The sequence below is a fragment of the Equus asinus genome, chromosome 14 (assembly GCF_041296235.1).
Source record: "Equus asinus isolate D_3611 breed Donkey chromosome 14, EquAss-T2T_v2, whole genome shotgun sequence".
Classification (NCBI taxonomy): Eukaryota; Metazoa; Chordata; class Mammalia; order Perissodactyla; family Equidae; genus Equus; species Equus asinus.
Genome location: NC_091803.1, coordinates 5,679,503 through 5,967,860, shown reverse-complemented (window position 1 = coordinate 5,967,860; position 288,358 = coordinate 5,679,503). Strand labels below are relative to the sequence as shown.

General features: G+C 47.0%; 3 protein-coding genes and 1 long non-coding RNA gene across 6 annotated transcripts; 2 read left to right on the top strand and 2 right to left on the bottom strand.

Annotated features, from left to right (window-relative positions):
• Positions 1-781: 781 nt before the first annotated feature.
• Positions 782-12,797, bottom strand: NPTX2 (neuronal pentraxin 2). The gene is made up of 5 exons (XM_014856035.3): positions 12,186-12,797; positions 10,356-10,572; positions 5,053-5,297; positions 3,172-3,351; positions 782-2,230 (listed from the first exon to the last, which is right to left on the bottom strand). Exons 1-5 carry the CDS (start codon positions 12,606-12,608, stop codon positions 2,003-2,005), a joined length of 1,293 nt encoding a protein of 430 aa, XP_014711521.2. The 5' UTR covers positions 12,609-12,797; the 3' UTR covers positions 782-2,002.
• Positions 12,798-169,263: 156,466 nt separating this feature from the next.
• On the top strand, positions 169,264-271,973 carry BAIAP2L1 (BAR/IMD domain containing adaptor protein 2 like 1). Of its 2 annotated transcripts, XM_044746894.2 has the most exons (14): positions 169,264-169,582; positions 197,491-197,566; positions 210,956-211,042; positions 243,918-243,979; positions 244,084-244,155; positions 245,487-245,624; positions 246,274-246,426; positions 248,781-248,948; positions 251,395-251,545; positions 253,863-254,070; positions 254,734-254,811; positions 256,266-256,446; positions 269,437-269,474; positions 270,022-271,973. In XM_044746894.2, exons 1-14 carry the CDS (start codon positions 169,532-169,534, stop codon positions 270,095-270,097), a joined length of 1,539 nt encoding a protein of 512 aa, XP_044602829.1. In that variant the 5' UTR covers positions 169,264-169,531; the 3' UTR covers positions 270,098-271,973. The 2 variants fall into 2 exon arrangements, with proteins under 2 accessions (XP_044602829.1, XP_044602830.1); XM_044746895.2 differs by lacking the exon at positions 197,491-197,566 and having other exon boundaries at positions 169,329-169,582.
• Positions 271,974-272,149: 176 nt separating this feature from the next.
• BRI3 (brain protein I3) lies at positions 272,150-282,413 on the bottom strand. 2 transcript variants are annotated; one of them, XM_044746896.2, is made up of 4 exons: positions 282,022-282,413; positions 281,458-281,560; positions 279,726-279,808; positions 272,150-272,577 (listed from the first exon to the last, which is right to left on the bottom strand). In XM_044746896.2, the coding sequence occupies exons 1-4, from the start codon at positions 282,161-282,163 to the stop codon at positions 272,486-272,488; spliced, it is 420 nt and encodes a 139-aa protein (XP_044602831.1). In that variant the 5' UTR covers positions 282,164-282,413; the 3' UTR covers positions 272,150-272,485. The 2 variants fall into 2 exon arrangements, with proteins under 2 accessions (XP_044602831.1, XP_044602833.1); XM_044746898.2 differs by lacking the exon at positions 279,726-279,808 and having other exon boundaries at positions 282,022-282,390.
• A 123-nt stretch (positions 282,414-282,536) lies between these two features.
• LOC123276804 (uncharacterized) lies at positions 282,537-286,639 on the top strand. The gene is made up of 4 exons (XR_006513344.2): positions 282,537-282,986; positions 283,146-283,268; positions 286,044-286,170; positions 286,346-286,639. It is a non-coding gene; the product is annotated as an uncharacterized lncRNA (long non-coding RNA).
• Positions 286,640-288,358: the final 1,719 nt, after the last annotated feature.

Genomic DNA, 288,358 nt, shown 5'->3' with positions numbered 1-288,358 from the left:
GGCACATTCCTGGAAGAGGCAGTACCAGGGAATCAAGTAGGGCAAGCTCAGTGCCGGGCATGGGTATGAAATAAGGAAACCCCGCAGCACCCTTCAAGGGGAGATCTGAGCAGCTGGTGTTTTCATCATGAAGGAGACTCAAAATGAACTGCTCTCCACCTGGTCTCAGACTTTGGATTCCAAAGACCCCCAAGCAGGGAATCTGGCCTAATTTCATCTTTGACCCAACACTAATGATAGTCAGTTCCTGCAAAGATATAATTCACGACATTGAAAATGGACTGTAGGAAGCTCAGTGACCCACTGATCTTGGTTTTAGAGGTTACAGCTTCCATTGTGGCCACAGCATCAAGTACACCTGGCAGATGGTGTCATTTGGTCCCAAGATTAGACTCTGCTCCCTTCGAATAACAGAAATGCAAACGTGGCTAACTGGGAAGGGGACAGAGTTATACTCTGCTACTCCCAAGGCAGAGTAAAGATACAGAGATGTGAAGTGGTGGTGAGAGGGGAGTACCTCACATTTGTAGCGATGGAGAGACTATCAACACACCTGCCTGGGCCAGGTGGGCACACAGAGGTGGCTCTGGGGGGACACAGTGGCACTAGGCCCTCAGAGCCGAAGACCAGAAGGCACGGGTCGGTGGGAGGGGGCAGTGGGAGGGGCAGGGCCTTCAGAGCCACAGGCCAGCTTCGATCCCAGCCCCGCCCTTTCCCGGCTGTATGATTTGGAAATCACTGTTTAATTGTTCCCCTGACATGGAGGAAACAGACACCGGGGCATCTTCCAGTGCACTTTAATCAAAATTCCATCATCAGAAGAGTTCCTGTAGCACACAATGTGAGGATGGGCATGTCAACTTCGTCTACAAATGCAATTTCCACAGATTTGCACTTCGAACATGTATGAAAAATAAAATATATAATATTTAGTTTTATAAATTTCCCCACTTCATCACTTTATCTTTAAAATAAATGACTACCTCTGTCCAACAGATTAAGCAGCCTGGAGTCACCGAGCAGATATCAGCCAAATGACATCCATTTCCTGAAAGAGTTCTGGGGGAAATACTTGAGACAGTCAAATGCTTACAGGAATCAACAGGAATTAAAACTAGCACGTTCCTCACAGTGGGGCGAGACATCAAACACGGGAGGATGCTAATGGCTGCTCTTTTCTGTTGGGAAAAAGAAATCTCCCAAACCAGACCGAATGGCTGTGAAACCTGCAAATGAACTTTTGGCACCAGTGGAGAGAAGGGGCCTTTCGAAGCTGCCCCCAGTGACGATTCTGCCAAAGCATCGGTCTCAGGGAGAGAGGACAGAGGGGGAAGGACAGCTGCCATGGCCCTTCTCCATTCTGAATGCCCCCCTCAGTCCCCTCTCCGGGGCCACGGACGCCCCCTCCACCTTGGAGAAGGCGGGGCATGGTCTGGGCAGCCTGCCCCCCTCCTCAAGCTCAAGAGTTCTTCAGACGGAAAGATTCACAGCATAGAGAACACCAAGAGAAGGGTCCTTCTGCAGGGAGGGGTGGGGGCAGCTCTGCTGTGTGCTCAGTGGACAGCAGGATGTACTCAACACACAAGGGACACGGCCACTCCAGAGGGATGGCTGCACAGCCTTTAAAGGGGACGGACAGAAGGCGCACATGAAACACCAAGGAGCCGAGAGGGCAGGCAGGGCTGGGGTGCACTAGCATTTACAGGGGTTCCGAACAGGGCCTCAAGGACTATAAGGCCCCCACGGCAGGAATTCAGATCTTGGTCCACCTGTGGCTCAGGGCTTCTTCCCCCCAAAAACACAACAAAATCTTGGTAAGGAACAAATAAGCCGGTGACAAATGCTGCCACGGAGGGAGCCTCAGTCTCAGAGATGCCCAGGGAACGGGCTTTGGGGCCGAAGCCCGTTCTAGCAGGAGGTTTCCACAGTTTAACTGGGAGTAAGGGGCCCTGCGCTTCCAACAGGAACAGCTCGACCCCGGCCTCCAGGACAGAGAAGGCGGCTACAAGTCAAGGAGACGCTCCTCACAGGTCTCCACGGGCCACTTGGAAGCCCCCCCAAACACGTCAACGTTGTTGTCCACCCAGGGGATGATGTTGCCCGGCATGTTTGTGGAGCAGTTGGCGATGTTGACGATTTCTTGCGCACGAAGGACGCGGTCCCATATGTTGAACTGGCTGAGCTCCCCCACAAACGCCTGTGTGGCATCAAACCTGCCCCCAACGGTGTCCTGGGAAAAGGGGACAGAACCGCATCAGTGCAGGTTCAAAAGCATGTCAGCAAATTCTCCGGGCGTGTGAACGGCTTCGGGGAAAGGGGGCCAGCTCAGGAGGGAGGTGGGTGGGGAGGCTGGTGCCGGGGCGCGTTTTCCTGACTCCCCTCAACTCTGACCGCACTTCCTGACCACTGATTCCAGCAGGTTCTGGGGCTCCAGGGCACGTCAGGCCCGGGGGAGATGGCTTCACTCAAACCATCCCATTTTACACAGGGGAAACTGGGCTACGTCGGGAGACACTGCCCAAGGTCCCAGAGTGAAGACTAGCCCCCTCCCAGGGGAGAAGTAATACGGAAGTGAGAGGGCCAGGGAGGAACTCCGAGAACCGGGTGCCTACTCCCTCAAACACAGACTGAACCGTCAGCACTCATCTGCCCCGGAGCAGCCAGCCAGCCTGCATTTCCTCTCTCCCAGATGGCCAGTTTCCTGAGGGCGGCCTCCAAGGTCTCGCTCTTTCCTCCCCATGTTCCCCCCCCCCCCCCGAGGCATTCCTAAAGAGCTCCTTGCCTGGGGATCCCAGTGGAGACCCTGAGCCAGCAGCAACTGGAAGACGCCATACCAGCCCCCAGCATCCTGAGTCAATACCGTGCCGAGCGGGAGAGACGACTTGGGGTCGTACATGACCCCATGACCCCAGGGACACCCCTGATCACTTGTGACAGACTGGACTCCATTCTGGAATCTGTCTGAACCCACCACACCAACCTGGTCCCTGCCAGGAAGTGCAGGCCATGTCCCCGACCCCGCCTCAGCCCACAAGACAGCATGATCTGGGCTGGCCACCATGCGACGGTGGTCAGGTTCAGCAGACAGACAGCTGGGCAGAGGCTGAGGGGGTGGCCTTGTGCCACTTGGCTGGCCAGCACACTCTCGTCTTGCACCCCGCCTACACCCACCTGCTCCTGCCCGAGGATGAGCACACCCCCCGGCTTGATGGGGTGCCAAGGGGCCAGGTTCTCCCCGGTGCCGAGCTTCTCCCCATCCTGGAAAGCCTCCCACATGCCATCCCGCGTCGTCCAGGTGACACAGATGTGGTGCCACTTGCCGTCACTGACAAACAGGGGCAGCTGTGCGACCTGTGGGAGGCAACGTGCAGGTGAGAAACCCCTGCGGGCTTCCCAGATGTCTGATCGGGGGACTGGAGGCCCCGGGATCCACAGGTGCTCCTATCACAGGGGGTCCCTCCTGGTCTCCCCTTCTCTGCTCCGCAGGTAACATGCCTGGCCCCGCCCCCCTCAGAGAGTCCCTCGGGGCTGGTGGGGGGAGATGCCATGTGTACGACACAGATGCTCAAGAGGAAAGGGGCAGTCTGGGTACAAGCCCCTGACCCCAGGTTCTCAACTGGACACCTTGCACCCAGCTCGGCTGGGGCTCCAGGACACCGTGCAGACCAAGTAGGTGTGAGGGACAGCCCTTCCCAAGCCGGCCCTGAGCGCCCCAGGCTGGAGCACACGAAGAGAAGTCAGACCTCTGTCGGGCCAACTTTGCAAAACAGTCACCCCAGTGTCTCTATTCTGCAAGCAAGGGCCCAGCTGCCATTGCGGCCCTCGGGGATCCATGTGTGTGCATGTCCTCCCGTGCAGAGGACCAAACACCTAAAGTTAAGTGGGAGTGTGTGTGGGGGTGCACAGAGAACCGGAGGGAGGGCGTTTCAGACCGGCGCCCGTGTACTAGCCATCCTGGGGGGCTCCCACGCCCGTGCACCAACGGTCCTGGGGGCCCTCGGTGCAGCTGACTGCCAACCTCCTGTTGTTACTGCTGGTGTCCTGGCAACTGGGCGCTCCCTCCCAGGAATTGGTTGTTTACAGACGTCTAACCAGAGAGGAAAACAAGGCCCTTGCCCTGCTGTGTCCATGTCCAAGGGCATTATTTAGAACAATTAATCCCCAGCTCAGGGACGTGGCCACTGCTGGGAGGAGCCCGGCAGGCAGATTCAGATTCCACAGCGTTTCCCACTTACACCCACCCCACCCAGGGCCGCTCGTGAAGACACACGGAGGGGCTCGGGCAGCCTTCAAGGAGGATGTGAGGTGGCGCTTCTGGCCGGGTCGTGTCTGACTTGAGAATGAAAGTTCCCGTGGGGCCCCTGGAGGATCCCACGGCCGCCCAGAGCCGATCTCTCCAGGAGACCACGCTCCTGAAGGTCGAAACCAGCTCGTCTACAAAAAAGGGACATTTACTCTGGAAAGGGAACAAATCGGTGGTTGCCATGGGCTGGAGCCGGGGCAGCCGTTGACTATGAAGGTGGGGGCAAATTTGGGGGGGGGGATGAAACTGTCCTATATTTTAATTGTGATGGTTACACAACTACATGCATTTGTCAAACTGGCCAAACCGTAGGCTAAAAAGTGTACAGTTTACTGTACATAAATTGTATCCCAATAAACTCCTCCCAAAAGATATGCTGATGAGAAGTAGCATACACTCAGAGAGAGAGGAGACAGATACACAAACACAGACACACATACACACACCCTACCCTAATGGGTGCGGCCCTCACTGCCTGGCCTAAGGGCCAATGACAATTCAGGCTGGCATGCAGAGACCCCAGCTCATTCTGCTCCTTCCACCACCCCCGTGCCCGGACCCTCAGCTGCTTCTTGGCCAGACTCACAACTTCAATCTCCACAAGCTGCAGCTGCCTCCCCGTGGCCCCTGGGAGTGGGACCGAGTCACTTTGCAGTGACTAGGAGCCAGCTGTTGGACCCCCTGCAACCTCCCCATCTTTCTCTGTCGCCGCCATGACAGGGCAGGGTGGCTGTCCGAGCAGGCCTCACCTTGTCGTTGATGAGCAGCTCGATGGGGTTGTTGCCCCACTCGATCAGCACGATCTCGTTGGCCTGTCCGGGCACCGCGTAAGAGAACGGGGTGCCGATGCCTGGCGAGGCGCTGGAGCGCAGCCACAGGCAGACGGTGAATGCGAACAGTTCGGGCAGCGTCTTCTTGATCTTGCCGTACAGGTAGTTAGTGCGGAGAGGGAGAGACACTTTGAATGCATCAGGGGTCTTGAACGCACTGTTGCCTGGCGGGGGTGGGAGAGAGGCCAGCAGCGTGTTAGCCCACCGGCTCCCCCTCTCCAGGGGGGCCCAGAGTGACAGCTCACCTGGACTGCCCCCAAGTCGCTCTCCAGCAGTGGTGCACCAGCTACCAGCCAGCCACCGTTCAAAGACCCGAAACCCCAGCAGTAAACAAGAGCATCCTGGCCCTTGAAAGCTTGAGGAAGAGGGCAGGGGCAGGCTGGATGTGATTTCCGCTGTTCCTTGAGATCTTGGCCCCCTCGGTTCCATCAGGAAGGGTGGGGTCAGGGACCCACTGGGCTTGGAGGCCGGAGGTTGCACAGGGCCCCAGGAACTCAAGAGAAGCTTGACAAGCCAAGAAGCCCGTGTCTCTTCTCACAGCAACGAATCACCACGGCTGTGGTCAAGGAGTCAGGCACCCGCGTCTTGACACTGCAGCTTAACTCAGAAGTGGCCTTTGGGGGACAGCCCTGACATGAACTACTTCGCTCACGATCTGCCGTGTCCTCCACAAAAGAGGATCGTGTTTATTGACCTTTTCCTGAAGTTCTGGACCAGTGGGTGGCAGAGAATTGCAGGGGGGGGGTCCCTCCCCACTGAGGCTAACACATCCGCCCAGAGCCTTGACCCTTTGGGGCCTGCCTGGCACTGGTAAGGATCACCATGGCTGTCCCCACGTAAACGGCACTTCCAGAATCTTTGAAAACGATTGGTACTCCTAAACGAGTCTAAGTAATTTTCAATACGGTTTTGATTTAAGCTCAAAATTAACAACAACAATGAAAATAAACACACACAGAAGGCAGGGCCCCTATGTGGTCATCCCAGATTCAAAGTCTGCCCGGCACGACCCGATTCCATGAGCTGTCACGGCAAAAGCTGCCCTCTTATTCGGGGCCCAGACGCTGCCGGGGAAGGAGCCTAAACACCCTTGACTCACTCAACAAATATTTATTAAGCACCCACGAGGGCCAGATGGTCTCCACTGTGGTGAAGACAGGCTCTCCAGACCCGGAACCAACGCAGCCCAACTGCCTGTGTCACCACCGGACTAACTCCGTCCCTGTTTCGTCACCACCGGACTAACTCCGTCCCTGTTTCGCCCCTTCTGCAGAACAGGAACCAAACGGCTGGGCCTTTCTCCATCTCGATCCCCCAAACTCCTCTTCTGTCATAGTAAATAATCCGAGAGGGAAGCCACGGTTCATGCCAATCTGAGGAAGACGTTCTGCAACGAAAGCATCACCCTCTTGGCCTCTCTGGAACAGGAAGCACAGAAACACTAGAATCTGGGCTGCACACACAGCAGGATCTCCTCCTATCTGCCATGGCGCAGTCTTGCCGGTCCATCCTCACCTCCCAAGGCAGGGCACCCTCAACACAGGCTGTGGAGCTGCAGGGCGCTGGGGGGGGGGGGGGGCTGGGAAGAGCTGGTTGCGGGCGGTGCCCAGGACACGGTGTATTCTGGGAATGACCCCACGTTAGGCTGGAGCAAAACCGAGAGAACCAAAAAGCCGCAGCTCCCCGATTTTGCAGCTTGCACAGAGTGCCGAGGCTCAGAGAAGTGAGGTGACTTCCCCCAGGCCACACAGCTAGTGAATGACAGAGCAGGCACTGGAAGTCCCTCTCTCCACTACATGTCGCCACTCGTATTTAATCTGCAAATGAGCAGGTTCTTCAGGAGGGCACGATTACTAATAAAGAGAAATGGCTTCTCTCCTTGCAGGTGGGCATGTGGCTGATTTAATAAGGCTCCGCGTGTTGGTAATACTGTTAGCTGGGTGACAACAGATAGGTTTAATTAGAGCTGGGAGAGGTGAGGACCAGAGGAGGGGGGGCCCATCCCCTGAAGCTGGTGCCCTCTATTTATATAAAACAGCTTGGAGGTTCAGAGGAAACTTAGTTAAAACCAATTAAGGAATTAAAAGGCCTGACCAATAAATCAGAGGCTGCAGGAGGCAGACAAGCTGAGGAGGGGGCAGCTGGGGCCAAAGAGAGACGGGTTCAATCTCCTCAGTGGCAACGTTTTCTTCAGCTCCGAGCTGGGCCGGGCCTGCAGTCAGGAGGTCCCTGCAGATGGGCATGTCTCACAGCAAAGAGGATGAGCATCCTTGGGCCCCAGGCAGCAGGAGCATCCGCGTGCAGGGTTGGCCTCTCACCACTGGGCTCCGGGGAGCCTCCTGTCCAGCAGGGCCGGAGCCCACAGGCTATTCCAGGCTGCAGCCTGCACGACTCTGGTCCTCTGGGGCCACCACCAACTTCAACCCCAGCTCTGCGATCTGCTGGCCACGTGCATGCAGGTGTCCCTTAGCTCTCTGACTCAGCCTCTCCTCTATAACTAAACCCTACCTCACAGGGTTGTTGCAGGGCTTACGGAAGACACAGAATGTGGAACTCACAGCCCAGCGTCTGGCCCAGAACAGGCACTTAATGAGCAGAGGAGGATGAACCGAAGGCCAGAGTCCCCCAGAGTCCCCCATGGTGTGTGGCTGACATACGTGTCCTCTGGGCTCGGCTGGATGCTTCTAGGAACAGAGTGTGTTTTCCACTCATGGTACATTTGGGGGCTGGGAGTTCACATTGCCCTTTATGCTTCTCACAAACAGGACGCATATCAACTCAGAACTGACCAGAAGACAATCGGTCAGCCAATGACCACTTTCCTCAAAGACTCATTCCACAACCGGGTGGAGCGCACAGAAGATTCTAGAGTTCTCATGGTGGTCAAAAGGCAGCAGACCGTTAACAGCTTAGCTGCTCCTCGGTGCCAGGTCCTGGGGGATGTGCAAGAATGGCCAGCTGGGGGCCTTGCCCTGTGGGGCTGACCTCCACGTGAGCTCCGAGGGCTTTCCATGGAACCTGCACATCAAGAGCGTGGTGCCAGAATCAGGCTAGAGATGGGAGGTACAGTCACAAAGTGGCAGCTCCTGGGTGGCCACAGCTATGATGAAGGACCTTAGAGGGAGCCAAGCGACACCCACAAAAAGCCGCCTGGAGTCAGAACAGAGATGGGAGGGGCGGGATTACAGGACTATTGCTGCTCACCAGCTGGTGGCCCAGGCCCCACCTCGGCCACCTCTCTCCAAATGACACACCTCTGGCCACGAGCCTCCGAGCATTGCTCTCCTCTGTGAAATGGGTATAACAGGGGCTGGCCCTGTGGCCGAGTGGTTAAGTTCGCGCGCTCCGCTGCTGGCGGCCCAGTGTTTCGTTAGTTCGAATCCTGGGCGCGGACATGGCACTGCTCATCAGACCATGCTGAGGCAGCGTCCCACATGCCACAACTAGAAGAACCCACAACGAAGAATACACAACTATGTACCGGGGGGCTTTGGGGAGAAAAAGGAAAAAATAAAAAAAATCTTTAAAAAAAAAAAAGAAATGGGTATAACAGAAGTCCTACCTCACAGGGGTGACGTGCTCAGCACACCGCTGGCACTGCTCCATGCCCTAACTCAGCAGGCTTTTATCGACCCACCTCCTTGTAGCAACTTGGCCACCATGCCAAATGAGGGGTACAGCCACGGAGGTCTCTGGCAGAGCCCTCCTCTCATTCTACAGCTGCCCCCACCCCCTTTGAGACACTGACTAATCACAGTGAACCTGTTTCACAGCCCTGCCTGTCCCCAGGTTCCACTGGGGGTGAGGCTGGGGCATGGAAAGGCAAGCCGCCCTGCCCTCGGATCCCACACTGCCTTCCTCTCCTGTCCTGCGAGAAAGGCCAACGTTGCAGCTGCTCTGCCTTTGGGGAAGCCCCTCGAGACCAAACGAGTTTCCTGAGGTCCCCCGGGAATGCAGGTGGGACAGAGGACACTTTTTCAGAAACCCAAGAATCTCGAGTCTAACAGGTAAGCCACACCCACCCTTTTCTGAGAAGGGTAAGGAAGAAAGGAATGAGTTTTTGGGAGGAAGAGAACAGGAAAGGGAGGAAGCAGACCTGTGCCTCCTGGGACGCTGCCGTAATACGGACCGGAAACACCATCCCTTGGTCTACCCCACCTGGCCCTCCTGAGCCAATGTCACGAAAAGGGTATCTGGACGTTCTCCTATCAATTCATGGAATTAAGTAACGGAAAACCGCCTTTGTCAGATTAGTGCAACTGAAAAGCTTATAATCCCATATCACCACCAGCAAACCTAAAACTTCACCCCCCAGTCCACCGGCAGCTTGGGGGTTGAAAATGCAATCTGAATGACCTAGGGCCCTCGAGACCCCTCCCTTCCTGTCTCCTGTGGGAGAAACTTACCCACCAAAGGGTGAGCAGAGGAGAGAACGATACACGGAAGCTGCTGCAAGGACCAGCCGAGAAGGGAACAGAAACGCCCAAGTGGCAGGAGGTCGGGGACTAGGTGATTTGTCCCAGCTGGTCCCGAGAGCACTGGCTTTTCCGTGGATAATGCCAGCGGGGCCGGGGCGTGGGGCTAACTCCTGAGATGACCATCATCAAGGCTCCCTTCTTATTTGCTCAACCCACCTCCATGTAGCGCCCCCATCACGTGCTGACATCCCAGCCTGACTATAAGTGATGAAAACCAGGCCCCTCCCAGCAGCAGCCGGCCCCTTCAGTCTCCGCCGAGTGTCTCCGGCAACGTGCCCACGTCTGCTAAGCCAGCCTGACTGCGGGGGAGCAGCTCTCACCCTCTGGGCACCATGGGAGATGATGCAGGGTTGCAAAAGCAACAGTTTCTCGGAGAGACAGGGAAGGGAGGCGTGGACTGCTGCCAGAATGGGAGAGGATCAGGTGGCCTTCTGCCTCCAGGACAGGTAGGTTCAGAGGTGACGGAAGAGCAGCCGCAGAGCCCCCGACCAGTGAACCTGGGAGCAGAGCTGCGTGCAAGAGTCAGCAGGAGGGTGTCTGGAAGTGACCACTCCCTCAAGGGCCCAAGCACCCTCATCTGTAATCGGGCAAGACAGCCGGGGGCTGCCCCATCTCTGTCTGCTCCCCCCTTGCTCTGAGCCCAGCTCCCCCTGCACCACAGCCAAGAAAGAGCCAAGACAGCTGGGTGGGGGGGCCCGGAGGGACATCAGCCAGAGGGCGACAGAGAAACAAGGAAGCACTCACCGCGCTCCAGCTCCGTCACCCTCTGCAGGAGGGCGTTCAGGGCACTCTCCGTCTTCTGGCGGTGAGCCGAGGTCTCATTGTGGAGCAGGGACTTCTCGTCCTCCAGCTCGGCCACCTTGTGCAGCAGCTGCCTCTCCAGCTCGGCGAGCCGCCGCTGGAGCATCTCTCGGAAGTCGCTGGGCAGCGCGGCGTTCGATACGTTCACTCGGAGCTGGTGCTTTCGGCCCAGGGGGAGGGGACACAGAGGACAAAATATTAAGCCCAGTTAACAAGAAACTGTCAAATGCAGCCCTCACGACCCCACCACACAGGGAGACGCTTCCAAAAGCAGAGAATTAAATCGTGCCAGTGGCACGAAGGGGAGCATTTCACTGATGCTTTTTTTTCTTTTTTGTGTGGAAAGGATTTCGAAGTCAGACAAGAATTACTTTGCTGCCATATGTGAAACTTATGAATCTCATTTTCCCCTCTCAGAAAGCTGTTTTTCTCCTCTTGCTAAAAAGTCAAAATTTTAACCAACATCCATCATTCTCGGGTAAAGACCAAAACACAGCTAGAATTTAAAAAAAAAAAAGAGTTAATCAAATGTGATTCAAAACTAATGAGTTTTCATCTAGAAACGACAACAGCCCCCAAGTTTCAGTATGGCACAAAGGTAAATAACTATGCTCGCAGAGATGTTACTGGAAAATAAGAACTCTAAAACATGGCCATTCTGAATTCCAGGAATCTTTGCTTTTAAATGCTGTTTCTAAATCCTCACTTTCTTTATCTTTTACTTCTCTACCATCATGTGGCTCTCGAGGCAGCCTGTAGCTACCCAGCCACGGTCCTTGGCCAGCTATTTGCCCCTCTATGTTCCAAATTGGCAAATGCAGTTAATAGGATCTGCCTCCCAGGATTGTCGCAGGGGTTAAAATTAGATAATATGCCTGGTGCATATTTAGTGTTGCAGAAATGTTAGCTGTTTTTAATCAGAATGAATCACGGGATAGACAGATGCTGGAAATACTGTATTTAGCCATCATGCCACAGGAAATCCTCAAATAATTTTGCAATAATTACTACCTGTAATTGAAACCCAGTTTTGCTAATAAGTATTTTGGCAAACGTGTAACAGAAACGTCCACACTTCTTAAATAGAGTGGAAAGTAAAGATGGAAATTACAGGGAGATTTCTCTCGTAAAGTTCCAAACTACACACACCTTGCAAGAGAACGGCATGAGGTCCCTTCCCCTAAAGCAATCGGGAAGGGCACCTTAGAACCGCGCAATTCGAGGGGCAGAGCGACTTTGACGTTAACAAGGTTTCCTCCGAGGTGCGTTCTGGTGCGGCCGGGGACCCGCCCGCGCTCGCCCCCCGCCGAGACCCCCGGGCATCCCAGCTCAGGTCCAGCCGGACCAGATTTATAAAAGGCAACATCGGACGCCCGGGGCAGCTGACCTCACGCGGCAGCCAGCCTCACGTCACTGGGCACAGCCTCGGGGAGCGCGTCCGGCTCGGGGAGACTCGGAGATTTGCAAGAAGAGAGGACAGGCTGTCCCATGGCGCTGGCCGGGACCTCGGGAAGCGAAGGGCCGCACAGTGGGCAGTCCCGGCGCGCGGGGAATTGAACCCTTTCCTTCCAGAAGGGGGCGGGGGTGCGAACCACGCAAGTAAGTTTCCGAGCAGGAGCGAGAAACCCCTGACCCCAAACCCGGCTCGCCCCGCGTCCGAGCGGGCCCGGGCGGCCGTGTCCCGCACATCCTCGCGGGTAGGACCACGCGCCCCTCCTCTGCCCCGCGCCTCGGGGACGTCCCCCCTCCCCCAGGACCCCCGCGCCCCGCTACCTCGAGGCTCTCCAGGCGGTCCTTGAGGGTCTGCAGCGAGCGGCTGAGCTGCTCCACGACGTGGCTGGGGTCCCGCGGCAGGTCGCCCATCGTGTCCTTGCCCGCGGCCCGGCCCGGCGCCTTGCCGCCCGCCAGCCCCTCGCAGCGCGCCAGCTTGCCCGTGAGCTCGCGGATGGCCTCGCGCTGCGCGCCCAGCGTCTCCTTCTGCTGCACGACGGTCTCGCGCAGCTGCAGCACCGCGGCCCGCAGCTCCTCCTCGGGGCTCAGCGCGCCGCCCTGCATGGGCATCGCGGGCAGCGGGCAGCCGGCGCGCGCCGCCTCCGGGGGCAGCGCCGTGCACACGAAGCGGCTGCCGGGCGAGAGGCCGTCCTGGGCCCCGGCGGCCACGGCGAGCGCCACGCCGGCGGCCAGCAGCGCCAGCATCCCGTCGCCGTCGCGCTCACTCCAGCATCGGCGGGCGGGCGGGCGCCGTCGGGGCGCGCGGCGGGCTGCTGCCGAGCGCGTCACTCGAAGGCAGCGGCAGCGGGACCCCCTCGGAGCCGCCCCTTCGCGCAGCCAGCACTCTCCGCCCGGCGCGGCGCTCTGGCCGGGCTCGGCCCGCGCGCCCTTTCTTAAGCTGGGGGGAGGGGGGGGCCGGCGCGTGGGGCGCGGCGCCGCGGGCTCTGATTGGCCCGGCCGGGCGTGCGTCAGCGCGGGGGGCGGGGCGGGGGCGCCTCTCCTGGCGCGGCCGGCTGGCGGGCGGGCGCGTGGGCCGGAGCCGGGGGCGCGAGCGCGGGGCCCGGGGCCCCTACAAAGGGGGTGCTGCGGCACAAAGCGCCCCGGGTGCCTTCAGGAGCCTCAGCTGGCGTGTCCAGGCGCCCCTCGGGCCCAGCGAGGACGCGGGCGTCGCGGGAGACCCCACTGCATAAGGAAGGAAAGCAAGGAGAAGCCCCAGGCGGGACTCGAGCCCGCGGCGGCCGTCGCGAGTCCCCCGCGGCCGGTGTGGGCCGCCTGGTTAGGCCGCGGCCGCCGCACCCTGAGGGCGGGAAGGACCTGCGCGACGGCCGCCTCCAGGATGCCCTCCGCGTCCACGTCCGCGTCCCGACTCCCACCCGCTGCCTTGGAAAGAAGTCTCGGGGCCGTGGGGACCAGAAACGGGCGCCAGAGCTGATGGCAACCAGAGGACGCCCGCACACCCTCGCGCGCACATGGCCTCCGAGGGCGTGGCGTGGAGTGGGGCCAGGGTCACGAGGCCGCTCGCAGAGATTCCCGTGCGGTCCGGCGACAGCCCAGCAGGTGGTGGCCTTACTCAGCAAGACCTGGGCCTGCTGGGGTTCACCCGATCGCAGTCATCGCGATGGGGCCACGTGGTAAAACAGCGCCCCACGCTTGTCAATGGGGTGGCCGCGATGTCCACTTTCCCAGTTTGAGCCCGCTGTACTCAGATTCTTGGAGATACCAGCTATAGACAGAAACCCCCAAAGGCAGGAGCAGATTTGTTTCCACGTCTCGTCTGTGGTTTACAAACAAGTTGGGAGAGACTTTGGTGCACAGCTACAGACTGAGCCGGTTTACTGCACATTATAAATGGAAATCTTTATTTTTTTTCTCTCTGTTTTTAAGAAATCCTGTTGCAAGGTCATTAATCACATTATCCATTATACCAGAAACAAATGGATTTGTCACTTGTTCGCAGAAGCTGAGGCCGCTTCTGGAAACAAATTGTATCAAAATAAATGAAATTATTATGATAATATAAAATAGACGGCAGTGATTAATCTCCAGAAACCAAATTTTGACCTGCTTTGCACTTCAAACAATAGCTTCTGTTATGTAAATAGTTGTGGGGTTTTCAAGGACAGTGTTGCTAAATTACAAGAAAAGTTCTTTTCATGAAAAATCTCTTCGTGGGTAAACACTAGAGACAGGAAATCTGATCTACACAACAGCCAAAGCAGAGGACAGTGAAAGTTATGATGGTTCAGGTAAGAAATCAGTAGAAAAGGTATGGGGTGGGGGATGGGGTAGGGTAGGTAATGGGCTAATGTCTGTTGGTCTGCATCACTGGGAGGTATCAGTTTCATGTTGTAAAGAGGACCTTGGATGGGCTCATTCCTCCTACATCCTTTACTTCAGCTCCTTGAAAACTCCAGAAGTTCAAAGGAGCCCACCTAGACACAGATTACCCTAAAGAAGGTAACAGAGTTGCAAAGTGCTTAGAAAATGTTACATTTTAGGTGATTCCATAAAGTACCAAATCCAGACATGTTCAGAATTATCCAGATAAGGGTTTGACTTTGCAACTTTCACTTGTAGGTTTGATGGTTTTTTACTCATGGACCTAGATGGATCTTAATTGGATGTGACAGTGGAGTAGTCTAGCCAATATTGTTCCATATATCCTTTCTTGACCCAGACTGATAAATTCTTATTTGAAACTATTTGAAATAGAGGCTTGTTGCTTTAATAATTAAATAAAATCGAGTGTATATCCAGAATTCTAATTTCCTCCTGAACAAAGAAAGCAGTGTACAAGAAGACATAAAAGTAGCAGAGTGTGTATCCCAAAATAATTACTCTTAAATTTCTCAAGATATTTCCAATATGGGAGGTGATCCGTGAAATTGTCAAAGCCCAGATGGAAAAACCCAGGCGTTTAAGATGTGATTTTCTTTGGAGACAGTCTAATTAGAGGGCTTAGCTAACAGAGTATATGCTGTTTAGAGTTTTATTTTGCCATCCTGGTGCAGTGGAAAGTCTGCTGGCTTAAAAATGAGGGGCTGCGTCCTAATACCAACTCTGTCACTAGCTAAGCCGTTTGGGGCAAGTCATTTCTCCTCTCTGGACATCAGTTTCCTTGTGTATAAAATAAAGGGATTAGGCTAGAGTCTTCAAAGGCCCTTCCGTCCGTGTTCAAGAGCTAGTAGTTTGACAAAGAATCAGTGTTCGGTGTGGTGAACGTTTCAGAGCCTTGTTCTTTGTGTTTGTGTGATGTTTGCGTTATGAACCACCTGTAGCCAAGGGTGAGTATGGGAAGGCAGGGTGTTTGTGTATACAGCAGATAAGCCTTCACACAAGGCGATGCTGTAGCTGTGGTTGAAATCTGCTCTCGACAGTATGAAAGCTCACCCTTGGTTTACTCACGGCACAACAACCTTGTCTCCCTGAAGGATCCTGCTTATCTGACTCATGCTACCCATGAGGATGGTTATGTGAGTGGCAGCGTCCAGGGCCCACAGATTTTCCTCCACTTGAAAAGTCGTGCAGATCTGCAGCCGTGAATCAGGTCCACCTAATCTCTTAGTGTAACTGATGCTGTCGCATAGTAACCACCCACTCATTCACTATGTCTCCTGGCTCCCAGGTCAGCTGAGAGCCCCGTATGGACTTCCACCGTGTGCTGGGAATCCTGATGAGCTCAGTCCGTCTCCCTTTTATTGCCCCATCTGTTTGGTCCCCTTGTTCTTCGCACATGCATTTTTATCTTGGTCTTCTGGGAAATGTGCTAATTTCCACCATGGTGTCAGAGGATCCCATCTTATACTTCCTTACATTTCCTCCTCTATTTCTCAGTGCCGCTTGGGGAGTCGAGGTGGGGGGGCGGGGGGGGGGGGGAGTGTGAGCTCAATAACAGAATCCAAGGACGCCTTCCTGCAAACATGACTCAGGAGCTGTCCTCGGTGCTGAATTTCAATTGGGAGGGGGAGTAAGAGTGTATGGTGGTTTGGAGGGGTTTTTTTTTTTCTTCTTTTCTTTTTTTGGTAGGATTCAGTGCAGATGCAACAGAATTTGGAGGCTCCAGAGAATCCTATATAATACTCTTTTATGCTTAAAATTCTAAGATCCTTTCAAGAGTGAATTTTTCACCAGACTGAACCGTATGGTAGGGTAGAAAGTGCTTGAGCTTTGGAGTCAGACAGCTCTTGTTTCAATCCTAGTTTTATAACTTGCCATTTGACCTTGAGAGGATAGCTTAACCTCTCTGAGCCTCAATTTTGTTATCTGTAACATCAAAGCTAAATTTACTACAAAATGTTGTTGTCAGGCTTGAAGGAGATAATGTATATGAACATGTTGGCATATGGCAGGAGCACAATAGATGCTAATCGTCCTGTTCTTCCCTTTTTCTCCACTGAATTCAGAGCTGAGTTATATACATTCTTTTAAAAACAAAGTTAATTCTTTTCTGTGTTTTCTACAATATCCATTTTGAACTAAATTAGTCAAGGAAGAATTGTTGATAGAGAATGAGCTAATCTCTTTGGAGGAAAGGAAAGGGGTGAGAACTTGAGGAAAACTTACTGGTGTTTCAGCCAGAGAAAGTTATCCTACTTTGTGGTTTGTCATTATTGTTTTTAAGGTAAAGCATTGTGTCTTTTAACTCTAATCAGAGAATTCAGTCAAAATGAACTATTTGACATCTGCACCAACTTAGAATACATCACTAGACTATGTACCTGGACCCATCTAGAAGATTTGTAGTCCTTAACATTTCAATGACTCTGAGTTTGTAGTGCTAGAGCATCCCAACAGATATAAGGCCCCCAGTAAAGCAAATGTTCTTTCTTCAGTGCATCTGGGTTCTTGAATAACATATTTCTGGTGTAATTTTGGAAGCATGTGATATGAGACACTGAACTTCAGGAAGTGTTTCTGTGCCAGTAAATGATCACATGAGGCTGGAAAGCCACGATTTAGGGATATTGATTGTAAATATTCCCCAGATGATTTCAACAAACAAAAAGGGCTTTGGTGACATCCTCTGACTTCAAGCTATAGAACGTGTGGGTGGATAAACCAGGGACGATGTCTTAGCTCAGTTTTTAAAAGTTAAGGATAGTAGACTGGGATTAGGAAGAGCTGGAGGAAGGGACCACATAAACTTAGTTGCTTGGAGGAAATACTCTAAGAGTAAGTCTCAATTTCTCTATATTAGGAAACACTTAGAAAGTGCCTCACTTTTACACAAGTAGTGAAACTGGCCTCTATCTAATCAATATTTGTAGCTCCATATCTCCATATGGTTTGGGCACACAGGCAGCTTGCTGGAATCTTGAAAGTGAGAGTTGGAAGAGATTTATAGAATTTTGAAGACTAGGAAACAGTTTAAGAAAGGTTAAAAGGTCATATAGCTACTTAACAGCAGGGCCAAGCTGGAACTCAGGTTCTCTGGTTCCCAGTCAAGAGCTCTGTTCTCTGTACCACTCCCTAACTTACTTATTAACCCTTTAAAATGCTTGGCTTCTTCAAAAACAGCTTTCTAAAAAATTAGTAATTTGCAATACTAGATCCAGTGACCATTTTCTTGTAATTCTCCTGGAACTCATCATAGGATTCAACATTGTTGGCTAAGACCTTTTTCATTAAAACTTTCCATTGTCAGTTTCTATGATATTGTATTTTCTGGTTTTGACCCTTGCTTTCTGGGCATCCTGTCTTTCTTCTTTGGAGCTTCTTTCATTATCTACCTCCTCAACACATGTGTCCAAAGTTGAGTTGTCATAGTTCTCTCCTTTCTCTCATTATACCCTCTGTGTGCTCTTTTATGCTTTTAGCTATGGTCTCGGTGTTAGTGACTTTATCCCTGATCTATACAGAGCTCCAGAACTTAATAAGCCAATTACATGCTGGACATCTCAAGGATATACTACTATATTCTACTACTACTATATTCTAACTCATTATGTCCTCAACTAAATCCATTGTTCCCTTCCCCATCCCTCTCTTCCTCCTGTATCCCCTATTACTGATGTATTAATGCTTTCCAAGTCATCCAAACTGAAAACTTTGGATTTACCTGTGTCTCCTCTCCCACCCTGCAAATCCATTCAAATTCTAGCCAGTTTCTTAGTTCTAATCCTACTTTTAGAATATGTCAACTCTATATTCACTGCTACAACCTCATTACTTCTGTTCTAAACTATACAATTGCCTCCCAACTGATCTTTCCAACTCTATCATCTCCATTTCGCTAACATTCTATTGCCAGGTCAGTATTCCTGAAGCACAACTCAAGCATTTAATGCCTCTGCTCAAAAACTTTCAGTGTTCCACTATGCAAATTCATAAACTCTTCAGTCTCGATCATCTGCCCCCAACTTCCTATTCCATCCTATTTTCCACTATATCCCTTGGTAAACTAAACTCCAATCAAAGTGAACTATTTGATGCTTTTCACACATCACCCACACTTTCCATCCTTCAGATTTGGGGCTCAGGTTGTTTCCTACATCTAGAATGGCGTTTCCACCAATTCTTGAAGCACAAAGCTCTTTCAGTCTTCATAGCTCTGTGTACGTGTTACCTTCTCCACAAAGTTTACCCTGAACTTGCTCAGTCTGAAGTAACACTATAGAGGACAGTAATTTGTTTTTTCATTCTTCTTTCTCTTACTACTTTCAGCCTGTATTATAATTATCTCCTCTGCTGGACTCTGAGCTCCTTACAGGCAACATCTAGGTCTGCTGTACTTTCTCCTTTAAGTAACTATCTTGTTGGATGCCTTTGTGCACAACAGTGGTAGTGCTGTGGGAGAGAAAAAAGAATATTTTGCTCAATATGTAATCTGTTCTGTGATTTTGCAGGAAGAAAGTCACTGTGCTTGAATGGCAGGAGACATTTTCATGGAGAAGTTGGGAATTAAATTAGCCCTTGAGAGGGATAATGGAGAGTGTGAAAGACAGGAAGTGTTGAGTATCTGAATGAGCAGGCAACAGAAGAGAACTTAGAAGCTATTGGAGAAAAACAAGATATGTAACTAGTAATCTCTTTTAGTCCTCTGTTCCAAATCTGTTCTCTGTTTCCAAGGATACCTTAAGATAAATTTATCTCATTTCCAGTAGATATCACTCACCTAGCATCCGTAAGGAAAGATAGGGTCATTATTTTGGCCAGGTGACAAGAATAGTTACTTGTAAGAATGAACAAAGTGTGAGTAGTAATAATGTTCAGTTCTTAATTGAGCAAAGGAAAGTGGGAATTTGTGTCTGAAATGTCTACACATTCCAGACTTTTTGAAATTCTCCCATCTGGATACCCAGATGGAAGTATCACAGAAATGATGGGGGGAGGGTTAGCAGTTTTTTCCTGCTGGCTCTATAACACCATTTGGTGGGGGTGAAGGTCAAATTGTAAAAGAATGAACCTCCCTCCCAGAACCCTCAGAGGTTCTGAGCCCTAAGAGCAACTGAAATTAGAAGGTCAGAGCCAAAACAAGTTCTCCAATGATGTTTATTCTCAATGTATGAGATTCAGTGCAGCCTTGAGCTTTGAGCTAAAACTCTTATTGGCTCTTTCTTCTCAGCTGAATCACTTCTTCCTCCTAGAATCCTGATGTTCCATACGTGGGATAGCCTCTCCTTGGCTGAATGAAAGGTGCAAAGAGACTGCATATTTTAGATTGCTAATCAGGGAGGAATTGCACTATTACCAGCTTCCATCAAGAGAACGTGTTCATCTATGTTCCAGATGTCCCGTTGCCATCTCCACTCAGCCCTGGACCACATGAAGGGAATTAAACCCTTCATGCACATTGCTGCTTTTGTTGCAGAGGTGACAGTGTATTCCATCCAAACTCTTTCTTCTTTTGCTCTGTGATTCAGTCGAGCTAATGGACAGCCCATCTGGGTGGAAGGGGGTGAAGGATATTTCCCTTAAATTTAAGCAGCCTAAATAAGTAAATTCTCCAAGTAAGATTTTCTTTCCCCTTCAACAAGAACCAGCTATGCAATCCTTATTTCATTCCCCAACTCAAAAGAAGCCCAGGTGGGATTCATTAGAAAATATTTAAAACCCCTTAGAATGGAGGAAAAATCTTTTGTGGACACAGAGACTGTATTATGATTGGTTTTTAAGTCTAGCTTCCTGAAAACTACATAAGGTAGTACAAGGGTTCTGAGAACAAAGGTAGAATGCTGTATTGCAGCCTTGAGTCTTTGGGTTTGACAGATAAGGTCAATTTAATGCCAGGAAAAAAAAAAAAAAACCTCTCATGGCATATGAAAGCAAAAAGAATCTGAGTCAATGTATGGTATTTTAGGTCAAAGCTTAGACTTCATTCTTTTTATGGTGTTTCATATTTTTCTTTGCCATTTTGGCACTGAAAAGAATTCTCTCAATTTTCAAACCTTATAACAAAATAAATATGCATTAAGTGTGCTACTTGAAACTGCAGCTAATGTTTTGATGTTTAATCCTTATTTTTAAGCAAATAAGCGATATCATGAGTCCTGGTTTGAAAATCATCTAAGCCGGGAAGTATAAAGACTGTGTTTGCTGAGGGCTATGGCAGGGGTGGGTGGTGAGGTGGGGAGATGGTAATTTCCTTTGCAATTGAAATCAACATTAATCCTCCAATTATTATATAAATGCAATTCGTGATGCTTCATAACTTGCTGAAGATGATGCTTGTAGAGTAAACCGGCCAGGAAATGTTATCTCAACTGACAATGACGAAGGATGAAGACTTTATTTTTGTTGACTTCTGTCTCCAGCTCTAGAATAGTGCCTGACACCTTGTAAGTACTCAATAATATTTGTTGTAAAAGGTGTGTTGTTGTGTAGAGGGGCTGGATGCTTTACAAAATATCATTCCCATAGGTAGGTGGTATACTGATTTAAAGTAAAAGGCTCCTAACTTATTGATCCAGAAGGTTACTTGATGGCCTAATTTGCTTCTGAAAACTACAGGCAAGACTACTATATTGCAATTTTAATTATACTTTGGAAATTTGTAAGTCCAGGAAAAACAATAGAAACAGAAGCCTTCCCAATTTTGACTGTCTCTTGAGGAATTAACAAATGGAGGAGTGGCCTCACCCCAGGAAATGAAAACCTTAAAAGGGCATCCTTGGAGGAAAAGGAGCTGAAAACAGAGAGGAGGCCTGAAAAGACTTTTCCTCTGGGGTAAGCCTCAGGTATTCTCTCTACAGCATTGCAGTTAACACACCTCATGGAACCTCAGCCACCATCAGAGCCACATAGACACACACAGACAGAGACGCTGCAAATGGAATCTTGGAAATACAAAGCAAAAGAGTGAGAGCCTTCATTTACCTCCAGCACTGCTTACATCCTGGTTACCACAATTCTAGAGCTATGATGTTTACTTTAAGCACAATGCTTTGGGAATCTTTGGGTTGACCTGGATTGAAAAAGAGTTATTTCTATGACCCTCCTACCCCCGTGGGCCAATATGGATAACTAGGAGATACAAAGGGCTTGTTTGTCCTCTTAGCCCAAATTAAAAGTAACCCCACTGGAGTTTATTGAATCTTCAATCATCGTTATAAGCACACGCCTTTAGAAAGCTATTTTGACAAATCTAAAACAGAAACGGCTGTGTTAACAGCTAACGCATTGACCTCTTCCTTGATCAGTATCTGAGTTGACAGATTGGAAAAGAATGGTATCGAAACTCAATTTGGCAACATGCCTTACTGTGGGAAGAAATGAAAAGCAAGCAGGAAAGTAAGGGACAGGATGAGGGGGAGGTCCTGACCAGTGAAATTCACATCTTTTCTAGAACCTATGGGAGGACTGGGGAATATGGTTTAAGAATTTCTGGCTGTGAGGGGCCTGCCCAGTTGCCTAGTGGTTAAGTTCGCACACTCCACGTTGGCGGCCTGGGGTTCGTGGGTTTGATCCCGGGCACAGACCTACACACTACTCATCAAGCCATGCTGTGGCAGCATCCCACATGCAAAATAGAGGAAGACTGGCACAGATGTTAGCTCAGTGACAATCTTCCTCAAGCAAAAAGAGGAAGATTGGCAACAGATGTTAGCTCAGGGCCAATCTTCCTCACATAAAAAAAAAGTTTATATATAAAAAAAATAATTTTTGGCTGTGAAATAAGAACTTGGAGGTCATGCCAAGTGGTTTAATGATCTTAAAGCTCAGCTTGAGCCCTCTTATATAGTAACAATTTTTATTCCAGACAGAACATCCTGATCCTTGAACACAACTAGTATTAAATAAGGAATTCAGAGTGGAAATGGATCCTGTTCTTTCTGTCATTCTCCCATGTGTTGAATGAAGATAAATTATATCATGAAACTCCCAGTCACTGGAACATCCCTATCTTTAGGGATTGAGGCCAATAATAAATCAATTCCCTTGGACGGGCAAGTGTGGCTTCACTATTCTACCTGTTTCTCTAAGTTCCTGATTTCTGTAGTAATTTCTTACCATTTTGACAAGCTCTTTGATGTTTTTGAGGAGTTTTTAAAAATCCAGCCTTGAGAGAATCGGTCCAAATAACCTAGTTCCCTAACTCTATGAGCTCAAATTGTTCAAACTAGTTATGCTAAGAAGAGAAAAGATGAGTGGATGCTAGGCATGTGTGAGGATATGAGATTATAGTCCTTTCTTTCCATCAAAGTTCCTCCCACTCAGAACCAAAAAAGGTGTAAGTTGGAGGGAATCTTGGGTGTCATTTAGAACAACTCCCAGATTTCACAGTTGAGAATATTGAGATCCAGAAAGGTGATGGGACTAGCATAGAGTCACATAGTTAATTTTGGTGCAGTTCTAACAAGGAACTTCTGACTTTTCATCCAGCACGCTCCCCGTCTCACCTTGACGATTTCTTCCCCCATCTCTTCTGCAAGGATATATCAAAGGCCAGTTGTATTACCTTCTCTATGTCTCATCTATGGGCTACGGTTGTTTATCTTTCTGGTAACCTAAAATAAGCCAGTGAGGTCATTGGAATCCCTGAAGGAAAAGAGAGAGAAAGGGGACAGAAGAAAATGTTTGAAGAAATAATAGCCTAAAATTTTCCAAAATCAATGAAAACTATAAACTCCTAGATTCAAGAAGCTCAGTGAACCCAAAACACAATAAACATGAATAAAACTACACTAAGTCACTTCATAATCCAATTTCTTAAAACTAGTTGCAAAGGGAAAAATTTTAAAAGCCACAAGGACATCTTTACTGAAAGAAAATCTGTCAATCTGGAATTCTATGACCCAATGAAAGTGTCTTTCAAAAATGAAAGCGAAATATAGACCTTTTTCAGACATACAAAGCCACACAAAAAATTATCACCAGCAGATCTACAGTACACGAAATATTAAGGGAAATCTTCAGGCATAAGAAAAATTAAACTAAGCAGAAATATGGGTCTATATAAAGGAATAATGAACACCAGAAATGATGACTACATAGACAATATGATTGTCTGTGGAGAAAATTTTATGAAATCTACAAAAAAGCTGCTAGAACTAATAAGTGAGTTTAAGAAGATTTCTGGACTCAAGATCAATATACACAAATCTGTGCTGTTTCTATATGCTAGCAGCAATTAGGAAGTGAAATTTAAAATTTTGTGATAGCATCAAAAATGTGAAACACTTAGAAATGTATCTATCAAAAGATGTGTGAGACTGGTACACTAATAACGACAAAACATTGCTGAGAAAAAATAAAGATCGAAGTAAATGGAGAAATATGCCGTGTTTGTGGATTGGAAGGCTCACCATCGTTAAGATGTCAGTTCTTCCCAAACTGACCTAAAGATTCAATGCCATCCTGATCAAAGCTCTAGCAAGCTACCTTGTAGAAACTGATAATTTGCTTCTAAAATTCATGTGGAAATTCAAAGGACCTATAACAGCCAAAAAAAGAACAAAGTTTGAGGACTGATACTATCTGATTTCCGTTCTTATTTTAAACTACAAGTAGTCAGGCTAACAGGGTTTTGGAGTAATGATAGGTAAACAGGTCAATGGAACAGAATAGAGAGTCCAGAAATAGACTTCACATATATAGTCAATTGATTTTTGACAAAGATGCAAAGTTCAGTGGAGAAGGGGAAATTTTTTTAAAAAATTTTGATTCCCATGCAAAAGAAAAGAAAGAACTTTGACTCACCCCACATAATGTGAAAAAGTAATTCAAAATGGATCATAGATCTAAATAAAGCCTAAAGCTATAAAACTTCTAGAAGAAGCATGGGAGAAAATCTTTGTGACCTTGAGTTAAGCAAAGATTTTTTAGATACGACACCATTCCATTTTTTAAGAATAGTACATTAGATTTCACAAAAATTAAGAACTTTTGCTCTTTGAAAGACACTGTTAAATGAAATTTTTTTTAAAAGCCATAGATTTGGAGAAAATGCTTTCAAATTACAGATCTGACCAATACTTGTATCCAGGATATATAAAGAACTCTTAAAACTTAATCATAAGAAAACAAACAATCCAATTAATAAATGGCAGAAGAGTTAAACAGATGCTTCAGCAAAGAGCATATGCAGATGGCTAAAAGCCGTATGAAAAGATGCACAACATCATTAGTCATTGAGGAAAGGCAAATTTAAGCCGTGAGATACCACTACACACTAGAATGTCTAAAATAAAAAAAGACTCACCATATCAAGTGTTGGCGAGGATGTGGGGCGACCTGAACTCTCATACATGCTGTAGGAGTGTAAGATGGTACAACCACCACGAAAAAGTTTGCCAGTTTCTTAAAAAGTTAAACATATGCCTAACATGTGATCCAAACATTCTAGTCCAAGGTATTTACCAAAGAGAAGTTAGAGATACGTTCATACAGAGACTTGTACGTGAATGTTTATAGCAACTTAATTTGTAATAGCCGGAAAGTGGAAACAATCTAAATGTTCACCAATAAGTGGATAGATAAGTAAATTGTGGTAAATACTCAGCAATAAGATAGAATGAGCTATCAATATGCGCAAGAATGTGGTTGAATCTTGAAGCAATCACACTGACTTAAAGGAGGCAGAGAAAGAAGAAGAATATTCACGATTCCATTTATATAAAATTCTACAAAATGCAAAATTAAAGCAGATCAGGATGGGGAATAGGAAACTCGAGAGGGTCTGAGAGGGATTACAGACGGGCCAAAGGAGACTTTCCAGAAGACACTCACGATCTTGATTGTGGTGATGGTTTCACGGGTGTATACATAGGTAAAAACTTACCGAATTGTACACTTCAAAAGTGTGAAGTTTATTTCATATCAACTATACCTCAATAAAGCTTAATAAAAAATAGAAAAAACACAAGCCAGTGAGGATGTGTACAAGTGATGTAACACGATTAAATGATTGCACATATGGGATCATATACGTGACCTCACACTTTTGTACATATGGGAATATGTAAATCTAAATAATGCAGGGATATGATATAACTGTAGCTATAAGCTAAGGTATACCTGGGAAACCATAAGTGTGCATCTGAGATAAGATATCACATGATATATGACATTTGTAATGGCCTGGTATGGAAACGTAATGTGATTTTAGTAGACAAAAGTCCAAGAATAAATTTTCATGCAATGAGCTTTAATTTCCTTCCTCCCCCCGGACTTATAGTCCTGGCTCATGATGTGAGTAACCTATTTCCTGCCGTGAGCCACCCTGCCTTATTACTCACTTCAACCTCAATAAGGAAAACACAATAGTCAAGCTCTCCATGGCTCTCAGACACGTAAGCCGGCAATCGAATGCCTGTTCACACAGCGCACCATTTATTCTGGGACATTTCAGGTTAAGCCAAGAGGATTTCTCTCTGAAACAAAATACTTGCCGTAAAGCTGCAAAGAAGAACCATCTCTTAGAGAATCACCTTGGGTAAAGATATAGACATTTAAAAACAAAATTATTCTTTGCTTTCTACAAGAGGCCAAGGCCAGGACTTGAGTGCAAATCCACAAGGAGGAACAGATGAGCAGTTCTCAACAATTCATTTGGACCTTGACTGATTTTTTTCAAGGTCAAGTAAAACTGATCCTTTGAGAACCTTCCTGACATGTTATAGATAAAACCAGTTACATAAACTTGTAAGAGTAATACAAGCCTTTTACAACATTCGCTTTCCCTCCCTCCCTCTCTCCTTCCCTCTTTCCCTCTCTCTCTCTCTCTCACACACACACACACACACATTCTCTCTCTTCCCAACCCAAATACAGTAAATCTGTGAAAGAATACCTCTGGGTGACATTCCTCACCTGCAGAATGGAGAGTTGCTTTATCTCGAAGGCCCATGAGAGAGCATCCTGCTTGGAAACGCTATGAGATATACTGCTCAGTGGATCGCTATGCTTCTAGCAAAGCCAAAACTAGACTATTTTAAGACACAGACTAGAAACTTCCATGGTATTATGCTGTGTGATGTCAGAAAGCTGAAGAATTGAAAAAATCTGGTAAAGCCGCCTGTTTTTAAGATCTGCGTGACATCAAAGGGTTGGTTTCACTGATCATAAAAGTGGATGAAAACCATATCTACCTGAATGAGTCTGAGCCCTGCCTGCACATTAGGATCACCTGGGGATTTCATTAGTCCGGGGGTGGGGCAATGAGCTGTTTCGTTGTGTTTCTGCGGCTCACGTTCTTACGTCCTCCGGGCAAGTCTAACACGCAGTCAGCTGAGAGCCTTTCATTTGCCCTATACCAAATATCAGAATAAAAGCAGGCCACAGTCCAAACTTCAGGTGCTGGAATATTTGGATCTTGCTGGCTTTGTGTGTGCCCAGCCTAAATCTGAGACAACATCCTGGAGTTAAGGCTATTTCTTCTCTGACACCCCAGGCCGGCCACCCCCGTGGGTGGGTCACACAGGTCACGGTGTGATTAAAAACTGTCAGCTTGTGCAAAGCAAACGTAAGTTCAATATTTTTCCAATTTCACAAGTTATACTTGCTCTTTGTAATAATTCAAATAATTCAGGGGTAAATACATTTTTATTATTTTGCCCTTCCCCTCCTGTCTAACACAACTCCCCTGATGTAACGCATGTTAACAGTGGGGAGTACATCCTTTTACACTGTGTATTAAAATACATGTACCAGCACATACAAATGTATGAACTCGTATATCATGATTTTGTTCTTTTTTTCTTTCTTCCTTCGTTATATACAGGAGACAGACGTTTTTGTATTTTCTTCCTGCCGTGTGCTTTATTCACTTAATCTATGTCGTGAGACTTCAGTAAAACCTGGTGGATTAAACACCCTCCTGCAACCTCTCTTAAAATGGCAGCGGAGGGACTAAAAACGGCATGAGCTGCAAGGACAACGAGAACGGCGAAGGAGAAGAGAATAATAAAATCTTGCAACTGGAAGGCAAATGGAGGAGCTGAAACTGTCTCAGGAAACCAGAGAAATGACAACTGGACATTGCAGAAAGGTCCCGAACCACTACTTGCCAGTGGAAAATCTCAGGCTGCGGAAGTGGGGGCCCACGTACTTCTACGAGTGGGTGTGCAGGTGACGGGGCACACTGGGAGGTTGGCTGAGAGTCTGTACCAGAAGCTCCCGAATCGTCAGATCCCTCTCCCCGTCTGAACAACCGGGTGGCTGTTCTCCCTCCTTCCCAGTGGAAAACCAGAGGAGTGGTTCTCAAACGTCAGCAGCCATCAGAGTCCCCTGGAGGGCAAGTTCAAATGCAGATTGCTGGGCCCCACCCCTAGAGTTTCCGATGCAGCAGGTCCAAGAAGGGACCTGGGAATCTGCATTTATAACAGATTTCTAGGTGATGCTGATGCTGATGTTGATGCTGGGCACTACACAATGAGAACTACCGGACTAGAGATTTACTCTCTGGTTCTAGACATGAGCACACAGGGCATAGTTAAGGATGCAACCACTCTACAGAGAACAAGGATTATGTAGTCACCTACATACGGAGTGGGGAGCCCCTCGGCCCCTTCTCCCAGTAGAGTCCCAGAATGTTGGCAGCCATATGCCTCTCCCCTAAGGCAGGAGATTAAAAGATTCTTTTCTGAGGGATCTGATCAGCCCGAAGGAAAAGCATATCCTATACATTGATAATTGAGGACACCCTCCCACACCAGTGGAAGGGGTCAGTCCCCCCAGCAGAGGTTCTCCTCCCTGGATGATAGAATCTTCTGGCGAGCTTTTAAAAATAGAAGACTTTCAACCTTTGAAAAAGGTTCTTATTGAATTATAACACACAGAAAAGAACACAGATCCTAAGTGGACCAACCGCTTGATGAATTTTCACAAACTGAATGAACACATCCAGAAAGGAACTGGTCCCAAGCCCAAAAAACCAGGATCCCCAGCATTCCCCTCAGGCCCTTCTCACCAACCCTCACCCCAGAGTAATCGCTGTACCAACTTCTAACATCACAGGTGATTTTGTCTATTTCTCTAATGTTTTCGAACTTGATAGAAATGGAATCATCCAGTGCATACTCTTTTTTTCTGGCATCTTTTACACTATTTTGTTTGTTTATATTACTGTGTGTAGTTGTAATCTTTCTATTCTCATTGGTTGTTAATATTCTGTTGTATAAATGGATCAAAATTTATTTATCCACTCTACCATTTTGGGCATTGAAGTGGCTTCCAGTTTGGATATGCTATGAATAGTGCTGCGATGGGGGAAAAAACGAATGACGGGGTTTCAACCAATGAAATAAGATGCTGGGGGTGGTGGACTGGCATTTGTATTGGTTTTAAAGGCTCCTGGGTGATGCAAATATACAGCCGGAAGTAGGACCCGCTCCTTGGAGTAACACAGGTCGCAGCCTACAAGCTACAGCCACACACACAGGACTTTGGGTGATCCACTGCAGAATCAGAGTCGACACTCAGGAAATGTTTGAGGAAGCTCCAATATGAAGGTCAGAGACCAAAACAAACAGAAGAAAAGAACTCAGAGGAAACAAATAATGCAAGGAGCAGAAGAAACCTTCAAAGAAACTGTAAATTACATCTTCCAAGGGATAGAAGGAGACCTTCCATCCACGAAACAAGAACAGGATGTTATGAAAAGAACCTCCTGAGAACAAAAAAGAACTCTTGCAATTTGAAACTACTGTGGCAGAAATAGAATTTCCAGTAAAAGCTTTGGAAGTTATGTTTAGGAAATATCCATAAAACAGAACAGAGAAACAGAGAGAGGTGGAAATGGGAGAGAAAAGATAAGAAAACTAAAATATCAATCCAGGGGACCCAACAACCAAATAATAGATATTCCATAAAGAGGGAGCAGAAAATAGAGGGAGGATTGTTAAAGGAATAATTCAAAGAATGGCCCCCAAAGTAAATTGGTGGTTGCTTAGGGCTGGTGGGCAACCATGGGAAATGATTTCAAATGGGCATAAGGTTTGTCTTGGAGGTGATGGAAATGTTCGAAATCAGATTATGGTGATGGTTGCACACTTCTGTAAATATACTAAAAACCATTGAATTGTATACTGTAACTGGGCGAATTTTATTCTATGTAGATTGTATCTCAAGCGCAAAAAGAGACCTACACTGAGGCACGTTATGATCTGATTTCAGAATATTGGCGACAGAGAGTGAGGAAAGAATTATTACCAGGCTAGAATTCTATCTAGCATAAGGATAGACTAAAGAATGGTGAAATCCAGTGGCTAATGCCCCAGGGAATGAGGACCACACAAACTTTATTCTGTAAGTCCATGACGCTGTGCATCTCATCTTGTTACGGCAAGAGCATGAATTACGCTCACGTTGAAGCTGGGCCGTGGCAGCGAGCAGTCGGCCAGCCGGGGAGCCCAGCCAGCGGCCTCATCCCCACTTCGCAGGGGGGCTCTGTTGTTTTCTGTCCTCAGGAACCCGGGGTTTCTCAAAATGTGAAAAATAACTGTGTTAAATTGTGAACACGATCCTGAAAAAGAGAGCCCCCTGCCAGCAGTGGCATTGTATGGAGTTTAAGAATCCGGGCTTCAGATTAAAAAACTCGTGTTCAGATCCTGGCTGGATCACACCAGTCTTGCAACTTGGGGCCAGTTACCTCACCACTGAGATTTAATGTCCTGTCTTAGAAGATGGAAATCGTAATAGCTTCTCATTGGATGGTCGTGAGCATTAGATGAAATTCTGTCTGTTTAAGTGGAGGGCATGGTACCCGGTCGAGAGCAGCGCCCACTAATTATTAGTAGTAGTCATACTGGTACTGGTGCTGGTAGTAGTAACAGTGGCAATAGAAATGAAGAGGTCCGATGGAGTGACATCATTGACCAGTTTGGTGTCTCTCTCATAAATGTCAGACTTGCACATGTTCAGAATTCAATTTGCCCTTTATTATACCAACACTCTGTCAAAAAAAAAACCCTTATTCCTTATTTTTCTTTCATCCATACTGAGTTAGATTTTTCATTCTACTCATGCTCTTTTGGGAAAAGGCCTAACAGCTTATGTCTCTATCTGTAACTATTTCTGAAACGCGGCTTCAAGGTTTGAAAGGCTTTGCCTCTCTTACCTTCTTCTCATTGTTAGCATCAGACTCAGGGTATCTGGGGAAGATTCGAGTTCCCGGTGTGAGGGTGTGATTGTCTGTCCCAGGGGTCTGGGTCAGAGAGGGGCGGAGAGGGAGCGAGTGTTTAGAAGAGGAGCGTATACATTCGCGGCAGCTCATGTCTTTGGGTTTGTTCTTATCGCATTGCGACACGGAAGACACCTCCAGCAGGATACCTGGCTAACGTGCAGCAATCCAGACACAAACATCTGCCCAGAGGTAACAAAGCACCCCAAATGGGAGTGAGCACGTTGAGGCACGTGGTCTTCTAGTGGCTTAGCCTCTGGCACCCTGGCTTACAGAGAGGATGCCACCTCAGCCAGACCAGAGGCGCATCCTGGGATGGCTTGGGCAGGGCAGAGCTGTTGTCCTTGGATGGCGGTCAGTCAGGGCTGGAGAGGCTGGAATGGTGACGGATATGAGAGGTGTTGTTCCCGAACCAGGTTAGTTGTTGCCCGCTGCCCAGAAAGCCAAACACCGGGACGACGAGATCGCAGCAGAGAGAGGGTTTACTCACAAGGCAGCCATGTGAGGAAGCAAGAGCGTGAGCCTCAAATCCACTTCCCCGAAAATAGGGATTCAGGGATATTTATAGGATGGGGGCAAGGTGGTCTGAAATGTGCAGAGAGGTGATTGGAGGTGAGGAGAGGTGAGGTAATTGATGATCTGCGCAAGCATAGTCAGACTCCGTGCCTCTTCGTAGGACCCATGTTCACAAAATGGCGGCATTAGCATGACCCGAGGGTGGAGTTTTTAGCCTCTTGATGTCAAAAGGTCACCTATCGGACATCTGCGTGGGCCTGGTTGATGAGTTGGTGGTCTCAACAGGCCTGAAGTGGACAAGGAGTTCTAATTCCTGAAAAACAGTTCACACACCCATTACCGTGGTGACCCAGGCTCCAGGAAGATGTCGTCCATAGGAGCCTAGTGGGAGTCAGATAGCAAATCGCCTAAGCAGCCCAGTTAACAATGGGTGGGTCAAACAGCTAAAAACTATAATCAGTAATTGCCAAAAGGAAAGAACTTTAGTACCTAGATACTCCATCGTCAATGGCTGTTTGCCAGTTTCAGTGCTATCCCTGCTCTTTCATAGATTTCCACACCCTTGCTCCACAGAGGAAGGCGGAAGTGCTGCCTCCTGGGGTCTGTGCATGGGCTGGTCCACCATGTCTGTTTGGCGTTTCCACCATCGGCTCATTCCCCTCTCAGGAAACACCCACCAGGCATCACTGCCAGTCTCAAGTGACTATTCTGAAAAGACACAGAGACACAGCACAAACCGCTGACAGGAACACACACACACACACACACACACACACACACACACACGCATTTCTCCTCTAACTCACAGACAGCACTTTAAAACATATGCAGAGTTTTCTCAGGTGCTCTGTCATTTGATACCCGTGACGACCCTGTGTGTGTATTACCGTTGTCTTTCTTACAAATGAAGGAGCCAACGAGGGACATGGCTGGCCAAGATCGCACAATGAGTAAATTTTGGAGCCAGCATTTGAGGCCGCATTTCTTGACTAGAAGTGACATATCTTTTTCCTGATGTCATGCTGCTTCTTCTAAAGTAATCGTAAGAGCAATATTTATTAAGCACTGACTGTGTGCCAGGTATGGTTCTAAGCACTTTCCACATATCAAGTTATTTGCTCCTTATTGCAATCCAGGTTTACAGAGGAGGAATCTGGGGCACAGAGCCGGAAGTTTTTATTGTACAAAACAATAGATGGCTATTCAAAGAGGTTGTGCTCCATCCAAAAGGGGGTCAGCGCTCTCAAAGACTCCACTTTGAGTTTCTTCCTCTTTCTACCAAAGGCCAAGGTACTTTGCTAAATTAGTTATGCCCTTTCAGTAACTGAAGGACCCATGAGCAAACACCAATGAGATGGCTCCTCTGGCTGCCCCCCAGGCTGTGTGGGGCTAATACAAGCAGCAATTCCAGCGAGAGAAGGGTGAGCCCTCTGTAGAGAGGCTCCCACCTTGTTGGGGAGGCAAGGTGGAGATGTGACCAGGCTTCTCAAAGTGATGGCTGTGCTCATTTTTGCCTCTGTTACTTTTGGAAGTGGAGTCCCCATATCTGCCTCCTGGTGCGTAAAGTGTTTCCTTATGTTCTCATGTCCGGGTCCTCCAGGCCCCCAGGGTACCTCTCATTCCAAGGTTTCAGCCTCCACGCGTCAGTCCGTGCTCACAGCCTGCATTATTTCCGAACTTCCACCCTGTGCCCTTTGGCCCAAACCTTCTAAGCCAGGGTCCTCACTCGTCCAGTCTCTCTCTCTGCAAGAATCACTTCGACCCCCTGACAATTACTTGGCCTTCTCTGAGATCCCCCCCAGACCTCTGGCCTTCCCCCCAGGTTCCTGCATCCAAATGGCCCTTCCATGAAAGTCAGCGTTGAATCCTATTTCTGCTGGGTGAGCTCCCCTTCCTCCTGTGCCTGAGAGATACCACTGTCCTTGGTGCTCAGAGAGAACCTGCCTTGAAAACTAGTTGCCTTCTCTCTCGATGCCTGTTTGACCTAAAGTGTAATTACCTTCAGAAGTTTATATCTGTCTTTTCTTTCTGTTAAATGCTCCACTGCCCCCCGCCCCACACTCACTCATTTGTTTAGGAGACTAGAGCCGGGCACCCTGCAAGAAGCTAGCAATACAACGATGAATAAGACAGACCCAGCCATTGTCCTCCCAGGGGACCGCATGGCAAACAATTAAAACACAGTGTGAGCGGTATGGTGGTCGGAGAAGCACAGGAAGTTGGAGAAGCACCGAGAGGAACGCCCAGCTCACGCTGGGGGCTCAGGAAAGATTTCTCAGAGAAGGTGAGAAGTAGAGAGTGAAGGAAGAGTCAGAAGGTCAGAGGTGCCTGAGCGAGCGGCTATGGGGAGGGAGGAAGTGGACAGACAGGGCATTTTAGACAGACACACCTTCCACCACACACACATACACACCGTGCACAGGCCTGGGGCAGCCATGAAATTAAAAGACCTCCCTGAGGTCAGAAGCAGAACATTCAAGGGAAGTCAAAAACTGAGGATGCAGAGATAAGCAGAGGGCAGGTCATGCAAACTTTATGAGACTTGTTAAGACCGCTGGGCGTTATTCTGGGGGCACCAGGTGTCCATGAAAGGATTTCAGGCAGGACAGTGATCATGGGATCAGATTTGCATTTGGACCCTGGAGGGGCCCGGGGTGGAGGGAGGTGAGGAGGAGCCATCTGCATTAACAAATGAAGGAGGTGCGTGTTCATCCCTCGGGGGCCCCCCCGCGGCTGAGGCTCTCGTCCCTCAGCTGCTTGGGGAGGTGGCCATCCTCAGCTCGCCACTGAGTCCCTCTCTGGGAACTGTCCTCAGCTGAAGAGAGTCACCTCCCCCAAAGTCACATTGCTCCGCGGGGTCGCCACATCCAAGGGTGGGTTGGTGGGACAGTCTCCAGGCAGGACGACTCTGAAGGGCCGACTCAGCTCCCGAGGTCCTGTGCAATCGCTGAGGCCTTGGGTGCAGCCACATCACAGTTCAGCTCTTCATCCTTTGTTCCCCACAGGCGTGGACCCTGGGGGTGCCCAGAAAACTTCCTGCCTGCAAACCTCAGAGCCTCAGAGCCTGTTCCCTGGGAAACTGGACCTAAGACAGTTGGAATCAGGTGTGGTGGAAGGAAGAAGATGCTAAAGTGGGGCTTCGGCCCTCAGTCACTCATCAGTGGACTGGCCTGAGGCCGTGTCAGTGGTAGATGGAGCTGTGACGGCCCCGGGGTGCTGGAGTGGTGCAACTGCAAACCTTCATGAGTGGCCAACAGGGCTGGGATGGGGGCGGTGTCCTGGCGGGGCCAATATCTCTGGCTTTTGAAAGGTAAAGGGCCTGAAATAATATTATAACGAAATGAATGATCACAATGAAATGGGATGCTTTTTTTTTTTTTTAAGATTGGCACCTGAGCTAACAACTGTTGCCAATCTTTTTTTTTTTTTTTTCTGCTTTATCTCCTCAAACCCCACCATACATAGTTGTATATCTTAGTTGCAGGTCCTTCTAGTTGTGGGATGTGGGACTCCGCCTCAACATGGCCTGATGAGCGGTGCCATGTCTGCGCCCAGGATCCGAACCCTGGGCCGCCGCAGCGGAGCACATGAACTTAACCACTCGGCCACGGAGCCGGCCCCTGGGATGCTTTTTAATGAGTGCCATTGACGCCTCGGAGAAAGACTATAAGAAGTAAAGTGTGAAGTTCAGAGGGCCTTCTGGACAGCACGTCAAGAGACTCGTAGCTCCCGCATCCAGAAGGCAGGAAAAGTCAGGCCCAGGACTTCATTGTGGGGGTAGCCCCAGTCCTCCAGAGTGGGTTGAATTCTCAGACCTGGCAAGTCTATTGTGTCAGCTGAGGACCCGAGTTGGGAAGGAGTGGTACCTTGAGTATTGACATGGGTCATCTGGTGGATGCTCTTGAAAACTTGAAGCCCAGTATCCCTCTAAACCGCCTTACCCTAAGCTGGCACCTACCTCCAGTTAGAGGCTAGCTGGAAGACCGTGCAGAAGGCTCAGCTTTCCAAGGCCATGTGTACCCACCTCGGGATGTGCCCCTGCCTCTCCTCTTGGCATCAGACCAGGATCGGGGGTCAAGTCATAACACAATCCAACTGGAGATGTGTGGAGCCTGCTACGGGATGATGGTGACTGTCCCCAGGAGGAAAGTCCATGTGAGACTGGATCCTGGTGGTGCTGGACCAAGGGGAGGGGGCCAAAGATCGGACAAGGGAGCGTTTGCTGCTGTGGAAGCACTTTCCTACATACACACACTGCATTCGACCCCCTGGCAAGGACGTCTGGAGAAGGTGCCGTTGCGCTACAAGGACAGATCTTGGAAGCTCAGTGGCACACACTAAATGAGGTAGAAAGGTCCGCACTGCTGTGGCAGATGTGGAAGAAAGAATCAAAAGGCCTGGAAGGTACGTCCCTTTTAACAGCTTACGGTGAATTTGTTCCAAGTTCTTAATTTACAGGAAACCTTCCATCTCGGTTCACTGGAGGAAAAATGCCTTTTGTGGCTCGTGAGCATTTTGAATAGGCAGTATTTGCTAAAGGAAATTTTCTTTCCTAAAAGATCTTAGCAAGCAGATTGTTCCATTTTTCGTTTTCAGAGAAAGCTCTCTGCCATATCTTTCTTGAGAACAAAGTTGCTTAATTCTTATCTTCCCCACTGGCGAAAGGGTTTCCCCTGGATGGTACTGCTGGCTGGTTTTCCTTATTCTGTTTTCCTGGCTGGGCCGTGTAATTTCTCTCCTTGTACTTTTTCCTTGGTATGTGTGCGAATCACATACCCAGCTTATTTTGAGTCCTGTCTTATTAGTTAGGCTTCCAGGTAACATTTGAGCTCTACCAATGGTATTTTAGACCACATCAGATAAAAGTACCACATAGCAACACCACGATGATAACTGATGCTTAATGCGCGCTTGGCTCCATCGCGCGCCGTTCTCAGGATTTTCCACGCTTTGCTCATTTCACCAGCCTCATCTTTAGAACCCCAATCTCACAGATGAGGAAGCTGATGGGTTAAGTAACCTGTCATGACATAAGTCGATGACTTAGGAAGCTTTATCTATGAGTTACAGATGTAGAAACCAAGCCGCAGAGGCCATGCAACCTGTATCTGAGCCCGTCCCATGATGGGAGACTCAGCCTTCCCCAGGCAGCCCTGGTAAGGACGGGCTCAGTGTCAACACATCGCAAGATTTCACTCTTAGAAGTCTAGCAATATCCATTGCATTCCCCCAACAAATAATGAGACAGGCTTTGTGAGGTCGCCAGCCACGGAAGGAAATTTAGGTAACCGGGGTTCTAGGTCTGCCCCAGAAATAAGTAACTCGCCATCTGTAAAATGAGGGCGTAGACCAGATCAGGAATTGTGTATTGGTGGCCCAAGGCCACTGGAAGCCCCCACATGGGTTTTGTTTTGGTTGCGTGTTTTGTTTTGTTTTGATTTGGTTTTTCCGGGGAGGGAGTTGTATTAAGTTTGAATTCCTTTAAGATGGCCCGTTCAGACACTGGCCCCATGACCCCTTATTGCCTTAAACAAACCTGATCTATTTATTTATGTACTTGCCTCGTCCCTATAGGCTTCTGAGTTTCAAATTGAGGATTCGATTATCTCTGATACCCATGTCAGGTGTGTTTATTTCCCCCTGGAATCCCAGAACCAAGGAGATCTGAGACCCAGGGATGGCGGAGTTAATGAGGGAGCAGGAGTGGTTGCTGGCCCTGGGCATTCTTAGTGTCCTGGGGTCCTAGACGCTTGGCTGGCCTTACCCAGTACCGCCCGCTCCCCAGTGCCGAGGAGGCCGAAGCGGTGGGGGGTGCTGGCTGGGAGGGTGGAGGTGGGTGCGGGTGTTCTGCTCTCATTCACAGAATGTGGGCGAAGGTTGGCATGCCCCCTGTGGGCAGAAAATGTCAGCGACCAGCAGGAACAAGTGTCCAGACTGGCCAGCAGCGCCTGCCACTGCACGGTGACCCACATGGGGCAAGGGAGAGCTGCCTGTGGTCTTCAGACTGAGTGAGGCCACGAAGTCCCTTCCGCTGAGCGCAGACCAGCCTCAACTCTGCTGGTGTCAACCTTGAGAGGTCCGGCTCATCGTTCTCTCCTGCTGTCTGTGGTTGTCATAGTTACGAGTTTTCCTTGCCCCTGATTCCCCCTCTTTGTGGTGAAGGGGCTCAAACTGACTTCTGGCTGGGAACGAGAAGCCCATGCCAGTTGCATACAGTGAGGTCACCCTGAGATTGCATCGCTCACCGCAGCGTGGCTCCCAGGCGTCCCGGAGAGCAGGAAGGGCCCAGTTTCTTCAACGTGTGTGAACGACCTTGAGTTTCTTTGCTGTTGTCCCTTTTCACTTACTTATTCCATGCCCAGCTCGGTGACTGACATAATCAGGGCTGGTATTATCGCTCAAACAATATGACATTTCAAAACACCCAGGCCTCAGGTGCACCGAGAGAATGTCAGGAAGGCTCTATAGGGTTCCTCTCAGGCCCTAATGAGAAACACAAAGGAGCAAATTATGGAGACTTTCTATAGAGCTTTCTGCTGAGCGCAGGAAGGGAGGGGAGAGAAAGAATCCTGTCAGTACCAAGGGCCCTCCCGCGAGGAACTACTGTTATCCGTCTGCTCTCGGATCCAGATTGAGCTCCGCAGCTGAGAGAACGCCCGCCTCTCGTGGTGGATTTCTCCCTGTGAGCTTGGGGAAACATTTCAAGCCAAAGACAGGATTCAATCAGCAAATGATGGGGAGTCTGTGTACCCCTGGCGGGGAAGCCCGTCAAGGACTTTTGTTCCTTTGTTTTGGCGCTCAGCTAGAACACGCGGTTTAAATTAATGTTTTTAAACGGCGTTCTTTAAGCTCCATCAACATCATTTTACAAAGCATTAAAGGATGCTTTTTGGTGAGGAAGACTGGCCCTGAGCTAACATCTGTTGCTAATCTTCCTCTTTTTTTTTTTTTCTCTCTCCAAAGCCCCAGTGCATAGTTGTATATCCTAGTCGTAATTCAGTCTAATTCTTCCATGTGGGATGCTGTCGCAGTACGGCTTGAAGCGTGGCGTGTAGGTCTGCGCCCAGGATCTGAACTGGTGAACCCCAGGCCACCAAGGCAGAGTGTGGGAACTTAACCACTGGGCCACGGGGCTGGTTCCTACAAGCTTTTCTTAAGGTGGGAACTTTTTAAAATTGTTTATTTCCACAGACCGCCTCCGAGATACAGTAGGCTTAAAATTGCCTATGTGAGAAGCTGAGTCTTTAAAGATACAATGCGCAAGCCGATTTTTTTAAAAACACTATGTATTTTGACATTATCATGGGTAAAATGCTTAAGAGGGCAAGTTTCCTTGTTAGGCTGTTTTATTCTTATCTCTTACACCTCCTAGCACTGAGCATTATGCCGTATACACACATAGTAGGTACTCAGCGGATGTGAGTTGAATTGAGTTTATCAAATATTCATTAAGCCTCCCCCATTTAATTATATAGTTTTGCTAAAGTCCTATTCTAATAGCTTGATTCCAATTCAGGTTTTGCAGACTACACTCAATTTGCTTAATTTATTCCAAATAGCTCGAACAATTATGAAACATTTTGTCATTAACATAAGTCACCGGGAAACAGACCTAGGCTGAACATTTTTCTTACATGGTGCAACTCCTATGTAGTTTCAAGTTAAGCTGGCAGAATCCTTCAAGAGATTTTTAAAAGAGGCTTCTCCTCGGTGATCAAACAGCAGTCATCTGATCCTTTGGGGTCCCAGCCATCTCAGACAGAGCTCCAAATAAGTTTGTGAACACTGCAAAGCCAAAGGAAGGAAAAAGAAAAGAAACGCACCGTCTAGCCAGCTGTGTAAAGAGGAAATCCATTCCCACTTGTCTGCGGTTGGTTGAACCTTCGTGAACTGCCAATGCCACAGACGCTGGAGGAACCAGATGAAAGCCCTCCAGGACACGCCTTCTCGATCTTCTTAGACAGGTGCTTTTCACACCTCTGCAGTTTATCTAAGGCTCACTTCACAAGGACTGGGAGGGAGCCCAGCCCTTCCTAAAGCTCATGAAGTAATATAAACCCAGAGCTCAAAACGAAGACGCTCAGGTTCAAACTCAGAATCACGTGAATGACGGACAGAACGGAGGCAGAAAGTCTCTTCGTGTGAAAACCCTATATATCGGTGTTCACCGTCCTCAGCGGACGTCATCGTCATTCACTCACTGATTTGTTAGTTCATTCATTCAGCCCATTTGGACAGAGCGCCTGCTGTGAGCAAGGCACGCTTCTAGGAGTGGAAGTGAGCTCTGACAGGGCTGTTGAGACGACTCCCCACCCTACAAGTTTATGAGTGGCCCTACAGGGGTGAATCCCGTGTGGACCCAGCTCACTGATTTACGCTTTGTGTATCTGGAAATATATGGGTACTTAACCCAGTTTGCCCCCATTATCCCGTAGACTTTAGCTGAGGAGGGGGGATTTGTAAGCCAAGGTGAGATCTCACTTGGACTAAAAATATTTGTGATTCAAACTTTATCTTAAAATTTCAGAAGGTGACTGTTATGGACTGAGTCGTATGCCCCCTAAAATTAATACATTGAATTCCTGACACCTAATGTGGCTGCATTTGGAGAGAGAGCCTTTAGGCCTCTGGGGAGGTCACTAAGGTTAAATGAGGTCATAAGGGTAGGCTCCTAATCTGCTGGGACTGGTGTCCTTTTAAGAAAAGGAAAAAACAACAGAGATCTTTCTGTAATTCACATGCAGTGAGAAGGCAGCCGGCTGCAAGCCAAGAAGTGAGGCCTCACCAGAAACCAACTCCAGTGGCACCTTGATCTTGGACTTCCAGCCTCCAGAGCAGTGAGAAGTGTCTGTCGTTTTAGCTGCCCGGTCTATAGCTGCCCAGCCCTAGCTGACTACTACAGAAACACTGCAAAAATCCTCTAAACTGTTCACACAGGACGGTGGCCGTTAGGACAGTGACACGCACACAGAGTACACAATGGGTGTCTGCCAAGGGCGCAGTGAGGAGAGAGGTCAGGGGACACCTGGTCCATGGGGTCCCGGTGGGCGGAGAGACGGGGCCGGTTGCCCAGTGGTGACGTGCTCCCCTTCCCGTCTGGAAAGTACAATTGCTCATCTAACTCAGGCCCTCTCTACCTTACGAGAAGCCTCTGTGAAGGCTGGGGGATGACTCTAAAATGGCTTGAACTTGAAAATAAAAAATAAAAATGAAGCACCTCCACATATTCTCCCCGACTGGCTTCCTCCTTTTGCCGAAGGGTCAGGACAGAATGACAAGTCAGGGTCACCTGTGTGTTCATGGCAACTCCCCTCTCAGGAAAGAGATGCCCGGTTGGTCGTTTAGAGCTGCAGGAGTTAGAAATAATGATCTCCTTCGATATTGGGAGAAGACCCACGTCGGGCAAAATTATAAGGAAAGATTTGCTTGTTTCCAGCGTGTCGTGTCCTTCCTACCCCGACACGTGCCAGCTCCCAGGTGCCTGGATGCCCCCAGCCCACCTGATCTGACAGTAAGCTCAGTCAGACCCCAGAGGTTAGGGCTTTGTGACTGATACTGGCCACGCTGTAGATTGCATTCAACAAAGTTTACATCCAGAAGCTATTTCTGTCTTTCCAGGTTTCAGGCCCGAAGTTTGGGTAACTTCCGGCAGACAAAATGGCACTTAAGCTAGACACGTGTTCCCAATGGTCAAACTTTCTGAATAAAAAGTTAGCACGCAAAAAACAAAAGTTAGCCTGCTTTTCCGCCCAATTATGTTATTTCTATTAAAACAGGAGGATTTATGAAAATAGTCTATTAGCTAGTATAATATTACTAATATTCGCGTGGTTTACCTTTGGAAGGGTGATATATAATTCAGAGCATAATTTAGGAAAATATAAATATTTTATCCAGTGACTATTTACTTATCTCCATCATGTGGTTTTATCGCAAATTTGAGAAGAATAGCACAATCTAACCCAGCCAGTTGGAAGACTGTAGGAGGAAATCTGGAATTTTCCATAGGTTTGGGGGTCCCTGAAGCCTGTCTTTTACTATGAATTTAGCTGCGTTAGCCCACCCTAACTCTCTCATTTGTACTTAACTCCCTCCCTGTTAATCCCAGGAGATATTATTTCCTCTTCCCCAGCCAACTGGCCTCTAGCTCTCATAAAATATTCAAGCCGTATTTTTCAGTATTTTTTCTAGAACTAAGACCTACAAAAAACAAGAATAACACAAAAACCAGGGAGAAGGAACATAATCTTTTTTTATTATTATTTTTTTCCTTTTTCTCCCCAAAGCCCCCCGGTACATAGTTGTATATTCTTCGTTGTGGGTCCTTCTAGTTGTGGCATGTGGGACGCTGCCTCAGCGTGGTTTGATGAGCAGCGCCATGTCTGCGCCCAGGATTCGAACCAACAAAACACTGGGCCGCCTGCAGCAGAGCACGTGAACTTAACCACTTGGCCACGGGGCCAGCCCCTGGAACATAATCTTTAACGGAACAAGGAAGCAGCTACGAAGCTACCCGCTTCACAGACTCTGGGAGCACCGCTGCCAGATGCTGATGCTGAGCTCAGATGCAGGACGGGCTTGAGTAAGCAGGTTACACGTGTCCTCAGGACACAGGTCACGCACTTGTAAAGAGATGAAAACAAATGAAAAAGATAAGACTAGATCCCTCATACGTCATACCATATGCAAGAATAAATTCCAAGTGGATCAGCTATCTAAATGTAAAAAATAAAACCCTACTAGTACTAAAATAAAACATGGGTGAATTCCTTTTTCATCTAGATGTAGGGAAAGGCTTTTAACTGTGACTCAAAACCCAGGTGCAATAAAAGAAAAAAAATGATCAATTAAACTACGTGAAAAAAGACATGTCAAAATACATAAAGTCGAAAGGCAACTAAACCTTGGGAAATTATTTCAATATATCTTACAGATAATGTGTCAATATACCTAATATATAAACAACTGTTTAAAATTGAGGGGAAAACGTTTAAAAACCACCAAAGAAAAATGGGCGAAAACATGAACAGACAATTCACAGAAAAAGATATAAAAATGATCCTTAAATGTATAAAAATATGTTCAATCTACTCATGATAAGAGAAATGCAGATTAAAACATTGAGATACCATTTCTCATCTTGGATCAGCAAAAATTAAGAAACAGGACTACACACTGTCCTGATGTGACTGTAGGAAATTAGGCCCTCTTACAGATCACTGATGAGAGGACAAATCATTACAACCCTTACAGGGGGAATTTGTCTCACTAAGAAAACTACATATGCTTTCACCTTTTGACCCAGAAATTCCACTTCTGAGAATTTTCCCTGAAGATACACTGCAAGTAATTGGAAACAACCTAAATACACACACACAGCAGCATGATGGAATAGACCCTCCCATATTCACATGGTGGAATACTATGCAGCCATGAAAAATGAAGACAGTCTCTATGAATTGATTGGGAGCGATTTCTAGGATGTATTGTTAAGTGAAAAAAGTAAGCGCAAAAGAACATCTGTAGTATGATACCTTTTGTGTAAAGAAAAGGTTAAACTAGAAAATATGCATCTATCTGCTCATTTGACCAAAGAGAAGTATAAGAAAGATGAAATAGACACAAAGGACATTGGTCACCTGCAGGGTATGACTGGAAAGGCGTGAAGAGGATGGAAGGAAGAGAGGGAAAATGACACGTCCTGAATATGCTTTTGTGCACAGTCCTGACTTCGGAACCACCTTAATATTTCACACAGAAAGCAGGACTAAAGAAATGAAGGAAGAAATAAGATCAGCAAGGATGCAGGAGGAATTCTAAAATTGAATACAAACAAAACCAAACGGTACTGTAATTCAAGTGAATACCATCACCACACTGAAATGGAGGAAAAAGAACTAACCCAATTAGCTTTTAAACACAGTCTTTGCACTATATACCCTCAGGCGTATGCTCTGAATAAATATTGAACTCTAATTAGTAAGCTTCTTTTACTCAGAGGCTTGAGCTAGCAATTGCGAAACTACTTTCTGAAAATTCTTGGATTGAGCTAATAAGTACATTTATTGTGGATAATGCAAGTCGGGTTTTTTACCATCAGAAAAAGGAGGTGTAAATAGAGAAAGCAGGAAGGACAGAACAAGCCCTATGGTATTGGGTTGAAATCGGAGATGTCTGTGTGAACTTGCGGATTTTAGTCTAGCTGGCTAAAGAAGTGAAGACAGATTGTGAGGTTATGTGTATGTGTGCACACATGTGCGTATGTGCGTACGAATATTCATATATGAATATTCATATCTCTATGTCCCACTTATGTCGGCTGAGAGAAGTGCTGACACCCCACTAGCAATGAGCATACCTAGCACCCAGATCTTGCCTTCTAAATACCATTCTCCACCAAAAGGAAACAGGGCTCTTTGGAGAAATGACTGGCTCCAGGCTCGGAGAGGGAAAATACAAGATAAGCCAGGGCTGTCTTGCGCCAAAAAGGAAAGAAAGCAATCGTCCAGAAGTGCTCCAAGAATTATGGGAGTTTGCCAAAAGCCCACAGTAGCCAGCTCCGAGGTGTTCCTGCTGGCAAAATAGGGGCCAATTTGAGTAGCAAATAAATGATGATAGCAAAGAATTATAACCAATTGAGTCCATGAGTCCACGCTGGTATAAATGAATAACTAAATAGGGGGAGAGAAAGTTCTCCCTTTTTATATATTTTCATTTGGATGTTTATATATTGCTTTTTTCGTAGCTTTATTGTGATATAATTCACATACCATACAATTTGCCCATTTCAAGTATATGGTTAAATGGTCTTGGTATACTCACAGAGTTGTGCAGCCACCAGCATGTCTAAATTTAGAACATTTTTATTACCTGGACCCATTCGCAGTCATTCCTCAATTCTCCTCACCCCACCTTCCAGCCCTGGGCAACCACGAATCTTCTTTCTGTCTCTGTAGGTTTGCCGGCTCTGAACATTCGCTGTAAATGGAGTCATATAATACATGGTCATTTGGCGTTGGCTTCTCTCACTTAGTGTTTTCAAAGGTCATCCATGTTGTAGGAGGTATCATGACTTCATTCTTTTTTGTTGCCAAATAACATTCATTGTATGGGTTACCATATTTTGTTTATCCATTCATCAATTGATGGACATCTGGATTGTTTCCACTGTTTAGCTATTATGACTAAATATGCTTGAACTATGCGTACAAATCTTTCAATGCACAAATTTTTGAAGATTTGTGGACCAATATTTATAAGGATACGTGTTTTCACTTCTCTCGGGTGGATGCCTCTAGGAGTGATTTTGCTGGGTCGTACGGTAACTCTGTGTTTAACATTTTGAGGAAGTGCCAAACTGTTTTCCGTGGAAGCTTCACCGTTTTTACATTTTGCATTCTACATTCCCACCCGCAATGTACGAGCGCTCCAGTTTCTCCCCATCCTGTTATTGTCTGTCTTTTTGATGATAGCTGTCCTACTTGGTGGGAAATGGGATCTCACTGTGGTTGTGATTTGCGTTTCGCTAATGACTAATGATAGTGAACACTGCTTCATAGATTTAGTGTGTATTTGTATGTCTTCTTTGAAGGAATGCCTATCGAGTCTTTCGTCCATTTTTATTGGGTTATTGATATTTTTATTATTGATATTTTATGTATTCTGGATACAAGTCACTTCTTAGATATACGATTTGCCAATATTTTGTCCTATTCTGTGGGTTGTCTTTTCACTCTCTTGACAGCATCATTTGCAGCACAAATGTTTTTAATTTTGATGAAATCCAATTATCTATATTTTCTTTTGTCACTTACGTTTTTGGTGTCATATCTAAAAAGCCATTGCCTAACACAAGCTCATAAAGCTTTACTCCCATGCTTCCTTCTAATAATTTATAGGTTTAGTTCATACATGTAAGTCTTTGATCCATTTTTATTTTTTTGAGTCTGGTATGACATAGGGATCCAACTTCATTCTTTTGCATACAGATATCCAGTAGTTCCAGCACCATTTTTTGAAAAAGCTATCCTTTTTCCATTCAATTGCCTTGGCACCCTTGCCAAAAATCAAGTGACCACAAATTTAAAAGTTTATTTCTGGACTTTCAATTCTGTTCCATCGATCTGTACATTTATCCTTATGCCAGTACCACATAGTCTTGATTAATGGAGCTTTGAAGTTAAGTTCTAAAATCAGAAAATGGGAGTCCTCTAAATTTGTTCTCCTTTTTCAAGATTGTTTTGGCTTCTCTGGGTGCCTTTCATTTCCACATCAATTTTAGAGTCAGCCTGTTAATTTCTGCAAAAAAAAAAAAAGCCAGCTGGGGTTCTGATGGGGATTGTGCTGAATCCAGAGATCAATTTAGGGAAGTATGATCATTCCCATTTTAACAATACTAAGTTTTCTGATTCATCGGCTTCATTTCTGATTTTCTGGGCATCGGATGTCTTTTCATTTATTTAGATCTTTTTTAATTTCAGAAAGCTCTTTCTTCCTCTAGAAAGTCAACTAATAATTGCAGAAGGAATGATAATATTAAAAGATCATCATTTGCCAGTCATCCTAGTAATGATGGATTCGGATAAGAATTATGAACGGATGCTAAAACTAGTGGGCGAAAATTTGAGGCGTAATAGGATATTTACGTAATCTCAAAGTATTTCATCAAAAGATACTTATTAATTCTAGAGGATGAGATGGTACCTTGACGGTGGAGAAATGCTACAGGCACCGCCTTAACTGACTTTCTCATTTAATCCTCATGCCAAAATCCTTTGATAGAAAGACTATTGTTAACCCCGTTCTACAGACGGGGCTACTAAGGCCTATAGAGACCAAGTAACTTACACAAGGTTACACAGCTAAGAATTGGTGAAGGTTTTCTGACTCCAAAGACTGTGTTCTTAATTGCAACGTTATACTGAACATTTTATTCTTGCCAACAAACCTATTGTGTCAATAATTTATTTAAGCGGAGAAATATCAGTATTGTTCGGAATGAAAGTCTCTTGTGTATCAATAAAAGCCACATAATGGCTCTTTATGAAAATGTCCACCTTGGACTGTCAGGCAGGAAAGAGCATCTCTCATGAGAAATTCGTCTGCATTGTTTGATCAGACATTCGTCTGCATTGTTTTACCAGACAATGAGAATTGTACCACTCATTTCCCTTTTTTCCTCTCTGCGAGGGAACTTAAGCTGAAATAGATGTTCAAGTGGAATAACTCATTTGGGTGCCGGGCAAAGCCTATTTCTGTTTTGCAGACGCTGTATTGTTCTTATTAGCCGTCCTGCTTCCATTGTGTTTAATTTTGTAAGCAGCCTCAAATCCTATTTGGAAGTCAGCAGGACTTAAAGAACAAATTTAGTTCACGTGATTATGCTCAACACCGCTGAAGTGTACACTTTAAATGGGCCAATTGTATGGTCTGTACAACTCGACAAAGCTGTCTTCAAAAAGAGTCAATTAGTTAATGAAGTTTAAAGATACAAAGAAAGGGAAGGGAAGTGGGTTGTAAAGCTGGCAAAGAAGATCTTATCCCAGCCTCTGAAAATCAGGGAAGGCTGAATGATAAGAAATGAAGGGTGGGTCATTGCAAACAGGGGGATCTGCCAACTGGGCAAGTGTGAAGACCGACCGCTGCGTACCATGACCTGGAAGGAGAGCTGTCTGGTCTGTGGGCTAAGGACATGAAGCCTTGAAGAAAAGGCTGGGTGGTGGGGTGAGTGACGCCTCATGGAGTTGATCCCGCAAGCCAGGCTTTTAAACTGGCAGTTGTCGTGGCATATCCAGGCCACAGATTGTTTTCTCTGGCCCACGCAGTATTTTGACAATTTTTTAAATTAGTTGTCAACGTTACAAATTGGGAAATTCACACAAAAATCCAGATTTCCAGCTTATCTGGGAAAATCAGAAAACAGGTCCGCATGGTCTATGTTCTCACCTGACGAGGATAAGCTGGAGTCGAGAAGCAGTGGTTTGCTGCGGCCAGGCAGCCGGGTCAGTCCCACCTGCCTTCCTTAGTCATGGTTTCTGCCTGGTCCTGTAGGCATTTGGATTTGTGACTGTAGCCTAGGCAGGGGAGAGCTGTTGACATTTTATTAGGAATGGAAGGATACATTGATGCTTTCTGTTTTACGATGCTGAGTCATAAGATGGATGGAAGGGGAGAGAGGGGATTGTAAGCAGGCAGACGAGTGGGAGTCCAGAATGAGGATGGGAAGACAAATATTTTGGGGAAAGAATAGGCAGGAATCCAGAAGTGACTGGAACTGGGAGTCGGAAATTTCCCTGTGCACACAGCAGTCTCAGAGTTGCTGGCGGGAAGACATTTTGGGGTTCACTTGCTGGGCACCGGTCTGCCAACCACCTTTCATTGTGCAAAGGTCAGTACTTGCCCACTCCTCCCTTCTCAGTCCTCAGGCACCTCGGGGGACCACCTCCTGCCGTCTCGTCTCCAATGGGCTCGTCGTGTGTGGCTGAGACACCGCCTCAGCCCCCGTGCCTGGCTTTGTCTTTGTCTCAGTGAATTGCTACATCTGCTAACTGCTAATTGAGTCAAGCCTTTCTGCTTCTGCAGATTTAGCAAACATGTCCCATCCTGGTCCTGGAATACTGTATCCTGGGTCTGCTAAATAACAGAACCCTCAGGATCACCCTGCTTCTCCATTAGTGGAAAATCTTCCTCTCTGACTCCATGTGTTTCCTCTACTTTCTTGTTCCTTCGCATTTAAAATGGACAAACCAGAATTCTGGCTCTGGATGCAGAAAGCCAGAAAGAACGTCACTCCTACCCTGACAGTGAGAAAATCATAACTTTTCTTGAACCCATCAGAAAGCCGAGGTTGCACGGCAACCAAGTGGTCTGAAATCTAAGGAAAGATGGGCCCGTGCGAGGAAAAATGAGATGCAAGCACCGAGTCAGCTGTGCCACAACACAGGAGCAAAAGGCGCCAGGTGCCATACAAATGGGTCAGAAGAATTCAGGTAAAGATTTTCAACAAACTTCTAGAGACCAAGGGAGGGCTCGTAAGAGAGTATAGACACATGGGTGCAAGCTCCTACTTGCAAACTCTGCTCACACAAAAGCTCGGACACCACTGGGAAACTAGAGCAAACCACGCAGGCGCGGAGGGCTGCCACTGTGGCAGAGGCACAAAGCTCAGGGCTCAGGACTCTTGCCCTCTGTGGAATAAAGGCCTTCAGCTGCTAGGGGATGGGCAGAAAACTCCACCATCCCCAGAACACAGGTGAAGACCTGTTGCGAATGGCAGAGGGTAGAAGAATAAAGATCTGCCCCTGGGGAGGATCAGGAAATCACTGTGGGCCCAGAATCCTAGACTAATCCCACAAGAGGTCTCCCACTGCTGGCGCAGCAACAGGAAACTCTCTCCCTCGCAAGACCCACCAGAGGCACAAGGCAGAGTTCGGCTGCCGTGGGAAGGCAGGCCGGACCACTGAGGAAGGCCTGCCCCCAAGACCCAGAGACACAGGGCCTGCCTGAGATTGAAGCTGGACCAAGAAACAGAGAATATTTTTGTCTCTCACCCCTGGGCTTGCAAACACCCAGAGACAGCAACAGCCAGCCGTCTACTGCAGGGGAGGGAACAGAGCGTGGAAACGCTCTCTGAGGTGCAGACACACAGGGCAGGCCGAAAGCTGACGATGTTGCAGGAACATTGAGAAAAACCTTCCAGAACCCCAGCCACCACCCTAGGCACAGGGCAGCTCGAGGAAAGTTTGAAGCTGGAGGTGGTGCACTGACGGTAACCATCGCAACAACGAAACCAAAACCTGGTTTCACTCCTGACTAGATTGACTCATGGCCCCACACTGGCAGCCAAGCAGAAGAAAAGGCTTGCCCGTCTGCAGGCGTAAGTATTTATTTCTGTCTCTGCTGTTTCACACACCATCTCTGGCAGTCAATCAAAAATTACAAGACACACAAAAGCAAGTGGAAGCGATCCACTGTCAACAGATACAACAATGAAAAGAACTAGACTCAGCGATGACTCAGATCTTAGAACTCTGAGAGAGAAATTTTAAAATAACTATGATGTGCTGAATGCTCTGGTAGAAAAGGTGAACAACATTTATAGAACAAATGAGAAATTTCAGCAGAGAGATGGAAACTATGAGTCAACTATAAATGTTAGAATTGTTTTAAAAACAATAATAAAAGAAAAATGCCTTCAAAGGGCTCATCAGAATACTTAGCGTGGAAAAAAGAAAAGTGAACTTGTACAGGAGGTCGGTGGAAATTACGCAAACAGAAACACATAGAAAAGAGGTGGGGGAAAAAAGTAAAAGCTATTTTAAAGGACAGAGCATCCAAGAGGTATGGGACAATAGCGAATGGTCTAACGTAAGTATAATTGGAATCCAGAGAGTAAAGAGAGAGGCAATGAGGCAGAATAAATATTTGAGGAGATAATGGCCAATAATTTTCCAAAAATCAAATAACATCAAATTACAGACCCAGAAGACCACACCAGAATAAAAAGCCCACAACCAAAATACTAACAAATAAAAAACTCAGACATCCTATTCACACTTCTGAAAATCAACGATAAAGAAAATATCTTGAAGGCAGCTAGAGGAAAACAGACACATTGCATACAGAGACATACATATAATTATAGAAGTTTCTCATCAGAAACTATGCAAGCCAGAAGATAATGGAGTGACAGCTTTCAAGTATTGATAGAAAAAAACCTGTCACTCCAGATTTCTCTCTCTCAAAAGTAAATATCAAATAAAGACTTTTCTAGACAAACAAAAGCAGAGTGAATTCATTATCTGCAGATCTATAATGTAAGATATGTTCAAGAAAACCCTTCAGGCAGGAGAATATGACACCAGACAGAAATTTGGATCTACAGGAAGAAATTAAGATCTCCAATAATAGTTTAAAGAAGGTAAATATTTTTTAACCTTTTTTCTTATTTTAAATTTTTCCAAGAGATAATTGATTCTCCAAGGCAGAAATAGTTGCCACATATGCTGCGATGAAGGACTTGCATGTAGAAGACAGACAGAACTCTAAAATACTCAAGAAAACCCAAACAATCCAATTTTTGTAAATGGGCAAAAAATTTGAACAGACACTTTACCAAAGAAAATACACATAGGACAACTAAGTACATGAAAAGATGCTGACTGTCATTAGTCACCAGGGAAATGCAATTTCAAACCAGAGTGAGATACCATGACATCCCTATGGCTTCACACAAACATACAAAAACCCAACCCCAGCGAGCGAGCCCTGTGAGGATGGGAGCAACTGACACGCTCATAGGTTGTTGGCGGGGATACCAAAGGGTACAGCCACTTTGGAAAACAGCTCAGTGGGTTCTTACAAAGTTAAACATACACTTATCATAAGACCAGCAAATTCCACTCCTAGGAATTTACCTGAGAGAAACGAAAACTTACGTTCACATAAAACTTGAATGTGAATGCTTACGGCAGCTGTGTTCACGATCACGGAAATATACTGGAAACCATCCAGATGTTTATCCCTTCCAAAGGGAAGGGGTAACAAACTGGGTACATCCACGCCGTGGAATATGAGTCAGTGATACAAAGGGAAGAATGACTGATACACGCCATAACGTAGTCAAATCTCAGATGCGTTATTAACCGACAGAAGCCAGACTCGGAAGGCTGTAGGTACCACATGATTCCATTTATATGATATTCTGGAAATGCAAAATTATAGGGACAGAAAGAGAGAAGGGATGCCAGAGGCAAGAGATGGGTAGAAGGGTTGACTATTTCAGGGGCACGAGGGCCCATTTTTGGGGGGTGATATGGTTACACAACTCTATGATGTGGTTGAAACTCATAGAACCATACACTAAAAAGGGTGCATTTTGCTCTATATAAAGTATACCTTAATTAGAAAAATAGACAACTGGGCACTGTTCGTTTCTGTCTTGGGTTCATACTGTTGAGAAGCTTCTGGGCTGTGGTATAGCTGCCCCAAGTCCTCTTTGCATAGACTCCGCAGCATTCTGGACAGAAAGGACTGGAAACAGAGCAATTCAGCCAGAATGTGTCAACCACCTGCTGTTGGTAAGACCAGCTCAAGACAGTGTGTGAGGACTTCGGCTTCTATTTATTCAACACCTTTTCGTTCTTATCTGAGTTCACTGCAGGTTATCATCCATGCAAATGTTTTTAAAGGCCTTATCCTACCAAACCACCTGTCTTTACCCCTAGTGGGACGCTACGCGGTCTTGTGGCGGGGCTGCCTGCATGGCAGTTCTGCCATTGGATCAAAGGCGGAGCCCTCTCGACAGCTTCACAAACCCCAGTGCACAGCATTACAATATTTTCATGCACGTGGAATTTGGTTAAAATGGTCTTCGAGGCCTTGAAGGGGCAGGGCGGGAAGAAGGAGGCGTTGGAAGTAGAGTGGGGCGCAGGCCAGGACTGGACAGGCCTAGGCGACAGTGAGGGGGCTGTGGCACACAGCCTTCCCCTCCTGCTCTTGTCAAGCAGAGAGTGGCCCGTTCGCAGTGGAATCCAAGCAACGTCGTTCAATGGGCTCCAGGCTCTCCTCTGCCACAGCTAAGGATGCGCCCAAGCACAACCTTTCTCAAAGGGGCACCACATTTCTTTCCTCGTCACTGGTGCAAACCTGCCTTGCAGACATGGATATGCTTCAGCACAGAGTGAGCTCCAGGGGCCTGGTCTGTCTTGTTTATCACTGTCTCCTCAGGCCCTCCCACAGCAACCGGCCAGTCGGTACGGAGGAAATGCTTGCTGAGGGCGTGAACGAACAGATTGGTTTCTCTAGACAGAGTCATCTCTGAAAGTAGCTTGGACCTCCAGAGGTCAGGGGTTGCCAGGCAGAAGCCTTGGCTTCTAGAAGGGTGTGACCCCCTCTGCAAGTCCAGCAGGGGGCCAACGTGGCCCATGGAGCCAGAGACGCTCTATCATGCCACATGGGTCTTCGGCATGACAGGGAGGTTGGGGGAAGTGACCATGCACAGTGGCAACACTTTTCCCCTGACCTCGGGTCTGCCCATTCTCCTCTCTTCCAAGAAGGGATACAGAAGAGCAGGACTGATGTCCAGTCCAGGAGGGTCAGAGGCAGCCAAGGGGGCTGCTGGGCATCATTCACCAGGCCACACCATGGGGCTGCCATGGTGACCGGGAGCACATCCACACCATTGCCAGAGGAGCATGCCACACATCAGGGTGCCAGGAGCTGAGGCCCAGAGCCAGCCAGACACAGGGAGAACAGGGATCAGCCCGGCCAAGCAGAGCTGGTGGGATGAAGGGAGGCCAGCACCTGGCCTGCTGCCCATCCCCGAGCTTCAGGCCAGGTGTTCTTCCAGCTGTGGGCTGCAGCCACTGGAGCAGCCCTGGTTCTCGGGGCGGCAGGATTGCACCAGGCCCCCGGAATCTCAGTCTGCTCCCCTGGCCTGGCTGGAAGGGGCCTGGACCATGGTGCAAGGGTCCCCGGCCTGGGCCTGCCCCTCAGAGCACACTCCACAGGGGTCACATTCTACGACTCGGACGGGGGCAAACTCTTCTCACAGCAAACGGCAGGAGCTGAAGAGGCAGGTGAGGCATGCAAGCATGTTTAAGCCCCTCTCACATCGAGTCCACTCACACTCCATTGGCAAAGGCGAGCCAAGGCCAAGGCCAATGGGGCAGGCAATGGACTCAACCTTGGGGAAGTCGTGGCAAGGGCAGAGAACGAGGGAAGAAGTGTGTCCAAATAATGCAACCTGCCACCCACCGATGGCCCGGGCAGTACCTCTGTGCCACGAGAATGTCCCTGCCACGAGGACAGGACAGGGTGCCCATCTCCAGGTAGTGCTGGGACGGGGTGCGGGGGGGAGGGGCCCTCTCCAGCGACTTTCTCTCTGCTCAACACACTCTTTCCTTATATAAGTTACGCATTAAATCCAATTACGGTCCTGCTGACTGAGGACTCTCTCGTAAGGTGACTTTGCCTATTCAGCTCTGAAGCAGGAGGTCTCGAGGCCATAATTCAACTCTCCAAGGTGACACCTCTTTCCCTCACTTCCCTCTTCTTTCGGGATGCCTCACCACTGCCCCCAGGCAGCTCCTCCACTCTGAGGCCACCCCCCCCCCGAGGGCAGGGACCATGTATTACTCAACTTAGAATTTGCTATGGTCTGAGTGGTTGTGTCCCATGCAAATTCATATTTTGAAACCTAACCCCTAAAGGTGACGGTGTTAGGAGGTGGGGCCTTTGGGAGGTGAATGGGTCATGAGGGTGGAGCCCTCACGAATGGGATTAGCACCCTTATGAAAGAGACCCGCCCCCCCCCCCCCCCCCCCCCCCGCAGAGCACCTAGCCTCTTCCATCACCTGAGGACACAGTGAGAAAGTGCCATCTATGAACCAGGAAGCTCTCACTAAGCACCGAATCTGCCGGGGCCATGACATGCCGGTGCCTGGACCTCCCAGCCTTCAGAACGGCAAGAAATAAATGTTTGTTGTTTATAAGCCACCCAGACTGTGGTATTCAGTTATAGCAGGCCAAGTGGACAGAGACAGAATTTTTCCAACTATCTCAACGCAGCTATGTGGAATGGAGTATTAGCTTCTAGGAGCTTCGAGAAAACGGACGTGACGGCACCCATTTTCATTGTCGGTGTCCCCACTGAGCTCCATGAGAAGGAGGGTGTCTTGATCCCCAGGATGTCTACAGTGCCTGGAACAGTGCTTGTCACAAAGAAAAGTTTAATAAATAATTGTGAATGAATGAATGAGGGAGCAAATGAGTGAATTCTTGCTCTTCTCCTCCCACTGTCAGCTGCCAGTGACTTCCCCACTCTTCTCTGCCTCTCAGCCTGACAGCCTGGGCATTTTCAAGGGCGTCCCCTATGTCATTGTCCTCGCCATGACTCTGCCAAACAGGCACTACTCATGGGAGGACAGAACAGAACGTTCCCGTCCCAGCCTCTTTTCCATCGGTTTGCCGGTTGGCCTCCCTCAACAATGGCTGATTCAAGGCCATGAGTCATGCTGGCTTTGAGTGTGAATTAATGGGGGCAGTTGAACTGACGTCACAAGAATCACACCCACTGACAAGGTGGTGCTCTCTTTATTCGCTCAGAGACCAACAAAGAAATGGTCTCCTAGCTATTTAGGGGCCAGGATTCCAGCCCCAGCCCCCACCTTCCCCAGGGAACTGAGCAGACGGGCCCCTGCCTTCCTCCCCACGGCACATCCCCGACGCCGGCTCGCAGCTCTGACGGGGCTCACCCGCCACCCAAGGAGGCCACTGTGTCCTGTTCGTCTTTGCAGAGAGCGCCGTTCCTGAGAGCAGGCACTGTGCCTGTGGCCCGAGAACCATTTAGAAGCAACCACTTGAATCTCCATGGACTGTTCTGTTCCGCTCTTACTCCGTTTTTTGCTGCACATTCAATAAGTGAGAAAAAGGTGGCCTCTCCATCTCCAACACGGATGGGAAGGGGGAGGGGCAGACCCATCCCGCTGCATTGAGCTTCCGAGCTTAATCCGCGTCCACCAGGGTCTGCAGGTGCATTTCTAACAGCATTTTAACGATCAGGGGGCATTTGTGGATACTAGGAAATCAGACAGACCTGAGAAACAGTTTTCATCTTCTCGGGAGCCTTTGGGGGCCCTGCCGCTCCTCTAGCATGATGGTGAAGGGGACCACATTGTGACCACGCATCGGCCGAGTGGCCTGGTTCCTGCCGTCAAGTGGCTCTTGGTCTGTGGCAATGAGAGAGACAGGGACACAGTGAACTGCCCCCAGGAGGGGAGCACTCGATGAAGCGCCAGAGGAAGCCGGGATCCCGTTGCATTTCAGTCTCACTATTTCGAGAAGGGAGAAGAGTCCTAAGTCATGTCAAGAGCTGGCAGAGCACCCTCCGGCCTCTGGTGATCAGAGGAGAGAAGAACAGGGCGTTGGGGGTATCTGAAGAAATCTCCACTCCTCTTGGAGTCTCCCCTCTCTTTTCTCCAAAGGTGCCCTTGACTCGGCAGAGCTGGCAGTGGCCAAGAACACCAGTATTTCAAGCAGAAGAGCAATTTACAGCTTCCAATTCCACGTCTCTTATTTCATTCTCACAGCCCCTCTATATAGGTGTCATCACTGTGCCCATCTTATATGAGAAAACGGGGGCTCCTTGAGGTTGAAGGGTCTGCCCAAGTCTAACCAGCGGACGAACACTGAAGCTGAGACCTTGTTTTGTCTCGGGTTGGCCTGTCCACGTGGATCATTCCCATGATCCCCCATGCGGAAGGAGGGAGGGGGAAGTTGTGACCATGGGACTGTGCCCGTCCTCCTGGCTGTGGGCTGAGGGGGACACACCACCAATGGCGCCATCATCTGGGAAGAGCACGCCATGATAAGGGATGCTTGAGGACCAAGGAATCAGCTTCTCAGGGTACAGAGGGCTGCCTGGGCCTTCCGTGGAGTTGCGTTTGGGCTGGTTGCCAGGGGCATCCCTGATTATTATGGCCTGGCAGCTCATTAATCCCCATTAACTTTGCTACCTGGGAGAGATGACCCCAACCTCCCGCCGGGGTAGTCTCCTCCGCCTCACCTGAAGTTTTTCCTTATTTCCAAATTAATCCGCATCCTGCCATGGCTGCAGTAATTGGGGGCAACCACTTCTAAACCTTACACTGTGTGAAGACGGGACTTTCCAAAAATTGCTTCCCAACCAGTGGTGCCCATAATGGAATCAGAAAAATGAGCTCTCTCTCGTGCCTTCAGCCGCGTCTTCCAGGCTCTCGGCTTCCTTTGTCAGGGGAGCCGTTCTGTTTCTGTCGAGTGTGTCTTGTCTAACACCGAGCCAGGGTTTGGGGGTGGGGGAAAAAAGGTGGACAGAAATAGAGAGACCAAGCCTCCTTTTATTCCATGCAGACGGATGCCTGAGAACTTTCCAGTGCCGATAAAAGGAAAGTCTTTCCGGCCACAAGACTTCTCTATTAATTAAGTCCACAAAGCAAGTTCCTCATCCGACTATTTTTTTCATGATAATTGCTGCAGCGTCTGGCTCTGACAGAAAGGAACCACAGCTCAGTGTCAGAAATAGTTGTGGTTCCAAGGTCCTAATGACACAGGGATGGCAGCCTTCGCGGAGAAAAAAGACAAACGTCAATTAACACAGACTTTTGAACGCAAGCCAGAAATGTCTCAAAGCAAAGGCCAGTAGCCATGGATCAAAGGTCCCCCCTTTGTATATATACACGCACACCTTTTTCTTTTGTTTTTTCTTCTCTTAAATTAGCTAACCTAAATATGTACACGTATATATATATATAAATTTACCTAGGAGCTAAGACAACCCCCATGAATTAGTGATTCCTCTGGAACTCAGGACCTAAGAACTGTGACATTCTCAAAACCAGGGGGACCTCCAAACATCGCAAAGATAGTTAACGATATTTAAACGCGATTGGCACAGCCTCCGTTCCTCAGCCCCGACCTGAACATTTCCCTCTCCCTACCCTGAACCCAGTAAGCATGCCCTAGTGGATTCTTCTGGAAATTTCCTGGTCTCCGTTCCCCAATTTTCAGGATCATGATGGAAAGAATGCAGTTTGGACCCCATCCTCTTCAAGGACCACTGCAGTCCTGGCCGCGGCCACGGAAGTGTCATCCTCGCTCCTCCTCCCCAACACCCTGCCTGGGGGGAGGTGGGGCTCGCCCTGCTGGTTGTCATGGGAACCAAGGTTAATTAGACCCCCTGGATTTCGATTCTGATGCTGGTGGCGTGTCTCAGCAAGAGTCCTCAGAAATAGCTTTCCCAGGTTGCACGCCTTCCTCAAATGAAGACTGCCCCTAGTCTGCCCTGCTCCATCGGGCACTTCCTCCTCACGTGCTGTCTGGGGATTGTCTCTAGGGTGGTACAAACCCTCCCAGAGGGGGAGTAGCCCCCTCTTCCACCTAAGGCAGAATCTCATAAAGCAGGAGAAAGGGGAGCTTCTGCTGGGATCCGAGGCAGAAAGTCCACTCGGGGCTAAATTCTCCCCAGACACTTTCCACCAGGGCAGCTGGACAAAAACAGAAAAGCAAGCTGCTCCAAGGGAACAGGAAGTCCTCACGCCTTGGTGTCAGTGGAAGACAGCCAGACGCTGTAATGGACTCTACCTGAGGATTTACCATGAGGACTGGACCAGACAGGTAAGTGAGAAAGCGGTCAGTTACACCAGCCCAAGGACACGTGCAGAATCACTGTGATGACGTGACGACAGGAGACACGCCCTGCTCTTCCTAGGTTCATTTGTTCATTCATTCATCCATCCCTCCGTCTATCCATCCAGGAAGGCTGTTACAGTTAGCCCTTATAGCAATTAGCATAATGCCAGGTCCACAGCTGGGGGTTAATTACGCCGGTAAATGAGGAAACTGCCAAATATCCTGTGGACGGAATGCTTGCCAGACTCTCGGATCCTCAAAGGCATTCCGCTTGTTTTCTTGGCATTATTAAAGCTGTACAACCAAACCCTCTGTTTAGTATTCTTCTGATGAGCTATCAAAGAAACTACACGAACTATAATTAATAGGAGCCAACCAGATGTAACTGAATTTTTCACCGGAAAAATTCCACTTCTTCTCACCCCTGATCCCCGATTCATCCCTCGAATTTTGGATGGTCTTTCGGAGACTGCCTTTGGGGGCTGACTGAGGCTGGAGCTAAGTAGATCCTGATGCTTTGGACACATGGAGTCCTGGAGGCGGGACCCCTAGCCGGTCCCCGCAGCCTGGGTTCCGTCAGCCCCGTGATAAGGGCAAGGTCTTCGCTATTTGTCTCTGTTCATTATTTCCACTCAAATCACAAGTCTTCAGAGTGGGAGACGTGGATCGGCTGTTCTCTTGGACTCCGAGTAGGCATCTCACTATCTAAAGCCAGAACACAGAACACGACGGACGAGAGATGGAAACCTGTCGGATGTCTTAGCTGTGCTCACCACTCACGAGCATCAGGCTGCAGCTCCCTTCAGTTGACACGCTGATGGACCAGGGTGTGGGTGCCTGGCTGGTGCCCCCAAACCCTCTTCAGAAATGCTCCTCTATCATGTGAGGTGATTGCATTATGGAAAGTCACCTGACTCCACGTCCAGTGGTCCTGCCCCCAGAGCAAAAGTTGTGGGGGGTGGGGGGGAGGGCAGTCACGAGACCATGTTGTGTCCTCCACGTGCTTGCCGTGAAGCAGCCCAGCCAGATCCATCACAGAGAGGACCCCCTGGAAGAAGGAAATCCCCCAGCAGAGCCTCACTCTCAGAGAACGCAGAAGCATCACTTCCCTCGGTGTCTATGGAGAAAGCCTACCAGGGCCATTCCCGTCCAAGGGGTTTGGGAGGTGGTGAGGTTTGGGAAGGGCTGTCCACGATGCCAGGGTTGTCCTAAGCGTGTCCATCGGTCTTGACAACGGCCGCTGCCGTGTCCCACTCACGTGTCGTATGCCAGTCATGAGCCGAGCTCATCATCGCACTTAATGCTTGTGACAACATTGTGGGGTAGAGCGTGTTATCCCCGTGTCACATGAGTAAACGAAGCTCTGTTCAGTGACTTGCCACTTAGCTGGCAATCGTGGGAGCTAGACTTCAGCCCGGGCGGTCTGTGCCTCTCAGGGGAACAAACACTGGAAGGGAATGCGCAAAATCAAAATGGCGGGGTCCCAGCTCCTGCATCCCCAACTCCGTCCTGCATCAGTGTTGTGCCCTCTGAGCACTCCAGGATGTCCCAAGTGTACCTCAACGCTGAACTGCCATCCCCCCACCAAGCCCATCCCTGTGCCTGTGTCTTCTAATCGAGTTTTCTAAGCCAGAAACCTTGAAGGTGACCTTGACTCTTGCCACCTGCTATACCCACCCAGTGGGAAATCATCTTTGCCTTGACTCAGCGTTCCTCACCTGCCACCTGTACCACCCACCTCTGACCTGCCGTCTCCCCACCACAGCCTGCCACACAGTTGGTCCTGTAAACCCGTCTGCCGACAGGCTTGGCTCTCCATTTCCTACGCCATCAAGAGGTCTACCGAGGCCTTTACCCCCATAGCCTCATTTGCTACGCCACCTCTGCCTGCACTCAGGAATAGTCCCTGTGTCTTCCCTGTACCTCCATTGCCCAAACATGTCACGCCCTGTCATAGCTCAGCACCCGCACCCCTCCCAGGACACCCAGTGCTTCTCAAGCTCCGCCCCTACAGCCGGCAACTGGCCCTGGTGTGAGCATGTCACACTCCACTCGGCCCTGCGCTCTCATGGGTAGGAGCCACCACCCATCTCTGCTCCCCCAGCGTCCGGCTCAGGGCCTGGCACCCAGGCGCGGCCCAGAGAATGATGCTGGATGAATAATGAACGCTGCAATCCACAGGAGCCTGGGGTGCTCCTGGAGCCAGGACCTGGGTGAACTTGAACCAGTTCCAGGCAGTAACAGAGAAAACGGAGAAAACGCACACAACAGCCTGGGGCTCGGAATTAACTAACAGCCTTCTGTTTGTCTGCCGCTGATGAAAGGGGAGCTGAGACGCCCTCCGGGTTGGGGGAGGCTGGGTGCCAAGGCGAGGGCCTTGTCAAATACTCGGGGGGCCTGCTCTCCCCAGCTGGGCGAGTTGACCTATGGCTGTGACTGCCAGGGCCTGGCGCTGCCGGCTCCGAGAGCACCAGGTCGAGGTGCTCACTTTTCCCTCTCCCACCTGCCACAGGGCCGCTGTGCCTAATTGGGAAATTACAGGTCCTGATGTGGGCTTCATTACTGACTGTGCGCGGCTCTCCTGGGATTGGGAAAAACGTCCTTCAGAAACCATCAAGGACACCAAGTCCTTCGAGAGCCTCTTCGTCTGGTTGTTTTCCTCCCTGAGAGGCCGGAAATGCACCGGTGCATCCAGGCAGAGGCTTTTCTGCTTCAATGAATATGCAAAGCTGTCTGTTCAGTCCTGTGACCACGGAAGATAAGCCTCCAGCATCCCCCTCCCAAGTACTCAAAAGGACCCAGACTCACATGAAACGCTGGCCTTCAGCGAGCTGCCCACCTGCGAGTGGTGAACCTGGCCGCTGGGATGGTTAGGGTGAGCCCATCCTGCATGCCACAGTGACTGTTTCAGGAGACCCAGGGCTCAGCCGTCAGCCCAGAGCATTCCTGACACTGCCTCAGGAATAGTCACGTGTTATGATTTGGGGCAATGACGCACAAGGGAAATTTGCTAGGAACTTCCTGGGGGAAAAGTTTCCTTGCTTTTCTGAAAGAGCCTCAGGAAGAGATATGGTGGCAGTTGTGAGGGTTGGAACTCTGGAGGCCTTTTTGCCACCATGAGGGAGGCCGCTTAAGGACAAAGCTGCCACTCTGGAAGGAAGAGACTGAAAGAAAACAGGATGCCTGATAACACTGTCGAGCTGCTGAATCAAACCAGCCCTGAAATCCATCTTACCTCTGAATCTTCCTCGTACATGAACAGGTCAATCCCCTTTGGTGGTGAAGCTAGTGTGACACAAATTTTCTTTTTCTGACAGTGCTAACAGATTCGACCCACCCTGGAAAATGGCTTCCTGTAGATGTGACAGCTCTGCACCAGGAGGCAAAAATCTGTGTCACCCTGAGCCTCAGACTCCCTCTCAATAAAAGGGGTAACTCATCACCCTCGCAGTGGAGTGGGAGAGGAACTGTAGTCATTGAAAAGTTCCCAGCACATAGTAGATGCTCAATAAATGATCCTCCCTTCCCTTGCCTCAGGCCACTTCAAGAGTCAGTTATTCCAAGATTTCATTATAAAACGGCAGCAGCAATATTTGCATTCCTTTCCTGAAATGGTTGCTTTTAGGGTCAAATGAAAGAGATGTGAATAAATGAAAGAGAGAGAGATAAAAACTTCCACCTAATTAAGGCTGGAAAATTGCAGACTCAAAGGTGCTCAATGGCCGTGATCCATCGAGGGTCTTGCCATCCTGGCTGCCTCCTCTTGGAAGCCTGGCCTGACATCCCCCTCTGGGCTCCCTGGGCCCCTGTCATTCTCCGGTGACCCTTCTCATAGGGAAGGTGACTGCCGTTACCTGCCTGTATCCTGACTGGACGCCACAAGGATGTGGCTGTGCTCGTCTCCTTGGCCCTGTGTCTAGTATGTAGGATGGAGGCTCGCCCTCAGGAACTGGTTCTGAGAAAGACGCTCACAGCACCGCTGCCAGCCCATAAGGCAAATTAGAAAAAAAGCTCTGGTCTGGGCAGCTGGCGGGCAGTGGGCAGGGGTCTGGCCAGCAGTCGGCTCTCCCAGCTGCCCCGTCAAGGTCATGGAGAGATCCTGGTTGCCACGCCAGCAGGTGATTTTCCAGCATCCTTCTCCTCTGCCGACCACCTTTCTTTCCTATATTCCCCGCCCCCCCCATCTCAGTTTCTGCCGCACATCTCTCCTGGTTCTCCCCCGACCTTTCCATCCCCCCAAACCCCCTCTGCAAAACGCCATGGGTGTGGGGAGCTGGCCCCAGGGCCTTGACCACTGCCAGCCATGCCTGCCACCGTGTCTCTTGCTGTTTCCCTCCACACGCAGCTGCTTCCTCTCCCACTGCTGATGGGGATTGTCGTTGCAAAAGGAAGATGCTCGGCCACGGCAGGTCCAAAGCCCTGTTCTCACAGCTTAGCAGCCCGGGAGGAAGGAACACTCCCCCTCTGGCTCCAAATTTTTAAAATCCCAGGGATGCACTCTGATTGGCCTGGCTTGAGTCATGTGCCCCCCCCCTTGGACCAATCCCTGAGCTAAGGCGCTGTGATTGGCAGCTCCCACTAGACCTGCCCCGTTGGAGTGATGTGGTCGCCCTAGGATGCGGACGAGGGCTCTAGGTAGAAAAAGAGGTTAAGTCCATGGAACCCCCCAAAACAGGAGCTCTGCTTAGCTTAGGGGCTGCCCCACATCGCACCTGGCTTTCTCTCCCTGTGTCCCTGCCCCTCCTCTCGGAAGCAGCCCTCAGCGGATGAGAGGGCTCCATCCATGAGTGACATCACCTGTCGGCTTCTCCCAGGACCACCTCCCAGCCGAACCTATTCTTACGCTCCAAATCCTTTGGGCCGGCCCCTGAGGCTTGGAAAGGCTGTAGGCCCCTCCCTGCCTGCAAGAAATGGGCCACTTACCGCGAAAGATACAGGTAACACGCAGAGAGATGCTTGAAGAAGGGAAAAAAAAAAAAAAAGCAAATCGAGACAGGGAGGTCTGAAGGCCCAGCAGGGGCTCGGTAAATGAAATTTCTTCCTCTTTCCGCGGTCAGGCCTCTGTGACAGCTGAGCCACCCTGACCTGCTAAGTTTCTATCCCAAACGTCTCCCCCACCGCCCCTTGTGGTGCCGGGTTACTCCTCTCCTCCTTAGTCAAAATCCTGTTCAAATGTTTCTTTTCCAGGGACGTCCCGGCACTGTACCAACTGCCAGTCTCTAATAACTTAGTATGAACTAGTCCCTCAGATGAGGCGACAGGTGAGCGCAGCCCGAGATGTCGCCAAGGGTGAGAAAAAAACTCCTTGGAAGAAGAGATCCCTATTCCACAGCCAGAGTGCACCTTGAGGCCCCGGGTGTTCAGAGCAGGAAGGATGCCGGGGAGAGACCACTGGGTGATTTTCTCTGTTCGTTGGTGATGTTCTAAAGAAAAGGGGACTTTGTTTCTTTACAAAAAGAAAAAAAATGTGGAAAGTGCCTGTGCTGGTGAGTCTGGGTCAGAGGTCAGCCGTGCATATTTCACGTTTACAGGCTAGAAACTAAACAACCCTATGGCATCTCCAACTCATTTCTCAAAACCCCCAGACTTCCCGGGGGGAAGGGCAGGCTAGGGCTGTGTAAACAGGACCCTCTGGATAGGAAAGGTCAGGCAGGGGGCCCCACAGCCCCTGGGGAGCCCAGCATGTCATGACGGCTCTGAAACCTGAGAGTCTGGGCCTCCGCGATTTCCGACGCAGGCTCATTTTCTGCTGAGACGTGGGGTGAGAACCAAGAGGGATGAACAGTGGTCTGATTTCAGAACACCCAGTCCCCCCTCCCTTTCTGCACCCCTGAGTCTTCCTGACCACATTGCTCCTTCTCATACAGTGAGTTCATGTCGGCTACCGGCAATTCTCATTACTATGTTAATTTAATTAAAAGTCATATTTTGTGCAAAATAGGTGCAGATAGCTGCCATGAGGGGTTCATCACTGCTCTCAGTTAGCGAGGCCCAGGGAAACCTGGCCTCGTGTGCACAGGCTACAGATGACAGTCACTGGTCACAGACCCCTAGGAGAAGAGAAAGCGTTCTCAACCTCCCAAGGTAAGGGATAAGAAAGGCTCCACAGGGAAGGGCCTTCTGGATTCGACCCCCATCTTCTGGATAATTACAGCGGGGCTTTGCAACAGCATCAAGTTTATTTGTCCTCCCACCCCCCCCCCCCAAGAAAAGGCAAACGCAAGGAGAGTGAGTTTCAGACACTTCCTGGGAACAGCCTTCAGCGAGTCCTCAGCCCCCCACATCTCCCACCCTGCCCACCCCCTCCTGTATTTCCCTTTCCTGGGTGCGGGTGCTTTTTTCCTAGCGTCCACCCACCTGGCCTCTGGCCACCAACTCTGATGAGCAATTGCCCGGCTCCTGGCCATTTGCAGTCGCTGCTAAAATCAGCCTCATCGATGACCACACTTCCAGGAAGCCACAGAGAGCTCTGTCGCTGCCGCCGCCTGGAATTGCGTTTGGCTGGGGCACCGAGACCATCTAAGAGGGGAAGAGCGGCGTGTCTGGGCGTTTAAGCCATTTGTGGTAAAAGGATCCGGATGTGCAAACGGCTGAGTTGCCCTGTTACTGGATTGTTTTTTTCCACTAGATGAAAAACAAAATCTTTTTTTTCCAACTGGCTGCAGCTCCATTCAAGTAATAATAAAAGAACTTAACAGTGGTGCATTATGTACGTGGCGAGTCTTTGAAAGAGAAGGCCTTGCTGCCGTGTGAGGCTCAGCAAGGCGGACAGGGACGGCTGGCGTTTCTGATCAATGGTTACTGAGCCCGGTTTTGTGCCTGGCACCGTGGGAGCTGAGCGGAAAACGGAATGCACGAAAAAGGAAGAGTGGGAGGCAAGGAGAGGGCTGAGCAGTGACTCGGGTGGGCTAAGTAGGCAGAGGAAAGCAAGGAGGCCAGTTCCGAGGTTTCCTTGGACATTCAGCAAACATTTATTAAGCTCCTACTGTGTGCTGGCAACATGCGGGTCCGGAGATGCGACACAGAAAAGATGGATCAGATCCTGCCTACCCAGGGCTTCCATTCCGGGATGATAGTGGGGGAAACGGACATTGTGGTGCGTCCTAAAGAAAATAAACCAAGAGAAGAGGCAGGAAGCGGAAGCCAGGCACGCGGAGTGGCAGTTTTATTTCCGCCAACTGGGATAAGAACGAGATGAAGACATTTGAATGGATTTCGATGCATCACTTCAACCGTGCATTTCCCTTTCGGAGTGTGTGCAAGCCCCCGGGGTACAGAACTCTCCAGAATGGTGCATGCAGCCCTTCAGGTCCGCTGGCACCACTTCACCCTCTCCCCTCCTCTCCCCGCCCCTCCGGGTCCTACAGATGAAAGGAATTCCACTGCGCATGAGCAGAGTGCGCTGCCCCGGGCAGGCCTGCGCCTTCTTTCCGGGGCCTTTTTTTTTTTTTTTTTTAATGGAAGTGGCTCCTATAGGCCACCTGGCGGGTGTGGACGCCCCACGTGGCAGAGGTGTTTTAAATGCTGTGTAATTGGAGCACGGCCGAGCCAGGTCTGGACATCATAGTTTCTTAGCCACTTAAGAAGAGCCGGGCTTTGCTGGCGCCGCGTGTGACAAAGCCTCAGATCTCCGTTAGATGGGAGATCTCGGCAGCTGCCAGCACCGGTCGCCCGGCTAAATAGTGACTTTACAAATGCATCCCTGCCAGGAGCATCACACAGTGGGGCTGTGTGACGAGGAGTTTGGATGCGAGTGAAGGTGGGACCTCAGTTCCCCACGTCCACACCGCCACCCCGAGTCCCGATGGAGACCCCGAGTCCCGATGGAGACCCCGGGAGATGCGCCCTCGGGGCTCCTCTGCCCATGGGGTCACTGCAGAGCGTGTGCCTGGAGCTGAGTCTGCGCTCGTGTCCACCTGTGGTTTCTGGCGGTTTGGTGGCGCTGGGGCACCTCTGGGTGATGGTAAGGGTTAAGGCTAAAGCCGGCTGGTCCCCAGCATGGGGATGAGTTGTGCAGAAGATAATCTTCTGCCACACCAGCCTCCAGGGGCAGAGAGGAGGATCCGGGAGCTCCCAGCTCCTTCTAGGAACGTCTGTGGGAATATTGCCCCTGTTGGGCCGAGAGGGGAAACCCGCTGGGTGTGCTGCTATTCAACTCTGGCACGGACCACGGGGGGTGAGTGTAGACCCCACGGGTTAAGGGCTCTCCAGGACTGCCCTCATTTCAGACACCAGGCCACCTGCACTTCTGACTGGCTGGCTACAAATTCGGGGGTTTCCATACTCCCCTCGGGTTCGAGAGTTCTCTAGAATGACACACAATACTCAGCGCATTACTTACCTGTTCTCATGAGAGATCTTCTCCACTCAGCTAGACTATGAATTGCCCAAGGCCATGAGCAGCTGCTGAGCATCATCTTGTGATCACTCCACCAAAAGCCAGGTAAAGAGGTGCTGTGATTGTCCCCACCATACAAGGAGGAATTGTAGTATATAAACAAGATAATGTACCTAAAGCATTTGACACAGAGCCTCACATGTAAGCACTAAAAAAACCTTATTTTTAGGAAACTGAGGCCCAGAGAGGTTAAGTAACGTCCCGAAGGTCACACAGCTAGGGTTAGAACATAAGTAGGTGTGACTGCAAAAGGCATGCTCTTAACTAAGATTAATTGGCGCCTACTATGTGTCACATCCAGGGTCGTGCAGATTCCTGCCCTCGAGAATCTTAAAGCGAGTGCTGGAGGCGGACATGCACACAAGGTGTGATTCAAAGCAAAGTGCGATAGGAGGAATGCAGAGCTGGCAAGGAAAGGGAGGGGAGTGCCTGGCACCCCTGGAGATGGCACGGGAGGCGGGCCTTGAAGAATGGATAAGAGTTTGACAGAGATGGCAGGAAAGGGCATCAGAGCAGATGGAACAGCACGTGCAAAGGCACTGAGACAGGATGATGTAGCATACAACCCGGGATGGGAACTTGTCCACTGCAGCAGATGGAAAGGCTGGGCGGGAGGGGCCACAGGGATGAAGCCACAGGGCAGGCACCTCCAGATCACCGAGGATGCTGGCCATGGGGTTAAGGCACCTGCACTTCCTCTCGGAGGCCCTGGAGGAGCAGCCCCTGCCCCATACTTGGCACCTGTTTGATCCAGATGCCGATGAGCTCCCCCTCCCCCGAAAGCACAATGCCTGGCCCACATCCATGTCTGACCAGGGTGGGTGACTGGCCCTGTCAGGGGGAGCCGACACCAGGCAGCTCTGATGCCAACTGGGCCCTCTGGTGGGCCTGTCCCCGGAGAGACGGGTTTAGTTGTGAGCGAGGAGACTGGTGCCTCATGGTGGAGTACGAACCGACGCCAGGCCCCTGCCAAGCCACTGTCATTGAGGGGCACTGCCTTCTCCCTTCCTCCACAGGGGACCGTCCCCCTGCTGCGCCTCAGTTCTGATCCTGGCCCCTGTTCTGAGCCCGTGGCCCTGGGCTCCTTTTCGCTTTGGGAAAAGAAGCCACCTCGTTACAGATGCAGCGTTGCCTGCGTTCCCTGAATAACCACAAGCACGGAAAGGCTGGGGCTCTTTTCTTTTAAAGGCAGGTAGGCAGTGTGACTGCCAAGGACGTGAAGCCGATAGTCAGCAGCGTTGTTGACCACACAAAGGAAAGGAAGAGAAAGCAGGGACGAGGCACGAGCCTGATGAAGCTGTGCGCCTGCCCGGGAAGTTGAAATCTTCTCCTCCGTGATTGTCTTTCCTACGACCCGGGTCCTGCAGCTAAGCGTGCTCTCCAGCAGGTCCAGCCAATGGCCCCACCTCTCCTGATGAGATGGGAAGGACTCACGTGTGCCTTGAAATTCCAGAGCCTCCACCTTCTGCCCAAGCCCCGAGGAGGTGCCGGCGTTGAGACAGACATTTCCCCACATTTTCTACAGTCAAGAAAAGAGTTGGTCCCCAAGTTTGCATTTAATTCTGCAGCCTTGGGTCTTGAGCTATTAAAGCTTTATGGAATTCTTTCCTGGCCTTCCCCGGGGACCTTCCCATGCTGGCGAGGCTGCGTTTAGAAATTTATGCCCTTTCCTTTCTCAGATTGAAGATCTCACGTCTTTCCTCGCTGCGTCTTGCACGGGCTGGAGTAGAGCAAGTTACCTTGGCAAAATATGTCCTTCCCAACCGTTAACACTTCAGGAAAGAGAGTAAAGCGACAGATCGGAGCAGAATATTTTGAAGATCGTCCAGAAATAGCGTGCTACTGGCTAACCCGTTATGTAGATCCAGCTGTGTCCGGGTGTCGGCACCGTCTTCCTTCAATAGCAAATGATTTCGGGTGAGGACTCCCCCTGACGAAGGCCCCGGAGCTGCCCTGGGACAGTGACGCCAGGAGAGGAGAGCAAGGCGGTGGGAGGGCTGGCATTGGAAGAATCGGGGCTTGTCTATGGGAATGGGGGGGATGCGTCAATCCTACTGCTGGTTACTTTGAAAATAAAGTGGCACTAATTCAAAACTCTAGTTATTGATTCCAAGCTTTCCTTCCCCCAAAAACAAGCCAAGAAAGAGGCACCTGGCCTGAATTCAGCTGGTTTTTCTTTCCAAGTAGGCTTTGTCGATAGATGTGACTTTAGAGTCCGAAATCAATCTGTCTTATGGGAAAGCAGAAGAGAAAGACAGGAAGAGAGGCCCGGAGAAGTCCCCTCCATGGCGGAACTGGCGACCTTGATGTTTCCAGGGTGCCCTCCCCTCAGTTTACCCCAAGACCTCCACTGGGGAGGCAGCCAGGTCCCCACCATCCTGGCCGGACAGATGAGGAAACCTAGATTAAGATCTTTTCCTTTATTTTATTTATTTTTTTTAAGGTTTTTTTTTTTTTTTTTTGAGGAAGATTAGCCCTGAGCTAACATCTGCTGCCAATCCTCCTCTTTTTGCTGAGGAAGATTGGCCTTGAGCTAACATCTGTGCCCATATTCTTCTATTTTATATGTGGGACGCCTACCACAGCATGGCTTGATGAGCGGTAGGTAGGTCCATGCCCGGGATCCGAACCAGCGAACCCCGGGCTGGCGAAGCAGAACGCATGAACTTAACCGCTGCGCCACCAGGCCGGCCCCAAGAACTTTTGAGTTTCATTCCTCCTTCTTAATAGTATACAAGGTGCATGTGCTTTAAAGTCCTCCCAATATTTCGCGGGTTCCCCCTTCGGGACCTCCTATATGATCCATTTGTCCTGACTGGACTTTGCCCAATCCACTCCCTTAAATGAAAATGGCAGGATAACGGGAGGAATTTACTGGAACTTGGCGGATATTGAATCTGTTGCTTGAAACGGGAAGTGCAGCCTAGCCTGGCCTCAGCCATCACACAGGGGTCAGCCACACGGTGACCGTGACTTAGACATTTGGGACAAAGCCGTGCTCAGTGGGAAGAGGCGGTTTCAGGCTCTTCACAACTCGAAATTCCTCTCCCCACAAGCGCACCTTAAACATTTGGGGAAACCTTTTAGTAAAAAGAGCCATGATTTTGCTTAAAACGGAATTTTGTTTTTTGATTTTTGGTAAGTGTGACAGCTCTATCACGAGTCGTACCAGATCCATCCTAAAATTACGCTTGACCCCTCAAAGCAATTGATCAATTACATACCTCCAGACGGTGATTCAGCCCTTCTCGGCGCTAAAAACGTCACTTTTCTCTCCAACGGCTTAAGACAAATTGATGTATTTATAGCCCACCAATCTGCAAGTTCTTGGGGTGTGAATTGGTTGTTTACTTTAAAGAGCAGACAAAAGCGAGACTTGTAATCAGGGTTGCTCTGCTCTGAGGGTTGAACGCCTAGAGCAGACAGAGCCTTCTGGGTCCCCATCAGATCATCCGGTTGCCAGGAGTTTGCGAAGGGAGAAGGCGCCCCTTGCAGAGGGTCATTCTGAGGGGGCAAAGAATCACCTCCTACCTCTGATCCTTGCAAACTTCATGTGCTCATCAAACCGAGCGTGGATAATTGTGGCTGGCGTTCACGGGTGCTCCCTGCATGACAGCCCTTTGCATGGAAAGAGGCATTGAATGCTCCCAGCAGCCTTTGCGGGGGCTGCTGGCATCATTCCCACGGCACCGGCACCGAGGAGGAGACAGAAGTTCAGAGAGGCTGAGCTGGGAAGCACAGGGCAGAATCCCCATCAGGCTCTTAGCGGATGCTTCCCAGGCCCCCAGGTTCCCAGACCACCCCAAGCCCGGATGCTGGACTCTTTGTCAGAACTCACAGGAACTGACTCTGTTCATAAGAAACAGCGGGCTGGGTACCACTGGCAGAGATGCTCATAGCAATGAGCATAAAGAGACAAGGCCCTTCTTGCCCAACCTGTTTCCTGCAGGATGACACTCAGAACAGCCTGATGGAGAACCAGAGAACCTGTGTGTCACTTACTTCTCTGCGGGCTGAGTCGTATCCAGAGAGTGTCATTAACATAAAGGATGTGAATAGCTATTTTCCTCCTCACCCACGCGCTAGGGTCCTCGCTGACTGGCCAAGAGTTGCCTTGTCTTTTTCTCTCTCAGGTGTTTTGTTCCTATCCCTCATTTAATACAAATACACTCAGGACAAGAAAGCTGTATTTTTTAATAAAAACGGATTTGTGATATGGGGTTGACTTGTGTTTACAACTTATATTTGCCACCATACAGTAATTTATATGTCAGAAACTGGAGCTTCTGCCCCCGGAGGCTGCAGAGCTGCCAACGAATGTCACACACTCTGCTTACGAAATGCCACACTGGGCGCCCTGGGCCCTGCGGGCTCGCTCGCCAGAGGATGACCAAGGAGGGGACGCACTGGGGAGGAAGCCCGTCCCTCTATGAGGAGACTCAGGTTGCAACCAGAGGCCTGAGAAGGACTCTTGGCCCAGCCACAGCCGGACCCCAGGGCCTGGGGTGTGTCATGTGCCGATGAGCCTTGGGGTCCCCAGGCAGGGCTGAAGGAGGGTCATGACTGTGGGCCGGGCAGGCAGCTGTGATGGGAGGCGCCCACCCAGACTGGTCCTCTGCCCTTCCCTGCAAGCTCACGGCAGAGCTCTCGAAATGTGTGGGATGCTGCATTTATGCCCAGAAGGGCTGTGTGGTGGTTGAATCGTGTCACCCTATATCCATGTCCACCCAGAACCTCAGAATGTGACCTTATTTGGAAACAGGACCTTTGCAGATGTAATGAAATTCAGATGAGGTCACACTGAATCGGAGTGGGCTCTAAATCCAACAGGACAGGTGTCTTTGAAAGAAGAATAGCGACACAGAGAGGCAGGCAGAGAAGACGGCCAGGTAAGGAGAGAAGCGGAGATTAGAGTGACGTGTCCACAAGCCAAGGGACACCACAGATTGCGGGGAGCCAGCAGAGCTAGAAGAGACAGAAGAATCCTGCCCTGAGCCTGCGGAGGAAGCGTGGACCTGCCGACACCCCGATTTTGGACTTCCGGTCCCCAGGACCGTGAGAGAATGCATTCCCATGCTTTTAAGCCGATCTGTGACGGCAGCCCCAGGAGACTGATATGGGTTGATTGACCCGTAAATCCAGAACATCCTTGAGCCTGTGACAACCTTCCCCCGACCTCGGAGCCCGTGACCCTGGAGCCTTCGAGTGGCTGTGAAGAGAGAGAGCCGCTGCCAGGGTCAGGCCTGGGGCCCATCCCCTTTGTGACCTTAGGCACACCCTCACCTCGCTCCTGGCCATAAACCTTGGTCTACCCGCTATTAAAGGGGCATTTGGCACCTGCTCAATGCAGGCCTACGGCACAGCAGACTCTCACTAAATGGTGACCAGCAGCAGGCACAACATGACAGCCCGCACAGTGAGAAGGGAAGTTTCGGTGTGGCAGGTGGCTCCTTGGGAAGGCTTCCTGTGTCCATCCCCACTGAAGACCCTGGAGGGACAGGCGTAGGCTGGGCCAGGGTTGCCGGCCAACACAGAGCAGGGCATCTCTCCTGAGCAGATCGCATTGAGATGCTCTGAATGGATGCTTTCTGTGACCCAGTGACCCCTGCCTCCAGCCAGGGGTACCAGGACACACGGCCTGCGGAGATGGGAAAACACACTAAGTGGCCGAAAGTCTGGAGGAGGAGGAATCGGGAGGGGCCGGGCCTCTGAGCGGCAGAAACGAATCCATCGCCCGGCCCGGGGGAGCCCAGCGCGGATTTGTGAGCGCAGCGGTGGTTTCCATCCCTGCCTCCTTCCGCTCCACGTGCAAAGCCCCAGGGAGCATGTGGTTGGCCGAGTGGGAGCAAGGGTGGGGGGCTGTACCCCTTAACTGCCGTGGATCAGGAAGGGGCACCTCCAGGGGTGCGCGCTGAGGGGGGCAGGTCTGGATCTGCCCCCTCACTCAGGTGGGGTGGTCGGGCAAGATGGGGCATGATTCCCCAGAGGGAGCCCCACGTCTGGTTGGGGAGAGTGAGGGGATGGGCAGCGGGGGCCAGAAACCAGCACCCATCCTGCGCACGGCAGCCATCATCCTCGAAAGTGGGGACAGGAAGGCGTGCCCTGGCTCTGGGACGCACGGGGCCTGCCCACCTCCCTGGGCACCTGTGTCTGCAGCTTCCCCCGTCCTCTCCTGGAGGCAGCTTGCCGCAGGGGGTCCGGGCCCCTGGGGGAAGCAATGTCACTCAAAGGGCAGAGCACCCTGAGCACCTGCCTGGGTTAACCCTGTGTGGCACATGCCACTTCTTCAGGATGCAGCTGGCTCAAGAAATGCGAGCCTGAAACCAGGGCAGGGGGCCGGCGGGCCAGGGCCTCGGCGGTGACACCGGCAGCCACGCCACCTGGACGGGCTCAAGCAAGCCTGGCGCCCTCACCATCTCAGACGCCGAGGAGGGGAACGGCGAGGCTGGGAAGGGCAGGGCGGGGTCTTGCCCGGAGCGCAGCCTTCATGGGGACCAGGTGGCCTGGGGCCAGGCCAGGGTGGCGGGAGAACTCCGATTGTCTGTACCAGCTTCCAACCCCAGTGCAGCGGCAGCTCTGCCCCCAAGGGAGAGGAGCACTGTGCAGTGGGTCGAAGAATGAAAGACTGCTACTTGCAGCGGGCTTCAGCAGAGGCACAGAGGACCCCCAAACAGGAGGTGCCAAGTGTGAGAGGGGCAGCCAGATGGGCTCCCGGCATCTACTGAATTGCCTGACACCTGCTACCTGGCACGCAGGCGCCATGCTCGGTGCTGGGCATGTAAACCTGCCCGAGGACACAGGCACCTCAAGGAAGGGACTTGATGCGTTCCACCTGGGGGCAGGGCCTAGGGCAAGCCTGTGCATGGTAGATGCTCAGTGAGCCTCAGCCGAATGAATGAATGAATGAATGAATGAGTGAATAAGCCAAATAGAAGAAGCAATCTAGACATCTAAATGCAGCCAGGCTGGGAAGGGGATTTGAGCTACAGAGGAGAGAGCAGTCAATTCAATCTGCAAGCAATCTGGTAAGGCTGCCTGGAAGAGGCGGCACTTAGTCCAAGCCTGAAAGGCTGAGTAGAGATGTGAGGACTGGAGAAGGAAGCCATAAATATATATACATATATATTCCCCCAGAAGCAGGGGCAGTATTTATCAGGAATCTGTACAAAGCCAAATATAATCAGATTCTAGAAAAGTGAGGCATTTTTATAAGTGACAGAAGGTCACACCAAGATCCCCAGAGGAAGGTGAGGGGCAGAGTTGGGTCCCGGCCTCCAAGGGGAAAGTCCAGCTCCCGCTCATCTGCTGACACTGAGGGGTTAGGCGCCTTTCCCTCTGGGGTGGGGGCAGGGCTCACAGGGAGGCCAGAGCCTCTGGGGTCCTTCTCCGGAGCAGGGGCCCGTCACGCGCTGAGGGGCAGGTCCTGGGTCAGCATAGGAGGGAGCTGGGCCTCTGTGGGCCCAAGAAAGCTCATGCATTGGGAGGCAGAGTGGCACGAAGGAGCATTCTGGACGCCACCCTGTGCCCCGCACGGTCCCCAGAGTTGGCCCATAAGAGCCCTAACTTCCCAGCAGCCGAGACAGACAGGCTCCTCCTAGTTCCATTTTTCAGAAGAGGGTCGGCTTTTGCTCAGAGCTCCAGTATCGTGGGAAAATTTCACACATCAAGAGAACATGCAAAGACACAACCATCCATCAACATCTCATGAAAGGTGAAATATGACTCTTATACGAACATCAAATGAACACGCGTCGAAGATCTTTTTCAGCTCATTAATTAATGAGGGAACCGGGAAGACGTTACCAACGGTTTAAAAGAGAATGGAAAGAACAATAGAGAATGCTGACGCGGATTTGCAAATAGACGCAAAACTGGCCTGTGCACGGGGGCGGTAATCAATCGCTTTCCAGTCGACGCACTTCATTCGTATTCCGATAGACAAGAATCATTTGCATCATTATCAGTTTTCGACAACTTGCAGAGTTGTAAGAGAGCACAAAGACAACGAACGACAGGCGGAGAGACCAGAAGAGTGTGCTAGACAGGCCACTCCATCATCTTTCTGGCCTGACAAGCTGCCCCCATAACCTCCGCCTGTGTGCCTTCTCCGCAGCTGGACCGTCCAGGCCCGCTTTGAGCCGGGCCTGCCTCTGGGCACCAGACCTTTCCCTTCCCACCCACTACGGTCCTCACGCCAGCAACAAGCCCTTCTCTCTCCTACATTGTCATCACTTTTGTGACGGCTGCTAGAGCATCGCCAGCAGCATAAAAACAAGCTGTCCTCTTATCTGAAAAGAGGAAGAAATGATGTTTTGGGGTTTTTTTTGAGGAAGATTAGCCCTGAGCTAACATCTGCTGCCAATCCTCCTCTTTTTGCTGAGGAAGACTGGCCCCCCGCTAACATCCACGCCTATCCTCCTCTACTTTATATGTGGGATGCCTGCCACAACATGGCCTGCCAAGCCGTGCCATGTCCACACCCGGGATCTGAACCAGCAAATCCCGGGCTGCCACAGTGGAACATGCGAACTTAACTACTGCACCACCAGGCCAGTCCCAGAAATGATGTTTTTAAAGAAAAAAATCCCTTGGTGCCACCTCCTCTGAAAGCTACAACTTCTTGTCTTTGCTATTCTTTGTAGGAAAACTCTCCACATTCCCCCGACTCCATTCCTCTCCTCCCACGCTCTCTGAAGCCCATCCGGGCGGGGTTTGCCCAGCACTCCCTCGAAGGTGCTTGTCTTAGTCCTCTCGGGCCGCCATAACTAACTGCCACAGACGGGGTGGCTCAACAGCAGAAAGTTCTGGAAGCTGGAAGTCCAAGATCAAAGTGTCAACAAGTTGGTGTCCTCCGAGGCCTCTCTCCTTGGCTTGCAGACGGCCGTCTTCTCCCAGGGTCCTCTTGCGGTTGTCCCTCTGGGAGTGTCTGTGTCCTCATCTCCTCTTCTTACAAGGACACCAGTCCTGTTGGATTCGAACCCACCCTAACGGCCTCATTTTACCATGGCCCCCCCGTCAAAGGCCCCATCTCCAAATACAGTCACATTCTGAGGGGCTGGGGGTTAGGGCTTTGACATACGAATTAGGGAGGGACGCAATTCAATCCATCCCAGCGCTCTTGTCAAGGTCAACAACGACCCCTGTGTTACGCGCAGTCCCCTCTACCCCCAACAGCAGCTTCTGGGCTGGTTCCTTCTCCTCTCTGTGACTTCTTGACTTTGGAGGGCTCCAGCTCAGACCTCAGTCCTCTTCGCTTCTTCAGGCACCCTGGCTTCTGTCTCCTCGTTCAGACTCATGGCTCCGACTTCCGTCTAGAATTTGTCTAGACTGAGGACTCCCAACTGAGCATCCCCAGCCTGGATCTTTCGTCCCCAGCTCTGGACCCTTTTCTCCAGCTGCCCGCTGGGTGTCTCCACGGAATCGTCCAATAGACAGCTCAACTCACTCTGTCTAAAACCGAACCCTGGACCTCCCATCCAAAACCTCCTCACACGGTCTTCCTCATCCTTCCAGGCTCCTGGGCCAAAGCCTTGAGTCATCCTTGACTCCACTCTTTCCCTCACACCCCGCATCCAGTCTGTCTCTGAATACTTTCAAAAATACATCCGGTGACCAATCGCGTCTCGCCCCTCCACTGCAACCATCCTGGTCCAGGTCACCATCATCTCATGCCTGGATTCCTGTGGCCACCTGCTAACTGGTCGACCTGCTCTGTCCTCGCCTCCCTACGGCACAGAACGTCATGCCTTTTGTCAAACCCTGCAGTGCCTCCCCATCTCATTCAGAGTGGAAACCCAAATCCTTCAGTGGCTTCCCTTGGCTCTCGCCGCCACGCTGGAAACATCCCAGGCTCACTCCTGCCTCAGGGGCTTTGCACTGCCATTCTCTCTACCCAGACGCTCATCCCTCAGATTCTATTTGGCTACTTCTCCCGTGTCCTTCAAGGCTTTGCTCACGAGTCACTTTCTCATTGAGCTCTCCCCTAACAGCCTTATTTGATATTGCAGCCCCTCCCCAGCAGCCACTCCCGCCACCCACTCCTTACCCTTCTCGGCTTTTCCTCTTCCCATAACACTTGGCACCTCTAGATAATCTGCTTCCTGTTTACCATCTCTCTTCCACCGCACGGTAAGCCCGTGAGTGAGCGCATCTGATGTTTTGTCCACTGATGCCTCCCAAGCAGCTAGACCAGGCCGGGCCCCCAGCTCCCTCCCTGGTTTCACACGATGTTCTTCCCAACACAAGAAAACACATTTCCTTTTCTATCCCGGCACGTCCTGGTAGCCGCCAGGGCCAGAGCCCAAGCCCTTGGTACCATGGGAGCCAGAAGACTCAGGGCCAGAGGCTGCCTGCAGGCGGAGGAAGGGTTTGCAGGTGACGGGCAGGTGAGGCAGCAGGCCCGGGCCCCACGCCGCTCACCCCCGCCTGGGCTGACACTTCCTGATGAGTGAAGAAAAGAGCTGAAAGAGTGTGGCGCCTGCATGAAGACAGTTCCCATGCTGCTTTACCCGCTCGAGCTCAGGGGACCAGCCCGGAGGACCGTGCTGTGCTCACTTTAACACTTGAGAGGGGGAATGCTGGGCCCTGGGCAGCCACCCTGGGAGCAGAGGGGCAACTAGGGCATTTGGACCCCAAGGATGTCCTTGGCCCTGACCTTGCCTCCGCTCGCTCCATCTGCACCCAGGGCCCATGCTGAGGCCCCATCTCCCGAGCAGGCAAAGTGACACACCCAGGGTCACCCAAGCCAGGAGGACGAGAAGCAAGAATTCGAACCCAGGACTTTCTCACCCCGAGCCTGCAGTCTTCCCGCGAGAGGCCGGGGGGGGCGGGGGGGGGCCTCGGAGAGCAGCGGCTGAGCCGGGCCCGTCAGGTCTGCCCTGTGTCGTTTGCTTGTCCTTGTCCCCTCAGGCTCAGGAGCAGAGCCCTGACAATCGGATTGGCTCAGACCGGAGAAGCTCATATTTTACCAGGAAAGACAGGCCCCTGTCTCCGTGGAAGAATTAATCTCAGAGGGGCATGCCCTTGTCCAGGATGACGTCTGGGCAGCTTGCAACCCAGTAAGGCTCTGACCCAATTAGCCGTGCGGGGCTGCAGCATCTGGGACACTGGCAGCAGTGGCCGTAATCCTGTCCAGAAAAAGGAAAAGACGAGAGAGCAAGAAAAAGCATCCTAGTGCAGCCGAAAATCCTGGAAGGGCCTCCCCCAAGAGGGTTGATTCCTCTTGGTGTGCTGTCCCTTGGGGGCAGAAGGAGGGACTTCCAGGGCCACTCGGGGGAGCTGATTAAAAACCTTCAACGGGGCGTAGCAAGGTGCCACCCTGGGGGGGCAGCAGTGTTTGTGCCATGAGAGGCCCAAGGTGTGTGTCTTGCAAAATGGTCCTCAACGTGGATGGATGGATGGAGCCGCCCAGCACACACTACGCCAGTCTCTCTGTTCAAGTCCGCGCACAGTTGTTTGTGTCCACTGCCCCAAGTGAAGGACCCAAGGATATTCAGAGAAAGAATCCTTGGGCTCATTTCTGGTTACTAAGGGGCCAGAGGGACGTAGGGGGCACAAGGGAGGGGTGAGTCTGGCCTTGACCTCTCCCAGCTCGGCAGAGCCCCTGCTCCCACCCACCTTGGGCCCCCTTGGGCTTCTGGTGCATGATGCTGCCCCCTCCTGGCCACTGCAGGAATGCGCCCTCAGAACAATCCAGGTACTCTTGAAAACCCTGGTTTCCTCTGCCCACCCAGGAAGGCTCACCCTTTCACAGGACTTCACCAGGTGACCCAGGAAAGCTGGGAGAGTCCACCTGGCAGCTCTCTGACCCCACCAGCCGACCCCTGGCGCCTCCTTGCTCCCTGGGCTCAGAGTCCATCTGGTGGTCCCGTGGCTGGGGGTCTGGCGTCTGGCAAGGGCTCAGAAGCTGTCTGGAAGGGGACCCACAAAGGGGCTACAGCCCCTTCCGCCTCCTTCTGGAACACCAAACACCTTCCCTTCTCTGACAATAGGCTTTTACAAAGAGATTGCTAGCACAGCTTTCTGCACCGCCTTTTGTAAAATTCTCAAAGCAAGCAAATGCAAAGACTCTAGTTTCCTGCTTGGAACCTGTGTTCCTTTCATAGGGCTGGTGAAACACACACCACAGACGGGGCGGCTCACACAACAGTTTATTCTCTCACAGTTCCGAAGCCTGGAGGCCCAGGATCAGGGTGCCAGTAGGGTTGGTTCCTTCTGCGGGCTAGGAGGGAAGAGTCTATTCCAGACCTCTGTCCTTGGCTCGTGGATGGCCGTCTTCTCCCTGTGCCTTCAGGTCGTCTTACCTGTGTGTCCAAATATGCCCTTTTTATGAAAACACCAGTCATTACTGGATTAGGGCTCACCCTGACGACCTCAGTTTAACTTGAACATCTGCAAAGACCTGCTTTCCAGTCATCACAGTCGGAGGTCCTGGGGGTTAGGACTTTAATACCTGAATTTGGGAGGAGGATGTAACTGGACCCGTAATTGGACCCGTAACAGAACCTGGAGGAAGGAGAAAAAATGCAGGTGAAATGGACACAGAGACTAGGATCCCGATAAATGATTGCTGTCTGTGAGCCCCGTCCCACCCCCCCAATTTCGACAAGGACAGGAGGGGGATGCTGATGGCCACCGCTCAAAGGGCACACAATAGGAACGGAGGTCCCCCACCAAAGGATGAGCATGCGGTGCAGGACAGAAACGGACACCGGTCGATCCCAAACCTGCTTCTTTCGCCACTAATGACGTGATTTTCATGATGGGTTTGCTCCCAGGACCCCAGGCTTAAACTTTGGCAGTTTGTGACTGCAGACGTTCTGAAATAGCAAAATTTGGCGCGTCCAATTCTGCTCCCCATCTGGGAAGGCAAAAGAAGACTATGGAGCTGGTTACGCAAGGAGATAAAGCACCCATCGGAGTTTGTTCCTCGCTTTATCTAAGATTTGTGTTCCTGGAAAAGGGTGTGTCAACTGGTTTGGTAAACCGAGTCATTTAACATGTATTAGCATGTATTAACACGGAAGTTGGTTACTTAAAGGGAACCACCCTGGCTTATTGGAAAACGGAGATGTTCTTCGATATTTTGTCTTGGGGGCGTATCTGGGCTTCTGCTTAACGCCTTCGCTTGGTGACAATGACGTGCAGGTGCAGCTGCATCCACAGCAGGCAGAAAACCCACCCCAGGCTCCCCCGTGAAGGTGATGAGAGCGGATCAGAGCACTGAGCACAGAGCCTGATGCACAGGAAGTGCTCCAGGACGCTCAGCGGTCAGCGCTCTGGGCTGTCTGCCCTCGCTGGCCCTCTGCAGCTGGCCCCCCTCCCTGGAGCGGCTGTGCAGACCCCCTAGGGCGTCTTGCAGTGACTGGCCTTGCCCCTCCCCCTTGCCTCTTTTGAAAGGCCCCTCCCCCTTCCTGTTGTCATGAATGTGACATCCGTGTCCTCTCCGTGTTGCACACCCAGGGGTGTTGCCCTGAAGACGTAAGCACCCTCCCCACTGTCCACCTGCCTGCACCCCAACTTCCTCTGCCCACAAGCACCGCCTGGAGCAGGGCCTGGCGGCCACCTCCACCTTAGCCGGGCTTCGTCACCAGGTTTTCGCTGGTGACACCTCTTGAGTCGTAAGTTGTAGAGTCACAGAACATTACAGTTCATAAATCCCCTTGTCCAGAGATCTTCGAACAGTGGCAGAGAGGGCGCTGGGAGCTGCTATGGGCCCGGGGCAAGCCCATGGGGGGGCCTCGGCTCCCCACCCGGCAGCCAGAGCAGCTCTGGAGTGGTCCAGGCCGGCCCAGCCTCCCTCACACACGCTCACACACTCTCATCTTCCCACACTCACAGCCTCCTTCATGCACACTCACCCTCACAGACACCCTTGTCCCCTCACACCCGTGTCCATGAATGTGTGCCCTGACGGACACATGTATCCTCGGGGAATGTGGAGGGGGAGGGAGCCTCTGTTTGGGGAAGGGGCCAGGAGGGGCAAGGAGGGGTGAACAGGAGGCGAGGTGGCCGTGTTCCATCCAGCCCCCAGCAGGCTCGGCCCAGAGCTGAGCCGGGGAGCCCCCTCTGGCACAGGCCCAGCTCCCCTGGGCTGGATCTAGACTCGTCCTTGGCCTGTGGGCGTCGAATTCCCATGAGCCGTGCAAGTGGACATGTGGGCACTGAAGGGCAGGGAAACCCCCACCAACAGCCCCCAGGGGTGCTCACAAGAGTGACCTTGTTCTGGAGCCAGAGGCGAGAACCCAGCACCCTCTGGCCTTTGTAGGAGCCATCTTGCGAGTCCAAGTTTCCTTGGACTCAAGGAAGCCAGAAACCCTTCTTTAGTCCCCAACCCTCCTTTGTACACGAGACAACTGTGTCTGGAGAGCTGAAGGCTACCCAGCAGGTCGGTGGCACTGCTGAGGCCGGAACTTGGGTCCCCTGGTTGCTGGTCCATTGAACTTTCCCAAGGGGAGGACACATCCAGATGCGTTTCCAGCCTCATGGAAGCAAACGCAAGTTCACGGGCGCCGCCCAGCCCTCCTCCATGGGAGAGCTAGAGGAAAGAAAAAAGAGAACTCAATCCTGGAGCCGCCTGGCTGCCAGCACTGGGCAAAGCAAGGTTCGTGCATTTGAGGTGCATGAACGGTGACTATCACTGATGAGGAAACTGAGGGCAAGGACTCACCCACCTGATACAGCTGGCAAGGCCAGAGCTAGGTTTCAAGTCCAAAGGCCATGCTCTCCCAGTCAACCACGCTTCCTCTCACAGGCCCACTCTGCCCTCCATTTTCCCCTCTTTCAGCCATTGCTGACAGATGCAGAGGTCCACCCATGCATGTCCAGAGCACTGCTGGTCCCACCCAGGCTCCACCCATTCCCACCCAGGCTCCACCCATCCCTCATCCAGGCTCCACCCATTCCCACCCAGGCTCCACCCATCCCTCATCCAGGCTCCACCCACCCCATCCAGGCTCCACCCATCCGCATCCAGGCTCCACCCATCCCTCATCCAGGCTGCACCCACCCCATCCAGGCTCCACCCATCCACATCCAGGCTCCACCCACCCCCATCCAGGCTCCACCCACCCCCATCCAGGCTCCACCCATCCCCATCCAGGCTCCACCCACCCCCATCCAGGCTCCACCCACCCCCATCCAGGCTCCGCCCACCCCCATCCAGGCTCCACCCACCCCATCCAGGCTCCGCCCACCCCCATCCAGGCTCCACCCATCCCTCATCCAGGCTGCACCCACCCCATCCAGGCTCCACCCATCCACATCCAGGCTCCACCCACCCCCATCCAGGCTCCACCCACCCCCATCCAGGCTCCACCCATCCCCATCCAGGCTCCACCCACCCCCATCCAGGCTCCACCCACCCCATCCAGGCTCCGCCCACCCCCATCCAGGCTCCACCCACCCCATCCAGGCTCCGCCCACCCCCATCCAGGCTCCGCCCACCCCCATCCAGGCTCCACCCATCCCCATCCAGGCTCCACCCACCCCCATCCAGGCTCCACCCACCCCCATCCAGGTTCCACCCACCCCATCCGGGCTCCGCTCCTCTCGATTCAGAGCCTCACCCTTCCCAAGCCAGGCTGAGCTGGGTTTACATGGCGGCGCCTCTTCACGCTGTGGCTTTTCCCAGCCAGCATTTTGAGCCTGCATACAGCTTGCCTGTGTTAACTCCAATTTGGGCCCTGGCTACACTTTGACCTCTTTTATTTCTATTAAAGTCTTAATTAAAGCTCTTTGGGAAAAAATTAAAGTAAGCCAGAGCCACTGCAGAATTTTGTGCCATATCTAGAGTCCAGCTCACGGAGGAGAGGGAGCCCTCCTCCGAGGACAGTCCCGCACCAGGCTTCTCAGCTTTCTGCGGGTTATCCATCGCAACAGCTGCTCAGGCCTAGCAGTAATTTGGGGTAACAGATTGAGTCTGTAAAGATTGAGGGGTGGAAAATGCGTGATATGACCAGGACAGCCCTGAGTTGGCGTGGGGTGCATGGGGGTGGCTCGGGACTTGCTTGTTATGTTATGGTGGAGCCGGATCTGGCTAGAAACAACTCCAATACCTGGGGTGGGTCCAGAGACTGTGGGGGAGTGCACGCACCCCTCCACACCCGTTGGTCTGCACTGGAAAATGGAATAACATGAACTCCTGAGGTTTTTCAAGAGACTCACTGATGGAAAGTGTGCACGGAGACTTTTGGAATCAAGAGTTCTGAAAAACTCTCATTGGGGCCCTGGAGACCTGGTTGCCCCTGAATGACCAGGCTGGAGGAAATGTGACCTTTCGTGGGCACAGAGACCATCTTCACGGCAGAAGCAGATGCCTGAGTTGATGTGACCTAACAGCCCGTTCATCTCCACCATTTTAAAGATGCCTTCATATTGCTCAAATTGCCCGGGGTTGGGCAATTGTCTTAAAGCCCTGAGGAAGCTTAGAATGGATGGAATTGTCTGGAACATCTATAAAGGGAACTCAGAAAGGCCCAGGCAGCCGATCACCGGAAAATCACGTCCATGCTCCCTCCACAGGTGGTCTGCCCAGGGCCGCTCCGGTTGCCAAGCTCCAGCCTGTTGGGCATCTGGAGACCCGTTACAGAGGCTGATGTGGTTTTCCTGCCGAGGAGACGGACTGAGTAAAGGAGAGAAATGTAGAAGGAATGTGCCCATGAGGGAGGGTTATTGGTGAATATGAAACTTCAGCAGGTTTCTGGGAAACAGGAAAGTGGATGGGGCCACGTGGAACAATGAAATGGGGGAGGAAGGCATGACATAGTATGGGGGGAGGGGGGGGCACTCCGGGCCTGATGGAGGGCGGGAGCAAGAGGGGGGCTGCAGGGGGATGGTTATGAAACGCCTGCTCCCCTCATCCTCCACCAGCTCCCTCCCTGGTCCCCGCGCTGCCAGCTCAGGCAGCCTGTCTATCAAGCCAGGCAGACCACCGGGCCATCCGGAGAGAGGGAATCTGTGCCCCAGAATCGCCTTCCTTCCGGGGGACTCAGGGCATCTTGGGCCAACTTTCTACCCGAAGGAAGCCCAGTTGTTGGTACACCCCACCTAGTGTTCGAAGACCCCATATTTAGGGAATCAACACAAGAACAAAAAAGAGCGTAACTGCCACCCATTGAGAGAGGCGGAGAAAAGAGTGGCGTCCATCACTTAAATCCTCATGGACCATAGCAGGGTCAGAAGTTACTCCCTAAACCTGACCAGGGAAGGAGCAGCGGAGGAGGCATCTTGTGTGGCATTCTGCCTCAGCCACCAGAATAACTACAGGCAGAAACTGTTCAGAGAGGTGGTCCCGCAGTAAGTCGGCTGGGGGCTGGGGGCGATGGGTCAGGAACTGCTGTTTTTCATCCTAAGCCCTCCATTCGCTTTGATTTCTAAGCACCTATGTTATTGCAAATTTCTTTGTAATTTTCTCAAGATGGAGGGGGCACAGGCACCGATCACAACAGAGACACTCACTGGTTCCCCATTTTCAGAGCATTGTCGGCAAATGGCTGCTCAGAAGACATTAGCTCCCCCCACCCACCCCAACTCATCCAAGGCAAATAAGTTCATATACCAATTTGGGTAGAAAAGAGGGAGAAAGGGTGCAGGCAGAGGGGAGAAGCAGAAAAAACCATTTAGGACTGGGAGTATCCACCTTATATTTATTATTTTTTAGAAAAGCCTCAGCTGGTACAGCAGCCCTGAGAGTGCACATGGTGTGTCCAAGGATGACATCTCAGTGAAAGCACGCAGAATCCAGAGGTGCTTCTGAGATGCGTTCCAGAACTTTCTTTGCATCTCGTAGGCTAAAGAATAGATCACCGCCACTCAAGGGCACAAAAGAAAGAAGAGGAATTACAAAGTCACAAGCCAAGATTCTGTTCGATTTCTCTTCTAGAGGAAAAATTTTTTTACCTAAAGTAAGCACTTGTGTCACAAATATATGTGTGAGCGAGCGCTACGAAAATCCCCGAGCTGAGGGAGGCTCCAAGTCCACATGTGCGGCTGTCTCTGCTGCAGGCAGGGCATCTTACTTAATTGGATAAGGATTAGATAAGTGAGAACAGAGGTGCAAGAAGCATCTTTACAAGTTGCCTTTCCTGCCCCAGCCTGCATCCTGTGGCTGGGCTTTTAGCTGCGTTCACACCAGTCGTAAGATGACCCTGACTTCAGGAATATGAGACCGGAAATGTGGGACTGTAGCTTTTCTCATCCTGCCCGGCCTGTACCGTGAGATAGGAGTTCCCTAGAGACGAAGCACATCCAGCTGGGCCTGTCTTTAACATGGCACATCCCTGAAGGCCAAGGCCGATGTCTACACTGGGGATAACTCACTGCCGCGGGGGAGGGAAAGACTTTAAGGACCCCGAATATTGGGGTTCTGGATGCTGGGTGATCCTATTCTGTTCTGGGACGTGTTTAAGTTGGGTAGAGATTTGCAGGTGTAGGAAAAGACACTGCACCAAATACTCATCACCATCATCGTCACCAGAAGGGGGAACAGGGATGAACCAAGGTTTCAAATGGGAGGATTTCTACGCAGAAAGGCCAGTGGTGTCAGTTCCAGTCCAAGTCTAAGTCCAAAGGCAAGAGAAGACCAATGTCCCCCCAGAAGACAGGCAGAAGGCGTTCGTTCCCTCTTACGCAGCCTTTTTGTGCTATTCAGACCTTCTACTGATTGGGTGAGGCCCACCCACACTAGGGAGGATAATCTGCTTTACTCAGCCTACAGATTCAAATATTAATCTCATCCAGAAACACCAGCACAGACACACCCAGAATCATTTTTGCCCCAAGATCTGAGCACCCTGTGGCCCAGTCAAGTTGAGAGAGAAAATGAGCCATCACAGGTCAGCACCAACAATGGGCACCACGACCCTGGTATCTGTGCCTCCCTCAGGGCTTGGGCGGGGAGCAGAGGCATCGTGAGGACTGAGGGGTGATATGGGGGATTTATCGTAGGAATTGGACCTTCTACAAATGAAGGAGAGCAAAGTTAGGGGAAGAATCCGCAAGACCACCTCACTTCTGACACCAACTGCAGGGGGCTCCTGAGACCAGCCTCGGGGCTGGTCATTCAGTCAAAGGAAAAGGAGTGAATATTTACTGAACAACAGTTCAACCCATCACAGGTACAAAGTTCCGCTAAGTAAAAGCTTTCCTCCCCACTCCCACACAGAAATATACACGCGTGCGGATGGTGCAACTACCCACATGTGTGTGGACGTACTTATTTTTAAATGCAAAAAGGAGTTCTTTTGTACACACGCTATTTGAAAGCTTTGCACGTATAACTCCCCTTTTGACTTATCTAATAAACGCTTACACAGGTCTTGCTAGGTGCCAGGCGCCATTTTACAAATATAGCTCATTTATTGGTGCAGAAACACCCTGGGGTGAGAAATTTGAGACCATGTTTCTAGGATAACTTCATAACAGTGGGGTTGCTGGGTGTCCTTTTAATTTTCATAATTACTCCCTAATTGATTTCCAGAAAGAGTGTGCGGATTTACAGTCTTACCAATGGTGTAAGAAAGCGTCTACTTCTCATGCTCGCCAGCCCTCGGGCATCACAGCTTTCCATTTTTGTTAATCTGATAAGCGAACAGGTAAATTCACTGCTGTTTGTGTCACATGTCCTTCATTAGGAATGAGGCTGGGCGTCTTTCCCACATTTATTGGCCATTTGTATTTATTTTTCGGTAAATTGCCCATCCACGTCCTTTGCCCATTTTTCTATTGGGTTATTTTTTCTTATTGATTTATGCAAACTCTGCACGGCAGGGAAATTGGCCTGTCACGTTTGTCGGCCCCGGGTGTTGCAAATACGTTTTCCCAGATTTTCACCTGAGTCTTGACTCTGTTATGCTCTACTCTATCAAACAGAAATTTTAGATTTTTATGCAGCCAAATTTATTCACTCTTTCCTTCCCAAGTTCTGGGTTTTGTGTTTTATTTCACTCATGCTTTCTACTGTAAATGTTATGCCTTTATTTTCTAAAACTTTTATTCTGGAATAATCATAGATTCACAGGAAGTTGCAAGGACAGTACAGAGAGGTCCCTGTACCCCACTATGTGGTATCCCCCAATGGTTACAGCTTCCATAAATGACATGAAAACAAAGACATTGACGTCGGTACAATGTGTGTGTGTGGTACCGTGCCATTTTGTCACATGCATAGATTTGTGTAGCCACCACCACAATCTGCATATGGAACTCCACACAGATTGTCCTCATGCTGCCCCTTTATGGGCACACCCACCCTCCTTCCCCCCACCACCTCTAACCATGGCAACCACTAATTTCTTTCCCATCTCTATAGTTTTGTCATTGTGAGAATTTGGTATAAGTGAAATCATACAGTATGGACCTTTTGAGATTGGCTATTTTCACTCATCATAACGACCTGGAGATCATCCAAGTCATTGCCTGTCCCAAGGGTTCATACCTTTTTACTGCTGAGTAGTATTCCATGGTGTGGATTACCATGGTTTGTTGAACCATTCACCCACCTATTGTGGGGCATTTTGTTTTTTTCCAATTTTTGGCTATGACAAATAAAGCTTCTATGAGCAATCAGGCTTTTGTGTGGACGTAAGTTTTCATCTTCCTGAGATAAATACCCAGGAATACAATTGATGAGTCATATGGTAAGTGTATGTTTGACTTTTTTAAGAAATTGCCAAATTATTTTCCAGTGTGGCTGTTTTTCACTTTACTCTCTTAATCTCTGTCTTTTAATTGGTATATTTAGACCATGTACAAGTAATGTAATTCTTGATAGGTTAGGGCCATTTTATTTTTTGTTTTCTGTTCATTCTCTCTGTTTTATTTTCTTCTGCCTTGCTGTGGGTTACTTAAATATTTTTTAGAATTCCACTTTGATTTTTAAATAATGTTCTTTTTTTTTTTTTTTGAGGAAGATTAGCCCTGAGCTAACTACTGCCAATCCTCCTCTTTTTTGCTGAGGAAGCCTGGCCCTGAGCTAACATCATGCCCATCTTCCTCTACTTTATACGTGAGACGCCTGCCACAGCGTGGCATGCCAAGTGGTGCCATGTCCGCACTCGGGATCTGAATCAAAGAACCCCGGGCCGCCACTGGGCCAGCCCTTAAATAGTGTTCTTGAATGTATCTCTTTGCATACTTTTTTAGTGGTTACTTTAGGTATTTTATTACACATACATAATGGATCATAGTCCACTGATGTCAACACTTAACCAGTTCAAATGAAGTACAGAAAACTTACTTCCCTTTACATGCTCCCATTTATAATATAATTGTCTTAAATATTTCCTCTATGTATATTGAGTATCTCATCAGATAGTGCTAGAATTTTTGCTTCATCATCAAGCATAATTTAGAAAACTCAAGAATAAAAGGAAAGTCTATTCTGTTTACCCATATTTTTAAACTTTCTCTTGTTTTTTCCCTTCCTTCCTTGTGTTCCAAGATCCCTTCTTTTATCATTTTGTTTCTGTTTCAAGAACTTTCTCTAGCCATTTTTTCAGGATAGATCAGCTGGTGACAAATTCTCTTAGTTTCCCTTAATTTGAGAAGTTCTTAATTTCCCCTTCATTCCTGAAGGATAGTCTCAGGTGATAGAGAATTCTGGGTTGATGGCTCTTTTCTGTAAGCTTTTGAAAAATATTGTGCCACTGCCTACTGGCCTCCATAGTTTTTGATGAGAAATCTGCTGTAATTCGAATTATTTTTCTCACATAGGTAAGGTGTTGTTTTTTTCTCTGTGTTCGAGATTTTTTCTTTATCTTTAGTTTTTAGAAATTTGAATATGATGTGGCTTGGCATGGATTTCTTTGGGTGTATCCTGTTTAGTGTTCACGCGGCTCCTTGTATCTGTAGGTTTATGTCTTTTGCCAAATTTGGGGAGCTGTCAGTTATTATTTCTTTGAATAATTTTTAGCCCTGCCCTCTTCCTCCTCTCCTGCCAGGACTTCTGTGAAATGAATGTTAGATCTTTTGTTGTCATCCCACAGGTCCCTGAGGCTCTGTTCTTTTGTTGTTTTTACTGTTTTTAGTCTATTTTCTCTCTGCTGTTCAGACTGGGCGATTTCTATTGTTCTCTCATTAAATTCACTGATTCTTCCCTCTGTCCCATCTTTTCACTGTTGACTCCACTCACTGAGCTTTCAGTTTGGTTACCATATTTTTCAGTTGTAAAATTTCCATTCAGGTCTTTTTTATAACTTCTCTCTCTTCATCGGGACTTTCCATCTCTTTGCTAAGACGTCCTTCATTTTCATTCGTTTCAAGCATGTTTCTTATGGCTTGTTGAAGAATTTTTATGACAGCTGCTTTAAAATCCCTGCCTGATAATTCCAACACCTGCGCCATCTCATTGTTGGTGTCTGTTGATTGCTTTATCTCTTTCAAGTTGAGATATTCCTGGATTTTGGTGTGATGAGTGATTTTTCTATGGAAACCTGGACATTTTTGGTATTATGCTTTGAGACTCCGGTTCTTATTTAGATCTCCTGTTTTACCAGGCCTCCTCTGACACCACTCTAGCATGGAGGGGGTGGTGAGGGTGCCACCTCATTGCTTCCAGGTTGGGGGATGCCTCATTACAACCCAGCAGTGGTGAAAGTCTAGGTTCCTCTCTCGGCCTTTGCTGGTGGGGTGGGGGTAGTGCTACAGCATTCTCAGCAGTGTTTGGCGGGAGTTCAGGGGTCATTGTCTAAAACTGTCTACTTTCTGGGCTGCCCCTCTCTTTTGGCTAGAGAGAGCAGATTTTCCTTAGAGCCTGTTTTATCTGTGTTGGCATTTCTAGGTTGCCAACTTCTCCAGCAAGCCAGTCTGGGATATGTGAGAAAAAAAAAGAGAGACTCAGGGAACCCACCACCATGCCATTCCTTGGGTCCTGAGCTCCCTGGCGTGTCTGCCTTCTTCTCTCCACCTTCAGAGTCTTCTTATGTTTGTTTTTCATATAATGGCCTGGGGTTTTAGCTGTGTTTAGCAGGACAAATAGAAAAAAAGTATGTCTGTTCCATCATTCCAGAAGGTATGGCTTTATTTGTATTTTTAAATTTTTTTTTGGCGAGGAAGACTAGCCCTGAGCTAACATCTATGCCAGTCTTCCTCTATTCTGTATGTGGGACGCCTCCACAGCATGACTGATGAGTGGAGTAGGTCCACGCCCAGGATCCGAACCCGTGAACCTGGAACGCCAAAGCAGAGCACACAGAAGTTTAACCACACGGCCACAGGCCTGGCCCCAAGGGCTTTATTTTTTAACAAAACATTTAAATCTCAGGTTCATCTAGAATTCATTCTCATGTAAGAAGTGATGTAGGGGACCCTAGTTTCATTTTTTCCAGACTATTCTAAGTTATCGTAATACCTTTATTGAGTAATCCCACTTTTCCTCTACTGATCTGAAACGCTGTACATCTTTCCACACATATGCGGGGCTATTTCTCAGTGTCTTCTGTTCCATCGGCCTATGTGCCTCCTTAGCACCCACTGGTTTATCTACGGTAGCATGAAATATAGGTGCCATTTGCTGGAACTCGTCCTCTCATTCTTCCTCTCCATGAGGTGCTGAGACCCCAGCCTCTGGAGACCGTCTCCCCTCTGAAAGTCGCTCTGTTAGTTTCCTGTGGCTGCTGTAACAAAGTGCAGACGGTCCCCGCCTTACAATAGTTCGACTTCCGAGTTTTTGACTTCCCAGTGGCGCAAAAGCGATACTCATTCAGTAGAACCATACTTTGCATTTTCATCTTTTCCCGGGCTAGCGATGTGACGTAGGATCCTCGCTCATGAGCCACAGCTCCCAGTCTGCCACGCGATCACGAGGTCAAGCAACCGGGACAGCGACAACATTCTGTACGCAGACGACCATTCTGTTTCTCACTTTCAGTACAGTCTCCAATAAATTACATGAGATAGTCAACACTTCATTGTAAAGTAAGCTTTGTGTCGGATGGTTTTGCCCAACTGTAGGCTAATGTAGGTGTTCTGAGCACATTTAAGGGAGGCTGGGCTAAGCTGTGACGTTTGGTAGGTTAGGGGTATTAAACGCATTTTCAACTCAACAAGATTTTCAACTTACAATGGGTCTATCAGGACAGAGCCCCATTGTAAGTCAAGGGAAATCTGTACCACACACTGGGTGACTTCAAACAGCAGAAATTTAGTCTCTCACAGTTCTGGAGGCCAGGAGTCCAAAATCCAGATGTGGGCAGGGCTGATTCGTCCTTGGGGCTCTGGGAGAGAACCTGTTCCTGCCTCTCCTGGAGCTTCGCGTGGTCGCGGGCATTCCTCGGTCTGTAAATGCGTCACTCCAGTCTCTGCCTCTGTCGTGACAGGGCCATCCTCCCTCTTACGATAAGGACTCCAGTCGTATTGTGTGAAGGCCCCATACCCCAGGATGACCTCATCTTTCCTAATTACATTGGCAATGACCTAAAGGGGTTCAGAACAGGCCTCCCCAACATGGACCACTTGGCGTGTGAAATACTTCGGGCTAAAGGAACCCAGACTTGCAGGCTGGAGAGAAACTTACCTCTCCCCTAAAGAATTTAAGTTGGGGACCTTGCTGCTAATAAGAGTTATTGCCAGAAATAACTTGTCATGCCCTAGCTCTACGGCAGGCCAAACCTCTGATTAGTGAACACCTCTTCTTTTTTACCTTTTTATCTCTGAACCTCTCGTGGGGGGTCTTTGACCCTCTCACGTATGTGGGGCTCCTGTACATACGCAATCAATTGGATTTCATTTTCTCCTATTAATCTGTCTCAATTTGACTCTTGGGCCAGCCAGAAGAACCTAGAAGGGTAGAGAAAAATTTCTTCCTCCCCAACAGACCCTCTTTCAAAGGAGGCCACATTCTGAGGTTCTGGGGAGGATATGCATTTTGGGGGACAGTATTCATCCTGGTACAGTCTCCAGAAAGCTGCACTTGTCAAGACCCCCGGAGGGCCCCCAACATCTGTCCACCTTCCCCAGCTCCTCAGTGCAGAGCAGGAGGCCCAGTGTCACCACCTAATCAGAGCCTCTCTTGTGCTCCCAGGCGGTGATCACGCTGCACCCCAGAAGCTCACAAACCACCTCCCCGGCCGGCTCACACCCCACCATCCCCAACATGGGCCTTCTCAGATGCGCAAGAAGGGTGGCCCATTGGGGGCTTGCCTATGGTGGGAAATCCTTGGACCCTCCCCCCGGCAAATGGGCACCAGCAGGGGGCGCAATCGGGAGCTCCTGTGTCAGGGCAGACGGGGTCCCCAGCTCTCAGAAATACTGCATGGTAGGGACAGACATCCGTGAAAATGTTTTTCCACTTGCCACCTTGTTCAAAATCCATAGAGTCCTGATCATCTGTCACTACTCTGTGTCGAAAACCAGTTCAACGTCAGGCACATCTCACAGGCCATTCCTATTCCTTAGGAAGGCCCTGTGATCGAGACGTTGCTGCCATTGTACAGAAGAAAAAACTGAGGCCCAGAGAGAGTTAAGTAACCTGCCGAGGTCACCTGTGAGGAGGATGCAGATAGAGATTTGAACCAGCTCTTCCTGGTTCCTCCATCTCCCTCTCGATGCCCCCGGGGCCCTCTGAGAGCTGGCCTGGCTGTTCTGCTGGGTCACAAGGCCGCCTGGTTCAACCTTAAGTTAAGAAGTTCCTGGCAATGACCTTTGTCTCCAGCCAGGGAGGACCCAGGAGCATTTAACGCAATTCATCCAATCAGCATGAGGAAAAAGGAACCTCTCGCCACATTGCTTTCGTGGAGATCAGAGTATGAAAGTTCTCCCTCTCGAATTTGGGGAGTTTGCATTTAAGCTCTTTCGAGCCCCTGTTTTTGTACAGAATCGTTGACACTAGGACCTTTCCAACCGTCAGCCACAGTGTTTCCAGGAGCCACGTCACCACCTTCGCTCTCAGACAGGGAGCGAGATGCCCCCACTCTGGCCACCCCATCCCGCCACTTCCCCCGGGTGAGCAGGCCCTCTCGGGTCTCTGTCACCCCCAGCAAAGACCACAAGCCTTGGTGGCTCAGAGGGAGGCTTGGGTGTCAGACTCCAGGGTTCAAATCCGCACTCTGCCACCCACCAGGAGGGCGAGCTTGTGTGGGCAAGTAGCTTAACTTCTGTGAGCCTCCGTTTCATCACTGGTGAGACGGCCAATGATGGCGCTTTTTCCGAAGAGTTGGCATCAATTGGATAGAGCGGTACACGCAACGCATTTAGCATAAGATTCAGCCCGTGGAATGTTCTTTCTAAATGCAAACTGTCAGTATCGCCATCATGGATATTACTAATATTCCTGTTATTCAAGCAGGACCATGATGGCTTGCTGGTCCGACTTACAAGAGCCTCTGACTCCAAGAACCAACCTGGAACCAGAAGTGTTTGTCATAATTTAGACCAGTGTGGCCGGAAGGAGTCGAGTCTTGATTATCAGCTTACGGGCAGGGCTTGTGTCCAGTAATAACAGCTTGACCTTTGTGCCATATATCAAGCCCCCCTGTGTCTGCTGGCTCCTACGGCCTTTGCTGCAACCCTGGTTAGAGGCCGGAGAGGCAGCTGTCAGTCATTATGCAGGCAAGCCACAGAGAGGACGTCCCTGAGGTCATGCGTGTATGCAGGGCAGACCGGGGCTCCCGCCAACCCTGTCTGGGTTCCGACCATCTAGGTTCCTAGCTTGGGCTTTCCTGCCTTCTGCTGCACGACGCCCGCGCCGGAGAATCCTGGTTGCCACAACGCCTTAATTCTTGGTCGGGATGTTCCCTGGGGAGATCTTGGGTAGGTTTTGTGGTTTGTTTTTGATTTGTTTTTACCTTCGTCCCCTGTGACTCAATTCTGTGAACAACGCTTGCTTCGGGGTCCGGGCATAGAGGCTGCACAAGTCTTGCCTCATTGCTGATGACCTTCACTGGACGAGGGCGTTGCTCTCAGCGTGCCCGGCCTCCATGGGACCTGAAGCAGCACCTGCTTTGCAGGCGTTTTCCTGTCCCCTGAAGTTATTGTCCTCCACGTCGTCCATCCACATGGCAGGGAAGGACTAGGGGCTGGTGCCAGCCAGGGGCCTCCCACTCCTGGATTTGAATGTATGTGGATGTACGCCTGGATGGACTTGAATGGATGGACGGATGGATTGGGATGTCAGTCAAACCAAAACAATTCATAACATCGTTCCTTTCACCGAATTGTCATGAGCCCCCAGAGTGTGCTTTTTGCCCTGGAGACACAGTCGCCTGCCCTCATGGAGAGACTGACGGTAAACTCCAACCAAGGAACTGAGAAAATATGGGGTGCGAGGCACGTGTGCAGGGTTTTAAAACAAGATGACATCATGAAAGGCGATGGAGTCATCAGGGAAAATCAACATGAAGATGGTACCCACGCTGCAAATGGAATGACTAAAGGAGTCAACCATGCAAATATGGAGGAGACAAACATTCCAGGTGGCGAGAACCACCTGTGCAAAGGTCCTGAGGCAGGAATAAGCAGGAATGTCGTGTTTAGAGAACAGGGGAGGACCATTGCTGCTGGAACACTGAGACCAGGGTAGAGAGAATTCTGCAAGGCGTGGGGACAGGCCAGACTCCAGAGGGCAGGAGGCTGGGTTCTGGGATCATGCCCTGCCACTCTGCCACTGAGTCACTTGGGGCAGGCCCCTTCCCCTCCAGGCCCCATGTAACCCTATGAGGAGTGCCTGTTTTGGACACTGCCCACATGCCCCTGTCACTGGGCATCAGAACTCCCCAGAGTTCCATGCTGGGCAGACATTTTGGCTTGTTGACGAGGGTAGGACATACCAGGTCATTTGGGGCCCAGACACATTTCTGCGTGCCATATTCTGCAGGGACCACTGCCCACAAGTTCTTCCCCATACCGTGTGGAGACTCTGCACGCAGGTTAGGAATTCTGTTCCTCGCCCCACGGCCAGCTCCTGCCAGCCCCAGCCTGAGCTCTCCATCTCCCGCCACCTCCACGACAAGGGCAGCTGCACTTGGCTCGGTCACCATTTGTACGTTTTATGAGCACATTTCAGTCACCCTTGCTCCCCAGCAAGCCTGGCGGACAAGTGTTTCTGTCTCAATCAGATATCCTGGTTAATGGCGCATTACATCCACGCCTGACACGGATCTCCCTTTCCCAAAGAATTATCAAGCAATAAAATGCATTTGGCACTGAGACCTCAGTGACCATAATTTAATCCACCTCCGATAAACACAGAGGTTCGCCAGGGTTTTTCGTGCCCTGAGAGTCATAATTATGAGTATCACTTACTATTTGTCCCGTCAACGTGCAGATCTGCTGAGGAACTGACATTTCTGGTGGAGAAAATGCTGTATCGCCCATCTCGTATTGATCTACACCCGTTGCCAAGCTCTAGAAGTCACACACACAGACGAAGACCGAGTTCCAGGCCCCAGAAATGCCTGTCTTAACGAAGATGTCCGTCGCTCTGTTATCTTGTCCTCATTCTCTCTAAAGCTTTCATTCCCAATGTGACGGCAGATGTTTGCAGAACGACCAAATGCCTTTCCGCTCGGCTCAAGCAAGATCTAGAGCCACACGTCTCTCCTCCAAGAAGCTGAAGGATGCTCGAGAATGAGCAGTGTGCTACCAATCCTCTCGCCCTTGCTGTCAACGAACTAATACCGGTTTACTCCATGAAACCCTGGTCACTAGATTGTTGGACCGATGTCTCAGATGAACACAGCACAGTTTCACAGAAGCCCGAATGAATCTCGCAGGGAAAAGGGGTGTGATGCAATCCAAGACGATATTAACGTCAGGAAGATGCAGTAGGTTTTATTCGTATCATTCCACGTAGATTGATGGTCTTAATACCCATCACACTCGCACAGGATAAAAAAGCACCTGTTTCTGTACTGGAGACCTTATAAACTATACTGAGGATGCGATCATTATACTGACACATTTTATAGGGATGTTTTCTTAACAGCCAAAAGCACTTTCATTTAATATTAATAAAACAGATGTTTGGCTGAAAGTGGCTGGAAGCCACATAGCTTTGATACCTTTGTGAATGATGGCGCCTCCCACTGCACTGTTCTCTGAGTGGTCCACCTCTCCCCGGTCCAGAGGGCCAGCCTCCCAATGGAAACGGAGGCAGGCTGTTGCCATCCTAGCCCCTCTCCTCTGTTCTCACAGCCCTAAATGAGGCTGAATTGGGTCGAGTGGAAATCCCATTCTAATCAGCCAAGGTCTGAAAGACAGAAAGCGCTGGAAGACAGACAACAGGTCCTTTCTGCCATTTCTATATCCTTGGCCCCTCCGCTGGAACCAACTGGAATTTTGAATGGGACGTAGAAATCGCAGCAGAACCGATGACGTTAGCACCAAAGCGAATCCTCGTAAAATCTGTGGGGTGTTGGGAAGGGTGGGCGCTCCTCCGCTAAGCCGTAACTGTGAACACGTAGGAACCTCTTTGCAAACTCTATTTTTGTGGCCGCGTGACAGCCTTCTAATCCAACTACCAGCCCCGGCACCCTCTCTCTCATCATCATCAAAAAGCAGCTGGGTGGGTAAATTTTCCCTTGGCAACCCCTCGTTCACACAGATAGAAGATTTTTGAAATGTGCGGGGATATTTCCTCAGTGATGCCCTGCAGGATCCAACTCTTGGCTTGTCCCACACAATACCCTATAAATAAAAACGAAAACCCCACACGGGTCATACAGCGCCCCGGCTGCTTCCTTGCCTTCCAGGCAGACAAATGTCTTATTAGGAATGCCTCCTGGTAGCAGCCAGGAAGGCAGCAGGAGATTAGAGCAAGGAAGGTGACAGACCTGACGAATTCATCTGTTGGCGGGCAGCCACACAGAAACGCGGAGCGAGGGCGAGGTTAAAGAGTCAGACACTGCCTGGCTTTGAGGAATAAGATGCTTGCAGAGCTGATCAAAACAGGGTCTGAGAGCACCAGTCTTGTCTCCTCTGCAGAGGAAGCCTCTTGAAGACCCCGCGGCCCCCCAGGAAGTGGCTCTGGGGGTGTACAGAATTGATGGACGCTTTGTGTGTTCACGAGAAGCCACATGGAAAGCTTATTTCAACCCAGGGCTGAATGCATCCAAATTGATTACTCTACACAAGGACCTCCAGTCCACGGGGATGCTAAACCCTTTGGTCAATTACCTGGATAACCCGGCCTTGGGTGGACACATTATTTGGGGATCGGTTGTTTTATTTGACACTAAACAGGGTGCCTGACAAATGACAGCCTTTCAGTAATGCTTTTAATGAGTGACAGAATGAGCAAAGGAACTGCTAGGAGGACGTCACAGATTTCTTAGGGGTGATGAGGTGATGCTCCCAGAAAAATGTGTGTGTTGTCAAAACTGCCTTGGAGAAACCCTCACACGGGCCAGGAGAACCAGACAGCTGTCGCCCTGGCGGGATTCATGGTCACGTTCACAGGGCCTGTTGGGAGCTTTGCATCATCTCCCAGAAGGGCTTTCCATCCCTGACAGGATGGTTCCCCGTCCCCGGCTGCACCCATGCAGCTGGAGCCGTGGGCTGGCCGGCGCTCAGGTGCCCGCTGCACAATGCAATCAGCTCAAATGCCAGAATCCATCATCGCAGCCGGGGACACAAACACACCTCCCCCATCAAGCTGGGGTGTGTGGTCCTGTGCATTTACATCCGTATTTTCCTGGCCCCTCTCCCCTCTCCTATTTTTATGCCCAGCATGATTAAATTCCGGACTTTTTAACGACTACGTGAGGCCATTGCAAGACAGGGCTGGCTGTTTGAAATCCCCACAGCTGTAAGCTTCCTTCGCCCCAGGAATTGATTACTATTCCAGGCCCAGGGCACTGGGCACCTGTCCACACGGCACACGGAGCCCCTGACGCTGAGGGCAACTCCCGTGGCTCCTGGAGAGGAGGGTGTGTGGCCAGTGCCAGGAAGCCGGGGGCATTTCAGGGGACTGGTGGAAAATTAAGCTTGCTACCAAAAGGTAGGAATGTCTCGCCAGATGAATAATGGAATGGCCTTCAATAATCCATTGGTTTATATTAAAAATTCGCAAATGGTGTAAAATGCAAAGACATGGAGAGTGGTCATTCTATATTTTGGGGAATTTGAAGCAGGCAGGAGGGAGCCTCCCTGGACCCCCACCACCTCGGCCACACGTGCACCAGCACCTGCGCCCATCGCAACCTTTCCCTCCCTAGCCACCACCCGGATCCCTCTCCTCTGACCTTCTCTTACTCCGGCCAGGCTCACACGCTCCCTCCCCTGCACTGTATTCACGTCCTGTGGCTGCTATAACAAAGCACCACAAACCGGATGGCCTGAAACCACAGGAATTTCATCTCTCACCGTCCAGGAGGCCAGAAGACCAAAATCAAGATGGCGGCAGGGCTGGCTCCTTTTGGAGGCTCAGAGAGAACCTGCTCCCCGCCACTCTTCTCTCTTGCGGTGGCTGCCAACAACCTTGGCGTTCCTTGGCTAGTAGACTCATGGTTCCAGTCTCTGCCTCTGTGGTCACCCAGCCTTCCCCTCTGGGTCTCTGTGTGCCTCGTTTTCTCTCTATGATGAGGATACATGTCATTGGATTTAAGGCGCCCCCTAAATCCAGGATGATCTCCTCTCAAGATCTTTACGTTAATTCCATCTGCAAAGACCCTATTTCCAAAGAAAGTTATGCTCACAGGTCCCAGGGCTTAGGACTTGGGTGTATAATTTGGGGGCGTCATTAGTCAACCCATGACACCCACCAAAACTGGGGTCGTCAGGGTTGCCAGTGGCCCCAAGTTGCTGAATCCGACGTCGATTCTTCATCTGCCCCATCGACAGCACCCTCCTTTCTTGGTACCCTTCCCTCGGCCTCCAGGCCAGCCCACCCTTCCTGTGGTTCTCTTCCTTTCTCCCTCCCTCCGCCTCTCTCACAGGCTTCCTCATCTCGGGGGATCACCACTCCGTCCGCCTCAATGTTCAGGTCAGAAATCATGGCAATGGCCTTCACTCCTCTTCCTCTCACACATCTAATCAATCCAACTGGGAGTCCCGGGGGCTTCATCTTCAGAAAAGACCCAGCGTCCGACCACATCTCCCCAGCCCTGGTCAGAATGGCCCTCGTCTCTCCTGGGATCCTGCACACGCCTCTTAAGTGTGCTCCCTCCTTCTGCCCCACTAAAAGCCCTTCTCAATCTCAGCCAGAGTGACCCTGTGGAAATGCAAGTCAGCTCACACCGGCTCTCTGCTCAAAATCCTCCCATTGCACCCATTTCACTTAGAGGAAAAGCCAAGTCCTTGTAAGGCTGACCAACCCCTCCCCGATCTGGCCTCTGATTACTTTCCCGACCATTTTCCCCTTCCCTCTTATCCTCCCCCATCCCCACTCCGCTCCAACGCATGGGATTCTCTAGTTCACAAATACCCCCAGCACATCCCACCTCAGGGCCTTTGCACTGGCTGTTCTCTCAGCCTTGAATGGTCTTTCCGTAGATACTCAAGTGGCGCCCTCTTTCACCTCCTCCAAGTCTTCACTCCACTGTCACCCCCTCAATGAGGATCCCCTGAGCACCCTATGAAAATTACAAACTGCCCCCTTGGTCCTCCCAATCTCTATTGTCTGTGTCCTCCACTCAAACCTACGCTCCAGGGCAGGGATCTTTGGGTGTGGGTCCAAGGCCTAGAATACAGGAGGCATTGGACAGACAAACAAGTGGGAAAAAAATGCCATAAAAACAAAATGGTTTAACAGTAAACGATGTCATACACCAAAAAGTGTAGATAACCTTTGTATATAGTTTAAAGAACAATGTACACCAAGCACCCCCTCCCAGATTAGAATAAAAACACGGGCTGTCCATTTGCAGCCTGTGTGCCCCTCCCTTCCCCCCAAAGTTAATCACGATTCTTAATTTGCATTCATTATTCCTTTGCTTTTCTTTAACGTTTTCCACATACATACGTATGTATTCCTAAATACCTTAACACATAATCTATGTAATAAATATTGCTTATTCACATGGTTTAAAAACACGCTTATGTAATTAGAAGTGCTGATAGCTGTTGTCTCCAAATGATGGGTGACTTTTCAGTTCCTTCTCGTCCTTTTCTGTATTTTCTGGGCTTTTATAATCAACATATATCACCTTCACAATCAGAAAACAATGAAATACATGCCTACAGATATCCAAATTGTCTCATCGTGAAACTGGAAGCACGCTTGTTTGCGAGGCAGATAAATATCATTTCTGCACTAACGTCCCTCTAGGACTTAGCCGCAAAAAAAAAAGCTCAGACGTGTTGAGCGGGGCGGAGAAGCGAATATTGCTTAACTGAATCTCGAAAACGACGTGCCCAGAGTGGCTGTCGGGGTGTCTGGCAATGAAGCAGGTGCCTTCGAAATCCTGCTCCCCAAGACGAGGCCCCGCAGTGCAGCTCTGGGCTCAGCTCCTGGCGTCTGAAGTCTGCTGCTCTTTCTGTGATTTGCAAGCTTCATTTTTACTTCCTTGCTGCTGTCAGGGGCACTCACCCACTGGGGGCAAGGGCTTGGTAAGACAACGGGCTGGGAGGTTCCACTGGGCCCCTGGCCCCATCCTCGCTCACCCCTGATGTGACCTTGGCTGTGCAGCCTCGGATCCTAGCTTCCTTCTCTGCAGCACGTAGATGGGTCTGGAAGAAGGTCTGCCCTGTATCTATTCCGGTTGCCATACTTTCTCTTTGCCTTTTTCTTCTTCTTTCCTGAGCAGTGATAGTGAGCGCCAGGTCACGGAGCCAAGTGCCTGGACCCCCATCCTGGCTCTGTCTCCTGGAGCTGCTGACGCAAGGCAGCTCCCTCCCCTCTCGGTGCCTCTGCCTTGCCATCTGTGAAATGGAAAGAAGAAATAACCGGAATGCAGAAGCCCGCAGGGAGAGCTCAGAGCAGCCAGTGGCCAGCGAGCTCTCGGTAAACGCTGGCCAGGATTCTTTCTACATTTCTATTGCCAGTATTTTAGTGGCTCACTTACATTTTCAACGTGGGTCCTTAACCTAACAAACCTGACGTCAGTTAGCATCTCCAGAATCGTGAAAGGTTGCGCCGAGCGGGCCGGGATCGAGGATTTGTCAATGCACCTTCCACATCCTCATGTGCCTCCCAACTTTTCACGATGTGTAGCATTTTAGTTTCACCTTATTTTCGGAAGTCTTTAATGTTGGTCTTTGTTATTAGTTAATATTTATTTAATAGCGAAGAGGCTTGCGGCTTTTCTCTCGGGGCTTCCCCTGCGTCAGCAGCCCCCTACGGGCCTCAAGCCCCGATGGTCTTGCTGCCATGACTCTGCACACACATAACATGCACATGGACACACACGCATATGCCTGCACACAAACATGCACACATCTACAGGCACACGCACGCACACCCACACCATTGAGGTTGCTTCCCCTGGGGCACCACCTCCCCTGGATCTCTGCCCCCTTCCATCAGCACCTGCCCATCCTGGGTCCCGATTCCTCAGCAGCTTGCTATCTCTTAGGACAAATCAACGGATGAGTGTCTCCCCAGGTGACGTCCCTGGACCACCGTATCAGGATCACCTGGGGAGTTCAGACCGGAAGAGAATAAGAGAAATAATGATGAAGTTCAATGTGTTGTGGGTAGGACCCTGGAACAGAAAAAGGACAGTAGTGTGGAAAATGGAGGATGCTGATGAGCTCTGTAGTTGAGCTAACGGTATTGCAGCCCTGTAAGTTCCTGGGTTCCCCATTGTACCAGGATTTGGTGAAATGGTGACCACAGGGGAGCTGGCTGAGGATATGGGAACTCTATGGGAATTCTGTGGGAACTCTCTGAACTATTTTGCAGCTTTTCCGTAAGTTTCAAATTAACTCAGACTAAACAGTTTTTAAAAAATCATCTTGGGAGTTTTTTTAAACATACATTCCTGGGTCCACTGCAGACCCGTGGAATCAGAGGGGGCTCCAGACACCTACATTTTTTAGACCCTACTTCCAAGCACAGTCACATGCTGAAGTAACCAAGGATTAAGAATTCAGCCGATGAACTTGGCGGGGGACAAAGTGTGTCCCCTAACAGTCAGCATTTTTATTATCCTGATCCCCCCCGGACCCTCTGGCTGCTCTTCCTCGGCACAGGTGTCCGGCTCCAGGCCCAGCCGAGAGTGGCACCACCGCCAGAACCACACAGCCTCTGCAGAGGGGTGGCCACGTGGGAAATCTCCCTCCGCAACCCCGCCCCTCCCCTGGAGGGGTTGGAGGTGGTTGGTGGGTCCATCCTGGGGCCAGTCTCACTTGGGAGCCCAGGAAGGACCAGCCTGGGGGCCAGGAGCAGAGCAGAAGCAGGAGAGAGTGGAGGCAAGAGGCCACAGGACTCGGAGCCGGGCTAGGGGCCGCTCGTTCCTGGAAGCTACATTTTTACCAAGCGTCCAGGGGGCGCTTCTGTTCCACGAAAGCTGAGAATCATGGGTGCTTACCCATAAGGGCCAACCAGGGGTTGAAGGCTCCAGGTCGGCACCGGCCAATAGAACTTTCTATGATGACGGAGATGTTCTATATCTGTGCTGCCCAACACAGAAGCCACTAGTCGCCTCTGGTTATTGAGGACCTGCATGTGGCTAATTCGACTGAGGAACTGCATTTTAACTTTTATTGAGTTTTAATATAAATAGCCACATGTGGCCAGCGCCCGGAGGAAGGACATGAGACACTAGCCCCCTCGCTCCTCCATCCCGTGTTGAGCTGTGCACAAATGACAGGCTAACCTTTTACCTTGACCTTCAACACCCAAACTCAAAGTGGTGATGTGTGCCAGGCAGACCATGGGGATGTTGGATGGGCAGGAGAGACTTACAGGTTCTTTTTAAAATCTAGCTCCCTCCCCAACGAGACTGGGTGAGAAAAGGACCCTTCCTCGAGGAGCCATGCAAAAGAAAACAGGCCACGGATGTGTTGTAAGTTGCCGCTCCAGAATCCAAATATGCCGGCCCTTTGGGTCAGGCAGGAACACTCACTCCCCTTCGGTCCCCCATTGTCCAGGCAGCCCCAGCGCTGGACCCCTGCTGCTCTGAAACCAGACAGGAACTTACATCCAGAGTAGAGCTGCTCAGGAGGTGGCAGCCCAGGGCAGCGTCAATAATGCATGAGCAGCCGCAGCCTGCTCTGAGAGGCCTCACCCCTTCCATGCAGATCTGGCATCCGGGATCCTGGAGCTCTAAGGGAGAGGGACACCCTCCCTTCGCGTCCAGGGCAGGACTGGGCCTGAGAGGGGCCACCAGGGCAGGCTTCGTCCCAGCCACTGCACAGATCTCACCCAGAAGTGAGAGACCTATGACTGGCCCCGTAGATGGATTCCCATCCCTGGGGGGTGCAGGCCCTCTGGAACCATCTGAATCCCCCAGGGGGGCAACAAAGAGACCAGGAATGCAGCAGGAGGCCCAGGCCGGAAGCCAGGAGGGCAGACACCATCCCCAGGCTGTTAGTCCTTGGCGGGAGCTGGAAGTCATCACACTGGCCTGTCACCGTTACTAGGAGGGGTAGTGGGGCGACCCTTGTGCCATCTGGTTAGAGAGCCTGTGGTCTGGAGAGGACAGTCTGAGAAGCACCGGGAATGAGCATCCGTGTCTTAGAGAAGACCCAAAGTAAGGATTCAAGGCAGTTTCCTGCAAGTAGTCCCCAAACCCCAGGAAGCATCTTCGGGGGTGGGAGCAAGGTAGGGCAGTATTTTGGACCGAATTGTGTCCCACTCAAAATTCATAAGTGGGGGCCGGCCCAGTGGTGCAGCGGTTACGTTTGCACGTTCCGCCTCTCAGTGGCCCCGGGGTTCGCCAGTTTGGATCCCGAGTGCAGACATGGCACCGCTTGGCAAAACCCATGCTGTGGTAGGTGTCCCACGTATAAAGTAGAGGAAGATGGGCAAGGATGTTAGCTCAGGGCCAGTCTTCCTCAGCAAAAAGAGGAGGATTGGCAGTAGTTAGCTCAGGGCTAAACTTACTCAAAAAAAAAAAAAGAGAGAGAGAAAAAAATTAATACATGGAAGCCCTAACCCCCCATTGTGCCTGGATCTGGACAGAGGGTCTTTAGGGAAGTAATCAAGATTAAATGAGGTTGTAAGTGTACGACCCTATCTGAGAGGACTGGTGTTGGTACGAGAGGAAGATACACCTGAGGGCTCTCACTCTCTCTCTCTGCTTGAGCACAGAAAAGAGGCCACGTGAGGACACAGCAAGAAGTGGCCCTCTGCAGGCCAGGAAGAAAGGCTTCACCAGGAACTGACCCCGTCAGCACCTTGATCTTGGACTTCCAGCCTCCAGATCGTGAGCAAATAAATTTCTATTGCTTAAGCACCCCCAGTCTGTGGCATTTTGTTACAGCAGCTGGAGCAGACTAATACAGGAGGGAAGACAGTTCATAAAGGGTGTGTTGTCAAGCCAGTTACCCCGGTGGGCAACGGAGGTTGGCCTATTGGAGAACTCTCCAGAATGTGGCACACTCTACAGAGTCCCCCACCTGGGAGGCCAGGGTAAGCTCAGGCATTTATCCTCCAACTCCTGGCACCCTGCCTGGATGGGGGCAACCCCCAGGAGGTGATAATGCCCCAGCTGTGAAGAGCGTCAGGGGAAGCCCAAGGGCAGGGAGATGCAGCTGCCGGTAGCTGGATATCAGGTCAAGGGCACCGAGAAGGGACATGCCAGAGGGTCTGGGTAGGCTCTAGCAACATCTGCAGCTGGCAGCCTAGCCGGTTTGGGAGGCTGGTAAGAAACACATGCACGCTCAAAGGGCCCGGCTGAGAGAGTCAAACAAGGTAGCCGAGCAGGGTTATTGGACGGTGAGGCACCCCAGGTCTAGCAACGGCGGGAAGCTGTTACCTGCTCAGTCCAGAAGGGGCAAGTGAGGGGAGCCCAGGGAATGGGGAGCCATAGAGGCACCACCAGTCAGGATGAGGATGCCAGAACCCCAGCAAGGCTGTGGGGCAATAAATGTCCCAACTTTTCCTCCCACGTTTTACCTCTGGCTTAGGCAACAGAGTGGATGGATGATGGCGGTGGTGTGCTGGTAAATGTTTAACAACCGGCTCTCCAATGCAGAGCAGCCCTGATTAGCAGGGTCTACCGATTTCTGTCGTATAAATACTCCCACCAAGGCCTGTTTCAAGCTACCAACATGACATCCACCAGCTTATAAAATTGCTGAACGTTTAACAAATGGCTCTCACCAGCCAGCTCTAGCACACCATTAGTTGACGATGTCACATTCAAAGAAACAAGTATCATAGGACAGGGAACAGAAGGGAAAATAATAATTATAATAATTGCCATCAGAATCATGATCATAATGAACACTTAGGGAGCATCGCCAAGTGCCAGGCACTGTTCCAAGTCCCACACATGTTAACTGATCACATCATTACGACGGCAACTCCATGAGATAGGTGTTATAATCTTGCCCATTTTGTCCATGAGGACACTGAGGCACAGAGAGCTCCATTTCCTGGTCCAGAATTACCCAGCTAAGAAGTTCCAGAGTCAGGACTTGCACCTGGTCAGTCTGGCTCCATAGCCTACCCCCCGCCACACTTCTCCACAAACACTCCCCTGGGGTGCCACAGGTTGAGTTTAAATGGAGCGCCCAAGAGTTACTTAATGTAGCAGCCTGGAAATCGAGAATGAACCAAGGAGAAATGAGGAAACTGAGGCCCCGCAAGGAGAAAGGCATGCCAAGGCCACAGAAAGTGAGTGACCGAGCCAAGATCAGGACCCAGGTCCCTCACTTCCAGGAGCTCCCTGCCCGCAGCCCCCCGCCTCTCCCCGTGGGTGGCAGGGAAGGGGCAGGGCTGTGTGAACTGGACCTGGGGTCCAGCAGAGAGAATGAGTGTCCTGGGTCTCAGCGTAGAGATAGTATGTAAATCCGTCATGCTAGGAGACCTTTCCCAAGGAGAATGTAACTAGAGGACCCAGCTGTGGGACACACCAACGTTTAGAAACTTAGCAAGGATGCTGACAAGAGGCCAAAGAGTTGGAGCCAACTGCTCTGAGTTTTCTCAGATTCTGTGTTTGTCTGTTTGGCATCCATTAATCATGGGGCCAAACTAACAGTCAAATTGTTTACATATCCCCTGTGGTCTAACTTTCACGAGCGTGCAAAAATCCTTTCACAAACCTTCCAACAGTCTGAAGTGCAGACCCCAACCACCTCCTTTATCTAACTCTCACCCATCAAGCCAATATTCCCTCTGCTCTAAAACCACCAGGACCGGGTACCAGACAACTAGAGACCACCCCTGGAGCTCAGAGCCCACCAACATTACTCACGCTAGCCAGTCCAAAGCCATTTCTCCTGCCCTGGCCTGCCTTTTGCTAGGGAAAGATACATGGCCGAGGCTTTCCCCTCCGTCTTGCCTCTGCCTCCTGACTCTGGTGCTTCCCCAGGTGGCCCTGCGTGGATATGTGCCTCTCGTTTCCAGGAGAACCGTGAGTAACAATAGATTTTTGTTTGAATGGCATTATCCTCTCCATGTTGTCACTCAGTCACCTTTATAATTTAAGACCCGGGTACAGATCACAGACCCAGGGGAAGGCGAGGTCACAGAAGCCAAGAAAGAAAAGAAAATCTGTTCAGAAAGGAGGTCACGGCCGAGTGTGCTGGATGCTGCTGAGAACACAGCCAGTTGACCGGAAGGGCCCATTCAATCCAGGAACCCAGAGCTCAGAGGGGTCTTCATGGTGACCAGTTTCAGCAGGGGCAGCAGACTGGGTGCAGGAGCGAGCACGCATTGGGAGAGACAATCAGCAAGAGCAGGGAGCTGACGGAGAGTCTGTGCTCTGACCTGGAGGCTGTGCCAGGAGGAGTGGGGGGACCAAGTCAGGGTTAGGGAAAGCGGGAGATGCTCATGCACATTTGTGGGCTGACAGGAAGGTCTGGGAGGGTGGGCGAGGTTGCAGACGCCCCTTTGGCACCTTCCACGTGAGCTGCCCTGAGAATTCCCTGAAGACCATGAATAAATGATTAAAGACCGACATCGATCCACAGACCTGAGGCCTGTTTTATTTCTGACTCACGTCTTTTCCAGCGGCTGCTCTGAAGGGATGATGAGAAGGCAGCCCCTGGACCCCAGTAAAAAGAGTGGGCTCTCTGCGCTTGTGAAAACCTTCAAACCCCTTCCCAGGGTCCTCTTCCAGCTGGTGGCTCTTCTCACCCCCACAATGGCCCACCAAACCCACGATCACAGGGCCTGCTACCTTTGTGTCTTGGAAACTTAGCCATTCTTGACAAGAGGCTTTTTTTTCGGAAGAGCGTCTCTTTGAGAAGGTTTCTCTTCAAAAGACCCAGGCACGTCTGAGATGTTCTCTTCCCCTGGCACTATAAAGACATAAATTTTCCTGGCTCGTCTCCTCTCCCGCTCTGTGAGTTACGGCAGCTTCTCAGTCATTTATTATTCATTATTATCACAGTGACATACCCAGCCATCTAATTCATTGTCTCCCAGCGCTTTCCGCATCTCGTTTCTTAAATGCTCACCCGGCCGGAATTTCTTCTGACAAACTCCTTGCCCCGCTCTGGCGTTATCTTTCCCCAAAGAGGCATGATCATTCTGGAGCTTTATTGGCGATCTCGTGAAAGGGCCCTTCTGAAAGAATCAGGGCTTCGAATGATCACCGATCATTTAGCAAAAAGGGAGAACAAATGAGAACTAAATGGAACCGCCCATTCTCGCTGAACTGCAGAGGAAATTCAAGGCACCACCATCACAATGTCTCCTGGGCCTGGGAAGGCATCAAACATGTATGTCCCCTGGTTCCTAAGTGACCCCACTGACTGTCGCATCTGTGGACTGCCTGGGCAGATGACGTCAACATCCTGGATTCCCACAGGTAGGCAGGGAACTGTCAGCAGCCTGGGAAGGGGCTGTTTGTTCTCGGACCCTCTACAGTCATTCTTCCTGTCACCCCCACAGCCAGCACACCCAGATCCCACCCACGCGGTTTCCCCTATTTGATGCCCAGAGGGACCCCTGCTGTGGACTCCAACTTCACCCCATCTAAACTTGCCTGCCCTATTTCTGTTCCTTTTAAGGACCTGCCTCTACTCATTGATCTAAGGCAATGTTGTCCAGTGAAAGATTCTGCAGTGACGGAGATGTCCTCTGTCCGCGCTGTCCAATATGGTAGCCACTGGCCATGTGTGGCTATGGAATACTTGAAACGTGGCTCATGCAATCGAGAACTGGTTTTTGATCTTATTTAATTTCAAGTTTAAGGGTAAGCCAAACTTAAATGGCCACATGTGGCTACTGGTGACCCGTTGGAGAGGCAGGTCAAAGGGGGCTTAGCCATTCATCTAGTATGTCCCAGAAAATAGTCATGGGTGACACTTACCAAGTTCCTGGCGCATGCAAAGCATTGTGCTGGATGTGCTCCATCCGTTATCTCATTTCATTTTCATGACAACCGTGAGAGGTAAGTACCATTATATCCCATCTTACGGTGATAAGACCGAAGCTCAGAGAAGCTAAGTCAAGTTGTTAAGAAGGGATTCAGATCTTGGTAGCCCAGGAAAAAGCTCCAAGGGAGATTACGGGAGCTCCATCTTTGATGAACCTTACAAGCAGCACAGATTCCTATCTGGGATCCTTATGATATGGTTCTGTCCAGAGGCAAGGGGAGGACCAGATGACCCTCCATGGTCCCTTGGAGGCTGTAATTTTTTCTAAAAAAATTGCTCCCATTCATTAAAATCACTATGTACCTTACTTGAGGAAAGGAACTATAACATGGAACAAGATTTAAAGAAATGAATCTGGGACTAACAGAGTGCCTTCTCTCATAGATTGATCCTCCAGGTCTTCTTTGCTAAACCTTGGTTTCTGGTCCTCTTCTCTAGAAAACTCTGCTCCTCCCTCCCATTAATTGTCTTCCACACGCTGGTACCAGCCTCTCCGAGGCTTACGATAAGAAGCCTTTCCAGCAAATCGGGTTGTTTGGACTAACGGTCTTTCTCTGCTACATTGGGGGGAACATTCTCTCTTCCTGGGTCCTGGACTCCTCTCCCCAGAGGAAGTTGCTTGGGACTTCCTTTCCTGATCAGATGCTCCATCCCTGAAACAGAATAAAACTTCCGTCACCCGCATCCCCTCTCCCAACTCATTGAGGGGGTGGGTGTCCCTAGGCAATCAATTCTACTCATTCTCTCCCCACCCCAGGGAGCTGCCAGGTCACCAGCACATCAGTCTAGAAGCACTTACACTCTTTCTTTTCAATTCCTTTTCTGTTTTGTTTTTTAACCACCGCCACTTTTATTCCTCTAAGGTCAGGCTATCATGGCTTTTTCCTCAATCTTGCCAACGGGATGAAAAAAACAGATACATCATTGGAGGCAGGATCACACACAGATTCACACCGCATGCAAATGTGCAAAGTGTAGCTTCTTCATTCGGCTATAAATAGTGTCTATGAAATAATCTGATCTTCCTCCCAGGTCCCAACCCCATTTATGGCTGGAAGAAGGGGAGGCAAGGGAAGAAAACAAAATTTAGTCCAATCCAGTAAACATGGCATCCTTCCATAATCTAAATAGTCTCTTTAGTCTCTTCAGGTTTTCTCGCCCTTGGCTCCCCCAGCCCCTTCAAGGTGGTGTCCAGCCTATGTGAACAGTGGTGATCTTACGACACCATTGCACTAGGGGGTAGGGGCCCTGGCCTCTATCTAATCCTTGGATGACACGTGGCTGGTGTCTCTTGAGCAGAACTGGCTACTAATCTGCAAAGCTCAGTGCCAAAGGAAAATGTGGGGTGCTTTGTTCAAAAATTACCAAGAATTTCAAGACGGCGACAGCAGAGCATTAAGCCAAGCTCAGGCCCTTCTGAGCTCGGGCCTTGGGGAATACATAGGTTGCATGCCCACACAGTTGGCTGTGTTTACGTGCAGATCTGCCTTTTATTGGGGTCTACCGCTGGGTGAAGAGGGGTCTCTTCTCCTGGGGCTTGGTCAGAGCCAGAGTTGCCCCTGACCTTTCTGGCCTCTGGGAGGGGTGCTGTGCCCCATCCCCCACCAGGGCACAGGAGGTCAGGCCTGCAGCCCTTGGATATGGAGCCCATGTATCTCTGCCCATTGGTCCCAACCCCAGGTCAAGCCAGAAGCCCACCCTCCTCATCCATCTCCCAGGAATGTGAGTACTTCCGGTCCTGCCCATGTCTCACGGAAATGACAGCGCTTCTGGACTCAGCGCTTCTCTCTTCCTACCAGGTGAGGCCTGCAGCCTGGGGGGCCACCTCCCCCAACACCCCATCCAGAGTCCTAAAAAGAGAGTGAAACAGAAGCCCCTGTGTAATGTCCAGGGAGAGGTGTTTATGACATGGACTCAGTACCACGTCTCTCTAACTGCTCAAACCACCGAGCTCAAAGGGGCAGATGCCCTCTGATTCGGCCCACCAGGCCTCTTCTTAATCTACTAAAGGGGGAGCTGAAGGAATTTCAAGAATCCTTACTTCTCCTGACCAAACCTGGCTTCCGAATCTATGATCTGGCTGCAGACTTGCAAATCCCATTTCGTGCATGCAAAGCTGATATTAACTTTCTTCCTCTTTGGCGGGGTGGCCATAACTGCCTGGCTTCCCTACCCTGCCTCCCGGGAAACTGAAACGGCTTTGTGTTCACATCCCATGAGTCTTGGGCATCCAGCGGACCAATTTCACAAGGTCAAGCGTAGGAAAGACAGGGAGTGTGACCCCATAGCGCCCACATAGTAGGGAGACCCGCCCAGCCCGTGTGGGGCCCTGTGCTGGAGACAGGAGGGTGGGAAGTTCCCCCTTTTCAGGTTAGATTTGAAGGAGGAACAGGTGTGAAAGGGCCAGGTGTGGCAAGAAGTGAGGAGGTACCCGCCCTGTCTTAAAGGGGCAGTCAACAGTTCCAGTTCACTTCTGCCACGCAGGGAATGCAAGCCCACTAACGTATTTACGGATTTTTAATGTTTTTATTGTTGACAATTCATTCCAATATTTAAAAAATAAGCAGACTGTGTGGGTACACCACATAGGAACCAAACAAAGCATGTTTTCTGGCTGAGTCCAACCCCTAAAAGAACAGAAAGAAGACCGGATGCTGGGAACTGGGGTATGGGGTGAGGCTGGTGGGGGCAGATCTCGTAGGATTTTAGTTGTATTCTGAAAGAGACATATTGCCCCTACCGGGAAGCCGTGACATGGTCTTAAACAAGGCAAAGGTACCACCAGATTTGCGTCTTGAAGAGACCCCTCTGGTTGGCGCGTGGAGCCTGGGCTGGACCAGAGATAGGAGACGTGGGAAGACCAATTAGGAGAAGAGATTGATGAAGGAGTGACAGTGAGCAAGGAGACATATTTAGAAGGTTCCATCGGTGGGAATTAGAGACAGAGAATCATTAAATAAGTCAACAGTTTATTCCCTGGCACAAGCCAAAACTACACATTAAAATCAACTCAGGGGGCCAGCCCGGAAGCGTAGTGGTTAAGTACGCATGCTCCGCTTCAGTGGCCCGGGGTTCACCCATTCGGATCCTGGGTGTGGACCTACACACCACTCGTCAAGCCATGCTGCGGCAGCATCCCACATACAAAATAGAGGAAGACTGGCACAGATGTTAGCTCAGTGACAACCTTCCTCAAGCAAAAAGAGGAAGATTGGCAGTAGATGTTAGCTGAGGGCCAATCTTCCTTGCCAAAAAAATCAACTCAGGAATTGAGAGGGATGTGGATCAACAGGAACTCTCCTTCACTGCTGCACGCCCACCTTGGAGAACAGTCTGGCAGTTTCTTCAAAAGTTAAACATACACCTACGTATAACCCGTTCTTTTCACTTCTAGGTGTTTCTCCGAGAGAAATGAAATGTATCCATACAAAGACTCAAGCATGTGTCCACAGCAGCTTGATTCGAAATATCCAAAAACTGGTAACAATCAAAATGTCCGTCGATGGATGAATGGATAAAGAAATTGTGGTATAGCCGTACAATGGAATACTACTCAACAGTGAAAAGGAACAAACTGTTGATACATAAGGATGTGAAGGAGTCTCAGAATCATCACACTGAGTGAAAGAAACCAGACAAAAAAAACCCACAAATACATGCTGTATGACTTATAGAAAATTCTAGAAAATGTAAGTGAATCAGAAGACCAGTGAGTGGTTGCCCGGAGATAATTGGCGGAGGGAGGATGAATTACAAAGGAGAAGGAGGAAACTTTGGGGGGAGTGATAGAGATTTTTATCTTGAGCGTAGTGATGGTTTCACATATATATATATATATATATATATATATATATATATATACACATACATAAACTGAACTGATCGAATTGTACACTGTGTGTATAGTTTAGCATACTCCAACTATACCTCAATAAAACTGGGGAAAAAATCAATTCAAGGAACCGAAATAAAACATTCTGGGAAGGAGGGCCCCACCCCCACACTGGCTCTGCATTTCCACGTTTTTTAACCCAACTTCTAATTTTAGATAGAAAAGAAAAAAGAAGGGAAAAAAAGACACCACAGTGAGACATCGCTTTAGAAAAGTGTTGAAATGCGTGAAACACTGAGATGTTACCAGAATAAATTAAATGAACAATTTCAGATCTTTGTCAAATATTCAAAAATATTTAAAATGAGCAAGTACAGAGAAAACTAATGTTGAGCAAATAATTTTACCGAATATCACCTATTACGCTCTAACGCGTGGCTTTTTAAAATTTGATTTTGTTTTTGTAACAGAAGCTTTTATTTCCAAGTCTTCTTAAAGGGACTTTGCTATTATGTATTTTTAAAGTGCAATTTGAAAAGAACAGGTCAGTTTTTAAACAATTATATTATGATGTTGCCACAGGGCACAGACTTGGAAGTCAGCCAGTCCTCAGGTTGACTCCCAGTTCTGTTTCTAGTTTATTTGGAGGCCTCAGACAAGTCGCTGTGCCTGTCAGAGCCTCAGTTTCCCCAATTGTAACACAGAGCTAATGACCCACTGCCTCCAGATGGCCCACCACGTAGCACACACGGTAGAGACTGAATGTGAATTTCCCCCCTCTACAGCAGTAGCTGATTATTATTAGCTTCTACTCTCAATATAATTATTAGATTTTATACCCAATTAGTCCTAAAGCTGCTATCTCCCCAAAGGAGACTGAAGGGAGCAAACTGTCACGCTCCATCGTTTCATCCAAGTCTGAATGTTGATCAGACCATGAACTGGACACTCCTGGATGCATCATCAAACACTCTCGAAATCATCCCACTTTTCGCTCCTCACCTGCCAGGCAGCAGAACCACAGCTCTATGAAATACGAAGCGAATACTCTTTTATAGCCAGGCATTCATCTTCAGACTCCTTGGCATACGAGTCCCTCCGAGTTAGTTTATTATTTCCAAGAAATTGTAACGGAGCCTTTTTATCTACCTTCTGTTGTCGTAAGAGTGATCCCACATAAAGCATGTCAGCCGAATATGAGAGAGGCGTCCTTCGTCCGGTTTACTGTTTCCTTGAGACAGCAGCCTCTGGGTCTGGCCAGCTGACCGCTTTGATAGGGTCACTGAACATGCTTTTCAAATAAAGACAACTTGGAGAGTGTGGAAGGTCTTTCCTGGGTCAGTTTAGCCCAAGGTCTGGGGTGGATGGACCACATGGGGGTCTGGCGTGTCCCACCCTGGCCAGGCAGGGGCTCCTGGGCACAGCCAAGGTGCTGACTAGGACTAGACAGCTAAGCACCCAGACAGATGCGCTGGTCTCAGCCACCCTTCCCTCTGTGCCCCCCGCTTCCGGTCCTGGACCCCAACTAGTGTCCAACTTGCGGTTCGCCTCCCCCGTTTCCTTTCTCATCTCCTTGTTGCAAACAGACAGACCTGGTTCCAGCTTGCCTCGCTGGGCCTCAGTTTCTCAGTCTTTAAAATAGGGATAGAAAAAAATGCCAGAGCAGGTTTTCCGCTTTTTGGTTTTCAGTAAGGATCAAATCTGACGGTGGCGGGTGAACGCGCTTTGTAAATTACCCAGAGGGGAGCCGTTCCTGTCATTGTCATTCCTCCTCCGCGTGCAGGGAGCCGCGTGCTCTCCCCTCTCCCGCCCCAGGCCCGGCGGTGTGCATATAAACAGTCAATGTTTGCCGACTGCATCCCCGCAGAAGCGCTCCTCCAGGGATCCGGCTCAGCTCTCAGCCCGGCAGCTCTAAAGCAATCGTTTACGACTCGGGGAACGCCAGGCTCCCCCCAGGCATCTCCCCGAATCCCCCAAAAGTTCTGAAAAATAATTTTAGTCTAATGAACTCTGGAAGCAAACAAAGGCAGAGGGAGAAGGAAGATGATGACCCGAAATAAAGGACAAGGCAGATGGGGACCCGAGGTACCTGGGGGATGGGGACGCAGTGACCCCAGACTCCCGCACAGACGCGGACATCCAAGTGGAAGGCGCGAGGGGCGGGGCCTGGGCTGGTCCACAGGACGGGGGGGACGGGGCGGAGCCTGAGGTGGGTAGGGTGGAGCCTGGGGTGGGAGGGGCTCACAGAACTGCAGGAGTGGGGGGCAGGAGGGGGGAGGGGGGAGGGGGGAGGGGGTAAGGGGGAGGGGATATTGGGGTGGGCGGCCAGAGCGACGCCTAGGTACACAGATCAGGAGTAGGGGTAGGATCAGGTTACTCCCAGGGCGGATGGGGGATGCCTGGCCTTGTCGACATCTTGCAGCGTGACTGTGTTGTCCAGGAAGGGGAAGAGCTCTCCAGTTGGAGGAAACAGCATTTCCCCGTGCTACTGGGTTGAATTGTGTCCCCCAAATTTCCTATGTTGAAGTTCGAACCCCCAGCCCCTCAGAATGTGACCGTATTTGGAAATAGCATCTCTGCAGATGTAACTGGTTAAGATGAGGTCATTAGCGTGGACCCTGATCCAATATGGCCTGTGAGGACCTCATAAAAGGAAAATGTGGACGTGAGATACACACAGAAGGAGAGAGCCTGTGAAGAGACACAGGGAGAAGTTGGCCACCCACAAGCCAAGGAGAGAGGCCTGGAACGGGGCTCACAGCCCTCAGAAGGGACCAGCCCTGCCCACACCTCGATCTTGGACTTCCGGCATCCATACTGTGAGACAACAAATTTCTGCGGGTTCAGCTGCCCCAGTGTGGCAGTCGCTTACAGCAGCGCTAGCTGACTCGTACATCAAGTCACAGAGGCCTGAAGGTGCGTGGTGTGGGGGACTGCAGACAATTTGTAGCAGAGTGGGAAGCAGGAGAGGTGGCAGACGAGGCTGGGGCTCAGAGTGCCACGTTCAGGAGTTTGGGGGGAAGGCGTGGAGGCCTTCAAGCCGGGAAAGACGGTGGTCAGTTCGGGCTTTAGAAAACTTGCCTGGCTGCCGAGTGGAGGAGAGAGCCACAGCCGCCTGGGCAGAGACCGGGTTCAAGGACAGCTGGAACACAGCTGTTTATTATCTCACAGTTCCGGAGGCTGGAAAGTCCGAGATCAAGGTGTCTCCTGAGGCCTCTCCCCTTGGCTTACAGATGGCCATCTTCTCCCTGTGTCCTCACCTCATCCTCCCTCTGTGCGTGTCTGTGCCCTAATCTCTTCTTATAAGGACACCAGTCATATGGGGTCAGGTCCAGCCCACATGACCTCATCTTAATTTGTTTTTCAATTCAAATGTGCATTTATTGAACCTATAGTAAATGGGACACGGTCAAGAAATGCCCCTCTCCCCATCTGTGTACCATTTCCTGCCGTTTCTCCTCAGCTGGGTACCTCCCGTGAACTAGTTTTTTTACATAAATGTTATGCAATCTCCTGTAATGGGATGGTAGTCTTGTTTGAAGCTCAGAGTCTTCTCAGAAAGTGGCGGGGAGCAGAGTGGTGGGCACAGCCGGTGGAGAAGTCGCTTCATTTGAAGCGTGCGTGGAGATGGACTCGTGGCTTCCTGTGGAGGGGCTGGGCTGGGCTGGCGCTCCAGTCCTGGGCTCTTGGAATACAGCATTGACATCTGCATGACCTTGAGTCACACGGTGTGAATGGAACTGGTATGAGCTGTGGCCCCATTGACTTCTTCCACAAAGCGGGGAGTGGTCGACTTCAGATCTGTAGAGAATTCGAAAGCCCGTGTGTGTTCAAACACATGTCCGTGGTCGACTCTGGAGGTCGTGTGGGGAAAGTCACAGCCGGGACGAACAGGGCAGAGAAGATCAGGGCCTTCCCAAGTTAACGTGGTGTCAGCGGGGAGCACAGAAGGCTCTGGAAGGAAGGCAGGCAGGTCGGCAAGCCCTGGAGCTCCACTGGGCTTTATAGGACCCTCGGCCTCCTGTCCCTGAAGGTGACATTCCTAGCTGGTTGTCGACCTCATCTTAATTTAATCACCTCCTTAGAAACCCAATCTCCAAATATAGTCATATCCTGAGGTCCTGGAAGTTAGGACCCCAACATATGAATTTGGGGGGCCACAATACAGCCCATGATAATGGGATACCCGGGTTTCTATTGCAGTTCACTCTCCAAGCCCATGGCCCCCTGTGACACATCAGAGAGAACCCAAGACAGGCCAGCTGCTCCCCCAGACTGGCCCTCACAAGGCGACTATTTTCTCTGGGAATTCATCACTGTCTGGGTTCGGCCCTCCCTAGCACGCTCAGAAATCTGATTTTTATTCGTTCGGGTGATATTGATCGAGCTGGCTCGGCACCAGACGTCGATTTTATGGGCCCCGTGAAATGCTCTATCTCTCTTAAGGGTGAACCGGCGTGAGCCAAGTTCAAAGAAAGTGATACATGAAAACCGCAAGGCCCGCTGAGCGATTTGCCCTGTGGGATGCAGCCATCGGGGGTACAGGTTGACGGGTCATACCGTCTCTCCCTCAGGCAGGCTCCGAGGACAGGCAGATGACCACGGGCCAGCCACTTTGGGTGGACAGAACTTGCAGACTGACTGTACTTTCTCATCCAACAGGCGGGCCTCCTGGAGAAGGACTGTGATGCCCCCAAAATTCACCTGATTAGTTCGAATCAGAACAAGGAGAGTGAGGCAAACTCGGGCGCCGGCTGTGGGCTGAGGCAGCCTGAGGCTCCCTCTCCCAAGCCAGGGCTCACCTGGCAAGACAATCTTGATGCCTTAGCCAAGATGCCTCCTGCCTGGCCCTGTCGGACTGCTCTGCCCTCAATGTCTCCAGGCCCCGGCTTACCAGCCCCTTCTCGTTCCGTGATCTTTCTCCGAACAGGGTAGGATTCAACTGGCCAGATTTCCACCCGCTGAAATTGCAAACCCACGCCAGACTCCAAATCCAGGAGCACAGGAGTTCTGGTCTTTCCAAATCCTCCAGCCTCTCATTCACTCACAGACCCAGGATCCCACCGGAGGCAAAGCCCAGCTAGAGGGAAATGTGACTTTTCTGGGCAGCCCCGTTTACAGAGGCAGCTAACGAAGCCCCAACATCAGGACCTCTCCTTTGCCTGGGCCCCTTCAAGAGATGGAAGATGTCAGGAGTCATAGAGTGTTCTAGGTGGGGAGAGATCTAGATGTCTAATAAATTGCCCACAAGAGATCACAGAAGAAAAGGACCTGAATGTCCAGGGCTCCGTAAGTACTTTGTGGCGATTTCCTTTCTCCTTCCAAATAAATAATCATTTTCATACCTAAGTTTATATTGTATTTATGCATCTTTTCTCTCAAAGGGAATCCCTCGAATGGTCTGAACTTCAGGCCTCACAAACCCTGGATCCACTCCTGCTAGTTTCCTTCAGTCCTCATCCCACTAGGGTGCTGGGGGCGGGGGGGGAGGGCCCCTCCAGATGGGCAGCTCCATGCCTTCGGGACTCAGGGACGCCGCCCAGGAGGTGGGTGGACGTGATGAGCCAGAGATGAAGAACCTGCAGGTTTTCAGCGTCTGAACCTTCCGTGTGTAGTGGAATGTTGGCTCTGAGCTCTGCCCCCACAGGGAAGAGTACCCCCTGTCCCTTTGGCCCTGCCCGAGGCCACCACCGCTGTTTGGAATACCCACTTGGCTGGCGTAGCCACGGGTCCCCTTCATTTCACCGAAGCGAGAGATTTACATCTTTTAATAACACATGTCTTCCTGTTCCTTTCCAGGGACATTTTTAAGCTTTAAAAAACCAAAACTTTGAAAATTGCTTTAAAAGTTGAATCACGAATTTTTGTGCCTCCCCCTCAAAATCAAAATAATGTATTTTTGCAAACGACGGAAACATCAGACGCCTTCAACATCAGACGCCTTCCCTCGGTTGTCTGTCTGTCTGACTGACGCGTGTTTAGGGACAGGTGACCGCCTGGCTGAATTTATGTCCTGGCGTGTTTTAACGAGCTTTGTGCGATGGTTTTGACCTGGGCGTTGCCGTGTGGCTCTGCGTCTCCCATTAGTCTGGTTGTGTGGGGTCTCCTCACCTGTGGAGAGTCCCTCCCCCCACCCCCCACCCCTGGGGCGTTGTTGTGTGTCTGTCGGTTCCCTCCCCACCTCACTCCCATCTAAGCCGGGCTCCATATGGGACTGCCTCAGGCGCCAAATCCTCCGTTCAGGATAAAGTCTGTCACAGAGGGACGAACGCAAGAGGGACAGTAGCCAGGGCCCCATCGCCACATGAACTGGTGGCAGGGTTTCAGACACTGCAAGCTTCTCTCCACGACATCCATCTCCCCCTTTCAGGGTCTGCTTCTTCCCCTCTTTGCCCTCCTCCCGCCTAGGCCCTGCCCTTTGCCCCCCCCCCCCAGGTGTAAAATGCCCACTGCTCCCTTTGCAAGAGCCGCCCCTCTGTAAGCAGCCATCCCGGGAACTCATGCATGACTCATAGGCGGCGCCTGGCCTGGGAGCGAGTGCCTGGGAGAGGATGGGAGGCCCACAGAAGCAGTTTAGTTCGGGGAACATTCTCTCATGGATGCACATCCATGCTGCCTGGAAGCGCCCTAAAGAGAATCTGACGTGTGGCTACCTCTAAAATAGCTTTTAAGTGTGCAAAGTGCCCAAGGAGGACGGAAAGGCGCAGAGCAGACGGGACCCTGGGCGGCGAGAGTTCCATTCTGGCTTTGTCCTTGAAGCACAAAGCACCATGGGCCCTGTGGTGGCCTCCTGGGTGCTCGGCGGGGAGAGAGGACTGTCCTGGTTAAGGCAGGGCCGCTGGGACCTCCGGGCCTCTGCGCTCCACTCCCTCACCAAGCCAGGCTCTTTCGGCTCTGTGGCTGTTTCAGAGACAGGAACAGCTCTGTCATCCTGGCCAAAAAGGAGACCCCGCTACAGCCTTCACCAGAGGCCCAGACCCAGGCAAAGCAGCCAGGGGGCTGGACAACCTGGCTCAGTTTCAGTATCACACCCACCACCTAGAGGGCCTTGGGCAAGTCGCCAAACCTGGGGATTGGGAAAAGTGTGCCCTCCTGACTTGAAAACCCCCAGGTGGTATCCCATCGATTTCTTATCTACTTGTCTCTGTGATAGCCACGTACAATGGGGTATTCAGAAGGAATACTTGTCCTGGAGACCAGACCTGCAGAGCTGCTGGCCAATCAAGAAGGCCCACAAAGGCCAACACTTACCGGCAAGGCACATGCATCAGTCATAACTTCCACTGGTAAGTGACTGAAATCCCAATACAACTTAGCCTCACAAAAAGGGGGAACTCATTAGTGCCCATAGGTGAGAGGTGGTTTCAGGCATAGCTGTATCCAGGCACAGAAACAATGTTGTCAAGAGGCTGCGGCTACCACCCATGACTCTGCTTTCCCCTCTGTTGGCTTCATTCTTAGATAGGCTTGTCCATGTGGTGCTTCACGGGCTTGCCAGCCCAGTGGAGGACAGTCCTTCTTGTCCAAGGGCTCAGCAAAAGTCTCAGGACTAGGCACTGTAACCAGGAAGATGGTAAATGATGAGCTTGGGGATAAGAGGTGTCAGTGCCACCCAATCCACACAAAATGTGGGGAGCGATCCCTAGAGGAAACTCAGAGTCATCAGAAGGACGGGAACAGTATGCTGGGAAGAGAAAAACAGCGGGCATCCAACATGCAGTGAAGACAGGGACTCCATCGTTGCTCCATGCTGTTTACACAGACAGGCAGGCATTCCTGGTTCCAGGTTCGTTCTCCCTGGCAGACAAATTCCCTCTGTTTTAAATACCCAGAGTGGTTTCTCTGTTCCTAACTGGAATTATCTGTTACCCTAGTGAATGGCTCTCCTGGGGCCAGGGTGGGCAAGGGGCTCCCCAGCAGCAACCCCAGCCATCCCCAACTGGCTGGGGCATCTGGGGCGGGGGGGAGGCCAAGCAGAAGCCTGGGTGTTTGGCTGCCTCTGGGACAATCTGCTCAACCATGGCCCAAACCCAAAACAGCCAGCCTGGAGTCTCGCTTGCCCGTGGGAACAGGAGGCAGACACTCCGTGGGTACAGAGGAGAAATCGAAGAGAATGCCAAGCACCCTCGATGGCGGTTCTATAGTAGCTTCAGTGCAGCATTATCTGTACCTGCTTGTAGTAGACACTCCTTGAGCCTGGGCTGGGCCCCCACCTGGCCCTGCTGTGCCCTGGGTTGGCCTTGGGGACTCCCTGGGAGGTTGTCCCATGACCCCTCAAATCCTCCTACTTCTCAGATTGGCCCCTGGCTCAAGATCTGCAACCCTGAGCTCATCTCCCTCTTGCCTCCAGGGCCACCCACACTGCCTGCATGGGGACAGCCTTCTGCAAAGCCAGAGGAGAAAGAGGAAAGCTTACTCCAGCCCCAGGTGGGCCAAGGCCCAGCCTGAATCCTGCCACTTCCTACTGATAGTCTCCAGCCTACCTCCTGGACACAGGCAGAGGCCACCTGCATGCTGGAGCAAGCTCAGAGAGCACAGGTGAGAAGGGGGACCCCCAGGAACCCCCTCCCCCAACTGCCACCCATCCAGCCCCACTTCCCATTCATTCTGCCCCCTCCCACCCACGGCTCAGAAATCCAGGAGCATCACCATTGTCACGTAGCTTGGAGGCCTTCTTAGGAAGAAGTTGGCCATCACTCGTCTAGTGCCCAGCCCGGCACCCATGGCTGCAGAGGGGTGGCTGGTGCCACAGCACCACAGTGCCACCCATTTCTCGGCCATCCACGCGGCTATGCACTGAGTGGGCTCTGGCCCCCAGGGAGCCTCTGTGGAGTTGAGTGGGGCCAGAGCGGGGAAACAGCCACCCTGAGCACCGCCTGGTGTTGGGCTGGGTCCTCTGGTGCCAAAGGCCACAGGCCCCTCCCCCTCCCGACAGACCAAACTCAGCAGCTGTCTGAGCAGCTGGCCCATAAAATAGGAACTTTTCTGCTCTCACTTCCACCTCCCAGGAGATGCTGTAGGGGAGGGTGCACCCAGCTCTCCCTCCTCCATCCCTGGCATGGCAGGCGAGTGACAGCTGTGGTTGTCAAGATCTGGGTCTGTGCTGCCATGAAACCAGAGACCGTCTCTAGTTGCTGCTGCTGGGCAGAGGCCTCAGGTGGGATGGGGAAGAAGGGACAGTCCCTCCTGCCTCTCGAGTAGGGAGGCAGCCTCTCTCCTCTGCCAGCCCGTGGCCATGGGCAGCAGGACCCGGCACTCCGCTCTGGCCCCAGCACCTGTTGTGGTGCAGAGCGCCCTCCCCTTGCAGGTGTGGCCAGTCTAGATGTGGGGAAAAAAGACAAAGAGGAGGGAACCCGTTCTGGTTTCTGAACTCTTAGGAGCCTAACCTCCTCTTCATATCAAATGGGCTTCTATCCTTTGAATAAAAGAATTACAAGTTGCCTGGCCCCAGAAACCCTTTGCCCTTTGAAATGCAATGCCCCACCCTTGTTCGTCTGTGGGGACATCATTCTCTGCTTGGGGTAGTGGTGCCATCCCTGGCCCGAGCTGGTGTTAAGGTGGGGTGGACAGACAGACAGGTGGGTTGCAGTGGACCACGTGCAGCCCTCTGTTCCAGCCCAGAATGAGGATCCTGGTCTCCTCTTAGAACCACCCTTGGGGCCTAGAGGGCAGAGAGGCCATTTTGTCATCTTGTCCCTGGGCTGAATCCATTAGTCCTTGTTCAGACAATCTCTTTCAACCTTCATTACAGGATCAGCTTCTTCCCAGGGAAAGGCAGAGGGTCTCCGGGGGCATGAGGACCCTTCACAGAAAAGGAGGCAGTGGCTTGGGGCTCCTTAGCTTGTGGACAGAAGTCAGGAGTTTAGAAATAGTCCCTCTTCCCATTGAGACGGCATTACTCTAGACCCCAGCATGGCAGCAATGACGCTGACAATGGAGCATGGCAGCAATGACGCTGACAATGGGCCTCTTCTGGTCCCCTTGTTCTGTCCACCAAGTGATTGACATTTAGAGGGTGTAAGAGGTTAACAGTGTCCCCCCCCCTCCAAATTCATGTCCACCCAGAAGCTCGGAATATGACCTTATTTGGAAGAGCGTCTCGGCGATGTCCTTCTCAAGGTTAGAGTTGAGACCACACTGAGTCACGGTGGGCCTTAAGGCGGCAAGCGTTTCCTTACAAGAGACAGAGAAGGACACCTGGAGACAATGGGAGGAAGGCCGTGTGAAGACGGGGCAGAGATTGGAGTCAGGTGTCCACGAGCCAAGGAACATCGAGGAACGCCACCAGAAGCTGGAAGAGGCGAGAAACAATTCTCTCCCACAGCCTTTGGAGGAAGCGCGGCCTGCCAACACCTCGATTTTGACTTCTGCCCTCCAGAACCGCGAGAGAATAAATTCTTATTGTTTAAGCGACCCAGCTTGCCTCCTCCTACAGGCAGCCTCTCGGCTCACAGTCTTGGAAAGCAAAGCGACTCGCAGCCGGCCTTGGACCTTATCCCCCAAGCTGGCCAGGCTCCGGGGTGAGTTACCATAGCTCCCAGAAGCCAAGGAGCCTCCAGAGCTGGGAGGCTGTCCCCTCACTTGCTCATTTCCAGAACTGTGCTCCCCAACATTGCCCCACCCCAGCTTAATAGTAAGGATTTTATTTGCCTTACCTATTTTATGGTAAATTATTTTATAATTTGGCTCCTCGTGTCTTATTTTAATATTTTATTCTATCAAATAGAGCAGGAAATCTTACTTCACTGCCTGGATCACCCTCCAGGATGTGTTCCAGTCGAACCAATATGAATACGGGGTCAAGGCATTCAAACAAGACAAAAGGCATGGACAGGCGAAAGCCAAACCCAGCAGCAGACAGGTGCATGAAAACAGAAATGCAAATTAAGGCAACAAGGAGATGCCACTTTATAGCCACCAGTTTGGCAAAAATTAGAAAATAGGATAACGTCAAATGTGGGTGGAGACATGGGGAACTGGGTTCAGGACGTGCGGCCAGGGCTCAGGAAGGCATGGTGGTGGCAGCAATGAACATGGCGCTCCCATCTGTGCTAGAGGGCTGCTGTCTCCCTCAGCAGCCCCAGGAGGGGACATGCACAGGGTGCCAGGCATGGCCCTGTTTGAGATGGCAGGTTGTGCGGGAACCCAGTCTGGCTCTGTCAGCGTCCCCACAGGAAACAGGTGACACTCCCAAATTAGGTTCATTCGAGGAGGGTTAATTCACAAAGGGGCCGTTTACAAAAGTGTGGGTACAGGGGAACCCCAGAGGTCGTGCCAAAGCCCCAGGTTCAGAGCCGCAGAACTGTTACCCAGGCCTGAAGGGAGGAAGGGAAGCAGTGGTGGCCGGGCCCAAACGGGAAGAGTCGTGTGGACGAGGCTGCCTTAGGGCAGCAGGACCCAGCCAGCCTGAAGTGCCGCTGCCAGAAGGATCCCGAAAGGATTGCCCTGCCCTCTCCTCCTCCTCCCCTCTCTCTCCGAGCTCCTCGTAGGACTTCTCATTGGCCCAAACCCAATCAGAAGGCAAAGAGCAAGGAGCCCATTGTTGGGGTCCATACTGGGAAGCCTGCTGGGCACAGAGCAGGTGGGGAAGGGTGGGGGCGGGGCCTGGAGGGGCAGACTGAAGCAATGGGAGACACTCAGCACACTCCCACCCTAGGGATCGGATAAACTACACACAGCGCCGTGGAACACAACGTGGCAACTGGAAGAAGTGAAAGGAGTGGTACGTACAGCAATGGCAGGGGGTCTTAAAAGCCGGTGTTGAGTTAAACCAGAAGAGAAAGACACAAAACAGGGTCAGGAGGACAACACCATTTGTGTACATTTAAGATGCACACATACACAAGACCAAACCATTTCAAAGATGTGCCTAGAGCCAAGGCACCAACCAGAGGAGGGCCTGGGAACAGAGACTGGGAACAGAGAGGGCTCCCAAGGATGGACAGTGAGCCATGAGCTGGGGGCATGATTGACAGCTCCCCGCCTACACCCCTGCATCCCACTCGGCAAAAGTACTCCTTGAGTGAGCAATCCTCTCGGAGTGCCAGGTGACAGACTGTAACCTATTTTCTCCCTCTCTGGAGGGAAACAGTGATCGTGGTTTCAGAATCTCGGGGTGAAATGAGCTGGGCCCAGTGTCGCTCAGGGAGGGAACTGTTCAAATCCTTCTACCACTCTGTTGTAGGAGGCCTTGTTGGGGGGGTCTCCTCTCAGTGTCCCCTTCCCTCTTCCTAACAGAATCCAGACTCCTGCTTGGCCGCCCATCTTGCCCCGTGCAGCCCACGTGCTTTGGGCAAAATGAATGCACCCCCGGTGTAGAGGTCATGTGTTAAAATTTGCTGGGGCCACCATAACAAAGCACCAAGACTGGGTATCTTAAACAATAGAAATTTATTTTCTCACAGTTCTGGAGGCTGGAAGTCAGCCATCGAGGTGTCGGCAGGGCTGTTTGCTCCTGAGGCCTCTCTCCTTGGCTTGCAGACGGCCGTCTTCCCATTGGTCTTCACACGGTCTTTCCTCTGTGTGTGTCTGTGCCTTAATCGCCCCTTCTTATAAAGACACCAGCTGTATCGGGTTAGGGCCCACCCATATGACCTCATTTTACCTTAATTATCCCTTGAAAGGCCCCATCTCCAAATACAGTCACATTCTGAGGCACTTGGGGTTATGAGTTCAGCATGTGAATTTAGGGGGACACAACTCAGCCATCACAGATCAACTGGGTTGGTGGCTCAGTGGACATAGGCCTCTGGGTGTACCCATTGCCCTGGCCACAGGCATCACTGTCTGGTCAAGTGGATCTTGGAATTCATGCTTGGATGCAGGACAGACTCTCCACCTCCATCAGGATGACGTAGCATGAAGAAGTAGAGATGCAAATGACGTGGAACCATGACGGGGAGCCAGCCAAGGATGAAGCTTTCATTGCAGAAGGCAGAACAGAGAGATGGAAAGAAACCTTTCATGACACTCTGGAGCCACTAAACCAAACCCATGCTGACCCCCTCGCCACCTCCAGTCTTTCAGTCACAATAGCCAGGAAATCTTTGATGTTGGAGCTGATGTGAGCTCGATTGTCTAATGCAAACAGCCACCCAATTCCCGTGTCTCTGCAGTTCCTAATGTGGGTCCCATGCACCTCCATGCTCCCTGGGGAGAGAGCGGCTGGTAGAGAGATGGGAACAGCTATTCCTCTCCATCAGGCTGAACCATCACACTTCCTCGCGGAGAGTCCTGGAACTGGGGAGTTTGACGTCACCCAGGGATCACACCCAGAATAGTGTGAGCTATTCTTCTCCAGCCCCCAGGGTCTGTACCTGGAGTCCAGAGAGGGAGGTACAGCTCCTTCTCTTAGGAGGGCTGTTGGCTCCTGGATGTTTCTTGCTGCCAAACCTGAAGAAGGGGCTGGACCATCTCCACCTCCATCTCCAGATTTCTAAAAAGCCCCTGAGTGATGGGTCTATGAAATGCCAGGGCATAGGAGGCCAGGCCATCCACAAATGCCACTCCTGACCCAACCCACCATCCCAGTAGCATGTTGAGGACATCATGGCTCCCACCAGCCCTGGCTCTGACTCAGGGGGAATTGCTGATCCACCCCACCCACTGGGAGGCTGGTAGCGATTGCCCTCAGAGGCTTGGGCGCACCTGCATCACTCTTGTTTCCTGGAGCCTGCCTGACGCTTAGCACGTGCCCTTTTCATTGAAGCTGCTTGAAGGGTCTCTGCTCTATCCCCACCTCTGGTGAATCTATCACTGAGAATTCAGGAGCCACTCCCTTTTGTGAGGAAATCCAGTTTATTCAGCAATTCTTGCCTCCAGGAAGTTCTCATAGGCAGCTGGCCCACCACGTCTGAATCTCCGAGCTTTGCTCAACTGCCTCCAATGGGGGGTCCATAGTGACCCATTTTTCCCACCTATTGAGATGCTCTTGAACAAATGAAGCCCAGCCAGGTGCTCCTCTGGGGCTGAGAGACTGTCCACCTCAGAAACGGAGGCCCTGGCTTCCCAGCCAGGAACCCCCGCAAGGCGGGATCCTGTAGACTTTCTCTCATCACTTCTCTGCAGGGGCCCAGCCATCCCCATGAGGATGCAGGTCATCCCCAGGCCCTCCCTCCTGCTTTTGGTAGATTATGCCCCTTGACCTCCTTGAGTCCTGCTAACAGTTTGCCCTGCCCCTCTAGTCTCAAAGCTTCCCCCACAGCAAACACAACTGACACATCCCAGGAGACCTTCAGGACAGAGGGAGTGTCTGTCACCAGCATCGTTCATTCTTCCACTCGGAAATGACTCCAGGTTCTTCACAAACCAAGTACCTCTTAAGGCAAGGCTGAAAATTACTTTCCAACCCTTACCTTCATGAAGCTTTTAGACTTCCTTGGTTGAATGAATTTATGTGAAAATCTGGTCCTCCAGATCTATACAGCCTCCAAAAACGGTAATTCCGATCTCCATGTGTTTTCCACAATGTCGCTCCTTTGACACAAGCACTGTTCTAAGCTTCATGAATTCCTTTAGCAACATGACATTCAACAGTTAGGTGGCGTGTGTGTGGCACCCACCACCGTGCCTGGCGCAGAATAAGCTCTCAAAAGACATTTCTTGGTTGAAAAAAATGAAATAAGGCTCTGTGTTTACCACACTGCCGTTCTGACACTTACCACCTGGAGTTGGCGCGCATCCCACAGGTTTAAGGGCGTGGTCCCCATTAAGACTGCTCCCACTTCAGACACCAGGCACAAGTTCAGGGGTCCCCAGGCCACCCGCGATTCTGACCCAAAGGCCACAAATCTGGAGGGTTTCCATGACCCCTCTCAGATTCAATAGTTTGTTAGAATGACTCACACAGCTCAAGGAAGTGCTATATTTTATGATTATAGTTTTGTTGTAAAGGATACAGATCAGGACGCAGCCAAATGAAGACACACACAGGGCGAGGTCTGGGATGGTCTTGAATGCACAACTTCCGTGCCCTCTCCCCGGGGAACCTGGGTGTGTCACCCTCTGGCACACTTGAGTGTTCACCAACCAGTAAGTTCCGCAAAGCGTCAAGGTCAGATGTGAAACTGCTTCCTGGTTCATAGATGGCCATCTCGTCACTGTGTCCTCGCATGACCGAAGGGGCCGGGGAGCTCTCTGGGGTCTCTCTTATAGGGCGTTATGACATTCCATGAGGGCCCAACCTCAGCCCCTAATCACCTCCCAAAGGCCCTGCCTCCTGACACCAACGCACTGGGGGTTAGGATCTCAATAAATTAATTAGGGGGCACAAACATTTAGATCACAGCAGGCTGATATCGCCTGGCTCAAGACGCCATTAGGCTGATCGCAAGGTTGGTCTCTCTGGCACGGCCAGCCCCCCTCCTGAGTCGTTTCATTCACATAAACCCAGGTGTCCTCCAGGAATGCACCGTGAGTGACAAATATTCCCAGCTACCCGGGAAATTCCAAGGATTTGAAAGTTCCCTCCCAGGAACCTGAGACAAAGGCCAGTCAAATTCTTTATTACACAATAGTTCAGATCTTGAGTGATTATTTTAATAAGAGGTGCAGTGGACCACTTGAGTTCTAAAATTCTGATGGTCACTCTCTAAACATAATTGGAATTAATCCCAAGACTCCATGTGGAATGACCTTCCAAGAAACACACCCACTAGATAAAAATTATCAGAAGACATTCTGGTCTATGCTTATGGCTCTCAAAGAAGACTACACACTGATGCTTCTTAACATGCCTTCTCCCGTCTTTCGGCATTTTGATTCCCTCATCCTCCTCTCTCCACTCTTTACTCTCACCTCCACCAAGAACTCTGTCCTGACCTGGGCCCCAGGAGTTCTGGACCTTTCCTCCCCTCCCCCAAGAAACAGTCTGAGCTGCCAAGGACCATGCCTCCAATTTCATGAATGAAAAGAAACTTTCCAAACTGCAATGGTTAATTCTCTGTGCCAGTTTGCTTGGCCTCGGGGTGCCCGATTAAACATTATTTCTGGGTGTATCTGTGAGGGCGTTTCTGGATGAGATTAGCATTTGAACGGGTGGCCTCGGGAGAGCAGACGGCCCTCCCCAGCGTGGGTGGGCGTCCTCCAATTCACTGAGGGCCTGAACAGAACAAAAGGTGGACGAAGGAGGAATTTACCCTCTCTTCCTGACTCACTGCTTGCGTTGGAATATCTTATCACATTTCATTTTCTTCTATGCCACCAGCTCTCCTGGGCTTCCACCTTGCAGTTGGCAGATCGTGGGACTTCTCAGCCTCCATAATCACGTGAGCTAAGTCCTCATAATAAATCTCCTTTGCTACATATGTATCCATATATAGATCCTGTCGGTTCTGTTTCTCTGGAGAACCCTGACTAACAGGCAAGTCTCACCTGTCTTTGGTCCTCTCTCCTCCAACACCCTACCACCTGCTTGATTACAGCAATCTGTGTTGTCACAAAGATCTGAAAGCCAAGGTGAGAAGATAGATCAACTCATTGAATGTCAGCTTGACAACACCCTCAGATGATCCATAAAGCGAGCTCTCCTCTCTTCTCCTGTTACAGAAGAAAGAATTGCAACTCAGCGCTCTGTGACCTGCCTGAAGTCACATAGCCAGGAGGTGACAGAGCCCACCTCCAGCCTGGCTCTTCTTACGCTGGGACTGGCCATTTCCAGAACACTGCGCTGAGACTCCGTATGTAAACACTGACCCAGAAACGCCACAGGACCCTCAATTATTCAAATAAAGTTGCAACCATATTTATTCTACTCCATTTGCCAAAGTGGATGTTCTAGAGAATTTTTTCAGTATGCATTTGAAAGTTTGAACCAAAGGGGCTTCTGATGAGCGCCCAGTTAACAAGAACCAGACACCTCCTCCTCGCCCCACGTCTTCCCTGAGACCTCTGGATTTCAGGAGGAATTAATGTGAACTCCCGTTTCTAACCAACTCTGTTTCCTGAATTTCTAAGCAATCCAGGCACCTGCTATTTGGAATGAAGAGAATAACCTACGTGTCTGCTTGGCTTGATGAGAAACTGCAGTCCTCAGGCAGAAGAAGATGCTTCTAGACATCCCGGGTCATTCTCTTCCACAACTTGCCTCTCCTGGAAACAGATGTGGCGCAGGGCACCCTTTCCGGCCCAGGGACCTCCTTACGGAGGCTCCTAATACATTTTTCACACTTTTTTTGCCTTCAAAAGGGGTCAAGACACAGGTCCTGGGTGGCCGTGATGTTGAGAAAGTGTAGCAAGTTCAAATCCAACCTCCACAGCCCACGGGGTAATCTTGGATATGTTACCGGACTTGCCGAGCTGTTTCTCTACCCACAAACTGGGGGCCAGGGGGGCTCCCTTGCTCAAGTCCACCCTTCAGGCCGCTTGAGAACCCTACATGTTAACACCGGTAAAGGGTTGCCATGCCGATGCCTCTGGGCACCTTTCCCACCTTCTGCTTTTCCTCCAGAAGTCTCCCTCAGGGCAGATTCCACACCCCACTAGCATGTTGGCCTGCAGTGCCCCTGACAGCCCTAAAAGCCCTGGGTCCCCATGGAGTGAGGGCCTCCCCTCTGCTGAGCCAGCACCCGCCCAGCCATGTCGTTGACGGCCATCACTCTCATCGCCAGCTCAGGCCAAGGCTGGCAGAGATGAACTCCACTCCTCTCACACCCCTCCTCTCTGTGGTGGCAGAGGAGCATTGCGCAAGGGTCCCCCAGCACTCAGGTTCCCGGTGATCTCACAAGCCACGCTACCATGCTGAACTTCCGAACGGGGGAGGAGGAATAAGTGATGTCTATTCGCCCATCCCCAGGCCCTCCCCTTCCCCCACCCCAACCCCATGCTGGGCTTTCTGAGAGGAAACCAGACTCTCTGGGATGTCCAGCCGGGATCAATTAGATAGAGCCACATGGAGTGTGAGAAACGAATCAGATCCATTCAACTCGAAAGCCAGTTTTGCACGACCGTGTCCGTTTATCCCCCAAGAAATTTCACACCTTGACACAAATGAGGAGATTTTAAGGAAGAGGAATTTAATGTAATGTAGCATTTCCAACCATGGAAGGGCACATGAAAATGCGTCTCCTCTTCTGGCCCCCTGAGATACGTGAAAGGATGTCCCCTTCCCAAAAAGGTGTCCCTCCCATGACAGTAAAACCCCAGATCAGCTCGTCTCACAAGGACCTGGTACATCTGATGGTGTCACTTGAAGGTAGGTCAACGAGAATGACACCTACAGCTACAGTGTAGCTTGCATTACCTGGCACACAGTGGGTGCCCAATAAGTGTTGGATGGATGGATGGTTGGATGGACAAGTGAAGGAGTTATTCAATGATTCCATCACAAGCTGAAATTCACTAAAGCCTTTCCATAATGATCTAGGCGTGGAAGAGTTGTTCGTGGAAAGGCAAGAACCAAATTTGCGAAGCCTCCTGTTGGCTTCACAATAATTCATGCTCATCTGCGTCTAATAAAATATGGAAGCAATTTTACTGGAACATTCTGTGCTTTAGCGATTCATTCAGCTCTTTCCTCTAGGGGGCAAGTCATATATTCCCATCCAGATGTGTGGGGAGTTCCATGAATAAATCTGCAAATATCAAGATGAGACGCTCCCCCCACCCCCAACCCCGGGAGCCTGGGTCTAGCTAATGAAAGCACGCAAGTGGAGACCAATGGAAGTCATTCTGGCCTCCTCTCCTATGCACACACGGCCTCCAGGCCCAGAGGGCCCCAGGCTGTCCCCCTGCTGAAGGGACCCGGAACTGCTAAGGCAGTGGAGTCTCCAAGTCACTGTCCTCAACTTTCCTGTCAAGTCCACGCCTGTCACTTGTCAGGACCTTGGAGAGATATGCCGCTCTCCACCCCATTGGCCCTCAACTCGAGAACATTAGGAAGGACACTCAGGTGCCACAGCTGCTGCCACTGTCCCCCTCAGACGCCACGCATGACCCCTTCATGGGGCTGCGTCCGCCTGTAGGAGCTTCTCCCAAACTCCTTGCAGGTTTACGAACTGATGAATACAAATGAGTCACACCTGCCCAGAGCTGCCTAGCGTTCCATTCACGTCCTGATTTCCCGGGTCACCAATTTTTTTAATTAAACTTTTAATTTTGAGATAATTGTAGATTCACATGCAGTTGTAAGTAATAATACGGAGAGATCCCATGGACCCTTGACTCAATTCTCGTCCCCTCCCCCATGCTAATATCTTGCAAAACTGTAGTACCAATTTTTTAAAATATAGCGTCCGATGCCCATTTCCTAATGTGTGATAGGAAGCATATTTTCACCAAATTGAGACTATTGACTCCCCCCCATGCTCGCAAATCTGCCTGACTTTCCCTCCCAATTTTTCCCATCTTGACAAAGGGTACTTCCCACCCAAGTGCACATCCCCAAATTCAGATTTTCTCTCTCTCTTCCTTGAATTTTCCCACCCAAATCCAAACCAGCAACCAGTCCTGCATGTCCACCCAAAGAGTCCTGAATCCACCCACCTGTCACTCTCTCTACCACAATGACCCTGGCATCAGCCACTGTCAACGCTCTTCAGCAGACCCGGCTACAGAATTTGCAGGGCCCAGGGAAAAATGAATGTACGGAGCACTTGTTCGAAATTTATTAAGAATTTCAATATGGCGGCAGCAGAGCATTAAACCAAGTGTGGGGCCCTTCTAAATGCAGAGCCCTGCAGATGGCACAGGCCCCACACCCACAAAGCCCACCGTGCCCTTCAACCAGAGACCACCAGGAGCACACCTGTAGATGGACAAAGTTGTGTGCATCGATTTGATGCAACAAGGGTGAGCACACACCATGGGGATGTCTGGGGCTTTTCAGGACCTGTTGTGGGATACAAGCTTTGGTTGAATGATTTTGGGGGAGGGCTCAAGGAAGCAAGGCTCCGCTCCAGATTGGGTGCCATCAGGATTCAGGGGTAACGTGATGATTGAGCATCTTAATAATTCTTATCTAGAAGGTGAGGAGGATGGAGTGAGGCTGGAGCTGTGATGGATCTAAAAAAAAAAGAACCACGTTCAGAAAAAAGGAAAAGACTCATGTTAGCCAGGATGGGGGATGTTTGGTTAATTTTGTGTTTTGGACGATGTCCATGTTTTGTCTGTGTTCAGACAAGATTTTGGAGGGGTCTTGCTGCTGTCTTGATCCATCGTGGTCACAGAGTGGCTTTGTCTGAGGTTGGTGACCCGTGAAATGATGTCCAACAGGAGAATGCCTTTGTTCTTTCTTACCCATCATCTCTGGCCCAGCGGCCTGCAACAGCCCCCCTAACTTGCCTCCCCACCTTCCATCTGGTCTCCAAACAGCAGCCGATCCTGTTGAGTCATAAGTCAGATCCTACCACTCCTTTGCTTAGACCACCAGCGCCTCTGTAGTGAGTTGACTTGTCTTCCCCAAAAAAAGATAGATCGAAGCCTTAACCCTGAGTACCTGGAATGATGCCTCATTCAGAAATAGGGTCTTTGCAGATGTAATTAAGTTAAGGATCTTGAGAAAGTATCATGTTGGATGTAGGGTGGGCCTTAAATCCAATGCCGGGTATCCTTATAAGAAGAGAAGAGAACACAGGGGCTGGCCCGGTGGCGCAGCGGTTAAGTGTGCACATTCCGCTTCTCAGTGGCCCAGGGTTCACCGGTTCGGATCCTGAGTGTGGACATGGCACCACTTGGCATGCCATGCTGTGGTAGGCGTTCCACATACAAAGTAGAGGAAGATGGGCACAGATGTTAGCTCAGGGCCAGTCTTCCTCAGCAAAAAAGAGGAGGACTGGAAGTAGTTAGCTCAGGGCTAATCTTCCTCAAAAAAAAAAAAAAAGAGAAGAGAACACAGAGACACACAGAGACCATGTGAAGAAGGAGGCAGAGACTGGTGATGCAGCCACAAGCCAAGGAGCACCTAGGGCCACCAAAAGCTAGGAGAGGCAGGAAGGATCCTCCCTTGGAGTCTTTGGAGGGACTGTGGATCCACCGATACCAAGATTTCGGATTTCTGGCCCCAAAACAATGAGAGAATACGTTCCTGTTTTACGTCACAGAGTTTGTGGTAACTTGTTGGTGCAGCCCTAGGAAACTAATACGGTCTCCTCTTGCAATTAGAAAGGAACCTCAGTGCCTTCCTGGGACCCAGCAGACCCCAGGGGCCTGGGCCTGCTTCTCTCCACCCTCATTCACCTTCGACTTTTCCCATTGCCCCCCATGCGCCAGCCACACCTGCCTCCCGTTTCCTCCAACGCACTGGCCCTTTGCACATGCTGTTCCCACTGCCTGGAATCCACTCCTCTGATCTTTCCATGGCTGATCCTTGTCATCATTTAGGTCTCCTCGCAGATACCCCCTCCTCCGGAAGACCTTCCGTAACTTCCTTGGTTAAAGTAACACTCCCTCACCCCCACCCCCACCCCCAAATGCTCCTTACCCTCTACCCTGTTGCTGGTTTCATTTTTCTCAGGACGCTGCAATTATCTCATGTATTTGTTCACAGTTTTATTGTTTGTCTCTGCCCTCCACGTGAAGGCTCCGTGGGGTCAGGAAGATCCCTGTATTTCTAGTACCTAGAACAACTTATTTTTTAAAAAATTTTATTGTGGTCATAATAGTTTATAACATTGTGAAATTTCACTTGTACATTATTATTTGTCAGTCACCATACATATGTGCCCCTTTACCCCTTATGCCCACCCCCAACCTCATTCTCCTCTGGTAACCACTAATCTGTTCTCTTTGTCTATGTGTTTGTTTATCTTCCACATGTGAGTGAAATCATAGAGCGTTTGTCTTTCCCTGTCTGGCTTATTTCACTTAACGTAATACCATCAAGGTCCATCCATGTTGTTATGAATGGGACAATTTTGTCTTTTTTGTGGCTGAGTAGTATTCCATTGTGTATATATACCACATCTTCTATATCCATTCATCAGTTGAGGGGCACTTGGGTTACTTCCACGTCTTGGCTATTGTGAATAACACTGCAATGAGCATAAGGGTACATGAGTCTCTTTGAATTGCTGATTTCAAGTTCTTTGGATAAATACCCAGTAGTGGGATGGCTGGGTCATATGGTATTTCTATTTTTAATTTTTTGAGAAATCTCCATGCTGTTTCCCATACGTGGCCGCACCAGTTTGCATTCCCACCAGCAGTGTATGAGGGTTCTCTTTTCTCCACATCCTCTCTAACATTTATTTTTTTGCCTTGGTGGTTATAGCCATTCTAACAAGGGTGAGGTGATATCCCAATGTAGTTTGGATTTGATAGAACAGATTATGTTTATTGAACAAACACACGCCCTGCCCTGTGTTTACTGTATGCCAGGCGCTCTGCCAAACGCTTTCCAAATATTACCTCATTTAATCTTTACGAATAAGATATTTTACAGAGGAGGAAATTGAGGCACAGAGAGTTTAAGTAACTTGCCCAAAGTCACACAGCTTGTAAGTGGTGGAGGCAAGATTCGAACCCAGACAGTGTGCCCCCGAGTCAGTGGGCTTAAACACTCTGCTGGACACACAGAAGTCTTAAATATAAATGTCTACGGGATGAATGCATTTACCTTGAAGAGTGAGTACCAGCCCCTCATAGGTAACCTATTAGGTGGGAGGGAAAAGGACAGGAAGTTTCTCTCACATCCATGCCTCACCCACTGGGCCACCCCATTGCTCCCATCAAGGCTCAGAAGACCAGTGAGGGAGAAGAGAGCAGCACTGCAGAAGGTTCTAGAACAGCTCCCAGCCCCCAGGTATGGGCTGCCTCCCAGGGTGTGGGGCTCCCCTCTCTCACCCACATGCCCACCTCTCTCCCCATCTTGGCCCTGAGCTCTTAAGGGAGGGGAACTGGTGTCACCCAGCGGTTCCCTGCGCTGGGTCCCTTGGTGCTCCCCGGACCCCTGCTCAGTGCATTCTGCCTGCAGGTGAGCAAGCCCACCACGTCCTGAGCTGCCCCTGGCACCCAGGCACCTACAGGGCCTTCCTGGGCTGGGCCCTGGGCCGTAGCCCACCTTCCCCACAGCTCTGGGGCTCCAGGGGATGGGGGTGGGGAGTCTTTTTCTCTGTATACTGACACTCTCTGGCATGTTTTATATAATATTAGCATTTCGTGGCATTGGTAAACAATCCCAGGAAGCAGAAATGAAGTGGGTGGATTGATAAATAAATTTTTTAACAGGGAAAGGGAGCGGTAAGAATGAAGCATAATCAGAAAGGAGAATGTGAGCCACGCCGGGGAAGAAATTTGAGGTGGGCAAGGTTGAAAATGAGTGAGAAAGGAAACCTGAGAGAAGAAAATAAAGCTTTCACACCAAGGAAGCCGGAATCCTGGCCAGGAAGAGAGACTGCTCCCCGGGGCCGGGCCGGCGCCTCCGTGGTCCTCAGCCATCCTTCGGGCTGAGGGCCTCGTGGTCAGCGCTGCTGCGTGATTCATCTATCTGAGGTTCCCTGAGGCCCCGGAATGCTGTAAACAGAGTTTATGGCTGCACTTGCGTTTCTTTGAAAGTCTTAGGAGCTTTTTCTTTCTCTTGGTTGCGAGCTAGAATTGAAGATGAACTCTTGGACCACGAACTCTTGATGTCTCCAAGGCATCAGTGGTAGCCGATGTGATGCTAACGGGAGGCAGTTTTAGATAAATTATTCCATCCACCTGTCCATAGAGAAACTGCCTAGGAAAATGTCTCCCAGCCTGTTCTCGATATGAAAGAAGATATTTCCCACCTCTCATAATTAGCACCCTCCACAAGCCCTCAGCCTCCAGGAAAGAGGTCCGATTCGAGACATTCCCGTAGAGTTATAATTAGAGTTCTCTTCCAGCTCTTTTAAAATAGCATCTGGGTATACATTACACTTTATTATTTGTAAAGCAGTTTTGCAAACATGATTTCACCTGGCCTTCACTTCAACCTTCTGGGGTGAAAACACGATCTTTCCTCCCGTGACGCCAGCCCCGCTCTGGGAACGAGGGAGGAGGTGTGGCTGTGGTGGGTGGGTCAGATTCTGGGGTCTGTTGGGAGCCCTTTTGCTGGTAGGAAGGTAACTGTGGTCAAAGTGTTCACACAGTTCTAGTACTCGCCTCTCTCCTTTGACCTGAGTTCCTGCCGAATCTAGGGAGTGAGGACGGAGGCCTGGCCAGTCCTCCTCCTGGGCCCCCTCTGCCTCCTCCCACCCTGACATAACAGGGAGAGAACTGGGCCAGCCACCTCCTCTCCCAGGCCAGCTGGGTCTTAGGCACTGGGGGCCGATATGCTCTGTTTCGCTCTCTGCCTCTCTCTGATCGCATCCTCTGGTGCTGGGAGAAATGAGCAGTTGGCCTTTTGTCGCAAATTCCTCGACCTTAGGAAAGAGGAGGCTCCATGGAGTCCAGCCTAGATCAGAAAATTTCGACACTGGGATTTGGGACCCAAGTCAAGGGACACTTTCTTACTGAGGGGCCACATCGGGGGTGGGGGGGAGATTGACAATGCCAGATGAGGGCATTGCTAGATTTCCAGGTACATCAGTCAGGAAAGGTTAGGTTACACTGCAGTAACAAACAACCCCAAAATCTCAGTGGCAAAGAAAAAGAGAGAGAAAAGGAAGGAGGGAAGGAGGAGAGAGGTTGGTTTCTTATTTCCTTTGCTGTTGGTGGCAGGTCAGCCGTGGTTTTTCTCCCCGTCCTTTCCATTTTAGGGCCAAGACTAAAGAAGCTTCACCTATCCAGAACATTCTGGGTTCACAGCAGAGGGAAAAGGCAAAGGCAGGACAAGAAAATGGTTCTTAAAATTTCTTCTCCAATGCAGCACGTGTCACCTCCATTCACATATCCAGATATCACATATCTTGAGGCCAAGCCTGATGTCAGTGGGTGGGGAAGCATAACCCTCCCTCAGGGGGGGCCCCGAGGGAGGAGCAGCTGATAGTGTGACAATCAAACAGCCTGCCACACCCAGCCACAATACAAACCAGCACCAATGGCTCACCCATCACTGCTGTGTGCCACCAGATTTTCATGAAGCAGCTCCCCTAACTCAGAGCTGGGACTCAGTAATCCAAGTCCCATGCAAATCCCATTTTACAGACAAGGAAACTGTGGTTTTCAGAGGGCGAGTGTGGCAGAATCAGACCACATGCCCCCTCATCCCATCTTCTCCTACGGGGCACATGGGAAGATGACATTTCCCTGGCTCTCTGGCCATGAATTGGGACCACAGGACTGGTTCTGGACCATGGGATATGCACACGAGTCATGCCTGCCCCCCCCCACGCCTGAGCACAAGCCCCCATTCAACCTTCCACCCTCTCTCTTTCCCTTCCATGTTCACTGTGAAGGCCCTGTTTCAAGATGGCAGCATCTAGAAATGGAAGGAGCCAGCGCTTGACCTGCTGCCCGGGAGAGGCCCCATAGACAGAGACATAGTCATGTCTCATAGACATGAGACAAACCTCAGTGATGTCAGGGCACTGAGCACCTAATGTCACTGCACAAAGGGCACAATCTGCTCGCTGTGAGACAAAAGCCAATGGTCAAGAGGCAAGCTGGTGGCAGAGAAAGAGTATTTTATTACAGTTTGCTAGCAAGAGGGAAGATGGCTGACTAATGTCCAAAAAAACCATCTTAAGCAGGGCACAGAATCCTGAAGCAGTTATATAGGCCAGTGGGTTATAGGGTAGGGGGTTAGGAATGTTGACCCTCTGGTGTTACAGACTGGGAGTGGCCACACCAGGTCTTTCAGTTTTCATTGATGATGGCTATCAGCAGAAACTCTCTCTTTGGGGATCATCAGAACAGGGGCTGGCCCCATGGCCAAGTGGTTGGGTTTGTGCACTCTGCTTTGGCAGCCCAGGGTTTTGCCAGTTCAGGTCCTGGGTGCAGGCATGGCACTGCTCATTGGGCCATGCTGAGGTGGCATCCCACAGGCCACAACTGGAAGGATCCACAACTATGTACCAGGGAGCTTTGGGGAGAAAAAGGAAAAATAAAATCTTTAAAAAAATATACAGAACAGGTGGATCTCCTGGAGGGTGCAAATCCAGCTGGGTTAGTTAGTCAGAGGTCATTCAAAGTTACAACATGGTTTCTTTTCTACAATATGGCTTCCCTTATGTCAACCTTGTGTTGAGCTGGTTTCAATTCCTCCTTTTTGTTTTTCATCCCTCAATCTTGAGGGACACCCTGTTGATGAGGGTCGTAGGTTGTTCCATCTCATGGAACCAGTCTCTTAGTAAGACGGTGATACAGGTGGGCTCCCAAAGTTAGGCCTATATTGGGTAAGCAGGTAACCAGATATTTAATAAGAAGCATTTCTACAGAGACAAAAAGAAAAATAAGGTTAATGGTGGGAGCAAATTATAAACCAGTTTCTGAGCCCAGGGTCAGCCAGTCAAGAAAACTTCTAGATGTCAGGGTCAAAGCATCTTTTGCAGTTTGAAATATCCCTGATGATGTCATCAGGTGTTCAGGTATCTTTCTGAGGAGCTTACATAGCAACAGATATGAATCTCTCTGAAGTTTATATCAAGTCCTCCTTGATATTTCAGCTTGCAAGGCTTCAGGAAAAAGGGCAGCTTCAGTTGTCAATGATTCCAAGTGAAAATGATGGGAAAAAATTCAAATCATTAGTTTAGAGATTTGTAGCCAGATATTTCAAGAGACTAGAAGAATTTAGGACCCAGTCCAGTAAACAGATACAAACAAAAGCTTCAAAGGCAAATAACAGAACTAGAATCTAATATCCATGAATGCCTACCATAGTTTCTACTGAAACATAACTTTTTTCTCTAAAATCACCCTCATTTTTACCAAAGATAGCCAACTAAGACTCATTGGTTTGCAAAACAAGGCTAGCATTAATAAAATTTAATTAAATTATTTACGTAAGTACAGCAAGAATAACCATTGATCATATAGGCTCTTTAAAATCTGCTTTGCTGCAACTTTTTACAAGAAATCTCAGGTTGTACTTTAAAGGCCTCTCAAGGCCAGAAAAGCTAAGCCAAGGATTTGTCATCAGGCTTCACCTGCAATACTTTAGATTTGGGTGAATTCATCTCATCTCATGAAGTTCCCCAAAAGTATTTCAAGGTCCAAGCACCTGCTGGATAAGTGACCTTACTTACTTACCCGGGCTGCTGGAATCCTTGTAAACAAGGTACCAGGCCAATATTTCCAAGTGGCTTTATTTCAGGAAGTTAACCTTTATTCCTCAAAAACTGTCTTGTCATATCTGAGTCTGTATATTTCTCTCAAATATGACATTCCAGTCAAAGACTTGGTTAAATGACAGATGTTTCCAAATGTGTCCAGTTATAGGGAGAGAAGATTCTTATTGAACTTATACAAATAGCTATGCTGCCATGAAAATAACCATACTCTCTCACTCACTAAGAGTTTCCAAATTCTGGAGGGATCAGGTAGGGAGAAAAAGATAAATGTTTCAATTCTGCTCACAAAGGTATAATTTCACCAAGTTGCTATAAGTCATAGTTAGCATAAGAGAAAACAGAAAAAGATTTCCTTAAATCTGAGAAGACAAAAGAAAACGTTTAAAAAATCAACATTTCAAACAAAAATCATAAAAATTATAATCATCTTCATAGGTTCCACAGTCCTGTGTAATCGATTCTTGACCTTAATCTTCTGTCATCAGTTTCATAAAGTCATCAGTTTCTCTATTAGAGTTCTGTAATTTCTTACCCACTTCAGTTTTACAATCTGAAAGTTTGTCAGAAACCTGTATTCTAGAGTGTCAAAGTCCTTTCCATGAATTTCTCTGAAGACGAAACATATTTTGCAAAAGCATTGGAATAAAATAATAACTGCCTATAAGCAACAAGATCCCAAAATGGCAACTGATAAAGAAATGTGGTTAATTTTGTGACATACAATACTTTAAAATAACAACCAGAATTATGGCTGACAACCAGGACTGATCAGAATTTTAGGAATGTTATGTAATTTTTAAAACATTTATATCAATAACAATTACTCATATAATACCACCCTAGAAAGTTTATCATCACTTATTTAACAATGCTTCCCATGTAATTGAACATACCAAATAAGCCTAATTACCTTAGTGTCTTCCTCCTTATAGGAAGAGAGAGCAAATCTCTTTGAGAAGTCTCAGGGGCCCTCTGAAAATCCTCAGAGAAATTCTCTTCCTTCTTCCAGGCCAAAAGAAAGCCTTTATTCAGGATTTAAATATTTTGGCTGGGGGGAACTTGTCAAAAATATCAAAAGGTTTTAAAACACTTGGTCAAATAGGAAACAACGCTCGCTCTATTCAATCAAAGTGACAACAGAAACAGTCAAGGGCAGACAGTTAAAACAGTCAAAAATCTTAATAGAGAGACCTCAGTCTTTCTGAACATAGGAAACTATTTTAACAAAACAGATTTTCTGTCTTTTACATAGACTTCTTCAAAGAAAAACCTTTTATAAATTCTTTATCAAGAGCAGACCAAAAGTTCAAGAAAATTATCCTTTTGAGAGAGAAAAACAAATTTTAATTTTGCACCAACTCATATTTTTTTTACATGAAAATTCATTTACTTAATTGCATTTACTTTAATCTTAGCCAACTTGACCAGGCATAAAAGTTCTTTCAGAATTTCTCTTTCACAAACCTTCTATAACTTTCTTTTTACATTCAGAATTTGTCCCATGCTTTCTTTCTTCCCTTCTAGTACTTGACAACAAATTTTTCTTTCTTTCTTAACCCAACAAAAAAAAATACTCCCAATCTTTATACCTTCTTTACTGAAAACATACATTTTACTTCCCTTAGATATAAAGATGTTTGCCTTATTAATTTCTAGTAGCTTTAATTACATATATTAATTAGAATTTTTAACCCTTACAGACCCTAGTAAAAACTAAAAGCTAAGCAATTATGAACTGTCTTTTACATTAGTATTCTGTGGCTTGGCAAATTTATAAATACTTTATATAACTTCTAGAAGCATGCTACTTGATGGTACAATCTTAATAAAACACAAGACCTGTTTACTAATAGACCCAAACGTCTTTTAGCTTTTTTGTAAGAAGAAACCAAAGGTAGATAAATACAGACATGTCTAATGATAATATTTCAGTATTTTATCTTATTTGAAAAATGACCCAGGTATTCAGTGAATTTTTTATCATTCAATTTTACCTAGCAACACTTCAAAGTTTCAGGTTACCAGAAAGATTTTGGAAGTTATTTTAAATATACATGTCATAAGCTATAATAATTGCTAAAAGTTTATCTATAAACTCTTATCTTGCTTTTATCTAGACCATTTGTTTGTAACAATCGTATTTAGATTACTCACAAAAACTTCATATGACACTGAAGCGGTTAGCCATCATCTTAAGTTGTTTTAAGTGCATGCGTTAAAAAGTTTCCCCCAAAACTTTTACCCTTTTTACATTTATTCAGCTTGCTTGCTTCTAATAATTACTTAGATTGCCTACAAAACTTCATGAGACATTAGACAAAATTAGCCATCATTTTAAGTTATTATTTTTGCTAACCAGTTTTACGGTAGAGATAACATCAGCTTGTTTGACCAATAAACCCATACATGTCTGCATCATATCCAAACACTGACAATGCTAAGGACATGCTTATTTCAATCAAACTGACAATCTTAAATAAGCTTTCAGTTACCAAAAATCAATTTTACATCTTGTAACTTAAAAGACATTTGGGTTAATTTCTTTTCCATTTAGAAATAATTTAGGTAAGGACTTATTTTAAGCCAATTAAACAGAGCTCTTAATTTTTGGCCATACTATCAGTAGGTAAAAATATCACATACATATAACATACATATGGATGCACATACACATAGACTGCACAGCTATTGTTTTAAAATTACTGCCATGAATCAGGTACAAGGTTCCCTAGTTATGAATCCAACTTTTTGTATTAAGCCTTTTTACTAATATTTGTGGAGAGGATACTCAAGATGCTACATTTTTGGCGAGGGCACTCTTCTGGCTATTTTTCTTGCTTCCACCCCCTTTTTTTTCTTCAGTCCTAGGAACTAGTGATGGGCTAGATATTCCCCAGAGGATTTGCAGGCTCTTTGAGATAAGGGAAGTGGGTGGAACCTGAACTGCCTCTAGAGCTGCCTTTCCAGTCTTGCAAGGATTTTTTTTCAAGGATAATTATTCTTAATTTCTCAGAAATTGGGTTGTAACTTAAATGACATTACAGGTTGATCTACCCATCCAGCTACATCACAAAGGCACAGAGAAACCACTCAAATTTTCTCCAAGATGGAGTTTCTGGGGCACAGTTGCCTTATCAGTTTTTTAACGTTCCAATATCTACAAGCATTTGTGGCTTAACTGTGGATGCAAGAGGCATCCCCACAAGAGAGTGCAAAAGAAGCAGCCATCACAAGATCTAGAAACTTCACTCCCAAAAACAGTCCAAGAAAGCAAAGGCTTCTGCTGCATAGATGGCAGTGCACTGACAAGCAACAAAGGTGGAGACAACAGAGGCCTTCGATGGACTGGGACCCCTTGTGACCAGAGAGATCGCAAAACCAAGCTCTCAATACACAGCAGTAGACAAAAAAAAAACCTAATCTTATATGCACATTAACTGTTTCAGCTATGCTTTGGGTCTCTTAGAGCCAGAATAACACCTAGGAGGGAGGTGACACAGGGTTGGGGATTGTGTATTCTTTACAAAGTACCTACTCATTGCACAGACATTTTCTTGAAGTTGGCAGGGGGACCTGTGTCATCTACCCCATTCCGTGACCAACTCATCCTTTCATGGGAGACTTCTTGAGGTGGTGAGCGCCCTGATGGCACTTACCTGCTCTAACCATGCCCACCAATATTGCTTGCAGCCCTTTGGGCTCCCAAGATGCCCTTAGCAACAGTTTCTACCTTATGTGCATATTCCGTAGGCGGACCCTGCAGCAAAGCCTACTGCGGTCGCCCAGACATCAGGCTCATGGAGTGTCTGCATCTTGCTCTATGGTTTTTCCTTTTTATGACAGATGAGGCACAAACAAAAATAGCAGCTGTCTCTGAGAGGAGAAGGGTCAATACAATGAGGACTCAGTATTTTAGCTTGGAGCTCAAAACCACCCAATTCAGGAGAATGCAGCCTAAGGGGCTACACGTGGGGATGGAATTAGTGTTTGCCATTGTTTCAGAACTTAAACATTCTTGGTCAAAAGTATATTTATGCTGCAGCTAGAATCAGATTGCAAAAATTTCAAACATCCCTAAAATCAAGACCCTAACAATGAAGGCCCAGCCAAGACTTTCTTCTAATGACCAGTGTAATTCCCCTGAGGCTGACGGCAGTTCGGTAGGACTCTTGGCCACAAACAGGAGTGCAAGCTGCATTTCTGTCTGATTACCTCTTATTGCAAAATGGGATGTAACCGTATTTTCGTCCGACTGTATTTTGGAACACCCCCCTCCCCCACAACCTGACAGTTATCAAGCTGAGCCCTCAGGACACAAAACAAGCTTGGCAAGATTCTCCTTTTCTCTGTAAACATTTACAGCTTCCGGAAACTCTCTGTTGACAGGTGGAGCCCTTGACTCTTTAAAGATTAGAGATTTTTCCTTGTTCCTTGGTTTGGAGGCTCAAAAAGAGCCCAGAATGGCCAGTGTAATTTTAAATTTTCCCAGGTCATCTTGCCAGTTGTTTACAGTTATCACCATTTTAAAGGGCTTTTCCAAGTTGGCCGCAACAAACAAGATAATTTCTAAAGAGAGTTTGTTAAGATCACTGAGAAACTCATCCTCCAAACAACCAATTTTAACAAATAGAACACTCAGACATAGACAAACAGAATCCAATCTTTCTGGGACTCTAACTCAGAGCTCAGGACACTAACCTGATCCTTTTGAGGGCCCCGGCGGCTGTAACCGCTTTATATTGTCTCCCACAATCCTGGTCTTGGGACTTTAACCCAGCAGCCAAATATCACCACTGGGGCCTCTAACCCACAATCTGGATGAGATATTAGACAATTTTAGGCAAGGTCATTCACTCAAAAGACATCTGATCCTGGAGCTCTTTACAGACACAGACACAAACACAAACACGGAAAAACCAGATACCAGTGAACCGGTTCCTAGATTTCAGGTGAAGTCCTATGCCTTTTCCCACTCCAGGAGGGAAACAAATGGTGCCCTTCTCCAAGAGGGGACCCCAAATGGGAGGGAAGGAAAGTTCTTGGTGATGCACTCCCAAGGTGACTTACCCTACTCCAGATGTGAGCCCGTCGACCCCCCAGAGGTAGCCATTTCTCTTTCCACCATAGGGAGCGTTAGGAGGCAGCTGGTAACGGCACGGGAGAGCAGGAAGAGCAGATCCCTGAGACAAAAGGAGTCTCATTGGCCAGAAGGGACTTACCCAACAGGCTGCCCATCCCAGGTTGACTGGCCATGAGCAGGACTTATTGTCCTTTGCAGTCGCCAGATTTTGTTACCGCACAAAGGGCACGGTCTGCTTACTGCGAGACAAAAGCCAGTCGTCAAGCAAGATGGTGGCAGAGAAAGGGCATTTTATTACAGTTTGCTAGCAAGGGGGAAGATGGCCACCCAATGTCCAAAAGAACCATCTTAAGCAGGGCACAGAATCCTGAAGCAGTTACATAGGCCAGTGGGTTATAGGGGAGGGGTTAGGAATGTTGACCCTCTGGTGTTACAGACCGGGAGTGGCCACACCAGATCTTTAAGTTTTCATTGAGGACGGCTATCAGCATAAACTCTCTGCTTGGGGGGTCATCACATTCTTAAGGAACTCAAAAGAACGAAGTTATCGTCTTATCGCAGCTGGGAGGTATATGTACCGGAAGGGGTCCTAAAATCTACAGAACAGGTGGGTCTCCTGGAGGGTGCAAATCCAGCTGGGTTAGTTAGTCAGAGGTCATTCAAAGTTACAAACATGGTCTCTTTTCTACAATATGGCTTCCCTTATGTCAACCTTCTATTGAGCCCATTTCACTAAGATGCCCACAACACAGTCCATCAGGCCACACAGCTGGGAAACAGCGAAGCTGGGAGGCAGGTCCCAGGTGTCTTAGTTTGGGTCCCTTCAGAAGCAGAGCCTGTGACAAGGATCAGGTGCGGGTAGATGTGAAAGACCATACACAGGAGGTGATCCCGGGAAAAAGCGGTGAGGGGGGAAAGAGAAGGAGCCAGGTGCTATGGGTTGGATCATGTCCATGAAAGAAAGATACGCTGGAGTCCTAGCCCCCGGCAACTAGAATGTGACCTTATTTGGCAACAGAGTTGTTGCAGGTGTAATCAGTGAAGATGAGGTCATACTGGAGTAGGATGGGCCCCTAGTCCAATATGACTGGGGTCCCTATAGGAAGACAGCATGTAAAGATGGAGACACACAGGGAGAAGGCCATGTGATGACAAAGACAGAGATGGGAGGGATGCAGCTGCAGGCTAAGGAACGTCAAAGATTGCCGGCAACCACCAGGAGTGACGAAGAGGAGAGGGAGGTTTCAGAGGGAACATGGCCCTGCCAACACCCTGATCTCGGACTTCTAGCCTCCAGAACTGTAAGACAATACACTTCCGGTGTTTTAACCCATCCAGTTTGTGGTACTTTGTTACAGCAGCCCGAGGACACTAATAGAGCAGGGAAGAAGGACATCAAGCTGGTCACCAGTGAAGGCCACTGGCGCTCCATCCACTGAGGATGCCTGAGCAGCCTTGGAAATGGTGCCTCAGACTCGTTCCTCCAAGACCAGGGTCCAGGGCCTCTATGCACCAATTCCAGTCTCCCTCTGGTGAAGGCTGTCCCTGGGGGAGGTGCCTCCACATGGCGTGGCTGCTCCTGCACTTAGGCTGAGCTCACGGGCCATCCATCAAGATGTGGGTGACATCAGAGGTGGACAAGGGGCCTCGGGGTGGGGTAGGCACCAAGAGCATCTGCATCATCTCTCCACAGCACTGCTTTACTGCGTGAGAGAGAGGCCAAGTTCAAGGTGAAAATTGGAAGTCACCCATGCAGAGTTACCAGGCACCCTATGCACTTTGGGACCTCTCATTTCACATTTGTGCATGGATTAACTTGTCAAAATTTTATCAAAGGGAAAAAGGAGAAGGAGGAGAAAGAAGAGGAAAGTTAGTATTATTATTGTCATTTTGCAAGCGAGGACCCTGGGACACAGGTTAAGTGACGTTTTCCTGGGTGGCACTGAGCCCACCTGGTTCCCAAAGCCCACAGTCTTCTTGAGCACTGATGATCTCTTTCTTCCTTCAAAACCTGAGAAGCCACTGTCATAAGCACATCTGATCTTTTAAAGGGATAACTGGGAAGAAAACTGGCTGAAACCTTGCTCATACTTGTGATGCGTGATTAAAAGAAAAGATCTATTTGTTCACAAAAATCGCATAACCTTGGCCATGGATTCACAGGATTTAGGGGTTTGAAGGTGTAAAATGAACGGGCTCAGATCTCTGATGCTGAAACTTTATATTCTCGCTTTGTAAACCAGGATGGAGATTCTTTATTTTTGCCTATAACCAATTTAAGTGTCCTTCCAGCTGCTGTAACAAGAAATTGCATCAGAGCTCAAAAAAAGCTACTCACCTTAGCAGTTTATTTCTTGTTCACTTTGAGTCCTGATTCAGGGTCTGGAGCCACGGGCAATGCTCCTCTGAGTGGTGGTTCAGACCCAGGTACCTTCCATCTTGTGACTCCTCCAAGGTCACCGTGCTTGTCTACACCAACCCAAGGAAAGGAGAGAGAGCTGAGAAGACTCATCTGATCTTACGAGGGTTACCATATAACATATCTCCCAAACCAGGACTTTTGAGAGTGAAAGGGGGTGTTAAGAATTATGTGTAGACAACAGGTGTTACTGAATGTGGACGAACTGGAACATGTGATGGCTCTACTTCCCAACCACCTTGACCTGGAAACGACCCCCCTCGCTTCCCTTCACATGCTATTGGTGAGAACTGGCCACATGGTATGATGATTGCCTATTTTTGTGTAACAAACCCTGCCAAAGCAATGGCTTAATACAATAACTGATCATTGTTTTGCTCACAGATGCAGGGTTGTCTGGGCTCAGCCGGGCGGTTCTTGCTCAGGGTCTCTCATGTGGTTGCAGTAGCTGGGGCTGGGGTCATCATGAAGGCTTCCTCACTCACCTGTCTGGTGTAGAGCTGGAAAGAGTCAATGGAGGGAGCCTCATGCACCTTTATCCCCATGTGGTCTCTCCAGCGTGGCAGGTCCAGGGCAGCCAAACTCATACAAGGGGGCTCAGGGCTGCAAACATCACATGTCGCAAGAAAGAGCCAGGCGAAAGCTGTGTCACGTTCTGTGTCCTAGCCTGGGAAGTCATGTAGTGTCACTGCTTACTCTGCTGGTGGAGGCTGTCACAAAGACCCACTCCAGGTTCAAGGGGAAGAAGTAGATTCCACCCCTTGGTGGAAGAGTGGCAAGAACAGATGAGACTAGAAATAGCGTGCACATCATTTTTTGGAAAATACAACCTGCCACGCCTGGACCCACCAAAATATAAGGGGTGGAGGCTGCTGGGAAATGGAGACAAGCTGGGCAGCCCCTTCCCACCTGCCTCAGTCTGTTCAGGCTGCTGTAACAGAAATACCATAGACTCAGTGGCCTATACACAAGAACTGATTTCTCACAGTTCTGTGGCTAGGAAGTCCAAGATCAAGGTGCCAGCAGATTTGGTATGTGGTGAAGGCCCGCTTTCTGGTTCATGCATGTCACCTTCTCACTGTGTCCTCACGTGGCAGAAAGGGCAAGGGAGCTCTCTAGGGTCTGTCCTATAAGGACACTAATCCCATTCATGAGGACTCCACTCTCGTGACCTAATCACCTCTCAAAGGCCCCCACCCCCTCCTAACACCATCACTTTGGCCGTTAGGATTTCAACATGTGAATTTCGGGGACACTCAGTCCTTAGCACCAGCCCAACTCTAAACTCCAGAAGGGACAGCAGCATTGGGGTGAACACTTGGCCATCTCTGGCACACCAACTCTCCCTGCAGAGCAGCCCACCACTCGGGTTGTTAGGCCCAGAGAGGATGACCAGGTCCTCCGTGGCACCTGTGAGAAGTGGGCCCATGGGAGGGACGAAGAGGAGAGAGGGAGCTTTGCTCAGGCCTCAGAAGCAAATTCTTCCATGGCATCCTTCTAGGCAGCCCCAGGCCTCCTTTGGGACAAAGGACCCAAAAGTATGGGTGAGGCACAGCTTGGCCTGGGTTAAGTATACCACCACCAGCCAACACAAGGCTGGCACTTTTCATGGTCAGCCCATTAGGAAGATTTTTTTGGAGAAACAACAATATCGTGGGAGGCTAAAAGTTATTATTATGAAATGAACTGCTTTGTAAGTGAACCATGGGAAACATTTTAAAATGGAGTTTAAAGAAAACCAGCCATTCCTGCTTTCCAATTCTTTGGGGATCCCAGGGAATCCCAGAAAAGCATGAAGTGTGTTTTCCAATGCAAAGGCATGCTAGATAATGGAAAGGAACAGCTCCTAGAAGGTTCTAGAAGGACCCACTTGGTCCACACCCAGCAGTCCTCCTACGAGCCACTCAAGTCTCCTTACGCAGCCTCAGCACACGGTAGTCACTCGTCATCTGTGTCTGCTCCTTTTTAAGATGCTTATTGTCCCTCACTTAACAGGCATGGTTTCCGTGATGGTTAATTTTATGTATCAACTTGATGGATCAGCGAGTGACGTATATATATTGCATTCATATAGATAGATAGAGATATAATCTCCTATTGGTTCTATTTCTCTGGAGAATCCTGACTAATAAAGTTTCCTTTTTCTGCCTAAAAATTCCTCCTTTTTAAGAGATTTTTTTTCTCCTCCCCCTCAGCTTGTCATCAGTATTCTGTAAATATTACAAGGTGGGAAGCAATTAATTCACCTGCAAGAAACAGGGAATTCCTCCTTGGAGATCAGACTTTTGCTCTCTTTTTTAACTAGAAGTTTCTACAGAGGGAACCATTTGAGCTTCATTTGTATAAAAATAACAGCGGATTTCCAAAGTCCTGATTCGCTCCGTGGAAAGGTCGGACATGTCCCATGGCTGCAGAAACAAAAGTTCTCACCTGCAAACTGAAATCTGTCCTGTTTAAACTACATTCTAATGAGAATGTCCAGTCCTGGTGGATTTCTACATAAAAGTAGGGAAAACTTCAACTTTCCTTGTAAGGGCCTGAGAAGACAGCCTTTTCGTTAAGCATTTTCCTCAGGTCTAGCTTAAATGAGTCACTCTACCCCGAAACGACACTAGCTCCTGAGCTTCTGAAGGGCAGAGGCTTCCCCTCCCTCCTCCTCAGGGGCCCTGTCCCCTCCTGCCACCTTCTTGGGTCATGGGCAGTGGGCAGCCCCACCTGATTCCCAGAAGTCGACCACGTGCATCTCTTCCCAACTCCTCGCTCAGTGACACCACGTTAGTAGCTTGGATTCAGCCACACTGCTCCCAGGAAGCCCACTGATGCCAACAAGAGGGATCAGGATGTCCCCAGACCCTGACAGTCCCAGCTCCCTATCTTTGGGACTCCAGGAACCCTCCCCTCATGGCCCCAGATCACAGGCCGGCAGACAATACCCTTCTCCTTGAGGCGTGCCCACCTCCACTCGTCCACACAAGCCCATGCGGATGCCCGAGACTCGGCCAACTAGAGCCCCGAAATTCAAGGGCCAGGACTGGATCTCCATGGGGACGCAGTTCTGAATGTCACCGGAAATAGGGACACAACGACAGTGGGAGGAGCATCCTTGGAAGTGCTCGCCTACGGGACCATCCCAGGACAGCGAGCATCTTCTGTCTGCCAGGTGCTCTGGGTGTGTTATCTCAGGTGTGTCCTCCATGGACGGGGACCAGTCCTTTTCCTCACCTGCCAGTGGTGGGAGTGACTGGACCTGAGGGGCTGGGGGCGGTTGGATGAAGACATGGCTGGGAGAGGTTTGAGATGCTGTTCTACGTCAGAATTCATTAATTCCATGAAGCTGCCCAGAGGAGGACATGCACGGACTGAAGACCAGGGGTCACCTGAAACACTATGTACCAAGAGTAGACCCCCTGGTTCCTGTGCCTAGCCAGGTGGCCATGAGAAAAATTCCTCTTTACAGAAGGCTGAGTGACATCTGGGTCCCCAAGAAAAGACCCACTTCTTGGGCCTGTAGTGAAAACTTCCCATTGACAAGAAATTAGGGATACACGTAAGAGTGACGAGCTCGAACAAGCAAGAAGAGATGGGAACCCGGGCTAAAGGGGGCAGATGGCTTCATAGAAGAGACGGCTCGAATCTTCCCTTGTGACGGCAGGAATGGACAGAGATGCGCAGACACTGGTGGGAAGATGGGAGAGCTCACTCTGCTGGCTTCTAATTTCTCGGTGAAGTTAGACATGTGGGCTTTTGCTACGCAGAAGGGAGGGGCTCGGGAGCGCGGGCGGCTTGAGGAGAGAAGAGGAGGTATGAAGTCGTTGTGGCAGAGAGCGGGAGAGCAAAGTAGCGTGGGAAAGTAGTGGCGCTGCTGGGCAGCACAGGGGGGCCCGCCCATTTGAGGTCCCTGATCATGAATTTAAAGTGAAAGGTGTCCAGCTGATGGTGTGCACCTCCCTAGGCATGCTCAGCAGCCTGGATGCAGGGGCAGAAGAGCCAGCTAGTGTGTGTCAATCACTCAGCAAGAGCGAGGGATGACGGCAGGAGAGAGACGAGGGAGTTGATTAAATAAGGGACCATGAGTAAGGAAGGGAGTGATTCAGTGAGGAGATCATGCGAGCTCTGGAGGAGGCCGGCGGAAGTGCGAGAGCAAGTGAGGGCAGGCTGGGAAGGGATGCCTGAAGCCCCCCTTTCCAGATGATAGCAGGGTCCTGGGTGTGACCCGAGTGTGGGAAAAGATCACTGGAGGTGAGGAAGTCAGGTCGTGAGAGACCAGGAAGTAGTACGGCCGTCCATCCGGGGCATCAAGAATAAGACAGGAGGGAGCATAGAGGAAACAGTTAGCTGAGAGCCGAAGTGCTCAGTGAATGAGCAGAAGACCAGCAGAGGGCAGTCACCGAGAGGGACAGCAGGTGACATGGCTGGGTTGTGAAAGAGAAAGGAAGAGAAATGTCTTAGAAGTGGCCATGGCAAGCATGGAGGATACTGACCCCCACCTCAGATTCTGCAGCTTATGGGGTGTAAGAGAAGAAAGGGCCCCCACGGAGGGCAGCAGAGGGGCGGTGAACCGGGTAAGATGGGGAGAACCTTCTAGAGGAGGCCAAGGTGCAAGGGGTTTGCTGGCTACAGATCTAAGGGTGCCGTCAGTCCGGTTTGAGAAGGTGAGAGGATGGGGATTGGGGAGATGGGTTGAGTCACGTGAGAGAACATGCAGATCGAGAAGGAGGGTCCAGTGCAGAGGTTTAGTCCTTTTGGGGTGACCGAATTAACAAGCCAAGCAAGGCATGAAGGGACGCACGGAACCATTTCAAGCTGTGGGTCTGAATATTATGGGAGCTTCAGGCAACTGCTGGGGCGATGGCTCCCCCTGGTGGCTGAGGCAAGTATAAGTTCCGTAGCTTGGATCCCCAAACTTGCACCTGGAGCACAGGTGGCAGCCAGGGCGCCACATGCCTGCGGCTGAGGGGTTGGGGCGGTTTTAACAACAATGAAGCCCAGGTGCACAACCCGTCTTTCCCATAATTGTAACCTGTGGGGAGATTCCAGCCCAATAAATTCACTATCAGGAATAAAAACCAACAATCCTCCAACGGGTCCCTTCTCCCCAGTGTATCTGTACACGAATGCCTTCAAAATTGGTACCCTTGAGAAAGAAATGCATCTCCCTCCCATGGCAGAATTTTTAATTTAGAAAAGATCTTGATTTAATAGATGTGGGCATTGGGGACCAGCATCAGAATTTCCCTCCAACGTTTTATTACACAAATTTTCAAAGGATTAAAAATGGAAAGAATTTTACAGTGAATACCTATATACCCACCACCTAGATTCTCCAATTAATGTTTTAGTTACTTGATTACCTACCTATCCAACTGTCCATCCCTCTATCCATCCAACAAGCCATCTTATTTTTCGTTAATTTTTTTTTTCCTCCTCAAAGCCCCAGTACGTAGTTGTATATTCTAGCTGTGAGTCCTTCCATGTGAGCTGCCACCACAGCATGGCTACTGACAGACGAGTGGTGTGGTTCTGCGCCCAGGAACTGAACCCAGGCTGCCAAAGCAGGGCACACCAAACTTTAACCACCAGATCACCAGGGTTGGCTCCCTCTGATTCTTTTTGCATTTCAAAATGATTCATGGCATCAGTGCATTTCACCCCTAGGCACTTCAGCACAAATATTATTAACTGGAGTCCAGTATTTGTTTATAGTCCTTTTTTTCCCTTTTGAGCTAAAAATACGCAGACCACGAAACGCATAAATCTCAAGTGTATCATTCAACAGATTATGACAAATGCATACACCTATGTAACTCACGTTCCCATCAAGACAGAACACCACCATCACCCCAGAAAGTTCCTTTCTGCCCCTTCCTGGACAACCTACCCACCCCCTCCCCCAGGCAACCGCCATTCTGATTCTTCCTATCATAGGTTAGTTTCTGCCTGTTTTAGAACTTAATATAAATGGAATTATAAAGTATGTACTCTTTGGTGTAGCAGCATCCAGAATTTGAGAAGCTGGCCAGGTGATTCTGACATACCAGCAGGGTTAGGAACTTCTGCTCAGCCAGGCCTTTTCTCATGATACAGATGAGGAAACTGAGGCTCAGAGCAATTTGGCGTTAGGTCACAGCTAATTGGCTACAGATCTGGACTAGAACTCAGGTCTCCTTGCTGACAGCCCTCTGTTTACCATGTAACACCACGGGCTTCTCGAACACTGGTTTTCAAACTATAGCGTCCATTGGAGTCCCTGGAGGGCTGGGAAGATCCCGTAGGTCTGGAGCAGGGCCCAAGAATCTGCATTTCTAACAAGTTCCCAGGTGAAACTCATGCTGCTCGTCACCGGACCACAGTTGAGAACCTCTGTTCTAAAAGTCAGGTGCAAGGTTTCCTATTGGAAGCCAACGATGTCCTTTCTGCAGCTCGCCCAAATGGGTGCTCATCACAGTCAATAAGAGACGGAGGGGACGAGATGCTGATAATGATCACATTGCAGTGGGGCGTCCTCATCCCAGCTGCTTTCTTGAGATCTCTCTTAAGGCCTCTATTCTGCAATCACTCTGTGAGACTTTGTTGTATGTGTTTCAGCAAAAGTATCCCCACTCATTGGGCATCACCTCATTTTCCCTTTAATTGGGGGAGTCTTCCTCTTTCTGCTGAATCCTTTACACGTGTGTCTCATCTGATGCCAGGGGCCCTCCTCCCTTTGGCCTTGTTTATCTAGTGGTAAGACCCCTGCTGCTTCCACAGGCTGGGAGGAGCCCCGGACAGAGCTCCCCTCCAGGAACGAGGCCCTCACATAGTCTATGGGCAGCACAGGGGTGTTTTAGGGGGACCCAGCATACCATTCTTTATTTCAAGACTTGTGAATCGATTTTAATGTGTATTAGAAAATAACAAAGCCATGAATTCACACCTGCTATGTTCACACCCATTCACTAGTCACACCTGTTCACACCTATCCCTGCCTATTCACACCTATTATTTAAACTGTTTCATCTTTAAATAAATTTAAGTTTAATAAAGGAATTAACTTGAAGAACCAATATTGATGGACAGACTAATAAAATAGATCCTTATCGGTATGTGGCAAAGTGAAGGCGTGTGAGGCTGGCTGGGATCGGAGAAGTCCTGCTTCTCCAGTTTCCAGGAAAACAGACGCTGTGGAGTCTCACAGAGCAGTGTGTCCTGATAGGAAAATTCACCTTCTTTTTCCTGCAAACTTAAAATCATTACACTAAAACATTGTTAAAAACATCTAATTATTTTGCATTTGTACTTTGTGACATTTTGGGTATTATTCTCAGTATTTATGATAACGTTCTTTAAAATAGGTGAATTTACATGTTTGGTGCAATTTTAAAGTGTGATTTTTATAACGTCTCAGAGCTAGAATTCTTTATCCTTGAGGAACATATTTTCAATTTTATGATGAAAGTCAGCTGGGATATGACTGCTCATAGAAAATTACTTTAGAGACAAATTTTCAATATCTTTTTTATTTATACATGAGTTGTGTTGTTATTAAAAATCAACTTATTCAGTTATGTAGATTTCTTTCTTTGTTTGACATGTCACCTCATCCTATATAGATTTGAGACAACTCTAGCAAGGACACATATGATAAAATAAAAATGAAAAACCTAAGACTGGGAATTAAAAGTAAGAAGTCAAGGTGAGGGAAAGTAAAAACAAAGATGTTCAGACTCTACAGACCAAGTGGTTAACGTATTATAGTTGAGTTTCAAATTTGGCTCTGAGCTCCCTGGAAGCTGAAGAGAAAAGAGACATAACCTTTTCATGATTTTCATTTTTGGGAAAGAGGAAGCGTGTCAGTGTATCATTAGGATGGAGAGAGCATTGTATGACATAACGGATCATGTCCTTGACATTCCTAAAGCGAAGAGAACAGAATAACTTCCCTGACACCATCAAAGGCCAACCACATCATTTTCCATAATTCTCATCTGAAGTCCTTAGAATCAGCCCTGTGTATAATGCTGCACTTAAAAGTTTCTCTTTATAACCAAGCAAAGTGTTTTGGGACATTAAATTGTGATACTATCTTTCCACCAATGGCCTTCAAATTTATATTCTCCCAACTCCAGACTCACACAGCCAATGTCTCCCACACATCTCCGCTTGGGGTCCAATAGACATTTGAAACTCAACGTGGTCAAAGCTCCTGATCTTCCCCCCAAAAAACCTGCTCCATCCACAACCTCCCTCACCCTCAGTGATGGCCATTCCATCCTCCTATTTGATTCAAAGCCAAAAGCCTTGAATCCATTTCATCCCTCATCCAATCTGTCAGAAAATCTCACAGTTCCATCTTCAAAACCAATCCGGGATCTGACTATCTGACCACTTCTCACCATCTCTGCTGTCCCCACCCCACGTGAGCCACTGATAGGTGTCACCTGAAATATGCAGTAGATAGACCTCCCCACTTCCAACCTGCTCTCCCCCCACCCCCACTCACTGTCTAGTCTCTGCCCGGATGCCAGACTGATCCTTTAAGAACATAAATCATGTCATGTCGTATTGGGGCTCAAATCGCTGCAGTGGCTCCCTCTTTCCCTCAGAGAACATGGCAAAGTCCTTACGCGGCCACAAGGCTCCACATGACGACACCTTGTTACTTCTCTGACCTCACCTTGCACTTTGCTCCCATCACGTTACTCCTTTACTGCTCCTTAAAGCCACCAGACATGCCTCCAGCCTTTGTCCTGGCCATGCCCCGTACCTGGGACACTGTTCTCTGCAGAAATCTGCACAGTTCACTTCCTTTTCAAAGGTCACTTTCTCAATGGAGCCTACCTTGATTGCCCTATTTAAAGTACCCCCCTCCTTCCTGTCCATCCGCCCCGCCTTCCAGTACCATTTATCCTGCCCAACTTTTTCTTTTCCCCGTGGTTCTAATCTCCTTAAGGCAATCTAAATAATTACATTATATAATTTATGTATTTATGATTGCATCAGTCAGAATAGGCCAGGTTATGCTGCAGTAACAGACACCTCCCAAATCTCAGTGACTTCAAAAAACAAATTGATTTCTCACTCGTGCTAAACGTCTCAGGGCCCTAGGCTGACTGTATAGCCTCCATCTGAAACATTTTTGGTTTCCAAGGCAGGGGGCAGAGGGAAAGCACTAGAAGATCTCACACCAGCAATTAAATGCTCTAACCCGGGAGTGACACATCACTTCTCACAATTCATTGGCCAGAATGGGTCACATGGTTTCACCCAATCACAGAAAACCAGGAAGTAAAGTCCTGCCATGTGCCCAGAAGGGGAGGACCGGAAATATTTGGAGAATAGCACTTCTGGCTAGTATGACTTTGTCAATTTTACTCTCCGCTCTAGAGTGGAAGCTCCACAAAGGCAAGCATCTCTAGCACCTAGAACAGTGCTTCTCACATAGAAGGTGAGCAATAAATGTCTCTCGAATGAATGGATGAATTGCATGGTTAGATTCATATCTGGCACAGGAAGTTAGGAGTTAACTATAAACCCCAAATCAAATGTATACACTGCAAACATGTAGGGCAGGAGCTCTTAATCTATCCTGTGCTGCTCTTGAAGCCCATGAAATTATTTCAAACTTTTTTCCAAGGAGGGTCCCCATAGCTTTCACCAGGTTGTCAATATACCTCCGAAACAGATCGAGAACACCTGATCCAGGAAGAGGGGGCATTTGGCTATGTCGGGTGAAATGCCAGAAGCGCAACCAATATGAATTAGGGACCAAGGAGAGCAAGTAAGTCACTTCACCTCTCTGAGCCTCCGTCTCCTCATCTATGCATGGGGCCTGCAGCGGGGACCAACTGAACAGGTGCTCTGCACGCCTGCAAGCAACTCACAAAAGCTGGGATCGCCAAGGGGCGGCGAGCCACCCTCCGCTGTGCAGCCAGTGCACCATCTAGTGGGCACAGCGGGCAGTCAGGGCGGCCGGCACACAGCTGGCCTTCCTAGGTCCCTGGCCGCAGCTGGCTCTCAGGAAGGCATAAGGAGCTCTAAGTCTGTGTAAACCATAAAGCAAGCCGGGGGCCGGCCGAGTGGCACAGTGGTTAAGTTCACATGTTCCACTTCGGTGGCCAGGGGTTCACTGGTTCAGATCGCAGGTGCGGACATGGCACCACTTGGCAAGCCGTGCTGTGGCAGGCGTCCCACATACAAAGTAGAGGAAGATGAGCACGGATGTTAGCTCAGGGCCAGTCTTCCTCAAAAAAACCCACCAAAAACAGCAAGTTAAGCCTTTTGGCCTTCCCTGCAGGTCAGGGAGGAACCGCAGGGCTGGGCTGCCTGGGGCAATCTTCTCCTGTCCATCCACACCTCTCTGGCTCCTGGACAGCATCTGGAGGGAGGTCATTTAGGAGGATCGAGAGGAAGAGAGATGAGGGAAGCAATTGTCCCAGCACAAAACTGAAGACAGCTTCAAACGACCCGGCAATCCAGATACCTTAACGCAACGTCTTAGGAAATCAAACTTAGTGCCCAAAAAGATGCGTGCTGCACAAAATACCAAGCGTTTAGCTAAAGACCTGGCTCAGTATTCCTGATCTCTCCATCTGCCCTCAGGCTCCAGGAGGGCGCACAAGGCATGTTACAGATCCTGTGTCTTATCAGCCTGGCCCTGGGAGAGCCCTGGAGGGACTAAGGGGCATCTGTCACACCGGCCAGGTGGCCGGGCTGGGCCAGAGCCTGGGGTCAGCAGCATACCATAACCAAGAATTACGGGACCCTGAAGAAACTGGCAAACTCCAGTCCCAGTGGGGACTCTTCATTTACACAGTGAAGAAAATTGGTTTAAGTTCTCTCTGCGGTGATGGTGGCAGGCACGGAGTGAGAGGCCCACTCTGCCCTCAAGGGGCGCCATCTTTTCCCTGAGACATACATGGACAGGAGCAGAGTATTAGGGAATTCTCTGGTTGGGCTTTCAAAAACAGCAAAGGAACACTTTCCTGTAAGTAAACACGTTCCTGTGACAAAGTGTGGCAAAGTGACAGGCTGATCCCTGCAGACTTTCCCCACACTGAGATGCCCAGGCCCTCCACAAAGTCTTTGTGTCTTTGCACAAAGTTAAGACCCATGGCCTTGATGTCCTTAACCCTCCCCGCAGAGGCCCAGCCAGGGTGGTGGCGTCTATCTCCAAGACAAACAGAGCTGCCCAGTATCCAGGACTGGGCATGTTTACTGATGACATCACATCCGTCCAGGGTTTCTAATCAATGTGACTCAAGGGTGAGCTCCTGGTCAAGGTGAGTCACGCCTTGACCCATGCAAACAAGCAAGAGTCTGGCTCCCAGGGTGACCCAGTCCTTGGAGAACTCAGCTGGAGTGAAACCCGGCAGGCGACACAGCTGCTGACGTAAGGAATGTCGATGAAGGGGCGTCTCAGCCCCCCCAAGCCCCACTCAGCACCTGGCAGCATCCTTCCTCAATGCCACATGTGTAAAGCTCTCACATTCCCACTTTTCAAATGAGAAAGAAAAGAAGCTCAAAGTAGGGAGGTGTCTTGCCCTAAGACACACAGCAAGCAAGTGATGGGAGGGTTTGCTCACTGTCTGGTGGCAGAGGCAGCAAAATCAGGCCAGAAGCAATGATTTTAAAAGGCAGAGAAGGGGGAGGGGTACTCCATGGAGAGCCCGGCAAAACCAGGCTGCAAAGAATCTGTCAGCAACTGAGATCTCTTAAGAGTGGACCCATTTCCAGACACGCTGCTGAATGTCCCCAGATTCCTCCAAAGCAGTCTTCTCCAAATGGTGGCCTGGGAGCCCTTGGTGGCCCAGGAATAGCGTCTTTCAGCCTGGTCACCTGGCCCATCTATGGCTCATCCCCTTCTCTCCCATCACGACAGCTACAGGTCAGTGATTCAGATGGGTGGGCCACCCAAAAACTATAATAAATCAGGAGGTGTTCACTCTGCAAAGAAGTAATAATCGGAAGTAAACTCGAAATGCCTCCGCACAGAAGTTGCACAACCTGAGAGGGGTGTGGGAATTCCATGTGACTTTACCAGCCGGGCTGGTAGCCTGAAGGCGGGAATAAAACCCCAGGCCAGCAGATCTCAGCGTGAGCTGCAATCTCTGTTGACAGTGCGATCTGGAGATCAAAGGCAGCCTCGGAGGGGAGAGGAGGGGGGCAGCCTCAGAATAGACCCGAGACCTTCCCTCTGCCTCCGCCTCCACTAAGGCAGCCCCAGCCGCGCGGGCCTCCTCCTGGCCGGCAGCCCGGGGAGCAGGTGACCGCCTGGCCCACGCAGCTGCTTCTCGCTCCTGTGCCTTCCAAGGGCGAGGCTGTGGATTCCAGGGCCCGGCAGCTGGGCCTCTTGAGAAGTGCAGCAAGAGAGAGCTGGGTCCTCACTGCCCTCAGGGTCATCTGGAGTACTGCCCACCCCCACGCCTATTGATCAGGACACGGAGGCCCTGGGGACATGACTCAACCGGCTGCAAGTCACACAGGGGCAGTTATCACTGAGACAGAAACCAAATTCGCCAAACCCACAATCCAACGCCCTTCCCGCTATGTGGGGCACACTGTCGTCGCGTCCTATCCTATTTCACTGGCAGCAGGAGACCCCTGTCACCAAGTCACAATGGGGACAGGCCCCAGCATCTTTAGGCTGCTCTGGTGTAGCCAGTATCAGGCTTACAATGGTCTGGAAATGTGACAAGCCTCAAATGCGGCCCCTTTTACCCAGCTCCTTTTCCTACATGGAGGAAGAACCCGCTGAGTCTACACTCAGGAGTCTACTCAGTAACCCAACGACCAGCTCAATCAGAATGGGAGGGAGTGAAACGCCCGAATATTTTGTCTGCTTCATATCAAAGACCCAAGTGTTTCACAACTCCGAATGACATTTCGTGCCAAAATCTCGTCTCTTTTTGTGTTTGGAAGAGAGTCGCTGCTATAGGAGAAATCTTCCAGGAATTACGAACTCAATCACAAACCCCAAGATGGAGCATCATTTTAGCTAATAATGCACGATCACTTTCTTACTGGGGCCTCTGGGGAGATTGTCACTGTTGGTGGGGGTTTGTGAGAACAGCGACTGACTCAAAAGCAAAGTGGACGATTTATCTTTACAAGGTTTTTATTTGCCAACTTTGAAAAATGATTCAGAAATGCATTTCTTGGAAAAGTGGATGTAACATGATACTCTCCGATTAAAGGAAAATAAAAATGCTTTCAAAAAGTGGCCTAAGGAGGGGCCGGCCTGGTGGTATGGTGGTAAAAGATCGCATACTCCACTTCGGCGCCCCGGGGTTCTGATCCCAGGCGTGGACCTATGCACTCCTTATCAAGCCATGCTGTGGCAGGCGGCCCATATATAAAACAGAAGATGGGCACGGATGTTAGCTCAGGGCTAATCTTCCTCAAAATATTAAAATTAAATTAAAAATTTTTGAAGTGGCCTAAGGATATAAAATCACAGAAAAAAGGAGATTTTCTGGGACCGTCCCAATTTTAATAACACTCCCCTTTTGGTCTCCATAATCATATTCTCCCTTGGCAGTCCATGAGTCTTTTTGTTTTATCTCCAAAATATGGTTATCCCCAAAATGAAGAAATCTAAATGGACTAAAAGTTTTAAAAGGGGCCAGCCCTGTGGCCTAGTGGTTAAGTTTGTTACACACCACTTCAGCAGCCCAGGTTCAGTTCCCAAGCACGGATCTACGCTACTCATTGGTGGCCATGCTGTGGCAGTGACCCACATACAAAATAGAGGAATATTGACGCAGATGTTAGCTCAGAGTGAATCTTCCTCAGCAAAGAAAAAAGTTTTAAGAAGCATTCTCTCACCATTTGGATTTTTTTATTTGAAGATTCACTGTGTTGGTATACGTTGACTTCAACACAACCTCAAATTTTCTCAAATTTTAATAACAATATATGTCACTTAGGAATGCTTTTGGCCACAAAGAACAGAAGACTCTATGTTCACTGATGTTAGCATCCCATTCTCTCTCTCTCTCTCCTCTCGTCAATCTCAGTTTGGTGAAGTCCAGTCTTGTTCATTGCTTTGAGCTTGCAATATGGTGGCTACTTCTTGCACAGACATCTCATCTGCTTTCTGGAAGTTATTAGGGGGCCAAGCAAATGGCTGCCTGAACCCCACCTGTTTCATTTTTTACCCTCTCAAATCTTTGTTTACTTTGTCTCTGTGTCTGTTTGGCCACTACTGACTGCAAGGGAGACCAGAAAGTCAAGTTTTTTGCTCTCCGGCCCCCGTAGTAGAAAATCTGCCATTCTATGCCTACTTGTTTTCTTACCAAGGTTACAGCAACTGCAGATTTTAAAGATCTCTAAATACAACAAATAATGCATGGAACTCATGCTTTTCATTGGTGAGTGAATCCTACTGGAGAGTATTAAATAGTGAAGCTCTTTCCGCCACGAATTTGTGACTCCTGCTCAGGCCCAGTAGGAACCTGACATCAGAGCCAACCACGTGCTAAAAATGCTATAGTGATCAGATACTAATGGGACATTCCAACAGGCTTAAGTGGCCGAGTCTGCTTTTCTTACTCAGCAGAGTTTCCATTGATTCCTAAGCCTTCTTGCGCCTCCTGGTCAACGTCAATACGTTGGGGACATTTTTAAAGAAACACATAAATGACTACTCAAAGTTTTTGCTTAATTATTTATAATTGCATGCATTTGCCTAATGGAAATTTCCATTTTATGCTAAATTTCAAGATCCACGGGGCTCATACTTCCCCTTTTAGCAAAATGGTTGCATTCTCTCATCGTTTATTGCTCTCATAGATCCACGGAAATTCCGAGTCAGAGCAGAGGCACAGTTATAGACAGAGGGAAAGGTTACAAAAGGTCTGAGCTATTCTGGAAACAGATTCACTGGAAAGGCCAAAGCACATTGTTGAAGGGTCCCTTGTGGGGAGGTAGCACGTGGCAGGCACATGCACACAAAAACAGATGTGTGATGAGCTGAGGGTGCACACAAAAAAGTTCATCAGAACAGGCTTTTGCTCTCTCTGAAAGAGAATTAAAGTGTTGAAAGACAAATTGTTCTAGTGCAGATGAATATTCCATTCCATTCCACCCCCTTAGCACTCTCTGCTGTTCATTTTGAAGAACTGCTGATGATCCAGGTATCTTCTTTCTGGCTTCACTGCTGGGAAAGCAGCAGCAGAGAAGGAAATAACAATTGCTTATCTGGCTCAATAGATTTCTGTAAAAGCACTTCAGAGTGTCTTTTTCCTCTCAAAAAAGCCCCAAGTGAAGGTAAAATTGTTCCAGAACTTACTATGCTTGTCTATCAAGGAAAAATATTGGGCACACTGTGTAAGGATTTAATTCCTATGAAGAGGACATTTGCCGAGATGGTCGATGATTGGAATTTGCTATTAATACAGAAAACAAATCTGCTTAGGCAAAAGAAAGTCTGGGACTTTCTCTGCTAATGTTTTTCCCGTGGAAAAATCAAGACAAGCAAAGGAAGATAAGCCAGGCAGATCCACTTCCACAAATCTGCCATTTTCCCGTGAAGCCAAATCACGGAGGAGTTTTCAGGACAACAGACCAGTGTCTCTCCCTTTCTGCCCTTAACAAAGTAAAGAATGTTCAGGTTATCTCGGCCTTGGCAAATAGCCTTTCTTCCCAGAGGCCAACCAGCACCTGGAAAAAAAGAAAGACTTTCAGAATCAGTGCTGTGGACAGAAGTCCAAAAAAAAAATAATAATAATCAGATAATTTTAGAACCAAAAGTAAATTGAAGGCCAGTTACTCTATTTCCGAGGTGAAAATGTTGAGACCAAGAAGTGAAAAATGCCTTGCCCATTCTCACCTGCTGATAGAGACAGACTGGAACACGATCCTAGGCCTCCTGGCCCAGGACTTATCACTCCATAAGCAGTCTCAAATGGAAACTACAAAGGCCCTTTCAGACTCCTGGCAGACTGTACTACCCAGAATTTCTCCAGGTACAATGCTTAAAATTATGGATAATGTAACAAAAATATTTTAACACATAGCTGAGTTTGCAAGCAAAAAAAGAAATATATCAGATCCCAAAAACACAAAGGGAAGAAAACTGAGCCCTGGAACGAGTGATAAGGCAGCCCTTGGGGGTGTGAATGGGAGTATTGGAGCGGGAAAGGGGCACAGATGGTCAGGTATTTCAAATGCTATGTGTTTCAACTGTACAAGGACTTGGGACCTGTGCAAGATGGAGAGTAGATACTAAGACCCATTCGCACAGGTGGGATGCTCAGAAGATTGTGTGCCAGTATGAGGGGCACTAGAAAATACTTATTGACCCAGGCTAAGGACAGAGGAGTTCCACTTAACTGGGGTCTTGTGGAGAAAATAAAAAACATCCTAAGAGAGGTGAACCCACCAAGCCTGTGACATGGGGTGGCTGCAGAGTCTGAATTTTACTCTCCCTCATGGCGAGCTCCTTGATGTGCCTGGCAGGAAGAAATGCAAAAGTTTTCTGAAGGAATACTTGACAACCCAGGCCACATGGGGTTCTTACAGACAAAAGGGATCACCACTGAAGAAGATCCCATAATGAAAACTTACTAAAACAGATAAGGAAATGGTTGATCCACCATGATAAAGAATCAGCTGACACAACCACGGCTGAATGAAACAAGAAACAACCAAACCAGGCAAAATCAAACAAGCAAAAACCACACAGAACTATCTGGTAGAGACTATAAAATAATATTGTAAATGATTAAAGAGATGGAGGAATAGAAACCATAAGGAAATAACACTCTGAAAAAGAAACTGAAAGATCTATAACAAGAGATTAGATTAGCAATTTTAATTTTTAATTTTGCTTTCCCACAAAGCAAAGTTCAGATCTAGATGGCTTCACTGGTGAATTCTCCTAAACATTTAAAGAAAAGGAAATACCAGTTCTTCATAAACTCTTCCAAAAAGCAGAAGATGAGGGAACACTTTCCAACTCCTTCTACAAGGCCAGTATTATTACCCTGATATCAAAACCCATCAGACATCACAAGAAAACAACACACCAATGTTCCTTATGAATATAGATGTAAGAGTCATCAAGAAAATACTAGCAAACGGAATATAGTGACCAAAAAAAGGGGATTATACACCATGACTAAGTGTAATTTATCCCAGAAATGCAAGGCTGACTCAACATACAAAGTCAATCCTTGTAGTACACCAAATTGACAGAGAGGAGGACAAGAAACACATGATCATCTCAATAGACAAAGAAAAAGCATTTGGCAAAATCCAACACCCTTTTATGATGATAGTTCAACAAACTAAGAATAGAAGGGAAATTCCTCAAACTGATAACTAGGCTACAAGGTCAATATACAAAAATCAATTATATTTCTATATACTTTCAATGAACAATCTAAAAATGAAAATAAGAAAACAATTCTATTTACAATGGCATCAAAAAAATAAAATAGTTAGGAATAAATTTAACAAAAGAAATGTAAAACTTATACTCTGAAAAACTACAAATCATTGTTCAAAGAAATGAAAGGAGACCTAAATAAGTGGAAGGACATTCCGTGTTCATGGAAAAGAAGACTTAATATCATTAAGACAGTAATACCTCTCAAATTGATCTATGGATTCAATAAAATCCTTATCAAAATCCCAGATGCCTTTCCTGTATAAATTAACAGGCAAATCCTAAAATTGATATGGAAACACAAGGCACCAAGAGTAGCCAAAACAATCTTGAAAAGGATGAACTAATTTGGAGGGCTCACAGTTCCCAATTTCAAAACTTACTACGAAGCTACAGTAGTCAATACAGTATGCCAGTGTAGTGGTAGTAGAGGCATATAGATCAACTGAATAGAATTGAAAGTCCAGAAATAAATGCTTACATTTATGGTCAATTGATTTCTGACAAGGGTGCCAAGACAATTCAATGGGCGAAAGAATCATCTTTTCAACAAATGGTGCTAGAACAACTAGATATCCACAGGCTGAAGGATGAGGTTGGACCCCTTTTTTACACCATATCCAAAAATTAACTCAAAATGAATTATAGACCTAAATGTAAGAGCTAAAACTATAAAACTCTTAGACAAAAACAGGGGTAAATGTCCATGAACTTGAGTTAGGCAATGGTTTCTTAGATATGACACCAAAATTGCAAGCAACAAGAGAAAAAAATAGACAAATGGGACTTAAAATTGTTGTGCTTCAGAGCACACCATCAAAGAAGTGAAAGGACAACCCACAGAATGGGAGAAAATATTACATTTGTAAATCATGTATCTGATAAGGGACTTGCATCCAGAATATATAAAGAACTCTGACAACTCAATAAGAAGATAAAATAACACAATTTTAAAATGGGCCAAGGATCTGAATAGACATTTCTCCAAAGATGATATACAATCAGTTCATGAAACGTTGCACAACATCATGAGCTACTAGGGAAATGCAAATCAAAATCACAATGAGATAGCAATTCACACCCAATAGGATGGCTATAATCAAAAAGATAGACAATAACAAGTGTGAGCAAAGATACAGAAAAATTGGAACCTTCATACATTGTTGGTAGAAATGCAGAACGATGCAGTCACTTAGAAAAACAGTTTGGCAATTCTTAAAAATGTTGAGCATAGAATGACCATATGACCCAGCAAATCCACTCCTAGGCATGTACCTAAGAGAAATGAAAATATATGTCCACACAAAAACTTATACTCAAATATTCACAGCAGTATTATTCGCAATTGCCAAAAAGTGGAAACAATGCAAATGTCCATGAATAGAAGAATGGATTAAAAAAGTGGTATATCCATACAATGGAATATTATTCAGCAATAAAAAGGAATAAAGTACTGATACATACTATATCATGGTTGAACCTTGAAAACACTCTACTATGTGAAAGAAACTCAATTGCAAAAGACCACATATTGTATGATTCCATTTATATGAAATGTTCAGAGCAGGCAAACCTACAGAGACAGAAAGCAGATTTAGTGGTTGTAAAGGACTAGGGAAGAGGGCTGGGGGAAAATGGGGAGCAAACCTAAGGGGTACAGGATTTCTTTTTGGGTGATGAAAATGTTTTAAAGTTGATCCTAGTGTTGGTTGCACAATTTTATTAATAAACGAAAAACCACTAAATCGTACACTTTAAATAGGTACATTGTATGGGATGTGAATTATATTTCAGTAATGCTGTTTTTAAAAAAGAAAGAAAGAAAGAAACTGAGAGTTGAAAAAGAACCAAATAGAATGTATAGAAATGAAAAATCATGTTGAAATTTAAAACTCAGTGGACAGGTTACACAGGAATTTGACATAGCCAAAGAAAGAATGAGTGATTCAGAGCAAGATTATCCAGAATGCATCACACGCAAAGAGATAAAGATATGAAAAATGTACAAGAGAGGTATGGTTTCTATACCCAGCTAAACTATCAGTTGGTAGTGCGAGCCCTTTCAGCAGCTCCAGCTCTGAACTCATCATGATAAACTTAAGCATCCACTGACACAAGACACAACAACGGCGATCAAAGTGTTGCTGGATGAAATGTCAACTCCACAACAAAACAAAATAACATTTTCAGAGTACTTGTTAATAACGCACGAGCAACAGAGAAGATGGATTAAGATTTGAGCTTTCTAAACAGAACAAAGCTGAAAAGCAAAAGTGGTTCAAATATGGTTGAAGTGACAAAATTGGTTTTCACGTGTATTTTATGAAATCTGCTGAATGTTTCGTGCTCATATAGAGTTTGTGGTCTATTAATACAGGTTGTATTTAACTCTTATTCCTAGAAAGGTTTATACGAGAGGTAATAAGCCACTATACTTTAGATCCATCATTTGTGTTTTTATAAATTTGATAAGTATTTACCTTTTTTTGAGCACTAACATTTTCAGTAAACTCATAAAAGAGTGACTGGATGTTTACTCTGCAAGGCACTCTGCTAGAAAGCTCACAGCTTTTCCTCAAAATCTATTTATGCCAATGCTTTGTTACCTTTTGATATCTGTTGAATCTAACTAAAATTTGTACATTCCCCTCAAGGACTTCAGACCCAGAATTTGTTTTGCAGTGGTGTATTTTATGGTTTTTTGAAAGCTGGAGAATGCAAACCACTGACGTAGTTGTTTCCTGTGAAATGAGGAGCATCTTGTCCACATCATGAGTCATCCTCTTAATTCTTGAGCAGTTACTCTCTGCCAGGCCCCGAGCAACCTGCAGTGAATTAGACAGGAAACATCCTTGCCTTTGAGACACTTGCATTCTAACAGTGGGGTGGGGGTGGGAAGAGACAATCAATGAAGAAATGAAAGAGAAAAAAATTGGCTAGTGTTTTAGTTTTCCACTGCTACTGTAACAAATTCGTATACACTTAGTGGCTTAAAACAACACGTATTTATCCTCTTACAGTTCTGGAAAGTCTGAAATGAGTCTCACAGGGCTGAAATCAAGGTATCAGCAGGGCTAGTTCCTTCCAGGCAGAATCCACACACTTGCCTTTTCCAGCCTCTAGTGGCATCCTGTATTCCTTGGCTTGTGGCCTCTTCTTTTGTCTTCAAAGTGCATCACTCCAGTCTCTGCTTCTGTCATCACAGAGCCTTCTCCTCTGACTTCTCCTGTGTCCCTCTTATAAGGACATTTGTGAATATATCCAGCCCATCCAGACAATCCAAGATAACACCCTCCTCTCAAAATCCTTACCTTGATCACTTTCGCCATACAAAGGAATGTTCACATGTTCCGAGACATAGGACCTGGATGTTCTTGGGGAGCCATTATTCAGGCTGCCATAGCTAGTGATAAGCCCTATTAGAATTAAAACAGATAGAGAAGCCTAAAACACTACTTGGGGTCAAGTGGTTAGGGAAGGCCTGATATCCAAATTACGGGAATGCTGTGGGAGTTGGAGGAGAACATTCTAGGAAGAGGGAATGGCTAGTGAAAAACTCTACAGCAGAAACGAGCTGGGCGTGCTGGAGAAGATAGTGCTGCCTGGATGGGAAGAAAGTTACAGAAAGGTAAACGAGTTTTCAGTTCACATTTGCTCTTTCAGAATAAGAACGCTTGAAGCCCCATGCTCTCTCCTGGTGTTTTATATGGGAATTTGCCCAAAACTCTTGTTACCGGCAAGGACCTCTTTTATCACAAAACAGTAGAATTCTCTTGAACATCCCAGAGCACCCATCTTGGCAGAGTGCCCATCAGCAGGCACCACAGTAGGTTCAAAAGAGGGCAGAAACTTCAAAAGAACAGCCTACTTGGAGTGTGGCTTTCAAAATCTTACCGCCTTTGGCATCTGCAAATGCGTCTTACAAGTTTTGTGAACATAAACAAGATTTTTGATTATTTAAACTGAAGCAGGAGCTAAAAGAGGAAACCTTGGTTGCCTGCCCCTGGGGAGGCACAGTGCTCATTTCCAGCGAGGCCTGGCCAGCTCGTCCCCGGGCCGGCATTCCGGGCAGTTGGAGAGCTGCTGCTTAGCTTTCTCAGCAAGTAGAGAACTGTCAAGCAAGGTGCCTACTTCTCAGCTTCTCCTGAATCATTTCTTTCTATTGATTCACTTTCCTTCGCTCTGAACATCATGGAAGCTTCAAAACCTCTAAGACTGTGAGTTTCCAGCTTTGTGTGAAACCAACAAACATTTCTCAAGAGTCTGATACAAATGGCCTTGTGAGTGTTCCCACCTTTTTACACCCATAGCACCTTTGACTGTACCTCTGCTGCTGCTTTCATTGCGGTCCTCATTCGACCTCCCGCACACATATTAAAGGCTTGGGTCAAGCCAGTTCACTGGGCACCCCTACAGCCCCCAGCAGAGTGCCTGGCACAGAGCAGATAGTCAATACCCACTTGCTCCTTTGTTCAACAAACACCTGCCACACATCTATGGGCCAAGCTGAACCGCAGTCCTCTTAATGTTGGTGCAGACCAAGAACTGACCATTCTCAAAGACTTCTAAAGGAGCAGGATGGTCCTAACCAGGAAATTATTCCACAAAGGATAGTTCAATATGACCAAATATCTGCTTGAAGATTTGCATACTATTATAAATCTTGTCCTTGGCTTAAATTCCCACCTTGGCAATCAAATCAGGCCATCTGAGATACTTGCTGGTTTTATGGTAGTTTGTTAATCTCTGTCTTTCCTGGCTCTGAACCACACTGCTGAGCTGTGGGGTGTGAAAGGTTAAGCCTCTGCTCTCTTTCCAGCTCCTCAGTTGACTGCCTTGCAGCAGAGGGTGAAATGACCCCATTCATCAGGAAGCACAGAAGGAAGTTCTGAGACAAAAGGTGACCCGCAAAGTTAAGGCAGCAATTTTCAAGTTTAAGTGAAAACCAATAGACATACTTGAACAGCCTAATACATAAGAGTAATTATAAGCAATTTACAGTAATTATAACGTCATGAGGGCATCTCACTTATAGCAAATGAAACACAGTTGGTAAATGTTGTCAGCCAAATGCTAGAAATTTAAGATAGGAGGAGGCTGCTTTCTCTGCCTGAAACCTAGGGCTGATGTATATTTCCCACAATATCCAAGAACATATAACCTTTTCGTTTCCAAGTGTGATGTGTTTTATAGCTCGCAAAATCCGATAACACTGTCCCAGAGTCCAAGTGGTAGTTTCTGTTCTAAGTCCGGTGACATCTCATACTTGGGGAGTTCCCGTCTGGGCCACACATTGCCTTCTTTGTGTATATTTCCCAGTGAACATTATCACAAAAGAAGTTTAGATGCCTCATGTTTTAACAGCCCATAAAAGATGCACTTGCACCCAGATAGAAGTTTTTTTAAACCAGAGCAAGACTTCCCACTTTTGGGTGGATGTCTCAGATGCTAAGCGGTGGTTCCTGCTGAGAGAAGCCTGTTCTGGATCCTCAGGGTCTGGGCTGGGGCTGGGGTGGAGACAAAACAAGGAGCCACCACCAGCTCAGACTCCGAGCGCTGAAAAGGAACAGCCGGTTACCTCCACAACCCCTCAGCTCACCTTGGTTTTCTAAATCTAGTAACGATCTTGTAAACAGCACGGTTAAATTGCATTGAGTTAAAGGTCGTTCTTAACGGGAAGTTTAAAAACGTACTGCCATTTCTGTAACCAGATCTTGGCATTTATTAATTTTTGATATATCAGGAGCTTCCAAAACTGCAAGCGGCAGCCCCCTTTCTCCACCTATGAGTCTGGGCCTTGGGGTTCCTTCAGATCTTTGGGGTCAATGAGAGGGGTGCACGAGGAAGGGTCAAACAGGGAAATCAATACACCTGCGGGACGTGGCCCTCTCTTCCCGCAGTCCCCAAAAGGCAGCTCCGGGGAAGCGTCCACGCAGAGTGTGAGACTCAGGGCTTGCGGGGCCAGCACCTTGCGGGGCACTAGAGGGATCTAGGACCTCAGAGGACTGACCGCCCTCGGGGGCCCCCAGTCCACGCAGAACAGCAACGCCAGCTACGAACGCCTCGCAGGGTCCAGGTCCTCGCGGAGCCGGGAGCGCTCCAGCAGTAGCGAAAGAGCGCAGGGTGGTCAACCCGCCTTGCCCACTCGGCCCGGCTCACCTCCGCCCCGCCCACACGGGCTGCTAGACCCCGCCCACTCCGACTGCTTCAGGTGGCCCCGCCCACAGGGCCGCTAGACCCCGCCCACTCCGACCGCTTCAGGTGGCCCCGCCCACAGGGCCGCTAGACCCCGCCCACTCCGACCGCTTCAGGTGGCCCCGCCCCACCCGCTTGGCCCCGCTCACCTCTGCCCCGCCCACTCGGGCGGTGCTGCCCTCCCCTCCCACCACAGCTCTGCTCGCCTCCTCCTCTCCTTCCCCGGCCTCTCGGCCCCGCCCACCGCGGCCGCCTCAGGTGGGGCCGCCCCGCCCCCTCGGGCCAAGCTCGCCCGCGGCCGCCCCGCCCACGGCGGCCCCTCCCACCCTGGCCGCCTCAGGTGGGGCGGCCCGCGCCGCGTCAGGCCGCGTCTCCTCAGCCCCTCAGCTCCTCAGCTCCGGGCGGGCGGCGGCGGCGGCGGCGGCGGCGCCGGCGCTGCAAGTTTTGACACTTGAGCGGCGGAGGCGCGCGTGGGGACTCCCGGGCCGACGGCCGACCCTCGAGGGCCCCTCCGCCGCGCTCCGGCGCTCCCGCCGCCCAGGCTCGGGCGGCCACGAGGCCCCGCCGCGTCCTCCCGCGCTCGCCCGCCGGGCGGCTGCGGCCATGTCGCGGGGGCCGGAGGAGGTGAACCGGCTCACGGAGAGCACCTACCGGGTAAGCAGGCCCTGGGCGGCCGGGGGCCCTGGGGCGCCGGGGTTCGAGGCTGGGGGCGCGGGAGGCCTCTCCGGGGGCAGGTGGGGGTCCTTCACCTTGGGGGCTTCCTTTTCGCGGGAACCCCCTCCCCCTCTCGCTCCCGGCCATGGAGACGTCCCACAAACTACACGTTTTACAGCCAGACGGGCTTGGGGGTTGCGGGCGGTGCGGTCGCGGGGCCACGTCCCCCTCCCCGCGTCCCCTTAGGGTCGCGGCCGCGCCGGCGGGGCTGCAGCGGGCGGAGGGCGGGGAGCCGGGCGCGAGGGGCGGCCGGGGCCGGGCTGCGGCCGTCGGCGAGCCCGAGGAGCCGAGCCCCGGGGCGGCGGGCTCCCGGGCTGCGCTCCCTCCGAGGCCGCCGGCTCCTGGCGATCGTGTCGGGAGGCGGTCGGAGGCCGAGAGCGCCCGGGGTTGCGCGAAACCGGCCCCACCTTAAGGCGTGCGTGGACGGGCATGCTCCTAACTTGCATTTATTAGGAATTCTTCCAGAAACGGAGACTTGGGATTAGGGGCCGCTTTCGGAAGTTTCAGCACTCCTAGATGCATGCCGGTTGAAATAAGATACTTGTTTAATCATCTGCTATTAATAGAATGCGGCACCACTGTTGTTTTAATTCGGCTTAGGCTCCTGGAACCCCGGGGACTTGCAAGTTCTCCGGATTCATTTGGAGTCCTGTTGAAGGTCCAGAGTTTGGTCATTTTTGCAGATTTTTTTCTCTTTTTGACCCTGAAAGTTAGTTTGTCGATTTGCAAGGTCTGAGTGAGCTCCTGGAGTCAGAGTTTATTGACTCTTGTTGGATAAGAGGAAAAAAGAGCATGGAAATATATTCATAATCTGTCGTTTGACGTTCAGAAGAGAATTGATTCCCTTCCTATGAATACAAAATACTGTAGCATGTGAATTATACTTTATAGAGATAGTAAACAGGGTTGATGCAGCATTTTGGGGGCTGAGTGAGTAACTGTGACCAAAATCTGTTCCTAATTCGCGTGTTTCCATAATAAAGGGCAATTTTTAGAAATCCCAGAAGTTTGAATGTTAACGTTTAACATTTGTATTGAGGTTGTTAATATTTAAATGGTGCTGAAGATGGTGGGGCAGGAAGGAAGTGTGGGGTGTTGACAAAGTGTGTAAATAAAACGCTCTTAGACTTGAGGAGTCGTAGCAACTCTGATGACTGTCAGATAAGAAAAAAAGGTGCAATTGAGGAATGTAGATCATTGCAAATTTGAGGCGGCATCTTAAGTATCCGCTGGGGCACAGAACTCTGGAACACAGGAGTTCCTCTCCCCCCGTATTCTCCAAGAATACAGACGCTTAAATTTTTCCAGTCTGAGATGAGGTATCAACTCGAGGCAAGCGATCAGATGCTCAGGAGTAACTCTTCTCTTGGCTCCTTCTCCCACTTCCTTGATTTTCCCTTTCGGTGATGACTCAGTAGGAGGGCTGTACTCGAGCGAATGACAGTGCCACAAATGCCAACCACTTTGGCGTGTCGTATTCCCCCAAAAAACTGGGCCAGGAGGAGTGTGGATTTGATAGTTTGGGTCATATGTATTTATAGATGTAAGGCGGTGTAACTCATTTTCAGTTTTTGGAAAGTTATTATAACACTGAAGATCAAAGACCAGCATCTTAGTGCTTTCCATTCCCAGGTGTCTTAAAACATTGAAAGCTCACAGAAGTTTGTTGATTGACTTTAATCACCGTTTCCTCGTTGATGTTTTGGGATCATGTTTTTTATGTTGAGATGGTGGAATAAGAATTTACAGCTCCAGACAACAAGTTTGTATATAATCTGTGAAGTGAATGCTGCTAGCTCATGCTTTGGCTATGATGGAAATACAGTGAATTTTACATTCCCAGGTCGATTGAAAGGCTGAAATCCTTTCACTGCCTCCTCATTAGGTTCTTCCTCCCCACCTTACCCGTCCCCCCGTGATCAAAGCTGAAAACAATTTAAGCTTAATATGGAAAAAAATCTGCTGACAGTGTTGATGACTCTGCTTCTTTAAAAAAGAGATATCCTTTATGTTACTGAGCCATCCAATATGTTTTACTAATAGAAACCTAATCTAACCAGATGCGTTTACAAAAGCCACCTGCAAATGAGATTTTATGACTTGCTAGTCTGGGCTTTAGATTTTTTTTTTTTTCCAATACTCAAATTTCTCCAACTTTGAAATAAAGGAATAAATTCTTCAGAGAAAATGGGGGATTATAAAGTAGCGTGATCCTCTGTATGCTGTATCAAATATCCTTCAGTATATATTTACACGTTTGCTGAGTTTTCTAAAATGTGTACTTAGACAAATGATTACTGGGGATTCATGCTAAATCCCAGGAGGATGTGTGTTTTTCGGCTTCACAAACAAATGGCATGATAATGAGTCCCAAAATGTCAAGTAATGTTAACTGTTGCTAGTTAGAATTAAGCCAAAGATCCCTCCCACTCCCCACACTTCAGTCGATAGTATGCCCATAATTTGCCCTCAGTGTCTTGCTTGTGATTTTCCATGGTTTTCCAATGAGTACAGGCTTTAGTGGTATGAGGAAGAAGTAAAGTTCAAAAGAACCTTTAATTAAGAGTAACCACAACCTTCCTAGAAGTTAGAACTGTTAAAGTCTTAGGAAGTTGAGGGATGAGTGTGACGTCATCCAGGGATGTCATACGTACATTCGTCTTGCTAAGGCGGCAGTGAAGGGGGGAAATGACACCTAAAAAGGAGAGGGAGGGAAAGGGACACACGTTTTTGTTTGAATGTCACCTTCGCAGTGAGGCCTGCTCAAACAGCTCCTTAAAATTGCAGTTGCCGTCCATCTCCCAGCTCCACCGAACTTTACCTTTTCCCCCGTAGAACTTACTACCTAGGATGTACTATATAATATATTTATTTATTATGTTTATCTCTCTCTCCACTCCAGCTAGAATGTGAGCTCCCAGAGGAAAAGAGCTTTGTTTTGTTGTATTCTGAGCACTTAGAACAGTTCCTAGCATGGAGTGGGTATATTTGTTGAATAAATAAACACTCATTTATTTAGTAAGCACCTATGCCGTGCCAGTCTCCCCGCTCCCTCCCTTGACACTTTTCAGAGAGCCCTCTTTTTGTTCTAAGTAAACATCAGCCCTCAAGGTGGATATGGATTTTGTTCACCATTGAGAAACCGAGGCCCAAAGTCTGAGTGACCAGTGCTCACATGCCATTTACCCTGCCAGCCTCTATCCCTCTCCTTTTTGTGTAGTGATTTAGTTTCTAGTGGCCAAAAAATGCACAAACCGAATACCTTTTCATAATTTGGTGATCTAAGATGTCACAAATTCTCAGTCATTCTGTTAGTTTGTCATCCTTGGCATGTTTTGAACAAAACCTTTTTTTTAATAAGAAAATGAGATACTTTTGTTCTTTTGCTGGGTGAAGTAAGCATTCTAGGCGTGTGCACTAGGTTTTGTTTGTTTAATGGCTGTTTGTTTTCTCGACTGGGGTTCAGTTGGGGATGTGTAAGTGAAGGACCCTGCCCCATTGGCTTCCAGTGTAGATTATGCTGTACGTACGGGTCTAGCTTTTGAAGCTTTAAATTGCCTTTTATTTTTATGGCTGTAGCTATATTTGCTATTAGATATCTTCATCTGTTCCCATAACACTACTTTCTTCAAGTATGCTGAAGATAAAATGGGATTTGCAGAAGCCCAGACAACTTGCTCTTGGCTCTGTGATGACTAAAAAAGGGGACAGTAAGAATCAGGTGCCGGGTAGCAACAGAAAGGGTTGCCAGGTATTGAATATTAGACTGAACAGCCCAGTTTTGTAGCATTTTGTCTGGTAAAATGAAAATATGAAGCTAAACAATAGATATCTTTTTCTGTCATAACATTTTTCTTGATTGAAAAGAGGTTTTAGAACTATGATAACATTACTACTATGCAGACAGAGCAGCCTGTGAGGCTGAAAGCAGCCTTTATTATGAAGCCTGTGAGGCTGGGACCACATGGAGAGGTGACACCATTCACAAGGTTCGGGTTGCTTTTGAGTTCACGTTATTTCAGTATCGGACATTAATTCTTGTCTTGTACCTCTATTGTAATGAGCCACACCGGCAGACCTGCAGGGGAAACCTAATGTACATGGAATTGCAACAAACTGGATTTTTGTTTTCTTCAGCGTTCCACATAGCTGTATATTCTGCAGTTCGAGAGCAAAAATTATTTTATAAAAGCAACGCGAACATTAATTTAACTTATCTGTTGACACTTGCAAATATATTTTTTGTTTCTAAAACTTTTTATGGAATTATGACATACATGCAGAAAGGTGTGCTTACATACAGTAGTCCCTCCTTACTTGCCTGGGATATGTTGGAAGACCCCCCAGTGGATGCCTGAAACCGAGGATAGTACTGAACCATATATATACTGTGTTTTCCTGTATATATATATATATATATATATATATATATATATATATGTTGGAGGTGTGACAGCAAAACTAGCACAGATTTCTTTTTCCTTCTTCACAATTTCACAGATAGAAGATTTGTTCTCACCATAGATCTTAGCAACTTCAGCATACAACTTTTTTTTTTTTCTTACTAAGTCAAGAACATTGACCTTTTCACTTAATGGAGGCACTTTACGGCTTCTCTTTGGCATGTGGGAATCACCAGCATCACTACTCTCGCTCTTTGAGGCCATTATTAAGTAAAATAAGGGTTACTTGAACGCAAGCACTACGATACCTAGACAGTTGATCTGATAACAGAGATGACTACTGAGTGACTAACGGGCAGCTAGCATATACAGCACGGATATGCTGGACAAAGAGATGATTCTTATCCTGGGCTGGGCTGGTGTGAGATCTCATCTCATTACTCAGAACAGCAGTCAATTTAAAACTTATGAAATGTTTATTTCTGGAATTTTCCATAGAATATGTTTGGACTGCAGTTGACCACTGGTAACTGAAAGTGTGGAAAGCGAAACTGTAGATGAGGGGGGACTACTGTATGTACCTCACTAAATTGTCACAAACTGAACACACCTGTGTAACCAGCACCCAAATCAAGAAGCAGACCAGGGGCCAGCCAGGTGGCGCGGTGGTTAAGTGCACACGTTCTGCTTCGGTGGCCCGGGGTTGGCTGGTTTGGATCCCGGGTGCGGACATGGCACCACTTGGCATGCCATGCTGTGGTAGGTGTCCCACATATAAAGTAGAGGAAGATGGGCATGGCTGTTAGCTCAGGGCCAGTCTTCCTCAGCAAATAGAGGAAGATTGGCAGCGGATGTTAGCTCAGGGCCGGTCTTCCTCAGCAAAAAGAGGAGGATTGGCAGCAGATGTTAGCTCAGGGCTAATCTTCCTCGAAAAAAAAAAACAAAAGATTGGCACCTGAGCTAACATCTGTTGCCACTAAAAAGAAAAAAGAAAAAAAAGCAAACCATGACCAGCTGTCCTGATGTCCCTCTCATGCTGCCTTCCAGTCACTACACCCCCTCCAAGGTCACTACCCTCCTAACATCCAGCAGCACTAATTAGTTGGGCCTATTTTGTCCACCATCTTTCACCCAGTGTGTTTGTCGGATTTATTCATGTTGGAGTAATTGTAGTTAGTTCATTCTTTTTGCTCGTAGTATTCCACTGTGTGTCTATATCACAGTTTATCTGTTCTTGGGTGGGCATTCGGATTGTTTTCAGACTACTCCATGATATTATGAATATGGTGGCTGTGAACATTTCAGTACATGTCTGAAGTGCATAGGCCCTCATTTCTCTTGGGTATGTACATAGGAGTGGATATTCTGTGTTATTAGGTATTTGAGTATTTAGCTTTGGTAGAAACTGCCAAGCAGTTTTCCACAGTGGTTGTACCAGTTTACGTTCCCACCAGCAGTGTCGGAGAGTTCCAGTTGCTCTTCATCCATGCCAACAGTTGATATTTTCCTTCCTTTCAATTTTGGCCACTCTGATGGATATATGCAAATAAAATTTTTAAATTCAAAACAAAACAAAACAAACTGTTTGCCCCAGGCTTGTGCTTGGACGTCTGTAACCTCAGCAGGAGCCTGATCTCCGTCGGGGTTACTTAATTTCAGAAGGCAGAACCAGGACCTAGGGAACATGGGTCTGAGAGAGGCCATACAGTTGTGGTATTTAGTAGATTAGACTCCAAAACTGTTACAGCTGAACACATCAGAAGTTTTTATCGTGTAAGTGGTGGTGGGGGCATGGGTGAGCCATATTTAAACAAACTGGAATGCTGGGGGTGGGTGCAGAGTTATGGCTAATTGAATTTTCTTAATTGAGTATTAATGAAAGTGCCTTTCCTTTTTTGTGTGACTTTTCTTGAAAATGTACCTACTTTACTGTTGCAGGCACAGTAGACTGGTTTTTAAAAAGAATTTCAGTGAGTTATAGTTGAATGAAGAAGTTTTAGGACTAGTACTTTCTAAAGGAAATGTTATTTTTAATTTGGGTCTTCTCCCACTTAGATTGTACATACTTGAACAAGTCCCTCAAATTATACTTCTCAGCATTTCCCATAATCATTCATCTTTTATTTATGTGTGTATGTATATGTTGGTTTTAATGTCAGAGGCTTTTTTAAACTATATTTTTCTCTGATACCAGAACATTTCCAAAATTTCTATGAATATTTACACTGAAAGTAAAAGTCACCCAGAATCCGACAACCCAGAGATAACACTATTAACTCTTATTGTCACTCTTTCTAATATCTTCCAGTACATCTTTCCACATCAGTCAGTATTCTGCGCATCATCATTTTGATGACTCCGCAGTACTCCATTCTCCATCATAATTCGTCGATTCAGTCCCGTGTTATTGGACTGAAGATCGTTGCCAGCACTTTGCTGTTAAAGCACTGCAGTGAGCATCATTGCAGGTAAAGCTTTTGCACAAAGCCGCAATGTTTTCCTTAAGTTAAATCCCCAGAAGGGAGCTGCAAGTCAAAGGGTAGGGACATTTTAAAGCATATTTACTACACATTGCAAAATGCCTTCCAGAAAACATGCCCCAAATTATGCTGTAATCTGATTTTGCAAGAATGCACCTTTCCTGAACCCCAGCCAATTAAGTGGGTCTTTTAAAACCACTTTCTTTTTTGTAAACCATAGAGTTTTTTTTTTTTAAATGGTAATAAAATGTGTATACCTATAAGATATAGTAGCTTATGGACATTGGCCGGGAGAATACCTGAGATTTCATGTATACCATTGTTCGGTATAATTCCCCCCTAAACTTTGTACTTGTTGATGTGTACAGAGTAATTATAGCTCTGTGGCCCTTCAGGCCTGTATACTTCTGTGCTTGTTTTCCTCAGCCTTGATTTTATACTTCTACTTATGTTTTCCAGACCTTGAGTCTGTCTTTCTGGGTTGTCATTATTTTAGGGACTGTGTCCTGGTTGTAACAGCTACCTCAAATCTTTGCGAATAAAGGTGAGACTTGTGTAAATGAGACAAAATGTTGCCAGCTTCTCTCTCATTCAAAAATAAATTAAAAATATTACCAGAATGTGTTCCCAATCCAGGGAGCAAAATAAATCTGTACCGCTCGGAGATCTAACTGATCGCTCACAGCCTCCTAGAGCTACGCGTGCTTTAGAGAGAACAGCAGGTGAGTGAACATGCCCTCGGGTGTGTTGCTTAAACTGCTTTTATTTATATGGTACTTTGGAGGTTAAAAAGTCCCTGAGCAATAGCAATTCCTTCACTGAAAATATCAAAGGACAGCAGTGGTTCGCCCTAGGGTGCTGAGGAGGGGGACTTGTGCTTCTCACTCATGCTCTGCCCTCTGGAGGGCTCACGTTTTCTTTATGTGAGTGGATTACTTTTATAACGCTTAAGCTAAGGGAAAAAAGCAGGGATCAATCTGTTACATTTTAATGGGTAAAAAGTTTTAAAAACTAAGCTGAAATGGGCCATTTCTACCTGTTTTGTGAATTAATCTTTTAAGCACGTGTAATTTAAAATCTTAACGTTTTTCTCTTAATCTTTACTTATAGGAGTAGATTTTTAACACTTAGTAACCTGAGACTATAAATGCAACAGAAAAAGAACTCAACAAAACTGAGGACACCCAAATTCCAGTTCTTACAACTGTCTTTAAAAGTCTTATTCCTGATGTTGCTAGCAGCTAATTCCTTTCAAGGTGCAGCTGTATCCTTGAAAGTTACAAAAGCAGTAATTACAAGGACAAGAAAAGGTACAAAAGTGGTAATGACAGCCTGTCAAAGTAAGTAGGGGTGAAAGTTCAGATGATCAGAACACATTGCCTGGAATAAGCATGAAAAAGATGGTGGTTGGGGGTCAGAACAGATCTCAGATGACGAGTCCAGCTGCCAGCCACCCTAAGTGCTTCTCTTTGACCTTCGGGATGGAGCACCCCCTCCTGAGTTAGGAGGGAAGCCCCAGCCTGTGCGTGGAGGGTAGAGGAGTACAGGAGACAACCCTAGTCACCTTCGCGTGCCTGTCTGATACGGAGGCTGAGACCAATCCATCTCTGGCCACAAAAACTCAGGTGGCAAAAGAAAATCAGGAAAATCACAACGATAATTCCTTATACTTAAGTCCTGCAATTTTTTAAATATAAAACTTTACTGGTTTTGATTGACCAAATGGTATATTTTATCATGGGCTTCATCTTATACCTGGAGCAGCTCTGGGTGCAGGCCATCAACTATGTCTGACAGTGCAATGTATTTCTAAGTGTGTAAACACACTTTAAATGTGCAAAACATTGTTCTTACATGACTGTCCAATTGTTGTGCCCTTGAGAAGATGCCTTCACCTAACCAATCCATCCTTTTTGTTATCCCAGATTTTTGTATGCACTTGATAATGTCATAGTCCTCCATTTGACCTTGTGCTTTAATTTTCTCGCCTGTCAATAAGGATGATAATAGTACCTACCTCATATGGTTGTGAAGACTAAACATAACACATGGAAAGCTCTTCGAACAGTCTGTTAGCAGGGATAACGTGTGTTTCCCAGACTGTAACCACCACGAGAGCATTGATTTTCATCTGTTTTGTTTACTGCTTATCCCTGGTATCTAACAGTGATGGCCACATAGGCGGAGCTGAGTAAATATTTGATAAAAGAATGGTGTTGAAATTATTGGCATGAATTTTCTGTCGGTGAGCTGTATGCTCCCTGAGGATTTTTTTAATCCCTTATCGTGCTGATGTATAGTAGGACCTTAAAGATATTTGTTGAATAAATAGTGAAGATCTATGCTTATCACACAGTTGTAACTAAAATCCTCACCTTACTCCATGGCCAGTGGGACTGAGATAGCAGTAATAATAATAACTATCATGTTTTGAGCATCTATTACGTATGTGCCAAGCTCACCACCTGCGTTCATTCTTTCAGCAACTGTTTTCTTTTGCGCCACAGCTGTGCCAAGCACTGTGGTCATCACTGGGACCCACACTGGAGAAAAGACAGAGTACGTCCTTTTCTAGAGTTTATAGCTTGTGGCAGGACAACAGTGCCAAGGTTTTAGTATCTCTAGCCTTTCCCTCCACCTTGGCCTGCCCCCAGTATCATCAGTTCTGTTTCCTTGCTCCTTCCCCACCTTCTCTCCCAGGGGGGTCCTGCCTTTACCAATTCAGTTCTTTGGACTTTGTTTTGTCTCAGTATTGGAAGAAAGGAGGAAAAGATTAATATACTATTCTTGCTGCGTAAATGAGTAGTGAATAGGGAAGGGAGATTTTGTCACAGAAATCTGTTTCTTTAAACAATGAAATGAAAGGTCATGGAGATGTGATTGCTTCCAGTACCATGTCTCAAGAGGTAGCAATAAATACCTTTTGGGATGATTATTATACTGATATTCTCATCATGTGGTTGGTTCCTAAGGAGCTGGGGATCTGTGGTACTCAGAATTCTCTGAGAATATTCTTCTAGGAGAGGCTAAGCCCACAGAGGTGGCCCTGTGCTTTGCTGGCCCAGTAGCTTCTTGTACCCAATTCATCTTGTGAGGGATGGAACCACGTAACCCTGTGGGCTTCATGGCTTCATTTCTAGGATACCCTTTGCATTTTGAAGCAGCACCTTTTTTTTTTTTTATGAGGAAGATTTGCCCTGAGCTAACATAAGTGCCACTCTTACTCTGTTTTGTATGTGGGTCACCACCTCAGCATGGCTGACAAGTGGTGTGGGTCCACACCTGGGATCCGAACCCGTGAAGCTGGGCTGCAGAAGTGGAGCATGCCAAACTCGACCATTATGCCATGGGGCCAGCCCCTGAAGCACCACTTTTGTAGAAATAATTCTTTACAAACCAAAGCCTGGATTAGAATGAAGAAAGGAAAGGAAGAATGAAGGCAAAACAACGTTTAAATCGTAGTGACAGTTTCACAGAGAGTTTTCTCTGTGAGCTGAAGATTTCCTATGAAACTATTCTTATAGAAAGACACAATAAGGAGTTTTTGCCTAGAGAAACATTTGCCAAACTCCTTCCCCAATCACAGCTGGAAAGACAGCTGCTAATCCAGGAGGAGATGTGTCTCACAATAGCTGGGTTACCTTTTTCTACTAATAGGTCTAATTACTTTTCACCCTAGGAGGGGAGGTTGCTGCAAACGGCTACATGGGAGTAAATGCTTTGCAGACCAGTAGCACTTTTCCAGCTGGTTCTGGACCACTGTTTACAAAGTACAGTGGATGACTGGCATCTCAGTACATCTGGATCTTCTGTGGGCAGGCCAGTTAGAAACGACCAAGGAATGAGCAAAGACACACAGCTTGTGGCAGTCCATAGCGTTAAGAACTTAGAGCCTGAATCCTTAGCAGTCTGGATGTCAAGAAAAGTCAAGGGTTTTTGTTGATGCTGTTGTTTTTCTTTTTGTAAAATATCTTTATTGAGGTATAATTTATAAACTATAAAATTCACTGCTTTTAAGGGTACAATTCAGTGATTTTTAGTAAATTTACAGAATTGTGCAACTATCACCACAGTCCAATTTTATAACCATCATCCCAAAAAAGTCCTTTGTGCTCATTTGCTGTTATTTCTCATTCTCAACCCCAATCCCAGGCACTTGCTTATATATCTTCAGTCTCTATAGATCTGTCTTTTCTAAATATTTCATGTAAATGGAATCATGTAATATGTGTTCTTTTGTGACTGGCTTCTTTCACTTAGCAGAATGGAGTTCATCTGTGTTGTAGTGTGTATTAGTACTTTATTCCTCTTAATGGCTGAATAATATTCCATTTATGGATGTACCACATTTCTTCTTTTCACCAGCTGATGGACACTTGGGTTATTTCCAACAAGGTACTTTTTGAAGAGCCACACTACTGCCTAATACTTAAAAAAGTAATTTAAATGTCAACTTGGGAAAACATAGGATTGGGAAGCAAAATTCACAAGGAAAGTCCTGACGTTTCCAGGTTTTACGAGCCTGTTTTGACTTAGTGGGTAGAGGCGAGAGCCTTGCAGCTTTTGTGACCCTCACTTGAAGCTGTTACTTTGAGCTAATGAAGTTGTGAGCAGTGGCCCCGTTACTTCACTCTAGATTTTCATTGCTAATTGGCCCACTGGGTCATTGTGTCTGTTGCAGTGTGTTCAGACTAGCTGAAGGCATGTGACACAGCTGATTCACCCGTGAGCACGTATGTCTCATATAATAATTTAAAAAATCAAAAACTGCTGCTGCTGAGTACACTTTCGCCATTAGATGGTCCAGGCACCGTGACTGGGGCTGGAGGTGCAGTGGTGCAGTGGTCCTTAGCTTTAATTTACATGCAGTTCCTATTAAGCAGACAGAGTAAACAGGTTATTTCATGTGAGATAGTGACAAGCCTTTTGAGGAAAGAAAAGCAAGGAACAGGCTGGAGAGAGGGGGAGGCTGGAGGTGCTACCATCCATGGGAGGAGGAGGGTTGAGGAAGGTATTTGTGAGACGTTTGGAGCTGAGACCCAGGTAGATGACTATCCAAGAGAAGAGCCTTGAGGCAGAGGAGCAAGTACAAAATCCCTGTGGTGGGAATGGATTTGGCTTGTTCAGAGAACATCCCAGAGGCCCTTGTGCCTGGAGCACAGTGATTGGGGACCTGGGGGGTGGGCCACAGCCCACATCTGCTTGGTTGTGGGAAATATTCAGGCTTTTCGTGCCTCCTACTCTGTTGTTATAAGGACAAAAGTCACTGATGACGTTAATCTATGATAGACATAAGAACTGAGGATAAAACCATTATAATATATAGTAAGCCACCTTTCATTGTTTCCCTTCCCCTGCTTAGGTATTTCACGTTATGTCTACTTTTTTAATGCTAACAAAACAGTTTGTGGAACTTAAAAAAAAGGATACTGTTTTTTTATCCCTCAGATAGGCAAAAAGTATGACACCACCAAGTATTGGTGAGAGTGTGGTAAAACAGTACTTTCATACGGTGGTTGTGGGAGCACAAATTGCTGCAGCTGCGTTCCCCAAAGTATCTGGGAGTATCTAAGAAAATTGAAAGATCTGTCATATACCCAGAAATGATATCATATGGCCCAGCAATTCTATTTCTAGGTAAATTCCCAGCTGTGTGTATAAGGAGGAGACGTGCAATCCCTTGCAATCCCTTGCCACATAGTTGGTATTAGCAAAATCATATAATGTCACTCAGAAGAGGAAATCAAGAAATTGGCTTATGCAATTGGAGGGGCCTGGGAAGTCAAATCTGTAGAGCAGGCTGGAAGCTGACACTGCAGTCTATGAGCAAAATATCGTCTTCCTCAGGGAAACCTCAGTTTTATTCTTAAAACCTTTCAGCTCATTAAATGAAGCCCACCCAGATTATTGAGGATAATCTCTTTTACTTAAACTAAACTGGTTGTAGGTATTAACCACATCTACAAAATTCCTTTCCACAACCCCTAAATTAGCGTTTAATTGACTGACTGGATACTGTAGCCTAGCCACATGGACACATGCAACTTGCCATTATAAAAGGATATTGTAGGGGACGGCCCCGTGGCATAGTGGGTAAACTCATGCATTCCACTTCAGTGGTCCAGGGTTCATAGGTTTGGGTCCCAGGCAAGGGCCTAGCACTGCTTGTCAAGCTACACTGTGGCAGCATCCCTCATAAAATAGAGGAAAATTGGCACAGGTGTTAGCTCAATAATAATCTTCCTCAAGCAAAAAAGGGAAGATTGGCAACAGATGTTGCTCAGGGCCAGTCTTCCTCATAAAAAAAATAAATAACAAAGGGATATCATACATAAGTTAAATAGGGATACACTCAGTCAATATGTATAAAGGTGGAGCGGTCTCAGAAGAAGATTGAATAAAAAAAGTAAGATGTAAGAGTGGAATGTATTATATGATATAGTTTTTTTATTAAATGCACAAAGCAAAGATATATATCAATTGTGGCTAAATGTACATGTGTGGAAAAGTATAAAATATGAGTTAGAAAGTTAACAGCAGTCATACGTAGCAGTTCCCTCTGGGGAGAAAAAAAGGGATATAAGACTTGGATGGGGTGGTTAAAGCATCCTGTGGTTTTGTAATAGAGTTCTGTAATGTTTTAATTCTTTTTCAGCAAAGGAAATTGATAGACAGTGTTAACTGTTATTAATTCTCGTGAGGACTACAGATAGTTCTGGAATCTTCTTTTTCTTCCCTTTATTTTATAGCACTTTTTTTATTGATGTCATAATACTATATAACATTATGAAATTTCAGTTGTACATTATTTGTCAGTCACTGTATATATGTGCCCCTTTACCCCTTATGCCCACCCCACAACCCTCTTCCCCTCTGATAATCACTAAATTGTTCTCTTCGTTCATATGTTTGTTTATCTTCCACATGAGTGAAATCATACGGTGTTTGTCTTTCTCTTTCTGGTTTATCTAACTTAACATGATACCCTCAAGTTCTATCCATGTTGTTGCAAATGGAACAATTTTGTCTTTCATTATGTCCGAGTAGTCTTCCATTGTATATATATACCACATCTTTATCCAGTTATCAGTTGAGGGGCACTTGGGCTGCTTCCACATCTTGGCTATTGTGAATAATGTTGCAGTCAACATAGGGATGCATGAGTGTCTTTGAATTGTTGATTTCAAGTTCTTTGGATAAATACCCAGTAGTGGAATAGCTGGGTCATATGGTATTTCTATTTTTAATTTATTGAGAAATCTCCATACTGTTTTCCATAGTGGCTGCACCAGTTTGCATTCCCACCAGTGGTGTATGAGGGTTCCCTTTTCTCCACATCATCTCCAACATTTGTTATTTTTTGTCTTGGTGGTTATAGCCATTCTAACAGATGTAAAGTGATATCTCATTGTGGTGTTGATTTGCTCCTCGATGATTAGTGATGTTGAACATCTTTTCATGTGCCTATTGGCCATCTGTGTATCTTCTTTGGAAAAATATCTGTTCATATCCTCTGCCCATTTTTTGATCAGGTTGGTTTTTTTTGTTGCTCAGTTGTTTGAGTTCTTTCTATATTTTGGAGATTAACCCCTTGTCAGGTATATGATTTGCAAATATTTTCTCCCAGTTGGTGGGTTGTCTTTTCATTTTGTTCATGGTTTCCTTTGCCTTGCAGAGGCTCTTTACTCTGATGAAGTCCCACTTGTTTATTTTTTCTTTTGTTTTCCTTGCCCGAGTAGATAATGGTATTCAAAAAGCTCCTTCTAAGACCGATGTCAAAGACTGTACTGTGTATGTTTTCTTCTAGGAGTTTTGTGGTTTCACGTCTTACCTTCAGGTCTTTAATCCATTTTGAGTTAATTTTTGTGTATGGTGAAAGATAATGGTCTACCTTCATTCTTTTGCATGTGGCTGTCCAGTTTTCCCAAGACCATTTGTTGAGGAGACTTTCCTTTCTCCATTGTATGTTAGCTCCTTTGTTGAAGATTAGCCGTCCATATATGTGTACTTTTATTTTTGGGCTTTCAATTCTGATCTGTGTGTCTGCCCTTGTATCAGTACCATGGTGTTTTGATTACCATAGCTTTGTAGTATATTTTGAAGTCAGGGATTGTGATGCCTCCAGCTTTGTTCTTTTTTCTCAGGATTGCTTTAGCTATTTGGAGTCTTTTGTTGCCCCACTGGAATTTTAGGATTCTTTGTTCTATTTCTGTGAAGAATGTCATTGGGATTCTGACTGGGATTGCATTGAATCTGTAGATTGCATTAGATAGTATGGACATTTTAACTATGTTTATTGTTCCAATCCATGTGCATGGAATATCTTTCCATTTCTTTATGTCATCATCCATTTCTTTTAATAATGTCTTATAGTTTTCATTGTATAGGTCTTTCACTTCCTTGGTTAAATTTATTCCTAGATATTTTATTCTTTTTGTTGCAATTGTAAATGGGGTTGTATTCTTGAGTTCTCTTCCTGTTAGTTTGTTATTAGAATATAGACATGCAACTGATTTTTGCAAGTTGATTTTGTATCCTGCAACTTTGCTGTAGATGTTGATTATTTCTAATAGTTTTCCGGTGGATTCTTTAGGGTTTTCTGTATATAAAATCGTATCATCTGCAGATAGTGAGAATTTTACTTCCTCCTTGTCAATTTGGATTCCTTTTATTTCTTTTTCTTGCCTAATTGCTCTGGCTAAAACCTCCAGTTCTATGTTGAATGAGAGTGACAAGAGTGGGCACCCTTGTCTTGTTCCTGTTCTCAGATGGATGGCTTTCAGTTTTTCCCTGTTGAGTATGATGTTGGCTGTGGGCTTGTCATGTATGTCCTTTCTTATGTTGAGGTACTTTCCTTCTATATCCATTTTATTGAGAGTTTTTATCATAAATGGATGTTGGATCTTGTCAAATTCTTTCTCAACATCTATTGAGATGATCAAGTGGTTTTAATACTTCATTTTGTTAATGTGGTGTATCACATTGATTGATTTGTGGATGTTGAACCATCCCTGCATCCCTGGTATAAATCCCACTTGATCATGATGTATGATTCTTTTAATGTATTGCTGTATTTGGTTTGCCAGTATTTTGTTGAAGATTTTTGCATCTGTGTTCATCAGTGATATTGTCGTGTAGTTTTCCTTCTTTGTGTTGTCCTTATCTGTCTTTGGGATCAGGGTAATGTTGGCCTTGTAAAATGTGTTAGGAAGTGTCCCATCTTCTTCAGTTTTTTGGAATAGTTTGAGAAGGATAGGTACTAAATCTTCTTTGAATGTTTGGTAGAATTCTCCAGAGAAGCCATCTGGTCCTGGACTTCATTTATTTTTTTTAAGCTTGGCACCTGCACTAACATCTGTTGCCAATCTCTTTTTTTTTTTCTTCTCTCCGAAGTCTGCCAGTACATAGTTGTATATTCTTGTTGTAGGTCATTCTAGTTGTGCTATGTGGAATGCCGCCTCAGCATGGCTTGATGAGCGGTGCCCTGTCAGCACCCAGGATCAGAACTGGTGAAACCCTGGGCCACCAAAGTGGAGAGCATGAACTTAACCACTTGGCAACAGGGCCAGCCCCCTGGACTTTTATTTTTTGGGAGGTTTTGATTACTGTTTCAGTCTCTTTACTTGTGATTGGTCTATTCAGATTCTCTATTTCTTCTAGATTCATTTTGGGGAGGTTGTATGAATCTGAAAATTAAGCCATTTCTTCTAGATTGTCCAATTTGTTGGCATGTAGTTTTTCATAGTATTCTCTTACAATCCTTTGTATTTCTGTGATATCTGTTGTGATTTCTCCTCTTTCATTTCTATTTTATTTATTTGAGCCTTCTCTCTTTTTTTCTTAGTCTCACTAAGGGTTTGTCAGTTTTGTTTATCTTCTCAAAGAACCAGCTCTTAGTTTCATTGATCCTTTCTACTGTTTTTTTGGTTCCAATTTAATTTATTTCTGCTCTAATTTTTATTATTTCCTTCCTTCCACTGACTTTGGGCTTTGTTTGCTCTTCTTTTTCTAGTTCTGTTAGGTGTTGTTTAAGATTGCTTATTTGAGATTTTGCTTGCTTGTTAAGGTGGGCCTGTTTTGCTATGAATTTCCCTCTTAGGACCGCTTTTGCTGCATCACATATGAGTTGGTATGGTGTGTTTTCATTTTTGTTTGTATTCAGATATTCTTTGATTTCTCCTTTAATTTCTTCAGTGATCCATTGGTTGTGTAGCAGCATGCTGTTTAGTCTCCACATGTTTGTCACTTTCCCAGCTTTTTTCTTGTAGTTGATTTCAAGTTTCATAACATTATGGTTGGAAAATAGTCCTGATATGATTTCAATCTTCTTAAATTTATTGAGGCTTGCCCTGTTTCCCAACATATGGTCTGTCTTTGAGAATGTTCCATGTGCACTTGAGAAGAATGTGTATTCTGCTGATTTTGGATGTCATGTTCTATATATTATCTATTAAGTCCATCTTGTCTAGTTTTTTGCTCAGTTCCACTAATTCCTTGTTGACTTTCTGTCTGGTCAATCTATACATTGATGATAGTGGGGTGTTAAGGTCCCCTACTATTATTGTGTTGCCATTAAGATCTCCTTTTAGGTCAATTAATAGTTGCTTTATGTACTTTGGTGCTCCTGTGTTAGGTGCATATATATTTAGAAGTGTTGTGTCCTCTTGCTGCAGTGTCCCTTTTATCATTATATACTTCTCCTCTTTGTCTCTCATTGTCTTTTTTATCTTGAAGTCTACTTTGTCTGATATATTTATGGCAACACCTGCTTTCTTTTGTGTGCCATTAGCTTGGAGTATTGTCTTCCATCCCTTCATTCTGAGCCTGTCTTTGTCTTTAGAACTGAGATTTGTTTCCTGAAGGCAGCAAATTGTTGAGTCTTAATTTTGAATACATCTAGCCACTCTGTGTCTTTTGATTGGGGAATTCAATACCTTTGCATTTAGAGTGGTTATTGATATGAGGGCTTAATGCTGCCAGTTTATAGCTTGTTTTCCAGCTGTTTTGTATTTCCCTTGCTTCTTGTCCTGTGTATTTCAGACTGCTGATTCAGTTTAGTGGCTTTCTATGATGGTTTTCTCTTTATTTATCATTTGTGTCCCTGTTTTGATTTTTTGTTTAGTGGTTACCATGAGGTTTGTATAAAAGACCTTGTAGATGAGATAGTCCATTCTCTGATGGCCTCTTATTTCCTTAGTCTAAGCAGGTTCCATCCTTTTCCTCTTCCCCTTCTAAGTTGTTGTTGTCACAACTTATTCCATTTGTGTTATGAATTTGTAGTTAAAATGAAATGTTTGTATTTATTTTTTATGTTTTCCTTTCCTTTACCTTTAGAGTTGTTTGCTAATCTGTTCTGATGGAGAATTGCTATTTTCTGATTTTGTCTGCCTATTTATCTCCTTGCTCAAGGCTTTGTAAATCCTTCTTTTTTTTTTTTTTTTTAGGTATGAGGGCCTTCTTGATAATTTATTGTGGGGGGGGGGGTCTTGTGGCAATGAAATCCCTCAGCTTTTGTTTATCTGGGAAAGTTTTTATTTCTCCATCATATCCGAAGGATATTTTTGCTGGATATAGTGCTGTTGGCTGAAAGTTTTTGTCTTTCAGAATTCTGAATATATCATTCTCTTCTCTCCTACCCTGTAAGGTTTCTGCTGAGAAGTCTGCTGAAAGCCTGATAGAGATGCCTTTGTAGGTTATTTCTTCTGCCTTGCTGCCCTTAATATTTTTTCTTTGTCATTTGCTTTTGCCAGCTTTACTAATATATGCCTTGGAGGTCTTTTTACATTGATGTAGCTAGGAGTTCTGTTGACTTAATTTACATGTAATTCCAGCTCCTTCTCCAGTTTTGGGAAGTTCTCAGCTATTATTTCTTTGAACAAGCTCTCTGCTCCTTTCTCCCTCCCTTCTCCCTCTTGAATACCTATAATCCTTATGTTGCATTTCTTAATTGAGTCAGATACTTCTCAGAGAATTTCTTCATTTCTTTTTAGACTTAGTTCTCTCTCCTCCTCCACGTGAAACATTTCTATATTCCTGTCCTCTAGATTGCTAATTCTATCCTCCATAAAATCAGCTCTATTATTCAAGAACTTCAGATTTTTCTTTACCTCATTCATTGTGGTTTCACTCCAACATTTCTGATTGGTTTTTCTTTATAGTTTTGATCTCTTGTGAAGAATTCCCTCTGTTCATTAATTTTGTTCCTGATTTCATTGAACTGTCTTCGTGAATTCTCTTGTGACTCATTGAGTTTTTTTATGATGGCTGTTTTGAATTCTCTGTCATTTAGATTATAGATTTCTGTGCCTTCAGGGTTTATTTCTGGGTGTTTGTCTTTTTCCTTCTGGTCTGGAGTATTAATATATTTCTTCATACCATTTGATAGAGTGGATTGGTGCCATCACATAGTGATAGTATCTGGTTGTAGGTTCCACCTGCTGCCATGGGGGCGGGGGAGGGGCTGGGTGGGTGGGCAGGGACTGTATAATCTGAGCCTGTCTCAATCCCTGTCAGCTGTGCCTATCCAAACCTTGGCTGCTCCTTGGGATGGCAGCAGACCTGTGGGGTCTCCCACCAAATGGAAAAGTAATCACACGGGGGCTCACAGCTGCTGCTGACTGTTCCCACAGTCCAGCCAAGATGCACTCTCTCCTTTGGGGCCACAGCGGTACTATGGGTGTTCGAGGCAGCCAGTAGCTCATTCAGCTGGGCTCGCAGCTCCACTGCTGTCTGCTTCTAGGTCGCAGCAGCTTTGTGCTTGGGGGGTGGGGCTTCTCCATTGCGTCAGAGCCTGAGCTGCTCCCTGTGGATTCTGTGGCCCTGTGGACTCTCCTACCAGAGGGGGAAGCAATAACGTGGGGGCTCAGGGCTGCCATCACCTGTTTATGCAGTCATGCTCCTACCCTCAGGTCCACAGGAGTCTCCAGCTGGGAGAGCAGTCTCACACATGCACTGGGCTGCCTGGGGCCCAGAGAGTGCTCACCTATCTCCAACACCTCCTTGGGGGTAGTCCATCCACCTTTAGATGTATAGCTGCACGGGTCTCTCAGGCGTCCTGATATACCGTATGGGCATCCTCCACTTATCAATGAATGCCTATTTAGTTGTAGTTTGAAGGAGGGGAGACAAAAGGAACAGCTCACTCCACTATGTTGCTGACATCCATGTAGCACTTTTCCTTTTTTTTTTTAAGGGAAGGAAGACAGTCAGAAATATTCATTTGCCTGGGTAGGGTTGGTCCATATTGTTGTGTTATTAGAAGATTAATTATATTCATCAAAAATCTGGAGTAAGTTACAAGAAAGCTTCTAAAAAGAAAAGGAAAATATTGTAGAGACTCCCATAATTTCTCATACTAAAATAGTGCTCCATCATAAAAGTGTTTTCATCTCACGTTATTGCACAATTCACTTCAAGGAACATGTATTGAGGCCTGAGGGATGAGTCCAGAGGTTAGTAGGGAGGTGGCCTCGACCTGACTCCACCTCTTGCTGCCTATGGAACCTTCAGCAAGATTTTTAAATTTAACATCTGAAAGTTTTAGTGTCTCATTTTAAAACAGGGAAAATAATAATCACAGTGTTAGGATCTAATGAGAAAACCCATCTAAAATGCTTGTCATAGAGCCTGAAACATAGTAGCACTCCATAAACATCAAAATGTATCTCAAATGAAAAAAAGGGATAGAATGTTTTCAACTGAATAAAGCAGATAATAATAACACCTTTGGGTTTTTTTGTACTGCACACTCTTCTAGAGGTTTTTGTATTCATGGTCTCTCTCATCCAGAGATGTGACACTTTGAGGTAGGTATACCAGTATCATTTGTTTTCATGTTGCAGAGGAAGAGGAGGTACCTGGGGACATTTGAAGAGTTGAGTAGTATTTTAGAGCTTTTTGTCTTGTAATATTAATTATTGCAATTGATTCACTGTGCACTAAGAGTCAAGTGCTTTGAAGAGCACATAAGTGCTCCATAAATATTAGTTATTATCTCTTTGAATCCTCCTACCCTCCTGATATGGAAATTATTATTATTCCCATTTTATAGGGGAGACCGAGGCTCAGCAAGGTGGGATGTGATTTGCCCAAGATTCAAGGCCAAAGTTTCTTTCATGCCGTGTTCCTCCATCCCTCCAGACCCATTGCTACTGGGATGGCATGTTACAGATTATAGATAATACAAATTGATACATAATGCAAGTCAATAGCTAGTAGCATAGATAGATAATACAGACTGATCAGAGGCCAAAACATTGTTCACATTTGACTGATGGAAAGCATTTTTGTGTGTTTATATATTTGGCTGTATTTCTGCTTTTAGTAGTTCAAAAAAAAATCTCAATTGTCTAGTTTTCCTTTACTTGGCTTCTGCTCCCCATTCAAGATGGATATGAAAAACATGATTCTTCTGACCATCTGTTAGCTGCACAAGCAGCTCCCTTTTTGCCAGATTTACTCACTAATACTTTCCCTAAAGGCAGGGGACGAGATCAAGTACTGATGATGTTAGTCCAGGAAAAGCAGCTCCTAACAATACGAGGAAGGAGGAAGCAAGATTTTCTGCAAATGACATCTATCTAGAAATATTCTCAAATACTTAACTCTTCTTAACAAATATTCTTGTCATATGAAATTAGAACGTGCCTTGATTGGTTTAAGCATTTGTGATAGTGCTAGATTAATTTGTATGAAATTGTGTAGAACAAAATAATGTCAAATTTCAAGGATACATGTGTTACCTGAATCAAGTTATAAAACTCTCTATTTACTTAGATTCTTAAATCACTTTTAAAGCTTATGCCAGTATAAATACTACCCACATTTTTCAACTTAAAAAATAAAGCACTGAAATAATTTGTCCTTCATCATGTAGAGAACTGGAAAAAGAAACGAAAAGAGAAACCAATTCTTAGAAATTTAGAGTCAGCTCAGTTTAACTATCTGGCTAGTCATAATTGTATTGATATATGCTTCATGGTCTATAGTTCTATACTGATAAAGGTAATAATTTTTTGAAAATGAAAGAAAAATCTAAATTGTGAGAAAGTTAAAACCACCATAAGATTGTATAATTTGTCTTAAAGTTGTGATCTGTAACTTTACAGGAGGCAAAGGGAATTAATGAGATAGACCAGCCAGAAGTCTGGTGGGAAGTGCCTGTAGGTTCCAAGTGGTCTGTTCCTCAACATTTTATTGAAATGTCTAACTGCTAATTCCCCAGTGCTGCTGAGCTTTCGTGATAGAAACAGCCTTTCTTCGTATGAGACTCAGCACATGGGGAACGGTGGTATCGCCAGTCATTTTAGCCCAGACTATCTGTATTCTCTGAATGGCAGTGAAACTCCTTCTGGTTGAAACTGGTTTGGTAACTTATGCTCCTTGCCAGGCAGTAACTAGTGGAGTACATACTAATTTTTTGTTATTGATTGTAACAAAATAGTGCTTCTTGGCCTATTGATAGCTTTTGTAATTTATTTTGTTTTTATACTTGGTATCTTAAACGTTTTTTTCTTAGTGCCAAACTTAAAATGGATTTGTTGATTGCTACTGATGATTCTCTCTAAATTTTAGACTCTATAACAATTCAGGTCTTAACAAGCCTTGACAAGCGTGACCTTTGACCCAACTACTGCCCTCCCAAAACAATGTGGGACTCATTCAATTCACAGGATGTCCACTGCTACTATAAAATTTTACGAATTGTGGACTACAAAGGCAGCACTGCTTTTTTGTTTGTGGGTTTAAAAATACATGTACTTCAGCTAAAAGAACTAGATTAATGGCTAAGAGCCAGCGTAGAAATGGATTTTCCACTGTTCGCAGAGGCCAAAATTTCCAGGGAATTTCTGTAGCTAAATTTAAACAATAAAGAATTGCAGTGTGTGTTGAACTTTCAAAACTCTTGTATTGTTTTCTATGAAGCTGGTTGTCATCTCAAGTCCCAGTTAAACTTTATTTTCCAATAGATTCACTTGGATAGTAGCTTATGCTTGGTGTTAACTTTGAGAGTTCTCGTTAATTCATTGTTTTTGATATTTTAAGATAGGAGTTATATGTAAACATTTCAAGACTTATATCAAGAAATCAAATTATATTTTCCCCTTATTTGGATAAGCTGAACTAAGAATAATGTTAAGAAAGGACGCAGGACTGGGCTTCTTTTTGTGACTGCTTATACGCTAGAGGACGAGGTTAGCTCTGCATCCGTTTCCTTTTATTCTTATCATCCAGACTTAGCCTTGTAAGAGTGTTATAAGAATTTTAAATGATATTTTAAAAAGTTTTTTTTTTATTATACCCTATATTCTTATCATCCAAACTTCATCTCATAATGTTATTATAAGAACTTTAAGTGAGATATTTGAAAAAAATAGTGGGTTTTTTATTAGAAAGTAACCATTTTCTAATAAAATTATTCGATTTTTTGAAAATTATTGAAATCTCGTGCATTGCTGAAGGGAACGTAAAATGGTACAGCCACTCTGGAAAATAGTTTGGCAATTTCTTATAAAGTTAAACACATACCTACCATATGATGCAGTAATTGAACTCCTAGGTATTTATCTTAGAGATATGAACACTTACGTTCACACAGAAACCTGTATGAGATTGTCTCTATCGGGTTTATCTATAATTACCAAAAACTGGAAACAACCCAGATGTTCAACAGGTAAATGGATAAACTTTAATACATCCATACTATGGGACACTACTAGCAAAAAAAGGGATCAACTATTGATACACCCAACAATTTTGATGGTTCTTAAGGGCATTGTGCTGAGTGAAAAAGCCAGTTTCAAAAGGTCACATACATTATAATTCCATTAATACAACATCCTCACAACGGCAAAATTATAGTGATTGAGAGCAGTAGCTGCCAGGAGTTAGGTTGGAAGGATGTGGCTATAAAAGGGTGACATGAAGGAGGTCTTTGTGTTAATGGAACAGTTCTGTATTATAATTGTGGTGGTTATACAAATCTATACATGTGATAAAATTTCATAGAAACAGTGCACACCCTACCCTCCAAATGAGTGCTATAAAAGCTGATAAATCCAAATGAGGTCTGTAGTTTAGTTAATAATGTTGTACCAATATGAGTTTCCTGGTTTTGATAATGTGCTATTGTTATATAAGTTGTCATCAGGGGAAGCATATATGAGAACTCTCTGTACAGATTTTACAACTTCTTGTGAATATTAAACTATTTCAAAATAAAAAACTTGAAAACAAAATAAGAGAATTGGGAAAAGATGATAGAAATAGCAGCTGTGGCTACAGGGCTCCGTGATCAGTTACTGAGGCCTACTGCCTCGCAGAGAGACTGGTGGGGGAGTCAACATGGCTTTGGGGCTTCATAGCTACTCATTGTGAATGAGGCTCAAATAGCTGACTGGCTGTTATCCCAACGATACAGGATGAGTGGACTTCCAGTTAAGCATGGCAGATTGATCTGATGTGTTTTTCTTCTTTCTTTTGAGAATATGTTAAAATGATGGCAAAGGAACTAAAAACAACAAAAACAAAAACCTATAAATCCATAGTGTAGAGACCTGAAAACAGAAATATCAGTTGATAGAAAATGGACAGAGGAGTGGTAACTGCCTTAAGAGGAGTTACGACTGATGAGAAGTACTGATGAGAATTGAGCCGTTCACCTGAGAGAACCCCAAAGGCTAAGGAGCAGGCCGCACAGAAGGCAGGGACCGAGGGGACACACAGGACTAGAATGGGAGTCATGCAAGCTGGTTTAACTGCCAGGTTCCCTTTTCTACCCAAGCACCACTGCTGCCAGCAGCTCCCTCTGCCTGGCAGACTGGAGATTTAATCTCAGGATACATTGAATCAGAGAAGCTCTCGACTTGGAAACACCAGCCAAGGGTGGAGGGAGTAAAGCTCAGAACTGAAAACAGGGGAATTCAGTAAAAATCAGCTCAATAAACTGTGAGATTCTCAACCTTCTTCCTGACTGGGAAAGCTGACCACCTGGTGATTGCCCCCTTCCCCACCTAGTGAGAGGAAATTAGAAACTGCTCTGGAGAAACCCAGTAGCTCTGGTTACTGTCATGTGGCCAGTTTCTCTACAGCTGCCTTGCTGTCCAACCACTCTGAATGAAGCCTGCTAGTCAAAAACCACCCTGTATACACACCCACAAGCTTCTAGCCAGCATTGTAGGGCTTTATTCGTAAATATGACCAGATTGATCAAGGATCACCAGACATTTGAAGAAAGCCTCCAACACAGAAGACGGATGGATACCAAACAATGAGAAGAAATAATCAGGAGAAAATAGGGAGAACTGGAAGAAAATACCAAAAACTACAATTTATTTAGGGAAGAGATGATATTGCATCCATAAAACAAGATCAGGATGCTTTTTAAAAGGAATAATCCAAAAACTTGAAAGAGCCCAAATTAAAACTATATCAAAAGTTTTTGAAATGTAATAGAAGATTTGGAATGTAAAGTTGAGGATATCTATCAGAGATGTAGAACAAAAAGTGGAAAAGCAGAGAAAAAAGGTAAACTGATGAGAGAATAAGTCCAGAATGTGTAAAATCCTCATCAGAGTTCCAGAAAGAATGAAGAGACAAGAAACAGAACAGTAACATTTTTGGGGCCAGCCCAGTGGCCTAGTAGTTAAGTTCACACACTTCGCTTTGGCACCCTGGGGTTTGCGGGTTCAGATCCTGGGTGTGGACCTACACACTGCTCATCAAGCCATGCTGTGGTGGCATCTTACATACAAAATAATAGAGGAAGATTGGCACAGATGTTAGCTCAGGGACAATCTTCCTCACCAAAGAAAAAACAAACAACATTTTTCAGACCTGAAGGACGTAATTTTCTATATGGGTAGGGTCTATTGAGTGCTCAATAAAATAAATGAAAAAAGTACTCACACTGAAACAGACCCTTATATAGTTTCAAAAACACAGGGATAAAGAGAAGGCCTCCAGAAATAAACAAGCCAAAGGAAAAAGAAAAACCCCACATACAAAGGAAGAAGAAATGACTGCCAACTTCTCAATAGCAAAACTGAATATTAAAGATAGTGGAGCAGTATCTTTAAAATCACTTTCGATATGTAATACTCTACCCACCAAAATACCAATCAATGTCAAGGTAAAGATAATATCAGACGTTTGGGGACTCAAATTTACCTCTCACACTTCATTTCTTAGATCAATCTTGGAGAATGATCTCCAGCAAATAGGAATGAATGAAGAGAGAAAGATGTGGATTCCAGTTAATGAGAGTTCTAACACAGGGGACCAAGGGGACATGAAGGGGCAGCAGCGTCACAGGGACAGTCAGGACAGACTGAGCAAGAGGACAGAGAGTCCTTGGAGGAAGCTCAGGGGGAAAAATGGAAGATTAGCTGACAACTTTGCACGTTTGAAAAATAATGTTAATAGGCTTCTGCTAGATCTGATGGAGCATGTGGAAAAATTCTAGATACGTGGAAAACTAAGCATGGGAGGAGTGGGGGTGGAATGAGATGATTGTTAATCCCAGGAGAAACAAAAAGGCTGTACCAGGAAAGGAAACGTAATCCCTAGTACATTCCTTGCATTGTAGTGACCAGTACTTGCAAAGTCATAATAAACCCTGACTATTGACTTACCAGGAAATTGTCATTTAATTATATAGGAAGGATTGCAGAAGGGAAGCTGGGGTGATGTGGAGAGCTAAGTCCTCATCTCCTGTAGTAGAAAGCCAATAGTTACTGTCCAAAACTAAGAAATCAAGAATGTTATTCAAAACAATGGCAGTAAATACAAGCTTAATTGAAAGTGCTCTTTGGAGTAAGGCCAGGGGTGGGGAAAGGTTGAGGCAGGGGTTTTTTTTTCCGCAATAAGCCTGTATCACCATTTGATAAAAGAAGTCATTACGTTCTCTCTACTAGCTCATAATGGAGAACCTTTTTATCCCAAAGAGCACGTGTGTGATTATCTGCCTCTTTGAATGTCATTTTTCATTCTTTTCACTGCCTGGTCGTCTACAAACAGAGTGCACTTTTTGGGAGAGGGGGTAGAGACTTGAGTGGTCTGTCTGGAATGATTAATATTGTGAAGCTTGTTGTTTGTAGGTGGAACAAATGTAGTCACCATGTGTCCTGAGTCAAGAACTCAGAGCCCCATAGGAATGATTTCTTGTCTGGACTTCAGATTTAGGATATTTTAAATTTAGACCAACGTTCTAAACAATTGCACGTCTTATACTTGTTATAGCATTTGTCTCTAGGTTTATGACTTTCTGGTGATACAGAAATGACACTTTGCAAAATGAAAACCATGACATCTGCACAGATATGGCCTCATGAAATCATGAGGGGAACGTCTTCCCATCCACCACTGTGTGCACAGGACCTGGCATGCGGTGGTTATGCCATAAGCAGTTAGATGATAAACTGATCTCTAGGGGAAAATGCCATGACCACCTGGAAACAAGGTTCCAGGCTGGCCTGTGTCCTAGGACCATTAGGAGCACCCACTCCTACACCCTGCCCTGGTAATTATACATAGTAGAAACAGTATCTCTTGGAAATTTCTGTTCGATTGATAGTCAAAACACTGCCATATGATTAAGTTCTGATCATGCACACCTGTTTCCTAACACTATGGTAACAACTGTTAACCTACTTAAACCCAAAAGAGAGCATCAACTTCTGGGCCCACAGCCCCTTCAGGGTACGCTTTGTAGAGAAGGCATGTCTGCTACTTGCTGCATTTACAATAGGTTCTAGGTAGCCCTTGGGCAACTGGAGAGCTGCCAGGGTTACATAGGCCTTGCCAGTGCAAGCACCCTATTCCGTCCATAAGGAAATAGGTGCTGTTCATTATTTTTAAGTAAACATTTATGACTTTGTACCCCAGGCTGTGCAGTGGCAAAATGTAAAGACTGCTTGGTCTGTTGTTCGCTTATTTTATTAATTTGTTTGTTTCGTTTGTTTGTCAGAATGTTGTGGAACAGTTCAATCCTGGGCTACGAAATTTAATAAACCTAGGAAAAAATTATGAAAAAGCTGTTAATGGTAAGTCTATTTTCTAAATTTATGAATATAGAGTATATATAAAAACCATTCAGTAAATCGTTCACTTAATTATTTTTAAATGCTTAATAGTGAATTTTTAAAATATCTTTAAGTTGGTGGAAATTATTTACAATTAATTTAATTTACAGGACTTTGCAATGATAGGATATTAGTGTATTTGAGATAAGTAACTTGAATAATAGGCTACCATAAGTGATGTATTTTACTTATCAAATCATGCTTTTTGTCATGGCTCAATCTTTTATATCATTGCCATAAACATGTTTTCTAGTTTTTAAACCAAATTCTTTGTGAACTAATAACATATATAAAATGTGTACTTAAAATATTTATGTTAGTGTTCTGCCACATAGGATTATTCTCCTTTTATTTATATAGAAGAGTTTCTTGCCTTTGGGTATATCACTTTTGATAGTAACATGAGAAATAAAATTTTTAGCCTGAATGAAAAAACATCTAAATTAAAGGTTGAGCTTAGATTCTCATTTCAAAATGAGTGCTTCATTTAAAATGAACTCAACCACTGACTTTTGAATCTCTTTGTGAACCAGACTTGTTTGCTAGTTTGAAGAGGTTTCATTTGTTAAAAAAAAAATTTCAGCCAAATAAATTTGAAGGTCTAATTGGCTTTATTCAACAATTCATGACGGGCAGCACCCTTTCTAGCAAGTAGAGAGAGACTCTGAGGAGTTATACAGAGTGGAAGGTTTTCATAGGAAGGAAGGTGGGGCAAGGACGTTGTTAGCAAAAGGAAAGAAGGATTATTTGGGGCCAGGACATCATCTCTTTGCGGTGGGGGGGGGGGGGGGGGAGGGTTTGTCATGCAGATTGCTTCTTCCTCAGTGGGGGGAAGGGTAGGGCCCACATGACAGATTATCTCATTGGTACTGACCAGAAAATTCCAGACTGGTTGAGGAAGATTACATTTCTGGGAAAGGTCAAAACTGCAGTAGGTTAAGTATTAAATCTAGATCTGGTTATCACGGGCTTTAGCACTTTAGCACAAGTAACACCATTCTGGGCCTGTGGTTTTCTCTTTAACAATTTCCCCTTTTTGATCAGCCTCTCAGCTTGTCTGAGCAATGTGATCAAAATTTAAGACATTAGGGGCCAGCCCTGTGGCCGAGTGGTTAAGTTCACATGCCCCGCTTTGGTGGCCCAGGGTTTTGCCGGTTCAGATCCTGGGCATGGACCTAGCTCCGCTCATCAAGCCATGCTGAGGCAGTGTCCTACAGTGTACAACCAGAACAACCTACCAGTAGAATATACGACTATGTATGGGGGCGCTTTGGGGAGAAGACGGAAAAAAATTAAAAAAAGAAAAAAAGATTTGCAACAGATGTTAGCTCAGGTACCAATCTTTAAAAAAAAAAAAAAAGTGTTTAAAAAAACTTAAGATATTAGCACCACTCTCAGGTACCACTCTGTAGTTTTCGTGGCTTTTTTTGGTCTTCTGTGTGGTATCACAAGTCATGATGTTTTTGCTTAGTTTCTGTGACACTCACAGGTCACAGCTTCAGGTTCACAATCTTTAAGTTGGTTATCCTCTTTGCTGCTTTTTTCGTGTTCCAGTCTTAGGGAGATCTTTTCCCTGTTGATCAGCAGCTGTGAACACAGAATTAAAGCTTTTGAGGATACATTCTGGCAGGGAGACTATAAGCAGGATAATTCCCAATGTTTGGCGTATACTTTGGAGCCATGGTCCTGTGGGGGAGGAAGAACTATTCCTCTGTCCTCTAGGTTCTTCTGGCTGGTCTAAGAATTCAGTTGACATGAGACAGAATAACCGGAGAAAATCAAACCAATTTAATAACATGTATACATGGGAGAAACCCAGAAAAATTGAGTAACTTGCCAAAGTGGCCAAAACCATCACCTTAAATACCATCTTTAGCTAAAGACAAAGGAGGATGCTGGGAGTAGTGGTTTGGAACTTCAAAGGGGAGGAAGGCAATTTACATGGAGATGGAAAAGCAAATGTTTGGTAAATAAATGTTGACCATGCCTTGTAAGAACAATGACAGATGGAGAGGAATTTGATCAAATGGCCCTTGCTTTGTTCCTGTGTTTATCACACCTAGTTTATATTATACCATAGTTACCTTATGGTATTAGCTCCTTCCTGGAACAGGCCTTCTATCTTAAATTCATTTGGCAGTTAGAGGGAAGGTCAAAGTTTCTTCCTGAGTCTTTTGTTCTTAAAAAGTAATCAAGCCAAAGAGACACATTTTAGGGCGGCAAATTCTGATCCCCCACAATCCCCAAGACCCAAACCAATCAAAATCAAATAAATCAAAGACCCCAGGGAAGGAGTCATCTTTTTAAACTAAGTGTCTTGCTCAGTGATCTTATGTAACTGAATTTCACCTTCCTCAGGAGTCTCGATCCAGGTACAGCAGATGGTGTTGGCCACAGCAGAGACACCTCCTCGCTCAGCTAAAGGATAGTTAAGGGCTATTTTATTATCAACAACAACTTTGGCCAGAGAGTCTAAGGATTTTTGTTGGGAAGTATATAGCCTTAGCAACGGAATTGGCAATATCTTCAAGAGTTAAGGAGAGATCTCTTTTATATTCCCATTTGTATCTCTTCCTAACAAGGGGAAGTGGGGCCCTACCAAAGCAAGTGAATCCTGAATCATGAAAGCCTCCTGGTAGGTCCTTTTTAGAACAGTTAGGGTCACAGTTAGATACCTAAGAGGCACTACCCAGCTGTGCGCCAGCCATGTAGGCATTCATAGGCCCAAGGAGAATGATAACCACCACAGACAGAGATAAATCCTGGTGGGACCCAAACCATTTCCAATACAGTGGCATTGTTAATGGATTCATTCACACGCATTGTTGCATTTGCCCATTCAAGTCAGGGGTCAGTCAGGTTTTTAGCACATGTGGGAAGAGAATCTCCTAGCCTAATATAAAGAGTTGCCCTAAATGCCTTGCAAAGTTGGGTGCTGCTGGTGAGATTTCTTAGTAGGGACTAATCTGATCTAGATAACCCTGGGAACGTGAGGGTGAAGAGAGAGCATTAACTTTCCAGGGCAATGTCAGAGGACAGGAAGAAGGAAAGAAAAGAAGAAAGGGTTTTATGTTCTGTTCAAGTATGAAGTCTTAATCCGTCGTCTTGGACGGAAGCAGTCTACCTCAGTGTCAGCTACTTCTCTTCCTTGTCAATTTGAATCAGAGATTTCCAGTGTCTCTGCAGGACCAGATGTCAAGTGGAGCTTTCTTTAGCTGTAAGACATGTATCCAGGGCTCAGTGCCTCCTGGTTTTGCAGCAGTGTCTGGTCAGGAGCATTTGGTAAGGTCCCTTCCAGTAGGGCTTGAGGGCTTTCTTCCTCTGGTGACATTTCCAGAAAACCCAGTCACCAAGCTCTAGATTGTAACCAACAGGATCCTTTGAATTGGGATCCAGGAAAGCTTGCTTAACCTGTTGATGACAGGCTTGAGCATAAGACATTAAAGACTTATAGTAGCCACTCATACTAGCATGAGACAAGAAGGGATCAGCAGAAGGTTGTGTACCAATTGACATTGGTCTGCCAGTGACTGTTTTGTGTGCAGTGAGTTTATGTTTCCCAAAGAGGGTACCGTGAACAGTCTGCAAGACCAAAGGCAATAACTTAGGCCAGGGGAGTCCAGTAGCTTCGGCAAGTTTAGAAATTTTGGAGATGCCGTTAGTTCTTTCAACATTGCCTGATGATTGAGGGTGATAGGGACAGTGGTAATTCCAAAAAGTTTGCAAGGTTTTTGTTAGGGCTTCTATGATTTGCCAAGTGAAGTGAGCGGCTTGGTCACTGGAGATTGTGGAAAGTATGCCCCAAGTGGGAAACACATTTTCTAACAGTTTCTTTGCCATTGTGAGATCATCAGCCGTGTGGCAGGGGAAGACTTCAGCCCATCCAGAAAACATAATACAATAACAAGAACATATTGATAACCCATACTAAGTGGCAGTTGAATGAAGTCCAGCTGCAGGATTCAAAGAGGGAGGACGTTTGAGGCCTCTGGGGACAAAAACAGTTTTCCCAGAATTACGTACCTAGCAGGTCAGACATTGCTGGTAGACAGTTTTCACAGTTTTATAGAAGTCTCCCCACTGATATCTATTTGTAGTTTGAGTCATCTTAAATGTACTATGGTGGGTGAAGGAATGCAAAAACCAAAAGATGGGGTTTGCCGGGGAGCTAGGAAGAACCAAGTAGCCATCTTGGGTTTCCCATAGCCCTGACTATTCATTTACTTTACAGCCATTATGTACGCATCTTAATTTCTCTGATTCAGGAGCAGACTGTTCCCACATTACAGGGACATCAGGATGGCAAAAGTCTGACAATGAGGGGCTGTTTTTTGCAGAAGCAGAATGGACTTCAGCCACATGTGCCACAATCTTTATAGATTCTATTGCTGCTGCCTTTGCATGAAAGTCAGCAAGGGCATTTCCCTGATACTTACATCAGTCCTTTTTAGTGTTAGCCTAAATTTTTATGACAGCAATTTCAGAAGGTTGGAGAATAACAGTTAAGAAGATTGTTTACTTGTTGCCCATTTTTTGATTGGGGTTCCAAAGGACATAAGAAAACCCTTGTTTCCCGTTATGTGCTGTTACAAGGAGAATGGATTCTTATTGAACTTATACAAATAACTAGCTATATTGCCATGAATAGAATACTTAAGAGTTTCTGAATTCCAGAGGGATCAGGTAGAAGAAGTAAATGTTTTCATCTTTGTTTATGAAGATGAAATTTACCAAATTTACAGTAATTTTACAAATTGCTGTTAGTCATAGTTTAACTAAAGAAAGAAGGTTTCTTGATATCTGGGGAAAGAAAGAACCATCAATATTTTAAACACAAAGTCATAAAAATTATAATCATATATCTACACAAATATAATCAAAGAATGTTTAGCATCACCTATTTAACAGTGCTTCCCATGCAATTTAACATACAAAATAAGCCTAATTAGTTTATTATCTCTCTCTCTGAGATGGTTCAGGGACCCTCTGAAAAATCCCACAGTAAGCTAGAGGTGAAAAGGAGTTCATTTAGGGGCTGGCCCTATGGCCGAGTGGTTAAGTTTATGCATTCTGCTTCAGTGGCCAAGGGTTCACCAGCTTGGATCCTGGGCACAGACCCTCACACTGCCCATCAAGCCGTGCTGTGGTGGCATCCTGCCTAGAAGAACTAGAATGACTTACAGCCAGGATATACAACTATGTACTGGGGCTTTGGGGAGAAAAAAAAAGAGGAAGACTGGCAACAGATGTTAGCTGAGGGCCAATCTTCCTCACCAAAAAGCATATCTTTAAAAAAAAAAAAGAAAAGAAAAAAGAAAGGAGATCATTTAGAATTTGGTTTTGGGAAGTTTGTCAAAGATAATCAAAAGGTTTTAAAACAGTTGGTCCAGTAGGATCACAGGTCACTGTGAAACATTACTTAGTTATCTATTTCACCAAAGTGACAGAGACCCACAGGCAAATGTAGAAGGTTACATAGTTCTGAGCAAAACTTAGCACTTTTTTTGTTTGTTTTTTGGTGAGAAAGATTGGCCCCAAGCTAACATCCGTTGTCAATCTTCCTCTTTTTTGCTTGAGGAAGATTGTCCTTGAGCTAATATCTGTTCCAGTCTTCCTCTGTTTTGTATGTGGGTCGCCACCACAGCATGGCTCAAGTGGTGTGTTAGGTCCATACCTGGGATCCAAACCTGTGAACCCTGGGCCACCAAAGAGTAGAGCATGTGAACTTAACCACTACGCTGCAGGCCAGCCCCAAAACAGCTTTTTTAATATCAAGAAGACTAAGTTTACTTAAGTAATCAAAGACCTGATAAAGCACAGAAAATTATGGTGATAAAACATAAAACTTTTGCTTTCGTTTCATAATCTGTTATCAGGAGACCAGTAGTCCAAGAAAACTTGTTCTTTTAAAGACGAAAGAAAATCAAGTTCTAGTTTTACATAAATACACTATTGGTATTAAAACTCATTCTTAAAACCTCCACAATAGCAATTTAACTTTAGCCAGGCTGATTACACAAGATTCTCTCTCTCTTTTTCTCTCTTCCCAATTTTCTCTGTCTATACTTGTCCTTCATTTTCTTCTTTGCTGTTATGAAATAACTAAAAGTTTTAGTTTAGATAAAATTACTCTCATTTCCCTTAACAAGAATGTATCTCCATACCTCATACCTTTTCTTAACCAAAAAACACATCCTACTTTTCTTCCATACAAAGTCATTTCCATTATTATTTCTAGTAGGTTTAATTATATATATTAATTAGAATTCTTAACCCTTGGAAGCCTTAGTTGCTACTGTGAAAGCTAAGAAGTAAGCAATTGTGAACTGTCTTTTATATTAGCATTCTGTGGCTTGGCAAATTATGTAAATACCTTTTATAATTTGTAGAAACATGCTTTTCAGTGTGGCATAAAACCTGTTTACTAAGAGACCAAAATAGCTTTAGTTTCTCTGTAATAAGAGGTCAAAAGTAGTAAACTTAGATTTCTTTAGCAATTAATGTTTCAGTATTTTATCTTATTTGGAAATGATCTAGATATTAAATGAATTTCCATCATTTAACCTAACTTAGCAAAACTCTAAGGTTTCAAGTTACCAAAAAGATTTTGGAACCTATTTTTAAGTACACATACCGTAAAATGTAATTGTTGCCAAAAAGTTGATAAACTCTTATCCCACTTACATCTGTCTAAATCATTTCCTCCCAAAAGTTATGTTTAGATTACCCATGAAGACTTCATGAGATGTTAGACAAAATCAGCCATCATTCTAAGGGGTTTTTTGCTGACAAATCTTGCAACAGAGATATGAATTTGACTAGTAAACCCAGGTAGAATAAAAGTTGTTTATCTGCATTATATTTAATGCTGATAATTCTAAAGACAAGGCTATTTTAATAAAATTATGAACTTAAACTAGCTTTAATAGCTAATATTTTCCAAGATCGTGTAAATCTGAAAAGCATTTGCCTTAGTTTCTGTTAAATTTCTGAGAATTTAAAATACCCAGTCCTTACAAGTGTTTGCCTTCAGACCAACTAAATAGAGCTCTTTATAAAATTAATTTTGGCAATACCATCCAGAGGTTGAAAAAAATCTCACCAGTACAACATGCATATATGAACACAAACACACAGACAGGTGCAAACAGAGACCTTACAGCTTTTGTTTTTACTAGTATTTGTGGAGAGGACATTTAAGATTTTTCATTAGACCAATTTTCAAATGCCTTTTTTTTTTTCCTTCTGATGAAGAAACTTCTCCCTAAAGTTTGCATTTCAAAGAATGACTCAGTTCCTAGAGATGGGGATAGAAAATTTGCATCACAAAGGCACAAGATGAAGTGCAGGACAGTTTTACTTACAATGTCTAGATCTTTTCAAGCATTTTGAGAGGAGTGGGCAAGGTTTGGGGGATTGGCAAAAAGGGCAGGTGAACTTTGAACTTCTAGAGCCTCGTCCTTGGCTCTGCAGAGATTTGCAAGACAAAGACAGTTGTTTCCACTTCCCCCAAGAATGGAGTTGTAGCTTTTGTTTTAGGTACCTTTTATCTCTTTAATTTTTTATTAGCCTTTTGCTGTAAATCTTCCAATGAAGCTATTCTGGAATTTCGAAACCTTTTGGAGGCTTCTGCATAGCCTTTGCTTTTAAGTGCATTTTTAAAATGATCTTACCTATTTGGAATGTTCCCCACAATGACCATTGCAATTCTAGGTTGTTTTTAGTAAAATCTTACCATCTTGTTAGATTTCCGCAACTTCCAGGACTATAGTTATTAAACATAAAATAAGCAGTTGTGCTGAAAGGTGGCACCCTCAATTCTTTGGATGAAGGATCCCATTTCTCTTAGCTAGGCCTTTGGGTTTCTTGGAGCCACATTAATACCTAAGAAGGGTGTGCCACAGGGTTGGGAATTGTGGGGTGCTCTACAGTGTACCTCATTGCGCAGAAATTTTCTTGAGGTCGGTGGGTAGCCTAGTGTCAATCTTAAGGTGGCAAGTGCTCTAGCAAACTTTCAATGCTCAACCTGTGCCCTTAAATGTTTATAGCTTTCTGGCTTCTGACTTCTCCATTAGCAATAGCCTTTACTGAACCCAGTCCAACTCCAGCTGGCAACCACTAGCAGTTCCCGAGATAGAATCTGGGGACTGGGGAGAGGACTGAGCCAGCAGACCCTAAAGAATGGGGACTGCAGACTGACTCAGAACAAACGAAGAGCTGCGGCTGCCGCCAGCAATCCCCACTGTGGAAACTGAGGGCAGAAGCAAGGCCTGGGGTTTCCCCTCAAAAACCTGGGAACTGTGGTCTGCGAAAAGCCAGTTAGATTGGGAGCTGGATGCGAAAGAGACTGGAGTTCAAACTGAGAGGAACTTACCAATGGCCCTAGAAACAGCAAGAAAGACAGTGAACTCGAAAGGATTCACAGAGTGCCATGCCTGTGTTTCTCATTGTCCCTGAAGCTGCTGGAAGTCTCCTTCAGTCTAGTCGCTGCCACCAAATCTCTTAAAAACAAAATTTCAACAAAGCAAGTTTGAGGATCTAATTGGCCTTTCAATGATTCGTGAATTGGGCAGCCTCCCGTCTAGCAGAGTAGAAAGATACTTCAAGATGTTACACAAAATGGAAGGTTTTTCTAGGAAGGAGGGTGGGGGAAGGAAGTTATTAGCAAAAGAAAAGAAAGGGTTATTTTGGGCCAGGACATCATCTCTTTAGGGGGAAGGGAACCAGCAATGGTTTTGTCACACAGACTGCCTCGTCTTCTCTGGTGGGGGAGATTGGGAGGGCCCACAGGACAGATTACCTCCTTGGTGCTGACTGGAAAACTCCAGACAGGTTGATGAAGGTTACATTTCTAGAAGGTCAAAACTGCAGTTAGGTTAGGTAGTAAATCTAGGTTTAACACATTTGAGGAAGCTGACATGAATCAATACACACATTTCCCTACTAAAAGGTGAATGTTATCACTGATCACCTTAAAAACTTGACATACTAACAATCATCAAATTCTAACATGGTCAAAATAATTCTCCCGTGGCTGAGTGGTTAATTTCACGGCGCTCTGCTTCCACAGCCCAGGGTTCACCATTTTGGATCCTGGGCACAGACCTACACACTGCTCATCAAGCCGTGCTGTGGTGGCATCCTACCTAGAAGAACTAGAATGACCTACGACTAGGATATACAACTATGCACTGGGGCTTTGGGGAGAAAAAAGAAAAAGAGGAAGGTTGGCAACAGATGTTAGCTCAGGGCCAGTCTTATAAACAATAATAATAATAATAGTAATTCTCCCTATGTAGCAAGTGTCACCCCCAAAAATATTCAGACCCTGGTTTCACCCTCTACCCTGTTTCACTAAGACCACCAAGTAACATAATTTGAAAATTTAGTTTCCGGCGGTTTTAGATTTGAAGAAGGTTTCAGATCAAGTTTTGCGTGTTTTACATGTCTCTTGTTTCTCTTTCACCATACCCCACCTTTGGCTGCTCCCTGGTGATATTTTGAAAATAAACCTGTGGCCTCACACACCCTGAGCATGAGCATGCCCCAGGAAAGGGGATGTGCTGGCCAGACTTTGGACTTTGGATGACGGGTACGCTATTGTTGTAGTCACTGGAAAAGTAAACTGCTTATTTACTTTTTTCTGGATCTCTGCTGTTGACCAGACCAGGAAATAAAGCAAGCCTGAGATTTCGCACCCTTGCCCTCCAGCAGTATCAGTGACTTCTGTGGGTGCTCTCCTCCCTCCTTCAAAGAGCTGGAACCTTGTTTGGGAAGTCTTGCACAGCTGACTCTCCCTTGATGATTGCTTAGTCACAAGGCCACAAAGTCAATGCTTTACATGTCCCTGTGAAGGAAATCACTGTGACCTGCAGTGGTTTTTTTCTTTCTAGCATAAGCTGCCTCTCCGAGGCAGAGTTTTACAAGGTGACTCAGTGAGCTGCCTGCAGCTTACCCTCCCCAAGGACTTCTCCCCAAGGGCTCTTATCCCTTTAACACCTCCTGGGGACTATTCTGCACTCGATAAGGTATTTGCAGAATTTCTCTGGGGCATCCGGTTTTTGCTGAGGCCATTGAGAAACTTAGATAAATCTGAAAAGTCTTTGGTGAGAATCTGTAGTAGAGTTGAAGATGCCAGATGTGCAGTCAGCCGGTTATAACTTAGGGCAACAGGCACAGCTAATGAAGAGCACGGGATGAGCAGCGTCACAGGAATTTGAGTAGTGGAGGTTGGTGAGTATTGGAGTAGGCAGGGACTGAGCTAACTGATAGATTTTAGGTTTCATTAGGCAAATGCTGCATACGAGTGCTTCAGGCAGAAAAGAGAGCATCCAAGCCAAGACCTGGGGTCTACACTGACATGGGTGAGAAGCTGCTGGGGAATAGTAAAATACAAGATGGAATCGGGCCCAATGATTAATGCATGTGAATCTAGTAATGCATCAGTAATCTATTGCCACATAACAAATTGCCCCTGAACTTGGTGGCTTAAGACAATAGTTTATTATTTTGCATGGTCCTGTAAAGGCAGTGGAGTTCTCAGGACCCTTGGGGCTCACTCCTGCAGCTGCAGTCAGCTGGGGCCTGGACTAGGCTGGAGGCTCAGCTCACTCCCTCCCTTAGGCACAGCAGACTGTTCCAAGAGTGCGAACCCCTGTGAGAGTGATGCTTGCCGATACCCCACTGGCCATAGCCAGTCACATGACCAAGCCACCTATCAGTGTAGTAGGGGACTACCCAGGCTGGGAATTCGAGGAGGTGTGATGCTTTGAAGGCCATTACTGTAAAAATCTACCATGAACTCTGTGGAGTGTGGCCTAACCCTCTAGGCAGTGGGAGGCCAATGAAGATTTTTGAGCAAATCCATAACCTAATGAAATCATATTTTAAGGAAACATTATCTAGTAGAATGAAGTAGTTGGTCAACACTAAAATAGAACTAATGTGTTTCATTCCTTAGAACAACAAGTGATAGAAAATCTCTAATGTGTTCACAAAGGGGGACAAAATTATGAAAACATTATTTTATTCTGTGTTATAGATAAATTATATAATTTTTTAAAGTTAATTCCTTTCTCATAAAAGCAAGGATATTATACTAAACCGAGAAGGTTAAATAGTTTTAAACATAAGTCAACAGTTAATGAAAACTTTCAATTTAATGTGTGGATGCAAACCAAAAATTTTGTTTAAATATTGTGTAATACTAATTTGCTTTTTAGCTTATCGGTACCTTGCAATTTAAAAATCTTCATACTAAAACATTACATATATTAACCTGACAGTTTATTGGCTATAAACCTTGTTTTTAGGTTGGAGTCATCTCTTTTTCAGTTCTAGCTGAGACCAAAGAGTCAAAAAGCACCATAATTTAGAACTGAGGAAGTCAGGTACCTTAGCTGGAGCTGTGTGCATGCCTCTGATTTGCCACTGACCTTGGGCGTGTCTCAGAATAGCCCCACTCCACTCCCCTTCATGAAATGGGGTGATGACATCACTGACCCGTATCTTAATGCTGTTGGGTAGATTGACTTAAGAGATGAGTTGGAAAGTCTACATAAATGGTACTTGTTATTTTTTTTTTAATATAATTCTACTTTGTTATCCTTAGTCTTATGAAATAGCAGTATAGTGCAACATTACATTTCCTAAACTTGTATGCATATATGGTAAAAGCCATAACTTTTGTTATTTTTTAGCTCTACGAGAAATGCTAAAGTAGATTAATTTGCCATGAAAATTCTACTTTTTTGGCCTGCAAATCTTCAGTTGGACTTGTACATTAATTCATTCTGTGATACCCTACCACCACCACCTTTTTTAAACTTGAAATACCTTTCTAAATCTTACCTTTTGAAAACAATATCCATGATAAATTGGGGCAGACCAGCTGGTGTGGCTTCTGGTTTTCTTCTCAGTGAAAGAAAAAGAATCTCGGGGCTGGCCCGGTGATGCAGTGGTTAAGTGCGCACATTCTCTTCAGCAGCCTGGTGTTCGCCAGTTTGGATCCCGGATGCAGACATGGCACCACTTGGCAAGCCATGCTGTGGCAGGTGTCCCACATATAAAGTAGAGGAAGATGGGCACGGATGTTAGCTCAGGGTCAGTCTTCCTCAGCAAAAAGAGGAGGATTGGCAGCAGTTAGCTCAGGGCCAATCTTCCTCAAAAAAAAAACCTCAAAATTTTATAAAAGAAAAAGAAAAAAATTTCAAAGAGACTCTTACAAGGGCTCTTTTAGCTCGCAAACCTGTGGTCTCCAAGGCTATGTGAGAAACTGATTTCTGTTTATGAAGCCAGTCTTTGACTAAAATAAAATAAATAATTTTCTCCAAAATCACACTCAATAGGCTAGGTCTTATTGAAAAGCTTGCTCGTGTATACCTTCAGCCTCCTCAAACCTAGCTGCTGATAAAGTGAAGGAAGGAACTGGTGTTAGCAGCTTCCATTTGTTCATCCGGCACTCACGCTGCCAGGGTATTTTATAGATTAACATCCTTTGTTTCAGAAAGGATAACTAACTTGCCCAAGGAGGTCATGTGGTTTGAAGTAAAGGTAGAATTCAAACCCAGGTTTGTCTTGCTCCCAACTCTCCTTGCAAGAAAAAGAAAAGAAAAACAAGTCAGAAGCCTATTTCTGTTTCTTGTAAGAATCAGTGTGAAAGGAGAAATAAGATTTTTAAGATAATTAGAATCCAACTTGTATAGCAATAAAAGTTTTTCTCTCTGCCAAAAGGGAAAGGAAAAAAAGTAGAGCATTTCAATTATTTTTCAGATAATTCCTTTGTTTCTTGGAATGACAATATATTTCAAATTTCATCGATTTTCCCCTAGCAACAAGTATGTTAGTTGTTTTTGTCTCAGAATGTCTTTTTCAATAAAAAAAGTAAAAATGCCGTTGAAGGACCAGCTTCCTAGGCCACCCCACACAAGTCCTTCTAACTAAGAATGTTGTAGACTTGTGTTGCTATAGGATAACCAGCTCAGAAAAGATTTTTTGCTGGAGTTGGATGTGTTCCAGCCCTAATTTGATGTTAGGAACACATTGTTTACTCTGAAACTGGCATCAGGAGCAGGCAGGGCCTTCTCTGGACTTCCAGCATCTGCTGCTTGAAGGTTCCCCAGGGCTGGTCCAAGATGAGGATACCATGAGGGCTCTCCAGTGGCTGGGGGACTCTGGAAGTGCAGTGGAGGGACCTCTGTCCTGGCACAACTACCACGCACAAGCCTTGCCCTCTGAGAGCCACACTTGCTGCAGCCAGAAGGGACCAATGGAAGTTGGAAGAAAACCTCTATGTTGCTTCCTCCTTTCCTTGTCTAATTGATGATTTTGTCTGTCACTTTCTCTGTCTAGCTATGATCCTGGCAGGAAAAGCCTACTACGATGGAGTGGCCAAGATTGGTGAGATTGCCACCGGGTCCCCTGTGTCAACAGAGCTGGGTAAGCTGACCGTCCATTATGTATAAACCCAACTTGAGCCACAGTTCCAGGGCCTTTTCATCCTGTGAGCCCTAATAAGAACACTTGAAATGGCCCAAGTCCACAATAGAAAGGAGAGCTAGTCCAGCACTCTTGTTTGTTCACTTCTGGAATGAGATTGAGTTGACTGTGGGCTGTCGAAAGTGGAGGCTTAGTTAGAGGGCAGGCCAAGGCCAGTGGCCAGCCTCCCTGCCCCTAGGAATTGGGCTCCTGTCTCTGAGGCCTGGGCCCTAGCCTTTCCCCTCGGATCCCTGGAGCACGAAGCCCAGGGAGCTTTGACCTACATTCTTAACTGAAGGAGATGGGTGTGCCCTGCCTCCCGACTCTGGCAGGAATATTTCCTGTGACTCACCTAGCAGAAAGGCAGACTCCTTTACGTTTTGCTTTTGGCTCTCGCTGCTTCCACGTTGCTCTCAGTTGTGATTTTTCCGGTTTTGCTGGTATGAATTGATCTCCTGTGCACACGCAGAGGGCAGCCACACCCTCGGCCAGCTGCAGAGGGGATCTGGGTTTCTATTCACAGAGCCAGTTCACTGTGCCCTCTTCTAAGGGGGGAAAGGCTTTTTTTTTTTTTTAATAGCCCCACGTATAACCATCATTTTTAAAACTTGTTGAATATGTTTTATTTTACAAGGGGTAAAATTTATGGCTTCAAAATGTTTCTTGTAATTTAAAAGATTCAGAAAACCAGAGGAAAAGATGGGTAAAGTGTGCATGTTTAAAGCAAAGTGTGTTGGTCTCTAATTAAAAAGTGGAAAGGGAAGCAGAGGAGCGGTAGAGGAGCATATGTTTAAAGTTCAAATAATTCACACAGTTTCCATATAAAGTGTCTCGAGGGTTTTCAGGATTGCTTGGAAAACTCTAAACTGACCCATAAAAGCCGAGGAACAAATCTGAGGTGTGATTGCAGTGCTGGGGTCGGGGGCTGGGCTGCTGGATGTGAAGTGGATCTGGGTGCTTGTTAACATTCCCTGACCACTTTTGTACTTGAAGAGTTCCTAAAGAATCTTGAAACCTGTACGCAGTACCTAAGCCTGAAGTGATGCTATATGATGAATGTCAGCACTGCTGTATTTAATAGAATCAAGTACATGCAGAAACTTTTCAAAACCCTCGGTTGTGTTCTGTTGGTGCTGTAACTTCTGCATGTTCTGGCAAAGTCTGAACTAGAGTAACTCTGTCCTAAGCAGGATCAATGTAATAAAATACACACTGCATTCTATAGACAGAAGCACATAGTAAAACTTAGGACATTTGAGGAATGACTGAGATGATTATAGGGTTCCAAAAATAGGACTAAATTAAAAAGAAACATCCTATTTGTGTCAGGCATGGGGGAAGAAAATGTATGACCCTTAGATTAAAACATATGGTGCTCTGACTCACCGTCATTCAGTTTGCCTTTTTAATGTTTTATGGTTCTTGCTACTGTTTAAATAAGACTTCTGTTCCACACCTTACTTTATTCAGCTGTGAGTTCATAATGTTGAATCAACTATTTCCGTAGCAACCATGTTGTTATAAACTTGGGCTTAAAACTTCAGTTTCAATAAGGAAAGTGTGTTGCAATGGTGAAGTTTCTTTCATGTGGATATGTATTTTATTCAGAGGGAATGGAAATAACTTTTGCTGTGTTTTATTTTTGTTTCAAGTTTTGCTGATTATCTCAGATAGTTATTAATTTTCTACTCATTTACAGAAATTCCATGATAAAGTGCTATCCTAGTAAGAGTTGTTTTTAGAGGCCTAATACTAACTTCTTTTGGTTTGCTTAGTTTTTTATTTTGCTGTTAAAGTTTAGGCTAAACTACCACTCTATATCTGTTTAAATTTGCTACATGGAAAAGTACTGGACAATTCATAGAAAAAAAAGAGAAAGACCAAAATAGATTGTATTTTCCTCATTTTTTTAAGAAGGTTTTATTGTCTAGTTACTGACTTTTGGTATTAGTATTCATAAAACTATACAATGAAACTTGTGTTATAAATTCCATCTGATAAAGCTGAAAGGGTATTACACACATGAAGATCATAAATCATTTCAAAATTTTCAGTCCTTAAGAGTATTGTCTCTGAAAATGCTTTGTTTTCCCATCCCCCCCAAAAAAACCCTATCGTTTTAAAATTTTGCTCTGTAAGGAAGAGAAAGGCATGCTGAAAAATTATCATTTCTAAAACTTTGATTACAAGAGTAGTTTTCATTTTAATGTTGAATTAAAATATTTCTAATGTTGCTATAGTGACACATAACCTTTTTCATTTCATACATATTTTTACATGAAATTTCTGTTATAGTCTGATCCTTTTGTACTTTGGGAGACAAGTGAAGAAAATATCCTCTGAGTAAAATATTTACTTAATTCATACAAATTTGTAGTGAGGATTCAGCTTGGCCAAATACATTAGGAATGTTAATCAGGGGCAAAGCTAAGCATTTCAGGCTCTTTTCACTTTAGCGGGAAAAAGGCTAAAAGCTGGAGAGGAAAGTTGATTAACCTTTTACTTTGTAACTGTCTTTTGGATCAGCCTCTTTTAGTAAGACAGAGCTACAGCAGTACCTGTTCTGATTTCTAGCTCTGGGTGTTTCCATTTAGATATGCCTCTTTCAGCATCAGCTCACCCAATGCCATATGAATAATTTAAGATACTTTTGCCCAAAAGAAACAAAATCCGTAACTAATAGTGGTTTAAGCAATAAGGATGTTTATTACCCCAGGAGTAGCAAGTTCCTGTTTAATTAATCATTACTAAGGACTCAGGTTCCCTCATTCTTTCTTCTCATGCTCAGACCCAACTCCTCATGCTACCAAGATGGCTGCCATTGCTAGTCTTAATCATCATATCTTCCCTCCTTCAATTTCATCCAAAAGTGGGAAGGGGAATTTCTTCTCAGATGTGTTCTTTACAAAGGAGGAAACCTTTTCCCAGGAGCTCCGGCACACATCTTCTTGTGTCCCATGGCCCAGCAGCCAGAGAGGTTCCCCCAGCATGCTTAGCCAAGCAGTACATCTGAGAGGGAGAGGGTATAGTTGTTAGGAGAACACCTGATGATGCCACAATGTCAGGCAGCTCTGGCGTCAGAGGTCTCGTTTCAAAGACTTTCAATGAAAGGGAAGGACTTACACAAATGTGCTGGCTGCAGCTGTGCCTTGGTCTGCAGAGAGCTTCTGCGTTTTGCATGTGTCTCTGATTGGAATGTTTTTCTCCCGCATGCGTTATGTGGTTTTACTATCATGTGTATACTTCAGACTTTATGATTGTTGTTTCTCCAGAAGACCACAACCATCCTTCCCAGTCTATTCCTATTTGGGAAGTGGGACTCCAGGCACAGAGGAAGAATTAGGGATGGGGAGTAGTTTTTGGTTTTTTCCCCTTCTGTTTTTCTTTTCAAGCCTTTGGGTATTTTATAATCATGAACTCCTTGGTGCATTGTCCCGGCCCCTGCTTCTCTCTCCTTTCTTTCCTCCTCTCTTCTTCTCTGTTGATGGATCTGCAGGGCCTCACAGCCTCATTTTTGAAGACTGGGGAACTACAGAAAATGAAAAAACATCACCCATAATTTTACCACTCGAATACAACCACTTTACCATTGGTGTATTTCTTCCCAGTCTTCTCTTTTGGTGAGGATGTTTTTAAATAGAATGCCTGACAACAAACGTTGAGTGCTTGCTCTCTGCCAGGCACAGGGCCCAGCCCCTGACGTGTCTAATCTCATTTCGTTCTCACGAGTCCTGTGAGTTGAGTGTAGGTACTTTTACTCTCTCTCCTATAGGTAGGACCCAGAGGTGGAGTGTGCCCTAGATCACACAGTTAGTAAGTGGTCTGACTTCAGAATCTGAGTTCTTCATCTCTGCGCCACGCTGCACTTCACTGAGGCGAAGGGAAAAGGAAAGAGCCGGCCGAGAAGGGGTCACTGAAAAGGAAGGAAAGGGGGACCCACAATGGAGACCTTTCAAGAGGGAATCATTATTGTCAGAGCAGCTGAAGACTAGGGAGGGGCTGGCAGGTGTGATTAAAGGTCACCAGTCCCCTTGGAAATGGTGGTTTCACTAGCATCCTGACTGTGAACTCCAGGTTGTATGGGGTTAAGGAAGATGGGAATTACAGAGAAGTAACATATGCTTGACTTTTGTACTGCTGTGCTTCATACAGAATCTCCGGTCTCTTTAAGTGCCTGCTGTGCGCTAGGTACTTCTTACATTGCCTCATCTCGTCCTCAGCCCCATGGACAGATTTTTCCTGCGTGGTCTGCAGGGTGGGCACTAACCCAGTGTTTCCTTGGGGAGGCTGACAGGCCCTAAGGGTAAACTTGGTCACCTCCTGCATGGTGGTGAGTGAGAACCTTCATGGGCAGCCACAGTGGGTCCTATGTCCCTAGCCATGTGCTCTGCAGCCAGGCAAGACAGAGCAAGGGTTGTGGAGCTGGTGACTCCTACGAGAGGATGGTAGACGGCATCAGTGCTGCCTGGGTCACAGCTAAAGCACAGGAAAGATCCAGGACAGGGAGGCAAGGCCAAATTTTATTTTCCTGTGAGACTCTGGCAGGTAGCATGCTGCCAGACGCCTGAGAGATGGTCAGTACAGTTCACATTGTTATGCTGTCACTGTCAGCTTGTGCGACCTTGGGTAACATTTCACTTTTATGGGTTGGTTGGCATGCCTAAAGGAGATGATGGCAAGGGTTGTTTGAAGATGAGATGAGGCAACATGCCTTGTGGATTCTAAAGTTTCAAAGACCAGAAAGATGCCTCTCTGTTGCCACTTCATATATTCACAAATATTTGAGAACTCAAAAAACAGTACCAATTTTTTTATTGACATTATTCTTTTCTGTAAAGTAGGTAAGTTTGTAAGAATACACATTTGTCCTCGATTATTCATGAACCAGTTTTTCAATTCTCTCTTTTGTACCTTTGTTTTCTATTTCATTAATCTCTACTCTTACCTTCTTCCTTCTGTCTTTGGGATTACCGTTATTCTTTTTCTAATTTCTGAAATGGTACCTTTAACTCATTAATTTAAATACAGGCAGTCCTTGTTTTGCTTGGCAGTGCAGGACCATGAAAATGACCATGCAACTTAAAACCATGCAAAGCCATCTTAATAACGAATGGAGAAAATTATGATTGTCCTGTGACCTTTACAAATGTTTTTCAAAAACATTAAAAACTCTCTTATGGCCGATTATAAATGTATAGGGAAATGAAAAAAAAGTGAAACATTTATTTAGTACACAGTAATTTAAAGTACTAGAAACACTGATAATTAAAGCATGTTTATTTATTTGTAAAAAACTTGAGTACTTTCAACAGGACTTGTTGCCTTCTTGTATAACTTAAGAAATGGAATAAGCATCTTTTCTATGTTTTCACAAATTGTTATGCTCCTTGCTAAGTTTGGATCAGCATCCAACATTTTATCCTTTGTGATTTCAATGTTGTGAAATAATGTGAAGGGTTTTTTTTGCTGGCATCACTTTCTCCGAAACTTCATCCTTTTCATCCCCACCACTTGGCTCGGTTATGTTGATAAGTTTGGGCTTCACTAAGTTCTTGTGGCTGCACATCCAGAGTCTCTCAGATGGCAGCAGTGTTGACGTTCCCACAGGCAACTATTTCTTCTATAACTTCACTTACAGTCGTGGTTCCTGTTTTTCATTTCTTTGCTGCACTTCTCTCTTTCAGTTGTCCATTTCTGTAACATGTCACGTGGGTTTATCACTGGGAAACGAGGCAACACAGCTACACACTATGTGCTCACTATGTACACATTATATACACACAGACTTTGCTGTCTACGTGCTCTATTTGTAATCCTTGCATCAATACCATACTGTCTTAATTACTGTAACTTTATAATAAATCTTGATATCTAGTAGTACCTCATATTCAAGATTGTCTTGGCTATTGTAGGACTTTTGCATTTATGTGTATTTTAGAATAGCTTGTCAATTTCCACTAAAAAATCTCCTAGGATTTTGACTATTCAGTACAGATTGAATCTATAGTTAGTTTTAGGGTGAGTTGACATCTTAACAATACTGAATCTTCTAATCTATGAAGATGGTATATCCTTTTATTTGTTTGTAGAAGTCTTGCACATTTTTATACATGCATTCTTAGATATTTATGGTGTTTTTGTCCTATTGTAAGTGATATTTTTAAATTTGTGTTTTCTAATTGTTTGATCCATTGAGTTTTCTTTTTTGGTGACTTTTTCATTACTATAAGTTCTATTTAGTTCTTTTGAAATCTGTAAATTAATTTATCATATTTTATACCAGCTTTATTGACATATAATTAATATACAATTCACCCATTTAAAGTGGACAGCTAAGTGATTTTTAGTATATTCACAAAGTTTTATATTATCACCCCTGTCAACTTTAGAATATCTTCATCACCCCAAAAAGAAATCTCATATCCATTAGCTGTCGTTTCCTATTTACCCCAAACTCCAGCCATATGCAACCATTAATATATTTGTCTCTATTGATTTGTTTATGCTGGACATTTCATATAAATGGAATCTTAGAATATATGATCTTTTGTGACTGGTTTCTTTCGCTTAGCATAATGACTTTAAGGTTCATTCACATTGTAGCATGTATCCATACTTCCTTTCTTTGTATGTATGGATGATATTCCATTGTATAGATATACCACATTTTGTTTACCCATTTATCAGTTGATGGACATTTGGGTTTCCACCTTTTAGCCACTCAAAATAGTGCTGCTATGAATGTTCATATACAAATTTTGTGTGTATGTATGTTTTTCTTTTTCTTGGACGTACACTTAGGAGTGGGATTGCTGGCTTGTAAGGTAACTCTAAATTTAACTTTTTTTTTTTTTTTTTGAGGAAGATTCACCCTGAGCTGACATCTGTTGCCAATCCTTCTTTCTCTCACTTGCTCTCTCTTTTTTTTTTTTTTTGCTGAGGAAGATTGGCCCTGAGCTAACATCTATGCCCATCTTGCTCTATTTTATATGTGAGATGCCTGCCATAGCATGGCTTGATAAGCAGCGCATAGGTCTGCATTCGGGATCTGAACCAGCAAACCCCAGACTGCTAAAGCAGAATGCATGAACTTAACCACTGCACCACCTGGCTGGCCCATAAATTTGACTTTTTTGAGGAACTGCCAGACTGTCTTTCAAAGTGAATGCATCATTTTGCATTCCCAGCAGCTATGTACGAGGGTTCCACTTTCTCTATACTCCTGTCAACATTTGTTATTGTCCGTGTTTTGACTATAGCCGTCTTAGCGTGAAGCAGTATCTCACTGTGGTTTTGATTGAGATTCCCTTAGTGACTAACGATGTTAAGCATCTGTTCCCATTCTTACTGGCCATTGCATATCTTCTTTGGAGAAACGTCTCTTCAGATCCTTTGCCCATTTTTAATTGTTGTCTTTTTATTATTGAGCTAGCAAATTAACTTCTAATAAAGTTTTGTTTTATGCTTTGATTCCTTTTATCGTCTATGTAGTAGTTCCATTGTTAGAAGTTCTGAGGGTCTAATTCTGCTGATGCTATTTTTGTGTTTCTTGATTCTCATTCATGTAGTGTTCTTTCTGTAAGGGTTTTCTTGTCATCTTATTGACCCCACCTGTTCCATGTTGGGGTCCTCTATGGAGGGTGTGAAAGTTTTGCCATGGGAAGTCACCAAGAAATGAAAAGGAGAAATGCCAAGCAATGATGGAGCTTCTCAGATTTAAATTATATAGTTTACTTTTGGAAAATAAAAACAGTTGATGTAATATGAATTACCATTTGATAAAATTCTTGTAAAATATTTAGAATTTGCAGAGCAGTAGAGATGCCCCATTATTTTCTGTTGTATCCATATGAACAAAGGTATTCTGCAGGTCTTGCAGGGACCGCGACTCAGACTTTATGGGAAATACTTCAATGTAAGTATCCAGAATTTGTAAGTTATTCTAATTAACTGAAACTTAAGAAGTAACAGCAGATTTTAATTTTCTGTAAATCGCCCAGATACACATCCTTCCCCCCAAAAGTCATTTCCTGATCGTTTTCTCTTGAAAATAAAAGGTCCTTTATGAATAGTCTGTTTTCTTATTATAGACAATATTCAGAAAATGTGTCATTGCTTTAACTATAATTGAAAGTGATAGAAAAATAATGATTCAAGAGAAATACCAAATTCTAGTCATTTTTATGCTAAATGCTTTCAACCACTTGAAGATTACAATAAGAATTAGCACATATTTTTAAGTGTCTTTCAAATTCATTTTGCTAAAGCACCACCTTTTATCAGTTGAACCTTAACTGCAGGGGTGAGCAAACTAGAGCCACAGGGCTTGCCAGCACCTATTTATATAAAGCGCACCACAGCCCTGCCCATTTCTTCATGTGCTGTCCATGACTGTTTTCAGGCTACGATGGCGGAGTTGGGTGGTTGTGACAGAGAAGTTTGGCTCGCAGGGCCTAAACTATTTATGACCTGGCCTTTCACAGGCCCCTGACCTTCAGTGTCACACAGTTGCCTAACTGTGAGGACTGAATGATCGTGGGAGGGATTCCATGCCCTTTTCTCCAAAGAGAAAGCACTTCCTGACCACCTGCTGTCTAGGCGCTTGGGTTGAACATACGTGACCAGCATGAGCCTGACAACCACTGTGGTATAAGAAGCTGAGAGCATAACCACCTTGCCTCGTTGGAAGGAACGAACAAACAAAGGAAAGGCAAAACCAGAGCTCTGTAGTCGGGATGTGGCCAGTAAAATATGTTAATCCACTGTGTTTAATTGTTAAATAATGTGTCATATGAATAATAAATCATGTGACTCAGGTTGTCAGGGTGTGTATCTGTAGTTACACACACAAATCTTTATCACATGTACACAGTTCAACTCAAGGAACAGTACCCATTTAAAAGAGGAAACTGAAATTTGGGTAAAACTTCCAGTTTTGTCCCTAAATCAAACAACGTTTATTTTTTAAAACTTAGAAAATGTTGAAAAGGTAGAAAGGGAAAGCAGAAATGGTCAGGGGAAAATATTTTGGCAAAATATTTAAAAGAAACTTTGAACCAGTTTTTTCATCTTTAAAGCACAGAAAAATAAAGTTTGTTCTCATTTATTTCTCAAGGACTAACAGGAGACTCTCTTTGGGGAGTTTACAGATTTGCCTTGAGGTCCTTCACCTCACCATCACATCAGTTTAGACTATGTTATTGTGTTCCAGTTTAGTCAGCTATTCCATTATTTTGAAGCATTTATTAATTTGTCAGGGCCAGTTTCTTCAATTGGACACAAAACAAGATTTTGTCTCCTCACCACCAGGGAACCTAGAAAATCATAGATTTTCTTTTATTATTGATAGAACGTCTATAGGTCATGCAATTAAAAAATATTCATTACAGTTTTGTCTTATTTATATTAAGAATCCAACCTGACAGTCTTAGGTTTTAAAAATAAGAGCAGGAAAAAAAGTCTGAAACATTTTTAAAGAAATATTATGGATGCACAAAAATATTACACATATATTCTTAAGAGTCAGATGAAATAAAATAGTTCATACTGGAGTCAATGAGAGAACTTAGTTGAGCCAAAGCAGTTATTATTGACCAAAATCACTTATCTTTTAGTTGCAGGTTAGGCTCACTTTAAAGAGATTAAAATCTTTCCCACAAAAATAGGAAACAATCAATAGGGAATTTATTTTATTTGCTTAACATAGGCCTGCTGGATGCCAGGCACTTTTCTAAGTACCTTACAAATATTAACTCCTGTTCGTATCATGGCAGCCCTCTGAAGTATCTGCTATTATTATTATTTCCACTTGACAGATGAGAAACTGGGGTGCAAAGAGAGTAGGTAATTTGCCAAGGTCACTCAGCTGGTTAATGGCTAGTTAGTTTGATCCCAGGCAGTTGGCCAGCTATGTGGCCTCTCATGCCAGTTTAATTTCCTTTATATCAAAAAGATGTGCTTTTCTGCTGTGCTTTGTTTTATGGCAGTGAGATTATCATGTCCATTATAGCTCAGCAGATGAAAGGCTGCGTTAAATAGTGAACCACCGTGTAGTCTGAAGCTCATCCAACATGTGTGAGTCTGAAGTTTGTGTTTTCATCACTATAATCAAGATTTTGTATTTTGTGTTTAGGAGCATTTATAACATGACCATTTATTCCAATTTTTTTATTGTTTAATTTCAGTTTGGGATCTGAAAAAAGATTCCTGGAATTGTACATGTGATAAATGCCTTTGGACTTTTGTCATTTCAATTTTCAGGTGGCACTTGCTCACTTAACACCTCTTTGTCCCTTTTGGAGCAAGAAAGATTTTAGTCGTAGTAATTGTAGAGAAAGATAGGCTTATAATTTATAAATTATAATTTATAAAGTCTATAGAAGCACATACCATATAAGTCCATATATCGTATAGGCATACTGGTATAAGGATGTATAAATTACTAAAACTTTCACAGGATGTGATGTATTATAAATTGTACTTCTTTACGAAAGTTGTTATAAGGAAAGCATTTCTTCTCTCCGCTTTGAAGTACCTGTGTGGAAATAATATACTATAATTGTAAAAACTACAGACGTAAAAGCTAAGTTGTCAAATCAAGATTAGTCAATTTAACGTTTAATGCTTCCTCATTACATGATGGGCACATCCTGAATGTAAATCTGAAACATTATTGCCTATTTTTTAATACACTTTATTATAGTTGCCCATTCTCTCAAATGTTTGAATTCTGAAGTGTGTGAAGAGAAAATTATCTTGTTTAAACCCAGTTTTCACAATTATTCAAATCGGGGCTTTTTCTCCTTGAGGTACTGTCGTATCAACTCAAGATGGGGAGAGTGTGGGAGTCCTTGTTCTCAGGCTGTCACCCATAGCCAAAGAACGGCTCGTCAGGGGGCCACAGCACCTGTACAGGCTTGGTGAGGGGCAGTGGCCCAGAGGGCCCAGGGGGCTCCGTTCCCCCTCCTCCCATCATTGTTCATGAGGGGTACTCACATCCTCTTATAAACGCGTGCAGATGTCTTACTCTGTTCATGGCACTATGCTAGGCCTGAAATTACATGTCAGAAATAAAACCTCTCAGTTCTAACACACAAATAGAGGAGGGGAAGGGACTTTGAAGCATGCCAAGAAAGAGTGGCTCCGGTCAGATACACAGGAAACAGCAGAGGGGTGTGGCTCCTGTGACAGGTTGAAGAAGGAAGACAACTAAATAAAAGAGAGAGGGACATGCCTAAGACAGGTGTAGTTGGAATCATGACATGAGTGAGGCCTGGCTTGACCCTGCCAGACACGTGTCCCCAAGCACACCACGATGCCATGGTGGAGAGCGACAGCCTCGGTCGGGGATTAGGTAGATTCCTTGTGAGTGCACATGGGGTTCTGAAAGTTCTTGGTCTTCAGCCATTTGGGAGTGAATGTACCTCCTCAGGTACTCTTTCCTGTACCAGATGACTTAACAAAATTATTGAAAGTAAGGATGCCGACAAGCACGTGAGAAGATGCTCAGCATCACCAGCTGTTAGGGAGCTGCAAATCATAACCACAATGAGATAGTACTTCATACCAACAGAGTGACCGTAATTAAAAGGACAGACAATAAGAAGTGTTGGCAAAGATCTAGAGAAATTGGAACCCTCGTGCATTGCTGGTAGGAATGTAAAATGGAGCAGCTGCATTGGAAAAGAGTCAGCCAGTTCCTCAAAATTTGAATATCGAGTTACAATATGACCCAGTAATTCCACTCCTTAGACACCTACTCAAGAGAAATGAAACATATGCCCACACAAGATCTCAGCAGCACAATTCGCAATAGCCAAAAGGTAGAAATAGCCCAAATGTCCAGCAGCTGATGAATGGAAAAACAAAGTATAGTATATTCATACGATGGAATATTATTCAGCCATAAAAAAAGAATGAAGTACTACTGATACATGCTACAACATGGATGAACTTTGAAAACACGCTAAATTAAACAGTCCAGATAAAAAGGCCATATGTTTTATGATTCCATTTATATGAAATTTCCATAGTCAGCAAATCTGTGAGAGACAGAAAGCAGATTAATGGTGCCAGGGGCTGGAGAGAGGGGAGAATGGACAATGACTGCTTATGGGTACAGGGTTTCCTTTTTGGGTGGCAAAATGTTTTTGAAATGGATAGTCATGATGGTTGTACAAACATTGTGAATGTACTAAATGTCACTATTGGTAAATTTATGTTATGTGTATTCTATCACAAAACAACAACAAAAAATGTAAGTATGCCACTTCTGAAAAGTTCCCATATGGGGTATCCTAATTAATTCATACTAAATATAATAGTGTAATAATTCGAGAGGCTAGTTGTACACGTTTCCCAGCCCCCTAGAAAACGCAGGCAGCCCAGCAATAATGTTATTAACATCTAATCATGACCTTATTCTCCTCAACTTTTCACCAGAGGAGAAATCTGAAGACCTGAAGTGGGACCCTGGTTGGTCAGAAAATCTTGTAGACAGTTTGCTCTGTGCTTTACAGTACGTCCCACATGTGCCACCTCCCAACCTCACCAGAACCCCATGAAGAGTTTTGGTTGGCCCCAACTCAGTGTGAATAACACAGTAAATGAACTTTGTTACTATTAATGGAAATATAAAATTCAGGGGTCTCATTTAGATCTCACAACAGTTCTCTGAGGTAGGAGTTGTTATTCCCATTTTATGGGCAAGAAAATGGAAACTTAGGTTATCTAACTTGTATAACTTTACAACTTTATGCTGGTTATCAGTGAAGCTGGGGTTTAGATTTGTTGATTCTGTGGATAGTGGAGGATTTCCCACAAACTATGGAATTTAAGCATTAGGGCCTCTCAGTTTCACCAACTCTTTTAAAACCCTGTACCTAATTTTGACTTTGTGATTTTTGGGGTTTTTTTGGCTTGAGGAAGATTAGCCCTTGAATTTGTAATATTTTATTCCTTAAATAGGACCCCACAAAAGTTGGATTTCTACACAGGGAACAAATTATGAAAGTAGTCTTTAAAATCTGGAAGACATGGCATTCAACAGAAGGATTTAGATGGCCTGTGTGTTGTTCCTTAAATCCAGTGGAAGGAAGAAATAGGAAGCTAGAATTTGGTTTAGTATAGAAAATGGCCTTGGGACAAGTCCTTCTGTAAAACCTGCAAAAGATCTGTGAACAGCTGTGCTTGCAATAATATCTCAAGCAGGATTCTGAGGCTGAGGGAGGTGTCCTGATGATCTGTGAGCAGTATCTGCTGTAGGGAGGTTCCAGAGGAGGAGGTGATAGAGGTTACAGCAAGTGTGCCATTCCCGCCTCGCTCGCAGAAACTCTGGAGAGGCAAGGATGTGAGAAGTAGATATGCTCTAGGATGAGCTCAGATCTGTTCATTGATAGACTAAATGAGTGTATCAGATAAGGGTACTGGGCTCTTCCATTCTAACTCTATGAATCAGGTTTCTCTAGGCTCTCTTGAAAACATCATTTACAGCATTGGTAAACTTGGTCCCCACATTCAAGATACCAACACCATTCGTAAGGGAGATTATGAAAATACGTACATACACGGCTTTAATACAGGACCAAGTACAAGAGTGAAAGGTACAAAGGCTACAGGAATTAATTCACGGGAAGAGATCTGCATGGGGGTGGAAGAGGTGGAGGGAAATTTAGTGTCAGGAGGTGCTGTAATATGTTGTTGGTCAGCATCGGAGGTAGAAAGGGGGGTGGTTTCTGGTGGAGGGAACCCATGGAGGGGACAGGATATTTCACTTCCTCTGGGATTTAGGTTTCGTAGGATCGTGGAAGATAATGGGCACAAATTAAAATTGGAGCCTTGTTGTTTTGAGTGCTGGCTACAGAATCTGTGTTTGTGTCTCATTTCAAATTGAAATAAGAATTAGTATTATTAGGGCTAAAAGGTTTTGAGTTATTAAAAGCTGACTAATATTTTAGAAGCATGAGTTCAAAGATAAAATAAAAATTACGAGGTGACTAAAGAGGCAAATTAAATGGCAAGTTTTTTACAACTAAGAACTGGACTCTGAGAGTCCAGAATAAGTCTATTCCTGTAACTCTTGAGTGCAGTGAAGCCCCTATGTATGTATGACTCAGGTATTTTTAACTCAAAGCCATGGCTGATACTCAGCAGCTTCTATACTTCTAACAACAGAAGTATGTGACATGCTATGGTCTCTTTTTTCTCTGCGCATATATATATATATATATATATGATTAAATACTTTAATCTCATCTCACTTTTATTTTCTACTCAATCCTGCCCAACCTCCCATTTCTTATTAATATTTTAAGGTAACTTATGAGTCCTTTAAGAAGTTTAGAACTACGCTTTCATTTGTGAGTATTAGAATATACTTCGAGTTTTTAAAAAATTAATACCTTTACTGAAAAATGAACCTAATAAACAGTTTTTATCTTTATTATTTTTAAATGTCTGTTTTTACATAGTTAAAACCTGTGGCTATATAAACTATTTTGTGCCCTGCTTTTTTTAATTTAACACTCCACACGTATTTCTTTGCATTCATAAGTAATCCATTCCCTCATCCTTTTTTATGACTGCCTGCTTTTCACTTTGCTACATTTTCCTCTGTCGATACCAGGTGGAGTCCCTGTGCAGGGAGGAAGGTGGGCACTGCGGTGTTGGGATGAGGATAAGGTTTGTTTCTTCTTTGTTCTTGTGAAAAATTGGCCCCTAACTGAAAAAAAAAGTCATTCTATGGTATTCTGAAAAGCATATAAAACATTCAGTAATCAAAGATTACAATAGTTTTCTTTTCTCATTTAAATCACAATATGCTCACTCAAATGAGCATCTACTATCTGGTAGGCATTGCTCTAGTCACTAGGGATGAATCAGTACATAAAGTCCCTGCTCTCGAGGAACGTACAGTCTCATGGGTGGTAAACAGACACACAGGTCTAATATGCCAAGTAGTAAAAAGGTGAGGGGCCACTGAGTGATTGAGAAAAGGGGTGGAGTGGGCCGGTTTAGGTGGAATGGTCAGGGACATGCAGTCGGGAGGGAGCTCCACAGGCAGCTGTCTGGGGAGACCGTTCCAGTGGGGGCCTTGTGAGCTTGGGTCGCAGTGCAGAAGCGGTCAGGTTGAGGTGCAGGTAAGGATGGCAGGGTGGGAGGGGCTGATGTCTGGAGGTAGAGCAGGCCTAAGGGCGGGGCCAGGTCACAGAGGGCCTTGTGGGTCATGGTAAGAACATTGCCTTCAACCTGAGGTGGGGATAGGGAGCCTCTGAAGATTTTGAACTCAGGAATGACGTGGTTTGACTTAAATTTTAAAAGGTTCTTCCTGGCCTTTGTGTGAGGAATAGACCGTAGAAAGGTGGGCACAGGGAGAGTGACTGCAGGCTGTTGTAGCAGACCAGGTGAGAAACAGTGATGGCTTGGGCTGGGAGTGAAAGGACAGACAGTGGGTTTTGCTGTGCACTGGATGCTGAGTGTGGAGAAGGAGGTGTGGATGGGAGAGTCAGGGTTTGCTTTTCAGCCTGTTAGGTTTGGGATGCCTATTAGACCAAGTGGAAATGTCGAGGCAGCAACTGGAAATGTTAGTCTGGAGTTCATCGTGTGAACATGTAGCTCTATATCCCTGTGAACAAGACGGGCCCCGTTTCACTTGCCCAATGACATTGATACTTAACACTCCATGCCCTGTGGCTTCCCTCAGTTGGAAACTAACAATTACTGAGGATCACGGAGTGTCAGATGCTTCACTTTCTGTTTTCTCATTTGATTCTAACCAAGTCCTGTGAGAGGCTATGTATTTACGTGTCCATCTTCCAGATGAACGCGGAGAGACAGAGCAGAAATGGGACCCGCAGAGGCCTCCTATACCCAACCCTCCCCAGCCCATGGAAAGCCTCACGGCAGCAGGAAGATGCCAGTCAGGGCAGCAGCCCAGCCCTTCCCTTTCTGAGCACCCTTTCTCCAACGTGATTTGGACGGCAGGCAATGGAGTTCCCTGCTGTTTGTAATAGACAGTCATCTTTTTATGCCTCCCTAGTTTCTTTCCTAAAGCATTTCTTAGTTTGTTTCAAAAGTTTAGTTGCATCAAGCAGATAGGCATTGACAACTCTGTTTGACCCGGAGTTAGGGCCTCTGTGTGTGTGTTTGGGCTGTGACAGGTTGGGGGGGTGGGGACAACTGATTTTCATGGGGTGCCTTGGGGAGTCAGTCCCACCACTTTGGTTTTATTTCCTGCACAGCCCAAATGCTCTGAGCTGAAATGGCTTCAAGCAACCAGGCCAGCCCTCACCCCCTGTCTGGGCCCCCACAGATGCCCTGTTCTATTTTAAAGGAGCACTACTAATTAAAGTGTTCTGGCTGATGCTGAGTAGACATTCCTTCCCCTATAATTCATATATACTGGGCATCATTCTGTCCTTGAGTACCCAGGGGAGAAAATCTAATTCCTTTTCTATGAGACTTCTCTTCGCATATTTGAATGAGGACACAGAGTAGTTTAGAGCACAGGTTCGGGATCAGACACGGATTCAAATTCTGGCTCTGCCACCGTTAGTGCTTGTGTAACCTTGGGAAAATCATGTAGCCTCTCAAAGCCCCAGTTTCCTCCTCTGTGCGGGGGGGTGATAGCAGTGTTCCCTCTTAGGTTGTGAGGATGACATGAGGCCATCGCTGTAGCACGGCACTTGGCAGGAGGGGAGGACTGGACGCCTGCAAGCTAGTGCTGTCTTTGAGTCGTGCGCTGGCATTCGTCATCTTTCTCTCTAGAAGGTAGAAGAAAGTGAGGACATTCGAACTGCGAAAGCATGGAGTTAATTCTGTTTGTTCCTGATCTGTGCTTCAGTTGTCAGTGTGGAGTATCAGCTAGAATAGAACAGATGCTAGATTTTGTGGACTCTCCCTTAGATTCACATCATAACAGGAGCACCAACATCTGTATGGGGTATGTGATCCTAGATCAAAGGAATAAATGGCTTTCTAGCTGAAAGTTGGGAGCAGTAACCATGTTCTATTTTTTGTTCAATTAGAAGTGGTTGCCTTAAAACAAAACAACAAAAACCTTAGTTCTTTTGAAAAAATTCTACACTTAAAATTTTTAAGAAACTGTCTCTTAGTGCCTTCTCTACCTTTGTATTATCCTTACCTTTGTGTTTGGGGGTCCTATTTTAATATATTTTAAGAACTTTAAAAAGTTTCAGATGTAGCATTTTTTAAGCTTGAATGAAAATGCCTACAGTTAATTAGTGACACCATGAGGAATAACTGGTTGTCAGCTTGATTCCTCGTTGATAAGACACCTGCTTTCATTTTTGTTGGTATCAAAATGGTTCTATTTTAGCCTTAATCTGCTAAGCGATGAGCACGGAAGATGAATGACTAATGTTAACGTGCCTCACTTGATATCGTAGCTAGTAGGAGACCTTTCATCTTTTAATACTGTATTTTACATTCAGATGTTAAGAAAGCAGTCGCTCTGTAATCTGTATATGGATGCAAAATCAACAGATTATTTCTGTGTGATATATAATTGATACACTTGAATAAGTTAACAATGTCCTTTTAGCTAAACTAGAGTAGTACATTAAAATCCGACTTGGGAAATATTTTTTCTTCATTGCAAACCCTGTACTTTAACTTGACTGTTCTTATGTACAGCAGGTAGGCTAGCTTAGTTCAGGTGCTAATCAAAAATGAAGTGGGTAACAGACATTCAGTTTGCTTCCTGAATTAATGTATCAGTCCTAATGACAGAATTGTCACCTCAGCCCTGACTCTCCCCACCCCTTGACATCACATTGGGTTATAATTTGAGCGAGGACATCTCTACGTGGTCTTCCCTTAGATGTTGGAAGACTAGATCGCTGATATTCGAGGCTTTCATTTGCTCTATACTGCACTGAAAAAAACTTAATCTTAAAATACCCAGAATGCTATCTAATGATAATTCCCATTGAGATTTAAGTTCTGTTGCAAGGATGACAGTAATATTTTATTTTTAGAGCTTTTCTTCTATATAAATTAGGAATTTACGTCAGTCACACAGGGATTATTGGTTTCCATTTACTCTTCCTTAATTGAGTCATCCCCTTTCTTAAAGAAGAAATTGTTTAATATTGCTGTCTCTAACTACTTTATTTCACTTTTCTTTTATTGCCAAATTTCCAAAATAAGTGGTTTACACCAACTTCTTCCTTTCTGCATCGTCTCCTGCTTCCTTTCCTACTTTTTACCAGAAATCAGGAAGCTGGAAAGAATCTAACACTGAGTGTCTGTGTGTCTTGCTCTTGGCACATTTCCCTTGTTAAGACACTTAATCCTCACAACTTGTGTTGTCAGGTTTCCAGCACTAAACCCACATAGTCTGGTATTGTAGCTTCTTGTTTGGCAAAATGAAAATTTTATAAACAAAAATGCCCCTTGTTTTTTTTAAAAAAATTATCTTGTTTGTGGCTTAGGATCTTCTGAGACTGGACCTCAGAGTTACTAAACCTTGGTGATAGGAAACAAAAGCTGCCAGGAATTTTCTTTGGAGGCTCTGAGGACGGAAACAGCTCCGCGTGGGTGCCAGCCCTGCCTGAGAGGGCTTGCTCTGCTGGGGCTGTGGGTCATGTGGATGGATGCCAAGTGCTCACAGTCCACAACAGAAGCCTCTCTTCATCTAAAAACAGTTGTTTCCGTGGAGGAAAAAAAGGAGTGCGCAACTTGGGCACCAGGCATTCAGGTTCAACAAGTCATTTTTCCCGTAGAAATTTCTGTAATAAATATGCATTAGCAATGTAATCAAATACTACAAATGCCACCTTTTGATGGGGCAAGCTTCTGCTAGGTTTTTCTTTTCCTGCCCTCACTGTGCTTCTTTATGTTCTTTTTCACTGCAGTCACCCTTTCATTCATTTGTTCAAAATATTTATTTATTGACCAGACTTTGAAGGTTGTTGTGTGCCAGGCAGGCACTGGGGGCACACAGCTGAGAATCAGAAGATCAAGTTCCTGTCCGTGGGTAACTTCCAGAAGCATTCAGACACTGTCTGTTTTTTCCTCTAAGTAGAAGGCTGGTTCCTAATTACTCCTAGTTCCAGATAGCTGCTGCATGGGTTTTGTGAGCAGTTTTAGGTTTATAGAAAATTGAGCAGATCTTACCCAGAGTTCCCACACACTCCTCTCTCCCCGACTTAGAATTTCTCCTATTTTTAACATCTTGCATTGGTATGATCCGTTTGTTACAAATGATGAACCAGTATCGATACATTATTATCAACTAAAGTCCATAGTTTACATTAGGGTTCACTCTGTGTTTTATGAGTTTTGACAAATGTTTAATAACATATATCTACCATTATGATATCCATTCCCCACCCCAACACACACCCTTGGCAACCACTGATCTTTTTGCTGTCTCTATAGTTTTGCTTTTTCCAGAATGTTGTTTAATTGGAATTGGCTTTTACACATTGGCTTCTTTTACTAAGCAATATGCATTTAAGCTTCCTCCATGTCTTTTTGTGGCTTAAGACCTCGTTTCTTTTTCATCTCTGAATAATATTCAGTTGTACTGATGTACCACAGTTTATCCGTTCATCTTAGTTGCTTCCAGGTTTTGGCAGTGTGAATAAAGCTGCTATAAGCATTCATGTACAGGTTTTTCTGTGGACATAAGATTTCATGTCATTTGGGTAAATACCTAGGAGCACAATTATTGGATCAAATGGTAAGACTGTTTACCTTTGTAAGAAACTGCCAGACTGTCTTGCAGAGTAGCTGTACCATTTTGCATTCCCACCAGCAACAAATGAGAGTTCCTGCTGCTCCACATCCTGACCAGTATTTGGTGTTGTCAATTTTCTGGATTTTAGCCTTTCTGATAAGTGCATAGTGGTATCTCATTGTTTTAATTTGCAATTAAATGGCATATATTGTGGAGCCTCTTTTCCTATTCTGGTGAGGCATCTGTTCAGATCTTTTGCTCATATTTTAATTGAGTTGTTTACTTCCTTATTGTTGAGTTTTAAGAGTTCTTTATATATTTTGGATACAAGTCTTTTATCAGATATGTATGTTGCAAATATTTTCTCCCAATCTGTGGCTTGTCTTTTTATCCTCTTAACAGTGTTTTTAATTTTAACTCTCTTAACAGACTTTTTTAATTTTACTGAAGTACAACATCATTTTTTTCTTTAACAGATCCTGCTTCTGGTGTTACATCTAAAAACTCATTGCTAAACCAGGGCCATGTAGCTTTTCTCTGATGGTATATTCTAACAGTTTTATAGTTTTACATTTTGCATTTAGGTCTATGATCCATTTCAAGTTAATTTTTGTGAAAGATATAAGGTCAGTGTCTAGATTCATTTTTTTGCAAGTGATGTCCAGTCGTTCAGCCCCATTTGTTGAAAGGACTGTCCTTTCTCCACTGAACTGACGGCTTCTTTGTCAAAGATCAGTTGACTGTCTTGCGTAGGTCTCTTTCTGGGCTCTCTTTTCTGTTCCATTGATCTATTTGGCCCTTCTTTCACCAATAACACACTGTAGTGATTATTGTAGCTTTATAGTAAGTCTTGGAGTCAGGTAGTGTCACTCCTCTGACGACTTCTTCTTCAGTATTCTGTTGGCTATTTTGCATCTTTTGCTTTCCATATAAATTTTAGAAGCACTGTATTGATACTCACAAAATAACTTGCTGGGATTTTCATTGCAATTGCATTGAATCTATAAATCAAGTTGGATAGAATTGGCATCTTAACAGTATCATCTTCTTATCTGTGAACATGGAATATCTCTTCATGTATTTAGATCTTTGGTTTCTTTCATCAGAGTTTTATTGTTTTCCTCATATAGATCTTGACATATTTTGTTAAATTTATTCCTAAGCACTTCATATTTCATTTGGTGCTAATATAAATCGTGATTTCAATTTCAAATTCCATTTTTTCATTGCTGGTATATTGTAAGCAATTGATTTTTGTATATTAACCTTGTATTCTGCAACCTTGCTGTAATTATTTAGTAGTTCTAGGAATGTTCTTGTCAGCTCTTTGGGATTTTCTACATGGACAATAATGTTATCTATGAACAATTATTCCTTCCTTCCCAATCTATATACCTTTTGTTTGCTTATCTTGTCTTACTGTCTTTAGAACTTCCAGGATGATGTTGCATAGGAGTGGTGAGAGACGACATCCTTCCCTCATTTCAGTCTAAGGGGGAAAGCAAGCATCTCATTTCTCACCAGTAAATATGATGCTAACTGTAGGTTTTTTGTAGATATTCAAGTTGAGGAAATTCCCCTCTATTCTCAGTTCACTAAGAGTTTTTACCATTAATGGGTGTTGGATTTTGTCAAATGCTTTATTTGCATCTCTTGATATGATCATGTGATTTTCTTTCTTCTTTAGCATGTTGATATGATAGATTACCTTTCAAATTATTTTCAAATGTTGAACCAACCTTGCCTACATAGAATAAATCCTACTGGTCATGGTGTATCATTCTTTTTATACATTGTTGGATTTGATTTGCTAACACCTTCTTGAGGATTTTTGCGTCTCTGTTCATGAGAGATACTGGCTTGTAATTTTCCTTTCTTGCAATATCTTTATTGGTTTTGGTATTAGGATAATGCTGGCCTCATAGAGTAAATTAGGAAGTCTTCCCTTTGCTTCTATTTCCTGGAAGAGATTGTAGAGAACTGGTATCATGTCTTTCTTAAATATTTGGTAGAATTCACCAGTGAAACCATCTGGGTCCCGTGCTGTCTGTGTTTGGAAGGTTATATTAATTGTTGATTCAGGTTATTAATTGTTGATTCATTTCCTTCAATAGATATAGGCATATTCAGATTTATCCTTGTGTGAGTTTTGACAGACTCTTTCTTTCAGGAAATTGATCCGTTTCAGCTGAGTAATCAAATTTGTGGGCGTAGAGTTCTTCACATTGTTTTATCATTCTTTTAATGTCCATAGGGTCAGTAGCAATTGTCCCTCTTTCATTTCTGATGTTAGTAATTTGTGTCTCCTCTCTTTTTCTCTTGGTTAACCCTGCTAGAGTTTTACCAATTTTATGGAGCTTTGTAAAGAACTAGCTTTTGGTTTCATTTATTTTTCTCTATTCTTTTCATTTTCATTGATTTCTGCTCTAATTTTTATTAGTACTTTTCTTCTCCTTGCTTTATATTGTTCTTCTTACTCTAGTTTCCTAAGTTGGAAGCTTAGACTGTTGATTTTAGATCTTTCTTCTTTTCTAATATATGCAGTAAGTGCTATAAATTTCCACGTATTGTTTTTGCTGTATTGCACACATTTTGACAAGTTGTATTTTCATTTAGTTCAAATATTTTTAAATTTCTCTTGAGATTTCTTCTTTGACCCATGTGTTATTTAGAAGTGTGTTGTTTCATCTCCAAGTATTTGGGGGAATTTCCAGTTATCTCTCTGTTATTGATTTCTAGTTTAATTCCATTGTGGTCTGAGAGCATTCTTTGTATGATTTCCATTCTTTTAAATTTGTTGAGGTGGTTTTATGGCCACAGTGCGGTCTATCTTGGCAAAAGTTCTGTGTGAGCTTTAGAATGTGTTTTCTGCTGTTGTTGGATGAAGTATTCTGTCATTTAGATCAATTTGATTAATGGTGTTATTCAGGTCAGCTATCCCACTGTTATTCTGCTGGCTGGATCTGTCATTTACTGATAGAGGGTATTGCGGTCTCCAACTATTACACTGCATTCATCTGTTTCTCCTTGCTGTTCTATCCGTTTTTGCCTTACGAATTTCAGCTCTCTGATTGGGCACATACACAGTAAGGATTGTTTTGTCTTCTTGGAGAAGTGATTCCTTATTAGAAGGTAGTACCCCTCTTTATCCCTGATAGCTTTCCTTGCCTTTAACTCTGGTTTTTATGAAATTGCTATAGCTACGCCAGCTTTTGGTTAGTTGTTAGCTTGGTACATCTTCTTCATCCCTTTACTTTTGATATATGTGTGTGCTTTTATATTTTAAAAGTGGGTTTCTCATAAACAATATATACTTGGGTCTTGTTTTATTTTCCACTCTGTCAGTCTCTGTCTTTTAATTGGTACATTTAGACCATTTATATTTAAAGTGATTAGTGATGTGATTGGATTAATATCACCATATTTGTAACTGTTTTCTATTCTTTGCACTTGCTCATTGTTTCTTTTTTAGAAATCTTCTCCTTTTCTACCTTCTCTGGTTTGTTTGTTTTGTTTTTCTTTTTTTTGAGGAAGATTAGCTTTGAGCTAACTACTGCCAATCCTCTTTTTGCTGAGGAAGGCTGGCCCTGAGCTAACATCTGTGCCCATCTTCCTCTACTTTATATGTGGGACGCCTACCACAGCATGGCTTGATAAGCAGTGCATACGTCAGCACCCAGGATCTGAACCAGCAAACCCAGAGCCACCAAAGCAGAGTGCGCAAACTTAACCCATAGGCCCCTGGGCTGGCCCCTATTTTTGTTTTTTGGTGGGCTACAGTACCTGGGATATGACCTTCAGAAGAGTTTCTTAGCCTTTTTTTTCTCTCCCCTTACTTGAGACAGGGCTGGAGTTAACTAATTGTCTTCCTCAGGTCAGATAAGGCTTTAGTAAAGTAGGGCTATCCTTACACAGAACAGAACCACGTTGGGCTGATTTCAAAATGGTTACTTCCGCCTCCCCACGCCAGGAGCCCCAGGGAGATTTTCTCCATTCTTCACAATAAGAACCTGGTTGGGGGCTGTTAGAGATACAACTCATGAAAGTGGGGGACCCCCCCTAAGACTGAACCTCCTGAAATTTTTAACTATCAAGCTAATCCACACTGAGCATCAGTTTCTGCTCCCAGTAAACTCTGATTTGTCTGCGTTAGCCTGACTCTAGTTTTCGGGGCAGATCGTTACCTGTGAACTTAATTCTCTCGTGAATCTAACAAGAGTTTTTGTTTTTCAGGTTGTTTAGATTGTTTCTTGAAGGGAGTCATGACTTTCAAGCTCTTATCTATTTATTATTGCTATGGGCTCATGGATTCCCAAGATTTTTTCAATGATTTATAATTTATTACTGTCTTTAATTATTCTGGTGCTCAAAGTGTCCCAATTTGCCCAGTAGGAGCTCCTTCAAGCCAACTCTTTCCTTCATTTATTCGTTCATTCATTCTTACACACTTCCTTACTTGTTTGCGTAACAGTATGTTCCAGGCTCATCTTGTCCCTTCTGTGCCTCAGTTGTGGAATCAGCAGCTATTTTTCTGAGGAGTGCTACTTTGTTTTAGTGGAGAATGATATTAGAAACCAAGATTTGGATACTAGGTATATTCATTGCTATTGAGGTGTAGTCTTGGTCCTTTCAGCAAACAGAGCTAGGAAATATATACATGGATATAGTATGTACTGTCTACATACACTTACACACAAAATAGACATGTATGTACATATATATGCATATATATACACACAAATATGCACTTACATTTACATATTTCGGAAATGTGTAAGAACCTTGGCTCCCAATAGCATCAACATATTTACACATTTTCTCAACCCCGTCACATGTAAAATAATTTTGGAATTTTTAGAAATTTTACACATTTATATTAATCTTAGATTATAAATTTATATGATATAATATTAGAGTTATAAGTAAACTTTATTATTATTAGAAGTGTAAAACATATTTGGGAATACCCCCCACCCCTCCACCCCCAAAAAATGACCCTACTGAAAAGAGTTCAGAGTTTGTAGTTTTACCACTTACTGTGTCTACTGATTTTTTTTCTTTCTATTCTGGACACTGTGGTAAAATGTTGTAGAGACTCTGGATTCTGTTGTCTTCCTCTTAAGAGTGGAGTTTTATTACTGATGGGTCACCCTGATTTTGTGGAGGCTTAGTTCTAGACTTTTTTTTGGTGGATCTAGTTTGGTTTTACCCTTAGTTCTAGGGCATAGCCCTTAGGTCCTGTGACTTAGGCCTTATTCCTGTGGTATGGCCTTTCTCAGTTTCAGTGGGAAGCCTGTGGTGTTTACCAAGCCTTTCTAACTTGGTGGAACTGCACTTCCAGACTCTCATCCTCAACACTGTGTATCTGCTGAGAATCTCTGCTAAGCTTTCCAGCGCTCCAACTGTTGCTTTAGCTGCGTTTCTTAGTGTCTTACTCTGTACTTGTGCAGCTGAGTTGTGCCAAGGATTTGAGAGGAATTGACATAGGTTTTGGTCTCCCTCCTCCATGGTGTGAGTATTCCACATACTAGCCATTGTAATGTTGATAGATGTTTGGGTTTTTTCTCACTTGGAGATATTATGAATAAAACTGCTACAAACGTTCTTGTACATATATGTTGGTGAACCAACACACTCATTTCTCTTGGGAATATAGGAGTAGAATTGCTGGGTCCTAGAATAGACAGATTTGTTTATCAGAACTGTCAGTTTTGCCTTTTCTGGAATTTTTTAATAAATGGAGTCATGCAGTATGTAGCTTTTTTCATCTGACTTCTTTCATTTAGCATAATGTATTTGAAATTCATGTTGTTATGTCTATCAAATTCTTGAAATAGGTGCTTACAGCATTGATTTTCATGCTTTCTTTTTTACTATATGCATTTTAAGGCTATAAATTTCCTCTAACCACACCTTTAGTTGTATCTTACGTGTTTTTATATGCTGTATTTTCTTTATCATTTCATTTCAAAATAATTTTAACTTCCATTGTGATTTCTTCTTTGGCCTATAGGTTATTTAGAAGTCTGTTTCTTCATTTCCAGTATATGGACATTTTCTAGTTGCCTTTTTGTTGAGGTTCTAGCTTAATTGTGCTGTGGGTAAAGAACATACTCAGTATGATTTCAGTCCTATGAAACATGATGAGGCTTTCTTTTGGTCCCCTTTTAATATTCTGTATTTGTTTTAAAAAAATGAAGTTCTTGCGGAACTGAAAGCCCAGAAATAAAACCACACATCTACAGACAGCTAATCTTTGACAAAGGAGCTAAGAACATACAATGGAGAAAGGAAAGCCTCTTCAGTAAATGGTGTTGGGAAAACTGGACAGCCCCATGCCAAAGAGTGTAAGTAGACCATTATCTTTCACCATACACAAAAATTAACTCAAAAGGCATCAAAGACTTGAAGGTAAGACCTAAAACCATAAAACTCCCAGAAAAAAATGTAGGCAGTACACTCTTTGACATTGGTCTTAAAAGGATCTCTTTGAATACTATGTCTACATGGGCAAAGAAAACAAAGGAAAAAAATTAACAAGTGGGACTTTATCAGATTAAAGAGCTTCTGCAAGGCAAAGGAAACCAGTAACAAAACGAAAAGACAGCCCACCAACTGGGAGAAAATATTTGCAAATCATCCATCTGACAAGGGGTTAATCTCCAAAATATATAAAGAACTCACACAACTCAACAACAACAAAACAACCCAATCAAAAAATGGACAGAGGATATGAAGAGACATTTTTCCAAAGAAGATATGCAGGTGGCCCAATGGGCACATGGAAAGATGTTCAACATCACTAATATCAGGGAAGTGCAAATCAAAACTACAATGAGATATCACCTTACACTTGTCAGACTGGCTGTAAGCACCAAGACAAAAAATAACAAATGTTGGAGAGGACGTGGAGAAGAGAGAACCCTCATGTGCTGCTGGTGGGAATGCAAACTGGTGCAGCCACTATGGAAAACAGTATGGAGATTTCTCAATAAATTAAAAATAGAAATACCATATGACTCAGCTATTCCACTACTGGGTATTTATCCAAAGAACTTGAAATCAACAACTCAAAGAGATTTATGCACCCCTATGTTCATTGCAGCATTATTCACAATAGCCAAGATGTGGAAGCAACCTAAGTGCCTATCGACTGATGATTGAATAAAGAAGATGTAGTGTGTGTGTATATGTATTACACAATTATACACACACACACACACACACAGTGGAATACTGCTCAGCCATTAAAAAAGACAAAATCTTTGTCTTTTTTGGACCTGAGGGTATTATGTTAAGTGAAATAAGCCAGACAGAGAAAGACAAACACCCTATGATTTCACTCATATGTGGAAGATAAGTAACACATGGACAAAGAGACAGTTTAGTAGTTACCAGAGGGGAAGGGGATTGGGGGGTGGGCATAAGAGGTGAAGGGGCACATTTCTATGGTGACTGACAAATAATAACGTACCGCTGAAATTTCACAATGTTGTCAACTATTATGATCTCGATAAAAATCAAAAATGAAGTTCTTGGATGTATATTTTTTATATATATAGTGTGTGCGTATATATATATAGAGAGAGAGAGTTCTTCATGTGTATTATATAGTAGTCTTTATATGTCCACTAGATCAAGTTTATTTATCATATTATTCAGGTCATCTTCATCTGTACTGCTCTTTTTGTCCGCTTAATCTATCAGTTTACTTAAGAGAGGTGCATTAAAGTCTCCTACGGTGATTTTTTTTTTTTAAAGATTTTATTTCTTCCTTTTTCTCCCCAAAGCCTCCCGTTACATAGTTGTATATTCTTCGTTGTGGGTCCTTCTAGTTGTGGCATGTGGGACGCTGCCTCAGCGTGGTTTGATGAACAGTGCCATGTCCGCACCCAGGATTCGAACCAACGAAACACTGGGCCGCCTGCAGTGGAGTGCGCGAACTTAACCACTCAACCACTGGGCCAGCCCCCCTACAGTGATTTTTGATGTATCGATTTCTTTTATAATTAGGTTTTGGTTTAAATATGTTGAGACTATGTTAATAGATGCATACAGATACAAAAATTTTCTGTCTTCCAGATGAATTAAACCTTTTGCCATCATGAAATGACTGCTTTATCTCTAGTAATGCTCCTTGCCTCTGACTACTTTGTCTGCTTTGTTTCTTTGGTTTTAATATACCTACATTAGCTTTCTTTTGGTTAGTGTTTGCCATATACCTTATTCCATCCTTTTGCTCTCAACCTTTCTGTATTACTGTATTTAAGGTGTGTCTCTTGTAAGCAGAATATAGTTGGATGTTGTTGCTTTTATAATCCTAACAATCTTCGTCTTTTAATCATTGACTATACAGGCCATTTACATTCATTGTAATTACTTTTTGCTTTCTACTCTCTCTCCCATGTTCATTTCTTCTCTAGTCCTCTTTTTGACCGTTTTTTCCCCTATTAGCTTGGTAGTTATATGCACTTTATTCTTTTAGTGGCTACCCTAGAGATTTCAAAATACCTTTTTTCTTATAAGGTCAGATGTTACTTGGCACTTTTACTTTCATCTCATACAATGAAAGAACTTTGGGACACTATATAATTCTATTGCATAACTTATGTTTGTCCCACTTGTTTTCATAAGATGGGATAAATCATGATCCATGGTAGAATAATTATAGTCTCCGTGCAAGACATTAATTAGAACTGTGGTACTATAGTTGGTTAAGTCAGAAGCTAGACTTCTGGAGGAAGGTTAAATGAAATGCTCACTCTGTCACTTACTTGGCATTATTACCACATGCACGTTGTTTACTTGTACAGTATGGACACTGATCATTGCATCTGTGGACTGCGAGTGGGCAGCCACTGAGAGCTGTTCTTAGATGCTGGCCAGGCCTTTCAAGTTTGCTCACATGTTCATGACATAATCTACCACTACTAATTTGGTGCTAGTGACTCTAAACTTGAGAGTACATACTTGTGTATTTAACATATCCCATCTGTGTGTAATTTGCTTTTACTAACATTATATTTTCTCCTCATCACATTTGATATTTGGAAAACTGTCAGAAAAAGTATATCCTTTTTCCAGTGACATTTTTGGTTAGTTTTACTTTAATCCATACAGCATAACTTTAGGCTTCCCTGTTGGGGGTGGCTTCTGCCCTGTCATTTTATTGTCTGATTCCACTTGAAAGGGGACGGAGTATGTGACTCAGTCATTGCTCTGTGCTCTCTAGAAATAATGTGTCTGATTATCCATGATCAAATATAAGTGAAAAGGAATATTTATGCCTACATGTTCAGCACATGTTCTGTGTTATTCAGATCCATTAGTAGTCTCCATCTTGTTCCTCTAAATTTGTATTGTGACTGACGAAGAATTATCTAGTTGAAAATATATTAGTAGTCCAATAACTAATCTATATTTTAGAAAACTTTCTATGTGTTCATATCAGTAATACTCTTTAATTTCTATTTAACTTTTTGTTTTAAGTCCATACAGCCTATTGGCTAAAAGCATATCTTTATATGATATTGTCCAAAATGTTGGACATATTTGTTCATAGTTCCTAAAATTAGAGTGATACCACTATTAGCTATCATTTAGATGAATTTTAGGGAAAAATTGATGGTAGACATTGACTTTTAGTTATGTCAAGTTCATAATTTTGAAATATGTATATAATTACATTCCTTTAATATTGCCATTTAAGAATATAATTTATTCAGACTGAGTCACAGTACTGTGCTTACTATGAGTTTCTTCCTGAAATGTTGACTCAAAACCTAAAAGCTTAAAGGAAATGGTTGATCCAGTGCATACAGTGCTGTAATTTCTGGGGTCAACATGTTGACTCCTGTTTGGGCATGTATTTAGTTCTGCTCCATTAGAATCTGGGCTGTGCTTTCTCGACTCCGCCCTCTCTTTCAAAAAATTTTTTTTCTCAAATGTAATTTGTGAAAAAGGTTATAGGGCTAAGAGTTAACAAACGTGTGTGTGATACCATATTTCAGACATAAAGTAACACTTGCTATATATTTCAGAATACATTTCTGTAGATCGAACATAAAGGCTGTTTTCATTTCCTGTCTCAAGATACACTTTTCGCAGCCTGTATAATCACAGTAAAGATGTTTTTTGATCCTTTTTATGACTGAGGACTCAGTGGCTGCTACTATGAGGTTGGTATTTAAATTCCATGAACTGTGAGGGACAGGAATAACAAGGAGAAGGTCAGGTGTTCCGTTCCCGCCCGCAGAGTGAATGGGCTGTTTCACTGAGCCTTTCCACCAAGCTGCCTGCAGGGAGAAACCCCGGGCGGGAGGGGTGAGAATGAGGAGGGAGCGTGCTGCGTGGCTGGGGCCCTCCAGGCCAGAGCACCAAGTTCAGCAGTGCTGGTGTTCACAGAGTGCCTGCGCTAGCACGTACTTTTGTTTTGGCCACACACTTCTCAGCGACCCACATTAGTCAGTAGTCCCCTCTTATCTGTGGGGAATACGTTCCAGGACCCCCAGTAGATGCCTGAAACTGCAAATGGTACTCAGCCCTATGTATACATACTTATGATAAAGTTTAATTTATAAATTAGGCACAGTAAGAGATTAACAACAATAATAATAAAATAGAAAATTATACAGTATACCGTGATAAAAGTTATGTGCATGTGCTCTGTCTCTCTCTGTCAAAATCTCTTATTGTATTGTACGCACCCTTCTTCTTGAGATGATGTGAGATGATAAAATGCCTGCGTGATGCGATGAAGTGAGCTGAATGCCACAGGCATGGTAACGTAGTGTTAGGCTACTGTTGACCTAGCCATAAGTCGAGGGAGGATCATATGCTTCCCCACCGCGGTTGACCCCGGCTAACTGAAACCATGGACAAGGAGGACTATCGTGTAAGGTTATAGAAATAAAGTTTATGACAGTATGAAAAAAATGTGAATGCCTTGCTTCCAGCCTGAAACACTCTGAATGATTTCAGCAAAATTATTTTTACACTTTTTTTTAAGTAAATTTGGCTGGCCAAGAATAGAGTGCTTGATTTTCAATTAATTGAAGTGGTTTTCTTTGTTGTTGTTTGTTGTTCATCTCCAACCAGGAGTTATTTATGGGTTTAAAATAGATGTGTTTAAAATAACTCAGGTTATTTCACTATCTGAAATGACATATTAATATAATTATATTCTTGGTCATGTAAAGGCTTCCTTTGTGAAGAACTCAGGTTTTGTTGTTTCATGTTGAGCTTTAGGAGACCATATGGGATAAATGAAGTCAGTGTCACTAAGGATATCGAGTGGGTACCTTGATAACCTGGCACGGTGGAACCATGAGTGCTGGGGGGGTGTCTGCCCTCACTCTCATGTTTATCCAGCAGTCTTTTCTATTAGAGCTCCCTAGAATCACATGGTGCTTAGGGACTTACAGGTTATGTACCTATAACCTTATAAGGTTTATCCTCACAGGGGATTCTCTGCCCCACCACCCGCCATGGTTATTAGAAGCAGCAGTGTTTGTGGTGGGCTTCATGCTGAGGAGTTGGTTTATCTGGGACTCCACTGGGTCTGGGGGAGGAGTGACATGTTACATTTGCATCTGGAAAGATCCCTGGCACCTGTGAGGAAGAAGATCCAGAAGAGGACAACTGGGAGTAAAGAGAAATGCTAAGAGCTTGAATTGAGAGGGGGGCACTCCTAAGAGGTCCACTTGGCAGGTGTGACTGTGTGTTAGGGTGGAGACTGCTCCCCCACCTCTAGCGGAACAGATTATCGGGTGAACTTAGACTTCACGTGTCATTCCCACATGCCTTCTCTCCTGGGCAGAGAAGGGCTGGCATATTTGTTGCCCAAGGAAGCAGGATGAGTAAGGGGCATGGTTTCATCCTAGAGGTGGCCCAAGTGATGACACCACATGCACAAAGGAGTGAGTCTCTGTCATTGGATATGACATGTAGGGAGATGTTGACCCCTCGTGACTGGCTGGCTGCCAGCCAAGAGCTGGGATTAGAGAATACGGGGTGAGTTCACTTATAGACATGTTGAATATGAGGTGCCTAATGGGACATCCAGGTGGATATGTTCAGGAAGGGGCTGAATTTCTGAGTCTGAAGATGAGGGGAAAGACTAGGCTGGCAATGCGAAAGTCAGATGTCTTAAAATGTTTTGAGAGTAGAATCATTCATACAGAGGTGATAGCTGAAGTTGGGCTTTCGTCTGTATTCTTTTTCCTTTTCCCCACGTTCTACCACAGTCTTAATTTTAACTCTTCCCTCAGCTACAGCCGTTCAGTTTGCCCAAAGAATTCCTTTTTATCTGTCCACTGAACTGTAGGATGATCCACCTAGCACCTTTTGTTGTTGTTTGGTATGGTCTGGTGGTTGTTCCAAGTGATTCTGTCTCTCCCCCAGTTCTTAGGTATCAGACCGTTTGATTCCTGTAGATAAGTTGGCAGAGAGAGGCCCTTGGCGCCCTTATCAGAGTTTAGTAGCAGAGATGGAGCCACTGCCGTGAACTGCCAGAGATGTGCTTTGCAAATCAAGTGGTCTTGCTGCTTTTTGGAGTAAGTCTCCTCTGACCTGGAGCATTCTCTTCTGTCGTGTGGCTGTACTTGTTTCAGAGAATTAGTGTAGTCCCAGGAGATATAACAGAGCACCGTTCCTGCCGCAGTTTCCCATGGTGTTAATATTTTCCAGAAGGATAGAAGAACTTGTATGAAAAAAAGAAAATAACCTTTATCTTCTATGCCTGACAGATAATCAGATTACTCTGGGGATTAGATAAAAATAAGTCATTTGTTCCTATAGTTAGTTACTATAATGACCAAGGTAATCTTTTATAAGAGAATTTCAAAATTAAACCAGATAATAATAGGATTCAGCTTAGGGAATGACTAAATATAGAAAGAACAATGTGAGTTTGAAGACAAAGTTGGCATTTTGTTGATGCAGTAAGTTTGCTATCAACTGTGGTCCCTCTGGAAGCCACCCCCACCGTGGGGCCTCCCAGTGTGCCCTGGGGCCCAATGCTCCCAGGCTCTGGAGGGCAGCGATGGACTGTACTTCACTATTTTACTTTCCCTAATACCTTTACAAAAATCACACTGTGGCTTTTCCCCCTAACATATCTGGTTTTGTTCACAGGCCATGTTCTCATAGAGATTTCAAGTATCCACAAGAAGCTCAATGAAAGTCTTGATGAAAATGTATGTGAACTGTTTTTATATTTACAAAATGTACTTATTTTTAAAATTTGTTTCGCTTAACATGTCAAATCTGGTGTGAATTTTTTATTTCCTTTTGTTAACAGTTCAAAAAATTCCATAAAGAGATTATACATGAGCTGGAGAAAAAGACAGAACTTGATGTAAAATACATGAACGTGAGTACACGGTTTTGCTCTACCTCCATGGATGGAGACAGGCGTGGAGCACGGGGGCCTGGCTTTCCAGAGTTTGCACTTGCCTAACTGTTGCGCCCCCGTTTACTTTCCCCCACTGTTTACTCAGCAGCAGCAAACAGAGAGCAGCTTGGTGTTGAGTATATACACAGATGCATAAATCCAACAAGGTCACTTTGGGCTGAATGGGCATGTTGTCATGAACAGTTGGGATCTTTATTAAAAAGCATAGAAAAATATTGCAAGGAATCATACTGCTCCTGGAAAGCATTGTTTTCAAAGAACACACATATGTGGATGACACCTGTGTCTGTATTAATGCACCTATTGCTTTCACAAACCAGCTCTTTAGGATGTGGGACGTCCGTAGGAGACCACCATCTGGGGCTCCCTGGGACTCCCAGGTCCTATTGTCAGAGACTGCTCCTGCGGGGTGTCTCTTGCCTGTCACCCAGTATGGTCGATTCCAGCAGTTTCTCCTTGCGCGTAGCCATCCAGTCCCAGTGCACAGGGCTCTTTCCATCTCCCTGTCTGCTGTGGATGAGTTGTTTTCGTTGCCACCCAAATTCCCCTTTCCTTTCAAGTAAGGTCTTCCTTTGAGTAAGGTCTTACTCGAGACCAGTAAGCAGTGTGGATTACCCTGAAATCCTCCCGCTGCCCTTATGTGCGCATGTTCTGTGTACCCTGAAGGAACGCCACAGGACCACCTATGACTGCTGAGGTGGTTGCAATGCCAAGCACTTCCCATACATTATCTGATTTTTATCCCTACAGAAACTCTGTAATGTAGGTGCTCTTACTGTCCTCATGTACACATTAGAGGAAAAACATGAATTTTAGAGAAATTAAGTAATTGCTGAGATCACACAGGAAATGAAGGATGAAGCCAGACTTCTAACCCCAGGTCGGTTAGGCTGCAGACCCTGTGTTCTCTGTTTCTTGAAATCATAAGTCATAAAACAGTCAGGAACATGTGATTTAATATTGTTTATTTATTCACCAAAGCACTTAACTGACTACCCAATGTCCAAAAACCTTTGAGGAAAGAAAGAAGAAAAGAAAGAAGGCATTGCTGTCCTTAGAGAGCTGCCCTTCTGGTCAGGGGCCCCTCATACAAACAGGAAACTTTAGGACCAACAAAGCCACGAACATTCAGGTTCAAGGGAGGGGCACTGTGAGGTGTGGGAGTGTGCAGAGCCATGGCCTTGACCAGCCGTGCCCAGCCGTGCCCAGTGGGCATGTTAGCAAAGGAACTGCCTGACAGTTTGTATGCACTGTGCTGCAGCAAAATAAACATGACATTTCACTTGCAGGCAACTCTCAAAAGATACCAAACAGAACACAGGAATAAACTAGATTCTTTGGAGAAATCTCAAGCTGAATTGAAGAAGATCAGAAGGAAAAGTCAAGCAGGACGAAATGCACTCAAATATGAACACAAAGAAATTGAGGTGAATTTTTCAGCACTATTTTATTTTATTTTATTTTGATGATTTGTACAGTTTATGGAGAAGCTTACTCACCTCAGTCAACCTATACTTTATCCATTCACTGCTGTGCTGCTGCTGAAGTTAAAAATAAGCATTTTGACTTAGTATGAGCTGAAGGCCGCAAAGTTTTCCAGAGTTAAGAATAATTAGTCCATGGCCTCCTAAAAACACTGGCATTTTCTCCAGACTAAGGGAGGGTAACGGACTCTCCATGATTAGCATTATTATCCCCATTTTACAGATGGGGAAATGAGGCTTCGGTTAAGTCACACAGTTGACACTTGGAACTGGGGTTTGAATCGAACTTTGTTTCCAAAGCCCATGATTTTCCAATAGAACACAGTCACATCCCTAGTGTACAAAGTAATATTTTGTGCAGGTTGCCCAGTGGAATGTAAGGCTTTTGGCAACTTGTCTACACATGAGTCGGAGAGCTTAATGAGAATGATGATATCTGCGTGGGTCAGGTTACAGCTTTGTTATTTTGTCTAATGTTTATCCGCATTTAGTATTTACCCCATTATCAAAATAAACCAAGTATGAAGATGGCAGAAGATAAATGGCAGGCTGTGTAGCTATTTGATTGTATAATTATACTTTATTTTCCTAGTATGTAGAAACCGTTATTTCTCGCCAAAGTGAAATCCAGAAATTTATTGCGGATGGTTGCAAAGAAGCTCTACTTGAAGAGAAAAGGCGCTTCTGCTTTCTGGTTGACAAACACTGTAGCTTTGCAAATCACATACATCATTATCACTTACAGGTAGGTGTGATGGCAGATTGTGTTGCATGTATTAATAATTTTATTTCCTATTTAACTACCCTTGAAATGCTTCACCTTCCATACATGCCCCAATATAAAGCCATGGGCCTATTTTGCCAATGAGAATGTTCCAAAGAAATAGTTTTTGGCTGACTTGAATATGTAAACTTTTGGAAATGTAGATGAAATGGTCAAATGTCTGCTTATAATATTAATTTAGTGGGGCTGGCCCTGTGGTATAGTGGTTAATTTTGGTGCACTCTTCTTTGGTGGCTCGGATCCCAGGTGCAGACCTATACCACTTGACAGCCATGCTGTGGAGGCGACCCACATATAAAGTAGAGGAAGATTCTCAGACTCAAAAAGAGTCTGAGAAAAGCTGACTTATAGCTGAGAAAAGGAAAAAAGTGCCAAGTCTCAATTATTATTAAGCATTAGTTTATGAAAGATTTTAAATATGGATGTATTACTGATTTTTTTCCCCCTGAGGAAGATTTGCCTTGAGCTAACATCTGTTGCCAATCTTCCTCTTTTTTTGGCTGAGGAAGATTTGCCCTGAGCTAACATCTGTTGCCAATCTTCCTCTGTTTTCCATGTGGGTTGCCACCAGAGCATGGCTGCTGGAGAGTGGTGTAGGTCCACACCCAGGAGCCTAACCCAGGCACCGAAGCAGAGCGCACCAACTTTAACACCGGACCATGCTGCCAGCCCATCCTCTTTTTTTTTTTTTTAATTATGAGTTCTATTGGTCCTATGTAAGCATCCAAAACTAGCATTGATTGAAGTCAAATACTCATTCTTGTTCACAACAAAGTAATTTACAGAGTGCTCCACGACAGAAGCTTTGTAAGAGCTTGAATATAAGGCAACTTCTTCTTTTTCAGGGGAAAAAAACCTTGGCCTTGTGTGTGTGCATATATCATATGTTATATATTCTATAAAGGTTTTGCAACTTTAAGGAGTATTCAGCTACCAAATCTACATTCCCAAGATCTAAAATTGTTACAGGAAAGAAAAGAATTGCTGGACGGTGCATCTCTACTAGTTTCAGCAGTGTCCACTTGCATCGTGAGGGCATCCTACTGGGGCAGAGTCCTAGGCTGGAGAGGGACAGAAGTGACCTGGAAGCTCTCTTCCTATGGTGATGCCCCGCCAGCAGTGAGGTCCTCGCTGTGTCATGAGGCAGCCTGACCTACTTCCTGAGAGCTGTTTGTTGGCAGAGTCTTTCTTACACTTAACCTTGGCTCCCAGTTATGCTTTTTAGCATAAACCAAATCTACTTCTTTCTGTACCAGAAATCTCTTCAACTCTCTGAAAAGTGCTTTTGTGCCTTCCCTTATCCCAGCTAAGGTATCCCAGTCCTTTCAGTGGCTCCTTGGATAAAACATGCCCAGCAATTGGTGTGTCAGGTTTCAGTCAAGGGACACAGGTGGTTTGGGGGAGGGGCTTTGCCCTTCCTTGCAATTTACATCAACACCCCCAGCCCACTCCTGATGAACGAGGAGTCTAGGTAAAAACAGTATGGTCACTATGAAAATAGCTTCAAGAAAGGTCCACTACTTCCCTTTTCCAACCAGATTCCTGCCCTGGAAAAGGGGGTTCACTGAAAGGCTTCGGGGAGCCCCTAGGAGTCCAGTAGTAAGAAGCAGAGCCAGCCTTGTGGGAGCCAGGGACAGATGCCTCTGCCTCTGGGGCCGTGGGGTCTCATCTCTGCCATTTCTGTGTCTCTCTACTCTGCAGCCCAGCTTCTCTGCAAAGCCTGTAGTCTGCTTGCCCCAGAGCCCCACTGAGCCCATGGCTGGGGTCCCCTTCACACTGCCCCTGACTCTGAAGAGCCCACCACACTCTGCGTCCAGACCCTCTGTCTCGCAGACGAACTTCTCAGGACAGATCTGATTCACTCCTCTAACACATAAATTCGGTTCCCCTGGGGTCAAAGAGCCCGATCGCCTGTGTTGGAGATGCTTCTTGTAGGAAGAAAGCAGTGATTGGCATTTCTGGGGCCACTGGGAAAACAACGGGGATTAATCCAGGTTGCTCAACCCTTCCCTTTTAGTTTTTGAACTTGTGCTTACTCATTGTGTTAGTCTGATCCTTGTGTTAGTCTGAAGCTCTGTATTCACTCTGAGGGAGGACAAATTCCTGAAGAACAAGAGCCTGCATCCTTCTCAGCAAATAACACACAGCAGATGCTCATAAATGCTTTTAAACTACTTGCTGAATTTAATGCAAAGCTCCCACACTTCTGGTGGTTAGCCAGTAATATGCTATCAGGGATATTATTTGATGTAATTTTTGTTAGCTCTTTAAACAATACACGTCTGTCTTTAGTTCTCTTTGTTTTGGATTTATAGTCTGCAGAGTTGCTTAATTCCAAACTGCCTAGGTGGCAGGAAACCTGTGGTGATGCCACCAAAGTACCAGAGAAAATCATGAATATGATAGAAGAAATACAGACCCCACTCTCTACCCCAGTATCCGGAACGCCTCAGCCTTCACCAAGGATCGAGAGAAGCAACATGGTAGGAACTGGGTGTCTCTTTGAGATTTCAGTTGTGTATTTACTAATATGATTTGGGCCAAATTTGCACGAAGGACCAGGGTGCCTTCATCAGTGGAAATCTCAGGTCCTCCTCTGTTACTTCTAGTTCTTGGCCCTGCCTCTTCTCACTTTCATCCCTTACCTTTTGATTTGAGATTAGCTGTGCAAATGTTTTATACTATATTTAGCCTGTCATCTTTATTTTGAAAATTTTATTGTTACTGTTTTTAATTGTAATGATTCCAACTTTATACGTTCATTCCCAGTGAAGGAAGTATAGGTGTCTTAGAAAGTACATGAACAAAACTCTGATCCCATTCATCACAATAGAAAGCACTTCAGAAAAACACAGTCACCAGAGTATTCAAGGTAATGAATTTGAGCATTGTAGTTTGCTATTCTTTGAACCTGGGCTTTATTTTCACAAACACTTGGGGAGATTTGGATACAGCGGGTAGTTTGAACACATGAGTACACCCTACCTCTCTATCTAAAACCCTCTGAAATGACAGCAGAGATACTAAAGACCAGCCAGCAATCTACAGAATAGACCCATAACTGCATGGGAAAATAAGAGAAGGGGCTGTCAGTGGACCAGAAACACTGAAGGAGTCTCTAAAAGATCAGTCTATGCAGAATCAAAATGTAAACCTCAGCCCCAAGGATGTGCAGGGCAAAATTTCTGCAGAGGGTGGAGCAGTAAGCTCAGAGCCACTGGATACAAGAAGTGGGAGGGAACTTGGGGCATTTCCATATGTAGTTGGTTGGGGAACTAATTCAGACCATCTAGGCTGCTCAGTCCCTTCCCCTTGTTCCACTTGTGGTGAAAAATGGGCAGCAGGAGCTTTTGTCTATGAGCCAAAACAATGTATTTGGACTGAAGAGATAGGGCACACTCCTGGAAGGGTGTGTTGCCTCGTCTGCATATCACCATGAGCAGTCTGTGACAATGAGAACAGGCAAAATACAGACTATTGTATACAGTAAAAAAGAACAGGGACTGCCATACAATACAAAGATAGACAGACAACCAGCAATCACTAAACAGGTGACGAAAATGCAATATCATAAAAAAATATTTTACTGTCATAAAAAGTAAAAAACTGCAGTGACCAGTGTTGGAGGCAACAGAGCCAACAGGGCAGAGAAGAAATCTTTAGAAGGAGATGAAAGGATATTACATCCACAAAGAAGAATCAACTAGAGATCTTGGAAATTTAAAATTGGATTCTTATTTTTAGTTAAAATGGTATGTCTGAGATTTGCTTTAGAATAATCCAGGCATGGGGGAAGATGGATGGGGCACACATGAAACAAGATTGGCCATGAACTGATCATTGTTGAAGCTAGGTGGTGGGGACATGGAGATTTATTGTGCTATTCTCTCTACTTTTGTACCTGCTGATATTTTTCTAAAATAAAAGTTTTTGTTTTTCATTTCCTCCTCCCCCCTCAAAAGAAACAACAAACACAACAACAATAGATGGGTTCATTAGCAGAATGGAACTGCTTGAAAAATTGAGCCAAAGAACTCTCCAAAACACAGAGCAAACACAGGATTTTTTTTTAATCAGAAAGAGGATAAACATAACGTTAGAAAGTTTGAGACATGGGAGATATATCCAGCTGCCTACTCAACATCATCACCACGATGTTTAATGAGGATCTCAAATTTAACTTGTCCAAAACCAAGTGACTGATTTTTTCACTCTAAAGATGCTTCTCCATAGTCTTCCCCATCCAGTAAACGGCACCTTCCTTCTTCCCACAGCTCAGACACAAAACAGCAACTCCTCTCTCTCTCTCTCTCACGCCACGGTCAGTCCACGGGCGTACCTATTGTCTCCACCTTCAAAGCACGTCCCAAGGCCAGCCCCTTCCCACCCCTCCACTGCTCGGACTCTGGTCCGCGCAGCCAGAGTGAGCCTGGATGAATGGAAAAGACCAAAACCTCAAGAGACAGCAGAACGTCAGGGATAAAGAGAAAATTCTGAAAACCTCCAGGGTGCGAAAAAATAGGTTACTTACTAAAAAAAAAAGTTATTCCATTGGTGCCAGATTTCCTGTTAGCAAAACTAGATATTAGAAATTAATGGAGCAATGATTCAAAATTCTGTGGAAAAGATTTTTTAAATGTAGAATCCTATAGCCAAGTAGCGCTTAAGAGGGAGCCTAAAATCCATAGAGACATAAAGTAGATTAGTGGTTTCCAGGTAGTAGGGGAAAAGGGGGAGTAACTGCTTTAAAAAAAGACAAAAATAAAAAAAAGAATATGGTATTCTTGAAATGATTCAGAATGGGGCATTGCCCTACAACTAATAGAAACTTTGGGAAGAAAGGGGAATTTAATGTAAAAAAGCCTAGGAATCTCTATAATTCCGTTGCTGTGTTATATGAACTTTAAACTAATAAAGAATTTTTCACAGATTGGGAAAGAGTATGACACCCTTTCTAAACATTCACCAAAGATACCACCACCAGCTCCTTCAGCCAGAGCATATACCAGTCCTTTGATTGATTTGTTTAATAACCCAGCAACAGTTGCGCAGAATTCACAAAGGATAAATAATTCAACAGGTAAGATATTTAGTTTGATTTCTTTTTTTTTTTTAAACATTTCTTTTTTTTTTTTTAAAGATTTTATTATTTCCTTTTTCTCCCCCGGTACATAGTTGTATATTCTTCGTTGTGGGTTCTTCTAGTTGTGGCATGTGGGACGCTGCCTCAGCGTGGTCTGATGAGCAGTGCCATGTCCGCGCCCAGGATTCGAACCAACGAAACACTGGGCCGCCTGCAGCGGAGCGCGCGAACTTAACCACTCGGCCATGGGGCCAGCCCCTAGTTTGATTTCTTTTAAAATGCCTTTTAAAATGTTTTAACTAAATATTTTGGATAAATGTATCATGAGGTAGTAAAAAATGTGGTAGCACACATCACATTGGCTCGGAGGAGCTCACACCACAAAGCAAGTAAGGGTCTGCGTTTATTCTAAGACTGGAAGACGTTTTGTAAGTGACACGTTTCTTTGATTAACACTAATTCTATATACTGATTGATGTTTACATAGAGTAAACATACTATTGAAAGGTGTTATATTTAAAAATAAATGGGGTATAATATACAGAGCCTCACACTATGTTCCATATTTGCTGGCAATTATAATAAAATTTCTTTTTTCAATAAAACGAACTGTAGAAGTTCACATGGCAAAATTATGGTTATTAATCTTACCAGTAGGCTTAGTTTGAAGTATAGTCAGTATTTTTCATCAGCTCTAACAGAGCACTTTGTGCTTTCAGGAGCCTTAAGTTCTAACTGCTTAAATTTCTTAGTTCTGTTGATTCTGTTTCAAAACACTGGGACCAGTTATTGTGTGCAGACATTTCACGATGCTTTGGGTAGGTTCTCCTCTGCCTACTCAGTCTTTGGCAGCCAGGACTCTTGAAAGTACTGTGGTAGCTGACCCATGTCTCTGTGTGGGGTGTCTCACAGGCCCCCTCTGTATGAAAGTCATGGCAGTCAAGCTGTGTGCTAGAGAGAGTCCACAGACTATAGCACTTGTAGCTGTAGGAAAGAGATGAGCTTTTCAGAATGGCAACTGAGAAGATAACAGGCTGTAGTAATCTGCCTTGAAGGAAGGACTGTAAGTTTTATATAATATAAAGTTAAAATATATAATGCTGTGTGCAACCCAATCATTCAGATGGTTCTTTGATTCCTGCTGGTAAAAGCTAAAGGAAAATTGCTGGTGGATTCAATACTACTGAGGCAATTAGAGAGGAGAGCGTTAAGGAAACAGCTAAGTTCACATTGTAATTATTGAGAATGTGTAAGAATATGGGGCCAGCCCTGTGGCCTAGTGGTAAAGTTCAGCATGCTCTGCTTCAGCAGCCCAGGTTTGGTTCCCAGGTGTACACCTACACCACTCATTGGTGGCCGTGCTGTGGCGGCAACCCACATACAAAATAGAGAAAGATCGGCACAGATGTTAGCTCAGGGTGAATCTTCCTCAGCAAAAAGAAAACAAAACAAAGAATTTGCAAGAATAAAGCATAGAGATCTTGCATTGTTTTAAAATAAATACTAAGCGAGCAAAATTTGAGAGGAAAAACTATATAAAAAGAAAAAAAAAATCTTGATTCCACTTTTTTTTTGGAGTGGTAAATAGCCTGCATTTGAATTGAGACATAAAATGCACAGCGCAGTGCTGCTCATAGCACAGTACAGGCTGTGAAGCCAGGCCGCCTGCATCTGGCTCCTGGCTCGGCCACGTTCCAGCTGTGATCCTGGGCAAGTCACTGTGGGTGACAGCACCATCCTCAGAAGCTGTGAAGCACTGAGAGCATGGACTGGCATTTAGGGAGGGCTCGGTAAACGTGCTCATCCCCACCACATCCTTACCATGCTCACAGTTGAAAGAGGGTGACAAGAACATCACCTTTCCAGTTCTCTCCTGTTCTTTGAGGCCCAAGTCGTGGGCAGTGGGTTTAAGGTAATGCCTCACACTGCCTTTGGGACTCATTGGGAGAGCAGGGTAAGGAAGAGCAGCAGACCATTTGGTGGTGGAGCAGCTTGCCTCTCTGAGAGAGCCGTCCTGATTAATCAGAGTGGAAGATGCAGGCGAGGCTTGCATGCGCTGCTTCATCCTCCGTCTGGAAAGGAGCCTTCAGCCACAGAGCCTGCCCTGGGAGACCTCCGGCCATGGTTCTGCCTCTGGTCCTTGTAGTCCCTGTCCATCCAGGCAAAGATAAAGGGTGGAAACATAACATGAGTGGAGCTTCAGCAGAATGCGTACGCTGGCAAGACAGGAATGGGTGGTTTTCTGGGGCTTGCTCATTTGAACTTGCCTGATTATTTTTTGAAAAGCCATCACTGCTGTGTTCACTTTTAACAGATTCTGCAGATGATCCCAGTTTACAGCGATCGGTTTCCGTTGCAACTGGACTGAACATGATGAAAAAGCAGAAAGTAAAAACCATTTTCCCACATACCGCTGGCACTAACAAGACCTTACTTAGCTTCGCACAGGGAGATGTCATCACACTGCTCATCTCTGAGGAGAAGGATGGCTGGCTTTATGGAGAACACGACAACAGCAAAGTGTAAGTCTCAGAGTGGATGCCGTGCACACAGGAGTTGTCATGGCCCAGCACGGAAATGAGCTGCTGTCTCTCCTTTTAGGAGCAAGTTGTCTTTGTGGACATATTAGCATTCTAGCTAAAGTTAAGTTCGTAATTTAATTATAGTTCTAGTTTAGTTAACTGGAGTTATTCTGTCCCAGGCTATTTTCTGTATGTACGTGCATATATAGAATAATTTAATGCACGAGTAGGTCATTAGATCATATGAAGTCACCTCTGCAAGTAGGTGTAAATAGTCTTGGGTTTTTTTTAAAAAAAAATGTGACTTCGGATTTCTCAAGGATAATCTGCATTTCAGATATATTTTGTTAAGATTTACCACATAAATAGTTTAAATGCCAGCATCATCATTTCAACCATGAATACGTGCACAAGCCTTACTATAAGTAGGTTAAGTCAGTTTTTCGTGTAGACTGTTCAGCTATTAAGTTAAACCAATATGGAAAAAAAGACAAAAGGGGAATCCAAATAAAACTAATGCTGTAAATAAAATATATATTGTGTAAGGTGGTGACAGGGACAGCCTGCCCCTGAGTTGTCGAGTCATTCCCTAGTGAGTTTTTTGTTCACTTGTCTACTGCTGGTACCACAAACAGGTCTTTTTTCCTCATTCTTCATCTTTAGGAGGGGTTGGTTCCCGTCATCATACACAAAGTTGCTGGAAGAAGATGCAAAGGAGACAGTGAGCGTGCCCACGCCAAGGTAGGGCTTGACTGTGGCTCGGATTTCCCAGTGATGGAAACTTGCCTTCGACCCGGTGTTTTGAGGTGTATCAGAATTATATCGGGCTATGTGTGGAAGAGTAAGAAAGGGAAATTGCTACTCCATGCTTGTTTCTGTTGTGATTTCTGTTGTCCACGGGCTTTACTGCCTGCCTGCTGTGAGGAGACGCCCCCAGACCCTGCTCTTCGCCCTGGTCCGTCAGCCCTCTGGAACCCCTCCCCATCCCCCCACCCACTGGTTGCTAAATCCAAGCCCACCTTGTCCCTCTTGATCTTACGTAGCAGCCTGTAACACTAGCAGGTACATTGTCTGAAATGTTCTCCTGCCTTGGTTTCTTGACCTTGCACTCTGTTTATTTTCCTTCCGCCTCACCAGCCATCCCTTTCAGCCTTTCAGGCCTCTCTTCTGCCCACTGCTTAAGCATAGCTGCTCCCCAGGATCCGTCCTCAGTCCTTTTTCATTTTCTGTGCTTCCTGGGCCATCTTGTCTACTCCTATGGCTTGAATCACACCGATGGGCTTCGGTTAGCACCTCCATGCTGACAACCCCCAGATGTGTATTCCCATCCAGATGATAATAACAGTAATAATCACACAGAAACTGTCCAAAGTGCCTTACATTGATTAGCTCAGTTAATTCTCACAACAGCCTTACAAGGTCGATCCCCACTTGAAAACTGAGGGAACTGAGGCACAGAAAAGTTTAATAACTTGGACATACAACTAGAAGTAGTGGAGCCAAGACTAGAACTGAGGAAGATCTTTCCCAGCCTAGACATAAATATTTCTGTGTGTGTTAGGCAGTTCTAGTTGGCTGTCCCATGGTCCTCAGAAATGACATACCCAAGCTGAACTCATGATCTTTACCCTGAGCCACCTCATCCTCAGTGTTTCCCGTCTCAAAGAACCCCTCCTAACCCATCCAGCTGTCCCGGCAGACCTTTGAACACCACACTTGATGCCCCCAACTCCTTCCATCATACTTGCTCAGTGTCGTCTGTGTATCTTCATCCCTAGCGGAATAGCTAAACTGCCACTGGGCCAAGAATAAAACTATCATTTTTAGGATGTTAAAATTCTGAAGTGTTTTTTTTTTTTTAATCTGAAGTGCTCAATGCTTTTGCTAAGGCTTTTACTGTAGTCTTCATTTTCTTATTAATCTTTAATTAATCAAGAGCCAGCCCCTAATTCAGCCAGTTTTCCTCCTATTCTTTTATCGTGTCTTTTAAGGAATTTCTTTTGAGTGTACGGTTATAAACCAGTAAAAACATTACAGTGTTTTATATATAAAGTGTGTATGTGTTCTAATCTTCTCCTTCCTCATCCTTTTTGATTATTAATCTACTGTACTTCTGGCCGTAGGATATTTAGGATGTTTGGGATCCAGGTGGCAGGATCTTGTCTAACTTGTATTCTCTGGTCTTTGGTTGTTAGCCCAGCCCCTGTAAGAAGTATCAGCACGGTGGACTTATCGGAGAAAAGCAGTGTTGTCATCCCCCCACCTGATTACTTGGAATGTTTATCCAGGGGAGCGGCTGCAGATAAGAAAGGAGATGTTCCTAAAAATACTTCCACCTTTAAAGCACCGGTGTCCAAAGCAGAAACCACATCTTCTGTGAGTAGAGCTGCAGCGTGGTGTCCTGTGTAACCAGATCCTGACTGGCGATGCTACCAGGAGGAATGGGTCGTTCCTCCTGGCGCAGTAGGAAGCTGGCGTCCCTCGGGCGGGGCAGCTCCTTCACCTCCTCCTCTACATTCCCTTCTCTGTGGACAGCCCTTCAGCTGCTTCACTTCAGTCTGCCTTTTGTTTTATTTTATCTGTAAAGGAGGATTTACACACAGTACATCTCATAGTTTGCCAGACTGTATCAGGTCTCAGTCTCGCTTTGCCTTTAGTCATGGCTGCAGTCCTTTAGTCATTTAATCACCTTTTCCTGCATTTTCTTCAATTTGCATACTGTTTTCTGAAGGAGGGCTTAAGGTGAAAAGTGGTAACTTCATCTTTACGTCTTCAGAAAGCGTTTACTTTATACTGGGGGCTGTGTCGACACTGTATGTACATTATCTTTACTCCTCAACAACCCTGTAAGAAAGAGTAGAGGATGCGGGCTCTGAGAGTCACTCCATTCATTCCTTCACCAACTGTGTCTGTTGAGTGCCAGGCCCTGGTGTGGGCTCTAGAGACACAAAGATGAACAAGACCAGTTCCTGGCTCTGCTGGAACTTAGGTTCTAGTAAGAGGAAGCAGACAGTAAGGAATAAACAAAAACATCGATGGTGGAAACTATGCAGAGAATTAAAACAAGGTGGGGTGATAGAGGGGTGGACAACTTGACTGTCACAGGTTGGGTTCACTGGGAAAGAGAGTCTGAGATTAGCGTGCAGGGTGCTTATTAGGGAGCACCCTGGGATCACATCTGTGAAAGAGAAAAGAAGGGAGAAGCCCTGGGCCAGGGGAGAAGCTGGACTGTGGTGCCTCCACCACTCCCACCAAGAGCTCCAGAGTTGAGAGGACCCTTGGAGCTGTCTGGATTTGGGACAGAGGAGCCAGGGCTTTATAAGGGGTCATCCAGGGGTGAGATCTTTAGCCAGGGAGATTCCTGAAGAGTACTGACAACCAAAGACCATCTGCCAGCAGCACTCCCTGCAGCCCGGAATCAGTCCCTCAGTCCTGATGGAGATCTGGGTGGCATCTGACAGTGTCTACAGCAGAGGACTTCTCTGAGGAAGTGACATCTAAGCTGAAACCTGAATGGCATGGAGCCCATCGTGCAGGGGTCAAGGAGAGGAGGTGCCTAGACAGAAGGAGCAGAGAGTTTAAAACCCCTAAGGAGGGCATGTGCTTGACACACTCAAGGAACAGAGAACAAAGGCGATGATTCCAGGATGACAGAGTCGAGAGGGGGTTCTTATTCTTATTTTTTTTCTAATATAGATTGTAATACAATATTCTCTATGTTACAATAGAGGATGAGGAGAGGATGGAGAAAAGGGAGAAGATTGAGAAGGCAGATGCACACGTGTGGAAGAGCCGGCCCCGGCCAGGAGCAGGGGCGCAGATGCACTGTAGCAAGCGAGAAGGCCAAGGTCCTGGGCATAGGTGCAGCTGGGTAGGCCAGCTAGGGAGTTCTGTTTGACAGTGTCTGTTGTCTCAGTGGTGAAGTAAGATCATCAGCAGACGGGAGTGGGCAGCGTGGTGGTGAGCAAGTCTGAAGAAAGAGAACCTGTAAAATAGGTGTTCTGAAGAATGAGAAAGTGAGCATGCTGCAGAAGAGCAGGAGGAATATGGGGTAATGCCAAATGCCCGTTTTACGATTTGGGGTCATGATTTCAAATGAAACCAGTCAACATGGTGGTTTCCCCAGCAACATGCCGCTGCTCCGGTTGAGACAAGAAGTAACTAAGTGGTTGGGTGTTACCAGGCTGGTGGTGCCGGGAGAGGAGGGAGCGATGGGTGTTTGTGAGGGCAGGGGGGTGGTGGCCCAGACCCTAGAATCCAGGCTGGGCCAGGAGGCAAGCGGGACCTGAAGGGGTGAAGGAGAGTGGGGAAGGGGCTAGCAGGTGGTGCTGGCAGTCCCCTCGAGGCCACAGAGCTGCTAGAGGGCAGAGAATGGGAAGGAGCCTAGGAGGGGAGGGTCAGAGAGTGGGTTGGACTTCCAGAGGCTGTGCGGCTGAGCTTGGTGCCCCAGGCTGCAGAAGGGCCAAGCGGCACCAAAGCCTGCCCAGCCTGCGCCGCTCCCACCTTCCTCCCAGGAACATCCCAGGGCACTACTGGTAGCCCACGTGCAGTCGGTGCCATAAGCCCGGGCCACTCTGACGCTCTGCTTTCTAATTATCTCTCAGTTATTGTGTGGTCCCTTCTGTAGTGCACGCAGAAGCTGTCTCCCTGCTTCTCACAGAGTGTGTGCCTCCACAGCTCTGCCCCCACTGTCACCACTACTAGTGGCCTTTGTTCAGCTGTGAATGATGCATGGGCAAAGTGTCTGGATTTCATGAAATGGGAACTCTCCTAAAAGTGTGCCCTGTGTTTTAGCGTGAGCCTTAAGGTATATGGGAACATACCTGCCTGACCATAGGCTGCAAAGGCAGGTTTTGGACGAGGAAATGCAAGGTTTTGAAATCTCATTCAAAAATGGCTTTGTCTGGCTTGTCTTCTTAGATAAGCATGCTGCATGATATACTGTTTGCACCTTTATCATTCCAAATTACTCCAAATATCTAACTCCAAAAATTATTTTCAAAAGAATGACACAAGGCTATTGAAAATGGAGCTTTTCCATTCCATCGGCATGGGGGTAGATGTCAAAAACTGGAGAAACTGCTTGGAAGGGCAAAGATATCAAATGCTTTTTTTTTTTTTTTTTTTTTTTTTTGAGGAAGATTAGCCCTGAGCTAACTGCTGCCAATCCTCCTCTTTTTTCTGAGGAATACTGGCCCTCAGCTAACATCCGTGCTCATCTTCCTCTAGTTTATATGTGGGACGCCTACCACAGCATGGCTTGCCAAGCGGTGCCATGTCTGCACCAGGGATCTGAACCAGCGAACCCCGGGCCGCTGAAGCAGAACGTGCACACTTAACCACTGCGCCACCGGGCCGGCCCCTCAAATGCTATTTTTTTAAAGGTCCTAGCACATTTTAAAACAACATTCAAACTATTTGGATGTGATCTTAAGGCATTTCTAAAAGCATAAAAAATCATTTTGCTGAAAAAAAAATTTTACAACTGCACGTCATAAAACTTAGGATCTAAGGCTACAAGGTACATTGTTTACTTGTGACCTGTCGGTTATAGTGCCTGCTCCTGTTTTTGTTTGATTTTCAACTTTTTCTTATAGAAAACCTCAAACATACATAAAAGTAGAAAGACTAATTTAATGACCTGGTCCCCCCACCGCCAGCTTTAACAATTATCAAATTATCAGTTCATTTACCAATCTTGTTTCATCTCTCGCCCAACCACTCTCAGATCAATTTGAAGCTAATGCCAGACTTCATATCATTTCATCTGGAAATACCTTAAAGGTCCTTTTTTTTCTTATGTGACCACAATCTCAATTATTATATATTTCAAAACTGACAATAACTCCTGAATATCATTAACTAGTCACTTCAAGTTTCTGATTGTTTCATTAAAAATTTCTTGACACTACAGTTGTTTGGATCTGGATCCGGGTCAGCTCCATATATTATAATCGGTCACTAAGTCTCATGACGAGACTTTTGTATCTACAGGTCCCCCCGTCTCTTTTTCCTTGTAATTTATCTGGAGAAGCAGCAGGTTACTGGTCCTGGTGTCCTCAGTCTGGATTTTGCTGATTACATCCACGTGGTGTCCTTTTCCACATTCCCCTTTCTCCTGTATTTCCAGCGTTGATCAGTCTGTATCACTGTTTTATCTGTTTGCCTGTCGTGTTGCTGCTAGAGCATTTCATCAGTGGCCATGGCTAGTCCATCAGGAGGCACACGTCTGACTGTCTCTCTCTTTGTGGTATTAAGCAGCCATCGATAATGACTGCCTAGCTCCATTACTGTATTAAGGTTGTATAATGCCTTCAAAGGTAAAAGAATCTTGCCCAAAGATCATAGTTAGCACTGGAATTATGAATGAAAACACTGACATTTTTATCTAACACAGTCACCAATTTTAGAAAATAACGTTTTGAATTTCCGTATTTTTACCATGCAGATAAAGCTGGATGAAGAAAGCACTGATGCTATTCTTACTATACTGAATTGGATAAATTGGAAAATCCTGTTTTTAAATATCAATATTGTCAATAGTGATATTCATTATTTAGCATTTGGCAGTTTCAATGAGGTCTAACTGTACTTTTAAACCTCTTTGTTGGCTGGATGATAAGAGACAGTCCCTGGTAAGGAGCTGCCTTGAAAAGTGCTGAGACTGTCCAGGAAACTAAAGGTTGTGAACAGTGCCCCACCTTTTCCTTCATTCCCACTTCCATGAGCAGCGGAGCTTTAAGCACAGAACCTTCTCTTACGGGCCGGAGTAGGGCTGCTGCAGGAGGGTGACCTGGTGCTCCGTGGCCACCTCCTCCATGGCAAACCCACGTGGAGCCGCTGCCCTTCCCCCCTTGACCCCGGGTGCAGGAGTCTGCAGCTCACACTCTTGGCTCACGCCCTGCATGCTCCCAGACCTGCCCAGGGCTGCCTCCAGGCAGAGCTCCAGACTGGAAGACGCCTCTCCCCACCACATACCATCTCCACCGAATCAGTAATCTAAAGTCTCCCAACAAAGCCCTCGACCTGATGGCTTCGCTGGTGAATTCTACCAAACAGTTAAAGAAGAACTAATGCCAATCATTCTCACACTTTTGCAAAAAATCGGAGAGGAGGGAACACTTGCTAACTGCTGCTGAGGCCAGCATCACCCCGATACAGTCAGACCTCCGCATCCTCGGGTCGTGTTCTGTGTTGACAGAACCTCGGCGGTTCAATCCAAGGATGCGGAACCCACAGATACAGAGGGCCAACTAAGGGGCTTGAGGATCCCTGGATTTTGGGATCTGCGGGGGTCCTGAAACCAATCCCCTGTGGATACTGAGGGATGACCGTACTCTGATCAGGCCCCCTATTTCTGCCTTGCAGGCTAGAAGGCTTTCTTTAGTCTTTCATTTTAACAGCCTTTAATTTTTGTTCTCATATAACATTTAAAACCCCAAATATCTAATGAAATGCCCTCGTATAAGTTCCAATGATAATTTCAGTTGTCATTGATTTTGCAATGATAAAATAATGAATGGTGATAAACTCTTTTCTTAATGATAACTGAAAGTTTCCATACAAAGACATGTTTAAGCACTTCAAATAGGTATAGAGTTGATACCCACAGTGAGGTCACATTTGTAACTTTGGCAACTAATATTTCTATGGCATCAGACTACTGTGACCAACCAAACTTCTTTTTTAAACACAGTCAAGTGGCATGTGAGGGCAGGCTGCATGGACAGGATCTGTGGATCACGATGAGACCTGCACATTGAAATTCATCCATTGAGCATTTATGGATGAGCTTACTATGGTCCTGTGGTAGGCCTTGGGGACACAAAGAGGAAGACCAACCTAGGAGTTGAGTCCAGTGGACGATGTGTTTATTGGGGCTGTGTAAAAAGGTGCACAGGGTGAAGGGGTGACAGAGGAGGAGGGAAGGGCTCAGGCTCCTGGGAAGCATCGGAGGTGGCCTCTTGGAGGCAAGCATTGAGCCAAGTTCTGAAGGAAGAGCTCTGACAAAACACAAGGCCTTCTAGATGTGTGTTCTGGGAACTGCAATGGCTGGGTGTGGTCTGGGGCAGCAGCCGGAGAAACGGTGGGACGGACAGGCCAGGAGTGAAGCACACCTAGCCAGGGCGTCAGGAATGCACGCTGGCCTCCTTCCATCCTCCTGGGCAGTACCTGCAGGCAGCTCTGAGGGCGCGCTGGAGCCCACAGACGGGGCGGGAGGCTGTGCGGTCGTCCAGGGCGAGAGGACGGCAGGAGTCCAGTGTAGTAGAGATGGGAAGGGGTGACAAGAGGTAAAAGAAGTAAGAAGTGACAGAGCTAGTGACTGACTGTGCAGCCTGCATGGGATAAACCACTGTTCTGTCTTACCTGTGGGAGCACGTCTGGTTTACTCATGTTGACATATTTTGGAGCTGTTTTGTTTTTCTGATAATTTATGTAATTTTGAGCTCCAGGTCTTTAAAATGCTAGCATTAAAGAGGAAAAACATTCTTTTTTAAATTAAGTTACACATTTAACTACTAGGGAAAAAATACAATTGTTTTAGAGGTTCTGAATAATTAAAAATAATCCGGATCCTATAAGTATGATTGTATTCATTAAAGATGAAGTTACTTATGGTTTTTTAAAGTACCTACAATTTAAGAGACCCCTTTTCCCACTTTTGATAAACAGATAAAAGTTGTCTTTCATGGGGGTATTTATAAAATATTTTATGATTTTTTTTCTTTTTTTTAAGATTTTATTTTTTCCTTTTTCTCCCCAAAGCCCCCCGGTACATAGTTGTATATTCTTTGTTGTGGGTCCTTCTAGTTGTGGTATGTGGGACGCTGCCTCAGCGTGGTTTGATGAGCAGTGCCATGTCCGCGCCCAGGATTCGAACCAACGAAACACTGAGCCGCCTGCAGCAGAGTGCGCGAACTTAACCACTCGGCCACGGGGCCAGCCCAAAATATTTTATGATTTGACTACTATGTTAAACATAAAAAGAAATGGGTTTATGGTGAAAATTTTGTCTAAAATTCTACAAATAAATTGATACAGTTATCCCACTCTTGAGACAGATATATTAGTCCCATGCTACTTTAAGCAAACAAATGTATGTTTTAGTATTTTTTTTTTCACCTCAGATGTTGCCATTTGCTAGGTACATTAAACATATGCTGAAATGAGGTTTCCTTTTAATCTACCTTGCCGTCACAGCTACAGGTTTTCGTTAAATAGCAAAGCCCAAGTTTGGTCAGGGTCCCTTTGTAAAAACTTAAACATCTAATCATTATGGCTTATTTAAAAAACTTTTAAAAGTCACTCTTTTTCTGCTTATAAAAATGACCCAGAGAATTTTTGTTTTGGTAGAAAATTTGGAAAACGAGGAATAAGTATTAAAAAGAAAAGTTTTAATTATCTATAATTTCACTTCCAAGACAATTACTGTTAACATTTCACTGCTTCTTTTGAGATAGACAGAGGTAAATATATTTAACTACATAGACAGGCGTTTTGCCCACACACAGTGGCAGCACAGCATTTTCTCCCATCACGTTGAAAGCACTCGGGAGCGCCAGACAAGCCTCCGACGCTGCTGCCTGTGATGTGGACGGTGCCGCCCAGCCCTTCTCATCCTCACGGTGCCTCCTGGATATCGGCCCAGTTTTCCAGTATCCCAGGAGGCAGAGGGATTGTGGGGCCTTGTGAGATGGAGAACAGGGGAAACAGAAAAGATGACAGCAGCTTTCTAAGTCCCACCGCAGACTGAGAGAAACAATTCTAAAATCTCAACTAGCAGCCTGTTGGTGTTGCTCCACCAGAACACTCTACTGACCAGACAGTACCATTGTCGTCTGTGTGCTGGGTGCTGTACTGTTTTTCTGACCTGGACGACACTGGAAAATGCCACTTAATAAAGATCACAAGCAAAGATGAATTGGCTTTTTAACAAATCAGCAGAAGCCGCAAGGTTTGAGAGCCTCCCTGCATGGGGAGCTGCCGGCCATGGTCGCAGGGGCCCCACCCCGGCCACCCTCTCCAGGACGTTCGCTTTTCCTCATCTAAAACAACAAAGTGCATCTGACCTGGAGTGAGGAGGGTAGTAGCCCAGAAGTAAGCACAGGGTGCTTCCAGATGCACAGTGAGGATAATGATGGATTTATATTCCACTTCTATGACTAACATCTTTGAAGTAGTATTTCAAGATACTACTTGAAATAACAGAAAATGCAAAAGAAAAAAAACACAGCTCTGTCACCAATATACAGCTCGTATGCTCCTCTGCTGACACTGTTCTATCAGACAAGCTGCTACGTCTCGTCACTACCAAGTCAAGCCCAGAGTGCCCAGACCACAGCCAGGAAGCAGGCAGGCTGCACAGGGCGGGCAGGAGAACCAGCTCTGCTCCAAGGAAACCGCCTCACGCGCCGGTGAAAAGGCCTGTTGTTAAAGGATGCCCAGTCGCCGTAGCCTCTTGCAATAGCAGCAGGAGGCACAGGATCTAATCTGTGTGTCAGGGCGTGGGTGGGGGAAAGACAAGAAGTGCTTCCATAAATGAAACCAGAGTTTCCAAATCAGACAGAAATGTTCCAGAACTGCTGCCCAGCACAGCAGCCACTGGGCAGAGGGGGCAGCCGAGCACTTGGAAAGTGGATAGTATAGCTAAGGAATCGAATTTTTAATTTTAATCTAAATAGTCATATATGGCTAGTGGCCACCATATTGGGTAGTCAGGTATAGATTTCACAGATAGAACAATGTTCCACTTAAAAACTTAATCCAGAGCACGATGGTCAAGAAGCACATGCCATGTGCAGGAGCCCTCAAGGGCAGGGACACAGTCCTGGAATTGTGTATCTCAAAAGTTCTTATGCCCAACTGGACTGACGATAATTTACCTTTCCTAAACTAAAATGTTTAAATCAGCTAATGATGTTGGGGGAAAGTATGTTCTCTCTCAGCCAGACGCTGAGAGCCATGGCAGCTGGCAAAGCATAACACTTTTATACTTAGTTTTTACATACAAAAAACCATCAGTTACATGTAGCGTTTTACCGGATCCTTGGGCTTAAGTGTAATACCGAAGCCTGGGGGCCACCCACCATAGGGTAGAATGTTCCTAAACCCACTAACCTAGACAGTTCCCATGGCTGCCCTGTGATGTGGCATCTCGAAAGATCTGAGATGCAGTCTTCCTCAGCTCAGGAGAGTGGTCGTTGGGACTGAAGCTGGAGGGCCTGCCGGATGGTCATGTTGTTCTCTACTGTAGTTGCAGCAGAGTTTTTAAATAATCAGATAACTGGGCTTTTAAAAGCTATTGAAAAACTAAGCCCTCTGACACACACACTTTCCTTTCAAAGCGCGTGTCTGCTGACCTGTAAGAGCCAGAAGTGCCACCTTTTTGCAGGCCCCGTGAGCGGCTTCGTTTTCATCTGCTCTCCACTCCACAAAGTGGGCACCTTGGTTTCAGTAGAGTCCTGTGACCCACAGTTGGCTTTTCCCTGCCTGGGCTTTGGTGTCCCTGTTTTAGGAATAAAAGGGTTGGACTAGATCGGAGGTTGTGAATTGGGAGACAAGTCTGGCCCATAGCCGAGGACTGGCATTAGATGTTAACATTTAAAACTTCAGTTTAGGGCAGCTGCTACTGCAGGTAACAGAGAGCTGACCTCCAGCTGGCCTCCAAGATGAAGGGAAATTCTGTTTCGTGGAAGTAGCAGTCCAGAGAGGCAGGCGCCAAGGACACGCCCAGCCCTTCTCTCCTCACCAGCCCTGTCTTGTGTGGTGTGGGCTCCACTGCACAAGGTGGCAAGCGGACAGCAGAGGGCTGCCCGGTCCACATTCTCAGCAGCACCCTGCCTTACCCTGACTGGCCACAGAGGCCCCTTGCCCATCTCTGAGTGTCTGCCTACAGCCAGGGAAACGGGCTGTGCTGGGTGGTCTGACCTGACCAGGACCACCCGTAAGCTGGGACCAAGTAGTGCCCTTCAAGGCACGTGGGCATGTGGTGGAGACCCAAGCCAAAATCCAGTATAGCAGGGAAGGGGGAGGTGCAGCAGCCACCTGATGGTAGTCAGCAAATGCCCACGCTCCAGTGGACTTGGGTTTTCGGGTTTCCAGTGGGGTGGGGTAGGGTGGGGTGGTCACAAGATGTGCCCCACTCGACCTGTTCTTGCTTGGCCACACTCAGCTGGTTGTGGGCTATCTTGCTGTCCAGTCCCAAAGCCTTCACTGCCCTTACTGTCTCGTGGAGCCTGTTCTCTTCTAATGACATGCCTGGCCCCTACTGGCACCTGATTTTCTGCCTTGATGGTCTCCTGTCTTGTTGAGTGCACTCTGGACCAGCACCATGCTGACTGTCAAGGGGGGCACAGAACACGTAACAAGCTGTGCCTGCAGGCCACGAGTGCTGGCCTAGCCAGAGGGACCAGTGCCTCAGAGTCATGCTTTGTAAAGTCTGAGGAAGAGCATTAAAATGGAACTGTGCCGCTGATGCAGAGCAAGGCCCATGACGTGTGTGAGGATGCATTTTTCCACCAGTTGGCTGTGGGACTTTGGGCAGCTTAGCTCCACAGATGTGTTCTGAGTACACGCTGTGTGCCCTTCACTGTGTGTGTACTGAGGGGAGAGACGAGAAGGAGGTTCTGGGCCTGCGGGAACCCTACCGAGACAGGTCAGGCCTGGCAACACAGGACCGAGGCCTCCAGGACCTTGGTGCTCCTGCAGGACAAGGCAGCATTTGCCAGATGGTGGAGGAGGGAGAGAGGGGATCAGGGAATGCAGACAAGGGGACCCCAAACCCAACGGCACGGCCAGAGGGAGACAGCAGAGGGACAAGCGCAGGTTGCAGCTTTCACAGGCGGCCACCAGTAAGAGGGATGGGGCTGTGCCCTCAAGTGAGGTGGGGAGGTTCCAAAGACACGGACTGTGCAGCTTGGCTCACTGGCTAAACAAAGGCAGTGCCGCTCTGGCCTGGAGAGGCCCTTCACTGAGTGGAAAGGGAACATGGGAAGGGGGCGGGTTTGGGGACTGTGGTCAGTTGTGACTGAAACACGACTCAGTGGGCTCAGTGGGAGATGTGTTAAAGGTTTCAGAAAGGGGAAAGCTTTCTGAAAATGTCCTGTAAGTAAACATTGAAGAATACCATGTATCGAAAAGTACATGATGACTTTGTACAAAATGACTATGTATAACCAGCACCAGACCAGGAGCTAGGACGTTACCAGCCCCTCAGCAGGCCCTCTCCTCACTGTCCCTTCTCAGTCTAGACTGCGCCAACTTCCCGCACTGGTCTGGTCTGGCCCTCCCACAGACAGACCCGTGCAGCGTGTCCTCCTGTGTGTTCTGTTGCTGTGTGACGCTCTGCTGTCTGACAGAAGGCCGCTGTCCATTTGGGTGTTCGCAGTTTGGGCTGTTAGGACAGGGCTGCTCTGAGCATCCTGCAGATGTCTTGGGGCCCGTGGGCTTGCCGAGGTGCGCACAGGACCTGGCTTTGCCCTGCCACTAAATGGCTTCAGGCTGTCTTCTTAAGAGTCAGTTTTGCCCTCCTCCCTCACAGCGCAGGTTACTTCTTGCCACTTTACTTCCAGGATGGACTGTGATACATCTCTTCTACTGTTTTTTTCTCTCAAACGTTGTGGGCTAAGCACCCAGGTAACACAGCGTGTTAAAACGTGGCCAACCTCCTTCTGAAGTTCATTTGGATCAGTCAGGGCCCAGGAGGCCCTCTGGGAACGAGCTCTGAGGCTTTTTGCCTTGAAGACAGTTGGGGGTACTCCCAGCTGCTGTTGCGTTTTTGGTTTCCAGTTTGGGATGCACAGAGAGCTGTCCTCAAACTTGAGGATGCACATGGGCGATGTGGAATGTTGGCCCCAAGGAAAGGCAGAAAGAAGGGGGTTTCCAGTGAGTGTGGAGGAGGAGGAGGTCTGGGTGTATCTCTGGGGCCGAAGCAGCACCGGACGCGGACTCCCAGGCCTCCTCCGCCCTCGGGGTGCTCGCTGGGCCTTCTGCTCTAGGTGGGACGTTAACACCAGCACTCAAAGTGCGTGTGGGATTGCATGACAGGCATCCTGGTGTGTGTTTAAAATAAATCATAAATTAGCCCTTAATCATCACGTATGACGAATGTTACACCAGAAATGACTTACTCTGAGGTCCGCTGAGGAAGCTCAGCATGCCCTATTGGAAGAAAGCATTTTGCAACCATTTAAAGCTCTATTAGGATGTAGCAAGCAGGGCAGCTCCTTTGTGCTTAAGTAATGAAAAGCAGACACTGAATTTGGGCATCGGGCTGACTAGAGACTGCCTCCTGGTGCTGGGGCTCCCCATTAGGATCATCTTGCTGGCCTGCTGGCCCCAGAGTTCAAGGTCAAGGTGTGACATCCTCAGAGGCCTGGAGAGCGCAGGGGCGGGTCTGAAGTCGGCCTCGGCGCCCCCAGCCTGCAGCCTGCCTTCTGCCTTCTGCCTTGAGTCTGTACGGCCAACACACAGTAGAGGCTGTCCCAAAGGAGCCCTGGCCTGGGCCTTCGCCTCCAGGGATGGCCTTCAACCCCTGGGGCTGGCAGCGGCAAGTGAGAGGGGCTCGTCTAGTCAGTGTCCAGAGGTCTGAGCGCCCTGAGACTACAGGGAGTCCTGGAGCCTCCAGGACAGTGAGGTTCGCTCTGGCAGCCAGTTGGTCAGATGGCGTTACACTGCCCTCTCCTGGGCAGGCATCTGAGAATTCGCTCCAGAGCTCAGGCCAGTGACTTCTTAGAACAGCCAGAGCAGATCTAAAGCAGATTCTTAAAGCCCGCAGGCTTCTTGGAATGAAGGAAAGAAGGCGCACGCGCACCTGGTCCCTGGCCACACTGGGAGTCCCGAGTCCTGGGAAGTGGAGGCGCAGGGCTCCATGAAGGCTGCCGGGCTCTGGCGGCTCCTGAAGGACAGTGTGTTTGCACCGTTCCGTCTGCTCTTTGCCTCACTTTAGGGAACTTCCTACAAGATCTCGGGCTAGCAGTTGGCACCATCTGTGGGCACCAGAACCCAGCCAGGTTTTATTTTCACTGACTTTTTTTGTGGCATTGTTCAGGACTGGGCTCCCAGAAAGCCACCTGCACGTCGCACCTGAAAGGTCGTGCGTGAGGAGCAGCGGGCCCCGCGTCTTCCCTCCAAGTCTGAGATGGCCCTACACTGGGAGGCTGCCTCCCTGCTTCCAGCATGTCTCCTGTTCTTGCCCTCCCTCTTCCCAGTGAACTTAGAGACCTCGATGGTCTCAAGGGAATGAGACGACAGGGCACTCTTTTAACAAGTACCTTTAAAGAGTCCCTTATGCTTTACCTTCAGGTCTATTAAAAATGCCCCTATTTCGTGAGCCTTCCCTAAACTTCATCTTTCTCTTCCTCACAGAATGCTGCAAATGGGACTGCGAAGCCTCCATTCCTCAGGTACGTCCAACTTTCTCCCTAAAGCCCTGCTGAGCTGGAAGCTGCCTTCCCTGCTGCGCAGGGGTCTGCAGCGTCCCCCGGAAGGCCTGCCTTGGTTGCAGCCCAGGAGGCCCGACCCTGAGAAAGGGTCAGAGGAGAATGCAGCCATGTGGTCTCATCACAGTCTGCCAGGGAGCAGGGCCCAGAGGGCCCGCCCGGCATCTGCCTAGATCCAGAAGGCGCGTCTCCTGGTCACATGCCACATCTGGCAGATTAATCCAGACCGTGCCATAGCTGGCTCTCCCACATAAGCCCCGTCCCCCGCCCCATAGAGGACAACAGAGGGGTGGGTTCTCCTATGTCAAAAATGTTTGAAAGTTTGGATAGTTCTGTAATGGGCAGCACAGAGAGAACTGCCACAGAGTGAAACTTTAATATTCAGAAAATGCTGTCTGGAATTTATATAAGCTATATAATTTAGAGAGCAAGAACAAGAGTTATTAGCTCCTTTAAAACCAAATTCCCATCTTGTAGCATTTCTGCAGACATTTTTCTCTCTCCCCCGCAGTGGAGAAAACCCCTTTGCTACTGTGAAACTCCGGCCAACAGTGACAAACGATCGATCAGCACCAATCATTCGATGAAAAGATGGCCAAGGAATCCTCTGGTTCCGCTAATGCTATGCTCTCACTGCAAATGATAGGTGTATATGTGTGAGATGTGCTGTTAACTGTCGTAAAGCTTCACGAGAGGGTGCCTGATTTTAAATGTATTCTACTTGAGCAAATCAATGCATTTTCTCAATTTACCATAGTTGGGTTTACACATTTCTGTCTTTAAGAGGATAAATGAGTAATAGTTTAGTGACCAACTCAATCACTTAAAATACTGTCTCCTTATTCTTTCAAAACACAGTAAATTTGGTTCCAAATTGTTACCGTATCATTTTTTAAATACTCCATGATTATTTTTTTAATAGCCAGAATAAGGGATGGTCTGTGCTTTCATGACTGGCTTTCTGTACCTGAATGCAGATGAGACCACACTTTTGTTTTATAAAGCATGTGCTCTTAAGTAGCATTACGTTTATCTAGAAAATACTGTATAAATTTGCATCTTAGCATGCAAATCATAATTTTAAGCAATATAAATTATGAGAATATTGTATAAAATTTTATTTTTTAATTTAAAATTTTTTAATTTTTGTTTAATCAAATGTAGAGCTATCAACTTAATACAAATGTAGATGGAGAAATCTCCAACTTTCCCACAGCTTAGAAATAGCTCTAGAGTGCTAAGACATTTTGCCCATCCCTTTCACAGCCATATTTAGTACCTGAAGAATTTCCAAGAGCTACGGAATTTGGTGGTTCTGAGTTACCAACTGGATCAACCCAGGAAAACACACCAGGCCACACTGCATGTGGGCCTGGTTCATAGGGTAATAATACATTTGAGTGCATCTGAGGACTCCACACGTGTGGAAACCTGGGCCCTCTCCCTAAGCTAGCTGACCAAAGCTGCCTCCATCAGTCATTTACTCCGAAACCTCTTGGGGTCCAAGTTTCTCCACTTTTGAAATTTGCAGGTACTGACCTGCAAATAGCGCTTACAAAGCCAGGAGGACCTGTGAGCCTGAGTCTGGGTGAGGGAAGGGCTGCGTTCAGCTGACACCTGCCAGCAGGCACTGGGAACCTGCGCTTCTGTGGGAGGAGCTCTGAGCCAGTGGCCAAGTTCGTCACTGGCTGTCAGGGACGAGGCTCTGCTCTGGAGGAGTGGAGAATCGATTAAAACTCACACCCAGGCCATGCCCTGCATGCAGGCAGGGAAGCGGGGCTTGCTGCTTGTCACAGGTCCTTTGATCTCACCATAAACAGCATTTTTCTATAAGCTGGAAACTGGTCAAGGTCAAATGCAGGTAAGCCGGTCTAAGTGTGTGACACTTCAGGTTCTTGGTCCTGTCCTCCTCCCTGATGGCTCAGCAAACCAGGCAACCCCACCGAGGGCTGCTGATGCAGGACCTTGGGAGGGCTCCCCCAGGGTTGGATCAGGCTAACTACAGTGTCAAGCAGCCCGCCTGTCTCAAGATGCTCCAGCCAGCAGAGAAAACAGTCACATTTAGTTAAGTGGCCCATGGCTCCGCTCACCATCTAAGGAAGAGCAGGGTTCACGGAAGCCCACTATTTTCAACAGTGGGGAGGGAATGAGGGGTAGGTTTTGGAAGTGTGTTAATGAGAGGGTGGGGTGTCACGCCCTGGCCCTGGCCTCTAGAGTTCCACTCTGGGATCTTGTGGCTGTTACAGGGACCCAAGAGGTCCCGGGATTATTAGATGCAATTTGCAGGCCCACCTGGCTCACCCAACCCCAGTCCACACCTTCACAGAAGGGACTACAGTGGTCACTTACCTGCCTCACACAGGCTGGGAGGGCTTGCCTTAGGTCCTTGGCACTGAGGTGCATGTTCTGTAAATGTCAAGGTATTATGTTTCATTATAATAATAAAAGAGAACTTGAAAACAAGCACATTTTCTTGAGCTGTAAATGCCTATCGAGGACTAACAGAAGGTCGAGATTGGCCATGAATACTGGGTAACGCTGAAGCTGCGCGATGCGTCTGTTACTCTGCTCTCTATTTCATGACAAAACTTTCTATGGTCAGAGGCAGTGTGCAGACACTGAATAAGCAGAACGAGGTAAACAATGGTATGAATCTCATTTATTTAAAACAGTATTTCTCACCTTTCTCAAATTGAAGACTGCAAAAAATAAAAGCAGTGCTTTATTGAGTTGTCATTAACCCTTGGAGCAGTGCTGCTGCGTGTCCACACTCCATGACCCCTGTGCCCGGGAAACCTTGGCTAGCACATGCCAAATCTGTCCCACCTCACTTTACAAAACAGTCCTGAAGCTTAATCAAATAAAGCTATTGTACACGACATTTACATTAGAAAAAGATAGCTGGATGTAGGAAAGCCAGGTGTGGTGTTCCCTTTAAGTAAAGTTGGCTCCACAGTTGGGGCATCTTCGCTTCCTCAAGGCAAAACAGCAGATGAACCCGAAGGGGAACAAGACGATGGCCAGGAAGATGCCCAGGAAGGTGAAGGAGTCCTCCAGAACCCCGACTCTGTGGAGAGAGAGAGGGGGCGCTGGGGTTAGGGCCTTCGGCGGAGCCCTGACCCAGAGGCCCCTCCCCACCTGGGAAGGCCCGACCCTCACACACGAGGACAGACGACAGCTGACGATGACACAGGACCCCCCCCACGGCAGGCTTCACCTCTCCAGCAATAAACGCATCGGCCTTGAGAGCCACCAGAACTGTCTGCACGTGCCCACTTACCGAGGGCAAGCAACTACTGCTAGTCACCACATGGAACGCGTGATGAGGGGAAGATGAAGTCACCTGAAGGTACCATCACTCACTCATAAAGGCAAGAACGTTCAGTTGCCTTATAACCTGCCACGTGTTTCCTCTTACAAAAGGAAGAAGCAGCAAATGCTAACTTCTGTAAAAATTCTTGCATCTCTGAAAATACCAAGGAAACCACATCATTTTAGAGTATTTTTTCCCCAATGTTGAAAAGTTTTAGATTTATTTTTCCATTCCCTAGAGAGAAATTCCAAAGAAGTGAGTTTGGAAGTTTGATTTTTATTGTTTGCGGGGAGGGGGACACAGGACAGATTTCAGTGAAGGACTAAAGTCAGCCATGTTCGTACAAATGTCTGGAAGGCCGTGTATCTTGAGAAATTTCATCTCAAAGCTTCCTCTTCAGAAAAAAGTCAAGTTGACCTTCCATGTGCATAATACATAATACCTAAGACATCGAGGGGCCAGCACCCAAATCATAGGCCAATGGCCTAGTCACCACTCAGATTCAAGGGTCGTTTTTAAAAGGCCCCAAAGGTGGGAGGCAGGAGCCATGTGCTCAGCTCTGCCACTGCTCCTTAGGCTACTTCTAGAAATTCTGGACACAGAATTGAAATTAAAGAGAACTCCAATAGCCAGCTTAGCCCTAATGAGAAATGCTTCACACCCACCAGACAGCCCCAGGAGCCAGGAAAGCCAGTGGGAACTAGGTCCTCCCAGGTGGCCAGGGTGCCCGGGGCCACTCCAGCCCTCGACCACCACGCTGTGAGCTGAGGGCCTGTGGTGGGCGAGGCACTCCGCCAGAACAAAAGCGCCAAATCACGCCCGGCTGAGGACGGCGAAGGGAGAAATGGCAGAGGGGTTCAGGGAGGGCCTCCAGGAGGTGACACGTGAAGGGCTTGGCGGAGGCATGGGACGGGTCTGGCCTGCTGCTGGAAACGGGAAGCGCTCCGTGAACGTGCCTTCGCAATGCTGAAGGAGGGACCACGTCACCCCCCACCCCATTCCCACACCTGCCCCCATTCATCCCACCTCCCTCGGTCTTCCTGAAGCCACTGTCACTGTCCACGCCTCAGCCCCATCGTCTTCAAATACTGCTAGGGAGCCTTTATGCCCACAGTGTTCTGGAAGCAGCTGCTCCTCGTTCTGCCACCTTGTGTGGAGAGGAAGGTGCAGCTTAATAAACAAGAGAGCAAACAAGTGTCGAGCCGAAGCGCCAAAACAGAGGGTGTCCTCAACTCAAGATGCCAAAGCTGCTGCTGCCGCCCCTTCTCAGGAAGTCACGGCCCGTGTGGGGACACTACTGCTCACGGCATCCTGACCCCCAGGCCGGCGCCCACGCACTGACCTGAGCAGGATCTGGCACCGGCACACACACCCCAGCCCTGCAGAGCAGGCGCCAGGCCAAGCTCCAGGAATGAAAGCGGGACCTGCTCCCTGCTTCCTGCTTCGCGGGGATGGTGAAAACAGACCAGGCTAAGAGGAAGTCTGGTTCTCAACGCCCTTCAGAAAAAGTCAAACCCAATGCCCACCCCCCTCCTCCCACTCTAAATACACCTAAAGGACAGTACGTTCTAGCAGCAGTTTCCAAGGGGCTCATCCTGAAACACCAGTCCCCCTGATAACCCTGCAGAAAAGAAAAGGGGGGAGTCTTTGGCCAATTTTGGAAAACTGCCTCTTTCACTCTCCTGGAGTCACAATGCATGAGTGTAGGAAAGGCAGTGACAAGTCCTGCAGTAAAGACACCTGCAGAACTTTGTTTCACCAGTGTTTCCCAGACTCACTGGCACTGCCCGTTGTGCATGCGCGCTGACCAGCGGGAGTGGGCACAGGCGACACCCAAAGGAGGGGAGAGCTAATTGGGAGGCCTCAACTGCTGTCAGCAGCGTCACCGTTTCTTGTATAGACTTCTACAAAAGTCCTGTAACAGGAGCCCCGCTCTAAGTCCCACAAAGGCTGTCAGGTCATGCTGGTCACACCTGCCCCAGCTTCAGGGCCCTCAGACCAGGTGTCAGGGCGCACGGCATGAGACCCAGCTGAAAAAGCACCTGAGGCCAGCCTGCCAAAGTAAGAGGTGGGGGCTTCAGGAAGGCCCCGAGCCACCGGCTGTGTCCCCACACACAGGTGGGCGTGACAGGCTGGAAACAGCCCTGCTTGTCCGTCCATGGTCATGGCCAACAGCTACAACTACTGATGCCAATCAGGCCACTTCTGCAGCAGCTGGAGGTGACCTTGGACCACTCCGGGAGCCGCGGCCCCGCCCAGGCTCTACTCCGGCTTCCTCCTGGGTCTACAGCACTGTTCTACCTACAGCCAAAACCCTGAAAACCTCATCGGTTTGCATGTTTGGTTAGAATGTCCGAGGAAAAGGCAGAGGGCACAAGGGAACCCCACACCCCACAGCTGACTCACCTGCCCTAGCTGAGAACCTTCTAGAGAAGCCCAACCTCTAAAGGGGTTACCAGGGTACCTGGCCCACATCCCCTGCAGGGGCCAAGGAGGCTCGCGGACAGTGACCACCCGGCTGAGCACCTGCCGGGGCTGGACACTCCACATTATTCCACTTCAGGATCAAAGCTGTTAGGAGACAGAGCCTAGAACCCAGTGCGTCTGCTCAAAGACTTCAGAGACGCCCGGGAGGAGGTTGGGGCCGGGGCAGGTCCTGTCCTGCCGCCCTCAGTGCCCTGGAGGGAGTGTGCGAGCACCCAGCACCCCCCCCCCCCCCCCCCCCCCCCCCCGCTGGAGAAGCCGTGGAGCGGAGCAGTCTCCCTGCAGTGGAGATGCCTGGAGACGGAGGCCTTCCCTGGGCCGCACAGTGTACCTGTCCACGTGAATTGTCCCGGCTGTGGGTTGCTGCTGTCCTCTGGGGTCCAACGTCAAAGGGCGGCAGTCCCCACCTGCCTCTTCCCTAATTCTCCAACTAGACCCCAATGCTGGTCTACACTGACTAAAGCTGGTGCAAGTGGAGGAAAGCTGGTTACTCTCTCATCCGGGCCCCCATGGCCATGAGGCCGGGAGACTGGCCCCACCTGAGCACTGAGAGTCCCAGCAGTGGCCAGACCAGCCCCGGGAGGCCCAGCATCTCAGCCTCCAGAGCTACTCTGGGAACTTAAAAGGCAGGCAGAGCAAAGGGCAGCCCGGGCTGACCCGGTCCACCTCGCGTCCCAGGCACGAGGAGCACCCTCCTCCCTCCCCACACCTGCAGTGCTTGCTGCCCAGGTCCGGCCCTTACTGCAGCCAGAGCAGAGTTGGCAGCTGGGCCCCCCAAGTCAGGAGTACGGGTCTGATACCTGCCAGACCCCTGCGCCCCCTCCCCAGCCCTGCCCACGCAGAGCAGAGCCCCCAGCTGGCTCTTAAAAAGATGGCCGGGCCGGGCCACCAGGCCACCGTGTCTCCAGGGAGAGAGAGGGCCTGAGGGGGCTGCGCAAAATCTCGTCCCTGCCGGCAAGTCTGTGATCCAGACCCAGACCAGCTTCCACTGAGAGCGACCACCCGGCCCAGCACACTGCTTCCGGGGACGAGGGACAGGAAAACAGCACCTGCCCACTCAGCGGGAGCCTCCGAGCAGGGGGTCAGTCAGTCCTCAGGCGCCACCCCTGCCACCCCAAGAACCTACAGCTCATACCCACAATTCAAAATGCCAAAAGGCTCTGAAAGCAGAACTTTTTTATAAGTTTGTAGCAAACTCACCTGGTAGCCACATATGACCTGATGTGTGGCCACTTGTAGTCTTAACTTATCCACTTAATGTATTTATTTGTGTCTTACTGTAAAAATATTAACGTTTTGACTAGGATTACTGCCCCAGACCTCAAAAGCAGTATTGGCATAATTTACAATTTTTTTAAATCCAAAATCTTCTCAATTGAGAGATTCAACTTGGTCTCTAGGCCAATCATGACTCGGGAACAGAGCAGCCCATCCCTGTGCGGGTCCCTGCCTCCTGCTGGCCCCTCCCACAGGCCTCACACTCCCCCGCCCCCTCTCCAAAGCCCCGGAAGAACCCAGTCAGTTCAGGATGAGTTCCACTCTTTATCAACCGGCTCAGAACCCAAACTATTAAGGGGCTCCAGCTGTGGCTGGAAGGGCCCTCCCCGATTCCTGAGCGACAGGTAGGGGGATGGGGGTCAGCGAAGGATATGGAAGCTGGAGAAGGTAGGGAACTGATTCTGAAAATGCTTATTTACCTCCTGATGCCAACCTTACGGAGAAAGCGGCCAGTCGATTCCACTGGCATCTGACTGACCAGGGACCGGCTTGGGTGGGGCTCCAGGATGAGAAGATGGGAAAGGCCCTGCAGCCCACAGGCCCCGAGAGCATCCCAAGGCTGGGTACCCGACCAGTGAGAACCTCACCCTCGCCACCTCCTGTATTCCTCACAGCAACCCCCACGCACGTACCATCACTGCCCCCCTTCCCGGAAACTGGAGAGCCTTGTTCAGGAAATGAGTGGCGTGGCGGGGAATAATCCAGACTTCACCCAGAAGGGAGGATCCACCCTCTGAGCAACCCCCTCCCCACAAGGGCCAGTAAGTGCCACATGCTCCAGCAGTCCTCTTGGCTCATGCCCAATGACTCATGTCTGCTGAACAGAGGCTGGCCTCAAGCAGGATCCAGCCCTGGGAGCAACCCCCGGACCAGCCCTCACTGGAAGGACGAGCCTCTTCAGGAAGAGGGAGCCGAGGACTTCCTCCTGGGGGCCCCAAAGCACCCAGTCAGCCCCCTTCAGCGACCGGGTCATACCTCACCCCCTCACGCAGTGCATCTGCCCCGCCTCCGGTTGTCCCAGGGTCTCCACTTCGAACGGGCCTCCAATGGAGGTGAGGCGAGCCACCTCATCAGGGGCAGTTTTCAGGACGCCCACAGGACCACTGACCACTCCAGGGACAATTCTGAACAAGCCTGATCACCAAGCAGCCTCAAGCCTCCCCGAGCAGAAGACGAGAGGCCTGGCCAGGGCAGGTGCTAGAGGCCTTCTGTCACACCCCACGCCTGCAGCAGAGCTGAGCCCAAGGTCAGAGACTCCGGGAGGCTCCAAGGCGGCAGGGCCTGCCCAAGACACACTGTGGACCACCCAGGCTCAGTCCTGCGACAGCCAGGCTGAGGAGGCCACAAGCGCTGCCTGGAGGCCAGCGGGTGACAGCCAGCTCTGGGCCCCCACAGGTGGCACACCCTGCCCAGCGTGGCTCAGCGCCCGAGTCCTGGCTCATCTGTCTGCTGCTCCCCCTCAGGCCGGGGAGCCCGAAGCCTGTGAATGTGGGCAGGGCCCATCCTGGCAGCCTGTTTTCCAGCCAGCCCAGGCACATCCACCTCCCCAGGGCAAGGGTGGCACCCCAGCTTCGAGGGCACAGAGGGCAGGAGGAGCTGGTGCCCCGCTGACAGGGAGCAGCCCCTCCCGTGCCCACCCACGGCCCGCCGTCCAGAAGCCCAAGGCTCTGTCACAGGCCCCTACTCTCATGACCCCTCCACACACTCCACCTTGTCACCCCATGCCCTAGGTCATGCCCTTGTGGCCTGTCTCTACCCCCAGGGGCTCTCCCAGGGTCCAGCAGCTTCCACACAGACCATCCAACGCCACATCCTGGAGTGTATTACCCTGATGTCTGGGCAGCATCTGACCTTGACAGTTCTTCCCTGAGCCCCTCTCTTGCTTTCCAAGACCCGCTCGTTCCTGGACTTCCTCCTGCCTCTCTGGTCAGCCCCGAAACCAAACATCCAGTGACACCCAGCCAGCGCTGGCGGGGAGCCCAGGCCAGGCCAGGCCCTGTGCCTGCCGCTTTACACACCTTCCAGCCTCGGACCTGTGCTGCCCAGGGCGCCTTGTCCACAGGCCGCCCACTGCAGCCCAGGGCACACCCGGCCACGCCCACCCGGGCTCCCCGGCCACAGGTGCTGCCACCCCAGCCTGCATCTAGAGACAGCCCACACCCCCAGGGAAGACCAGCGTCCAAGAGGCCTGGGGGGCCTGGCGGGAGCCCCGTGTGGCCAAGGTGGTGCTTGGTCCACAGAGGCGGCAGGCAGGCCAGGGGTGAAGTGAGGAGCATGCTCGCTCATCTGTCAGGGTCGAAAGAAAGGCTCCTGTAGCCAGCTAAAAAGGGACGATGGAGTCAGGCTGCTTAAGGGAAGGCTCAGACGATGGCAAAGTGACAAGTGACAGAGGCCTCTCAGGTCAGGCCTCAGAGGGAATCACAGACGTGTGACTTTGGCAAATTCCTGCCAAGCTACCAGGGAGGGAAGGGGACAGAGCCTGGCAGGGATGCAAAGGGAGGAAGTGTGGTCACATGAGCAGTGGCCTGTCTCCTGACCCTACGACGCCAGACAGACAGAGGCCACACTGGACTGTGCCCAGGGGAACCTCTCCGTTTTCCCCAGAGAGGAGCCACCCCGGGGACCACGCACCGCTCCCCAGACCACAGCAGAGCGTCCCTGGAGCGCCGGCCTCACCCTCCCTCCGGCTGCCCATCTCGTTGCCGCCCCCAGCCCGCTGCCTGGGCGCCGTGCCCCACATGCCACCAGGACAGTCACAGGCCTCTCGGGGCCAAGGGGCCACCTGCTCTCCAGCAGTGGAAGACGCTGCGAGCACAGGGCGGGGCGGGGGCCCTCGTGCGTGAAGGACCCAAGTGCTCGGAGGGCCCTCAGCGCTGGCCCCCGTCCTTCGCAACCCACAGACAGGAGGGACCACGGGAGAGCATGCTGCAGGCGGAGTCAGAACGTTTGGTCCCAACTCGGTCCCCCAAACTTGTTCTCAGAGCCGCCCCCCTCACTGCCTGCCACCCACCACCCAGAGGCCGCAAGCATGGGGATCCCCACGGAAGAGGGAAGAAGCCTCTTCCCAAATGTGGGTGCCGACCCCCTCGGCCTCCAGACAGCCCCAAGCCCCTCCCCAGAGAAGCAGAGCACAGCCTGACCTTGATCCAGATTCTGTATGACTGGGGCCGCGGGGCCCCGGTTAGCAGAAGCCACAGGCCTCCGAAATGACACAGCTCCCACCCTAGGGAAAGACAGAGATCAGGAACAGGCTCCCCACGGAAGCGCCAGAGCCCGGGGCTACCTCGGCCTCCGCTGGCCAAGAGCCTCGCAGCCCAGCCCATCAGATGCCCCCACTTCCCAGACAACGAAACAGGATCCGAACCCAGCTCTCCAGCAGGCAGGACACCGGCTGGGACATCCTGACACCCCCCCCTTAAACTGGGGGGCTCACTCAAAGACTCCTCCCCACAAAGAACATGCCCTTGAAATCCTCCGGCTGGGCTAAGTGGGGACAGAGGCCCGTGTACCCAGCAGGGCTCTGAGCACCCAGGACCAGCCTCAAGGCAAAATACAGCCGGTTTCCCGCCACCCACCTCCTCGGACAACTTCCCAGAAGGATTCCCAGCGGCTCTCTCCACCGGGACCAAACCCTGAGCCTTGCCCCACCCAGCAGCATATGGCCAGGCTGCCAGTCCATGCCCCCTCTCCTCCAAGCCCACCCACCTGCCTTCGAACCCTCACAGCCCTGCCGCCCCAGGGGCCGCATGGAAAGTGGCCTTCAGGAGAGGCCCGTTGTGTGCCCTCCCTGCCCTCCCCCTTCACATTCTCCAAAGGCCAACGTTTCACCAGCTGTGTCAGAAGAGACACCCGTTTTGGGCTTTGCAAATGGGGTCCCCTGGCCAGCGCGCAGCCCACGGGCTCTCCCCGGCCCACAGCCCCCTTTACTAGGCACGGGGTTGGCTCCGGGGGTCCAGCCTCCTGCCCGCATCTCCAGGATGCCCTCCCTCTTCCCAAGCCCTCGTCTCCCACACCTTTGCCCCCGTGACTCTGAAGTTCTTAACTTCCCTTTGGTCCACCCTGGCCCTTCCCAATACACCTCTGAAAGGAAGCCTAAGCGTAAACTAGAGTTTCTCAATTCCAGCTCGGAGACTGCAACTTCCCCCTCCGAGACACTGAAAACTCAGTCTGAGCCAAGTCGGCTGACTTTCTAAATGGTCTGAGCACTCGAATCCAGCAAGGGCAGGGACCAAGTCTAACCCGAATTTGAATCCTCAGGACCCAAACAGAGAAGCGTCTAGCTAACTGCATCTCGGGTCCAATAAAAACAGTCAGAAGATTCTGGAGGCCCCGGTTTGAGGATTTGAAAAATCGCTCCTGCCCCACATGGAGAACCATGGCCCTTCCAGCCTCATCCAGCTAACGGCCCTGCTGGGCATGAAGCAGCCCTCACAGGGGTTGCTCCCCTGGCCTCCTGGAGCCCCAGCTCCTCCAACACACTGGCCCTGTGGATCAGGGCTCTCCTGCCCCTGCACCTCCAACAGCCGCTTCAACCTTTTACCTTCAAGAATCAACCACACAGCAAACTGGAAATCCCAGAACCAGGGACTACAGGCTGTCAGTCCAACAGTTACCATTTCTGCATCCCGCACACTCAGGACTCAATGGCCCGAAAAGCACTCAAGTCCCCAGGAAAGGTAACCCACCCCGCGTGCCCTACAAAACGTGCTCAGACCCAAGGGCGACTGAACCCACTCTCCCCGACACCGCACATCAGCAGCTCGGCCCATGTGAAGCCCGACCCGCTCCCCCCACATCCTGTCTTAGGAGCTTCTGGGTATGAGCGCTCTTAGAGGCTTTTTGGGGGGCCAGCCCCCAAGGCCTGTGACATACCTGCAGACTGGGCAGCCTCCAACGACAACGATGGAATTGGCAGGGTACCGGGTGACATTTCGACTGTGGATGTTGTAGACCCTGGGGTGGTGGGTGGGTATCCCTGCGGGCAGGAAGGCACATCAGAAGGGGCAGGCAGGAAAACGGGGTGGGGGGGATGTGAGGACGACTCCTGCCCTCCTTCCTCCCCCCACAGAAAACCCCCGTCCTTTCTAAGATCAAGACGACAGCTGCCTCCACTAAGCACCTACTACGGGCTTTATCAGGTGCTAATCTGCAGACGGCACCGCATTCACCAAGTTAATTTGAAAACGGGCTGTGATGCCGCCTGGGAACGGCGGGCCCGGGACGCGCGACCCCCAGGCAGGCGGAGGGCCCCGGGGCGGCGCCGGGACTCGGGGACCCGACGGCGGGTTCCCCCCCCTTCCCCCGGCCCCGCCCCCGCCCCTCGGCGCGGCCCCCGCCGCGACCGGAGAAAACTTGATTTCGGGGTTAAGGGTCGCCCCGGGACTCGGCCCCAAGTTCGCTCCCGGCGCCCCGCCCCCGCCCGCGCCCCCCGCCCACCTGTGACGAGGTAGGGGTAGGGCGGCGGCGGGGGCGCGGTGGGGATGGCGCCGTAGCCGTGCGGGCCGCACGCGAAGTCGCCCTGGCCGGCCTCCAGGGTGTAGGCGGGCGGCCGCTCCTGCAGCAGGGGCTTGTGGTCCATGGCGGGCGGCGCCCCCCGCGCCCGGCCCGGCGCCCGCTCGATCCCGCCCGGCTCTGGCTCCGGCTCCGGCTCGGCCTCGCGGGGTCGCCCGGGCGGCGGCGGCGGCGGCGGGGTGGCCCCTCGCGGAGGCGGAGGCGGCGGCGGGGTGGCCCTCCTCGGAGGCGGTGGTGGCGGCGGCGGCGGCGGCGGGGCGGCCCCTCTCGGCGGCGGCGGGCTTCCCCCCGCGCCTCCCCCGCCAGTCACAAGACCGGTCACGTGGGGCGGCGCCCGGCGGGGGGGCGGGGACAGCGCGGGGCGGGGCCTGGAGGGGGCGTGGTCGGCGCGGGGCGGGGCCCGCCGGCGTCTTAAAGGGGCCGAGGCGGCCCAAGTTGTTGGCCGCGGCTCCGCGTGGGTACTCACCTTGCAGCTGCGTCCCTGTATCTCCACCGCGAGGAGGGCCCCCCAGACACGACGGCCCGGAGACGCCGCCCTGGGGTCGTGACCTTTATGGCCCGCGGACTCCCCTCTCCACCCCAGCGCCAGGGCCGGTCCCACCCATCTCCGACCCTGGCCAGGGGGCATCCGGAGGCTCAAGCCCACCCTTAACGGGGGCGGGCAGGGTCGGCCTGGAGGAGGGTCCTGGAGCGGCGAATCCCCAGGCCGCCCCCGGTCGTCACCGCCCGTGGGTGATGGCGTTGTGAGCGACCCGGCATCCCCATCAGCGCGACGGCCCGGGTCAGTGGAGGCGCAAACCCCTGCAGGAAGGGAGCGTCATGTGAACCGTGCCCGCTCACGCTCAGCTGCTGTTCATTCCCTCGGGGGTTTTCTTGACAAATTATATTAGGTAATTTATAGGGGCCGTGGCCACTGATTACGAATAACTCCCCCGCTGGGGACAACACCCTAAGTAGTGAGCACCCACTGCGTGACAGGCACTGTTGCACCTTTGTGCTTCGGTTTCTTAGCCTCGCAGCAACCCAGGAGGTGCTTTTTCTTTCCCCAGGTTACAGCCCGGGGACTGAGGCTCAGAAGAGGGGAGTGACCGAAACGTGACCGAAACGACCGCAAAGACCTGTCAGGCTCCCTGGCTGACGCATTTTCACTGTCACACGCCAGTGCTTAACGGGTTTGTAATAAAACTTTAAAAAGAAGGTTCTGCAAGCTTAAGGCCCCTTGCATTTGTCACTCCTCTGCACCCTTCCAGGGGCTTCTGTGGCCTTTGCTGTTTCTCGTCCTTTTTCGTGTGACTGCAGTTTGATCTGGCTCGGGGACTATAGCCCCTCTCGGACCCACCTTATTTTTAACTTTTCAGAAGAGACCATCCTATTTCTTTATCACAAGTTTAGCTCCGCAAAACCCATTCCCATCTCCCTTTTATCTGCTGTACTGGTCATGGTCCCAACCACCCGGGGGGGGAAGGCATGGAGGGGCCAGGTAAGGGCCTGGCTAGCATTAGGGAGACAGCCAGGTCAAGAATGGGGACTGGGGCCGGCCCGGTGGCGCAGCAGTTGAGTGTGCACGTTCCGCTTTGGTGTCCCGGGGTTCGCCGGTTCGGATCCTGGGTGCGAACCTGGCAGCGCTTGGCAAGCCATGCTGTGGTAGGCGTCCCACATACAAAGCAGAGGAAGATGGGCACAGATGTTAGCTCAGGGCCAGTCTTCCTCAGCAAAAAGAGGGGGATTGGCAGCAGTTAGCTCAGGGCTAATCTTCCTCAAAAAAAAAAAATTGGGGGCTGACCCCGTGGCCGAGTGGTTAAGTTCACGCGCTCCGCTGCAGGCGGCCCAGTGTTTCGTTGGTTCGAATCCTGGGCGCGGACATGGCACTGCTCATCAAACCACGCTGAGGCAGCGTCCCACATGCCACAACCAGAAGGACCCACAACGAAGAATATACAACTATGTACTGGGGGGCTTTGGGGAGAAAAAGGAAAAAGTAAGATCTTTAAAAAAAAAAAAAAAAGAATGGAGACTGTCGGAGGGCCAGGGCCTCAGGGCCAGCAGAGGTCCTAGCCTGCGGTGGAGAGGGCTTGCGCTCCTGGGGGCAGCTGTGAGAGATGGACCATAAGGTGAGTGCAGCTGAAATCAGGCTCATCGAAAACTAGGGTGCAACCCCATGCCCCATCACCCAGTGAGGAGAAGTGGGCTGGGGTCAGGCCTCCTAACCCCTGGGCAGCTGTGGGCACCCATATGGGGCCCGCCGTCCTTCCCCGCCTTGCAAACTGCTAGCATCAGCCACTGGGTGATGTCCTCTCCCATCAGACTAAAGGTAAATTGGCGGAGCTGGCCTGTCAATTTCATGGTTAATTTTCCCTTCCTCACGTGAAGTATTTGGTAATCAAACTCCACAAAATCCATAGCCTCTGGCTCCCTTCTCTTCCAATAATTGATTTCCACCCCAGCAGAGCCCCTAGCTGGGAAATCCGTATTTGTCAATGATAGAATGGGGCTTGGGGATTTCCCAACAACACTTTGATGAGTGTTGCTCACAGACACAAACCCGGTCCTGCCCTTTCATTCAAGCAGCAAGCCCAGTGTGATCTGCTATCCCATCTTCTGCCATGCAAGGCCTGGGGGGACAAAGATGATGGCAGGGGACACCAGACAGGAGCAGTCTGCTAGGGAGCCAGAGAGTAAAACTCGAAATGGCAGTGGGGTGGCGTCTGTGCTGTAAGAGGGTTAGAGGGACCAGTGAGCGCTCCCAGAGTGCCAGGGAGGAAGCCCCACCTGGAAGGCCAACAGTGACTTGGCCCGAGGAACCAGGGGACGAGCCATCCAGGCAGAATGAACTTCGGTCCCAGAGAGCGTGCAGCAGCTCAGTGCATGCCAAGACTCTAAGTCACTTGGTGTGGCCGGAGCCGGGGGAGGGTCTCCAGGAGGCAGCGCCCAGATACTGGAGGTGGGATCACATCCAGTTAAGAGCTTACTGCAGAACTGCACAGAGTTTAAGGATGGAGGTAGGAGCATCAGATTCGCATATTAGTAAAATGACTTTGGCAGCAGTATAAAAAGTAAGGGATGCAGGGCGATCAAGGAGCAAGGGACAGCTGCGGAGATGGAGGTGGAGGTGTGAAAGACATTAAGAGCTCATTAAGACTTGATGACCTGGGTGGATATGGAAGACTCAGGACCTCAGCTTTCTGGCTCAGGCGACAGTGGTGCCAGAACCTGGATGTGGACCGGGAGAAGACGACTGGAAGGGAGGGTGGGGATGCTGAGCTTGCACAGGCTGGCTTGGTGCGTGCATATCCAAAGCGACAGCTAACCAAAGGCAGGCACGTGCGCGGAGGTATCTGGAAGGCTTATCCTTTTGATAAAGGTCTGATGATCTCAGTGGCTAACAGCCCTTCACCCACTGACGAGCATTTAGGGAGCACATATTCTGCCCCAGATGCAGTGAAACTGGCGACATCCTGCCTTGTGGAGCCCACGCTCTAACAGGGTAGAGGCAGGGTAGGAAAGGGGTAAGTGCTACAGACAGAATGAGCAAGGTCAAGGGCACAGAAAGTGAGGCGGGCAAGGCGGTGCAGTGGTGTGCAATTTTACATCGGTGTTCAGAGTGGGCACATCGAGAAGGCGAGCAGAGTCAGGAAGGAAGTGAGACAGTCCACCTTGAGGAGGCCAGAAGGACCAGCTTGCGTTTTAAGGGGAGGGAAAGTAACGGCGTGTTTATAAATTGGTGGGAACAATCAGATGCGGAAGAGGGGGGATGCAGGAGAAAGGGCGGGGGAGAGGAAGGAGGTGAAAGGGGATGGGGGCCAGCGCCGGGCGGGACAGCCCCCCCAGGATCCCAGATGAGTCACCCACAGGAACTCGAGAAGGCAGAGCACATGGGCGCCCGAGCACGTGGGCGCTGGACGGAGGGGGCGCTCTCTCCTGACTGCTTCTGTTTTCCATCTGAACAGGAAGCAGGGTCAGCAGCTGAGACCCAGGAGACAAGAGAAAGGGGTGACAGTCACGGAGGAGAATGGGCTATTGCGCAGGCCAGAGAGTCCGGAGCTGACTGCGGGGCAGCGTAAGAGCTGACGTGAGGTTAGTGATGCTGACTTCGAAGTGAGCCCGGGAATAATCTCACCTACGACCTACTTTCTATGGCAGTTCATCCTCGGGGCCATCCCATGGCTTGGGCACCAACATCCCCCAGTTGCTTGATGAGGAAACCAAGGCACAGAGAGGGTCCGTAACTTTTCCCACGTCTCCCAACCAGGAAAGGTGGATCTTCAGACCCCAGATCCAGTGCATGACCCTGACCGTCACGCCCCCAGCCTCCACGCCAAGTGCCCAAGAAAAACCAACCACCGTTTGCTGATTTACCAGAAATACATTCTCACTGAAGAAGACTTGGAACATGCCTTTTTGTCTGTGCGTCTTTCTCAGATAGCTGAAATCCTGCTTCTAATCCACTTTTATATCATGTATATTTTAAAAAATTTTTAGTATTGCCATTTCCATTTAAAAGTGAGTAAATATGATTTTCTTTTTAAACATTGGCACCTGAGCTAACAACTGTTGCCAATCTTCTTTTTTTCTTCTTCTTCTCCCCAAAGCCCCCCAGTACATAGTTGTGTACTCTAGTTGTGAGCGCCTCTGGTTGTGCTATGTGGGACGCCACCTCAGTGTGGCCTGATGAGTGGTGCCATGTCCAAACCGGCGAAACCCTGGGCCGGTGAAGCGGAGCGCACAAACTTAACCTTTGCTCGGCCACAGGGCCAGCCCCAATAAATAGGATTTTAACTGCTATGCGTACATGTTGTCGCTGGGAGCACTCAGCAGGGGACCAGGTCAGGCAGTGGATGTGCTGGGCCCTGCCTGGGGGCTGGGGGAGGTGCCACTGTCCTCCAGACCTTGCCAGCCACCAAGGGCTCTCCTCGGATGTAGCCAGAGGAAACCAGAACAGGAATCATGCCCTTTCTGGCAGGCTGTGAGAAGTGCTGATAACCCATCACATGAGCTTCTTGCACATTCAAGAAGCTAGTGTCTCACATGGTTGGGATTGTGGAAAAAAAAAAAAAAAAAAAAAAAAGGAAGCAAAGATTTCAAAACCCAAGGCTGTAACCAATGACAAGTGCCTGGCTCAGAGAAAGCCCTCGCCAAATATTTGCTGAATATTTGCGAAATGTTTATCTTAGATAAACACTGAGTTTTCAGTTTTATGGTAAGCCTTACAATTCTATTAGGCACATATTTGTAAATATTTTATAAATTAAGCGCATTGGTTTCTACGTGACACAGACCACATTTCATGTTGAGTCACACGGTAAATCTTGTCACAGATAAAATATATATTGCTATATTTGAATGCACAGTATGCCCTTCATTCTCCAAGAGGTGGTCCTCACTGAAGAATTCTGCTCAGTAGACTGCCCTTACTCGTGCAGTGAAACATAGAAAGCATCTCTTTAAGTCAAGATTTTTCTAGCAATTCTCACAAGAACAAAGAGTAAATTCTGGATAGCAAGTTTCTAGCTGAATAAGTTTCCAAGCAGCTGTACTCAAAACCCCTAAAACGCAGTGCCCTGTTAATAGATGTAACTGATGGGTCTGGACTAATAATACGCTAAAACGTGGAAATCAACACATTTGTGGCAACCACGCGCAGAACGAATTTAACGCCTTTCATCTCTGCCATATTCCAAGTGACAGAACGGGATGCTTTTCCAAGACTTGTTGACTGGGGGCAGAGGGAACCCAAGAAAACTTCAGCCGGATTTGGATGTTGAGGGAGGCACGTGGAGGAAGTGAGCTGTGGTGGGAAGCCCTGATCCCCACTTGGCCGGTTCTACAAACTGACTGTGCGACTTGAGCAAGTCCTGTCACCTCTTGAGCCAGCCTTTCTTCCTCCGAGTCTTCAGACATCCTTTCAGCATTATAACAATGTCTCTTCTCTGGGGATGTTTTTGCCTCATCATCCTCCAGGATGACGGAATCGCCATTTCTAAAAGGGACCGCGAGGGAGGAACCCATACTTGTCACGCTCCTGTTGTGTGTTGGGCACTGTGTCATGATTCATCCTGCATATCAGGGCCATCGTACTCCTGCCGTTACCCCCATTTACAGAGGAGGAAAGACCCTGTCACCCCTTGAGTCAGGGCCACGGAACCCCTTGTGGACCAGGAGAGGGTCTTATCTCTGTATCCCCAGGGCCTGGAACACAGTGGGTGCTCCGTAACTGTTGAATTGGACTCAAGGTCACATGCCCACAATCATGTGGCTCATAATT

Excerpts from the sequence above, each read along its gene's own strand:
- NPTX2 (XM_014856035.3), bottom strand. The coding sequence starts at position 12,608 with ATGCTGGCGCTGCTGGCCGCCGGCGTGGCGCTCGCCGTGGCCGCCGGG. Across the intron at positions 5,298-10,355 it reads GGTGACGGAGCTGGAGCGCG|GCAACAGTGCGTTCAAGACC; the intron begins GTGAGTGCTTCC and ends CACCCCCGCCAG. Across the intron at positions 2,231-3,171 it reads TCATCCTCGGGCAGGAGCAG|GACACCGTTGGGGGCAGGTT; the intron begins GTGGGTGTAGGC and ends CCCTTTTCCCAG.
- BAIAP2L1 (XM_044746894.2), top strand. The coding sequence starts at position 169,532 with ATGTCGCGGGGGCCGGAGGAGGTGAACCGGCTCACGGAGAGCACCTAC. Across the intron at positions 245,625-246,273 it reads ATGAACACAAAGAAATTGAG|TATGTAGAAACCGTTATTTC; the intron begins GTGAATTTTTCA and ends TTATTTTCCTAG. Across the intron at positions 251,546-253,862 it reads AAGGATAAATAATTCAACAG|ATTCTGCAGATGATCCCAGT; the intron begins GTAAGATATTTA and ends CACTTTTAACAG.
- BRI3 (XM_044746896.2), bottom strand. The coding sequence starts at position 282,163 with ATGGACCACAAGCCCCTGCTGCAGGAGCGGCCGCCCGCCTACACCCTG. Across the intron at positions 279,809-281,457 it reads GGAGGCTGCCCAGTCTGCAG|GGTGGGAGCTGTGTCATTTC; the intron begins GTATGTCACAGG and ends GTCTTTCCCTAG. Across the intron at positions 272,578-279,725 it reads CATACAGAATCTGGATCAAG|AGTCGGGGTTCTGGAGGACT; the intron begins GTCAGGCTGTGC and ends CTCTCTCCACAG.